This window comes from Sinohyriopsis cumingii, chromosome 11 (genome assembly GCF_028554795.1).
Source record: "Sinohyriopsis cumingii isolate HCF-2022 chromosome 11, ASM2855479v2, whole genome shotgun sequence".
Lineage (NCBI taxonomy): Eukaryota > Metazoa > Mollusca > Bivalvia > Unionida > Unionidae > Sinohyriopsis > Sinohyriopsis cumingii.
The window spans coordinates 75,280,920-75,541,382 of record NC_142971.1 but is presented as its reverse complement, the minus strand read 5'-3'; the positions used below and the strand labels follow the sequence as shown (position 1 = coordinate 75,541,382).

Below are 260,463 nucleotides of genomic sequence, written 5' to 3'. Positions count from 1 at the left end.
CTCCTGTGTCCTAGTGGTTAGAGCGTCGTGGGTTCGATCCCCGGCCGAGTCCTATCAAAGAAATACAAAAATGGTACGAGCAGCTGCCTCGCTTTGCGTTCAGCATTAAGAGGTTAGTGTCAGGATAACGTGACTGGGTGGGACATCATGCTACATGTCTGCGGCATGATGCCACAGTGCTAGACATTACTATAAACTGGCACACTGCAGACATCGTTGCGATATGGCTGATTTTGTTTTATAAAGCTACGTTAAAATCAAAATCAACTCACAAATCACATCCGATGTAGGTTTTCTTTTGATTTCCATTAGTACAATGACTTCAGGTGGTGGCAAGACCCCGGATGTAGTCCAAATGAAGTGTATGGGCAACCTAACCTAACAAATCCATTTCCAAAATTAGGTGTGTTGCCACAGCTTTTGTGTCAGCAAACAAAAAAGCAACCAGACAACGTGAAATAACCAAAATTCCATGACTTTTCGAAAACGATGATTGACCTATGAAAATTTCAATACCCTTGAACTTCCTTTCGGTAATTTACAAACTTTCCGAGATTTTCATGACTGCAGGAACACTGTTTTTAGATTTATTGATAGTCTCGCGACCGTGGGTGTCGTCAAGTCTTGGGAACTATCTTGATGCATATAGTGGGTTGTGCATCATGCTGAAAGACACTGTCAGCCTGTCTGTAGGTGCTGAAGCTTTTACAAAAACCGTGTGTCAACAGCATCGCTCCGCTTTAATGTAGAAGTCAGCGTATACATATTTGCATATTTTAAATATGTTTTATTTATAGGAAATCTTGAAATGGTACTTGCACGAAATATGAATGATAAACACGTTTACCTCATTCAATGAAAATATTACAAGGCTTAATTAGATAGACAAGCGTGACCAAAACCAAAGCCATACAAATCTCCATGTAATAAATAGAAATAATGATGTGGAGGAAGATATGAAAAATTTTCTGCACTATTATATGGAAAGTTAATGTTGATGCAATATAGTAAATATATAAGTTGGTTTTTTGTGTGTGTGTGGTTAAAAGTAACTTGCATGTAACTAGAAAATCAGTGACCTGGGTAGCTCTTTCTTCAATAACTGCAACATCATTGTGCCCTTGTAATAACAGAAAAAGAATTAGATACAAATGAATGAAACATACAATTTTTTGTAAATGCGAGATCAGCAAAACATCAAAGTCATTGTCGCGTATAATAACACTTGGAGTAACATGTCTGAGTACTTTATTGGTTTTGCAAATAATTGGACCCTGTTTTAATATTGAGATTACGGTGGGCTACCAATCCGTTTCTCATTGCCGACCATGGCACATTTTCCTCCCAAGGTAAAATTAAAAGTATATATAGATTTACAAAATCATAAAACGTAACATTAAATAAGTATAAAGTCTTTAAAAAAAAGTTGACCTGTCTACTCTAATTTTAAAATCAGTGCAGTAGAAAAACATTGCATTCATAAGTAAAGAACAACACTAGCTGCGACTGGTGCAATATGTAAGAGTTGTGCTTTCTGTTAGGCTTTCAAAACAAAAAAAAAAAAAAACGTTAAGCCTCTTGGCACCATGTGAGATCACGTCAATTTCTATCTAGATCATATTTTGCATTTTTTTTTTTTAAATGTGGTACACATGGCAGAAAATGTGACGGTTGTGACTAGATAACTCTTACCTTTGTCTAGTTCCAGCAGCGTTATCTCCCTTAAATGCAATGGAGTACCTGGTTTTGTCCTTGTCATATTGACAATCTAACATTGTTATCTATGACAGTGTGTGACATGAATCCTGAGGTAAGATAGAAAGTATATTTGTTTTCACAAAACATTAGCATTGAGGTCTATGGAAAAAATTGGTACTGTGATACCTATAGTGGGAAAAAGACAAGAACAAGAATGGTTCCGTTCGCCATTTAATGTGTTATGCATAAGGCGAAGTAGTTTGCATAAACAGCATGTACAATGAAGAGAATGTTGGCATACCTGTATGATTATTTCTTATACTGTGAGGAAATTTATTTACGTGGTAATTATGGAAAGTATGCGTTATCTACAACATACAGCTGTCAGAGACTGGTTGTTCCCATGTACTCGTAAAACTGGCATGAGCTAAGTCACAAATGCACTAACTGTATCAGATTCTAAAAAGGGGAAAATAAATGAGTATAAAATATATAACGATCTGGAAAATAAAAACTTTATCGGTTCGTTTTCTTTCTCCCCCATTTGTTTGTTTTAATTGTATTACCTTTGTAGTCCTGGACGTGAAAATGACCTAGTTGAAGAAGCAGTCTTTTCTAAAGCAAGGCGAGGCAGTATGCTCTGAAACCAAATTTCAGACATCAATTATGCACACAAAAAATGCAGAAAATTAAAAATTGTTTTTAACAATGCCGAAGATTTGCAATGTATTTTGTTAAATAACCATGATAACTAGTGAGAAAAACTTTCTTTGCATTTAAAATGTATCCCTAAGTTAATTACGAGACCGTAAGTGTATTTGCGAAACTGTAGAGCGGAACAAACGAAAGAAGAAACACAATTTGGACCACTGTTTTTATATTGATTAAACATCGGTGACGACAAAACCAGCAAATCAATTCTCCTAAGTTTATTTTGAATTGATGGTTATTTGCGAACATATGCACACAAAAAATACGTATTTGATGCAACACCATAAGCATACTACGATTATTTCCTAGTGTCGACATGGTCGAGGCTACAGAATGATAATATACCTTGCAACAGAGCATTATTAATAATTTTGTCAAAGGTAAAAGTAAAAGGATGCCTTGTGTAACAATCTAGCACCTAAGCAGAATTGTGTTTATCAGGAAGTTGAGCGTAACTTGAAGTGGGTACAAATATACGAGAACACTATGCTATAATATAATAGTCCCAGAATAGTACTTTACTCAAGTGAGCACTTTGTAATTCCAATGAATAATCAAAACAAGTTTTTCCTGCAAATAATATCTAATCACAACATTAAATACGTCTGAAGACAGATGTTACAGCATAAGAAATGAGAATTACCAAAACTGTCCAGCTTCAACCATTTATATACAAGCATAAGACGTGAAAACACATTTTGCTACTACTTCTTACGTGACACTTTGCAAATATCCCACATGGAAAAAGAACCCACCTGACCTAACGTATCCAATGTGTAATAACAAAATTCTTCTATCTTGTAATTAACCACCGGACCCCACCAGCCAATGCGAAATTACCCATGGTTGTCAACAGTTTGTAATACTAATATTATTAATGATTGTAACCCCTGCGTCATCAACTATTAATAGTTACCTCGCAATTTACACTCTTAATATCTTAAAATAGAACTTTTAATACGAGTTACAAAAATATAGATATAATTAACTAGGAAGTAGCTCCTGGGTTGGTTCCCTTCCTAATTATATTTGTTTTATTGTGACCTCACTTGGGAGAACTCATTAGCAAGAAAAATGACAAAAACAAGAAAGGAGAAAAGAAAAAGAAAAAAAATAATATGAACAATTTGTTATATTTAGACAAATAAAACATCGGTAACGACCCTGGCACCAAGCAAATTCTCTACAGCAATTTATAAAGTTGAAAGTGTATTACTTAACAATAAATGAAATAAAATACTGCACGCGTTTTGTTTGCATTGGTTTAAAACTAAGTGAAAGTTTAAATATAAAAAATAAAAAAAAATTCCCAACTTGACATGGAGCGAAATATATTGAATTTCTGAGCCATATGCATTCGACGTTTTACAGTCGATGGTGGGGTAACTCCTATAGTAAAATATATATTTCATACAGTTAAACATTATGCAAATGAAGACACAACAATAAGAGGATAAATTGAAGTCTGATAGCTTAAGCTTAGAATAATACAGTCTGATGCATAGAAGACAGCTAAGTTCTATTTGGCCAATAAGAGAAGGGTATATATGCTTGATTTAGAGAGGAGTTTAAGATTATTTACTATTAGTTACTATTATCCTTTACTTTAACTAATTATATATATATATATATATATATATATATATATATATATATATATATATATATATATATATATATATATATATATATATATATATATATATATAGAGAGAGAGAGAGAGAGAGAGAGAGAGAATTACAAATATACACCAGACAACATGGAATGTGCTATCCCTGGATTCTATGAAAGAATGTTTGATAATAATAGGCAGAATTAATATTTTAATACAAATAATACTGTCAGACAGGTTAGAAAATTTAATTAAAAAATAAAATACTATCATACAGGTTAATAATATTAGGCAGAATTAATATTTTAATACTATCATACAGGTTAGACAATTTTTCATTCGTATTCTACGGGGATTCGAACACAGGTCCGCGGGTAAACGGCACTCGTCGCCTTGCCTGCACGCACGAGCCCATATATCTTTTGCATGTCAGATTTGAAGAATTTTCCAACTTAATTATTCCAGTTTATTTATGTCAGTTTACTACTGAGTTTTTCATTGCACAAGGAATATTGCATGATACAATAATCAAACAAACGAATGAGCCTTACTATATCTAAGGCATCATAGATCAATGGAAAGAATTATAAGAGCAATATATATATATATATATATATATATATATATATATATATATATATATATATATATATATATATATATATATATATATATATATATATATATATATATATATTGTTACGTATATCTGATTTAATTAATATTTATTTTAATTTAATTGTTTGTCAGTTTTAAATTTTTGTATTCTATTATATGATATTTTAATATAAATTTATTAACTGGAGATATTTTTCCAGAAAATCAATTGACCTGAATCATTCTTTCGTAAGCACCAGGTGTTAATCTAAATCTTGACCTTGTTCGAGAATTTGTAGCAACCTTCGTAAACAAGTTCTAATTTATTTTAAAATGATTGATTTTCGTCAGTGTCATTTTTGTTTTACGTGACATAAATAAGATCACGTGATCCTCTTTCGATTTTGCAATTCCGGTTTTTTAATTACTGCACATTTGTTAGCTTTATAGAGATGCCTAGAGATTTCTCTGTCTTGGGCTTTTTACACTGATGTCAAGTTATTTTGTTATAGTCAGGTTTGGAGTTATAATTTTCTTCTGATCAGTTGGAATTCAAAAGGATTAATTCTTTTTTCTCTGGAAATATTTTTAGAAGTGCTCAGCAGAAAATTTGGAAAGACATTGCTTACAAATTTAATTTGGATTTCTAACACCGGAGTGTCATTATTTATATTTCTACAATGAACTGTACATAAGGACAGTAGTGACTACATCATACGTCATCGTCATCCATCTTGAATTTTCCATCAGGATTAGAACTTGAAATTATTAGAACATTTATTACTAGGACTTTTGCAATTTAATTCGTAGATTATTCTTAGATTATTTTTGGATTTGATTCTTGAAACCGTATGTTCTCCTTTTTTCATTTTTACTGAATTTTTCAAGGGAAATAAATTATTTGTTAAATTTGAAAAAGCTTGTTGTTTTCACTCTTTCTGTGTTACTGTTTATTCGAGCCTAAACACGTATCGATCTACACCAAATTTTCATTACAAAGTTTCTCGAAAAATGGTGAAGGAACAACCTCGCGTTATCTGCTCATGCCACCCTGCGAAAGGATCCCTCAAGAACCTCCTTATTCTGTGGATCCGCTGGTAGAGTAACAGTTACTAAAGCAATATCTGAAGCGTGTAATACACAAGAGGTATAGGTGGGAATACAGTGATATACTTTACGCATGCGTGCAATTGTTCATTACATTCTACGACAAGAATGACTACATGAGATTACTATTAGAATAACTATATTCATACATGAATATGTCTTCGAGAATAATAATCGCAATGGATTCGAATAGCTTGAACGTTCATCACATAGAACGGACAACAAGAAGGAACAAATGATTCATTTTCACGTGATTTTTTTTTACAGCTTAAGATCACCTGCTTAAAATGGACACCTGCTTGTCAGAACTCATCTGTATCGTGACTAAGCAGCGGAAATCTGTGGCCGTAAGCACTATGGCCATTGTCACATCCTCGGCCTGGGAAATCTAGTTAAAATGGGTTCCACAGTTCAGCGCTTTGTCAGCGAGTCAGGAAGTAAGCTAAATCATTGTTTCTAAATACTCACGGATACACCAAATACACATGTTGGTAAGTCTGTATACGACAATGAAACCCATCCAAGTTTTCGTTCGTGTATAATTCAGAGACATTTTGTACACATAATTCTTTGACGGATGAAGCTCATTTGAAGTTTGATCTACTGAGTATACTTACTGTTATGGGCTTCGTGCCATTTGAATAACATGATACATGACACATGATACACGATAAATGGCGGCCAGTAAAACTGGTGCAGGAAAAATCCTTGGAAGAACCACGGACGCACCGGAACCTACTGTTAAGCTTTTTTACGTGCCCACATAAGTTGTTAAGTGGGCCACTTTACCGTCAATGGGAATTAGCATTACAAGACCCCTTGGGCAACTCTAGCGTCAAGGGAAATTTAACATGGAGAAAAATCGTGGGCAACTCTAGGGACAATGGGAATTTAACATAGAGTTTGGGTCTGTCTAGGGACAAGGGAAATTAACATGGGGAATAGAGTTTGGGCTTTTGGGATTTTTTTTTTTTTTTTAAAGTTTTTTTTTAATTTAAATTTAAATTTAAATTTAAAAAAAGGGGTAGGCAATGGAAAGGCTATCTCTTTTCGAGAAATATGGCTGGCCCTGAAAAGGGCCTTTGGGTTTATGTTAATATTAATATTAACATAGATGGCATCTGTCACATCTTCTTCTTCTTCTTCTTAAACTCCTTCTAACTGCCGGTCCATACACAAGTACGCTCTTGAGACATCCTTGTCTTTCTATGTAAACTCTCCTCATCCATTGACTAGTATCTGTCCTATCAACAACAGTCCACTTGGACCTGACATACATGAGCATGTCCGTCCTAAACATCATGGAAGACACAAGGGTGGATGACTCAACTGTGGTCCACATCTTGAAGCGACGAGAATAGGTGAATCAATGCAGTGAACTGCGCTTATTTATAGGTACAGGAAGGATTGAAACGGATTGAATTCATTCACCAATCCGAACACGCGTTACAAAATTCAGTCAACTCGCATCCAATCCGAAGAGAGCAGTCTGTGACGTCACGTGGTCTATATAGATTCGTTAGCGCTTGTGTGCAGTCAATCTATGCGACAGTGATTCAACATGACGGAAACTCAGAAAACGATCCATTGGGGTGCACCAGCAGGGGAGACTGCCCAAGGGAACCCGGACTTACTTTCAGAAGAGGTACATTGGGATTTTGTGGATTTTCTTACCTCGCAAGAATTTGTTCCGGAACCTTCGTTACCTTCTTCATTACCGCAAGTGGAGAATTTTAGACAGAGACAGAAAGAAGAATTGGAGAAATTTATGCAACGACAAAAGGAAGCGGAACAAGCTTTTCTCCTACAGCAACAGCAACGGCAACAAGAAGAGGTAAGAAAAAAACAACAGCAACAACAGCAAGAAGAAGTAGCAGCAAAGAAACAAGAGGGTGAAAATCAAACGGCTACGGTACTGTTGGACATTTTAGCGGAGTTAAGAAGTCTGAAACAAATGTATCAGACTTCTTTATCACGACCGAAGAGAATACGACCTTCCCGAGCTAAACACGCCAACCCTGTGACTAAGCCTGTCGTACCACCCTTAGTGATTTCAACCCAATCATCAGAAGTAGGCCTTGGCCGTGGCAAAGGCTTAAGGCAGTTAAAGTTGATTGGTTAAACTCACTCCTACACCATAAAGAAAAAGGCCCTTTTCAGGGCCAGCCACATTTCTCGAAAAGAAATACAATTTCAATTTGCCAATAACTCAAAAATAAACCCACCCATTTTACCCTTATAGTACGTGTCTGTGTATGAGTGCGTGAGTGTAGCTTCTTATTTTAAAATCAAAACTCAAAGACACTTACCTTATATCATTCATGTATTCTTTTATCCATTTTTTTACAATCCAATTCACAATTCACCACAGAACACTTTAAAAAGTTCGTACACTTCTTCTTTTTCATTATTTAGTCTCTCTGTTTTTTGAATTTCTTCACCGTTTTTTCCTCATTTTCTTCCCTTCTTCTTTTCTTCTCCTGTTTCTTTGCCTCTTTTAAATAGAATTGTCTTCTTTCTTCCTCTTCTTCCTCTGAAGAATCCCTCTCTTCTTCCGAAGAATCCCTCTCTTCTTCTGAAGAATCCTTCTTTTCTTCTGACTCCTCTTGTTTCTTTTTTGGGCAATCTGGAGACCAATGTCCTTTTTCTTTACAATAATAACAGGTATCTTGACTTTTGTCTTTTTTAGCCCCTGTTTTTGTTCTTTTTTGACGGTCTGGACACTCTGAAGACCAATGCCCTTTCTTCTGACAGATATAGCAAGTATCTTGACTTTTATCTCGAAAGGAAGGAGAGTAGTCTGTCGGCTGGTCTGAAGAGACTTTTCTAATGACCCCTCGCAAAGCTCTGACGAAACGTTCCATCTGGGTAGTCTCTTCCATCGTTGTGCACAGCTTGAGAGTGAAATGAATAGTGAAAGGACAAGACACACACCCTTTTTATATACGCTGGTTTGCCAAGACCATAAATTAGTCTATGGTGTTTAAACTTGAGTCATTTGACGTTTTGCACTCAAGATGAAACGATCCCATTCATTCGAGAAGAAAGAAGAAGAAGAAAGTAAGAGGCAGAAACGTGATCTATCGCCTCGTACCAGGGCTGAAATCTTGGCACAAATTCATGCCAGTGATTTTGAAGAGGACATGAGTGAACCAGAATCCGAACCCTCTAAACCAAGTTCACCACCCTTAGTCAACCCTGAAAAGTACTATTCCATTCGAGAGACGGAAAAGCGCTCCTCTAGAAAATTTAGAAACACGGCTTACACCTACACGGTGAAGTTTAAAGATTTCAAGTCTGACGTACCCTTGGAGAAAGCAGAAGGGTTTATCACCGAGATGTGGGATTCTTTGCTCACCGCACTCAAGCGACAATGTCAAGCCAAAGAAGACGATCGCTTGACACTATCCATAGATCACGACGGTTTGAAATCCCCTGTTTGGATCGAGTTTAGCAGACCCGCAGAACTGACCCCTTCCAAAGTCATGGACAAGATACAACACGTACAACAATCTAATGACCAGTTTGACATCACCGATGGTAAAGCCACACTGAAAATGGCCCACGTCTCTCCTCCTCAAGGGACAGGACGCAAAAAGATGTTATTGGTGGACGACCTTCGCAACACCAAAAAGAGTCTCGTCCGAATTAACAACCCTCAGGACCAGATGTGTTTAGCCAGGGCTATCGTGGTGGGACGAACCTATGCCAACAAGAACGACACGGTAGAATGGAAAAGAACCTGGAACACTATTCAACGTTCCGACCGAGCCAAACAACGAAATGAAGCAGAACTCCTGTTGAAACAAGCTGGCCTGTCCAAAGACACACCCTGTGGCATTCCTGAGATGCAAAAATTGCAAGATGCCCTAGCTCCACGCTACACCTTGAAAGTGCACCCTCAAGAAATGCGCGGGTCTCTGTTGTTTCGAGGCCAAGACTTTAAGGACGGAAAATACATTCATGTTTATCATCACGATGACCATTTCGATACCATTACCAGTATCACCGGATTCCTGGGATACAGATATTACTGTGAGAAATGTGACTATGGTTATAATAATCGAGAGCAACACAAGCATTGTGGATGGAAATGCCCAGGATGTTTGGCCTCTCCACCCTGTCTGAGCGAAGAACCAGTGCCTTGTTCGACTTGTCTGCGCACGTTTGTCAGCCCTACCTGTTACCAACAACATTTGGAAACACAAGGTTCACAGAAGAAATGTGCTTGTCAACTCCTGAGATTGTGCTCTACGTATGGACAAGGCATACGTACCAACAATGCCAAGGCACACGTATGTCGAGGAAAGAAAAAATGTCACATTTGTCACCACATCGTGGACTTGGAACACCAATGCTACGTTCAAAAATACCAACCCCCACGAGAGAAAGAGGACGGTCACAAGAAGAAAGGCAATTTCATCTTTTTCGATTTCGAATGCATGCAAGAGACTGGCATTCACATTCCTAATTTCTGCGTGGCTCATCGAGCGTGCGAGAAGTGCATTCAAGAACCTATCTTCAGTCATTGCCCTCACTGCAGCAAGATTCCCGGAGGGCGTGAAAAAATCTTTCGGGGACCAAACACGTTAGCCGATTTTGCCCAATGGGTCTTAGACCCCATCGACAAGACGTGGAGCCAAGAGGACATCGAACGTTACGGAGATTGTCATCGTCATGCCACAGTGATGGCTCACAATTTCTCCGGATACGATGGACAGTTTCTTTTGAGGTACTATACGGAACATGGCACCGAACGTCCTAAAGTGATTTTGAACGGAGCCAAAATCATTTTCATGCAAGTGGGACAAGTACAGTTTAAAGATTCGATGAGTTACTTGGCCATGCCTTTGAGCCGAATGCCTAAAACGTTTGGAATGACAGAAATGGCTAAAGGGTACTTTCCACACTTTTTCAATACTGAAGCCAATCAACATGCCGTTCTACCCCATTTACCTGAGGCTCACTATTACGACCCCGACAACATGCGTACCGAACAACGAGAAGCTTTCTACGCTTGGCACCAAGCTCACGCCTCGGACCCCTTCGACTTTCAGGAAGAAATGTTAAAGTATTGTCGTTCCGACGTGGACATTTTACGGCGTTGCTGTGGAAAATTTCGAGAACTGTTCATGGAACACGGAGGGGTCGATCCTTTGAAAGAAGCTTGCACCATTGCCAAAGCGTGTTCCTTAGTGTACCGCCAACGATTCATGCCTGAAAACACCGTGGCTGTCATCAGTCCTCAAACGACCCACTATGTCAAGCGTCAATACTCGGTCAAAGCCCTACGTTGGTTACATTACTTGTGCGACAAGGAAGACAAATGGATTCAGCATGCCCGCAACGGAGGAGGCGAAAAGACCATCGGAACGTATTCGGTAGATGGCTGCGACTTAGAAAACCCCAAGATCGTGTACGAGTTTAACGGTTGCTTATTTCACGGATATCCCGTCTGTTACCCTGACCGTGACACTAAAAATCAGTTTTTGCAACGAACCATGGAAGACTTGTACCAGGACACTTGTCAGCGACGCCTAAAGTTAGAACAGCAAGGATACCAAGTGGTGGAAATGTGGGAACACGAGTACGATCACCGTTTGAAAACCGATCCCGAGTTTAAACGCCTCGTGGAAAGTTACCAGTTCATGGACCCGCTGAACCCGAGGGATAGTTTGTACGGAGGAAGGACCAATGCCACCTGTTTGCTGTACCAAGCCGACGAAGAGAAAGGAGAAGAAATCAAATACTTGGACGTGTGTTCGCTGTATCCCTACGTGTGCAAATATTGTCGCTTTCCTGCAGGGCACCCGCAATTGTTCACGGAACACATCGACCTGAAAAACATTCGACAATACGAAGGCTTGATCAAGTGTAAAGTTTTGCCTCCCACGAACCTATACCATCCCGTCTTACCTCACCAATGTCAAGGCAAACTGATGTTTCCATTGTGCCGTACTTGTGCCGAAACGTGCAACCAGGACCAACCTTGCCATCACAGCCAGGAAGAACGTGCCTTGACGGGAACCTGGGTCAGCGTGGAATTGTTCAAAGCTCTGGACATGGGATACCAACTGTTAGAAGTGTACGAAATTTGCCACTTTCCCAAGACACAACAGTACCACAAGGGTGACCTTACTCAGAAAGGCATTTTCGCCGACTACGTGGATGCCTTTTTGAAACTGAAACAAGAAGCCAGCGGCTATCCTTCCTGGTGTCACACTCCCGAAGACCAAATACAATTCAAAGAGAAATACTACGCACAAGAAGGCATCTCTTTAGACCACATCGAAAAAAACGAAGGCAGGCGATCGTTTGCCAAAGTGATGTTAAATTGCTTGTGGGGTAAAATGGCACAACGACCGTGTTTACCCAAGACGGAATATTTGACAGAACCTTCCCGCTACTTCCAGATGATTCACGACAAAACCAAATACATGAAACACGTGGACGTCGTTCGAGAGGATTTGATCTTGGTCAATTACGAAGAAGATCTGGACTTTGTACAAGACGACCCTTTTGGAAATGTCATCATTGCGGCTTACGTGACAGCTCATGCTCGCTTAAAATTGTACGAAGCTTTAGAACTGTTAGAAGAACGCGTCCTGTACTTTGACACGGACAGTTGCATTTACATCAATCACCCGATTCAACAGCACCCTGACATCGAAGGAGACCGTTTAGGAGCCTGGACAGACGAGCATCCCGACGACAAGATTCTAAGTTTCGTCAGTGGTGGTCCCAAAAATTACGGCTACGAATACCGGGACAAACAAGGAGAAGTGCACACGACGTGCAAAGTGAAAGGACTGACTTTGAATCATCGTACCAGTCGAGTGGTCAACTTTGGGGTATTGAAAGAAGCCTTGCAATCGTGAGAGGATGGAAACTTTAAAGTGACCACCTATCAACCGAACAAGATTGTACGTTTACCCACTCACCACATCGTCAGTCGACCCTTGGAAAAAGTCTATCAAATTGTATACCAGAAGCGAGTGCGACTTCCTAATCACTTCACCTTACCGTACGGTCACGTCGGTATTGGTCTGTATATGAAAAGGAACCCTAGGCAAGATCGATAGTTCATTGTTCATTGAAGAAACTTACCATGTCGTTGACGAAGAAGAAACCAGATTGGTTAGGAGTCAAATGTTGGACATCACCGAGACCAGGGTTTTGAGGCTTGGACACAAGAGGTGGCCCAGTATGCACGAGAGTTATTCAAGGAAAAAAGTTACTTTTCAACCTGTGTTAGTGACGGTGCCAGAAGAACCCGTCACCCAGGACAGGACTGTCGTGGACAGGCCTGAAAGACCCTTTCGGGAGGACACTTGTGTGACCTTACCCCTACTATAGAACTGGTTAGAACTTTACCCAAAACATGTTGTACAAACACTGGTGTTTATTCCACGTTCATGGTTATCATGTGCCTTTTATTCTTGTACTTAAGCCTTTGGCTTTTATGTATTTTTGTCTTTCGTATTCATGTTTGAAACGTTCAATAAACGTGTTCTGAAAAAGTATATAAACTCTTGTCTTGTTTGTTTTTTCGTGTCACAAGTGACATTTCTGACACCATGGCTACCTCTGCTGTCTCTGCTCCCTCTTCCTCTACTGTCAAAGTCATCGACGAACACTTAGATCGTGCCAGTTGGGAGGCTTTGTATCTTCGCCATCCCTTTAACATGCTCATTGCTGGACCTAGCGGTTCAGGCAAAACCGAATTCGTCAAACGTTTGATCGAACATAAACATCATTTGATCGATCGACCCCCTCAACGAATCGTGTGGTGTTACAAAGAGTGGCAATCGGCGTACAGCCTCTTGCGAGAAAGTCAAGGCGATTCCATCGTGTTTGTGGAAGGCATTCCTAAAGAAGACGACGGCATCGTCTCTGACTCCCGTCTAACCCATTTGGTCATTTTCGACGACATGTTAGGAGAAGACGAAGAAGAAATTAAACTGTGGTTCACGCGCAAAGGGCATCACCGTAATGCCAGTGTCGTTTACATCACCCAAAATTTGTTTCAACAAAGTAAAGCCCATCGCACCATCAGTCTCAATGCGCATTACGTGGTCTTGTTTAAAAGCCCTCGAGATAAATCGCAAGTGCAAGTCTTAGCCAAACAGTTAGGAACGCCTTGGCTGACTCAGGCGTACGACGATGCCACTCAAACGCCACACGCCTATTTACTCGTCGATTTGAAACCTACGACTCCCGAGGATTTGCGATTTCGTACCCACTTGTTTCACCACTGGTGCCAAGACGGAGGGCCTGTCCTGTACACGTCTCCGTCCTCGACTTCATTTCACTCCCCATAAAAAAAATCTATAAAAACCTCAGACTCTTTTTCGTCTGTCTCACTCTCAGTGCGAACATGACGTCCCTTCAGTCTCATCTTCCCGTCAAATTGATTCGTGCCTTGTATGGCATCAGTCGAGAAAAAGATCCACAAACACGAGCTCGTGTCTTAGAAGCTAGTCTCAAAGAAGTCTTACGATGGTTCACGGTGACGGCACGTCAATTACTCCAAGGAATCATTCAGATTCCTCATCAAACCAAACGCTTTTTCGATCGAAACAAAGTCGCTTTGGTCCAACTGGCCGATCCCCGCATCGACACTCAAACCAAAAAACAAATCATTTTGAAACCTGGAGGGAGCGGTACTCTAGGAGGGGTCATCATTCGCTCACTCTTAAGATGGGATCCTAATGCCCCCAAAGTTATACCCAAGACAAAAGTCCAACGAAGCCCCAAGAAGAAAAAGACCAGGTCCCCAAGGAGAACTTCTCCAGAGGCAGGACCCTCCTCTGACCAGACACCACCCCGGAAAAAGAAAAGAAGCCCCCAGAAAAAGAAAAGTCCACAGAAAACTAGTCGCAAGAGAGGCACTTCGGCCAGGACGCAACCTTACACTCGCAAACCACGACCTGCCACAGCGGTGACTGCGTCTCCGGCAGCTTCACGTTTGTCCACTTCTCCGTTAATGACACCCAGAACTGAAGAGTACTTGGAGACGTTGATCACACCAAGAACTTCTCCGTTGATGACCCCCAAAAGAACTTCCCCAGTGGCAGGACCTTCCAATTTAGTGGCAGTGGCTGCTGCTCACAAAGTACCTTCTCCCAAAATCAAAGTTCAAGAAAGATCGGGCGTGTTACAAAGTTTACTGGATTTGTCCAAGCAAGAACTGGCTCGATTTAGTCCGTTGCGTACCCCTGCACGACGTGTCATGCCTGTCCTCAAACTGATACCACGTAAAGACAATCAGTGGCGACGCGTTCCAGTATAAAAAAGGCCTGTGACCAAGTCGGGTATCAGTGTTTTTTCGGTGCTCCTGAAGACTCAAAGATGTCACCCTCCAGAAAACCCCAAGGAAAGAAAAGGAAAGGACTGCCACCACGTTTAGCCAAACATGGCGACATGTTATCTGTCCTGTCCAAAGCTTCTCCACCCCTACGAAAAAACTCATTCAAACGGCCTCCAAAGAGGTCATCGATACCGTGTGCGAATTTTGTTTGAACGTTTTGAAAGGCACGATCCCTTTGTCCAAACACCAGAAACAATGCTTAAGCAAACATCGTCACGTTCTTCGCCAAATGGTTCGAAAGAAAATTCCCATTCGTCAAAAAAAGAAGATGTTAGTGCAACGTGGAGGTATTTTACCTCTCTTGTTAGGCCCCATACTGAAAGGAGTCTTGGGAACCATGTTGGGAGGACTGGTGGGAGCAAGATAAAAAGGCCTTCGGAAGTCCCAAGATCTCAGAATCGACCCCTGACAACCCCATGGAAGGACGAAAACTAGCTTTAGTGCCTTACAAACGATGGATGGAATACCATCGGTGGCAAGAACAACGCACCCCGCATTTACCTCCCAATCCCCATTTGAGCGAGATGTCCCAGTTACAACACGAATTGCAGTCCTTGATGGATCGCCAAGATTTGTCCAAAACAGAAAAATCGCAAAAGTACGGTCAACTCTTGCAACGACTGCAACTCTTTCACCAGAAAGCTTTAGACGAAACAGCTCTACCCACTCTGAAAGATTTTAAGACCTTGATGAAAAGTCCAGCACCATCACCAGTACCAGTACCAGTACCACCAGTACCCGTGACCAAGACAGAAAAAGGAGAAGAAGAGGAAGGGTTTCAAACTCCACCAGAAAAAGTACGCAAGTTAACAACACCACCTACCTCCAGAATTGGATGGATTAAAAAGATGATGACCACCCCTTCTTCCTCACAAGAGAAAAAGAAAGTGAAGACAGAAGTGAAGACAGAAGTGAAACAAGAACCGATATCCCCCGCTCAGACATCCTTCTCCTCTTCGACGCCTATTGCTGGCCGCACACGCAAAGCATTGCAATCCAAGAAAATACCCCAAGAGAAAAAGAGTAGCATCCTCCAAGAGTGGGTGTCTTATTAACACACCAGCCAACACAAAAAAATGGAAAAAGTCTTAGCCAGTATTTACTACGATCCCTCCCATCCTGCAGGTTACGCAGAAGTTCAAAAATTGTATCGTGCTGCCAAAACGCGACTGAAAAGTCTCCGTTTACCTCAAGTGCAACGATGGTTACAAGAACAAGCTACCTACACTTTACACAAACCCATTCGACGCAAGTTTGCCAGAAGACGCACCCGAGTGGAAGGCATCGATCATCAATGGCAAGCCGATTTAGCCGATGTCTCTCATTTGGCCAGCTACAATCGTGGCTACAAATATTTGTTTTGTGTCATCGACGTCTTTTCCAAATTTGCCTGGGTCGTGCCCTTGACTTCCAAATCGAGCAGCGAGTTAGTGCGAGCCCTGCAACGAGTGCTGAAACAAAGCGGTCGTCACCCTCTTCGATGGCAAACGGACAAAGGCACCGAATTTCTGAACCAAGCTTTCCAAAAAGAATTAAAGAAACGTGACATTCATTTTTTTACCACCGAGAATCCCGAAACCAAAGCCAGCATCGTGGAACGTTTTCAACGCACTTTGAAAGAACGCATGTGGAAATATTTTACGCATCACCACACTCTGAAGGACATCGACATCTTACCGCAAGCGTACAACCAATCTTACCATCGAAGCATCGGACGTGCCCCGCAAGACGTGACTCCCGACAACGAAGTGTTGGTGTTTGAGCGTCTGTTTGGTACGTCCCCGACGAGGGCTGTCCCCGAGAAAAGTGGAATGTTGGCCGTAGGAGATTGGGTGCGCATTGGCAAAACCAAACGCACTTTCAACAAAGGTTACTTACCTAACTGGACGACCGAATTGTTTCGCGTCACTGGACGAGTGCATGGCCGTCATCCTGCCGTCTATAAATTGGAAGACATGAACGGAGAAGTGCTCAAAGGAACGTTTTATTTGCCCGAGTTACAACGTGTCACCAAAAAAGAAGACGACGTGTACGACATCGAAAGCATTCTCGAACGCAGAACCCGTAAAGTGGGCAAACGACGTGTCAAAGAAGTCAAAGTACGTTGGAAAGGATATCCACCCAGTTTTGATTCTTGGATCGACGCTTCGCAAGTCATCGACTATAAAAAGAAGTGACCATCATGCCCTTTCACACAGCAGACGCAGCTACGTCGACCACTCCTCCTTCACCTAGTTCTTCTGTGCAAGATTTACAAAAACAACCCTTGTGGGTGTGGTGTGGAGAACGTGTGCCTAAAACGCAAATCGTCTTTTTCTGCCAAATCTTCGTGGTGTATTGTGTCATCGGGGCAGCCATCGCCAATTTGAGTTTGCAACAAGGAGACAAACAATTGTGGACCATTTTATTGAGCAGTTGCATCGGTTACCTGCTTCCTAATCCCTCCCTGAAATTCACCTCGAACGGGAACCCCGGGAACCTTGTGTCCAGTGCCAGTGCCAGTCACCACTTCAATCACAACCAGAACCCCATTTTAGACGGAGACACGCCTCTGACGTCCAGTAACCCCTCGGACAGCCACAGAACTCTGGAATTATGAGTCACCAAAACCAATTTTACTTAACTTTACCCAGTGACAGTTCCATGGAGGTGTTTCCCAAGAACACGTTGTGCTGTTACACGGCCAAATTACCTCAAGCCATCCAGTTAGATCACGAAGCCCAGTGGGAAGTGGCTTTAGTAGAAATGATTCACCTGACCCAAGTCCTCAATGTCCTTCCCAATCAAAATTTTTTTGATGTGGAAGTTCATGACGAGCAAATGCAACAGTGGATGGATAGCAATGTCAAATATGACAAGAAAACCCGTACACAAAATCAAAAGTACACCACCTATCACTTGTTCATTCCCCCAGGCTATTATTTTAGTGGTCAACATTTGGTCAGCACCATAACCTCCAGGTTTAATGTCGTGTTTCTGAAAGCTTTGGAGCATGTCAACAAAAGTGTCACCATGGAGTACCACAAAACAGCTCGTCGCTTCTTGATGAAATTTGAACGGAGTAAAATCATGTCCATTTTATTTTGTCCTGAATTGTTTGACATGTTGGGCGGAGACATGGACATGAGAAAGACCATGATCAAGAAAAACGAATTACCCATCGTTTACGACAACGAGTCTTTTAGCAAGTTATTTCGTGCCCCGGTAGAACTGAACCAAGGACTGAATTTGATGTTTGTGTACTCCGATGTGGTGGAGTACAACGTGGTGGGACACACCTCCGTACCGTTACTGCGTGTCATTCCTTTCAAAGTAGATTCTGCCACGGGCGCTGACGAGGAAGGTGGAAACACTTACCACGTCCACCGCGAATTTGTACATCCTCGCTATTTGCCTGTCAGTAAGTCGTATTTGGACACGGTCAACATTGCTATAAAAGGAGATCTGGGACAAAATATTCCATTCACCAAAGGAAAAGTCACGGTGAAACTCCATTTTCGAAAACGGTTCTCTCACGACTCGTAAGTAAGTCATGTATCCAGTGTACCGAGGGGTTGCTCGACAGCGAGGACACGGCTTAGGAGATATGTTAAAATCGGCCTTTCGTTCGGTGGCCCCGGTGTTGAAACCGATGGTGACACGCGGATTGCACGCCTTGAAAGATGCGGCACTGACGCAAGGCAAAGAATTTCTCCAAAATGTCATCATCGACAAACAAAACCCTAAAGAAGCCTTCATGAGGGCAGGCAAAAATGTCTTGCTGCAAACGGGCAAAGACATTTTAGGCCAACGAGAAACACCTATAAATGCCCTGCACGCTACCGAGTCAGGCATTCAGCAAGGACAAGGCAGAAAGAGACGACGAAGAAAACACCCTTTCACCAGACTTCAAGCGAGAAAGGCCAAGAAAAGAAGAACCGTTCGAGACTTAGACGTTTTCGATTATTGAGAAAAAAAGAGACAAAAAAATGATGTACCGAGAATCTTGCGCTTGTTCCAAGACGGAACTGGATCTGTTTGCCATGCCCCCCACGATGATGACGATGCAAGAATCCCAGTGGGTGGAATTTCACCCCGTCTCCTCACTGACCGATTCCGCTCCCATCGAGTTTGAAATCAAAGGACAGCCCGAAGATTACATCAATCTGAATAGCAGTTACTTGTACCTGAAAGTCAAAATTCTAGATAAGACTGGAGGTGCTATAGACGATGAAGCAGTAGCTCCCGTCAACAATTTCATGCATTCCTTGTTCAGTGGAGTGGACTTGTACTTGAATAACAAACTGGTCAGTAGCAGCATGGATACTTACCCTTATCGTGCCTACCTGGAAAATCTCTTGACGTACGGAATAGATGCCAAGAACACTCATCTCAATGCCTGTGTGGTATGGGAAGCTGACGAACCTACCAAGTTTGAAATATTGGAAACTGATGAAAAGAAAGACAACAATGATGGATTTGTAGAACGAAGAAAGAGAATCACGGGAGCCGACACAAGTTTAGAACTGATGGATCGTTTGCATTTGGACATGTGGTTGCAAGAAAAGTATTTGCTGAACGGGGTGGATGTCCGCCTGAGACTGAATCGTAGCAGTGCCGCTTTCCATTTGATGGCTGATAGTGACGGTTACAAAACCAAAATCCTAGAAGCCAGACTCTACGTACGCCGTGTGGAAGTGTTACCTAAAGTGGGAAACGACATCAGTCAGACGTTGAGTAGAACGACCGCCAAGTATCCCATACGACGCGTGGAAGTGAAAACCTTCTCCATTCCCAAGGACAGCTATCCATGATCGAAGATCATCTGTTCCAAGGACAGTTACCCAAACGTTTGATCGTTGGTATCGTCGAGAATACAGCCTTCAACGGAGCTGCCGAAAAAAATCCTTTCTACTTTCAACACTTTGGCGTGTCCAAAATCGAAGTCAGTCGCGATGGCAAAACCTTGTGTACCCGACCGTTTGAACCTGACTTTACCAAGAAGAATTACTTGAGATCGTACTTGTCCCTGTACGAAGCCACCGTACAGTTAGGAACCAATACCAGTCACGGTATTACGTACGAGGATTATGCAGGAGGCTACGCTTTGTGGGCTTTCGATTTCACTCCAGACCAAGGCAGCGACGAGGGACATTTCCACCCTATAAAATCCGGCCAGATTCGTGTGGAAATTCAGTTTAAAGACCGAGACCCTGATGAAACGGTGAACGTCATCCTGTATGCAGAATTCGATAATACCATAGAAATCAACAGTTTGAGAGAAGTCATCCTAGATTACTAGAAACCATGGAAGACTGTTATCCCTCTTTACCTAGTGGAGAAACTTTTAGTGTTGGATTATTGTTAAAAAATGTTAGAGTTCTTGTTGTTTAGTGTTAAGTGATTTTTGAATAAAAAATGTTGTGTGTTGAAAAAAATTGTTTGATGTTATATTGTTGGATTATTGTTAAAAATGTTAGAGTTGCTGTTTAGTGTTAAGTGATTTTTGAATAAAAAATGTTGTGTTTTGAAAAAAATGACTTAGTCTTTTGTTTAGCTATAAGAATGTTGGATTGATGCTCTTTCATTTCTTACTATCCCTCTCATGACACTCACTAAACGTTGCGACTCAAAAACCGTGTGGGGGATGTTTTCCTTCACGTCCGCGCTTTGACCTTAAGAACCGGGTTGTTTCCAGTCTAACCATCCATTGTCGACTCGTCCTCCTAAGAAGATGTGCTCCAAACTAGCTAAACTCAACGAAGCCTACGTGAATTTGCATAGGGTCAGACACAGTCTGATACCGAAGCCAGAAGAAATAGAGAATGTGAGAATGTTAAAAATCAATGAAGACCTGATAGAAGAGCTCTTCAGAGAAGAAATGAACAGGGAAAAAGAAGAATGGACAGAGAAGTACAGACTTCATAGACAGCAGCAACAACAACAACAACAAGAGCAGCAGCAGCAGCAACCTGAACCTGACAGAGGCTTTGTCGATTGCCGTATCGACACCAAAGAGTTCTTCTTTTCTTTCCGAAGAAGCAGACCTATCGCCAGAAAGTCTATCCTCAGAGGACATCGCATTCTTAGAAACTAAAAAAAGAATGCCATAGCAAACAAAAAAACAGCCCTTTTCAGGGCTACCCCAATACTCTAGAAAAGAAATAACGATCGATTTGCCAATGTGTGTAGGTAGAGTAGTGTGAAAATAAACACTCTTTTTTAAAAAATGTGAGGGTAAGTGTTTGTGTGTTAGTAAGTGCTTAAGTAAGTTGGTATGAATAGTAGGTTAAAATCATGTTTTTTTGGTGTTTGAGGTGTATATTTGGAGTTAGATTGGATTGCTTTGCGTATGTGGATAGTCTAATGAAGTGATTTATAAAAAATTTTAAAATAGTGATGGGTAGCATAAAAAAGTGAGTGAGTGTTTCTTTTAGGTCCGCGCGTTGTTGTTTTTGGTCATGATGTAGGTAACATCAATTTTATGTTTTTTATGGGATGTTTTCCTTCACGTCCGCGCTTTCACTATAAATTGAAACTCGCTGGGCAGTCTAGCTACCCTTGTTGATTGATCAACACCAAAAATGAACACGAGACTGTCTAAACTGTTGGAACTTCATGTGCATCTGGAATATGCCAGGCGCCTGTTGAATGAACTGGCCGCGGAAGCCATTGTGGAGGAGGGAAGGATAAGAGAGGAGGAGGAAAGAAGAAAAAAAGAAGAGGAGGAGAGAAGATATAAAGAAGAAGAAGAAGAGGAAAGAAGATACAAAGAGGAGGAGAGAAGAAACAAAGAAGAGGAGGAGGAGAAGGAAAAGAAGAGAAGAAGAATAAATTTCAGAATCCCAGAGAGCGAAAATTGGGATTCTGAAGCGACATATCCTGCCTCTGCTCTCTCCCCCAAAAACGTAAAAAGTAACTGAGGGATAAGATGTGTATGTGGCGCCAGGCCTGGAAGGTGCTACCATTAACCAGGTGTCCATGAAGTTCCAAAAAAACAGCCCTTTTCAGGGCTACCCAATACTCTAGAAAAGAAATAACCATCAATTTGCCAATGTGTAGGTAGAGTAGTGTGAATATAAACACTAACTCTTTTCTAAGATAGTGTGAGGGTATGTGTTTGTGTGTTGGTGCTTGTAAGAGCTAAGGTATGTTTGTGGGAATAGTAGATTATGGGTTTCTTTATTGTTTCTTAGCGTAGGTGAAGAGTATAGTTAGGGTTCTGTAACCGCTCACGTACGATTGTGTGGATAGTGGATTATGGATTTTGTTTATTGTTTCTTAGCGTATGTGGAGAGTATAGTTTGGGTTTTGTAACCGCTCACGTACGATTGTGTGGATAGTAGATTATGGATTTGTTTATTGTTTCTTAGCGTATGTGTTTGTGTGTTTGTGTTTGTGTGTTTGTGTTTGTACCCGCTCACGTACGATTGTGTGGATAGTAGATTATGGATTTGTTTATTGTTTCTTAGCGTATGTGAAGAGTATAGTTTGGGTTTTGTAAGCTAGTTAGTTAGTTAGTTAGTTGGATTATAGTGGTTTTCGTTCTTTTGAACATGTACCACTTTTTTATTCACGCACTGCGTGATTTTTAATTACTCCTGGGGGAAGGAAAAGGAGCCTCATCCCCCAGGCTTTTATGTACTCAAAGAGTACTTTTTAATTTAGCCACTCAGGTGTAGGACTAACTAGTCCTTAACAACCTGACTGAAAGGCTAATAGACATGAGTGGGAATAGTCACACCACACACTCGTGTTTCTTAGTTGGATTGAAATGCCCCAGGTGTCAAACCAAGCAGTATGTGACTCCCGCCACGATTGGTCGGCAGCGATGACGTCACATTAGGACACCCGGTCTTGTGGCATTGACGAAGTGGCCCGCTTTTTTGATATCATCAATTGCCTTTCCCAGTCCGATATTCCGGTAGACAGAGCCTTCATTTTTTCCACTCTGTTTAGGTGGTGCAGGTTCATCAGCTTCATCGCCGCTGCATGATGATACTTCCAGGGCCGCTGCCAGCGTGGAAGTTTCAAATTCTTCAGTGTCGTCTGCCAACATTGCCTGGATTTGGCTGAGTATGTTAGTAGAAATAGCTGTGGAAGCTTTTGTAAGCGCTCACGTACGATTGTGAGGATAGTAGATTATGGATTTTGTTTATTGTTTCTTAGCGTATGTGTTTGTGTGTTTGTGTTTGTGTGTTTGTGTTTGTGTGTTTGTGTTTGTGTGTTTGTGTTTGTACCCGCTCACGTACGATTGTGTGGATAGTAGATTATGGATTTGTTTATTGTTTCTTAGCGTATGTGGAGAGTATAGTTTGGATTTTATTATATGAAATGAAAAAGTAGGGGATGTTTTCCTTCACGTCCGCGCGTTGTTTGGCCATGATCTAGGTAAGATCAATTTTACGTTTTAGGGGGATGTTTTTCCTTCACGTACGCGCTTTAAGTATAAGAACCCACAGTATTCGTCGTTCAAACCATTCTGCAAAGAATAAAAAAGAAGATGGCTTCTAACCAAATGGACAAAATACAAACATTACAAGACGTTTTAGACAACTTAGGAATGATGGAGCAGATGTTGATAAGACTGGTTGAAGACCATTATTCCTATAGTCCCCATCGTGTAAAGATGGAAATTAATAACTTAAAAAAGGTAAAGGACAAGATTAGTGGTGTCATGAAAGAGATAAAGGAGGAGAAGGAGGATGAAGAGGAAAGAATAAGAATAAGCAAATGGAACGAAAAGATTGAAAAAGAAGAAGAAAATGAGAAGAGGAAGAAAGAAGAGGAGGAAGAGAAGAAGAAAGAAGAGCAGGAGAAAAAAAAGAAAGAAAAGAAGAGAAAGAGTGTTGGAGATAAAATAAGAACTTGGTGGAGAAAAAGAAGAAACTAGAAGCAGAAGAAAACCCAAAGGCCCTTTTCAGGGCCAGCCATATTTCTCGAAAAGAGATAGCCTTTCCATTGCCTACCCGTTTTTTTAAATTTAAATTTAAATTTAAATTTAAAAAAACTTTTTAAAAGAAAAAAAAAAATCCCAAAAGCCCAAACTCTATTCCCCATGTTAATTTCCCTTGTCCCTAGACAGACCCAAACTCTATGTTAAATTCCCATTGTCCCTAGAGTTGCCCACGATTTTTCTCCATGTTAAATTTCCCTTGACGCTAGAGTTGCACAAGGGGTCTTGTAATGCTAATTCCCATTGACGGTAAAGTGGCCCACTTAACTACTCACATAGGCCGAATTCAAGACGTGTACCAATGAGGACGGAGGTAGGATGGCAGTGTCTTATTTAGACTACTCGGCTACTCGGGACCGCCGCAATAAGGAGATGCAAATGAAATTAGAAAAATTCAATATTGAAATCCAAAATGAAAACGTTTTAGATGAGATTAAGAATACTTATGATGAAATGATTTATAAAAGATCACAGAAAAAAAATCTCGTATTCAGAGAGAGAGAGAGAGAGAGAGAGAGAGGGGGAGAGCAAAGTGAACAAGTTTTAATGAGCGTATTTGTCAAAAATAAAATGTACATAATGCTAAATTCACTGCAGAAAATAGTAGTGGGTTATTATCATATCTCAAATTACACGAATAAAACAAACTTTTTAATTCCAAATAAATAAATAGTATGGGGAAAAATTTATTCAATTAAATGGAAACAGAAGACATTATACACTGACTTAAACACTAAAATAGGAATGAAAAGGATTGAATATATAGATACTATCGATAGCTGTGGAAATGGGTTTGTTGAAAAATGGATACCTAATTGTTTATCAATTTATAATTTTCGAAATATAACAAATATTGATGCTTGAATTGTTAAACTTTCTTCTGTTACAAAAAAAAAATTGTTTTCAGAGACATAAATTCCCAATACACGTAGAATACCTACTACTTTTGGATTTGATCTGACGTTCCGGCGAATTATAATACATTTCAAAACAATCAGCATAGAACGGTCAACAAGAAGGAACAAATGATTCATTTTCACGTGTGTTTTCTTTTACAGCTTAAGATCACCTCCTTAAAATGGACACCTGCTTGTCAGAACTCATCTGTAACGTGACTAAGCAGAGGAAATCTGTGGCTGTAAGTACTATGGCCATTGTCACATCCTCGGCCTGGGAAATCTAGGTAAAATGGGTTCCACAGTTCCGTGATTTGTCAGCGAGTCAGGAAGTGAGCTAAATCATTGTTTCGAAATACACACGGTTACACCAAATACACATGTGGGTAAGTCTGTACACGACAATGAAACCCATATACGTTTTCGTTCGTGTATAATTCAGAGACATTTTGTACACATAATTCTTTGACAGATGAAGCTCATTTGAAGTTTGATCTACCGAGTATACTTACTGTTATGGGCTTCGTGCCATTTGAATAACATGATACATGACACATGATACACGATAAATGGCGGCCAGTAAAACTGGTGCAGGAAAAATCCTTGGAAGAACCACGGACGCACCGGAACCTACTGTTAAGCATTTTTACGTGCCCACATAGGCTGAATTCAAGACGTGTACCAATGAGGACGGAGGTAGGATGGCAGTGTCTTATTTAGACTACTCGGCTACTCGGGACCGCCGCAATAAGGAGATGCAAATGAAATCAGAAAAATTCAATATTGAAATCCAAAATGAAAACGTTTTAGATGAGATTAAGAATACTTATGATGAAATGATTTATAAAAGATCACAGAAAAAAAATCTCATAGAGAGAGAGAGAGAGGGAGAGCAAAGTGAACAAGTTTTAATGAGCGTATTTGTCAAAAATGAAATGTACATAATGCTAAATTCACTGCAGAAAATTATAGTGGGTTATTATCATATCTAAATTACACGAATGAAACGAACTTTTTACTTCCAAATAAATAAATAGTATGGGAAAAATTTATTCAATTAAATGGAAATAGAAGACATTATACACTGACTTAAACACTAAAATAGGAATGAAAAGGATTGAATATATAGATACTATCGATAGCTGTGGAAATGGGTTTGTTGAAAAATGGATACCTAACTGTTTATCAATTTATAATTTTCGAAATATAACAGATATTGATGCTTGAATTGTTAAACTTTCTTCTGTTACAAAAAAAAAATTGTTTTCAGAGACATAAATTCCCAATACACGTAGAATACCTACTACTTTTGGATTTGAGTCTTCTCCAGCACGTTATACTGAATACAATATAACTAATTTATTATATCATATTGAATAACATTACACGACAAAGGATACAAATTATCTAATTCTCAAAGAAAATGAAAAAAAAAAAGGTAGATGTGCATAAGATATATATATATATATATATATATATATATATATATATATAATTTGAATTAGCAGAATGCAAATGGGTGTCTTGAAAGCTTTTCAACTAAATGATAATATATAATAACGTGGATTATTTGATAACAAACGTATAAAATGTGGATATGAAAAGAAAAGAAAATTAAAGAATGTAGTATAATGGATAAATTAAAATCAGAAGTGCTCAATAAATATTTTTTTTAAAAAAATCTTAATCAGTGCTAGTATAACAGCGAATATTGATGTATGCGCTTTTCATTGTGTTTAGAGACCATATTCTCACTATATACCTTTAGGACGTGTTTAAATTAAGGTATCACATAGTTGGTACGCTTTACATATATTGTATTTAGTTGAATACCTTTGATATGTCAACAGGTTAACATATCACTTTATGTGAATCAGATTGGTGCAAAACAATCCTACGAAATTCTTGTGCAGTATTCTCTTTCCTGACTGACTTCGACCATGGGAACTACACTTACCTCTCCTTCTGGAAAATGTTTGGTGATTATTTTATGAATTGTTTGCCTAAAGGGGCAGTGGCAAGCAGCACCATGTCTGTCGGAATATTGTATATTTACCCCACAGGGGCTTGTTACAAATAAAATCAAGAGTATAAATCAATGGAAGAGGGTGGGTGGGTGGGGGTGATGTGTATCTTAGACCTCAGCTTATGAGAAGCTTGGTTTTGATGTTAAATTATATGAGTAAATAAACTCACATCTGTTTTAGAGAAGAATGAGGATAATAGATTGTCCACCAACCTATGAAAAGTTCTCCAACGACAGCATTTTTGGGTGGTAAAATAGCTCTAAGGAGCTGATATATGCAATTATACAAAAAAACTGTCTATGTCGAGAGTACTAATCCAAATAAAATAATGGAAGTATCCCATAACAAATACATTGAATTCTGGCATCTAGTAATCATCAAGAACATCCAAGAAATGGACTGTTTGTAGTGGATTTCACACATATTATGTGAAAACATTTTGATCGATGAATAACCCAACATTTGCGAATGATCTGGCATGATACTGTACAAGAGTTTTAATCAGACAGCCAGTACTGAAAATGATTATCTGTGTCAAATGTTAAATTGATTTGGAGGGGCAAATTGTAAAAAGAAAATCTACTTTGAAATGTATCTGGTTATATGACTGTGCATTAATTCAACTACACATAGCAAATAAAAGGTGCACAATCTAAGACAGAATGAACGACAAAAGTATTTCTTCTTTATCTAAATAGTTTACATTGAAATGAAAATGATCAAAATAATCTCAAACGACTAATGATTTAATATTAAATTTATGAACTTCATTGAATAATGTCAGGGCTAGCAAAAGCTGGACTTTATTGAACACGTTCATAAATTCAGTATTAAATCATTCCCCATCCTCTATATATAGCACAATCACAAATTAAAATCTATATTAAATTACTATCCATTTTGTATCATATATATATATATATATATATATATATATATATATATATATATATATATACACACACACATATTTAAATGTATATCACAATCACGAATTAAATAAACAACACTTATCTGGAAAGACCATTGTTTAAGGAACAAAAACTAGGATTAACATTTATTTATCAGAGATTCCCCAGATGCTCTAATGCAATGATAAGGCTATTAAATGGTATTACAATAATGCGATAGAAGCAAATACTTTCCTAAAGAATACAAGAAACTCACAATATTGTAATGTGCAGTGTACTCAATGGTGGCAAAGAAAAGTTAACATTAAATGTAGAAGAAACCAAATATATAGGATTGTCTGGCTTGAAAACATTATCTAGTATTTATTTACTATGACATGTTTCATGGAAAATGGACTATGATTTAATGATGGTTGATTATTGTGCAAAATGAGATAGAGTAATTCACTGGAGCTCATTAAAGTACAAATACTTGGTTTCTCATCCATGAGTGTCATTTAGATTATGCAAGAAGAAGGGAAATAACATAAACTGAACTAGGTTTTAACCGTAAGCACTAAAGAATATGTGTGCAAATACTAGTTCCAAAATACAATGATAAAAAGTCCATACCCATCAGATATCCTCTCTATATATCACAATCACAAATTAAAATCAATATTAAATTATTACCAATTTTGTATCATTCATTCATATATATATATATATATATATATATATATATATATATATATATGTCTCACAAATTAAATCAACAACACTTATTGGGAAAAGCATTGTTTAAGGACCAATACTAGGACTGATATTTATTTATCAGATTCTTTGATGAAATGATAAGACTATTAACTGGTAAATGCAGTGTACTCAGTGGTGGCAAAGAAAAGTTCACATTAAATGTAGTAGAAACCGAATATACAGGATTGTTTGGCTTGTTAACATTATCTAGTATTTGTTTGCTACAACATGTTTTATGGAAAATGGACTATGATTTAATGATTGTTGATTATTGTGCAAAATGAGAACAAGTAATTCATTGGAGCTCATTAAAGTATAAATACTTGGTTTCTCATTAATGAGTGCCATTTAGATTATTCAAAATACATACATCCTCCCCGCAGTTCCATCCATATAGGAAGCATGCCTTCCACTCCAGTAGTAGCACAATTTCTTGGATTTGGCTCTGATAGCAGTAGCAAGAGAAGATCACTTTATGTAGCTGTCAACTAGGTTGGCAGGCAATTTATTAGCTTTATAGCTAAAAAGATTTAATTAAAGAGGATGTACAGAAATTACAAAATTACAAATACAGTCATTAACTGAAATATATCAATTACCAAATACAGTCATTAACTGAAATATATCAATTACCAAATTTAAATCAATGATTCCTTTTTAGTAATTTTTTTCACAAGATGAAAGATCAGCATTATATTAATTTTTGATGAAAGTGAGTCTTAGGATTCAGATGGATGGATGGATGTGGATGGATGGATGTGGATGTGGATGGATGGATGGATACACATTTTGTATAAGAATTATTTACTTGACAGCTGTACCTCTGAAATATATTTCTCAACATTAAAATACACATTTCAAGTCTGAATCAAAAGTTTAAAAATTCTGATAGGAAGATATAATATTTTGGTATAACAATGACATCACACCAAAAAGAAATAACTGTTAATTAGTCACACTTGTTTCTTGCCCATTTATCCAAATCTAACTATTCCGCTGATCAGCTATTGCTGACCCCCCCAAAAAAATAAAAATAAAAAGGAGATCATCACTGGTAAGAATAATGCATGTTATCGGGATGTGAAATGAATTGTATGCAGTGTTGATGCCAACTGTGTTGACAAACACATTCACATGTATATGATTTAACTTCTGACTAACCATTAACCCTTTCCTTATCACTAACTAATTTCCACAAGTTAAGTCTACCATTTAATCATTAATGATGAAAACATACTAATGTTTCTAAACTTATACAATACTTAAATAGCAATTTGTCTTTTAAGAAAATAATCAGTAAAGATAACTTTCTAATTGAATTGTCAAAAAAGGGAGATTTTAACCTATAATGGCAGACATTGCTGTGACTTGGAAATACCACTACATTAGCTTGTTTGTTTTTGTAAATACTGGGCAAATAGATTAAGGAAACCATACAATTCAAAGAAGGCAAACTGTAACTGTTATGTGGTGAAAGATATAGTCTAAAAATGTATTCGTGTAGCCCAGCAAGATATGGAACAATTCTGTGTTGTGGAATCTGAAAAGCGCTGTAAACCCAAGGTTTTCTTCTGACATCACTCATTTTTGTGAAAATATAAAACTAGGAGTGACGTAAGTATTATCTAAGCAAAGCATGACATTAGCACAAGTACACAGGCAAATAATACAACCATACATTTATAATCCTATCAATGGATTGTTGTAACAAAGCTTGAAAGTGAGTGGTTATATCAACAAAATCCCTCTTTCTTACAATAGATGCAATCATATGTTATGCGTGATGCCATGCATGTTCTTGCTTGTGTCAATTTGGTTGAAAAGAAGGGTTTTGTTCATTCATGAATCTACTTTAATGCTTCAGTGTGTTGTTTATAAATAGCCACAGTAATGTCTAATCTGAAACAACGAAATTAGGACACAGTATGGTATGAAGCCATTTGTGTATTTGCACCCATTTTACAGGGGTTGCTTCAGAGTTTAGAAACCATAACAACTGCCATTTTATAGCAAACTTTCAGAAGATAAATAAATAAATGTTTAAGCAGTAGTTGATTAGGCAACTTTACCAACTTATAATTACAAAACTGTTATCTTGTTACTCATGTGATCTGTTAAACTAATTACAATGTATAATTTCAGATGTGCTATTTTAAAGTCATATGACCAAAATACACTGCATGTATCTCTCTATCCAAACATATTCAAGAATGACTACAATGAAAGTGAATATATATATTTTATACATGTAGAAAATTCATTTATAATAAACACAGATTTTTCAACTTGAAAATAAAGTATTGATTTAAATCAATGTCAAATGCATACAGAGAAAATTAAGACATAATTGAATTAAGCAAATGAAGGAACACACACACACATACACATATATATTGCATTTCTTGCTTTTCTTCCATTTCTCCCTGTTCAGCTCTCACCTCTTCAAACTCTGTCCAAATGGAGAAGTCACTTCTCCCTAAAATTCAAGTCATGTGTGACCTATGATTATTCATTTCTTTGCTGCAACAAATCAGAATAATGTTCATATCACTTAACTACAAATTACATTTTCCATCTCCTTCAGTTATGTCCAAAAGTAAGCCATATAAACACAGTTCTACTTTACTTACAGATTACATATAGCCAGTTTTATTTCACTTAAGGAACACATAAAAATACAGTTTTACTTCACTTATGGGATACATATAAAGACACTTCTAATTCACCTATGGAATACATATAATATATTATTATTTCATTTATGGAACACATATACAGTTTTATCAAACTTCTGAATACAACAAACTGCCTTTACAGAATACAGTTGTACTTCCCTTATGAAATACAATGTTCGTTTGTCAAGCAGATTTATTGGTATGGATTTTCATATGTGCTTTTAAATTTTCACTTCGATTAAAACATTTATTACAAACCTGACAAGCATATGGCTTTGCCTGGGTGTGTATTCTCATGTGTTTATCAACAAGGTGGTCTTTCCGTCTGAAAGACTTGCCACAAATTTCACATTTGAATGGTCGTTCTTCCGTATGGATCCTCTCATGGATCCGCAAATACTGCAACGAGCAAAACGATTTTCCACAAACAAGACATGTAAATGGCTTCTTTCCTGTGTGCACCATCACATGTAGCTTTAGCCTAGAGCTTGTAGCAAATGTTTTTTCACAGATTTCACATTTGTATTTTTTGTCATGGCCATATCTATGCAGAATCAGCTGTGGATTTTTGCTAAATTTTTTACCACAAATATCACACTGGTATGGTTTCTGATGTATATCCATATGAGAACAAAGAATTTCAAGGCTAGCAAACATTCTGCCACACTGTTCACATTGGCATGTCTTCTCTGTGGCGTGCTTATGATCTGCATGTCTTTGTAGCTGATAAGGCGTACTGAATGATTTTCTACAAACGCCACATTGGTATACCTTTTCATCTATATGTATAAATATATGTCTCTTCATTCCAGAGTAATTAATAAATGATTTCCCACACATGTCACATTTGTATGGCTTCTCTCCAGAATGACAGCTTATATGCCACTTATACGATGCGTAATTCACGAACGATTTATCACACGTGTCACATTCGTACGGCGTTTCTCCCGAATGAATTCTCATATGACCCGCATACGACTTGGGTGCAAATTTTTTGTCACAGATTTCGCACGAATCTTTCTTGAGCAAGTGTTTTGGCTTGTGCTTGTTTAAGCGTGTGCTATTTTTAAACACTTTGTTACAAACCTCACATGTGTGCGACTCTTTAATGTGTAGCCTTTTATGACGTCTATAATCAGTAACGCTCTGTTTACATACCTCGCACGTAGTAACCATAGTAACGCCGTGCCTTTTTTGGTGCTTGCTCAAGTATCTCCTATTTGGAAACACTTTGTCACAAACTTCACATTTGTGCGATTCTCTAAGGTGTACTCTTTGATGACTTTTATAATCAATAACTCTCTTTTCACACACGTCACACGTAGTATACTTCCTTCCTAAGTCTGAAGATTTCTCGTATCGTTTCTCTGCCTCGTTTTCCATGATAATTTTCTTTGAAATTCCAAGAGTAGTAACAAGTAACCTGTCAGCTTCTAATTGTTCTCCAGATGGTACATTGTTTGACGCGATATACTTAGCTCACCTGGTTGTTTGCAAGGATCATTTTCGTTAAAGACTTTCAAAATGACGCTAAAACCATTAGTGTTATTTTGCACTCAGCACGAGACTGATGAGGCAGCTGCTCTTTATCGTCTCCGAGAACCAATCTGAACACGGAAAACTACGATGTCTTCCGATTGCCAGCACAAAATGAGTCATCAGCCAAACGGACAGATCTATTATCGATCAGTGGCAGTAACTTCAACGTGCACATTTCAACGAAGTTATTATTACTATTATTATTATCATTATTATTACACAAACTGTAAACAAAACATTATAGCACTGACTCATTAGAAAGATTCACGCATTTAATACAGCGTAATTGTCTTTCTTTATTTCATCTTGGTAATCGAAAGAGATGAATGCTGTTAGAAAATGACTGACCCAATGGTTCCCAAAGTGGGCGGTACCGCCGCCCCCCCCCCCCCCCCCGGGGAGCGGTGGGATTACCAAGGGGGGGAAGGTCATAGGCAAGGGGGAGGCGGTAAAGGGGGCGCTGGTGGGCCACTCCAAGCACGATGATCGCTTGTTTACAATTGATAGTGAAGTATTTACCAAACGTAGCATCTAAGACTCTTGCTCAATGACTATTGAAAAACTGCTATCTCTAGGTCCAGTTCATCAATTTTATTGCATTAATTAAACTAAAAAGTTTCACTTGGATTTTGAATAAATGTTTAACTTGAATTAATTGGTACTCTTTTACATTTGTATTGTGTTTTTATCTTCCTTAGTGGATCGTCTAGGCCACTAGTCAAGCTTATTATGTATATGGTGTATATCCCACATATGCAAATATCCATCCCTGTTTACAAGTTTTGTGGGTCTGAGTTTCACATCTTGTTGATGATGTAGGATCTATTGGTATTAGCTATAGTTGATCTGTGAGGAAACATTTGGCTGTATTCACTTGCAATATCCAAAATTGTTATTTCCCTCATGAATAAGGTTATTTATAGTAATATCTTTCAAGTTAGTACATCGTCAGTTAACGTCCCCGTATACTTGTATGTACTAATTTTTCATGTTAGTACATTGTCAATTAACATCCCTGTATACTGGTATGTACTAATTTTTTACGCCAATGAAAATCTCACTGTCCCCACATTGTCTTGAACTGTATGACACCTAGTGTACCTAATTAGTTATTTAGCCTGTATATTGCAAAACAAACTTCTAGAAACAGCATATATGTTTTGGATGAATTTACCACTTTCACACATGCCCATTGCTTGACATTGTTAAGTGGCACTATGGCAAGTTTAATATTTTTTCCCGTGCGTGCAACCTGTATGTCATTTTTAGCACATTTTAACTTCATTTATCTACATCTTATTGTTCTCTAAGATTAATGAAACATGTTATATCGTTTCAGGTATAGGGATTAAGGTGGATGAGTTGGATTAGTTTGGAAGCTCTCCATAAGTCAAATGGTGATAACAAGGTTTCATAAAGACATATGTAATGTATCTGCCATAAATTACCAAGATTGGTTCATATTACCACACCGATATATAGCACCTCAAAGACATGGCTTAGGGCTTTATGAGAGAGATCAGCAACATTGATCATTAAGGTAGAACATACCTATTTTCCTATTACAGTGTTGATATTTGTGGACATTAAAATACAATGCCTTTTTGCAATAAAACATGGTACTACACACAACATACTTTAAATTTGAGTGCATATATTTAATAGAAAATTACTTTCAATATAATTTAATAAAAATTACTTTTAACACAATTTATAGAAAAATTTCAATCTTATTACTTTTACTAAAATATTATGTCCTAATACACTTATTAGTTCCGGTTCAGTACCAACGAATGTAGTCCCAATCTATTTTTATAGCGTTTTCCTCTCACTTTTGGCTGTGATACATGATTTAGATTTAAGAATTCTTGGTGTTGATTTAAAGGTAATTCTTTATTATTTAGAATTTGAGCATTATGGTGTGGTTGCCTATGTATTTCGGCGACAGTGCACAGTGAGTAATGAGACATTGATGGTGATCCGGTAGTGGAATCTGTGACCTAATATATGGTACTTGATGATAGTCTAGCCTCTCAAATAATTGCCAGATAATCCAGGACAATAACTTTATCTTGCGCTCCTTTTGGAAAGTACTTTTGAATACTATATGATTTATTGTCATTTAGAACGTTCAGTGCTGAAAAAGAAATGTAGATTGTTATTTGATTCCAAATAAAGTAGTGTTACAGGATTGGACTGATTATGTTCCCTTGTTTGGTTTTGAGACTACAAGATAGGATTCAACAATACCAATTATATATAAGAACAAAAACGGTCTAATAAAGGCACTACTTTACTGGTGCAGTTTCATTCCGTTTACAGAATTGACTATGGAATACTCATTGCCAAAATTAATACCTGATTCGTTTGCTGCATGTTCGAAACACAAGTAAATCAAAACAGGTTTCCATGAAGGGAATGGTGTTTTCCAGATAGGAAAGAATTTTGAGAAAAGAGCAACTTTGATTATGTTGACTAGTTCCGATATTCTTCACTTATAACACGATTTCCAAATTAGCTACTGTGCTACCAGTTTTATTGCGGAAAAAGTAGACATAAGTATGTCTTTTGTTGAAATCACCATGATCATCAATTCGGAGTGAGAAGCGACAATAACATATTTTTAAACGTCCTTGGGGTAGATCTGCTCGATGCACCACTCCATTTTCATTTAGGACTTTGTGAAACCCCTTTCATAATGGCCATCCATTCAAGGAGTGTAGGAACAACAAGATTTTTAGACCATCGTCGTGGCAGCCATAAAGGATGTACACATGGTACCATTTTCATTTTGGACCAATTAGGTGTTATAAGCAGCATACTGGTGAAAACCACATGTTGATAAAGCCATTCATATGGAGAGGAGTGATGATAACATTATTCGCAAGACACAACATTCAGAAGGAGTAGATAAAAGAAGCTTTTCAAGACGGCAGATGTGGCGAACATATTGGATGTCGAATTAGAAACATTTTTGGTTATATAAATCATAAAAAGTTTTTAAGTGTACGAGGAATAGCAACAACAGTATCTTAAAAATTTCATTGTGGCGGCAATATTTGATATACGATCTGTACTTGTTTCATTTAGAACCAACTAGACACCCTGTCTTGTAATGAAAATTCCATGTTGATATAACTATCCATATAATGGAATTAGGGACAACAATATTTTCCGGATGGCCGGTGTGGATGCCACATTGGATGTCAGGTCGTTACCATATTCATTCAGAACCGAACATCATACAAATTATTTAACAACAAAATCTCATGTCGACATGACCATATATTCATGAGGTGTGTGTTAGGATTTTCAACGTAGCTTTTTATTTTTTTTTAAATTAGTCATATTGCTATGATGTCTGCAGAGTGACAGTTTATTGTGATGTCTAGCACTGGTGCATTATGCCGCAGACACGTAAGCATCCTGTCCCACCCAGTCTCATATTGTGACACCAGGATGGCCAGTTCTAGCACGAACCTCTTAATGCTGAGCGCTAAGCGAGGCAGCTGCTAGTACCTTTTTAAAAGTCTTTGGTATGACTTGGCCGGAGTTCGAACCCGCGACTTCCCACACCCGAAGCGGTCTATTCATGAGGAATAACGATAAGAATATTTTTAAGATGGCTAATATGGCGGACATACTGGATTTTACGTCTAGTACCATTTTCATTTGGTACCAACCAGTCCAAGAAGTCTTTTAGTGAAAATCCGATGCTGTTATGACTATCGATTCCGGAGGAGTATCGATAACGAGATATTCGATGGCCATTGTGGCGGCCATATTAGAAGTTAGAGAGGCACCATTTTCATTTAGAACCAGTGGTCATGATACAAAAGGTTTTTGAGTAAATATCCTATTATGACATCAACAAAAGCTCAGGAGAAGTAGTTAAAAATGATTTTCAAGATGGTTTCTACTGCAGGCATATTGGAACTCATATCGCCAATATTTTCATTTGAGACAAACTAAACATCATTCAAAGTCTTTAGTACAAACCCCACGTTTATTCAGGAGGAGTCGCAAAAAAAAAAAAAAATACTCAAGATTACCGCTCTGGCGGCCATATTGGATGTCCCAGAAGAACTAACTAATGCATAGGATAAATATGCGTGGAAAGTTTCATAGCGGTTCTCCTAGTAGTGTAGGAGGATTAACGATAACAAATGTGTCCTAACAGACGGTCGATGGATTTAAGACCATCCCATGAATGCATAGGGTATATGAGCAGTAGAACTAGACATGCTGCGACTCATATGGTTTTATCAACTAAGAAGCTTGCAACAAGGATGTATCTACTGAGATATATCGGTGATCATGAGTATTCAGAAATTTAAAGTTATTAAAATGTTAGCAACAATGTGTTCCCAATGGTTAACATTGAGCTACATTTGTACCGCAAGTTATGTACACACTGGTGAAGCCCTTCCTTGTTCGTATACGCCAATTCAATACACTGCCTTAAAAAATGTTGAAACGTTCTAATTTACGCTTTTATTAACTATGTTTACGAGCAAAAGTTGTCATTTTTAACCGTATAAAAGGCCTTTTTAAGGTCAATGAATATATGAATATAAAATTAAAAGGACCACTCTTTGGTGTCCAATATTTTTTAGATTCGCCTCAACATGAAAACTCTGAAATCAATTTCGGTTTTATCTATCTTATTACCTTTTTTGGTACAAAGTCTATCAGTAAGATTTTTTGAACATATTTTATCATTTCTCACTCCATTTACATAGCATCTACAGATAAAACCCCATCCCCCCGGAAAACTACCAGAAATATTATAAAATAAATAGTATATTTATATATACTATTAAAATCGGTTGTTAAAACCAGTGCGATCTGCTCGCAAGTATTTTATTAGTTTTCTTTTTAAATTCAGCTCCAAAGTCATCATGTTCAATACTTTTTTCCTACTCAAGTTGCCAAATCTTGATCTTACATCTGACTTTATAACTAATTTTAAATATTGCCATCACGTGCTATTCTTTCATTTGTAATGTAGCTATATTTGAATGGACGAGTTGTTAGTCAGTAAAAGAGCATGTGAAATAGGTTTACCTGTCATTTCTTTTATGTTGTAAATAACAATTAGATATACCAGATTTCTTTTATCAATTACCAAACGTGAATGAATCTTTTCACGGTTTTAGTTACGCTCTTTGATATCACTTTACAAAATAACATTTAGTTCTCTATTGATCTACACCTTGTTCGTGACCAATGCATTTTAAACTTATTCTTTCTATCATGCATTGAAAAAAGATCGTCTATCGAATTTGCTTGCTGAAAATGTTTTAGCAATGCCTAGTTTGTTTGGTTATTAGGCTCTTTAAGCCAGGAAGGTTGCAGGTCGACATATTTACTGTACCATAGGTAAGTATAGCTGTTTGTTTATTTCAATTCCTTTATTTACTAATGTGTTTACATGCATTTACATCGTGTTTGATATGCCATGCTTATACGTATTAATGTCTTCCAGAAAAGTGAGAAATGTCACACGGTATTTCTTCTGCTATCTCCATTTAAAATAAATAGATGATGAACCTTCTTTGGAGAGATGAAACATAATGCCAATTGTATATCAAATTTCAAACAGCAATATATTGGAAAATGCACCAATGCGTCATGCTCCAATACATTAAAATACAAAAACTGAGAGAAAACTCACCAGAAGCAAGAATATAGTCCATTACACGGGTCTCTTAATCTGCCATACCAATGAAATTGCCCTACAAGCCACGAACTAACATGCCATTCATAATATACTGTTAGAATCCGTCTGTCTACGTAAGACGACTGGTATGCAGTAGCCTTTGGGCGTTTGAGGTTTTTTTGCTGTGTTTCCTCTGAAATGGCAGAGCCTGTTAAAAGTGACACAATTTCTGTGATCGGTGTAACCTTGCTGGCGCACTACTTTCTGCGTTGGCCCAGCCACTGTTTCATGATGTTGCAGTCAAATCCGATGGTTTTAGCGCATCTTGTCTCTGCTGTTTGTCAGCGACTTCAATTTTCCATGATGATGTTGAGATTTCTCATATTGTGCATGGATACGTCTTTAAAGCCGAGATTTGTGCGTCCTTAGCAGTGTTAGATTTAGTGTTTCGATTTTGATAGCAAGATAGATTCATTTATTCTATACCTTATAACGTTATCTTTACCTCTATCAGCGGGGGCCCAGAGTGGCCGAGTGGTCTAAAGCGCTCACCGTACTGGATCACTGCCATCTCACCTCTGTCTGCGTGGGTTCGAGTCCATGGCTCGGCTTGCGTGGGTACGTGGGAAAGCCTGCCAGTAGCTTCTCGTGGGTCGGTGGTTCTTCCTTGGGTGTTGCAGGGTTCTTCCTCCACTAGTGATACTGGTCACCATGTATAGTCTATCTTGTGCTGAAAAATGGCGTTAAACCCTAAAACAACAACAACCTCTATCGGCAATCGTGAGTTTGTGTGTTATGAGTCAATACGTAAGCAATTAGATGAAAGGAAAATCACGCCAACACCAAGACAAAAAAAATAAAAATGAAAAAAAATAGATAAACCAACCTCGCCACATCAATACGCTTCAGCTTGCATTGCGGCGAACTGCGACTCATCTTATATTTTTGTGTTTGTTTAGTGGGCCGAAGGTGAACTGAAGTTATTTACACTATTTTACGAAGCAAACATTTCACAACTTACTAGTTGCTTAAATATGACAACCATCTATTCATTTATCCTCTCCAGCTTTGATTTATCTCCCTTATCCTGGCATTTCTGTTGCGACATGAATACCAATAAACCTGAAAATATACAAGAACATGCTCTAAGAGTTGTGTTAGATGACTACACAATCAGCTGCTAAAAGCTTTTATTTAAGGTAAAAATACCAATCTTAAAGGTGCGTTGACTTCGGGTAATGGCTCTAGGGCCTTTCAAAATTGTTACCAAATGTTTGGATGGTTTAATGTTACAAATCGACAAAAATATTTTAGATACTGAAATATCTTTGATGTCCCAAAATGTAAAACCTCAACATTTGGCAAAAAAGTCATCTAGATATGCAGCTGCGACTCTTTGCAATGATCTGCCAAATCACTTCTGATTTTAATTTATTTATATATGTCTTCCTGTCCTTGGACTGTTAAAGACTTTATGTGTAATATTTGCAAATAACACATACACGCAATATGACGACAGATAATGGTTGTGTTTACTTTTATGCTTATGTATTTGTAATTTACACCATCAACTGCCCTACTGTTAGCGTCTTTCTTTAAGGTGCAAGCTGCAAGACAGCATGCAATTTAGTCCTAATTTGATGCTTCTTCATTTAATTTAAATTTAAATTTGTGCTAATATTTGTGTTGTTGTAGATATCATCCTAAATTGTAGTTTTGACGTATTCAAATAATAAACTCACTTTTAATCACTGCCTTTCAGAATGCTTTGGTTGTTTATGTTTCAAGTTATGAGTATTTATCAACACAACATTACGTATAAATATATTTCATTGATAAATACTTTTCTTCCGTGTATATTCGCTGTGGCTGAGATTGTTTGGGTAAAAGAATTTTAAAAAAAAAACAATTACCAATTTATATTATATAAATGGAGAAAAATTTACAGATTGATACATATAGTATTTTGAAAGAATTTGTGAGTATATCTAATTATGAAATTAAATTAACGATATTATGGAGTGTTTCAAATAAACCGGAGTGTGCGATTTGGATTTTCAACGTAGCTTTAACAATTTTCGGTCATATCGCTACGATGTCCGCAGTGTGACAGTTTATAGTGATGTATAGCACTGGGGCATCATGCCGTAGACATGTAGCATGATGTCCCACCCAGTCACATTTATCCTGACACCAGGCCGACCAGTCCTAGTACTAACCTCTTAACGCTGAGCGCCAAGCGAGGCTACCGTTAGTACTATTTTTGTAAGTCTTTAATATAACTCGGCTGGGTATCGAACCCACGACCTGTCGCATCCAAGGCAGACGCTCTAACCACTAGGCTACCGGATGGGTCTCAAATAAACCAGAAAAGATTTAATTACTCTTTTGTTTAAATGCATCATACAGGGTTTTGTCGAAGTGGACTAAAATTTAGTGTATGACTTGTTTTAATTACGTATCTGGGACATAAGGGATTGACTCAGGGATTATCTTGGCACAACAACTATACATACATGGTCAGTTATACGAGAAAGAAAAGAGTTAAAAGTCATCACATGATAATGTGTAGTAAAAAAATGAAATCGTAAATGCTGAATAAGCTATTCATTGAATAGTAAGTAAGCAGCGAATATTATAATAATAATGTTATTATCAAAAATAGTACATGTAGCAACAGCATGGTCTATATGCGAAAGTAGCGAAAAGCGTTTCAATTTTTTATGTCAGCTCAAAAAGAGTGATATAAAAAATTGGTTTAAGATACTTTTAATGATAAAAGGTACTTTGGCCGGATTTTCGCTTGAAGGGTCTGCGTTCTTTCGTAGCTGGACAAAAGTATCGCACAATTTATGATCTTCCGTTTTAGTAATATCATTTGGGTAATGAGAATTTTACTTAAATTTCACAGTAATTTAAAGCAGAATATCAAATACGAGGCCAAAACAACGGCATTAGAAACAATCAAAATCTGCTTTACGTGTTAGTCTTGGTGCTCGATCACCACTTGAATGTGGCATTGGAGGAAAGTCTCGTAAGCAGCTCTGCCGATCATGATGATTTGTTCTCGAGCATGACAGTGCGCGTCAAAGATTCGCTGATCCTATGGTTCGCACCAACACCCGACGAAATGATTGTAGAAACACGCAACAATATTTCTCGTGATGGAATATGGGCTGGTACTTGCAGGCAAGACAATGGGTGCCGTTTACTCGCGGATCTGGTTTAGAATCTCCGTAGAGTACGAATCAAAACGTCTTTGACCGGTATGATATTATTATTTGCAAAACAATATTAATTCTGTCTAGTTATACTTAGTATTCTTCTGCAGAATCCATGGATAGCACTTTTTGTTTACACTCCCTTCAGTTTGTCCTTCACACTTCAAAGTTTTCTCGTCTCTTCTTCTTACTTTCTTTTTCCTCTTCTGTACACTTCTTCTGTCATTATGAAAGATCTCTCCAGATCTTTCTTCTGTCTCTTTCGGAAGTCATCCACCAACGACGGGGAATGAGGTGAACGTAGTACTACTTACTGTTGCAGGCAACAATTATCGGGAAGACAACGGCATATCAGTGAAGGCTCAAATGAAGTCATCTTCGTCAAGGGAATATTGATTAGAGCTGCGTAAGTAGTCCATGTAATGTCACTATGAATATAGGAGATGTCATCAATAGGCTCACCCCAAATGCATCGTCTTCATTGATTTAGCCATAAGTATGGTACTCAAACATTGCTGCAAAAGCCCGCAATGGTGAAACGTAAGGTCGCTGGTGCATCCATATATTGAATATGACGTCTATTATTCGCTCTCTTCTGACTGGAAGAGAAACACCGTGTTCTGATTTAAGTTTGTAACACGCATTTTGGATTGGTTTAACATTTCAATCCGTATCTATCCAGATTTACCATATATCCTGGCACAAGATACTATGTTTTTCTTCTGACCCACGATTTACGATTAAACTTTGTGTTACCTAAATCATGTGTCCCAAAACAGAGGCAAATAATGTTTAATTTGCCTCCCCGTGCCCACATATAGGTATAAAGTAGTTAAATATATTAAAAAAACTAACTCTGTACCGTTTTCATTCCGTATACATTTTGTATTTATCTATCTGGATATGTGTTGACGCAGTCACACTTGACTATTAAGCAGGTGGTGTTGCATGGTCAAAGATAAGTAAAGACAGTCAGAAGAGTAATTATAGGAAAGGCGGAAAAGAGTCAGTGTACGTTTTCGTCCCTTTATACTCAGACCAGTATGGCTACGGTACCGGCTATGAGACAAAGAACCTCAACCGGCATAGCCCTGAGAATCACTAGGTCTTACTTGTAGTTTTCTAGTTCATTATAATGTGCTTTTTGGAAATATGCTGATTGTGAGATACCAAGTCAGGAAATTCAGCAATTATTGAAGGTAATTTGTTCAAAGTTTATATGATATGTGGGAAGAACGTTTTGATGCTGACTTTAATCGGAACATATTCCTGTGGTTTTCCCTAGTTTGGCTATAGGCCAGGGTCATATAGTTTTTTTATAAGCAACTTGTAAAGTGTCGAATTTTGAATTGCATTGAACCTTAAAGTTGAAATGCATTGAGCATTAACATTTTATCACATTTTGGCCAGAAAAGATTTTGTGAAGGGTCACTTCGACATTTCTTCTTTTCCTCCCCCATGGCCGTGTTAAAACTGGAAAGGCTAGCATTTATGGCTCAGTGAGATTGACCAGGGAATCGCAACGCTGTCCTCAGAAAGCAAACATTTTAGCTACCAACTATAACTACTTGATAGGAACCCATGTCAAATTATCATTTTCAAAGGGAACTTGATATACACCGTAGTTCACAGATTCTATGCTGTCTAATCTCTAACCAAGGAAATGATTATCAAGGGATAATTTAGGAACCGTTGCTTACGACTGGCCAAATAAATTAAGGCGTACAATTTGAAAGTAATGTGAAATTCTTTAGTCTTAAAATTTCTGAGAGAGAGAGAGAGAGAGAGAGAGAGAAGTTTGAATTCGAGGAAGCCTAAAAAGAACAGTGTTTTCCTCGTTAAACAAGAAAAGGGAACCAGGTGGCTGTCTTGAAGAAAAGACAGGGTTTAGTACTAGGAAACACAATTTCTGAAAGAGAACAGCATTGAGGTACGCAATTTTTATTTTCCACGGAATTTTCTGTTTTTTATTGTTTTATGCAAATGTGTTTGATAGGATTACGACCCATATTATGTATCGTTTATTCAATGACATGGAAATCTATTAATGCTAGAGTTGTTATGCAATTTACCTCTTTAATTTTACAGTTACTAGTTCATGTATAGAATTAACGATTGCATACTCTCCGAGTTTCATGTGCAGGATTTCATAGGATTCTATGAAATAATTTTCTTGTTTGTTAGGAAGATACTGAAAATCGTGAGTTAGTGATAATCGCATAGTTATATCTGATTATGTAATGTTTAAATAATCTTGTAAGTTAGGGATTACTGTGAGCTAGAATTTTGTGAATATTATGCAGTACTAATCGAGCATGTGTAGCGTAGATAAAGATATATGGCAATTTGGATATACTGCTCACGTATTAATTTACGGCCGGTCGCTGTGAAGCGAGGGTGATGTTATATCGGATTAAATCAGAATTTATGCAGTGTGGATAGCTAATATGCTTTTGAGTAAAACATTGAGGGAATTTATATACATTAGAAAGTGTTACATATAGAGATTATGGGGTAATTTTGTCGTTTAAGGAACAGCTTTCTGGGGAAAGCAGGGACAGTCTGAGGACGGAAGTCCGAAAAAAAGAAGTGATGAGTTGAGAATAAAGGACTAGGAACTCCAGAAAGGGGTGAAACACAGATAATATGAAGGCTCGAGTATATAGGAAGATGTTGACACACGATCAAGGGAGGAAGGTGATGCAGTTATTCGTGGACATTGCGCTCTTTTCACCTTTCGTTATTATGATGAAATAAAATCACATTAGTCGCTGATATTAAATTCTGCTGAAATAACTCAAGCTGAATTGGAATTGCTGCTATTAATTGATATTAAATCTTGTTATTTTTCTTGTCTAGGGGAATTAGTATTGCACTATTTGTTTCCAATAGTCTTGCTCAGTTCTCTGCTGAAATTCTATCTTTCCATTCCAACCGGGCTATAATATTGCGGGAGGTCATCCTCTAGATAACGCCAGCCAAATCCAATTAACCAGCCCTCTTACTAAGAGGGCAAAGTTACAAAACTTATGCGCAAATGAAATTTATCCGCTTTTCAAAATCATACTGTGTGCATCACATAAGTTGAGTAACCACACTGACATATTGTTCGCTGATGTGAAGATTTACAATGTGTTTGATTGTCCTCAAAGGTTTCAATATGTCATTAAACTGAAAATTAGATACAAAAACAGACAAAGGAGAGAGAGAGAGAGAGAGAGAGAGAGAGAGAGAGAGAGCTAATGATTGCTCCACGGCAGCAACAATTCACACATGAAACAGCATACAGGGAAAAAATACCAAAGTGTATTATGTCCAGGTAAACAATACAACATTTCACACATAAAACTCATTATGAAATACATTTAATGTGTTTGATTGTCCTCAAAGGTTTCAATATGTCATTAAACTGAAAATTAGATACAAAAACAGACAAAGGAGAGAGAGAGAGAGAGAGAGAGAGAGCTAATGATTGCTCCACGGCAGCAACAATTCACACATGAAACAGCATACAGGGAAAAAATACCAAAGTGTATTATGTCCAGGTAAACAATACAACATTTCACACATAAAACTCATTATGAAATACATTTAATGTGTGTGCAAATTCCAATAATTTTGCTAGCATGGGTTATAACATTGTTCTTAAAGACAATGATGTTTATAGTATTTTACCCTGCACACATCAATGCTTGATTTTATCAAGTATGATAGCAAGATGACAAACAATAAAAGCCTGGGTGGTGACTAAACAAACCTGGTAGAGAGTAATAAATCCAATGTTTCATTATAGGCTATTAGATAAAAAGGTTACAAAGGAAAACATCAACGTAAGCTTACTTTTTTCAATTCTTCTAAGTATGCCATGTACTTCACACCTAAAGTAGGCTGACTTACTTTTCTTGTATCAGCATTCTCAGGAGTTTAGAAAATAAATTGAAACAGTGGTACAGCTGGTACTCTGAAAGTGACATTTTGAGTATGTGAAATCTATCAAAGCATATGCCCCAACTGAATAGATTTCAAATGAGTATCATTATATCAGGATGTTCAAATAACTGCTAACTTTCTTGCACCAGTTATACTGGCTGCCATGTTGATCCTGTCTTATGCAGAGAAACTGCATAAAACCCCCAAACAACAACAACTTTTCCTTAAAGTTCAAGTCTAGCTTGACCCTGGTGTAAGACAGGTAGTAAGAGACATGCACATCAAGATCAATGTCATGACTTTAGCATGAATATACACAGTGCCTGAGAAATAAGTATCACACATAAAGTTTAAACAAAGTTAGTCAACTGTAAAATATGGGTCATAATGACCTACTACTGAAATGGGGAAACAGTGCTCATCAAGATGTATCCCAAAGTTTCATGGTGCTACTGATACATGTAGACAGGATGCCCAAAACCTGTACAGTCATGAACTAAATTCAAACTTTACCCTAAGGCAGCAGATATTAAATACAGATATGTTATCTTTGATGTTATAGGTGTAGTAAAAAGTGGTTTGTACATTAATTATCTCGTTTATTGATTAAAACATGCAAATCAAAAATAAAAACATCAAATTAAACCAAAATTAGTCAAATGAGATATACAAGTCACACTGACCTATTATTATTATTACCTCAATCGCAGTTTCATTCCCAGTTGTAATTTCATTAACCTCTTCAAAGTTTTTCAAAGTGAAATATTATGATATATTCCTAATCACAAATTGTTGAGGCTTTGAGCATTGCTCGAAAATATGACAACAAAATAACACAACTAAAGTATAAAATAAAAAGATATTGGAAATCACGTTGTATTTATTTGATACTAGAATAGTTTTGTAAATAAATATGTAAAAAGGAGGAAAAGGGTTTGAATACAGAAGAGCAAATACAGATAAACATGTATTCAGAAAAAGAGACAAATGGATAGGTGGACAAGAGTTTTGGAAATAACTAATGGTGCCAATGGATACCTAGGTACTCAGGTATCAACCCATTCATAATTACCCAGGTAATACAATTAGCTATAGGGTACCCATTTAGTTCATGTAAATCCACCCCATTAAAAATGTATCCAAGTTCAGATCAAAAATTATATCTGGAGACGTCAGGAGTGAGCGAGACACAACATGATGAGTACAGTTCGAGGCTTGTGTCCTGTAACATTGATCCCTTACAGATCTTCATCTAATGATCACATATTACTGATGTGTGCGGTCATTTTGATAAGTATGTCAAACACTTTCCTTTCTTTACTATTTAAAGTAACTGTACATGACACATTTAGAAGAAAACAGACGGGTTAACCCATGCATCACAGATTCATTATAGTTTGATACACACCTTGTAGTAGACCAGTCTGTATTGAAAAAACATGTTGCCAAATATGATCAAGCGAAACAGGCTTTATCGATTTTACCTGACTCAAAAAGATTGGAGGAGGGCGATTTTGTAAAACAGGCTTTATCGATGTTATGACTGAAAAAGGTTAGGGGAAGGGATTTTGTAAAACTGACGAACATGTTGCATCAGGTAAGGACAAATCAATAGCGCTTTACACATTTTGAAAGAAGAATTCGACAGTGATGTAAGATAACATTAAGAATTTGTGGACTTTATGACCTTTGAGCGAAAGTTAAACATGTGATGTAGACTAATTAAAGTGAACGCGATGCATAAATAATTAATCATTTTGATTTGTGTTTGTATTCTCATACTAATCCACATGGATTTAGATGATTTGTGACGAGAATTTTACCTAACTGCCGATCCAGATAAGTAGCACAAAAAATGTACGGTTTTCATACAGTTTTCTGTAATCATGGCATATATATATATATATATATATATATATATATATATATATATATATATATATATATATATATATATATACAGAGGTCTCGCTAGGATTTTAAAATTACGAGTCCAGGACTCCCATTTTGGTAAAAATGGGAGCCACACCATCAAAAATTTCAGTCCCTTCTTTCCTACAGAATCAACACAGGCGTGAGTGCATCTATTTTGAGATGGAGAGGTTTTCGTAATGTAATCACTCACTATAATATAGCTTCATTACAACAGTCCATTGATATGATCGCAAATGTATGGTTTATTTATTTTTATACCTACTTGCATTATTATAGGCACAAAAATAGTATCTGATTTGCTGTTCTTTTCCCGTATTTTCGCAAATACGTGTCAAGTCAGAAAACAGCTTAGACCTTAAAGCGCTTCTCGTGAATTCCACAAGATAGCATTGTCCCATACGTATGTGATCAATGTGACTTGCATTTTAAAGTTAAATATTTAATAAAATAATACCTAGGTTTCTGTTTCAATGATTTGTTTATTTTTTCTGAATATATTTTCCAGATGGTTTAAGAAAACAATCTAATACACTGGTACATCCCAGACAGTCTTACCAAAGTCTGCCATTATTTCCTGTTAGGCCTATTGGTTCACTTACAGTTTCAAACTAATTTTATGACGAAATAGTGTATAAGAGGCAGTTAATATACATTCAAATCACCGATTCTGGTCTTAATATACAAGTTTGTTTTATCATCAAAGGATAGCACGTAGGAAATTGATCAGTCAATGTACCTCTTAAATAACCACAGGGCGACGTCTTTATTGCTTTCCTAACAGAAGAAGGCGAAGTTTACATTTCAGGCGACTTGTCACCCACTTACGAATGGCATTTTGTCTAAGTCTCAACATGTCTTGGTTATGAGGCCACGTGATTTCGCCTAACAATTGGAAATGAACACCATAACAAAAGCTAAAGTTGTTAATTTGATGTACTTTTATAAATGACCACATGTACATTTCTGGGTCTTTCTGCCTCTGAATTCAATCATTATAAATATCAGTACATTTTCCGACCCAGCTGCCAGTCAAAAGCCTTTGAACTTGCAGCCCAGCTATTGTATAATGTTCCTTTTTTGTACTCTTATAAAATGGCAACATGTATGTACATCAAGGGGTCATTCAGTCAGTGGATTCTGTCATTGTAAATATCAGCACATCTAATTCATCAACACATTTTCCCACAAAGCAGGTGGCTGAAGCAGGACTGGCAAGTCTTTGATTTTTAGCACACCTATTACAGTGATTTTCTGCATCCCAGATCAAAAATTGGCGTCCAAATACGTGTAATTAAGCGTTTCGATCTCTCTCTTTCTTCATATATATATATATATATATATATATATATATATATATATATATATATATATATATATATATACACACCTCTTGGGGGTCGGGGTTGGCTTGCTTCTATGAACTTACAACAAAGCAGTTCAGGTTCAGGTTCACATTTATTATATTTTTTTTTTTGACTGGGCACCTGGGTAACTGATAATTATGATCACTGGGTGCCCTGATGACGTTTTCCAAAATTTTGGCATCTTTAGAAACAACTCCATTTGAGGGGGGGGGGGTAAAATAAACATAAGCATAAAAGTTGAACAGGTAAGAACTGAACTGTGCTATCTCACTTTTAGTCATGGACTAATATATGATTAGATTTCTTTTTTTCTGTACATGTGTCTCTAATGAAAGTTTAGCTTTAGTCGTGTACTAATATATGGTAAGATTTACTTTTTTTCTGTATCTGTTCCACTAACGAAAGTTCAGCTATCCCACTTTTAGTCATGGTACTAATATATGGTAGATTTATTTTCTGTGTCTGTGCCACTAATAAAAGTACAGCTATCCCAGATTTTTGTCATGTACTAATATATGGTAAGATTTGTTTTTTTTATCTGTGCCACTTATAAAGGTACAGCTATCCCACTTTTAGACATAAGTTTGACACATTGAACTAAACGTGTATCTTTCTTATCATTTTTCATGTTAGTCATTCCTGAGCATTAAATGTGATTCACACGTGTCATTTTCATATGATTCACATTATAATTTTAGAATTCTGTCCCTGTACTATTTTACAATATTACAATTATATTACAATATCACAATTATTTTACAATATTACAATTATATTACATAGCAAAGCAAAAGTATACTTTTCTTGAGATTAATTTAGGCATATAAATCTGTAAAAGTCCAGCTGATTACGCGTATGCTTACATAAGTACAACCCTACGTACCATACATGTACGATTATATATATATATATATATATATATATATATATATATATATATATATATATATATATATATATATATATATATTGTGTGTGTGTGTTCAATTTTATCCTTTCCTGCAGACTGGATCTTTTCCTCCTATTAATCTATGAATAAATGTAACATAATTAGGTTACATTGAAAAATAATTATCTGATAGCTTTGTTTTTCAAAACATATTCAATCATGTAGACCAAATCTAGAATATGTCCCTTGCCTGTTGCGTCTAATCTTAGTTTCCTTTAGAACAACACAATGCTGACGAACGAAAACACCATTGTGTTGTTCAGTTAATCATATTATTCACCTGTCTTTCATTTAAAACGAATGATCGCTTTTCCTTTATAATTACAAAGCAGGGTGTATCTTTATAGAATGTTGAGAGCTATTGTACCGGTGTTTACAAATGGAGAGACTATAATGGCATTGAGCACAGCCAGGTAATGTAATCTGCCCGACTGGGAAGTACAATTGCCTACAAAACATGTATGAACTCAAATTTCATGCCGATACAAAGACTAGTGCGTTTACACAATGTATAACCGAGGCGTGTTGATGTCGTTGTTGTGGGTTTAACGCCATTATTTTAGGACACGTAGGACTATACAGTGCGGCCAGCATAACCGGCCGAGGAAGAACCAGAGGAAAATCCCGGTAAGAACTAGCGACCCACGAGAAGCTACTTGAAAAATTTCTCACATACCGCCATTGGCAGAGCTCAAGACTCGAACCTATGAGGACAGTGGTGAGATTGCAGTGATCGGCACAAGAAACCGCTTTAGACTACTTTTCCACCCGGAGCCCCTATAGAGGATGCATTGCGAACCGAATAAGTCTTTCAGAACAATTGCTTTTGTGTGGGTATTTTCCCTCTTGTGAATGTCGTTTCTCAATTTTTCAGCATACATGAAATAAATAGATTAGGTACAATAGGTTAAACGTTTTTGTCCCTAACCCCTACCGCACTCCATCGACTGCTTGCCTGTATAACTGCATGAAATGAGAGGCCTATGGAAAATTATCGGACCGTCCTTATGTTTTCGCAGGAAGCTTTTTAGGGGACACTGAGCTTCGGGTTTGGTTGAGTCCCGAGTCGTCAAGAGTTGGAGACTGAAGTAAGACTAGCTGAAAGAGCCGAAGTCGACGAAAGTCTAGTCGGTGGAGAGAAAGTGGTGGAGGAGGAAAAGGAGTCTGGGGGAGAAAGTGGAGGAGGAGGAGAAGGAGTATAGAGAAGTCGAGGAGGAGAAGGACTTTTGAGAAAGTCGGGGAGGAAGAGGAGAAGTAATTGGGAGGAATAGGAGAGAAAAGAATACCACAAATGAGTAGAATACAAGGACAGGTGGAAAACGATCTCACACTGCTAAACAAGTGATGCAGTAGGCTATTAAAGGGTCGAGCGGAAGGAGTGTACTTGGGAATTTGAATCATTTGTTTTTTGAATTGTTATCGAATTGTCATTCACTGAACTGCAACCTTTTTGTATATTTAACCACGTAGCCGTCGGCATTGCTGACTGTGGCATCAGAGCTCTACATCTGTCTTTCGCTAATTTAACTTCCAACCAAAATCGAGCCTGGGTGGGACTTCTAAAATAGTTTAAATACAATATTGGGAGCACCCCACCCCAACCATAACAAACCTCACATGGCGTTTGTATGAATACCAATGACCCTTTGAGGTGTTAATAGTGGTAGCAGACCGAGTGATTGTGTAAAACAGCATACTGTTAATTTAGGAGAAAAAGCGATGAATACAGCATTAACAGTAGTAGTGATTCTGATAATATTATTTGATGAGATGATGAGTGCTGGCTTTGGTAGGAACAGCGGCACTAGATGAAGTGGTAGTTGTAATGATATTAGGTATTGTTGTAGTCATGGTGGTGGTGATGATGGTAGCATTACTTGCAGACGGACAACTAGATAGATAGATAGATATAGATAGAAATAATCGAGATACTAAATTTAATAAATAAACAGAAAGCCATGGCTGCGAAGGTCGAGGTTTTGTTCTCATAATTTGATCCTAGTTCATTATTTCATGTTATTTTATTTTAATTGCCTTTCTTTGTTTGAACAAAGCACGTGACCAATGGATAGGCTACATATCACTATACAATTTATTTTGATCCTTCAAATGTCCTTGAACTAATTGTTCCAAACACCACCAATTAGCCAGGTACGGTGTTATTTATTGAGTACCTAGCTTGTTGCTGCATGCTTAACGAATTCTCTGCATTGATTGGTGTGTTTGTTTATAGCGTCGCAACTTTGCCTGGAAAGGTAAATAAGACATATCGTTACTGATATTCCAGATAATTCAGGAATCTTACATTTTGAGGGATTTAAATAATTTTTGTAAGTATCAGTTTTCTTTATATGATTATAATACTACATTAATGAGCATTCTTATTACATGTGTTCATAATGGGTGTTTGGCAGTTATCGGCCAGTGGAAATCTAACTACATACAAAATTAGTGCGCGGTCCCTCAACGTTTCAAATTACAATAACAATTAGACACACATTTCTGGTTTTATATCCTGCTTTTAGAGACGACTTTGCAGTAGTTGCTAATTGAAAAAAATAAACCATATAAATGTAAAATAAGACGGTTTGTAATATTGAACATACATAACGCCATAGTACTGTTACTAAGAGATTATTTTCACCTCGCAATATGGCGGAGAGTATGTCGCTAATGGAGTGACGAAATCCCAACCCAACCTATATTACCCGAATTCACAATTATGGTGGCTTCTATTTAGTCAATGTATTTTGCAAATATCAGTCTAACTACACAAATACGCATTAATATTGACCGTGTTCGTAATTACGGAAATGGATAAAATGCTATTGGAATTACATTAGTTTTGAAGGTATTTATTATCCAGTATTGACATAAATACATATCATGGTTGGTTTCAGACTTTAAACAGATCTATAAACTTCCAATCGTTTTGGTAAAGGCTTGACTGGAGGACGGTAGTGAATCTAAGGGGCTCTCTGGTGTAGTCACGTATTACTTTTGTAACCTTTAATATTTAGGAGACAAATATTTTGGAGACTAAAATATCCTTGAATCAAGAGGTGGCAACATATACAGCCAGGCAAGGTGTATTCGATTCGTTACTTAGTTTGTTCATGCATGCTTCGTAAATTCACTGCAGTGATTGGCGGGTTTCTTTACAGCGTCACGACTTTGCCTGGGAAGGTAGAAAAATACATGTTGTCCAACGTGACATAGTAGGTAATTCAGGAAGCGTACATTTTAAGGGATTTATATTATTCTTGTAAACATCAGTCTTCTTTGTCTGATTAGTAAACTACACAAATGCACTTTCATATTACCTGTGTTCACAATTGGGGAGAATATGAGATGCCGTAGCGGATAAAAGCTGGTTCAGTCACAAACTTGCAGCCGAAATTTTTGACGTCGTATCTCAAGAAATCCAATATCACGTATTTGATCGAATTGCATGTCCTTAAAGTTACATTTTCTAGATCGACATTTTAGCTTTTATATGTTGAATTATACAGTGGTGGTTTCAAGTTCTATTTCCTGTGTCGACGTTTTACAGTATATATTTGAATTACACAGCGGTGGTTTAAATTCCAATATCATATGTCGAGATTCACTCATTCACACGTTGCATGCAACTGTTTGTGATGATCGTTCCATTCCATATGGCGATTATTTAAATTTCATCAGTTGAATTTCACAACAACGAGAATCAGCATCATTGTTTAAAAATTAAGGCGGTTCGTTCACGAGAGTGGCCTTATGCGAAGAATTTCATAGTAATTATATGCCTGTGAATGGTAACTTTCAAACTGTAAATGCATGAAATGCAATGGTGCCTCATAACTGAATGCACGAATGATGTGTCTCAATGCTCGATATAATTTTGAATTGTTAAAGTGGACATTGTTTAATGTTACTTTTAACTCCAACACATCATTGCACCATATAAAAAGAACAATTATGACAAGCACAATCTAATGTCCAATCACCGCTGTGTAATTCAACAGATGCAATCTAAAAACTCAACACACGAAATGGAATTTTCTGCACAATCAATGTGATTCAACATGTTAAATTTAAACTCTCAACATATGAATTTACAATTTCAACAACCGCCGAGTAATTCAGAAGATACAATCTAAAAACTCGACATTGGACATCGAATTTTCAACCATCGTTGTGTAATTCAACATATGAAATCTAAATGCTCAATATATGAAATGGAACTTTCAACATAAACTCTTTGAACCAATACGTAAATAAGGAATTTTCGACGCACGATATTGAAATTTCAACCACAGCCGTGTAATTCAAAAGTCACAATCTAAACCCATGACATAGAAAATAAAACTTAAAACCACTACTGTTTAACTCAACAGATACAATCTAAAATCTCGACCTAGAAAATGAAACTTTAAGGACAAGCATTTTTGATACAACACGTGACATTGTAATTCTGGACATATGACATTAAAATCTCAACGGCAACGTTCTGATTGGACCAACCTTTGTCCGCTACGGGGCCTCATAGGAGAGGGAGCAGTTATCAGTCAGTATCAGTCTAATTACATACAGACCCAGTCCTAATACGCCTACGGTAAATTCTGTCTAGTCAATGTATTTTGCAAGTATCAGTCCAGGGCCCGACTGAGCCTAGTGGTCTCAAGCACTCAAAGTTCTAGATCATTGCCATCTCATCTCTTGCGTGGGTTAGAGTCTCGGGCTCGGATAATCTAGGTCCACGAGAAAGTTTGCCAGTAGCTTCTCTTGGGTCGGTCGTTCTTCCCGGAGTTTTCACGAGTTCTTTATCCACCAGTAATATTTGCCTCCATATAGGGCATATTTTGTGCCGAAAAACTGCGTTAAACCCAACAACAACAACAATCTGTCTAACTACACAAATATGCATTTATATTGTCGTGTTCAGAATTACGAAAATGTATAAAATGCTATTGTAATGGCATTTCTTTCGACATCATTTATTATCCACTATTGACATGGATACAAATCATGGTTGAGTTCAAACTAGAGAGATATATAAACTACAAATCGTTGTTGAGCGTAGGATGGTAGCGATTCTAAGAACCACTCTGTTGCATGCGCTTTTTTGTAAATGCCATTAATTTTGTAAGACTTAATATTGTGGAAACAAGTAGGAGTATGAGAGTATGGAATGGTAGCTTTGTAAGTTTATTTTAGTTTTAAATAGCTTTACCCCGATACGAAAAATAATTAAGATGCCGATTTAGATACCATAAAGTGTTATTACGATAGATAAAAGAAAAACATAAAGAAATAATTAAAAAAATATAATCCATCAGATTCATTATTCTAGTGTTTAGCTATTTAGCTATACGTTTTTCTTAAATTATAATGGATGTTGTTTTCAAATATACGAATTAAAGTAATTTCTGACGCCCGGCACATTTCATTGATAGCAATGTATACAGTTTCTAGTGACCATCGTGTACGAGACATTTACTTGGTAGCAGTGTTTACAGTTTTTACTGACGATCGTGTACGAAACATTTCATTGGTATCAATTAGGCACAGTTTCGAGTGAATATTGTGTACGACACATTTCATTGATAGCAATGTATACAGTTTCTAAAGACTATTCTGTACGACACATTTCATTGGTAGCAATGTGGTACAATTTCTAGTGACCATCGTTTACGACACATTTCATTGGTAACAATGTATACAGTTCCTAGTGAATAACGTACACGACACATTACATTGGTAGCTGTTTGGTATAGTTTCTAGAGACTATCACGTACGTCACGCAATCGCCAGGAATGTGGTACAGTTTCGATTAACTTTCATGTACGACTATTGGCGAATAGAAGCAACTGAAGGTAAATGATGAATACCTTCCATTATTCATAAACAATGCCCCGGATATGTGATAAGATTGTGTATCAAAGTGTATGTACAGCGTAATCTTTTGGTACCAAAGAAAATCAGTGATCACATTCTATAAATTCATATGCATTTTAAATTTGAAATTTATATAAAATAAAAGATAAAAGGTAATACGTGCAATCCTTAAAACATATGGTTAAAATTGTCATATAAAGTGCCTTTCCACAAAATGTCCAAGACTTTATATATATATATATATATATATATATATATATATATATATATATATATATATAGTCAGTATATGGAATATTCCGTTTTGAAAATTGTATCTAGCAATGACAGTGCACTTAGCAGCTAGCTCTAATGCTATATATTTTATTGCGTTATCAATATATTCTAAATTTTTAGACGCATGCTCGAAAGCGTTTATTTTTATAAAAGTCAAACGAGTACATTTATCATTCTTTTGTAAACATGGGCTTTTGGTAGACAAACGTGACTTTCAATGCACGTGTTTGAATCAAATTTGATGTTCGATAACAATATGAAACTTTGCATCTTGATGGGTTTTCGCTAATCCCCCACATGTCAATCTTTTGTCATGTGATGCAAAGAAGAAGATTACAGCGAAAAGCACAACTAATCATATATAAGATAGTCTCCTTCAACAAAACAGAAATGGTTTCAGTTTTGAATTTTTGCTTCTTTTTTAAGGACTCCATTGAGATTTAATCAACAGATAATACATTTAATATTTGTTTTTTGTGAATAAGAAAAATGTTCAAATATACTTTTTTCCAACTGTATTTTATACGAATCTCTAACTCGTCCTGGAATTGAACTAAACAATAAGGATGGTCATTTTAGCTAACGTCCGTCTTGTTTAAAGCGGTTAAAGATATCAAAATGTATTGATGATTTGTCTTGTATTATTCCTATTAGGGGCAATCATGCAGTAGGTTAGGTAAGCTCTTTTATTTGTTGGGTATAACAATACACAATATGGTATTGCGCGCCTTCAGGTGGGTTGAACAATAATTCGACAACACTCTTCTTCAGGTTGTTAAAAATTTGTCAGATATGAAATATGTGAGTATCGCGTTCCCAATGTTTAAAACTTTTTGTATCATGGGACCATGGCGCCGTTACTACGTCACACGCATGTTGAAGCTTTAGGATAATATTGCTTGCAAAAATTCAAATCTATTTAAACGGGTATTCAAGGTTTACATCTATACAGCGATTATTGCTAGTAATTATTAATTTAGAAGCATGTATGAAGAATCACCGTACAACTGTATAGTGATTCATGATGGGATTATTAATTCAGGGGTCTAATGAAGATTCACCTTACAGCTATATAGTGATTCATATTGAGATTATTAATTCAGGCGTATGTATGTAGTCACCTTACAGCTATATAGTGATTCATGCTAGAGATTATTAATTAAGGGGTCTAACGAAGATTCACCTGACAGCTATTATGTGATTAATGATGGGATTATTAATTCAGGGGTCTAATGAAGACTCACCTTACAGCTATATAGAGATTCATGCTAGAGCTTATTAATCCAGGAGTCTAACGGAGAGTCACCCTACAGCTATATAGTGATTTTACGAAGAGTTTTATTTTGTTAAATTCTAAGTTAATCCGTTTCTCAATTCCGAGAGAGAGAGAGAGAGAGAGAAGAAAGGAAGGAAGTTCAAGTCATTTGATGTAGTGTCACTCGATGATGAAGACGTGACTACATTCTTGGGGAATTGAAGGTACTCGGATCGAGCTGTAAAGACAAAAGTCTATTTGAGCTTCTGACCAGCAAAACTGGTGTCGACACGCAGCTGGGGTTTTTATACCAGTTTCTGAAGACAACGCCAAATATGGCGCGCTCCTAGCTCCTTGCGAAGGCCAGAATCTCAAGTGAGGCTTCGTAGTCTCTTACAGATTATTGTCTAGATCTATGTACGTCATTAGACAGACAATTCTACAACGTCAGCGCGATTAGTAATAGCTTATGATTTTTTTTTAGGTTTCCGCAATGCGGTACTTACATGTAATTTTTCTTTGTGTGCCGACTTTAGGATACAAGGGAAATGTATGTATAGACGGTTCGTACTTGATCATAATAGCGCAATAATTGTTGATTAGTAGGATACGAATAAATGGATTAAATCTCAATATATTTTAGTAGAAGATTACTTCCAATATGATTTATCAATTTACTTCTAATACAATTTAATCAAAACTTACTCTTAACACAATTTAAAGGAATTTTCAATCTTGTTACTTGTACTGAAAAATTATGTCCTAATAGTGATTCATGCTGAGATTATTAATTCAAGGGTCTGTACGTAGTCACCTTATAGCTATATAGTGATTCATGCTAGAGATTATTAATTCAGGGGTCTGTATGTAGTCACCTTACAGCTATATAGTGATTCATGATGAGATTATTAATTCAGGGGTCTAATGAAGAGTCACCTTACAGCTATATAGTAATTCATGCTGAGATTATTAATTCAGGGGTCTGTACGTAGTCACCTTACAGATATATAGTGATTCATGCTGAGATTATTAATTCAGGGGTCTAATGAAGAATCACCCTTTCAGCTATATAGTTATACATGCTGAGATTATTAATTCAGGGGTCTGTATGTATTCACATTACACATGTTTAGTGATTCATGATAGAGATTATTAATTCAACGACATGTATGTAGAGTCACCTTACAGCTATATAGTGATTCATGCTGAGATTATTAATTCAAGGGTTTAATGAAGAGTCACCTTACAGCTAGATAGTGATTCATACTGAGATTATTAATTCAGGGGTTTAATGAAGAGTCACCTTACAGATAGATAGTGATTCATACTGTGATTATTAATTCAGGGGAATGTATGTAATCACCTTACACCCATGTAGTGATACATAAGAGAGATTGTTAATTCAGGGGTCTCTATGTAGAGTCACCTATCAGTTATATAGTCATTCATGATTAGATTATTGATTCAGGGGTCTGTAGAATCATTTTGATCTAGTTTATTTATGAATGCGCACACACACACACACACACACACACACACGGGCGCGTATAAAAGTTCTAAAATTTTTCACTCTTTCTCATTCTTGTTTAGCGACAACCAACTTCTCTACCTACCAACACACTTGCATACAGACATAGATAAAGCTCAGAATCTCTTTTGACTGAGGCGTGTTTCCTTCATATTACAAGCTGATACTAGATTTTGGATAGAAATAGTATATAATGATAATTAATTCATTGTCGCCGTGACACTGTGTGCACCCCTTCCTCCTCGGGGGACGCCTTTTCCTTATAGAGAATAAACGCCTAAACCATATGTTGTCGTTCCCCACCCATTTTATGTTAATAATGGCCAAAGATGGCTTAAGATGGTAGTTACTAACTGTTTAAAGGCAAATGCATTGAGTAATGAAAACATTCAGGGTTTGTGGTAATTAGCACTTGTATAAGCACTTGAGATTACCATTAAACCTAAGGCTAGGAAGATTTAATTTTTTAGAACATGAAAATATTCAAGGAAAATATTATAGTACAAAGTTCTGGTTGCAAAACCATCAAATGGGATTGTATCAGATAAAAAAGATACCATCGTCACTGATCTCTCTCTCTCTCTCTCTCTCTCTCTATATATATATATATGGGACTGGATCGTATAAGCAAGACATTATTTATGACATTTAATATACAGATTGAAAAGACCCATACAAAATTAAACGTATAAGCAACATATAGTATAATTATTTACTTTTATGTTAAACTTGACTATTTTCGTTATTGTTTTATCGGATTTTATTGACATTTCTAAGTGCAAGATAGGCTATACATGGCGGCCAGCATAACTGGTCAAGGAAGAATCCGGCAAAACGTCAGTAAGAACCACCAACCCACGAGATGTTACTCTTAGCTTTATCACATACTTATATCTGAGACTCGAGCCCACGCAGACTGAAGTGAGGTGGGAGTGATCGTAAAGGCGAGCGCTTTAGAACGTTCGGCTTTTCGACACAGGATTATTTAAAAAATGATTTAGTTTCATGTTTCTGGTTATTATTTACTGAACTGATTTAGGTTTTCATGTATGGCGATTATTTACATACGTGATTTACTTTTATGTTTTCGGGGATTATTTATTACAATGCTTTACAGATATGTTAGTAGTAATAGGGGATACATTACGGACAATGGGAATTAGCATTACAGGGACCCCTGGGTCAGATTACGGACAATGGAAATTTAACATGGCGAAAAATCGTGGGTCAGATTACGGACAAGGGGAATTAACATGGGAATAAATCGTGGGACAATCTACGGACAAGGGGAATTTAACATGGGATTTTTTTAAAAAAAAATTTTTAAAAAAAAGGGGTAGGCAATTCAAAGACTATCTCTTTTCGAGAAATATGGCTGGCCCTGAAAAGGGCCTTTGGGTTTTCTTCTTCTTCTTCTTCTAATTTCTTCTTTTCCTCCACCAAGTTCTTATTTTATCTCCTACACTCTTCTTCTCTTTCTTTTTTTCTTCTCCCCCTCTTCTTTCTTCTTCTCTTCCTCCTCTTCTTTCTTCCTCTTTTCATTTTCTTCTTCTTTTTCAATTTTTTCATTCCATTCTCTCATCCTTATCCTTTCCTCTTCATCCTCCTTTTCCTCCTTTATTTCTTTTAACAGATCACTGATGATTACCTTCATTTTTCGTAAATTGTTTATCTCCATCTTCACTCTATGGGGACTATATGAGTAGTGATCCTCGTTTAGGTTAACCAACATTTGCTCAAACATTCCTAAATTGTCCATGACGTTTTGCAATTTTTCCATTTTGTTAAGGTGGTTTGAAGCCATCTTCTTTTTTATTCTTTGCAGAATGGTTTGAACCACGAATACTGTGGGTTCTTATACAAAAAGCGCGGACGTGATGGAAAACATCCCCTAAAACATAAAATTGATCTTACCTAGATCATAACCTAACAACGTGCGGACGTGAAGGAAAACATCCCCACTTTTCTCATTTCATATAATCAAACCCAAACTATACTCTCCACATACTCTAAGAAACAATAAAGAAACCCATAATCTACTATTCACACCAACCTACTTCATCATTTACAAACACAAACTCACAAACACATACACTTCCACTATTAATAAAGAGTTAGTGTTTATTTTCACACTACTCTACCTACACACATTGGCAAATCGATAGTTATTTCTTTTCTAGAGTATTGGGTAGCCCTGAAAAGGGCTGTTTTGTTTGGAACTTCATGGGCACCTGGTTAATGGTGGCACCTTCCAGGCCTGGCGCCACATACGCATCTTATCCCCCAGTTACTTTTTACCTTTTGGGGGGAGAGAGCAGAGGCAGGATATGTCGCTTCAGAATCCCAATTTTCGCTCTCTGGGATTTTGAAATTTTTTCTTCTCTCCTTTTCCTCCTCCTCTTCTTTGTTTCTTCTTTCCTCTTTATATCTTCTTTCTTCTTCTTCTTTATATCTTCTCTCCTCCTCTTCTTTGTTTCTTCTTTCCTCCTCTCTTATTCTTCCCTCCTCGACAATGGCTTCCGCGGCCAGTTCATTTAATATGCGCCTGGCATATTCCAGATGCACATGAAGCTCCAACAGTTTCTCAAGTCTCGTGTTCATTTTTTGGTGTTGATCAATCAACAAGGGTAGCTGGACTGCCGAACGAGTTTCAATTTATACTGAAAGCGCGGACGTGAACTAAAACATCCCCTAAAAACATAAAATTCATCTTACCTAGATCATGACCAAGAAACAACAACAACGCGCGGACCTAAAAGAAACACTCGCTCACTTTTTTATGCTACCCATCACTTCAATAGACTATCCACATACGCAAAGCAATCCAATCTAACCCAAAATATACACCTCAAACAGCCCAAAAAACAATCATCATTTTAATCTACTATCCACACCAACCTACTTTATCACCTACAAACACAATCACACAAACACACAAACTCATACCCTCACATTTTTTAAGAAAGAGTTAGTGTTTATTTTCACACTACTCTACCTACACACATTGGCAAATGGATCGTTATTTCTTTTCTAGAGTATTGGGTAGCCCTGAAAAGGGCTGTTTTTTTGTTGTTTTTTTTGCTATGGCATTCTTTTTTTAGTTTCTAAGAATGCGATGTCCTCTGAGGATAGACTTTCTGGCGATAGGTCTGCTTCTTCGGAAAGAGAAGAAGAATTCTTTGGTGTCGATACGACAATCGACAAAGCCTCTGTCAGCTTCAGGTTGCTGCTGCTGTTGCTGTTGTTGCTGCTGCTGTTGCTGCTGTTGCTGCTGTCTCTGAAGTCTGTACTTCTCTGTCCATTCTTCTTTCTCCCTGTTCATTTCTTCTCTGAAGAGCTCTTCTATCAGGTCTTCAGTGATTTTTAACATTCTCACATTCTCTATTTCTTCTGGTTTCGGTATCAGACTGTGTCTGACCCTATGCAGATTCACGTAGGCTTCGTTGAGCTTAGCTAGTTTGGAGCACATCTTCTTAGGAGGATGAGTCGACAATGGAAGGCTAGACTGGGAACAACCCGGTTCTTAAAGTGAAAGCGCGGACGTGAAGGAAAACATCCCCACACGGTTTTCGAGCCGCAACGTTCATGAGAGGGATAGTAAGAAATGAAAGAGCATCAATCCAACATTCTTATAGCTAAACAAAAGACAAAGGCATTTTTTTCTAAACACAACATTTTTTATTCAAAAATCACTTAACACTAAACAACAACATTTTTAACAATAATCCAACACTATAACATCAAACAATTTTTTTCAAATCACAAACATTTTTTTCTTCAAATACAATCTACTTTAAACAAGGCTTACAACGTTGTGAATGAAATTGTGATTTCCACTGTTGGAAATCATTAGGCCATTGATGGACACTACGTTTCCTAGCTTGAGACAAAAGATAAGCATAATGGTCACAAAACCATCGATCTACTTTCACATCGTTTCTAGCAGAAGAACGAGGATCGAAATGTGTCACTAAATGTTCTAAGGAATAGCCCAGGCTGCGATGATGCAGAAAATACACACAGTACTGTCCACACACCAAGGAATCTGTGCCTTGTAATTTCACGTTATTGAATCGGGTGGTTTGAGCATTTCTTCTCATAAAGTCGATGATATCGTCTTCCAAAGGGGGCAATCCATACGAATCGAAATATTCCACACATCCTTCTTGAGGAAAGTAGACGGCTACCCAGTGGGTTCCTGGGAGATGACTATCGTCCGTGTTGATCACGTAAGCTTGATGGTCTTTAGGTTTGCGATGAGGGAGTTCATCTTTAGCACAGACGACAGGATTCCAAGAAGACGTATACGAACTGTGGTTCAAAAGGTAATAAAGTTCCCAGGTATCCATTTGTGTGGTTTTTTTCTTCTTCACAGGTAATAATAAGTCGTCAATTCGATCCTGACTTTTTGCTTGAAAATGTCTGACGAATAAACGGTTATTCGTTCTGTTTCCTCACTCTGATTCAGGAGAGCTTCGATACGATGGATCTCTTGAGTGGTTAATGGTGGACAAGAATGTTCACGCAAGTCTTTATACCACTGGTGCAACACGTCTTTGTTCGAGATGAGACTCCAAGCTTCGTCCAGATACTCGTCCAATTTTTCTTCTTGACTTAACATCAGGCATTTATCGTGTTGAATTTGACTGGGATGATCGTTTTGACATCCATAGCAATTTTTCTTGATCAATTCTGTTATTTTGTCGACCAAGTGTTTGGCAAAACAGGAGACTAAATGGGCTTCTTGTTCTGGCCATCTCGATTTCATCATGATCACTTCTTCTTCCACAGTCTCCTCACATTCCATCTCCAAACTTTCTCCACTAGGTAAAGAGGGATAACAGTCTTCCATGGTTTCTAATAATCTAGAATGACTTCTCTCAAACTGTTGATTTCTATGGTATTATCGAATTCTGCATACAGGATGACGTTCACTGTCTTGTCCAGTTTATCTGCAAACTGAAGTTCCACACGAATCTGGCCAGATTTTATAGGGTGGAAATGTCCTTCGTCGCTGCCTTGGTCTGGAGTGAAATCGAAAGCCCACAAAGCATAGCCTTTGTCATAATCGTCGTACTCAATGCCGTGACTGGTGTTGGTTCCTAACTGACCGGTGGCTTCGTACAGGGACAAGTACGATCTCAAGTAATTGTTGTTGGCAAAGTCAGGTTCGAAAGGTCGGGTACACAAGGTCTTGCCATTACGACTGACTTCGACTTTCTTCACTAAAAAGTGTTGAAAGTTGAAAGGATTTTTTTTGAGGGCTCCGTTGAAGGCTTCATTCTCGACCATACCAAGGATTAAACGCTTGGGTAACTGTCCTTGGAACAGATGATCTTCGGTTATGGATTGCAGTCCGCTGGGAATGGTGAACGTTTTCACTTCCACACGTCGGATCGGATACTTGGCGGTCGTTCTGCTCAACGTTTGACTGATGTCGTTACCTACTTTGGGTAACACTTCTACGCGTCGTACGTAGAGTTTGGCTGCTTGGATTATGCTTTTAGGAGGCTTAGTAGGATCAGCAGCTATCAAATGGAAAGCGGCACTGCTGCGATTCAGTCTCAAGCGGACATTCACCCCGTTCAGCAAATATTTCTCTTGCAACCACATGTCCAAATGCAAACGATCCATCAGTTCTAAACTTTTCTTGTTTAAGATTTTTTCTTCTCTTGCCTCAAAGCCGGAATTGCTTCCATCTATTGTGTCGAACTTGCCCGCTACGTCAGGTACCCACAGCACACAGGCATTGAGATGACTATCCTTGGCATCTGTTCCGTACGTCAAGAGATTTTCCAAGTAGGCACGGTAAGGGTATGTATCCATGCTGCTGCTGACTAGTTTGTTATTCAAGTACAAATCCACTGAGCTGAACAAGGAATGCATGAAATTGTTGACGGGAGCTATTTCGTCAGCGTCATCTACTCCACCATTATCTTTTTCTAGAACTTGGACTTTCAAGTACAAGTAACTGCTATTCAGATCGATGTAATCTTCGGGCTGTCCCTTGATTTCGAACTCGATGGGAGCGGAATCGGTCAGTGAGGAGACGGGATGAAATTCCACCCATTGAGATTCTTGCATCGTCATCATGGTGGGGGGCATGGCAAACAGATCCAGTTCCGTCTTGGAACAGGCGCAAGACTCTCGGTGCATCATTTTGTTTTGTGTCTCAATAATCGAAAACGTCTAAGTCTCGAACGGTTCTTCTTTTCTTGGCCTTTCTCGCTTGAAGTCTGGTGAAAGGGTGTTTTCTTCTTCGTCGTCTCTTTCTGCCTTGTCCTTGCTGAATGCTTGACTCGGTAGCGTGCAGGGCATTTATAGGTGTCTCTCGTCGGCCCAAAATGTCTTTGCCCGTTTGCAGCAAGACATTTTTGCCTGCCCTCATGAAGGCTTCTTTAGGGTTTTGTTTGTCGATGATGACATTTTGGAGAAATTCTTTGCCTTGCGTCAGTGCCGCATCTTTCAAGGTGTGCAATCCTCGTGTCACCATCGGTTTCAACACCGGGGCCACAGAACGAAAGGCCGATTTTAACATGTCTCCTAAACCGTGTCCTCGCTGTCGAGCCACCCCTTGGTACACTGGATACATGACTTACTTACGAGTCGTGAGAGAACCGTTTTCGAAAATGGAGTTTCACCGTGACTTTTCCTTTGGTGAATGGAATATTTTGTCCCAAATCTCCTTTTATAGTAATGTTGACCGTGTCCAAATACGACTTGCTGACGGGTAAATAGTGAGGATGGACAAATTCGCGGTGGACGTGGTAAGTGTTTCCACCTTCCTCGTCAGCGTTTGTGGCAGAATCCACTTTGAAAGGAATGACACGCAGTAACGGCACGGAGGTGTGTCCCACCACATTGTATTCCACCACATCGGAATACACAAAGATCAAATTCAGTCCTTGGTTCAGTTCTACCGGGAAACGAAAATACTTGGCAAAAGAGTCGTTGTCATAAATGACTGGTAATTCGGGGCTTTTTTTTTGTTCTCCTATCTTCCTCATCTCCGTGTCACCGCCCAATATGTCAAACAATTCAGGACAAAATAAGAAAGACATGAATTTTTTGGACCCCTCAGAAAATTTCATCAGAAAGCGACGAGCTATTTTGTGGTATTCCAGGGTGACACTTTTTTGGACATTCCCCAAAGCTTTCAGAAACACGCCATTAAACCTGGAGGCTATGGCGCTGACCAAATGATGACCACTGAAATAATAGCCTGGGAGAATGGACAAGTTGTAGGTCCACGTTTTAGTTTTGTCATCATAGGTTTTATTGGTATATGTGCCAATCTTATCCAACTCCACTTGCAATGGTTGGTCATGAACTTCTACCTTAAACCAATTTTGCTGGGCAATGATATTTTGGACTTGGGTTGGGTGAATCATTTCCACTAAAGCCACTTCCCAATGGGCTTCGTGATCTAAGGGGATGGCTTGAGGTAATTTGGCCGTGTAACAGCACAACGTGTTGTTGGGAAACACCTCCATGGAACTGTCACTGGGTAAAGTTAAGTAAAATTGGTTTTGGTGACTCATAATTCCAGAGTTCTGTGGCTGTCCGAGGGAATATTAGTGGATGTCAGAGGTGTGTCTCCGCCCAAAATGGGGTTCTGGTTGTGGTTGCTGGAGTGGTGACTGGCACTGACACTGGACACAACGTTCCCGTTTGAGGAGAATTTCAGGGAGGGATTGGGAAGCAGGTAACCGATGCAACTGCTCAATAAAATGGTCCACAATTGTTTGTCTCCTTGTTGCAAACTCAAATTGGCGATGGCTGCCCCGATGACACAATACACCACGAAGATTTGGCAGAAAAAGACGATTTGCGTTTTAGGCACACGTTCTCCACACCACACCCACAAGGGTTGTTTTTGTAAATCTTGCACAGAAGAACTAGGGGAAGAAGGACTGGTCGACGTAGCTGCGTCTGCTGCTGTGTGAAAGGGCATGATGGTCACTTCTTCTTTTTATAGTCGATGACTTGCGAAGCGTCGATCCAAGAATCGAAACTGGGTGGATATCCTTTCCAACGTACTTTGACTTCTTTGACACGTCGTTTACCCACTTTACGGGTTCTGTGTTCGAGAATGCTTTCGATGTCGTACACGTCGTCTTCTTTTTTGGTCACACGTTGTAACTCGGGCAAATAAAACGTTCCTTTGAGTACTTCTCCGTTCATGTCTTCCAATTTATAGACGGCAGGATGACGGCCATGCACTCGTCCAGTGACGCGAAACAATTCGGTCGTCCAGTTAGGTAAGTAACCTTTGTCGAAAGTGCGTTTGGTTTTGCCAATGCGCACCCAATCTCCTACGGTCAACTCTCCACTTTTCTTAGGGACAGCCCTCGTCGGGGACGTACCGAACAGGCGCTCAAACACCAGCACTTCGTTGTCGGGAGTCACGTCTTGCGGGGCACGTCCGATGCTTCGATGGTAAGATTGGTTGTACGCTTGCACCAGGTGCGGTAAGATGTCGATGTACTTCAGAGTGTGGTGATGCGTAAAATATTTCCACATGCGTTCTTTCAAAGTGCGTTGAAAACGTTCCACGATGCTGGCTTTGGTTTCGGGATTCTCGGTGGTAAAAAAATGAATGTCACGTTTCTTTAATTCTTTTTGGAAAGCTTGGTTCAGAAATTCGGTGCCTTTGTCCGTTTGCCATCGAAGAGGGTGACGACCGCTTTGTTTCAACACCCGTTGCAGGGCTCGCACTAACTCGCTGCTCGATTTGGAAGTCAAGGGCACGACCCAGGCAAATTTGGAAAAGACGTCGATGACACAAAACAAATATTTGTAGCCACGATTGTAGCTGGCCAAATGAGAGACATCGGCTAAATCGGCTTGCCATTGATGATCGATGCCTTCCACTCGGGTGCGACTTCTGGCAAACTTGCGTCGAATGGGTTTGTGTAAAGTGTAGGTAGCTTGTTCTTGTAACCATCGTTGCACTTGAGGTAAACGGAGACTTTTCAGTCGAGTTTTGGCAGCACGATACAATTTTTGAACTCCTGCGTAACCTGCAGGATGTGAGGGATCGTAGTAAATGCTGGCTAAGACTTTTTCCATTTTTTATTTTGTGTTGGCGTTTTAATAAGTCACCCACTCTTCGGTGATGCTACTTTGGGTGGGTCGAAAGGGTGGTTTGGAAACGGATTTACGTGTCCGATGGGCTACGGGAGTAGAAATAGAAGGTAGTGGTGGTGGTGGTGGTGGCAATGGAATGGCTTTGGTCTTCTTTTCTTTTTTCGCTTCTGGTTTCCCTTCTTTCTTTTTCACTTCTGTCGAAGGAGGCGTGGACATCATCTTTTTAACCCAAGCTTTCATTTCTTCTCGTTGGGGTGTGGGGGACGGGGTCAATAAGGATGCTGCAATCTTACTCGAAATGGGAGCTGCTGACGGTGTTTGAAACACTTCGCGCATCTCTTCTTCCTCAGGTCTTTGTGGCGTAGCATCTCTGGTGACCCTTGGGGATGGTAGTGGTGGTAATGATGATGATGGTGCTGGACTTTTCATCGAGGTCTTAAAATCTTTTAGAGTGGGTAAAGCTGTTTCGTCTAAAGCTTTCTGGTGAAAGAGTTGCAGTCGTTGCAAGAGTTGACCGTACTTTTGCGATTTTTCTGTTTCGGACAAATCTTGGCGATCCATCAAGGACTGCAATTCGTGTTGTAACTGGGACATCTCGCTCAAATTGGGATTGGGAGGTAAATGCGGGGTGCGTTGTTCTTGCCACCGATGGTATTCCATCCATCGTTTGTAAGGCACTAAAGCTAGTTTTCGTCCTTCCATGGGGTTGTCAGGGGTCGATTCTGAGATCTTGGGACTTTCGAAGGCCTTTTTATCTTGCTCCCATCAGTCCTCCCAACATGGTTCCCAAGACTCCTTTCAGTATGGGGCCTAACAAGAGAGGCAAAATGCCTCCACGTTGAACCAACATCTTCTTTTTTTGACGAATGGGAATTTTCTTTTGAACCATTTGGCGAAGAACGTGACGATGTTTGCCTAAGCATTGTTTCTGGTGTTTGGACAAAGGGATCGTGCCTTTCAAAACGTTCAAACAACATTCGCAGACGGTATCGATGACCTCTTTGGAGGCCGTTTGAATGAGTTTTTTTCGTAGGGGTGGAGAAGCTTTGGACAGGACAGATAACAGGTCCCCATGTTTAGCTAAACGTGGTGGCAGTCCTTTCCTTTTCTTTCCTTGGGGTTTTCTGGAGGGTGACATTTTTGCTTGTGGGTTCCGGGACATTCACCGAACAGACACTAACGTCGATGACTTAACGCACACCCTTTTATCTTTTTTTGGGACTATCCCTTTGTCATAAAGGTGACAATGTTTTTCCCAAAATCGCCAAGGAATCCTCCCCTTTGTTGACGCCTCTTTTTCTTGGAACGACTGTGTCTTTTCTTAGGGTAATGTCGATGCTTGGCTAAGCGCTTTGTCGGATGACGCGTCTGCCTTTGTCTCTTTCTTTTGTGGCTTCTTGGAGGTGACATCTTTTACAAGTTCACTGATACCCCGACTTGGTCACAGGCTCTTTTTATACTGGAACGCGTCGCCACTGATTGTCTTTACGTTTTATCAGTTTGAGGACAGGCATGACACGTCGTGCAGGGGTACGCAACGGACTAAATCGAGCCAGTTCTTGCTTGGACAAATCCAGTAAACTTTGTAACATGCCCGATCTTTCTTGGACTTTGATTTTGGGAGAAGGTACTTTGTGAGCAGCAGCCACTGCCACTAAATTGGAGGGTCCTGCCACTGGGGAAGTTCTTTTGGGGGTCATCAACGGAGATGTTCTTGGTGTGATCAACGTCTCCAAGTACTCTTCAGTTCTGGGTGTCATCAACGGAGAAGTGGATGAACGTGAGGATGCCGGAGACGCAGTCACTGCTGTGGCAGGTCGTGGTTTGCGAGTGTAAGGTTGCGTCCTGGCCGAAGTGCCTCTCTTGCGACTAGTTTTCTTCTGTGGACTTTTCTTTTTCTGGGGACTTTTTCTCTGTTTCTTTTTCTGGGGGCTTCTTTTCTTTTTTCGGTGTGGTGTATGGTAAGAGGAGGGTCCCGCCACTGGAGAAGTTATTCTTCTTGGGGACCTGGTCTTTTTCTTTTTCTTCTTGGGGCTTCGTTGGACTTTTGTCTTGGGGATAACTTTGGGGGCATTAGGATCCCATCTTAAGAGTGAGCGAATGATGACCCCTCCTAGAGTACCGCTCCCTCCAGGTTTCAAAATGATTTGTTTTTTGGTTTGAGTGTCGATGCGGGGATCGGCCAGTTGGACCAAAGCGACTTTGTTTCGATCGAAAAAGCGTTGGGTTTGATGAGGAATCTGAATGATTCCTTGGAGTAATTGACGTGCCGTCACCGTGAACCATCGTAAGACTTCTTTGAGACTAGCTTCTAAGACACGAGCTCGTGTTTGTGGATCTTTTTCTCGACTGATGCCATACAAGGCACGAATCAATTTGACGGGAAGATGCGACTGAAGGGACGTCATGTTCGCACTGAGAGTGAGACAGACGAAAAAGGGTCTGAGGTTTTTATAGATTTTTTGATGGGGAGTGAAATGAAGTCGAGGACGGAGACGTGTACAGGACAGGCCCTCCGTCTTGGCACCAGTGGTGAAACAAGTGGGTACGAAATCGCAAATCCTCAGGAGTCGTAGGTTTCAAATCGACGAGTAAATAGGCGTGTGGCGTTTGAGTGGCATCGTCGTACGCCTGAGTCAGCCAAGGCGTTCCTAACTGTTTGGCTAAGACTTGCACTTGCGATTTATCTCGAGGGCTTTAAAACAAGACCATGTAATGCGCATTGAGACTGATGGTACGATGGGCTTTACTTTGTTGAAACAAATTTTGGGTGATGTAAACGACACTGGCATTACGGTGATGCCCTTTGCGCGTGAACCACAATTTAATTTCTTCTTCGTCTTCTCCTAACATGTCGTCGAAAATGACCAAATGGGTTAGACGGCAGTCAGAGACGATGCCGTCGTCTTCTTTAGGAATGCCTTCCACAAACACGATGGAATCGCCTTGACTTTCTCGCAAAAGGCTGTACGCCGATTGCCACTCTTTGTAACACCACACGATCCGTTGAGGGGGCCGATCGATCAAATGATGTTTATGCTCGATCAAACGTTTGACGAATTCGGTTTTGCCTGAACCGCTAGGTCCAGCAATGAGCATGTTAAAGGGATGGCGAAGATACAAAGCCTCCCAACTGGCACGATCTAAGTGTTCGTCGATGACTTTGACAGTAGAGGAAGAGGGAGCAGAGACAGCAGAGGTAGCCATGGTGTGAGAAATATCACTTGTGACACGAAAAACAAACAAGACAAGAGTTTATATACTTTTTCAGAACACGTTTATTGAATGTTTCAAATATGAACACGAAAGACAAAAATACATACAACCCAAATAGTGATGTACAGGAATATAAAACACAGCAAAGCGATCAAAGTGGAATATAAACAAGTGTCTGTACAACATGTTTTGGGTAACCAAGATGTCCTAGGGACAGTGTGTAATGTTCTTACAGTCTCTACATGAGGTATTGTCACACAAGTGTCCTCCCGGAATGACCTTTCAGGAATGTCCAAGACAGTCCTGTCCTGAAGCGAGTGGTTGTTCTCGGTGACGGGTTCTTCTGGCACCGTCACTAACACAGGTTGAAAAGTAACTTTTTTCCTTGAACAACTCTTGTGCATACTGGGCCACTTCTTGGGTCCAAGCCTCAAAACCCCCCTTTTTCCAGTCACGAACATCTGTCCAATGAGGGTGTAAGTCACAAGCTACACACACATCGTCATACACGTCTTGGGTAGCTAAAAGTTGACGAATCTTTTTTTCCTGTTGAGGTCGAGAAGTATCCAGATGAAACCGCAAGGCTTTGAGCAAAAGGAGTTTTTCGTGACCATTTAAGGCCATGGAGGTGGTAAGTACTGATCGTAAAGAGTCCACAAAGAATCGGCTGGTAAACGAAATCCCAAAAAACAAGTCACTAAGACACACACCACTTGTCGTCCCAAATTGAATGGATACAGTTCTTGTAATAATCGATGGTAATGATCCACGGTTTGAATATGGTCATTGAGTTCCTTCCACGGAATCTGTTGGATGACATGTGACATAAGTCGTGGCATGGCAGCCTGTTTTTATAGTCTCTTTGTTTCGGAAACAATACACGTACTTTCTAGCCAGAGATCTTCGTTCTCCAGTAGGGAATCTAAATCTTGCATACTGTAACCGAAACTTCAGAGTTCGTTTAGAAGTTTCCTCTTCCTCTAAGTAGATTCCACGTAAAATATGTTGATAATCCTTTAACTTGTCTTCCTCAATGTATTGCTGTAGGTGAATCTCGAAGTAACCAAAATAATGAACATTTCGATCATTCACTAACTCAAAGTGTTGAACAAGGTCTGACCACTGAAACAATTTCTGACGAATCAGTTCTCTTATACCATTCAGGTACCAGTGGTTAAAGATCTGGTGACGTAACGGATGCAATTGTTCTTTACGTTTGACTTGTATTTTCACCAGCTCTCGGTAAATGCGTTCTCTCAACTCCACAGGCAAAGCACGAATGTTCTCTAGCAAAGTATCCATGAATAGGTCATACTAAATCCTCTTTGGTCTGACACAAGAAATGTACTCTTTGCACAAACATGGTTTCACTTCAGTGTCGAATTTAAATCGTTGAGTCACTAATCTACACATTACAATTCGTTCAGAAGTTTCCTCTTTCACCAAGCTGACATTGTGTTCAAGATGTTGGTAATTCGTTAACTCTTCCTCTGGAATTCGATGCAGTACGTTTACAATGTAGTAGATAAAATCGTCAATACCAAACCATTCCTTTTTATAACCAGGAGGTCGTTGATCAATGTCTGTCCAATGGAACACTTTCAATTGAATCAGTCCTTGTATAGCCTTCAGGTACCAGTGGTTCAAACACCGGTGACGTATCGGATGCAATTGTTCTTTACGTTTCACTTGTATTTTGACCAGTTCTCGATAAATGCGTTCTCTCAACTCCACAGGCAAAGCACGAATGTTCTCTTGTAAAGTATCCATGAACAGATTATTATGGTAAAAAGTTACTTCAATGTCTCGGTCCCACTAAAGGTAAGTAATGACAATTCGGTGACCATCGAGCATGTTCTACGTAGGCCGAATCTTGCGGTTCCCAGTGGTGAAGTGACACACTGCAACTGAAGCACTTGACTTTATCTCCTTCGCCCAAGTAGAAAAATCCGGCTCTGGCTAATTCTTCGGGGGTCGGTCCTCCCAGATACTTAGGCCATTTTCCTTTGAACGATTGAAGACGATTTTCAAAGTCGCAGTATTCCGACAAACGCACAGGAAACGAATATTCGTTTTTCACAGGTTCGTTTCGATGAGGGTTGAGTGACATGGGCAGGAGTTTGCTCAGGGCTGGATGACATCCGTAGGGAGGTAAACGTGAAGGTCGACATTCCCCTTTAAAACGAAACCCAGTAAAATGTCCAAGAGGACGAGCAGCATCGCTTTCGCATCCCACAGGTTTGACACGCACAGCATCACTTTCCATGACAGGGGTAGGGGCACTAAAGTTCCCATGATGCTTTACGGCATCGCTCAGGTCACAAGGTACAGCATCGGTCCCATCGCAAGGCTCACAATCGCACTCGTCTGCAAACTCCGTTACGCAATTACAATGGTAACCACATGGACAATCGCAGTTTCCTTCCGGACATTTTCCGTCGCAATGTCTGGGTCTTATCCATCCAGTATTAGTCACACTAGAGAAAGATACAGCTTTTTTACAATCCCCAAACTGGAACGATGTCTCTTTCAAAGTATTCATTTTGTTCGCTCGGTCTTGGTAGTCACAATGAACTATCGATCTTAACCATAGCCCCCTTTTTATACTAGTCGCAATGCAGTCTCCAGTTTGTACATCTTTCCTTTTTTACGTTTTTTATGTCTTGTTTCGGAAGGTACCGTCTCTAAGGTACCGTCAACATTGTACCGTAGTGTAATGGGTGGAAAGGCCATAGAAAGGTAAGGGCAGTGCGGAGACCATCGAGTATGTTCCAGAATAGCTGAATCTTTATAGATACATAGATCCATTCGTAACTTCAATCCACAAGCGAAACACTGTACCTCGTATCCCAATCCTGACTCAGGTCCCAAGTAGACAAATCCTGTTCTAGCTAAAACATGCGAAGAAGGTAATCCTTCCCTATCCGTAGGCCATTTCTGAAACGTGTCCAATCGACGGGCACAATCACAATAGTCAGGTAAGAAGACTGGAAAATGGTAGGGTTTGAACTTGGAGTTCTCATCGGGTTTCTCACTCGATTCTTGCTGTGGCGAAGTCATCTTTCTGGTGGGTGGCTATCCTCTTACAACCAATGTTTTATACCAACGTGTCCATACGGTAAGGTGAAATGATTGGGAAGTCGAACTCGCTTCTGGTACACGATTTGATAAACTTTTTCCAAAGGTCGACTGACGATGTGGTGAGTGGGTAAACGTACAATCTTGTTCGGTTGGTGAGTGGTCACTTTAAAGTTTCCATCCTCTCCCGATTGCAAGGCTTCTTTCAATACCCCAAAGTTGACCACTCGACTGGTACGATAATTCAGAGTCAGTCCTTTCACTTTGCACGTCGTGTGCACTTCTCCTTGTTTGTCCCGGTATTCGTAGCCGTAATTTTTAGGACCGCCACTGACGAAACTTAGAATCTTGTCGTCGGGATGCTCGTCTGTCCAGGCTCCTAAACGGTCTCCTTCGATGTCAGGGTGATGTTGAATCGGGTGATGGATGTAAATGCAACTGTCCGTGTCAAAGTACAGGACGCGTTCTTCTAACAGTTCTAAAGCTTCGTACAATTTTAAGCGAGCATGGGCTGTCACGTAAGCCGCAATGATGACATTTCCAAAAGGGTCGTCTTGTACAAAGTCCAGATCTTCTTCGTAATTGACCAAGATCAAATTCTCTCGAACGACGTCCACGTGTTTCATGTATTTGGTTTTGTCGTGAATCATCTGGAAGTAGCGGGAAGGTTCTGTCAAATATTCCGTCTTGGGTAAACACGGTCGTTGTGCCATTTTACCCCACAAGCAATTTAACATCACTTTGGCAAACGATCGCCTGCCTTCGTTTTTCTCGATGTGGTCTAAAGTGATGCCTTCTTGTTCGTAGTATTTCTCTTTGAATTGTATTTGGTCTTCGGGAGTGTGACACCAGGAAGGATAGCCGCTGGCTTCTTGTTTCAGTTTCAAAAAGGCATCCACGTAGTCAGCGAAAATGCCTTTCTGACTGGGATCACCCTTGTGGTACTGTTGTGTCTTGGGAAAGTGGCAAATTTCGTACACTTCTAACAGTTGGTATCCCATGTCCAGAGCTTTGAACAATTCTACGCTGACCCAGGTTCCCGTCAAGGCCCGTTCTTCCTGGCTGTGCTGACAAGGTTGGTCTTGGTTGCACGTTTCGGCACAAGTACGGCACAAGGGAAACATCAGTTTGCCTTGACAATGGTGAGGTAAGACGGGATGGTATAGGTTCGTGGGAGGCAAAACTTTGCACTTGATCAAGCCTTCGTATTGTCGAATGTTTTTCAGGTCGATGTGTTCCGTCAGCAATTGCGGGTGCCCTACAGGAAAGCGACAATATTTGCACACGTAGGGATACAGCGAACACACGTCCAAGTATTTGATTTCTTCTCCTTTCTCTTCCTCGGCTTGGTACAGCAAACAGGTGGCATTGGTCCTTCCTCCGTACAAACTATCCCTCGGGTTCAGCGGGTCCATGAACTGGTAACTTTCCACGAGGCGTTTAAACTCGGGATCGGTTTTCAAACGGTGATCGTACTCGTGTTCCCACATTTCCACCACTTGGTATCCTTGCTGTTCTAACTTTAGGCGTCGCTGACAAGTGTCCTGGTACAAGTCTTCCATGGTTCGTTGCAAAAACTGATTTTTAGTGTCACGGTCAGGGTAACAGACGGGACATCCGTGAAATAAGCAACCGTTAAACTCGTACACGATCTTGGGGTTTTCTAAGTCCCAGCCATCGACCGAATACGTTCCGATGGTTTTTTCGCCCCCTCCGTTGCGGGCATGCTGAATCCACTTGTCTTCCTTGTCGCACAAGTAATGTAACCAACGTAGGGCTTTGACCGAGTATTGACGCTTGACAAAGTGGGTCGTTTGAGGGCTGATGACAGCCACGGTGTTTTCAGGCATGAATCGTTGTCGATACACTAGGGAACACGCTTTGGCAATGGTGCAAGCTTCTTTCAAAGGATCGACCCCTCCGTGTTCCATGAACAGTTCTCGAAATTTTCCACAGCAACGTCGTAAAATGTCCACGTCGGAACGACAATACTTTAGCATTTCTTCCTGAAAGTCGAAAGGGTCCGAGGCGTGAATCTGGTACCAAGCGTAGAAAGCTTCTCGTTGTTCGGTACGCATGTTGTCGGGGTCGTAATAGTGAGCCTCAGGTAAATGGGGTAGAACGGCGTGTTGATTGGCTTCCGTATTGAAAAAGTGTGGAAAGTACCCTTTAGCCATTTCTGTCATTCCAAACGTTTTAGGCATTCGACTCAAAGGCATGGCCAAATAGCTCATCGAATCTTTAAACTGTACTTGTCCCACTTGCATGAAAATGATTTTGGCTCCGTTCAAAGTGACTTTAGGACGTTCGGTGCCTTGTTCCGTATAGTATCTGAGAAGAAACTGTCCATCGTATCCGGAGAAATTGTGAGCCATCACCGTGGCATGGCGATGACAATCTCCGTAACGTTCGATGTCCTCTTGGCTCCACGTCTTGTCGACGGGGTCTAAGACCCATTGGGCAAAATCGGCTAACGTGTTTGGTCCCCGAAAGATTTTTTCACGCCCTCCGGGAATCTTGCTACAGTGAGGGCAATGACTGAAGATAGGTTCTTGAATGCACTTCTCGCACGCTCGATGAGCCACGCAGAAATTAGGAATGTGAATGCCAGTCTCTTGCATGCATTCGAAATCGAAAAAGATGAAATTGCCTTTCTTCTTGTGACCGTCCTCTTTCTCTGGTGGGGGTTGGTATTTTTGCACGTAACATTCGTGTTCCAAGTCCACGATGTGGTGACAAATGTGACATTTTTTCTTTCCTGAACATACGTGTGCCTTGGTATTATTGGTACGTATGCCTTGTCCACACGTAGGGCACAATCTCAGGAGTTGACAAGCGCATTTCTTCTGTGAACCTTGCGTCTTCAAATGTTGTTGGTAACAGGTAGGGCTGACAAACGTGCGCAGACAAGTGGAACAAGGCACTGGTTCTTCGCTCAGACAGGGTGGAGAGGCCAAACATCCTGAGCATTTCCATCCACAATGTTTGTGTTGCTCTCGATTATTATAACCATAGTCACATTTCTCACAGTAATAACCGTATCCCAGGAATCCGGTGATACTGGTAATGGTATCGAAATGGTCATCGTGATGATAAACATGAATGTATTTTCCGTCCTTAAAATCTTGGCCTCGAAACAATAGAGGCCCGCGCATTTCTTGAGGGTGCACTTTCAAGGTGTATCGTGGAGCTAGGACATCTTGCAATTTTTGCATCTCAGGAATGCCGCAGGGTGTGTCTTTGGGCAGTCCGCCTTGTTGTAACAGGAGTTCTGCTTCGTTTCGTTGTTTGGCTCGGTCGGAACGTTGAATAGTGTCCCAGGTTCTTTTCCATTCTACCGTGTTGTTCTTGTTGGCATAGGTTCGTCCCACCACGATGGCACGGGCTAAACACATCTGGTCTTGAGGGTTGTTAATTCGGACGAGACTCTTTTTGGTGTTGCGAAGGTCGTCCACCAATAACATCTTTTTGCGTCCAGTCCCTTGAGGAGGAGAGACGTGGGTCATGTCCAGTGTGGCTTTACCATCGGTGATGTCAAACTGATCATTAGATTGTTGTACGTGTTGAATCTTGTCCATGACTTTGGAAGCAGTTAATTCTGCAGGGGTGCTAAACTCGATCCAAACAGGGGATTTCAAACCGTCGTGTTGTATGGAAAGTCTCAAGCGATCGTCTTCTTTGGGTTGACATTGTCGCTTGAGTGAAGTGAGCAAAGAATCCCACACCTCGGTGATGAACACTTCTGCTTTCTCTAACGGCACGTCGGACTTGAAATCTTTAAACTTCACCGTGTATTTGTAAGCCGTAGTTCTAAATTTTCTAGAGGAGCGCTTTTCCGTCTCTCGAATGGAATAGTACTTTTCAGGGTTGACTAAGGGTGATGAACTTGGTTTAGAGGGTTGGGATTCTGGTTCACTCATGTCCTCTTCAAAATCACTGGCATGAATTTGTGCCAAGATTTCAGCCCTGGTACGAGGCGATAGATCACGTTTCTGCCTCTTACTTTCTTCTTCTTTCTTCTCGAATGAATGGGATCGTTTCATCTTGAAAGCAAAAAGTCAAATGACTCAAGTTCAAACACCATAAACTACTTTATAGTCATAGCAGACCAGCGTATATAAAAGGGTGTGTGTCTTGTCCTTTCACTATTCATTTCACTCTCAAGCCGAGCACAACGATGGAAGAGACTAACCAGATGGAACGTTTCGTCAGAGCTTTGCGAGGGGTCATTAGAAAATTCTCTTCAGACCAGCCTACGGACTACTCTCCTTCCTTTAGAGATAAAAGTCAAGATACTTGCTATATCTGTCAGAAGAAAGGGCATTGGTCTTCAGAGTGTCCAGACCGTCAAAAAAGAAAAAAAACAGGGGATAAAAAAGACAAAAGTCAAGATACCTGTTATTATTGTAAAGAAAAAGGACATTGGTCTCCAGATTGCCCAAAAAAGAAACAAGAGGAGTCAGAAGAAAAGAGGAATTCTTCAGAAGAAGAGAGGGATTCTTCAGAGGAAGAGAGGGATTCTTCTGAGGAAGAAAGAAGACAGGTGAAGAAAAAGAAACAGGAGAAAAAAAGAAGAAGGGATGAAAGCGAGGAGGAGGAAGAAGAGGAAAAGAGTGTGACGGTGAAGAAATTTAAAAAACCGAGAGACTAAACAAGGAGAAAAGAAGAAATCAATGAACTTTTAATTAAAGTGTTGTGATGTGAATTGTAAATTGGGTTGTAAAAAAATGGAGAAAAGAATAAATGAATGATATAAGGTAAGAGTCTTTGAGTTTTGATTTTAAAATAAGAAGCTACACTCACGCACTCATACACAGAGACGTACTATAAGGGTAACATGGGTGAGTTTTTTTGAGTTATTGGCAAATTGAAATTGTATTTCTTTTCGAGAAATGTGGGTGGCCCTGAAAAGGGCCTTTTTTGGTGCAGGGGTGAGTTTAAGCAATCAATTTTAACTGCCTTAAGCCTTTGCCACGGCCAAGGCCTACTTCTGGACTGCGTAATGATGATAATGATTGGGTTGAAATCACTAAGGGTGGTACGGTAGGCTTAGTCACAGGGTTGACATGTTTGGCTCGGGAAGGTCGTATTCTCTTCGGTCGTGATAAAGAAGTCTGATACATTTGTTTCAGACTTCTTAACTCCGCTAAAATGTCCAACAGTACCGTGACCGTTTGATTTTCACCCTCTTGTTTCTTTGCTGCTACTTCTTCTTGCTGTTGTTTTTTTCTTACCTCTTCTTCTTGTTGCTGTTGCTGTAGGAGAAAAGCTTGTTCCGCTTCCTTTTGTCGTTGTATAAATTTCTCCAATTCTTCTTTCTGTCTCTGTCTAAAATTCTCCACTTGCGGTAATGAAGAAGGTAACGCAGGTTCCGGAACAAATTCTTGCGAGGAGAGAAAATCCACAAAATCCCAATTCACCTCTTCTGAAAGTAAGTCCGGGTTCCCTTGGGCGGTCTCCCCTGCTGGTGCACCCCACTGGATCGTTTTCTGAGTTTCCGTCATGTTGAATCACTATCGCATAGATTGACTGCACACAAGCGCTAGCGAATCTATATTGACTACGTGACGTCACAGACTGCTCTCTTCGGATTGGATGCGGGCTGACTGAATTCTGTAACGCGTGTTCGGATTGGTGAATGAACTCAATCCGTTTCAATCCTTTCTGTCCCTATAAATAAGCGCAGTTCACTACATTGATTCACCTATTCTCGGAGCCTCAACATGTGGACCGATGTTGAATCTTCAACCCTTGTGTCAACAATGATGTTCAGGACGGACATGCTCATGTATGTCCGATCCAAGTGGACCGTTGTCTACAGGACCAACAGCAGTCTGTGGATAAGAAGAGTCTATATAGAGAGACAAGGTTGCCTCAAGAGGACTCTGATGTATGGCCCTGCTGTAAGACGAAGTTTGAGGAAAAGAAGATGTCGCAAATGCCCTTTATGTTAAGGGAATATTAACATAAACCCAAAGGCCCTTTTCAGGGCCAGCCATATTTCTCGAAAAGAGATAGTCTTTGAATTGCCTACCCCTTTTTTTAAAAAAATTTTTTTTAAAAAAATCCCATGTTAAATTCCCCTTGTCCGTAGATTGTCCCACGATTTATTCCCATGTTAATTCCCCTTGTCCGTAATCTGACCCACGATTTTTCGCCATGTTAAATTTCCATTGTCCGTAATCTGACCCAGGGGTCCCTGTAATGCTAATTCCCATTGTCCGTAATGTATCCCCTATTACTACTTATGTTTAAACGGATTATGCACTAGAGTTATTTATTTGTATTTTACGGGGATTACTTAATAAAATAATTTACTTTTATATTTAAGGGGATTATTGATTTGAATGATTTACTTTTATGTTTACGGAGATTATTAAGTAGAATCGTTTACTTTAGTGTTTGCTTGTACTGATTGACAAACCACACCGAGGACGGGTTCATACCATAAAATTGGCTTTCAACCAGGTGGACTAGAACTGGTGTCTAAGAAACATATTTAATATGTACATCTCAATCGTTAATTTTATTCTCAATAGTCGACTCTGAAGGTATATTAATTGTAAATGAGGTTAACAAGTTTATTACATTATTAATACTGGTTGAATACTATTTCCGACTTTGTTTGCAAATCAACCATACATGGTGTTTCACTTTGCAAATGCTTATAATCTAGATTCAGTTTTGTAGTGCTTAATAGTACATATTTATTTGATGCCTGACATTGTTCTTGTACATACTATCTCAATACGTATTTCTAAGTTAAATAGTATGTATGTACATGGCTTTTGGTTGGAAGTTTGTTCTCTGTCTTTTGCAGCCGAGTGCTAATATTGGCACTGTGTCAGGTTGACAATTCACTACATCTAGATCCACAACAAATTAAAACGACACGATGGCCACATCAACAGCACAATATTCTGCTTGCAGGTTGGTCGAAGATAGGACTCTGGAGCTAGAAACGGGTACGTGATAGATCAATATAACTTCACAACTTAAATACGGATAACATGATCCATCCTTATCGTTAAAAACGAAAAAGTAGGACTTAGAAGTAGTTTTTTTTATTTCAACAGTTTAATGTTAATTATGTCTATCAATCTGCATCAAGAACGTAGCTTATTCCTTTTCATAACGAACAATTTTATCAATGTATTTATCACATATTCGGAACCTTTTGCCTATAGCATGTGTAGGTTTATATTGTTGATTTTTTAATATGTGAACATATCATTTCTGATTCTGATTGATGCAAATAAGCCAATGAAATTATTGCACACCATTCTCGCTATTGATATGTTGTGGTCGTGGGAAAACTGTTTTAACCACGCCTTTGGGAACTTTTGGAAATTATTGTGCTGTATTCTCTTTTCTGATTGGGTGCGATCGTGGGAAAATTTATTTTTAATCCCGCCTTCTGGAATGTTTGTTATTAATGAACAATTTGTTCGCCATTTTTTTTTTTTGCGATTCACGTAAGGAATTGGGGAGAAAATAGTCTTGTCTGTCTGAATTTACCACCGTATGGACTTGCTATGTCATATATGCAGGACCTATAAGAGGGAGAGGGTAAAACGGTGATATATCCTCAGGGCACGGGTCCAGAAAGGGGCCCAAACCGAACAATACATTTAATTTTATAAAAGATAAATTCTGTTTGAGCGATAACTAGGAGAGACCCAAGTGTTTCTTACCCCATGACCCGCGATCGCTCTCTAAGGCCCTGCATGTATAACATATCATAACATGAAAAATGGATAAAACCCCAAGACAAGAAGAAGAAGAAGTAAAACTAAGGGTATTGTTCAGTTGATAACAATTGTGTAAATTTCGGTTGGAGGCGGTCGGTGGACCTGAAGCATGAAATCCACCGGATATACAAGCGTGGTTAAAATGTTAACTTACAGCAGTAAATATGCTAACCTCTGTTCACAGAAGAACGTATATATAAAACGGTCTCTAAACTGACAGAAATTTATCTAACCACTGCATATTTATGCGGAAACAATGTGATGCAATTGCGACACCAAATGAAATTTGTTTATTTACATACTGTGTCGTCTGGTGTTTCAAGTCAAATATCCGGTCACTAATACATTACAGTAAATATGGGAATTTCTGCATCCAGAAACCTTCTTTCAAATGAATATTGGAACAATGTTTTTTAGTCGTGAAAGTGACATGTTCGGGTACGTAAACATGGACCGTCTATTGCATTTTAATCGGTACTGCATCAAACAATATGACATCACGATTATTGGACATTCTGTGTTGAAAAATTATTTTGTATATTAAAATATTGGTTATTCGGAAGGGCGCTTGTTCTTTGACTAATAGATTGTAAGAAAAGTTTACAAATTTTAAACGTTAATACTAGTTCAACCTTTTATGGGACTATTCTTATATAACGTGTTTAGGCTCGAATAAACAGTAACACAAGCAAGCATGAGTGTGTGTGTGTGTGTGTGTGTGTGTGTGATTTGGATTTTTAACGTAACTTTAACAATTTATCAGTCATATCGCTACGATATCTGCAGTGTGGCGGTTTAAAATGATGTCTAGCACTGGGGCATCATGCCGCAAACATGTAGCATGATGTCCCACCCAGTCACATTATCCTGACACCAGGCCGACCAGTACTAACACCAACCTCTTAATGCTGAGCACCAAGCGAGGCAGCTGTTAGTACCATTTTTGGTATGACTCGGCCAGGGATCGAACCCACGACCTCCCGCATCCGAGGCGGACGTTCTAACCACTAGGCAACCGTAGCGGTTCGCAAAAGCTGTACAATATTCAACTCGTTTCATCAATTCAATATTAAATTATTACCCATATGAGATCTTCTATTTGTCAAGGTTGATTTTGCTTTGTTCAATATTAACAATCTTGCTATCAGAGTTGACGCTGCTTATTTCAATGTTAGAAATTTTGCTACTACGGTTGACGTTGCATATTGCAGTGTTAGGAATCTTGCTAATAGGGTTGACTCTGCTTATTTCAATGTTAAAAATATTGAAATCAGGGTTGACGCTGCTCATTTCAATGCTGACAATCTTGCTATCAGGGTTGACGCTGTTCATTTAAGTTTACGCTGCTTAATTTCAGTTAACAATCTTGTATCATGGTTGACGCTGCTTATTTTACTGTTAACAATGCTGATATCAGGGTTGACGCTGCTCATTTCAGTGCTGACAATCTTGCTATCAGGGTTGACGCTGTTAATTTCAGTTGACGTTGCTTATTCACATGTTCACAGTCTTGCAATCGGGGTTCATGCTGCTTATTTTAAAGTTATCATCACTGAATGTAATATGTAAATCTTCATTGTTTTCTAAACATTGGGTCATATATTTTTTTGTTTGCTTGAAACTGACAAATAAATCGTTTAATTCTCAAGAATGTTTTCGTAACACATCTAGTTTTAGCCACACTTTTATTCCATCCAAACTTGTAACACATCTATTTTTAGCAACACTCTTATCCCATTCAGTCTTGCTTTTGTTATGTTAAACTAGTGAAATACTTTTTATATCACCTCCCTAAAAAAATCATTTGTCACAGTATAATGTGCACGAGTTTCCACTTAATTTCGCTCTTCTGAATGCAAAATGCTGAGTATTATTTGGATGTAGGAACAAGAGCGCATATTTTATTAAAGTATGAAAACATTGGTGGCTAAAGATTCGAGCGCATTTTGAGGAGAGAAATTCTAGACATTTCTTGATGCGTTTTAAATTTACCAACGGATTAAAAGTAAAAAAAAAAGACTATTTTTTTAACTCTTGGCATGGCACGGAGAGTTAGTATCATACATATTCTTCCCCAGTCCATGCCTAATATCCAGAGTGATTCTGGGTGAGGACAAAGATTTAGATGAATGTGGTTTGGAAGCTTCAATTTCCATATTGCTTCCATAGACTATCCGTCCAATATCAAAATTCAAACGAGGGAGCTTATCAAGTTTAAATCAAAGTAATAGTTTTATTGTGGTCGTTCTATATAAAACACAGCTATGGTTACATGTTACAAAATAAATAAATGTCTATTATTGCTAGATTAGGTGTAGTAATGAAAACCCCACCTGTCATTATTAATGAAAATATTTGATATAAAATACTGCCGAGAAATTCATAATAGCTTATTTTCGTAAAATGATAGTGTTTATTCAATTTATAATTTACAAGAATATACATTTTAATTTGTGGTATCATAAATGTTTTCAATTTGTGATATGGTCATTTCCAGCATATGATATACATTCATATTTTTATGTCATAAAATAACATTGTAAATTGGATTAATTGATATAAATAAATTAAAGAAAAGTGAACGGAATGACCGTATCATCGTAAATGGACCAATTACATTTAAACTGATTAATCTGCATTTAGAATAAAAAATGAGCGAGTATTATTTTAACTATCAGACCACGAATGGAAAACATATTTGTTTTAAAAAAATATTATTAATTAAGACTTAACTTATATTGTTTTTGTGTGGCCTCGGGTATTGACATGGAATGCAAAAGTAACTAAATAAAAACGACTATGACACACACACACACACACACACACACACACACACACACACATATATATATATATATATATATATATATATATATATATATATATATATATATATATATATATATATATATATATAACTGAGTGAGGAAAAATAACTCTCCCAGTCACCCACCCAACAAACAAGGAAATAATTTTACACGTAAAATACAACAACAGAGATGAACCCATACCAATTCTTTCTTCGCAGCTCGAATATTTAAACTTCTAAAAGTATTAACAGCGTTAGGTATAGCAAATAGCTTGATAATTACAAAAAATTCTAATACTTTATTTCAGAAATAAAAAAATACGGAAGGAAAGAAAATTTACATCCGGTTGACCCCCCCCCAAAAAAAAAAAAACATGGGAAGAGTAAGTTTAACAACAACAATAATAACATCAGCAGGAAAATCAACTTGAATAATCTATATTAACCGTACTCATCACAACAACAACATTACAAAATTAATAGAATTAAAGAGCTGTACACTACCTTATTCACAACTATAATGATAATTCGGTACTGCTGCTTATAACGAATGTAGCAGCAGAGAAAGTGAATCCCACAAAGTATTTCGCTTAACAGAGCCTTCTATCGAGAACATTTTAGATAGAAAGATTATTTTTCACAAAATAAACCCTTCTAGTCAGAAAACATGACAAAATAGGCTTTCTCTGCTGACTAGAAGGGTTATCTCATAAAAATATCTACCTATACAACTATTTCTGCTAGCACAAGGGTATCTTGCGAAAACACTCGGTGGCGTCGTCACTTTCTCTGCTGCTGTGTGAAAGTCCCTGGCAGAGTTTGCTTGTCGTCGCCGTGCTGTCTAGTTAAAAACTGTATCTAACCCAACTCGATACCGTGTTCGAGGATCATGTAAATTTATTGTTACAAATCCGTGTGGTTTTGCCTGAGCAAGACTAAAGAAATTTCTGAATTTATTTATGGCCATGTCGCCGCTGCACCAAGTCTGATGAATATTTCGTAACGTGTGTTTGTCAACGCCGTTGAACAGCGCAAGAATGTTACTGTTATCTCTGATCACTTTCTGAATTTGTGTATATCGTTGAGTTACATAAATCACATCCACATTTTGATGTCTGCCGCGTGAAAATATCCTGGCAGGGTTTGTTTGTTTGTCCAACATCACATCGTCGTACACGACTAAATTATTGATGCTCCCGTCAATATCATCGATACCCGGCGACTCAGCGATGTCAGTAATAAATTCAATAATATCATCACCGTCGTTTATCGACGCTGCATTCTCGTTAAAATCTTTTAACACGTTGTAGCATTGCTGATCGTCCACAGATGGAGCTACCAAATACAACTTATCCCACTTCATCCACTTCATTATTAAATTAAGTAACAACTGCGTCTTACCCGACCCAGATGGGCCTATAATAATCATTCGGACAGAATTTGGTAGCACTGAGTTATTTTGATTGGCTCTCGTCGTTTTGTAGCAGAAAAGTCAGTGATCTCCATTAGATATATCATAAAATAATATGGATTTATATTGTGTGAAATGTAGAACACGTACCCCAACTGCAGATATAACAACCACTACAACAAAAAATAATCGATTTGCGCTTACAGGCAAGTGTGCACGATGCGGTACAAAAAAGTTCAAATTTATTATTTAAAAAAAAGGAGGTGATATCGCAGCCAAGTTAACAGCGCTGCCAGGAGCTCCGTGGGCTAAATACCCAGGAGAAAAACATCTTACAGGATATAATTACTGTGGTCCTGGAACCCGACTCGATATCAGACTTAATGACCAGAATCAGCCCAATCCAGGTGAGTATCCGATAAATGCTATTGATAAGGCGTGTCATGCTCACGATGTAGATTATCGAAGTAAGGATTTGCAACAGCGCCATCTCGCGGATGTGAAATTAATTCACGCGTTAAATGCCATCACTGATAAATCTTTCAAAGAAACGTTAGCATCCTGGTTAATAAAATCTGCAATGAAAGGTAAATTAGCGCTAGGTGCTGGTATATAATGGAGTCGATTTATTATTCCCCAAGCGGATATTGGAGAGGTAGCGCAGCAATTAGTAAACTCGCTGAAGCAGCAAAAGTTACTAGAGTTACTGCTAAAAATTGGTTATCCAAACAAGCAATATGGCAAATTTATCTACCGCGTCCTAAACAAATTCACTTTGCACATTTCAATGTTAGTGTGCCAAATGAGGTTCATCAGGCTGATATATTATTTCTGCCACACGATACTATTAAAATCCGAAGACGTCAAAACACATACAAGTACGCGTTAACTGTAGTTGATGTTGCAAGTAGATACAAAGATGCTGAGCCTTTAACAACTAAAACAGCATCTGAGGTTGCTTCTGCGTTTGAACGAATTTATCAACGAGGTGGTGGACCACAGAGTGGTCTGCGATGGCCAAATTTATTACAAGTTGATCCTGGCAAAGAATTTCAGGGTGCAGTATCATCATTGATGAAGCAACATAACGTTACCATCAGACGAGGGCATACTGAAATCCACCGTGATCAGTAAATTGTTGAACGATTCAATCGAACACTTGCTGAGCGGTTATTTGGATATCAGTACGCGAAGGAATTCATTCAGGACACGATATTGCACGAATGGGTTGCAAGATTACCAAGCGTGATAGCTGCGCTAAATAATGAAATTACTCGAACAACCAACATGAAACCTGCCATCGCGATCACAAAAAAAAAAAAAAAACATATACCACAACGACGTGATTCTTCAGTACAACCAATATTAGGTGATGTCACTGTGAGATATTTATATGAACCAGGTGAACTTGAAGGCGTTAAAAAAAGAGCGACTGATCCTATTTGGAGTGTTACTACACATAAGATATCTAACATAACAAGATCCACTGGTAGACCAGCAATCTACAGGTTGGATTCGACTGCTCCTCAACGTGGATTCACACGTGAGCAATTACAAGTAATTCCCGAGGACACACAATTACCACCCCGATCACTTAACTAGCACCCAAGGCGCTGGCGCCTCTACGTCGATTACACTCAAGACAGGTCAACATGACATCATCGCGTGTATGACCGCGACTGTTATATTTTCTATCTACGGTGAATTGTCTTGGATTATTACTCGAATACTGCCATAGCATTATACAATTACAGCTCGCACAGTGAGTATTCTGCTGTTGTTTCAGCGCAACAACGAAGTCATCGTCGAGGTCGAAATCGCGATTATATTTTTTCACTCTGTTTGTAACCGGCGAGTTTTTTTCTTATTATGTCGCTGTTGTTTTCATTATTAATTTTATCAGCTATTTAATCTTCCAAGACTATTCTTCGTAGTTGAGATATTCTTCTGACTCTGGACACAGCCAAGTAGACCAAGTTTGACCATTCGATTCGATCATCAATAATCCAGACAGTTGTATCACTGATAGTTAGTCCTTGAGATGAATGAATTGTCATTGCGTATCCCAGCGTCCACGGGGATTTGTTCATTTTTAGTGCATCTTTGACAGCATTAATATCAACTAACACAATATCATTCAATACTAAATTCTGTTTCCTTGACTCTGTCCCAGGAATATCAACATCTATATTCTGTAACCGCGTATCAGCTGGTCTATAACATAACGGCACTGGCAGCATTGGAAACTTTTCTTGTTGTAACTGAAATAGTTGTTGTTGAAGTGTGTCTCTGACTAACTTTCTACTTGCCACTTTCAAATCGTTTGGTTTCCACGCGCTCCAAAAGTCGCTCATTAAAGTTTCAGGAATCATCTCGCGAATAATTTCACATTGAATTTTATTCGGTTGTAATCTAATTAATGTTTTAAATTCCTTCAACGTTGCATCAAGTGCTCTATGATCATCAGACACTTCTTCATAATAATCAACAAAATCTTTTAACCATGAATGTGGAGATACGCCGACAAACGGAGGTGGCTGACCGTGATCGCCGCACATTATCACTGCAGTATTCGCTGTTAGCAGCCAATCAAGAAATGTTTTTAACGTTTCCAACGGCACCGTACATATCTCATCCCAAATTATTTTCTCGGGAATATATTTTGTTCCCATTCGATCTGACGTCCACACTCCGTCGCTGTATTTGAAAAAGCTGTGATAAGTACAAGAATTGACTCCTCGTTGCTTCATCTCCCTGGCAAGCCTGTGTGTAGGTGTTAGCACAATCATATCTAAATTTCGAAATAATTCAATCGCTCGAGTTATCTTGCCAGACCCACCCGGTCCGTTCAAATAAACGGTTTTGTGTCTGGTGATTGGATCATACACAGATGGTGCGTTCGACATTTCTGATAATTCTGATTTCCAATAATTATCCTTAATTGTAACATCAGAGGATTCACAATATTCATGTAACATCTCCGCTTTTATTCTCCACGAACTTCATGATTCATCGTAAAAGTCTTCGACTTTCTTTGTAAAACGAGCCAGTGATTCTAAGTATCTTTTATTGATATAAAATGAATCCGTTGAAACTCTAACTGCGGTGTCTGGAAATCGATTTATCATTGATAGCAAATTTATAGAAACATAAGCCAGCATCGAAGATCTTAAATGCGTGTATTGAGGCGATTCTCCGTCGATATAACTTACAATTGTGCCCAACTTTTTCCCGTCGGACAAGAGCGCGTCCTCCCGATTACAAAATATATTTCTCGCAACGGCGTCAGCAATTATAAAATCCAATTCAGCATCATCGATAATCAGTCGCGAGTGATGTAGTTTGTGATCATATGCAGCACCTTCTTTTTCTCCCGAGATCCTTTGCTATTTTTTCACTATTGCTAAGTTTGATCTTGAGAACTTTAGGAGCCTCACCGATAATGACATCCATGGGAGTATTTGGACTCTCTCGTGCATACTCGCTAATAATTTCATCGAGGCTGATACGCTCCAGTGTTGGTAACCAAACTGAGGTCTGCGGTCGATATGATATGATTGCTTCACTGACAGTCAACGATACCAGTATTCGGCTGTCAAGCATATATCGCAGTAACACTATTGGTACCCAGCGCTTTTCACTGAAGTGTCTGCCAAACCAAACATAACAGCACGGATGAAGTCTCGCAGCGAATTCAAACGACGTCACACGAGCAAATCCTGTCAGGTCAAAGTCGGGTAAAGGACCGTTTATAGCAACTCGTGTCATCGAGTTCGTTGGATGTCCAAATCGCTTAAAGTATTCGCGGCACTCGCCCATCCCGAGAAAGCTTCCCGGATAACACGCGATCATATCCACGGAAATCATATCCCGGTAGTCATACCGGGTATTCCACAGCCCGCCATGCCCATACTCGACACAACTTAATTGTATATCCGAGAGAAACTGACTTCGGGTTGGTCTCCATGAATTTCTTTCTCTTGCTGTGTGAGCGGCAACACTCGGAATTGTAAAACAATTAACCAGTAACTGCTCAGTGTTTTCTAAATATTTCTCTGCGAGTTTTTTCATTTGTTGTTGCAACGACTCCGTCCGGTATAATTCACCGTTGGGTTTTACAAATTGATCATACTCGGAATCTTCGGAGCTTTTAAACAACCACATCGACACAGGGTCGGTTTTGCTTATCTGCTTGACAGCATCAAATATATTTCCCGAATAATATTTCACAACACGATCCCGCGGAAATATCGTAACTGCGTTAGTCCAAGCATGAGCGTTATGATCAATGATATTTATTGGAGCCCCGTATCGATTATATTTCGATTTGCATAATACTTCCTTTGTTATCGTTGTTACGGTTATGGGAAATCTTAATGCGTTTTCTAGCTTGGCAACATCGTTTATTGACGCTCCTGTGTGTTTGACCCGCTCAGCCCACGCTGCTATCTTGGACTGTCTTAACGCAGTCAAACCGTTTCCGCGCATCGCATTTTTAAAATGTTCCATTACTCACTCGTCTACACAATTCAGTGCCAACGATCTAGTCGTCAACGACGTAGTCATCCTCATCGGGGTGAGTTTATCAATTTTTGTTTTTTATTGGATAGATTCCATAAATGACTGCGGTCACAGGATACGCTCGAGCGTAATATGGTTTATCAATCCCGGTCAGCATTCCTGGTTTGGAATCTTTACTTAACAGAATGGTATTTCCGCTAGCAAGAACAGGGTCGAGTTTGTCACGGATAATCCATGTATCAGAATCTGCTTGCACAATAAATTTTATTCTGAAAAAAATATTTCCGACCACCTTGATGTTCATCAAGGGTGAGATAATCAATAATTGTTTTTACTCGTGCATCATTCTTTGTAGCATCGATGACTTTGTCAACGACATTGACTGAATCGTCGCGGATAATTTTAAATGACGACCACACGTGAGATACGCCGTCGTCGCGGAATTCTTTTTTGGCATTCCTGATAATATTAAATAGATCAGTCGGGATTGTCGTCGTAAGTCTCGGGTTAGTCTGTCAAGATCGAATCTCCCGGCGCCAACTGCAGATAACCTCGAAAACTCCTCCATATCATATTTAAGACAAATATTTAAATAAGAAATATTATATATACAAATGAATAATTGCAAGTGGTTAAAAGTTGGATCTGTAACAGTCTGCAATAAGTCCTGCAGGAAGGAATTCGGCGGTGAACACCTACAAAGCATCAAACGAGGAAGCACAGGACCTATACCAAGCCTGCGATGTGGTATTGGGGTCAGAGGTAAAACGCAGTTGTGTGCAATGTGCGGAGGAAAGCGATACCGTAAACTCAAGCGATATTACAATTAAAATAATGGAGATGCGCTGAAATCCGAGCGTGATTATTTAACTAAGTTTTCGGACAAATTATAAATTAGACAAATATATTATTATATAAATGAATCAAGAATTTGTCCCACATCCAACCATTAAAAATTACGAAGCATCTCGCGAGGGAATAGTCAGAAATAGCAGATTAAAAAAACCAGTTGGTGTTGTTAATAATGCTGGTTATCTCACATTTACTGCTGGAAAGAAACATTATCTTAATCATAGGTTCGCGTTCGAGTGTTTCCATGGAATAATCAAAGACGGTCTTGTAATTGATCACGTTGATGGACAGAAACTTAATAATAATTTATCCAATTTAAGAGCTGTGACGCAAAGCCAAAATTGTTGGGCTGGGAATGCTGGGGGAGGGGGAGAGTCTAGGGCAGTTGTATCCATAAATCTAGATACAAATGAAGAAATAATATTTCCATCTATGAACTCAGCTGGCAGGTATTTTGATATTTGTATACCCTCAGTACAAAAAGTCGCAGAAAATATAACCAAATCCGCGCTGTCAAAAAATAATCAGAAAATTGTTTTTCATTATCACTAAAATCCTAGGATTTTTCAAACGCAGATGACTCGTTAGGTATGTCTCATGCAATTAGTTCCCTCCCTTTGTGCAATGTCATTACAGGTAAATTTATCGAGCGCGGCTTAGCCGTATATTCTTTACAGGTAACACAGCGAGCAGACGGTTTTCTGTGTACAAGGAAGTAAATAACTTCCCTTTATTCCTTAACAAGGTCAAGAATGAGTTTATCGTAGACAAAGGCGTAATTGTCTATTTATCTTTTTTGCGGATAAAATCTATATTTTATTACACTTGTTCGGGGTTATGGTTCATCTGTATTTTCCACATGATCATATTTAAGAAAAAAGCAAATAAATCATTTTAAACAAGTCACGCCCATCGCATGAGCTATTTTTGAGCTTCCAAGTTTCAGTCGGTTTATATACGATACGATCCTATTAGAAGACGGAGTCTTCGAAGTTCAACAGCAATCAATACCATTTCGTCATGTCCGCTCATGGCGGATGCTTTTTGCGTCCATCCAGGGGTTGATTTTCGGGATGGTATTGTCCCGCTGTTGAGTGTAGAAAATGACTCCGTTAGGATAAGTCGTCTTACTATCTGTCTGTGCTGTCCTTAGTTACTACTATATTTCTGTACAATACTAATGTAAGCATGCTAAAATGCGGTGGCAATTTAGAAGCTTTACAGATGTAAATACTATATGTCTACAATACTTCTGTGTAGGCTTGCTAAGATGCGGTGGCAATTTAGAAGCTTTACAGATGTAAATACTACTGTCCTAGGATAAGTTAGAATTAAGTTATATAGTGTAAAATACTACTGTAAACTTGCTAAAATGCTGTGGCAATTTAGGAGCTTTACAGATGTAAATACTATATGTTGTGTGATGTCCCTATATGAACCTTGCTAGCATATCATCAGGCTCTCTAGACTGTTAATTGACAGGTTAGGGGCTCACATGGGGTCGTGTTTCCGCTTCTGAGTTTGGTAGGATGTCATAAGACACCCTAGAGGCTCAAGGAGATGTGATGTCTATTTTTTCTTTTAAATATATAAAATTTATATATATATATATATATATATATATATATATATATATATATATATATATATATATATATATATATATATATATATATATATATATGAATTACGAAAATATCAATAATGTGATTGCTGCTATTAAAAAATTAGAAGAACAAGGATTTAATATATCACTAAATCCTGGAACAATTCTGTCTGATTTTGAATCATTATATGAAGCTAAATGCGCAGGGCGTTATATTCTTCCTGCTCAATATCGATTCATAAAAATATTCAAAATAATTTGTATAAATCGCTGGCCACAGTAGAAGAAGCACAAGTAAATGAATTTGTTTCACTGTCTCATGCAATTGAAAAGATTAGGTTGGCACTGGCGGGCGAGTATGAAATGAAAAAGATAATAAATACTCGCGTTAGAAAATTAAAAAATTGTATGTCCGCTGACAAAGTCAGCGATGAAATCAAGGACAAAGTCAACGACGAAGTCACTGACGAAATCAAGGAAGTAAATACCTCACCTTGATTTTACTTGGAAGTCACCTTGATGAAATGAAATCGAAAGTAAAAAAAATATATTACTTTTTATTTACTTCCTTGATTTTATCAAGATGACAACAAAGTCCCGGGACAACAAGGTCCCCTGGACAACAAAATCAAGATGACGAAATCAAGGTGATTAGTTGGTCGGGTTCAATGCAGGAATGTGCATACTTGAGAATTTGATCTCTGTCACATACTATTGCGGTAATATGCTCGCGTCTGAGACTATCTAACTGTTGCTGTGTTAGTAAGAAATCTTCTTCTCCGTATTCATCAATAAGCAATTTAACGTTAATTTCTTCTTGTGCAAATGCAGCCTTGACTGATTGCTTGAGTGCTTGTTTGTCATACACGAAAATATCGGTGTGGTGGTACATATTTAAGATATAAATCTATAGATTTGTCGATCTAAATACGCGTATATACTAGAGGATTTGATGTATATCGCAATGCGCGATCACAACATGATCTTTCATCAATACTTGCAGTTGTGCATCAGTCAGTATAAAATCGTCATGACCGTATATATCAACAATTATTTTTTCCGGTGTAACTTTTCCGGTTTTGACAGCGCTATCAAGAACTTCTTTATTATGTATGAAACATTTCACGCGGTGATAAATTATATGATAATTGCTTGATTAATTGTGGAAATCCTAAAAATCTTCGATTTTCAAGTCGAAGACTTAGGCGATTTTCAATATTTTTTTATTGTTTAAAATAATTTATTGAAATATTTTTTATGTTGACGGTGACATCACTGCTATCGTTGTCGTCGTCAGTGACATCACTGCTATCGTTGTCGTTGTCAGTGACATCACTGCTATCATCAATGAAATTATCATCACATTTTTCTTCAGGGACATTATTATAATATAATATTATTAATTGAAAAATCGTTTTACGATTGAAAGCCCCGAAAATCGAAGATTTTTAGGATTTCCAAGTCCTAAGGACTTTCAGTCCCGAAAATCGAAGATTTTCAAGTCGAAGACTTCCGCGATTTTTACTAGTAAAGTGAAATGCACGAGTCATGTTATATTATTGTTTAAAATAATTTATTGAAATATTTTTTATGTTGACGGTGACATTACTGCTATCATCATCGTTATCAGTGACATCACTGCTATCATCATCGTCGTCAGTGACATCACTGTTATCGTCATCGTTGTCAGTGACATCACTGCTGTCATATCATCGTTGTCAGTGACATCACTGCTATCATCAATGAAATCATCATCACATTTTTTCTTCAGAGACATTATTATAATATAATAATATTAATTGAAAGTCCCGAAAATCGAAGATTTTTAGGACTTGGAAATCCTCACGATTGAAAGTCTTAAGACTTTACCAGGAGACTAATACCTAGTGTTTCATTTCGTAAATCGAGGGGATTCCCAGACTGGTCTGTCAGCGTGAAATTTATTCTGGTCAGCCATGGATTGTGACATCGTAGATAGACCGGATTGATTGGCTCTTACACAATCAGAAATCCAGGTGGTTCTTTCGGAGTAAATGAATAAAGAATAAATCCTTGCTGGGCTTGATTTGATAATGTTGTGTCTGTGCCATCGATGATATCACACACAAGATTGACCTCGACCACTGAAGTTATATTTACGATGCCCGGGGATACATGCCGGCCTTGCCCTTCGGAGTTATTGTTATGTCTGAGGACAGCTGGCTCCGGTAGTGTTTTCCTGTATTGTGCAAGTATGTCATCGAAGGATGCATTGATGAGATCATTGTCGGATTTTCTTAACTTGGGCACGTTGTATCCGGGAAATTTAAAATTCGGCAACGTGGCCTCTGTCAGTGAATAATCAGTTAGAAATCTTTGTTTATGGGGTTCAGTGTTATCAACTATTCCACTAACTACTCGATGATTAATATATTCCATGTCTGCGGAAAGCTGATTTAATATTTCAATCCGCGTGATAATTTCGCTGCGTAAACCAGTTATATCGAAAAGATGTTCTTGGAAGAGCCGCCGTAGCTGTTAGTACTATTTTATGTGCCTGGTTAATTTCCCCAAAATATTTAATAATCTCGCTTAGTCTAAGAATATTTCCAATGGTAATATCTCCCCTGTTGAGAGGAAAAAGCCACCAAATATTGTCCGCGTTACCATAGAGGGAAAACGTGACATCCGACGCTGCGTAGTCTTCTTTTAAAGTATCCAAATGGTTTCTGTATCTTGTATGAATTTCGTGATATGACTGCGCGTTAGTGACACAATCAGATTTTTTAGGTTCAGGTGGTATTTGTATTTCAGGCGGTTTTGATTCAGGCCATCCTAGCACTGTTCTGATTGAACTATTACAGATATCCACGGCGTAGTCTTGGGTGTTTATTTCGATCGCGGATGACAGCGTTGGCTCGTGAACAGTTATTGCTATTTTGGATTCCTTCCCGGTGATATTTTTTATTCGACGTTGTACGTCCTCATTGATTTCTTCGATTTGATAAGACCCGGTTGGTAACACAATGACGTTCCAGTCTGGGGTGCCATAGGGGTTATTTTTTTATGCAAACACAAACGAATTATTCGCTGGCAATTTTCCAAACGACGCTGATCTGATATTGGGCCAGCTGTGATATACTCGTAACTGTGCTAACGCGATTTCGCTTACTCGAATCGCAGTTGAAAAATTAATACTGAATTTTGGCTTAGTTGATGTTGCTGTTAACAAAGATGTTCGCGCAGGGCTTGTATTTGCGACTATCTGCTGAAGTAATTTCGTCATTATTTATCTGCCGTCGTTTCAAATCGAAGTTCTTTGTGTATTCGTTGTACACCCCTGCCATTTGCACGAATTCGAAATCTGATATTGTTGTATCGTCAAGGCTGGATGATATCAACGACGACAATTTCGAGTATGTGCTTGTGGCCGCGCTGTTTAACTTTTCATATTCGTGCAATTTTGTTAGCGCACACGAGGATATTGTTTTCGCAATGATATTAGCAACTCCTGCAATCGTCGCTGATGTTGAAATTGTGATTGTAATCGCGATTGCAGTTGTCACTGGTGTCAGCGCTGATAATAGCACCCCAGTAGATGCAACTACCGCGGATACCGAATACACTATTGTGTCTAACATGGTTACACGCCGTTTGTATTTTTTTATCTTTGTTGCGCTTTTGTCAATAGTATCTTTAAACTCTGAATGCCATTCGCATACTTGATCATATCTATATTGCTGCGCATCTAATGTTGTCGTTGATGCTGACTTATTTTTTAATGCCATTTTATTATTTTACGCGGTAACCAATTGAGGCGTTTCAGCTACAAATTCCAAACACCACCAGTAAGATGTTGCGGTTAATTTCTTGTCGGCGGATTCCAGTATAAATGTTTCTTCGGTTTCCTTGTTTAATATGATAGTCACAACCCCGGAATACTTATCGGTGGAATGTCTCCAGGAATATGTTGTGAAGATTTCAAATTTAGCGGCACTGAACACAGACAGTCTATACACTCCAGTGGCTGTTGCTGTATATTTGATAGTATTATTTTGTTTGGACCATGTTGCGAATCCCGATGATACCGTGTATACTACGTTGGTGATATGCCCAGAAGTAACTCCAGTGGGGACTTTAATCAAACTAGTTTTGTTAATGATCTCAGGAATCCCAGTTACGATATCCTGCTGTGAATGTTTGATCGTGTCAATGGTGGTCTTGATATCAGAAAGTTTCATGTCAATGACGGGAGGAGTTCCAAAGAACTTATCCGTGGCATCATCGGTTTTTTGAAAGTTTCTTCGAAGTCTTGTGAACGCGTTTACATGAACATCATACTCTGCCCGCAACGTGGTTAGTTTACCGTCAATGGTGTCAACATATTGTTTGTTTGCGGCATCTTCCGGCGAGGTTGGAATCGCTAACGCGGTTATTTTGTTGTTGCCGAGATTGAGTTCACCTGTCATTGTATCACCGGTCTTCGCTACACGTTCCCCTGCAGCTTTTTGCGTGTCATCTCGAAGCGCCGCGATTGATATCAGCGAATCTCTGATTTTTCCGCTGTCAGCGAACACAGGGATGTTACCTGGAGTGGCTCCAATAACCCTACGAATTATTTCATGCCATTTGATATCACTGGTTTCTAGTTTTCCGTGCCGGTCCTGAAAAATAACAACCTCATCTGGGTCTATCCCGGTCAGACTTCAAAGATTATCGATTTCATCTTTGGTCGCATATTTTGATAAATCCACGTTTTTTGTCTTTGTTTCGGGAAGAGATCTTCCGTAAATATCAACCATTATTTGAGAGGAAACTGTTTAAATCGACCCATAGTATACTCGTGCACGATTTTGTGAGGAGAAATCTTTGATTTCGAGATCGCATCAAGAACATTTAATACTTCACGGCCACATATCGGAGGATCGGTCAGTGTTTGTGTTGGTAACGTTGAGTACCAAACTTTCGTCGTTGACCCTGACTTTGTCCCTGTCTTTGTCCCTGACTTTGTCAGGGAGATGTTTTTTGTATATCGGAGAAATTCAACTGGCGGTGCTAACCCATACGAATCAAAATAGATCATTCCACGTGGATCGATCGCGTAAGCAACCCAGTGAGTTCCTGGACCATTGCTGTTATCGAGATTAATAATTCCGGTTTCTGGATAATTCGGTTGTTGTGGCAATTGATCTCCCATAAAGACACCTCTGAAATTTTTTATATTTAATTCTTTAACAGCATCGAGCAAATCAAAATTTGACATCGGTGTGAAAACACTTAGAACCTTTTTGGGTACCATGATGGTGGAGTTCCTGGAAGTCTTAGCCCTGATCCGCGAGCGGATCTCCACTTTTTTGTATCCTTTTCCTGTGGCTTTCTTTAGTGCCATTCCAGTAGCGGTTCCAACAGCTCCTAACGCGGCGGCTTTAGCAACAGCTGGGGCAGCAGCAGCTATCAGTGCTGGTATTGCCGCGAGAAGAGGAAATATACTACCGGTTTTAACCATATCTCGGACCGCTGCTGGAGAGAAATCAAGTCGAACTCCAGTCGCTGCTTGTTTTGCTTTATTAAAATGTTTTAGTTGGGTTTAGTCAGCGATAACTTATTTGGACCGCCAGTAATCTGATCATTTTTTAGCGTTATTTTTGTCCCACATGTGCTTGCGTTTTTCGATTGTAATTTCTTGGCCTGACCAGGAGTCAGAGTGACATTAACGTGACTGTATGACATTTCTTATAACTTTGCGATTGATCTAATTGTCTACATGTTTTGTACTGGTGCATCAGCGAATGTCATTCGGCCGCCAGCACCTTCAAGCATCATTGCTTTATCAGAAAGTATGACCGCGATTGCTCTGTAATTAGCTATAGCTCCTACGTCTCTATTCACGGTAGCCCGAAAGTGTATATCAACGACAGACTGTCTGGTTAAATCAAGATGCTCTAACGAGAAGTAATAGATTGGATAATGAGATATAAAATCCAATTGTGATATTTGCAAACCAGTATCGATATTTAGATCACGCGCTAGATATTTCGTCAATCGTTGATATGCACGTGCAACATGATTATTACCAAAATTTAACAGTATGTTCTCAGACGGTTCTTGATGTCCGTTTATTCTCAAAGAAACGTCAGTGATACCAAGTTGATCAAATATCATATGTGAACGTGTTTCATTACCCACTCGTGCAACATCCTGAAGAGCAATGAAAATATGTCGCGGCGCGGAAACTCCCTGCTGTGTTGCTATATGCCATGTAAATAAACCGTTATTGGTACTCTGAGCACTATCTGTGGTTGTTGTAAGCCACGATAACAACACTTTACCGCATTGATCCATAAAAGAAAGCAGTCGATGTTCTTCAGCAATTGCAGGAGTCATTACCGGCATCCACAGTGATAGTTTTGTTATGTTTACCTTACCAGCGTCACCTGGAGGTCGCCATAGCGCATCATTGTCGTTGGCTTTTCTAACAAGCACGACCGTATGTTTAGCTCCAAAAATTACCTTTCTGACATCTCTGCAAAATCCAAAGATGTGCGACAGCGGAATGGCACATGAAAAATTTCTACGATTACCTTTCAGCATTTGTCTACGTGCAGCGAAACCTAAATTAAATTCTGTATTAGCGCTAATAATCATATCTTCCACATCGATATCAGCAGGATTAGGAGCAGCACGGTTTAGTGGTCGTCTAATAATAAACTGATCACTGTTAGGAAAATTAGATGCGTCCTTAGCAAACATCATTGATGGACCAGCTGATCTTGTATAATCATCAGAATATCTTGCTAGACCAATTATTGTTGTTGCAACATCGACATCCTTCTGAATCGATTCGATATTTTTTCCATCAATCATGTACATAGCACTATCAAACAAGGCCATAATTCCGTTATTGACAAAACCGATTTTAACATTGGGTCCGTATTCTGTGTCATCGGTTTTTAATAATTTCACCTTCTACTTCAATATACACCTCAGCGGGCAGGAAATATCTACTTGTATCTTGAACTTGCAATTCAATTCGTCCTCGTTTATTTGGTTCTCGTGCGTCATAAGAATAATACTGATAATCACGCACTGATTCATTTTTAGGAACCGGTTCGTCCATGTAGAATGCTGGGTCGGATTCCCGTTTAAACATTTTATTATAAAAGTTATCGTCTAAAACGAAGACCACTTCCCGCCACCAAACTTGCGTTTATTTGTTCAGGATTTATCCCTTGATTTATCAGCGCTGTTAGTTTTTGATTTGCGGCTTCATTTATTACTTTACTAACATTTGCAGGCATATCTGCGGTGGTTGGTAATTTTACCGGCGAACCTCTTTGAGGTGGACCCCCTTGGGTTCTGCGTATTAATCGTGCTAGTCTGTCCTTGATTGCCAGGAATGCTTTACCGGCAGAGCTACCAACAGCGCCAGTAGCTTTATCTTTAATAACATCAATGGCTTTCATCGATAATTGTTTTGTGATCGGTATTGCTTTAGGTGCCATCCTCGCAAATAAACCCCGAACAACATCGCCGAGTCCATTTCCGTAAGTCATCCTGCATACGGGTACTCGTGAATTTACCACCCTGACCATGACTGGTCTACGATGAGAATTGTGTACGATCATTTTATTTAATTAGTTATTTATTTAACTAGTCGCTGTCAACAAGTTCATCAATAAGTTTTCGGTAGATGTGAGCATCCATGATACCGCCGCGAAATAATCGCTGACAGATATCAGCTGCTTCATTAATTATTTCTGGTGAGTTATTTCCAGCACGTCTTCCTCTGATGAGAACTGCTAACCGTGATACATCACTGATGATATTATCAGGGCAGGGAATAAGATCACCACCCAAACCATTGCCAGTTGCTCCTTCTTCTGTTGTTTTCTTAAATAGTCTTAAGGGTGATCTTTCTCCTTTTGCTTTTTCAGACCTTTTATGTTCCGATAGCGGTGAAGATGACTGTTGTTGTTCTATCTGTTGCAGAGGTGGAGGAAGCTGATATGAAGGTTCCTGCTGGAGTTCTAGTTGTTGTTTTTGTTCTGCTTGTCTCAGTACCTCTCTATAAAGTCTCTTTACTTCTTCATCAAGACTTCTGTAGTCTGGATCATTGTCTCTGGCTTGTTTTTTGTTTTCTTTTATTCGATATATCCACTTAATAAGATTGTCGTCGGATGTGTTTTTAAAACCGGGTTTTAAGATATTAGATTTATTAAACATATTAATTAATATTAATCCGGGTAATTCTTCTTTTTTAGTATTTTTAAGATTTTCAATAAAATTCTCCTTAAATTTTGCGATCAGTCCAATATTTTCCAGTATTGGTTTGAACGCGAGCTCAGTACGAATTTGTTCAATGCCTTCAAGTATTTCTTCGCCGACGGGTGGAGGTTGAGCTGCAGCTATATCAGTTGGAAGATCTCGTAAAATCCTTTCTGTTTGCTTGGTTCTTCTAGCAATCTTTTCAGCCTGCGTAGCGGTTTGTTTTAGCACTGGAAGAATACCTGGTTTTGTTATATCATCCGGATCTCCCAGTAAAGCTCTTTCTGTGATCTCTGCAGCTTTCTCAGTAGCTGTTGTAACGGGTTTAAATAATTCGTCTGCACCTGTTGCAAATTCAACTTGTGCTTGCTGCCGTGCTTGTAATTTTTGTCTCACAGAATCTCGTACAGGAAGAAATTTTTCAATTGCGGCTAGTCGCTCTCGAGGTAGTCTAGCGGAATGTGCTTCTCCAATGTTGGCCATTATTGTTAACTTAAATTTTTAGTTCGCAGCAGCAGAAACGGCGACGACAAGCAAACTCTGCCAGGGACTTTCACACAGCAGCAGAGAAAGTGACGACGCCACCGAGTGTTTTCGCAAGATACCCCTGTGCTAGCAGAAATAGTTGTATAGGTAGATATTTTCATGAGATAACCCTTCTAGTCAGCAGAGAAAGCCTATTTTGTCATGTTTTCTGACTAGAAGGGTTTATTTTGTGAAAAATAATCTTTCTATCTAAAATGTTCTCGATAGAAGGCTCTGTTAAGCGAAATACTTTGTGGGATTCACTTTCTCTGCTGCTAATGTGTTTAATAATTTGATGATGATGATGACAATGACGACGATGATGATAATGTTTATTATGTTCCTCTACCATTATTTTGATACCCACTCGTAAATCGAGAGTTCCATTCAGCTGTTGCTAAGAAAGTTTAGGATTCAACCTATGAATAAAAACTGCACGTTACACTCGATAAACCCATGACCTTGACCTTCGATTGCACTGAGTATACTCCTCATAGTACAGCAGTACTGTAAATTTGACAGTAAAATACCACTGAATAAATGCCCCTTTTATAAATGCAGCACGCTCAAAGATCGCAGATGCATTCTACCATGGCTATATGGCAGAATGGCAAGATTTTTCAAAATTCGATATTTGAATAAGCCAGGAATTATTTCTTACGGGGACGAACACAGCTCTGGCAATGTTAAGAGGTTGAACGCCGTATACGTCACTAAATACTGACTACGTCACAATAAAGAGCACCTGAGACGAGAAGTAGACTGGTTATTTGTCATACTCGCAAAACCAATACCTGCATTTGTCAACTCTGACCTTTCTTAATAAAACATGGTCACGGACTCTGTATCCAATGCAAACAAAATGGACGATGTACAGATGATTTCCGAATTTCTTTGTCCTGATATAAATCAGATATAATTTATTGGAGAAAATGATAAGTCAAACTTTAAAACTAATATTGTACCATTTTGTGTTTTTACAAGAAATGGCATTCGGAATAAAGAGAAAAAGATCGGTTTTGATATATTTATATTTACGTAACAGTAACTTTTGTTTTATGCACAGGCCACCACCCCTACTGGATCTGTAAACAATGAACATAGGCGTTGATTTTTACGTGGGACACGTATAATGTTCAAAATCGCGTGAATACAAATAGATTAAGGGTAAAAAAAAAATGGACGCTTTACACATTTTGTTCCTGTTGATACAACAGAGTTGCCTTTATACAGTTCATTTACAACATGATAGTAAAGAGAAAAAAGTCTTCATTGCCTTTGCTTGGTTTAACTGTGCCCTGTAGGCCTATATACCTGAACTGCTTTATGGAAACAAAATTCCAAAGTACAATAAAGTCCACAACACAAAATACTGAAAAAGGAAACACAATTGTTTTTGCCTCTAGAAGCCAGATGCACAAAATTATTTTCCTTTCAGTTTCATACATCAAGTGTGAACAGACATTGGGCTACAACCAATCTGTAGACAAGACCAGCACATGAAATGTAGACAAGACCAGCACATGAAATGTAGACAAGACTGGCACATGAAATGTAGACAAGACTGGCACATGAAATGTAGACAAGACTGGCACATGAAATGTAGACAAGACTGGCACATGAAATGTAGACAAGACCAGCACATGAAATGTAGACAAGACTGGCACATGAAATGTAGACAAGACCAGCACATGAAATGTAGACAAGACTGGCACATGAAATGTAGACAGGACTGGCACATGAAATGTAGACAGGACTGGCACATGAAATGTAGACAAGACTGGTACAAGATTGTAGACAAGTCTGGCACATGAAATGTAGACAAGACTGGCACATGAAATGTAGACAAGACTGGCACATGAAATGTAGACAGGACTGGCACATGAAATGTAGACAGGACTGGCACATGAAATGTAGACAAGACTGGTACAAGATTGTAGACAAGTCTGGCACATGAAATGTAGACAAGACTGGCACATGAAATGTAGACAAGACTGGCACATGAAATGTAGACAAGACCAGCACATGAAATGTAGACAAGACTGGCACATGAAATGTAGACAAGACCAGCACATGAAATGTAGACAAGACTGGCACATGAAATGTAGACAGGACTGGCACATGAAATGTAGACAGGACTGGCACATGAAATGTAGACAGGACTGGCACATGAAATGTAGACAAGACTGGTACAAGATTGTAGACAAGTCTGGCACATGAAATGTAGACAAGACTGGCACATGAAATGTAGACAAGACTGGCACATGAAATGTAGACAGGACTGGCACATGAAATGTAGACAGGACTGGCACATGAAATGTAGACAAGACTGGTACAAGATTGTAGACAAGTCTGGCACATGAAATGTAGACAAGACTGGCACATGAAATGTAGACAAGACCAGCACATGAAATGTAGACAAGACTGGTACAAGATTGTAGACAAGTCTGGCACATGAAATGTAGACAAGACTGGCACATGAAATGTAGACAGGACTGGCACATGAAATGTAGACAAGACTGGTACAAGATTGTAGACAAGTCTGGCACATGAAATGTAGACAAGACTGGCACATGAAATGTAGACAGGACTGGCACATGAAATGTAGACAAGACTGGTACAAGATTGTAGACAAGTCTGGCACATGAAATGTAGACAAGACTGGCACATGAAATGTAGACAGGACTGGCACATGAAATGTAGACAAGACTGGTACAAGATTGTAGACAAGACTGGCACATGAAATGTAGACAAGACTGGCATATGAAATTTTGACAAGACAGGCACATGAAATGTCGACAAGACTGGCACATGAAATGTAGACAAGACTGGCACATGAAATGTAGACCCTAGTGATGGTACAGCTGTATTGCCTGGGAAGGTGGAGAAAACATTACAGTATATCAGCACTCTATTCAAACCTAGCAATGTCACATCAGCATGGAAAGTCAATGCAATCATGTTTTCAAAATATAGTCTTATAACAAAGTTTCCCACCTATAATATTTAAACATAGCCAAAAGATTATGAACTGGGGGTTATTGTTACCTACTTAGGGTAACGTAGAAAAATATTTCTTCAAGTCAATACACATGCAGTTTGCAAAGTGACTACATGTACAAGCCAGACAGATACAAATTTATCCCCACTGTCTCCACCATGATATCATTCTGTTACATTGGTATTTGATACAGGGAAAGGAAAATCTAGCACGGTAAAGGAGATTTTATTAGCTTTGTGGCATACAAATCCCTGATTTTGCAGGTGATGGGGGCAGAGTTTGTGCCAGGATGTAAAGTATGTGAAGTAACATAAAATTAAATGAAGTAATCTACCTATGCATATCAACATAAATATCTTTCTGGTATCATATAGTTGTTTATAAAATGATCTAACATATTTTGGTTTTAAACTAAGCTAAATTCAAACTTTTACAAAATGTGTACAACAGACTTGAGTTCAATTACACATTACAATTATGATGTCCTTGCAGATGACAGTTAGAATTCAAATGGCCACTCTGGTGGCCTAAGTGGTTATAGCGTCTGCCTCAGATGCGGGAGACAGTGGGTTCGAACCATGGCTGAGTCATACCAAAGACTTATAAAAATTTTACTAGCTGTGCCTCGCTTGGCACTCAACATTAGAAGGTTCATATTAGAACTGGTTGTCCAGATGTCAGGATAAAGTGACTGGGTTGCACATCATGCTACATGTCTGTGGCATGATGCCCCAGTGTTAGACATCACTATAAACTGCTCCAATGCAGACACCGTAGCAATATGATTGAAAAAAGTATTGCTACATTAAAAATCCAAAGCATACACAAAACAATTTCAAGTATTCAGAGTTATGACTGTTCAATTACAATTAAATTATACTGGTGATTTTCAGTTATAATTACAATTTCATATACGGTGTAATTGTAATTAATTATTGAATTACAGCACTGATGTTGTAATTGAACCCAAATCTAATCCCACAGTAGACTAAGTAAAATCATTTATGTATAGTTTGCTCATCTAAAACTTACCTTTATTGCTTATATATATATATATATATATATATATCCCTATATCATTAGCCTAACACCTGGCAATTAAGACAAATATGTATATTTTTCAATTTTTATATTTTTTTGAATTAAAACCACAATTATCTTTGAATTTGCAAGTGACTTGCAACACTAATTATGCAAATCTAGACCTTCAATGTCAATTACATTTGCATGATAGTGGTGATGTTCATTTACAATTACATTGTAACTGATTACTCAATTACACCAATTACTCTGTATTATTAAAAAAACAAAAACATGCTTACTACACTTTAGTTATTTCCCATAAGTAATTGTAGATTAACCATGACAGTAAGTTGGAAAAAATAGCCTAACTTAAAATGTTAAATTAGTACGCAAAATTAAAACATGAGAACTGAGTCACATGAACCTAAACAGATCTTAGGACCTACTCAATATATCTAAATATCTTCTCTGGCCTGGTTTGGCTAAATATTATTTTTCTTTCCCTATTTTTTTTTATATCTCACTTAGAATTAAACGAAAACAAGATTTTGGTCAAAACACCATCCAAGAAAGGGTTTAATAGGGCCAAACATCCGTAAGGTTGCTATTCTTACTCAAAGTCAAAAATGTATACAGACCTATAAAATGACCAGATACATGTATAGAAATTAAAACCATACATAATGGTGGCATGCGCTTATTCATTTTGTACCTAATCCGGGAAAAAGTGGCACGCTATATAAAATATGTTGTCAACCCATGCCATATATGGTAAAAAGCCTTTACTGACATATAAAATACTTTTTATTCTATAATTAGGTAATAAAAGATAAAGTAAGATTAAAGTTCTTTATTTGACTAAATGGACTTCAAAAGCATAAACTGCTAACCTGATTTTTATTGATAGGACTGCTGTACTAATTCGTGAAATTATGTGTTCATGAAAAAAAACATTATCATCAAAAAGCATGTACACAATTCCTCAATGTCAATGCATCAATACTGGCAAACAGTTATCTCCCTTTGGTAGGCATAATAAGTACGTGTACTTGTAACAAGCCTGTTACATATTTACTGGAATGGAATGATAGTGATGATAAATGATATTATGTCCAATGAACTTCTTTGATTGGATTGGGGGAAGTTTGGAAAAACTTTTTATTCACTATTCAAGAATAAGGAAAAAAAGAATAAAAAGAAAGCATGTATGAAAGTAACATGTTCCTATGTTTTGATTTTAGGTGGCAATGGAATTCTGTCTAGAACATTTTATCTGGAACTGTAAGTTATTTTTAAGACACTATGGACTGAAGATTGGGGAGGGGAGATTCTTGAAAAGGTGGTATTTTTCGCAAAATTATGCAGAAATTTAGTTTCATACAGTAACTTAAATGAGATACACACTCTTAAGTTTCCATCATTGAGATGTGGTTTTACTGCCATTTTTCATCACATTATATGCTATATATTGACCTTTATAACTGGAGGAGGAAGAATCCAGAAAATCTCTGACAAGATCCACCAACCCACATAAAGCTAATGGCATTGTTTCTCACATACCCACAATGGTTTAGCCTGAGATTGAATCCAAATGGAAAGAGATATGTGATGGCAGTGATCTGGAGGAGCATTGAAGAGTGCTTTGGATTACTTAGCCACCTGGGTCCATCCCTCTGTGACACCATAGGATTGAATACTTGTTCCATGAAAAGAATGGTTTGAAACTTGGGTACAGAATGGTTATGATGTTTTAAACCTATATTCTGTACGGTTCACATGCAGTGCCAATGGCAATTCATCATACTGTTAATAAAAGAAATAATGAGAAATATTCTTCACTTAAGAAAAGACAGACATTAATGAGCTTCAGTAAACACAAACAATGAATCCAAAGTATAACATGTATCAATGAAGTCATTTATATCATTTAAAGTGTTACAGACACGTACAAGAAAATCAACAAGATGCAAGAAGGAGACTTTCTTAAATTAATATTCCCATGACTGGGTTGAATCTACATTTAAAAACCAAAATATATTAAAAGGAAATAATGGATGAGTTGGACTTGCAATACCTAATGATGTTGTTGACTGCTTGTACAAGCCCAGTAAAAGTAATCATATCATGCATGCAACTGATGACAGAGAGCAGTTGTTTTACTGAGTGTAGTTTGGTATGACTGGATTGAATACAAAACATGATAATGTCAAAGTACTCAATGGTCATATGGTGGACTTTTGTAGTATGTCCACTCACAAACGTTAAATAACGGCTACTGTAAAAAGGTATGAAAAAGCCGATAAGTTTGCTTTCCTAAAATGCTAATTGAACATGAATGCATTGAACACATGTAACTGGAAAACATGGATGTATGTGAATTTAATTCATAGTACAATTCAGGTGGGTGGGGGTCATTAGTGATAAAGTGCTGCTTATTGGTCGGTCATGATTAAAACTTGCAAATATCCGTGTGAAATTCAATAAATATGAAAATATTTTAATTGCTTTCATTTCGGCAGGACTGAATAGCTTTTCTGGAACAAAAACCTAACGAATTCACAGCATAATATTGTTAAGGGTTGTAAAAATGTACCATTTAGCCGCGTCTTGGGCCCGTGTAATTACCGGATATCAGAAAATAGCTCCTGGCTTTAGATATTGCCATCGTTGCACTCATCCTAGTCACTAAATTGATAATGGCATTTAATACATGAAAATACCGCCAAAGTTTACAAAAAGAACTAACCCTGTCTACGCAGCAAGCAAATTCGAAATAGACGACTAAAGTGAAACAACGTTCAGGCGCCTGTTCTCTTTATACTCTTGGTAGAATGTGAGCAATCGATGCATGAACATAATGCGGAGTTTTTATAATTTATAATTTGAAGGATAAAAATGGGCAAGCTAAATTTAATTTTTATTGAGACGGTTATCAACAAACCTGCCCTCGAATCGTACCATATATTACACCAAATACCATAGTACAAACCAGTCTGCGTCGGTAACCAGATATACTGTCTGGGAACCAGGCTAAACCTCCAAAATAGTCGGGTTATTGGTTATATGTCTGATAGTACATATGGACCAAAGGTTTCAAAAGCACCTAGTAGTATATTAATGCGCCAAGCGCGTGAGCGTGTTAGGACTGTATCCGAATTTTGTAGCAGACGACAGACAGGATTGGAGAAGCAGAAGTTTACTTGCAAACAGGACTGTTCATTGGACTGGTAAGGGTAGTGCATACATGTAGTGTTGAACTTCATTGGTAAATATTCTAGGATGACATTGTCGACCTCTTTGACTTTTTTTTTTTAAATATTGTTTTAAGTGCTACGATATTTTTTTTTTTTTTAAAAAAAAAAATAAGGCTGCTTGTTTCCATCAGTAAAATCTAAAGTATGGGCAACACTTACTCCCATTGTACTAATCTTTAGAAAGTGAGTGGGTGTTTTTAGTAACTGTTATTTTTTACTGACATAAACGAGTGCCTGTACTGAACGCAGATTGTTCATCTCCATTTGTATGTTTAAAGTGATGTTTTTTCTTTGTCTAAATAAACATTCATGATAAAAGCTTTCTATTTTCAAAGAAAAAGTTTGAGTAATTTTTTTTCCTCATTTTTACGTAGAATTATTTTATCATTAGCAGTCATTATATCTTCTATATAATTTTTTTATTGTTTTTTTTTAAACTCCAATATAAATTTAAGTTTACCGTAATACTTTGTGATTTGATAATTTCACGCATACTGTTCCGTTTATTGTAACCACTACCGATTTTAAAAACGAAAAGCTCAAAGCTGTAAAAAATTCACAACCCTTAGCCATTTCCTTCATCAATGTTTAGTCATTCCTTTCATCAGTTTATAATTTATAACCTGAGTAGCGCCAGGAGGACCTTAATATTATTAATAAAAAGATGTGTCGTCTGCGTCAAATATTTCTTTACTCGAGTTTTAAAATTCAAAAACAAACTGAACCAATGAAAAGGAGAAGGAGATGTTACTCGAAAATGTACGGAATTATTGAGATCATTAAAGACGTTGTTGCTTGAAAACATAGTACCGCCCGTGCAAATATGGCGATCGTATTAGTAAAGAAACTGTTTGATTCAAAACGCCAACAAAGTGAAACGCCAGTGCGAAATTAAGTTAGAAATTATAAATTGATGAATGAAATAACTAAGGTTTGTGCAATTTTTATATCCTTGATTTTGTATATTTTTAAAATAGGTATTGGGGTTTGCACACAAATGGGAAAGCATGCGAATACTAGAACAACAATCAACAGATTGAATTCTGTTTAAGTTAAACATCTATTTCCGTGTCTTCCCGTTTGGACTGAAAACCTGAAGTTTGAGCTTAATTTGGGTAGGTCATTGATCCTACTGATAAAGGCTGCCCTTGGGTCAAATATCAAATATCAGTCGTGTATGTGCATTTGTCTTTTCATTTCCAACAAATACGTCAGTTGTATGTGATTATAAGGTGGGGAACTTGCTAATTTCAAAGCAATGACCCAAGGGCTGAATCTACCGAGATAAGGGCTATTTCGATTGCATGTATTAATTGATCTTTTTATGCACAGTAGGGGTATATATGATTATATGGTAGGGATATCAATATTTTCCAAGATATGGTGCACGGGTAAAAACGTATATTACCTTATGGGTGGTTCTAGTGGAGAAAAAAATGCATTAATGAATCTGTTTATTTTTTCCTTCATGCCCATTAATTGTTTATATAGTTATAAGGTGATAATCCCAAGAATTTTACTGTTTTGATACAGGGGCCACGCCCCTGGTGGTAGGGATGGATGCTGAGATTAGACCTAAAAGGTATGGAATCTTAAAAGTTTTTAACGTGAGAAAAAGGAGCTACATTACGGGAATAGGGATGGACGCCGAGTCAATAGTTAGCAGCATGTATTAACTTGTATCTTCTATATTAGTCAAGCTCCTATACGTCTATAAAGCGTCGTTAATTTTCCAATCTGTAACTCGGGTAATTTTCACCTCGTCGTCATTACATGTAGCTAAACGTTCCTAATTCGTTTTATATACTTCGTGTGACATGAATTAGCTACTTTGTGGAACGAACTGTTATATTAATAATAATACAAATAATGCGACTATTACGATAATGTCTGTGTTGGCTAAATTTGGACAGTATATTAATGTTTAGGTCAGAAGTGGGTGTATAGATGTGTACACGTTTATTTTGCATTGTTTACTAAAAGTATACATGTCTGTATTTTGTGTATTCCGTTTTCTTACGTCTGAAATTTTTATCCACAGCTTTGCGTGAACCCGACTACAATTGCGTTGTGGTGACAGAAGACAAGTTGCTGGTCACAGGCTACAGGGAGAGTAATCTCCATCTTTACAGACTTCATGACGGCAAACTGTTTACATCACTCAAACTGGAGTCCATTCCCATGGGTGTCTGTCTTATTAGCAAGACGGAAGTTGCTGTGTGTCTGGAAGACAGTAGGATTGTAATCATGTCATTGAAATCTATACATGACGTGAAACGGGTCAAAACATTATATGTAAGGACAGGAATTTATAGATGTCATTCAGTGGGAAAATTGAATTCAGACAAACTCGTTGTCAGCGGTTGGAATTGGGACGGCATGTTTTACTGGTGTGTTGTAAACCTTACAGATGGACGTGTAGACTCAACTCACAAGGTCTGTCGAGGGGGCCTGTATAGCAGTGATAGTCAATTGGCCGTCAAAGACAACACTGTCTACATCTCGTGTTGGACCTTAGACTTCACTACTGAAGGTCTGTATGCATATGATATTTTTAATCCAGACACACCAAAGTTTCTGTATCAACATGATGGATTTATACCGGACTCAATAATGGTTGATAGGAGGAATTTCATTTACGTGTGTGACTTGAACTCTAACAGCATTCATCAGCTGACAGACAGCGGTCAACTAGTGACCATACACACAGTGTCATCAAGTCCCAGGGCAATATTCTATGATGACCAGCATGGAGTTATGTACACCACAAGGAGGAACAGTAATGTGATAACAGTGTACAGACTGGAGTATTCACATCAACCAGGTATGAATGATTTTAAATTAACTTTTACATAACACGAAAACGAAAACTACATACTTTATATTTTTTACAGTCATGAAGACTTTCAGTTCATCTTTGAAAACAAAATATATGAATTATAAATATTATATTTATCGATTTAATATAAGACAAATATGTTTTAAAGATAAATTTAAGTGGAATAAATAATTCGTGTTTTATTCGTCTGATTTTGTGTACTGCAACGAAATATTGCTAAGGCATCTTTATTCATTTTAAGTATAAATAAAATGTTATTTGTTGATTTTAATATTCATTACTAACATGTGTACCCAAGTATATTTATTCATGATTGTTCATTGCTGTGTACCTTGGTTGTCATCATTAAATATTGATATAAAAATTTTAAATCTCCTTGGACTGTCCATAATGGCAGCAGGCAACTCATATCATCATCATTGTAGCGTAAAACATTTTTCCCAGGAGGTGGCGCTTTCATTCAATTCTCCTTGCACGCGACATTGAATCACATTTGGACCGGTTCACCGTCTTGAGTTACAGAGTCCAACATTCCCACGTATTTTGACTTAGTTTTCTTTGCATTGATGTTTATGGAGCGATTTTATACGGATTTGCAAGGAATATTTATCAACTACCTAAACAAAATAATCGCCGTTTAAAGGTATGCGTAGTCAAATGTAAAAATAATCCATACCGTCAGGTACCACGTGTTGTACTATTTATATGTAGACAGTATTCCTGAAGTGTTGAGTCACACGTACAAATACGACAGAGGACCAGTCTAATGCCTGCTATACCATATTTAGATATTCTACGATACATTATTCAATGCGCCATATTTACTAGGATTTGTTTACGTTTCGAAAAAGGATGCAGAGGCCTTATATGGAACACTGAAAAGACGAAGTTGAAAATGTATGTAGTTCTTAGTACAGAGATGAGCAAATACTGCAGATGATTCAAAAAGGAAATCTCTTTAAACTTTCGAAATTTAAACCAATCTTTGTTCCCTCAGCGTATTTTTTGTGGAAAAATTGAACTCGTCAACGGCGAATGTAATGTTAGATAAATGTTATTTCTAACAGACGGACAGCTTAATATACATGGTCCTGAAGAGTATAGTTTCGCAGTTAAAAAATCAAAATTTCTTTGACTAAATTTTAAATGGCAAGTAATTCAGATGTTATTACTATTATTGTTATTATTATTATTATTATTGAAAACAGAATGCAATAAAAAATGGATGCTGAAAGGTAGTATTACTTATCATGTACTCAGAGCAATAATATTTTAAATATTTAATTAGGAATTTTACAAAAATTTTATAGTTATTTTTATTCAGAAATCTTTTTTTTGGATTAGGTGACATGTAATTTAACAAATTATAAAGTCTGTATTTTATTTTTTATTTTTATGATTCAGGGAATTTTGTTATTGTTCTTTCATTGACTATTTTGATTATGCTTGTTATAACATTTGGTATGTAGCACATTGTATACATCTGCCCCATGATCTTTAGTCCCATAAATCAAACCCACAGGACTGGTCAGCATGGTGTTAGAATAATTTGACTGGGTGGGACGTCAGGCTTTATGACTGCAGCATGATGCCCCGGTGCTAGACATCATGATAATATGCCACACTGCAGACATCGTTGTGATTAAGACTGAAAAAATTGATAAAGCTACATTAAATGTCCAAAATCCACCCCACCCAGTTCCTGGACTTTAAAGATAACTTGGAAATAAAAAGTTGATTTCAATTTTTTTATATACATATTCCAATTTTTATTGCATTTTCATAAGTTGGTATTGCCCACTCTGGCAAATATCAATTCTACTATTTTAAAACAACTTAAGCTTGTGCATTTTGGACTATTTGAACATAGTGACACAATGCTGATAATATATATTTAACTTATCCATTATTTGCACAGGTGTTCCAATAGAAGTTTTAAACATGGATGACAGATCCATCCAGCTTTTTGAAGAGGCTCTAAAAGATGGAAAGGAGACAGTATATAACATACGAATCATGGTTGTCGGACACATTGGTGTAGGCAAGACAACCCTGGTCAAGCGTCTCCTTGGGGAGGAGGTAAACATTTCTGAGAGATGTAGCACAGAGGGCATAGATGTCCATATCAATTGCTGTGATGTTTCTTTATCAACTCATGAATGGACAAAGCAAGCAAAAGGTATATGGGCATACACAATGATAAAAAATCAATATTTCTGTATTTATACACATGCTATGAGGTGAATTGTATCTTGTTATACAGTTATCTGTCCATTTTAGTGTCAGTTTTGTTTTTGTCATGCAGTTTTACATAATGTACAACTGCCAAGTGTCCTGTTTTTCCGTACGTCTTGTATTTTGGACCTGAATACAGATGTTATGCTTTTCTTGTTAAAAATCTGTTGTTTTTTTTTTAAATTCAAAAAACATTTCTGTTCAGAACTGGCATCCAGTTCCATTCTGAGAGTAAATGTGTAACATGTATATAGGGATATAGAGTTCTAAAATGTGAATGGTTCGTTTGAAATTGAGGCTGTCTTGCCAGTCTTCAACCACCACACTGGATTTGGATTGTGTAAAGTTGTTACTGCTATCACTGTATCTCATCTACGTAATATTCAACTTCTAATCATGTTGAAAAGGAAAGCAGAAGATTCAGAATTGTCTCCAGCAAAGAAAAGAAAACAGAACTGGAAGTGCTATTGTGCCATCTTGTTTAGATTTGTGAAACCATGTAGTAAAGGGAAAATACTTGCATTTTGCAAATTGTCTAATTGTGATTTCGCCATTGGGAATGGAAGCATCCATGAGATAAGACAGCATGAAAAGCTAATAAACATCAGCTTGCTGCTTCATCATCAACAACTAAGCCTGAGCTTGTGATGTTTATAAATATTAGAGAGAACCTTGATGTAATTTGATAGAAGTTGTTTATAAAATTTCTTTTAGAATAAACCTTCCACAGTTACTAGTGTTGCTGGCAATTTATTTCATACACTTTTCATGACAGTAAAATCCCAGAGGATTACTTGTGTACTAGAAGGAAAACAGATCAGTAAAAATAATTACATCGATTTCAGATCATCATTGAAGATGGTACATTGAAATTGATAATAAATGGAGAAAAAAACAAGGTGTGGAAAAGGCTCATATGAGAAGATGCAAGAGTGCAACACATGCATCTTTGACATAAATAAGTTACACCTACTTTATTGATGGTTGTAGATATTGTACATGGTTATATGTGCATTAAAGTTTTACAAACCAATATTTCTTTCTGAAAATCAGTATTTTTGTCATAAGCAGTCAGTATTTGTCTATTCTGAGGTTGGCAGTAATGCATAATTCTAATTCGTGTATCTGACACTGTTTTGTTTCTTCACACGTTAACTATTTTTAATTACCATTGGCTTACAGTAAAGCATTGCATTGTTTCATAATTTTAAGGATAATATTTTTTAAGGAAATCTTGAGAATATATAGTGACAGTGTGCTTAAATTACCAGCATCAGAGATAGTGCCTTTCATGCTACAAGTCATGTTTGATTATGTTTGCTATTTTTTATGCCTTCCTGACTCAATTTAATATGCCAGCTGGTTGCTCAATGATGATCATTATCTAGACCTGTAAAACAAGATCTTGCTTTAGAACTCTGAAACATACTCTATAAGTATCAAAAATAGATTAGCCATGTTATGTTTCCAAGTTTCATTTTATGCCATGGAATTCAAATTGAAAGCACACAAGCTGCAGAAAAAGAACATAATTTTTTTTTAAAAATCCCTTGAAAATGGAAAGATTGTTAAATATATTCCACAAATTAATAAGTGAAAAATTTACATAAAGTAACTTTTGATGTTTAGTTTGAGTTTTATGAATCTGTCATGTTAGATGAAAACAATTATCTTGAGCTATGAACAAAAAATATCCTGGCTCAAAAGAACCACCAATTAATTTGGTAGCTCATGCAAAGTATGCCACATATTACATCCCCATCCCCCGATTATAGAACTTTTATTACTTGGTATAAAGTTATAGGGACAGTATTCTTTGCTACAGACAGTTGGAAATCCATGAGATTAACCACCTATGCTACCAAGGTTCCAATATGATAATCCTATCTACATCTTGTCATATCCAATTAAAGTTAAGTTGTTCAAATTTGAATACTGTTCCTATATGATTGAGACAAGGGGAGGACACAACTTGAATGGACTTATAAATGAGCAACTGTCCACTCCTGGTTCCTGTTTGTACAAATACCTTTCACTCAAATGCACCTGTAATGGCTTTTCTCAGGTACATAATCATGCATCTGATGTTAAACTTAAAAAATATCCTTTTGATGGCAATTGCCTTCACCATTTTTGGCTTATGTACAATGCACCTCTATTACACTCTGTTGGTTAGTTGCCATTACATACTAAGGGAAGCAAGTGATGAAATCCAATATATGTTGCTAGGACAAAGCACTAAAATATATAACTGGTCCAGCATGGTGTAGGTAGCATTATCATATTGGAACCTTGGCTAGCACACTTGGAAATTAATTTGAAAAAAAGCTTCTGTGGATCCAGTCACACTGGAGGTGGCCATCACACTTTGAGTTTTGAATCAAAGGAATAGATGAAGACTTATTTACTTTGAAATATGCATATCAGAGTGGCTGGCCATATATGATGACTAACAAAATTATGGACAAACTGTCCATTGCCACAGTTTTTTTAATATCATAGACTGTCCTTTTCAAAGTCAGAAATTTTGTATGCATGACACTGCCAATCATGAAGGATGTATGTGCACTTTTTCTTGCTCAGAATGTATCCATGGTTGAAACAGTATGTATATTAAGCAATTAAAAATGGCTTAGATAATTTGGTTGAGAGTTAGAAAAGCAAATATGTAGCAGGTATCTGTAATGGTTCCAGTCTCATGATGGGACACACATTACATGGTTCATACTGGTCCTTATAAGTATGCTTACTTTTCATTAAACCTTAGTATTAAGTGCCAGAAGTGGTGCTTACTTTAAAGAAAGGAAAATTTGTTTGAAAAATACTAATTTTTTCAGTATGGAGGTATGAGATCGACCGAGTTGTGATGATCTTTATGCCTTAGATTCGAACATTTTCCTTATACCATTAATGTCTTTACAAAGTCCTTATCAAATATTTTCCTAAAATGGTGCTCCAAATTACTTATCCAGTTGCAAGCATGTATCAATAGAGTTTGGTAACTGTAGATGATGGAAAAGTCCACTTACTGTGTGGAAACTATTTGTTTTGTAGTGACTTTTACCTTGGCCTTTGAGCCCAAAATAGATAGGATTCTTTCCAGCAACAAATACTATTGATGCACAAAATTTTATTAACTGTATATTGTGAAGAACTCAAGTTACTTTCAGAAACATGTGTTCGTCTGTCAAAGTCGTCTTGACTTAACTTGTTTTCTTCATTCGTTCTCAGAAACCTTGACGTTTGGGACCCAAATCAGTAGGGTTTTTCCTTCACCCATGTGCAAGCTATCTATAGCGTCTAGTAACTGTATATTTTGACAACAAAAGTCACTATGTAGAAATTAGATTGGTAATGAATGGAAAGACAGATAACATCAAAGCACAATACACTTTGCCTAATGGTGGGTACACAGGTCTTATTTGGCTAAGTTGAGGTTGATGAAACATTCATTTACAGGCAAAAGTAGAAATATGGCAGACAAAAATACTAAGCATAACTTATTTGGAACAAAAATAGAAATTCTAGATTTTATATGCATAATGGACAGATGTTGGACAGATTTATGTACATATACTTTGAATCATTTAGATGCAAAAGTAGACATCTAACTTGGTTAACAAAATCAAATTAAAGTCTTTATTTAATAGTAACAATATATTCATATGGTTAACTTCCTACCCAGTAGAGCAAGTGTCATATAACTTTTTGTTATCCTGGATCAGTTTTAAATATCCCACGTTGTACATTGTACTGTTTCCGCTTAAATTATACTCATCCAGTTGTATGGGCATCTTGAGGTAACGTGTTGTTTACCAGACACCAAGGGGCCCCGAGTGGTCTAAAGCACTCTCCGTTACGGATCATTGCCATCTCACCTCTGTCTGCGTGGGTTCGAGTCTCGGATTCGGCCAATGTGGGTATGTGAGAAAGCTTGCCAGTAGCTTCCCGTGGGTCTGTGGTTCTTTCTGGGGTTTTCCCGGATTCTTCCTCCACCATTAATACTGGCCACCATGTATAACCTATCGTGTGCTGAAAAATGGCATTAAATCCAACAACAACAACAACCAGACACCAAATGTACATATGAGCAGATATATGGACATTTTTATGATCTGATATACATGTTTGACAGCATTGTATGAGGCCGCAATTAAAAATATCTTTGTTTCCCCTTACCCTACCCAACAATTTGAAGTTGGGTAGGTAGGTAGGCTAATAATTTTTTTTTCTCATGAAATTCATGACACTATAAACTGACACATAGGAAACAGAAAAACGATAAATTCAACTTTAATAATAATACTGAAATACAGTAACTCATGAACTGAAATACAGTAACTTGTGAACAAGTTTAAAATGTTTTATAGACTAGATTAGTTTTTGATAAGGGCTATTCCAATAAAAATACTCCCTGCAGGCATTGGCCAGGGTACCAATTTAACAGATTTACTCAAATTTTGAAACATATATTAAATGAGAGTAATTTCAATGAAATATAAAGATACACATGTAAAGGTGCAAGAAGTGTTTTTTTCCGAGTTTTTGAGGAGTGTTGGGTTAAGGTAGATATTTGCTGGAATAACCCTTAGTATTTTTTCTGACTAGGTCAAATGTATAAAAATGTTTTAAAATAATTAATAAAAGTATTTTAAAAGTCTTGAGTATTCTTTCTGACTAGTATCATTGGGTTCAATATATAATGAGACTTAACATATTTGCAAGACCTGTCAAAATGCACAAATATAAAGTTAGACATTGAATAGTGTCTCAAATATGCAGAAACATGTCAATAAAGTAATGTCAGAACACTAAATACATGTAGAAATCTAACTAACAAAAAAGAAACAAACAATGCAAAACATCATTTTAAATGTCACTAAGAGCTGCTGGTTAGTTTTTAACTGGGTTTCATTTGGAATGTCCTTTCCAGATGCTAAACATTGCTGGCACACTGGTAGAACAGTACGGAATCTTCCAGTCATTTCCTGGGATTTTTCTGCTCCTATGGCTCCACAATGAGCACAAATATCTGGTCTGCCAATGTTGCTGGCATAGTATGGGAATTCAATGTGTACAGCACAAGACAATTGTAGTCTTACAAACACTTTTCCCTGTAGGATGTCTCCTAAAATATATTAAATAGAACACCAATTATCCAAAATTGAACTTTAATGTCCGAAGGTGACTAGACATGATACACAACAAATAGCATATAGAACCTGAAACTAAATCTAAATAATTATCTCTATAAACACAGAGAAACTAGTATAAAAAGATAAATGAGCAACTTGGACTTCACTAAAAATTGGGAGCATGGACCAGGAAACAGGAATACTTGTAAAATAATATTCACATTAAAATTTTAGTGCAATGGCTAGTACTAAGAGAAAATCACAGTTAAAAAAAGCAATATCTGACATGAAAGAGCATTAAAAACTATCTGGGCTCTCTGACAGTGTCAGACATGATTCTAAATCAAGGTAAGAGTCAAACCGCATTCAGTATGTGAAGAGTGTATAGGTATATTTTTGAATAAAGTATTAAGGACTTGGATAAAAGTATAAAATATTAAATCATTAGAACTTACCATCAGGTGTGATAACAGAACCACAAGTATAGTCGTATTTCTCCAAAGTATGTGTCAAAGCTCTCTGGTCTCTTGCTGTTAGTTTCGTCTTAGCGTATATGCATCGTGGTTTTAGACACTCACAGCAGTTAACAGTTTGTCTAACATTCTGTCCCACAAGAATACTGTTTTTACAACCCTGTAAAAAGAAACATAAATATCATCACTTGTGTTTTAAGTGTTGTGTAGTGACATGCCCTCTATTTTGTAACTTATTATGTTACAAGGGGTTCTATTAAAGTTGCAGTTTCTTAAATAACTTTTTTATATACATGTGTTGTTATTATTGCACAATTTATAACTGTTAAATCAATACTTTATAAAACTTCTATATTTTAATAAGATTTATGAACATCCTTACCTGTTGTTCTTGTGCCACAGCAGCTACAGTTTGCTTTAAACTAGACGGCCTGTCCTTATCTGTAGTTTCTTTACCAAGCAGTTCATCAAATGGCTTGTAATGCTGTCCAGTTATGTCTAATATGGGGTCTGGTAACCACGCCCATTCCCTCTCTGGAGTAGGACAGCAACCCTCATCATGACATCTTCTGATCTGAAAGGAGTAATGGCGTTCACGGCAGTGATCAGCTGTAATAAAATACCAAGAGACATGAAAATCTTTTATTTAATAGAAAGGGCTGACATGCAGGGACATTTAACACATCACTTTTGAAAATGAGCCAATAAGTTTAAACTAAGGACTAAATTATGTTTGAGTTATGTTTCATATGAAGAAAAAATGAGAAAATGCACAATGAACGGGTTCCTGGCATAATGTTTAAGAGTAGTGCCCTGGGCCATTAAATTAATATTTCAAAATAATTTGTGTATATCTGTAAGTAAATCATGATTTTTCTGTCAATGTTGAGTTTTTATAATGTAGAAGTCTAACAAATCGGGAGAGCTGCATGTCCACTTTCAGTTTGGAATTATAAAATGCTCTGACACTCACCCTTGAAATTACGGACAGACTGACAAGATATTGCAACTTCAACCCTGGCACTTTCTGAGTGTCGCAAGCAATAAAAATGTTCTGTAGATCTCTGTACTTACCAATAAATTTTTTCAGCTGTGTTGCATGGCTAAGTTGCTGCTGCTGATACTTTCCAACATTGATGGCAGGGTCTATAAGGGTCACTTCAGCTTCAGCCATTTCAACATCAGCATCCTCTGCTGCTTTAAATACTTTGAAAGACTTTTCCTTAAGTTGGACTCTCTCTGTTCTTGAGGACAGGGTTTTGATCATAGGTTGAACTGACTGTAGCCATTCTGTTTTAATTTGATTGTTTCTTCCAGCTTTTGTTCTGATTTCATTCATACTTCCGCATGTTTTCAGAATTGTTTCTACATCAGATGAGGCAAGCTCTCGTGCAAGTGCAGTGTTTTGGAAGGCAATGTTGAGAAGTGACATAATCCGCTCAGCCGGATTAGTCCAAGAGTGACCTGGTGCAGTTCTGCAGGCAACTAAGAATTCTAACCGGAGTCTTCTGAATAAAACAATCAATGACAACTTTACTGCTCCATATGTGACCCGATGGTCAGGACCACCATCTGTGTACATAAATAAAGCTGGTTTGTTCTCATTTTTAGCTTTCAGAATAGTTTCAAGCTCTACTATGTGACGGAAGGGGGTGCTTGCCTGGAAGATACTATCTTTGAATGTAACCGAGACTTGTCCCCTGTAGAATGTTTCTGTTGCATCACCTAGAATATCTACATCAAGTACGACAGAAGGAGTAAGTGAGCCTTTGCTCTGCACATCATGATCAAGACAGGAAAGTACTGAATTCATCGGAACTATGGATTTCTTCCCTCTTACCCCTGTTGAGGTGAAGAGATCAGGTTCTCCAAAGTCCAGCTTAGACTTGTCGTCCATACACACAAAATTACTAATGTCTCTAAATTGTGTTGCATATGCTCTACAATATTTAAAAAGAGCTGAACAGTAGTGATCATCTTGGTGTTGTGCACGAAGTTGCCTGGTCTGTACTTTCAATCTAATAGGTACTCTACCTTTGTATAACTTGGCTACATTTTGATGTGCATTTTTTGGAACAAATGCTAGTAGGACTGATGACTCACTGGGAATATTGGTTCCTTCTGGTACTTTACTTTTCACCTGCTCTATCATATCCCTAACAGACAAAAAACGTGAAATATGCTCTGTATTGTGTCTCCTCTCATCTGCAGCAACCATGTCCTGAATCTCCTTTTCAAGGGTCTGAAAAAATACATCGAAAGTGTCATTAGGTCTACCCTTATTTAAGTGACGTAAATCTACCACAAGATCAGGATCAATCCCCAAAACAGAAAGACGTACTCGGTTATCTATTTCCTTATTTTGATCTGCTGAAGCATCATTTGTAAAGGTTGTGTAGATAGACCGCAAAATGTGTGGAGGTATAATGGTTCCAGCAATATTTCCGTAAGCATTGAAGAACTCCTGTCTCATTTGTCTTGTGTGATATTCAGGCAGTTTACTGCGTAAGCTGTGCAAAACTTGGTTGTCTCTCATAAACATTTCCGAAGAAGACATCCCATCTTCAGGAATTCTCCAGATAAAAGAAATCGCCCCAATCCCTCCACCAGGGTCGTACCTTAACATATATACTGGTATGGTCAGACAAAGTTTCTCAAAATATCTAAATCGTTGTTCTGGCCCTTTAAATGGTTCATTTAAATGCAAATCTTCATCAAAGAAGAGAGGTTGAAACATTGCCATCTGAGATACCTGACCATCCAATCGACTGTAACATGGTAGGATTTCATCTTGTCTAGGATGATGTGCAATGGAGAGATTGGAATCAATCTGACGAACTGGATTCATTTGTAATTGTCGTGATATCTGTTTTTCATTTGCTTTTTCTAAATAACCTGCATAAGACTGTAAACATCCAGTTAAGGTTTCAATGTCACCTCTTATGGTCCAATGCTGTGTAAAAGGTCTTGAGATTAGCCTGAATAAACACTGGACTTGTAACTTCAGATCTTTTACAGTAAGCTGTGGACGTTTTTGCTTCTTTCTTTTATAATCATTAGCACCATCAAACTTTAAAAACCTGTAAAAAAGGTAAGTTACAACAAAATTACTGAACAAGGATAATCAATTTCTGACAAATGTCATGGAAAAGTAAAGTAAGCAAAATGGAGGTTACTACATGTACATAATGGAGAAATTGACAACCACAATGGTCCTGACTTTGTACAGGCTTAAATGAAACCGTGGAAGGTTGAACCAGATTTTATGGTGCTATAAAACCACCCTCTTCCATCGCAATATTAGGGTTGGGTAGCAACACAAAAGAAATAAAAAAGTCAAGTGTTCAACCAATTTTTTAAATCTTATGACATTGAACCTTTATTTTAATCAGCTTACCAAATATTAAAAAGTCTATGTCATATTTTCCTTTAACGTGAGATAGTATTGCTTGCTCAGTTTTATCATTGAAAATCAAAAAAAAAAAAAAACTATGGACATTAAGACACTTACTATATTAAATTTCTCTAGAATTATGTGTTGCAGGAATGTTTGTAATAAATATACATTGAATAAAGATTAATCTTTTACTTCAATTTAATATTATCAAAGATAAACACCTCTCCGGGATGTGCTTGATTCTTGTCAGGTGGGCTGCTCTCTTCTATTGTGGACATGTTGCCACTTATGTACCACAAAGCATTTACTAGCACCAGGACTTGTTCAGATATACTCTGGTGGGACATGCTTCCAGGAAATTTGTCTCCACATTCTATCATATCTTTGACTATGCCGTTAAACAACTCATCTTTAGCTGAAAAAATGGAATAAAAAAAACCTTTCACTGAGATGGAATGGCCAGCTTTACTGATAGATAATATTAAATGAGATATGAGATGTGGAATAAGTGTACATGGCACACAAAAAACAGACAGCAGTCTTCAATGTGACACCAGTTACTGTTGGCTGTCTTGCAATCGTGCCCCATGGCAGATAAAATTCAAAACCTTGAATCTAATATCAACAAACGGATTTCATAATTAATAGACTTTAACACTGCCATATTCATTATGCACTGCAGGTATCAAAATAATGTTTTAATCATGTTTATGTATGTCTTTAATGTTTTTATTGTCTGCTTTTGTTTTGTATGTTATATATGTATAGTTTTTGCTATATTGTGTATGCTCTGTGTTTATTGTCGGTCAAAGCTTAAACATTTGTACTTGACAAACAGACTTTAAATATATTATTAGGAAGGCAGTAAAAATTCTAGAAAGATTGCAGTTGTCAGAGGGTGCATGAATTCATTTCTAATAACTGTCAGACAGATGTTTGAAAATAACATTATTTCATATAAAAAAAATTGTTTATACCAGTGAAACGCTCAGCATTTGTGTCCTTAAGTTGTGGTAGCTTTGTTGCCACGGAAGTAGACATTAAAACAGAAAAGGCAGTCCGTGCAGGTGGTGCTTGTTGATTTTCTGTACTAGTAGTAGTTGAGGAAACATCATCCAACCCAACACTTTCATCACGGGTCACCGTAAATGTAACATATTTCAGTCGCTGATTAAACTCTTTCACCACATGCAGACCTTCGTGAAGGTCTGGATGAAAAGTCATCGTTCCATCCAGTTTGTCTGATAAACTGACGTTCAGTACATCTGCTTTATGAGGGCGAAAGTCTGTATCATTGGTAATGTCGTGATATACATCATCCCATGTACACTCCGTTGAGTATTCTAGTATTCTGTTGTTACAAATTTTTTTGTTTGATTTCCCGCATTTCGCGATTACGCTTACACATATAATAAAATCTTCTTCGTATTTTCTTTTGCCGGCCATGCCGGTCATGATGCTTTTCCTATCTAATTTAAACACCTTGCAACAAACGTTTTTCGCGCGCTAGTGACATCGATTTTGTTGACTGCATGAAAATACGGATCGCACAACGAAACGAAACGAAAAAACGAACTTTTGAACAAAACGAAAAAAAAAAAAAAATACTATCGCAAATTTTTCAAAAAATTTTTTTCAGTCGGCGGATTTTAAGAGGGTCGGTCGGGTAAGGGGAAACAAACTTAATTTTAATTTTGGCCTGATAGTAACACAGTTGTTTGATGTTGTGTTTATTGTGTCTTTTTGTGTGCTTTTTCCTTTGGTTTGTGTAAATATATATATATATATATATATATATATATATATATATATATATATATATATATATATATATATATATATATATATGTCTTTCATCCTGTATGCACCTTTTGGCTTTTAGTCACCCTCTGTTGCATGCTAACCTGCTTTGTAACATAGCTACATGGTGAGTGGTATCTGTACTAACACTATATAAGCCATTAACCAGGCAACTTCATTTATAGAAAGACCTGGGGGTTCAGGTTAGAACGATCACACCATATAATTTGTGTGTACGTCAGAATGTTTTTTTAAATCATTTTTAGCTAGCTTAAAGACCAATGAACATATTTCCTCTGTAACAGATTTAGTCAAATGCAATTATACAGATCTTGTCTTTATACAATGGCTTGAATATTTTCATGTTTATTTACTGGTGTTTCTTTGATAATATCCCACAAGGTCGTGCAGTTCTGGTCCAACTATGTAGGTGAACTAGGCAATTTCTTTATTTCTTAGGAAGAAGGATGGTGCTTCTAACTCATAGTTAGGCTGGGGTACAAAAGAAGCCTTGGGTAGGACCTGAGGTCATATTTGATATTAGCAGCACATTATTTATAATTATGATAATACCATATTTAAAATTGAAATTTCATGAGAGATTTGCATGGATTTAATTGCAATAAAGTTTAAAAGGAATAATAGAACTCAATTGCAAAAAAAATTTTTTTTTAACTTTATACTTTATAGCTTAGTATATGAGATAACTTTTGCATGTGTGTATAGTGCATGGCAGGGGAATCCGGTTTTATCAATTTATAACTGTAGTCATCCTACTTTGACCACACAACTCATTTCTGATAGCAACTGATATAACAATTTCTAGTTTGTTTATAAATTTCATAAGAACTAGAATTTATATAATTTGAAAGAGAGAGAAACATTAACATTACCAAAACAGGTAGAGTTTATTTGCATGGTAGCAGTGTACTGAATTTTTAAAGACTGTTTGCATGACTGCCATGTACCTGCTGTAGAAATGACAATTCCCATGGCAACCACATATGATATTCAAATATTCTGAACTTTGCATGAAATCATGTAATTAACACAGACTCATGTACTCATGAAATTAAGAGTATCCATTAATTGATAGGCTGATGGTGGGGTGGGTGGTCTCCAAACCTGTAGTGACATTGTTATAGGTTTGGGCTCCTTAACCCTTTTTTATCCAATAAGCGCTTATGAAATGAAGAAGTGTAACACTATACATGTACCAGTTTTCGGCGTTGACTTGCAAATTTCACCTTAAAGGTATTCTAGATTGAAAATTAATATATTTGTTTCATTGAAGAATATAAAATGTATGTTTGCAAGACAATTTCAATTCTACAATGACAAACTTTATTGTCATTTCTACAAAATACACAACTTGTATTAGGCTAGTTATTGCCATGATTCCAACACATGATGAAAAATATCTTACACATATCAGGTATACATGAGATGTATCATGGCTATGCAAATAGTTGTTCACCCATTAAGGTCAACATTACTACTAGTATTATAGTACAAGTCACACGGTCATGTAGGCATTCAACACCGACTATTCAGTAATGGGTCAGGCTGGGTGTCATTTTTTAGAATTTAATTTTGCATACCTTTCAATACGGATTGAATGTCATGTGCTGTGATCTCACAGTGTGAAAGCTATGTATATTGATAAACAAATTCATACTACCCACGACTGTGATGCTTCCACTGATCGCTCTCTTATTTTGACCTGTTTAGTACATGGTAACCATTGTGAAAGTCCGTAGCAATAGATAATTTTCATCTGGAAATTTCTTGGTGAAATTTAAGGTGCTGAACATTCAATTATCAGGATTGATTAGACTTTGGTTAAAGAAAATTAGTGTTAAATTTTAAAAGAATAATTTATTTTTAATTTAAAATGAGTACATATACATACATGACCCATGTGACTTGTAATATAGATAGGATAACTGTGAATAGCTTATGCTAAATAAATATTTTCATGTGCTTAAAAATGTCAAGCAAAGATTTTCTGTCAAAAATATTTTTTAAACTTCAAACCTTGTACAGAAAAGTAATAAATTCAACAACAACAACAACCATAATAATAATAATAGAAGAATTTAGAAAAAGTCATACAGGGAATCTCTGAGCTGAATCCCGACAAGCAGCCAACATTATTATATACTACCAAGGAAATCCCCGAAATTAATTTTCATTTTCCAAAAAGCATGAACTTCAAAAACAACAGTACGTTTTAAAAATTTCCGCAAGATTTTATATCAAAATACCGTGTTTACTGACATAGCAACAGCAAGAGTTCGGAACACGGATTAGGTGGTGTACTCATGAACGGTACAGAAGTAGACCGCATGACAAGGAAGTGAACATGTGCTCGAAGACAGATAACAAACTAAGTGGAAATAACAAGTTAAGCACAATGATATAGCAAAGCTGAAGAACAGATAATTTAAGCACCTTATTTGGGTATCGTGTAGACTGAAATTGTTAAGCAGAAAAAGGTATTTTGTCAAATCAAGCATGTTAAAGGCCGGAGAACGGTTACTCCCTATTTTCGATAACCGTCGATAATTGTAAACTCTATGAGTTGAAAGTAATTCGAAGCATAAGAAACACAAAAAGAGGAGAATTATAATTTTGAATCATATAAGAAATTTCTTGTCATGCCATCATTAATGAAAATTGAGACTGACCATTTCTGTATATATGGGTTGTGTTCACAGACTATATGTCTGTTTATGGTATTGATGGATCTATTTGTTTATGAAAGAATAACAATGAAGGTTGAAATTTCAAAGTCGCAGTATCAATAAAGTATGTTGTTAGATTTCCATGGTGATTTGTAATGAATAATTCATTGTGCATCTTTAGAATTAAACACTAGGATTCAGCCAAGGATTTGGCTTGATGGGATGTCCCATCACAATGTTTAAACAAGGCCAACAATAATTTGACACACGTCATGGCTTTTTCCTCATGACTCTTTTATTATGCTTAAGATGTGTCTTATTTCTGTAACAGCAGTATTATTTTATAATCATTTATATGCAGCACACGCTCACATGTCAACATGTAACAGTCATCAGTCTTATAAGTGTACTTCTTTCTGATTGATTTGGTCATGTTGTGGATTGAACACTGCTTGGGTCAGAATCGAATGGGTTGAGAATTTTTACCATATCTGACGTTTTGTATAGTTTTAACATTTTAACATCCTGTTTCATTATTACATTGAACAGTATTGGTGTCACCTACAGGTTGCATAGTGCAATTTCTGTATCCTAAGATTCATACTAATTATTGGAGGCAATGGCTCCACTGAACTTAATGGAATATAGGCATTCAGAGGTTAAAGTCAACAGAAGAAACATAATAACCATCTTGTTTTTATTTATAAGCTTTATTGTTGGTCTCTGTTGAATGTAAGTAACATTTTTCACAGGTTAGAAAAGGTACAGTAAATATCAGGGATAAATAATATTATTTTCTGCTTACAATTTAATGCTGCTTTATGTTGATTGCAAGTATGCGTCTTCAGACTATAAAAAGTTACCAGCAGAAGGACTGAACAAAGATATTTACTTAGGGAAAGAGGTGCGCTGCAGTAACATATCATTGGCTGATCCTGTGTTGCCTACCTTACAGCTCAGAAAAAATAATGCCATTAATGGAGAAAACATTAAGACTTTTTTTTGAAACGGTGGAGAGAAAAATGTCATAACTGATACTTATTAATAAATAAATACAGGGACGTTTAAATTTTTGGTCAAATATTTTGTCTTTGGTTTTATGTTTTTCTAGAAATATTCACTGTATGTGTATTTGTTTTATTCACTTTGAGACATTCATGGTATAAAATATGTTGATGCTATGTATAATCTATAAAAACTGATGTTTGACTTGATTTCATTAGAGAGAAAACTTGTGTAAATTTACTATTAGTGCTTTTAATCACAGCAGTGCTATGCATGATTCTGTACAAGATAATGTTTGACTTGATTTCAATAGAGAGGACATTTATTACATGTACTTCTATTGCTACTAATACTACTGCGCTACTAATCACAAGAATGCCACAAGATCGTGCAATATACACATATCATACTCGAAAAGAACTTGACTTTGCTTTCATTGGGTAGGTCAACATGATCATCGATAATGAAGACATCAGTACATGTCTGAGCAGGGCAAATATGTCACAGAAATGGCTGTGGTGCATTAAGATGTCACAGATAGTAAAGCATCTATCTTGAATTAGTGTGGTCTTGGATTTGAGTCTTTGTCTGGGTGTAAATATTTTCCAAGTGAGAAGCAAATATCAAAAGTCCAACCTTTACTTGGATTTTAATCAAAGTTCATATAAAGCTAATTTCATCCTGTTGTTTTCATGATCTAAAAAACTCAAAATGATTTTTGTATTATCTTGAATTTTTTTTTATTTTATTTGCCTGCCAGATTTCAAATTGGCTAAATCCAAAACAGACCTTATCTGACAAAGGATATTTTTTGTGTGCAAAGTCTGTGTAACGCCAGCTCACAGAGTATTTGTAGTGCCTATATGTGGCTGGCATGGTAAAGTGTGCCTACTTTACTTTTTCAATTTCATTGCCAGCTTCATTGCTTGGTGCAACTTACAATCCAGCTGTATTTGCTGTTCCTTGTGTTTTCAGATTCTGAACAGGATTATCGATTACAGCGCCTTGCCAGAGTCCTGAATGAGCAGCAATCAATGAAGGACAAGGCTACTCGTGAGGAACAGGTGATAATTCCTGCTCAAGGAGAGACAACTCATAAGACCCATGAAGTGACTCGTATTGCTGTTGAAGGCGAGGGGTCAGAATTACTATACATCCGTTCTACTGAACATGATGTTGGACAAGATCTTTCATCCACTGCTAGTCGGCAAGAAGAATCCCCCCCAGCATTAGCTCAGAGGGAGCCCATTCAGTCAGAAACAAACATGATAGCCATGCTAAAATTGTTGCAGGAAAATGTTTATAAATTAAAACAAAACACAGACAAAACTTCACCACTAACAATCTGGGACTTTGCAGGCCAGTGTGCCTTTTATACAACACACCAGACATTCCTGACAAGACGTGCCATATATCTCTTGGTTTCTGATGTTAGCAAAGAGCTTTCTGATCTTGTAGCTGATGAGTGTTACTTTGATAGTGATGGGATAATGAAGTGCAAAGTTCATGGTGAGTTGTGATGAGACTTATTTTGATAGGGAATGGATAATGAAGTGCATAGTTCACATAAAGTTCTACTTCTGCTCTGCCGGAATTAAATAAAAATTCTTTATTATTAATTATTGTAGACAATACACATTTAGCACTGTTTTGTTTCTCAAATGGAAAGAAATGACAATAGCAAATGAAGAAAAACATTTAAAAGCACTTGTCAGTTCTGACTTGGATGAACCTAAGCATGACAGTTACTTTGGCATCCATGTGCTTTCCTTGTAATTCTATGCCATTTTGTTTCATCATTTTTGCATTTAGAATGTACCTTCATTGTACACCTATCTTTGTCTAGATGACATTTTTAAATTCTAGGTAAAAAATTATATTTGAGCTAATGTGAAAAAATGAAGACAAATTGTTCCTAACCAGGGAAAAGCCATACAATTTTGAAACTTTTGGTTTAAGTCCAGATGGGAATTTTCAAGCAACACTTGATGACGGGAAAAACACATAAGTGAGTCCTATCAGTCCTTGCTAAATACACATGTATATAGAAATCGATGAATTTTTAATGCATAATCACATCCTATAGGTGGCATTGAAGATGTGTTAAACATACCTGTCCATAAGCAGATCATATTGAAAGTCGGTGTTTGGAAACGAGCCAGGCAAATACAGGGCTCATAAAAATGACTCTTACTCATGGTTCATTGCCAAGGAAATTTTACTACTTGTCCCTGCATCAAGTAGATGAAAATTGGAATGTTGAAGATATCTGTGTGCATTTTCTTCCCTAAGCAAGCTATGAAGCTGAGTGTTACTTAACATCTAGCATAGATACAATTTGCCAATTTATCAGTCTACAATAAGTCACAAAGATAGCTGACATTGCATTTTACATATGAATCTGTTGCAGCCATGTTACTAAAATCATTGGGGGCCGAGTGGTCTAAAGCGCTGTCCATTACGGATCACTGCCATCTCACCTCTGCCTGCGCCGGTTCGAGTCTCAGATTCAGCCAATGTGGGTATGTGAGAAAGCATGCCAGTAGCTTCTCGTGGGTCGGTGGTTCTTTCCGGGGTTTGCCCGGGTTCTTTCTCCACCAATAATACTGGCCACCATGTATAGCCTATCGTGTGCTGAAAAATGGTGTTAAACCCTACAACAACAACAACTAAAATCAGTTCTTGTCATTAAAATAATTTGTTCAGAGTAATGACAATATGAGAAAACCTCTTCTAGTATCAAGCTTGTGTTGGGTGGCAGTGTTTTTTTTAGTAAGAGTTTAATGATCATTGTGACGGTCTACTGTGTTGACTAAGTCATAACATGACAAGGACAAGTATCTGTTGAAACTTGCATGCCTCAATGTATGTTTTATAAACCAAAATGTTTTTAACTTAAAAAAGATGAATTGCAGCCAGCAGAAAATCTAAGTATTTTTCTTCTTCAAGTATTGCGTATACAGTCTTTTTGTATCACTCAATTTTATAATACAATATTTGAAATTATTGCAAGATATCTTCTGAAATACAGTATTGAAGGGTGTATGTTTTGTTGAAAGATCAGTCATATATTTGACTATTATGAAAATTTTAAAACTTACAAAAATGGCGTTTTGTACGCCCACTTTGTAAGTGTAAAGCATTTTATTATCACTGTCCATCTGTGAGAGCATCTTTTTGTTCCAAGTTCACATAGCTCACATCAAATATTGAGTGCTTCACCTTCTTCCTCTTGATTTTGGGCTCAAAGGTCAAAGTCACTGATTCAGGGAAGACATTTTTCTCTTCAAAACAATTCAAGTTTTTCAGAATCTACAATTATCAAATGTTATGGACAGCTTGCACGAAGGATAAGAAAGAATTTTATTAATACTATATTGAGATTAAAAAGTCATGGCCAGTGTTATTGAAGTTACAGAAATGGCTTCCACTCAGTAACTTGAGTTTTCCACCATATACTGCATCAGTTGTACGCCAGAGTGCTTAAAGAAAACAAATAGTCGAGAAAATAATGGTTTCCTCACAATAATCTGTGTTCTTTATGATTTTCAGTTACCATGTTATGTAGATGGCTTATACTCGGAATGGGAAGTATCATATTGATTTGAAGTGAATAGATCAAAGGTCAAGGTTACTGAGGCTGAAATAGTAAAGATTTTATTTTGTACAATGACATAAACCATACATGCCAACCATTATGCCTTTGGCAGAATCATTATGCTTTTTTGACAAAATTATGCCTTCCATGGAAATATATTCAGATTACACATTTTCGGTATACCCTCCCCTTGCAAAAAAGTAATAAGTCGTTTTCTCATTTTTATTAACATCCCATTAATCCCACAGACGTTATTCTCGACATGGCGGCTTCTACATAACTATGACATAAGAGTACGCTTGTCCGTAGACTTGCATGCACTTTCCTAACAGTATTATGTTCAATTTATAGGAGCTGCCCTATTTTCATAGAAACAGGCTTGTTTCCACTTTCAGACTTTTTACCTCAGTTTCTATTTATAGCAGCTATATGGCTTATTTTGGAGAGAACAGATTGCTTTTTAATTTGTAATCTTTGCTCGCAGATTCCTTGTTCTAATTCCTATCTGGTACCGAACCAGTCTGTAGGTATTTGGAGCTAAAAGGCAAGTCAGAATTATTCTAGTCAGTGCGTGTGATAGAGCAGAAATGTTTTTCAAATAATTTCACAGATGGATTAGAAAAAGATGAAAAACTGATTCAAAGATGAATACATGAATTGTGTAAATCAGTGTTCCATTCTAGGGCAACTACATGTCAAGGTCACTGTTTCTGAAAGAAGACAATGGATTTTGTACCAACGTGTATTTATTTATATAGATAGTTGATTGATGTGAGATGGGTGTACAATGTGCATTGACACTAAAGTGTATTTATTTATATAGACAGTTAATTGACTTGGGGTGGGTGTATACTGTGCCATTGACATTACTTTTATTTTATGATTTATTTTCAGAGCTGATTGAGGTTTGGCTAAATTCCATACATTCCTGTGCACTATCAAAAGAAGCCAGCATCCCTCCAGTGATTTTGGTGGGAACACATGTGGATAAAATTTCACAGGTACATATTATGGCCATTAACATTAGATATGTTAGAGTTTATCTTTTGTGCCTGTTTAGGTTTATTGGTCATAGATCGTGGGCTGATCTTTGTTTCATTTGGATCCAGGTTTCGTGCTAGAATTAATAGAATTAGTCTGGGAACCAGACTAACTACTCAGATGCTTTAAGCTACACATATTTTTTCATGCAAGGCATCTGCATAATCAAATTATTGATAAAGAATTTTTTAAAAAGTGGTAATAATCAACACAGAAGAATAAAAAGGAATGTTCAAATTCTTGTGTATAAAAGCAGGAAGGACACAGTTATGTTTATTGGGTATCATTTGCCAGTTTAAGTTTGTCTTGTTGCTGGATATATAATTGCCATTGGTTTTGGTAAACACCACAAGAACTATTAAGAAGCACTATGAGGCTCTAAGTGCTAAAAAGCTGGGCAATAAGAACAATCTAAGTATTAAATTACCAGAGAAAGCATAAGCATTACTAAAATACATCGATAAATATTGTTCACACAAACTGCAACAGATACAAACATATTTTGAGTACCAGGGAAGACAACTCTGTTTGGACCTCATTTTATTAGTCGATTTATACAGATATCAAATACAAAGGAACATAAAAGAAATGAAACGGGGGAGAAGAAGAACCAATAAAAGATACACCAGAACTAATGAACGAAAAAGAAACAGGTATGATACAGAAGTAAACAAGGAAGAAAGAAAAAAATATATTTCAGATACAACTGGGAATAAAACATTTATAAAATAATCTTTTTCAAACTGTGTGCAAAGAATTCCAATTTGGCTTCCATTTTTGTAGCACAGTCTGTTAACTCTTTTCCTATCTCTTCATTATGTTACAGCCTTTTAAAAAAGAGCATGTATTTACTGTCTGACAGCATTAAGAACTACTAAGAACACTAAGAGCTGTACAAAGCAACAAGTTTAAGAAATTAACACTAAAATCTTTTGCAAATCATTTAATTTAATTAAGTTAAAATTATGCATGGTATATTGATATTAACCTCTCCTGAACAGTCTGCATGGTGACTGGCTTGCATTTCAGACCGATTTCCATGAGCAGCAAGAGGGGGTGAACAGAGAAAATGGCAAACAGAGATGGGGGTGAAAAAAAATGAGCAAAAAAAAGAGACATGTATCTGGAACGACCAATGAATAGTAACATGAACTATTTTTGACATATCACAATGATGTTTATGTACCATAAAATATGAATATTTGTATTTGACTTTTTTGGTCACAATATGAACAAATCATGATACGGCAGTGGGGTGAATGGAGAAAATGATGAGAAAACCATTTGAAAATGACCCTAAACAAATATCCAAGGCTCCATTTCAGTAACAGATAGTTGTACTAAAAACTTGTTTTCCCTGTTGTGTAAATTTTGTTTATAATTATTATATTGTTTTAGGCAGCAAAAATAGTAGAGGCTGAGCCTTTGCTCTGTGCCAGATTATTTGCCAATATATTGCCAGTTGTACCAATCATGTGGTATTTCTGTTTATGCCAGTTTATATCCATTCATTGGGTCCCTTCATTGGGTACCCTTCAGTGAGGTTTTCTCATTTTTCCAATTTCTGCCTTGACCGGTCCCTTCATTGGGTATCCTTCAACGAGGTATATTTTTACTTTTTGGATTTCCATGTGTTTCTGGCGATATCTCTCTTGTATTTCTGGCTATATTTATTTGTGGCTATTTTGGGGCTCTTTACCTCTACTGTCTATTTTTACCATAAATGGAGTTGGAAGGTGTTTTTCCTTTATGGTCACATAGACATACCTCCTGGTGAATTCACGGATACGAAACGAAATGCTAGAAATTCGAAAGGTTGTCCATATATTTCGCGCACCCCATGGTTTTACGGTCAACAGGATATGCTGACACTTTTTTGCACACCCACCTGCCACGAACCCAAGGTGGTGCAAAACTGCACCACAACTAGTTTCGACTGGTGATGGATGAGCGCAAATTGTCAGCAAACAGTCTGTTTTCTGGTTAACTTTTGAACGCTTGGGGTATGGCCCACCACTGAAATAACTTGCCAGCAATATGCCAACGTCTTGGGTACAAACCGACGAAGTGTACCAGTAATGATTTGGGAATCCAATGACATTACTACGAGACTATGAAGCTTCAAGAGATATTTGTTAAAATCTAATATAAATATCTGCTGACAATAAATCAGTAATGGTTTAGATAATTTTAACTATCCCATGCTCTAGAATATTCCGTTGAAATGTATAAATAGTGTTATTTACAAAAAATAAATAATATATCTAACTTTGTACTGCATATATTGCTGAGTGGGAGAGTAATTTGTATTTGTAATCCACTGGTAGATTTAGTCAATTGAAACAGATGTGACTCATTATAACTATCACCAGATTCGAGAATGTTCCTAAACAGCCGGCGGCAAAATGGATGGTTTTCACAGAGAGTATATCATTATATTCTATTTGTGAACAGACAGATATACAAGCATATAAAATATTAAACATGCATATGCGTTTAGATCATCTCATTTATTTATCAAGTATTCTGGTATTTTTTAATTTATTTTTAATGTAACAGGTACAGATTTCTCTGAGTGTACAATTGTCGATTTTTGGCTGACCTGTAAATCCCATTGAGTTATTAATAGCACATAGGTATTTGATGCAGGTAGCCACATGACCATGTTGTGGGACACCCTGCATGTTATTAATAGCACATATGTATTTTTAGCGCAAACGCGTGACCATCACAATGTCTGAATTTTGAGTAGAATCGTGATTCTGGCAATTGATTGTAGTTGGAAAAAATTATGTTATGTTACTGTAATACAGTAAAACCTTCTATATCTGCTGACTTAGTGATCTGTAATTAAATTGTTTAAATCTCCAGTCCGTGAATTTGTAAAGCAACAGTTACAACAACGCCAGGATGCTCATGTAGAATTTACAGTGGATACAAAACAGTTATTTAAACCAGTCACAAAAACCACAAAAGATCTTCTTCCGTTATTGGAACAAACCTTTAAATCAACCGCAAAAATAGCAGAAAAAAACTTTAAAAAATACAAAGATATTCTCGAAGAGCTTCCAGTTCTGATGCTCAACCACAATTATTGCGAGAAATACAGCCGGCAATAGAGGACATCGAACACGTCCGTGCTGAGATTAGTGATATAAGGGATCTTGTTGAATCAGAACCAGAACCTGTGAAGAAAAAAACACCTGCCAAATTTCCTGAAAATTTTTGTAAATACTTAGAGAAAAATTTATAGCAGTTGCTGCAGCAGGACATCAAATTCATTGTGAACTGTTAGATCGAGAGGCTTCTGATGTTACCAAAAAAACTGGACTTGTTTTGTGTTTCGAAAGTACCGAGGTACAGCTAAAATCAGCTGTACATTTAAGCTTTTATTGAAAGAATTTGAGAAATAAGTCAAAGAGGATAGGGAAGACCTATTACCTGGAGATTAGTATTGCCCAAAAGATAACAATTGGGACCACTTCGTGTAGAGGAAGAAGAAGCAACCAGGGTTTATTAAGAAGGATAGCCCCAAAAGCTATCCTGATTGCAAAACAATTGGGCACGAAAGCCCAAAGTTGTTCGTGATAAGGGTATTGGCACTGTTGGTAATGTTGCGAGAAAAGCATTCTCGGCGATCAGAGATCAAAGACAGACTTGCACAATTACTGAGATGACAACCACAACAGAATGTGAAGCATTCCAGTGGAAGCATTCCTGTAAAACTGCCCAGCACCAAAGTGATGCCTGCAAGTGTCAGCAAAATAATGAATCGAGCTGCAAAAGATTGAATGAAAGAATTAGCTGGTGGGCCATCTCTGACAAAACAAGCTGCTGACAGGATATAAAAGAACAGAACTGCAAACCTAATAGAGAATAATAGTTTGGCCTATCAGCATTGCTGATCCACCACTTATTGATCACTGTTAGAACATCATTTTAGACAGCAGTGAATATAATAAAACTGTTTAAGTGCGTGTCTGATCCTGCAATTGACAAGGATGCACCAATACTCAGGGATGAGTCTGTGCATGATTAACAGTTTTATTCTTATGAAGCACGAGAACCAAACCAGCGTGGACAAACTGAACCAGATACATCAAGGTATTCCCTACCAGCTGAGGCATTCATTGAAGTTCATGGTAGACTTATGAAAATCGATGGTAATCCACATGGTGCTCAACAAAGTGGATTTGTTAATAATCGAATTGTGGCATTATTTTACAGTGCATGATATATCGTTGATGGTTGAGAAATTGAAGTATGCCATGACGATATTGGGTCTCGCAAGATCTTCCAATGATTATTCATGGTCTGCTGGTCCATCAATGATGTTCACAAAAGACATCATGGATAAGGCTGATATCTGACTTTATCTTCATTGAAGGCCTAAAAGTGATGGTGGAGTAAATACTGCAGATGTTGAGGATGTGCTCGTCAATGCAAACACGGATTTCAACTTGGGATTTGCAGCACATAAAATTGATGCTCAAAGGAGATTAAGGAGATTTAGCTGTGTTGTACTGCTGTCAAATATCTTTGACTTTGACAGAAACACACAGTTGTACCTTTGCACAAAGCTACGGACAATGATGCAATCTGGCACGCTAAGGAGAATGTGGCACTTACAAAGTTTTCATAGTGGATGCCTACAATGACAACATCACTCGTTGAAGAGCAACGGCTGGTCTCTTGCACAGAGGAAGCAAATCAATGTTGTCTGGTTGACGATGACCACAGACTCGATTACAAGCACAATTGTTGGTACATTTGCATGGCAGATCACATCACAACATGGCGTTTCAGCACCACGACATGTATTTGTAACTTTTCAGGATGTCAGATGACAGAATTCTTAAATACGAAATCATATGGCATTTGACCCACTTGGGGTTAATGAAGTCTCTGAGGATAAATGGATATCAAGAACCATCTGAGGAAGTGCTGTATTTTGAAAATAATCATGTTACACATGCATATCATCATTTGATGACATTTATTGGGCACGATCGTAACATTGATTCTGGTTTGCAAATATCTCAGCGGGATTTCTTAATGCTATATCCGATCTACCTGGTCAGATTAAAAAACAGCAATCCCCATTGAAGCAGAATTCTGGGGCCAATATTACTCTGAAGTAAGCAGCATTGCAGGGCCCAAAATAATTATCATTGACTGAACATCAGCTCAACTACTATAATGACACCAAGAAATCAAAAACTGGCATTTGACTTGATCTTTCTGCAAGTGCGATCTGCAACACAACAAAAACAGGTAGTATATTTCTGTTTCTATTGGCATAACCAGAGCTGATTGCAGCAACAGCTCCAGCTGTTGCAAAAGCAGTTGCATGTTTTGGTGATGTTGGAATTTCTGCCAGTATGGCACTGAAAAAAAGAACAGGACAGTATCCCAACATGGCATTAACACCTCCCAAATAAAGAGTAGTCTCTAAGATTACCAGGAATGCAGTATGGTCAAGGTCTGAGACTGCTGGGCACGCTTCTTTAAAGTTTCCCATGTCCACTTTTGATTTACTTGATTCTGCTTTGTGATTCAACATAAATAAACTTTTCAGAGGAGAAACCATACCATGTTGCCATGTTGAAACCAGTGTCATTAATCTCAATGGAAGTTCCAGCTCTGGTACTCATTGGGTTTCATCCACTGTTGATCCACATGGAGTTGTTTATTTTGATTCAGTATAGTGGTTTAGCCAGTGACATACCAATCTGGTATTCAACATAACCAACACAGACAATAACAGCTACACCAATATGCAGTTCAGAAGTAGTTACTGTACTTAGGCGTCATGGTCATCAATGCTGCCACATGAAGTCATGCATGAATACACAAGTGGTCGTTTTAAACAGGTTAATGGTTTATAATGGTAGATATTTATGGATAATCTGCTACATGTACATGTCCAGGTGAAGTTGATCTGTCTCCGTATGCGATGCAATATGAACTTGCTGATCTTATTTTTTTCACCGTGGTTGACCCAAATGAAGGTGTTTCTCAAGATAAATAAGGGTAGTTATAGATGATCAATATTAAGTGGGCCGATACTATCCTGTGAGCTTTAGGTGCAACCAACAATAACATCACAACATTTACCAGCGATGGAAAAAATAAAAACTTGAATATATCAATTGCAGAGTTTCATAGTTTTGCTCCTATATCCGGTGGTTCAGTGACTGGTTTCCTCATCTTGAATGGAAATATAATTATTGGTTTGTGGGAACTGAAATTAGTGTATGACGCTGCAGTGAAGAAGTATATCGACAACATTAATGCCATGATAAGGACCTTGCTAACAACAACTGGTGATAGATTAACCACATTACACTCTGAGTATGATGGTCCTGCAAGACCAATACCCACCAGCCATAAGCTGTTTGGCCTTCGCACACTGCTCAGTGATATAGTTGGCACAGCTCAGTGATACAGTTGGCATTAAAACCTCAATTGAAACAATTAACAGAATGCTCGCAGAAATATCAGCATTGGTTAGAGGATTGAAGGAAAGATAAGCGAGCTTAAAACAGAATCAAACGATACACAGAATAAAGTATCAGCAGTAGCTAATTGACTTTGGACTTAATGGACTTAGCAGGACACTGGGTAATATGTAATGAACTTAGCTGGACACTGGGCAGTATGTAATGGACTTAGCTGGACACTGCGCAATATGAGATTTGATGATCAGGTTATTAAGATAAATGGCAAGATAATTAATCTCGATGCTAGAATGTATGGAAAGAGATCTAATTAGTAAGATGAGCTTAAAACAGAATCAATTAATACACAGAATGATCTTAACACAAACAATATTTGTACAATACAACATCTGTTGATGATGAATGACAATGCTTTATCATTAACATTGAATGTTTTCAGCACATCCAGTAATGATTCCAATTATAAAAAGTTATTTCTTGATCATTTTAAGTGCACCGAAGACCAACTGAGTATGGTCAAACTACCTGGGTTGGATACCGATAAAATAGGGAAGGATGTTGATGACATAACTGAATATTTCTGCATAGGAGAAGTTATGAACCCCTCCAAGTATTCTTCGAAATAACATTGATCTTGAAGGTGGGTGGTCATCATGTGTTGCCAGGTTGTCAATAGAATGTCAACGAGTTCTGTACATCAATTCTGTAATGCAGTCGATGGTAGCTATGCCACATCTGAGCAAGCATTACAGGGGAAGGCACTGCCTAGATATGTTCTTTACATTTTTTCTCCAGATTTCCCACTTGGTCATTTAATTTTGTCAGTGCCAACTAATCCTGTTTATTTACGACGTCATAATCCATCATTGTCATGAATATGTTTTACATGAAGATTGATAGTTGCAAGAAGCTACTTTTCATTCCCTAATTATCAAAGGTCTCTCATAAAAGCCGACTGTCTTTTGATCTCCTTGAGTTTAAGTATCTCCTTAATCAGTCATTTGCTTGAAGTGTAAACAAGTTTTCATGTCTAAATACACCTGGTGACCTTACAAAAATTCTGTCCTGTGTTTTCCATCCATAGGTTAAATTTGGATACAAATTAAAGTAACTGCTAAAAGTTTATCAAAATTTGAGATGTGTGACAATAATAAAAGATTTTGTGATGATGTAATATATATGAGTGACTGGAATGAGGATAGAGCAATCTTGTTCGGAACCTTTTTTATTATTGTGTTCTTTTTGTTTTTGCACAATAGCTACACTAAATTCTCATATCTGATAGCATACTACTACTGCTAATAAGAATTCATGCAAATAATATTCATTCCATTGCTGCTAATGTTGCCAATTCTATCTAGTGCATAGTACATGTATGTGCATTTGCATGAACCAAGTTTACACTTGCACTTTGAGAGCTGTACCTTGCTCTTTTCCCATGGGTGTCCACTTTAGACCGGTTTGACTGTATTGTCTCTATCATGCTGAGAAAATGGGAATTACATTCTTTTCTTAAGCATGCACACAGGCAGCTAATATAGGTTTGTCTGGGTGGGTATTGAATTCCAAGCCCTTGGAGTACAAGTCTGATGATCAATCATCTAAGATGCTGTAGATCTTCATTACTGAAACAAGTTCCTCAGAAAAATGAAAATCATGAGATATGGTTATCCATTATCAAACTGTATGCAATCACACATTATCAAACAGTATGCAAATCATGAGATATGGTTACCCATTAAACATGATGAAATCATGAGATATGATTGCTCATTAAACATGATGAAATCATGAGATATGGTAACCCATTAAACATGATGAAATCATGAGATATGGTAACCCATTAAACATGATGAAATCATGAGATATGATTGCCCATTAAACATGATGAAATCATGAGATATGGTAACCCATTAATCATGATGAAATCATGAGATATGATTGCCCATTAAACATGATGAAATCATGAGATATGATTGCCCATTATCAAACAGTATGCACTCATTTGTGCCAGGGATCAATTGCAAATTTATTTGGTTTAGCTATTGTGCTGTTGTTGTTGTTGAGTTTAATTATAGTGGCGTGCACACAATTGTGCATGTGCCACATTTTTCTGACTCCACCACAGCCTGCTAGTTGTTCCTGGGGAAGGGAATGTGCTAAGGAGGCCAAATATTGTGCATTGATGTAACTATATTGTAGAAAAAACTGTTTTCTGGAGGTTGAAATTTTCAAATGTAATTTTCTTATTTACTTTTTTCCCTGCAGGAAAATATGTTACATTTTATACTGGAAACAGAGTCAAAATTTCCTGGTTAGTTATAACATAAATAACCATGGTTTACAAAGGAATGTAATAAAGTGATTGTATTCATTTGTTTGATCTTGTATTGGGCATTGGTTGTAATAAAGTGACTGTGTTCATTTGTGTGAAACAGTATTGGACTTTGTATGTAATACAGTGACTATTCATTTGAGTGATGCTGTATTGAACTTTGTAATAAAGTGACTGTTCCATGGATTGACACTGTATTGGACTTTGTAATAAAGCGAATGTTCTTTTGATTGCCACTGTATTAGACCATGGATGTAATAAAGTAACTAATGTATGTTCATTTGATTGACACTTCATTAGACATTGAACGTAATAAAGTGAATATGTTCATTTCATTGACACTATATTAGACATTGACTGTAATACAGTGCATATTCATATGAATGGTGCTGTTTTGGACTTTGTAATAAAGTGGTTGTTCTTTTGATTGACACAGTTGGACCTAGGATGAAATAATGTAACTACTGTATGTTCATTTGAGTGACACTTTATTAGACTTTTGAATGTAATAAAGTGAATATGTTTTTTTTATTGACACTGTATTGGACATTGGATGTAATAAAGTGATTTTTGATTTGTTTGACAGTGTGTTGAGTTTTGGATGTTAATCAAGTATATATGTTCATTTGATTGCCATTTTGTTGATTTGATTGACAGTGTGTTGAGTTTTGGATGTAATCAAGTATATATGTTCATTTGATTGACAGTGTGTTGAATTTTGGATGTAATCAGGTATATATGTTCATTTGATTGCCATTGTGTCGAGTTTTGGATGTAATCAAGTATATATGTTCATTTGATTGCCATTTTGTTTGACTTTGGATTAATACAGTGGCTATCAGTATCTTTATTTGTTTGACACTTTGTTGGATTTTGGAAGTAAATAACATTAAATCTCATGCATGGTAAAATTGCAAAATCTTGGATTATTGGCTAACTTATTATAGTGTACCTGCTCATTGATAGTAACCTGGGTAATAAAATGGTCAACCGGATACCCTTTAAACATGTTTCCAAGTTCAGACTGAGACATACAATAATGGTTACAGTTCAAGGCTTTTGTCGTGTGTGCATTTATTCATTATCATAGGGGCCCATATCGTTGCTTTCTGTTTACTTGTCATGCAGTTTTGTTTACCTCATCCTTATATAAAAAGTTCAAACAGAACAACTTGGTATCTATGCTTAGTTCAGGCATTCAATGTATGTTTGTTCACAGTTTGGCTTTCTATCATACCTTTAATGAATGCCAGATAAAGATGTCAAAAGTTTAGGAAAAGTCAAACGGGTACCTGTTGAATCTAATGATCAGTTACGCGGGTAACTTATTAATAGTAAGTTATATTAAATGTGAACTTGAACTGCTTTGTTGTAAGTTCGTCCATGCCAACCCCTCAAGAGGTCTAAGTGTAATTATTACTAACATAAGTGGTAAAAAGGAAAATCTAAGCATAACATGAGTAATCTATATATTACATGCCGTAATTACAGAAAACCATATGAAAAACGTACATTTATGTTTGCAACATGCCTGGATCTGCTGCAGTTAAATTTTATTTCTGAAATTAGCTAAATCCATATGGATTAATTCAAGAATACAGACACAAAACAAAATGATAAATAATTTATACACAACATTCCCTGTAACTAGTCTACATCACATATTTAACTTTCAATTTAAGGTTTTGAAGTCAAGTTCAAAAATCCTGAATGCTGTAGTACATCACTGTTGGAATCATCTTTCAGAATTTGTAAGGTGTTGTTGATTTTCCTTTTCCTGATGCAATGTGTTCTTCATTATAACAACATTCCTCTCCTCTAACATATTTTAGCTATGTAACATCCACGATTCACATCAATAAATCGTGTTTCACTTAATAGTTGGTACCATAGTTTTTCAATATAGACTGGTCTGCTACTAAAGAGTGTATCAGACTATAATGAATATGTAACATTTGGTATTATATTCAAGAAACCCATCTGTTTTCTTGGAAGCATATCATATACTGTTACTATAAGTAAAAAATAAGGAAACTGTTTTGATGTACACAGCATATGGTCAAACTGTCAAAAATATAAGATTAGTAAATGGAGGTCTGCAATGGATAAATCTCGCATGACACAAGGCATCAAGCTGTACTCCTTATTCTGTGTTGCTCTCTCAATGTCGCCAGATATAATTTTATATCTGAACTTGGAAACATGTTGTTTTTCTTAGATGAACTAAATGGGTGCTCTATAGCTAATTATATTACCCAGATAAGCAGTGTTTCCCTTTACGCACATTTGTGTGTCAGGAACACACGCTGGAGAAAATTGACTCACAGATTTTGTTACCGTGCATTTTTTTGACGCAAAGGATTTTCATAATATGAACATGATTTATTTAATACAAAAATGCATTGGACGATGGATGGCATCGTATATACTTCGCATATAGGCATTGACTGGTTCCCCGCTTTGTTTGCTCCCTACCTTGTGCTTCTCTATTCATAAAGCAAAGTGCAACGCAGGGAACATATAAAACAGTGAACCAGACTAGCATATGCAATGTTATGACGGAGTAGCTTCCCCTAATCTCACGAGTTTCTCGCGATTTCCATCGAGCTCAGCAAGCTGTTCTCGATATTTAACTTCAAGGCTCGTTGCACTAGAATGTGATCTCTAGATTAAAACGTCATGCACTAAAAATCATTAGCAAAGAAAGTGAAAGAAGCAGAACACTAAAGAGTAAATGTGGATCTAACTTTAATGAAAAATGGAGAAAATTATTCCCTTGACTGGAATATTCATTATGATTACCGGTGTGACTTCTGATCGCATGATTGCAAAGACTGCAAAAGTGAATCTGCTACATTTTGTAACATCTCTTCCTCCTAAAATTCTCAGTCATAATTATGCTGACGTTGATCAATTTAGACTCTTGCCCAGTTAGAGGTCTATAATTATATCTATCAAACTTAAAGAGAAAAGAAAGGGTCATAACTGTCTTCCTCCTCTAGCGAGGTATTTCCGATATTTTGGCAGCTACAGTGTACCATCTCAAGATGCTTTGTTTGGAATATTTAAAGAGCATATCATTCTTGCACAGAGAGAGAGATGCATTTTTAATCAAAGTTTGTGCGGTCAGGGCTCTTGCTGCTTCTTGGTTCTTTTGGAATAATTCCTCTTTGGATGTGAGAAAGCCTGCTAGTAGCTTCTCATTGGTCGTTGGTTCTTTCCAGGGTTTTCACAGGTTCTTCCTCTACCATTCATACTGGCTGCCATTTATAGGCTGTCTTGTGCTAAAAAATTGCATTAAACCCTACAGCAACAACAGCAACCTTTGATTAATGGTACACCATAGTGAGGGTACCTTTCAGTCCAGTTATATCATACCCACATTTATCTTTGAATACAGCCAATGTGGTTATGTGAGAAAGCTTGCCGGTAGCTTCGCGTAGGTCAGTGGTTCTTTCCGAGGTTTTCCAGGGTTCTTCCTCCTCCATTAATACTGGCCACCATGCATAACCTATCTTGTGCTGAAAAAATGGCATTAAACCCCAAAGATAAAGAGAGAGAAATTTGAACAATAGTACACCATAGTAAGAGTGGCTTTCATTCCAATTGTATCAGATCAGATTTAACTTTGTTTAATAGTACACCATTGTGAGGGTACCTTTCAGTCCAGTTGTATCAGACCCACATTTACCTTTGATTAAACTGCTATGTTGATCTAGTGGTTAGAGCATCCACCTCGGATGCAGGAGGCTGTAGGTTTGATTCCCGGCCGGGTCATACCAGAGACTTACAAAAATGGTACTAACAGCTGCCTCACTTGGCAGTCAGCATTAAGAGGTTAGTGTTAGGACTGGTCGGCCTTGTGTCAGGATAATGTGACTGGGTGGGACATCATGCTACATGTCTGCGGTATGATGCCCCAGTGCTAGACATCACTATAAACTGCCACATTGCAGACATCGTAGTGATATGACTGAACAATTATTAAAGCTACGTTAAAAATCAAAATCATATCACATCACCTTTGATTAATGGTGCACCATAGTGAGGGTACCTTTCAGTCAAGTTGTATCAGATGGTACACTTTAGTTTAGGGTAACCTTTAGTACATTTGTATCATCCCCAAAAAATATCAAACCATACTTCAGTCAGCAGTAGAAAAACTAGATGACAACAAAGACAAGTTCACTATACAGGCCTTTAGACTGGCTAATCCAGCAATAAAATAAAACATCTGTGAGATAATTGTAGTCATCATCATCATCATTGGCGACTCAGTCTCGAAAGACCATGCGAATAGTGCCCTTGGGGTGTTGTCTGTCTCTTTTGGCATCGTCTGCTGTGGCTGTGCAGACCTATACGTGAGTGACAGTCCCTATTGCAGTTGGTGCAGACATACTGAGAAGTCTGCATTACTGTGGTTGCTGCTGTGTTCTTCTTTCTCTTACGTTTCTCTGCCGCCAACTGGACTCTCCTCGCATCAGTGACTGATATGCCATTGTTTACCGTCAGTCTCCAGGTGCATCGGTCCTCGGCCAGCTTTTCCCAGCCATCCGGTGAAATGTTGCATGCCTTCATGTCCCTCTTGCACACATCTTTGAAACGGAGTGAGGGGCGTCCAACTCTTCTCATGCCAGTGCCCATCTGTCCATATAGGATGTCCTTTGGCAGCCTTCCATCCTCCATGCGTCGGATGTGTCCCAGCCATCGAAGGCGGTGTTTAATCAGCAGGGAGTACATGCTGGGGGCACTTGCATGCTGCAGGATCTGTCTGTGTGGAACACGGTCTTGCCAGCTGATTTTCAGGATGCGTTTTAGGCACCTTATATGGAAGGAGTTGACCCGGCATTCTTGCCTCATGTAGGTACTCCAGGTCTCACTTGCATATAGAAGGGGGCTGAGAACGCAGGCCTGGTAGACTCCGACCTTGGTGTGCACTGTCAGTGCATTGTTTTCCCACACCCTCTACGTTAATCGAGCCATGATGGTGTTTGCCTTTCCAAGCCTTCTGTCCAGTTCCATATCAATTGAGAGAGTGTTGCTGATGGTTGACCCTAGGTAAGTAAAGTTGTTGACTGCTTCCAGGGTGACACCGTTGATTTTGATGGAAGGGGCAATGGTGGTATCTTGCACGCTGACATTTGTTTTTTCTAAGCTGATGGTGAGACCAAACTGCATGCAGGCATCAGCAAAACGGTCTCCCAGTCTCTGGAGGGCTTTCTCGGTGTGGGCCACAAGAGCTGCGTCATCTGATGAGCACAGCTCTCATTTTGGTCTTTAAGCGCAGGCGTACCAGGTTGAACAGCCTCCCATTGGACCTGGTGTGTAGATATATGCCATCCGTGGACGTGTCGAAGGAGTAGGACAGGAGCAGAGAGAAGAAGATTCCAAAATGTGTTGGTGCCAGCACGCAGCCCTGCATCATGCCACTGTTAATTGGGAAGGAGGTTGAGGAGGATCCATCATACAGGACTGTTCCCTTCATATCTGTATGGAAAGAGATTATCATGCTGAGGAGTTTTGGGGGGCAACCGATCTTATTCAGAAGTTCAAAGAGGCCCTTCCTGCTGACCAAGTCAAAGGCCTTGGTGAGGTCAATGAACGTCATGTAGAGTGGTTGACCTTACTCTCTGCTGTTCTCTTGGAGTTGTCGTAGGGAGACGATCATGTCTGTTGTCGACCTGCCTGCGCTGAAGCCGCACTGTGATTCTGGATACACACAGTCCGCCAGCAACTGCAGCCTGTTGAGTATGATGCGGGCGTACACTTTACCAACAATACTCAAGAGCGAGATCCCTCTGTAATTATTACAGTCACTGCGGTCGCCCTTGTTTTTGTAAAGGGTCACAATTGTGGCATCACGCATGTCTTGGGGGACTGCTCCTTCCTCCCAGCAGAGGCAAAGTAGCTCGTGCAGTGGTTTAATCAATGTTGGTTTTCCACGTTTGGTAGCTTCGGGCGGGATGCTGTCACTACCTGGTGCTTTGTCGTTTGGAAGGGAGTCGATTGCTTTGCTGAGCTCCTCTAAGGTTGGCACTTTGTCAAGCTCTTCCATGGTAGGCAGATTCTTTATGCTGCTGAGGGCTGCATCGGTGACTGACGTTTCTCGGGAGTATAGCTCTGAATAGTGCTCCACCCATCTGGCCATCTGTTGCCCACGATCTGTGATCTTCTCTCCTGTCAGAGATTTCAGGGGAGCGACCCCTTTCACTGTAGGATCTAGAGCCTTCTTGATGCCACTGTACATACCTTGGATGTGTCCAGACTCGACACTGCGCTGGATCCCTTCACACAGTTGTTGCCAGTACTCGTTCGCACACTGTCTAGCGATGCTTTGGTTGTTACTTCAGGCACTTCTAAGAGCAGCAAGCGTCCATTCATTAGGGCATTTTTTGTAAGCTATGAAGGCTTTTCGTTTCTCCTCGATTTGTGGTTCCATCCTTGATAGTTGTGCGTTGAACCAGTCCCGGCTAGGTCGTTCCTTCTTGCCAAGCGTTGACAAAGCTGTACTGTAGATGGCACCCTTTATGGCGTTCCACTTGGCTGTAGCATTGTACTCAGGTAGGTCCTGGAGAGCCTTGTCCAGGGCGAACACATACTCCTCCACCTTGGCAGGGACTGACATCTGTGCAGTGTTTATGTGAGGACGTCCTTTTGGTTTTGAGCGGTGTAGCATGTGTGGCTGTAGTCGCATTCTGCTGCTCACGAGGGCATGGTCAGAGTCGCAGTCTGCACTGTGGTAGGTTCTGGTGGAGAGGACGCTGTTAAGGTCAGAGCGTCTGGTGATCACCAGGTCTAGTTGGTGCCAGTGATGAGATCTGGGGTGTTTCCATGACACTTTGTGTTGTGGCTTACATTTGAAGAAGGTGTTTGTGACGCACAGGCCATGGTAGGTGCATAGCTCCAGCAGTCTCTGACCATTTTCGTTGGTCTTTCCAGTGCCATGATATCCGAAGCAGGTAGGCCATGACTCATGGTCCGCACCTACTCTGGCATTAAAGTCACCGAGGAGGAATAGTGGTTCATTTTTGGGGCATCCTCTGATATGTTCGTCCAGCTGCCCATGGAACTGATCCTTCACGTCTTCTGACGTCGTGAGGGTTGGGGCGTAGACACTGATGATGTTGACAGGACCTGAAGCATTGGTGAGGCGGATGGACAAGAGATGCTCAGTACCCCCTGTGGGAGGTTCAACTGAGGCCAAGAGATTATTTTTGATGGCAAATCCCACTCCGTGCTGGCGGGGCTCCTCATGTTCTCGACCCTTCCAGAAGAAGGTGTAGTTTTCCTCTCTGAGGGAGCCACTTGAGGCGAGCCTGGTTTCCTGGAAGGCAGCTATGCTGATATTTAGTCTGGTGAGTTCTCTATCGATGATGGCCGTCTTTCTGGTGTCGTCCACTTCTCTGAGGTCGTCAGAGATGCCTGTACACATGGTGCGCACATTTCAGCTTGCAAGTCAAAGAGCTGGAGTCTTCTTTATTGGTTTCTTGTTTCTTTTGTCTGGTGTGAGATCATCATCTGCATGTCATGCTGAACAACACACTGAGCTCCAGACACCCACTAGAGCAGGCAGACGATGGCGGGTCAACACCTTATTGACCGGGGGCTGCCCGGCTTGAGGCGGGCGATAATTGGCCTGTGGGACACGATGATCCATCCCACCATCAAAGCTGACCCATGGCGCCCCTTCCCTATGCCAATCGGGTGGGACTTATAACCCATAAACTGTCAGCTTCCGTGTTGTTTCCTCACTCTGTAGCAAGACTGGAGTTTCCTCTCCAGGGCGCAAGGCTGGGCGTGGAGTATGGAGATCCTGGGCTGCCCAGACGTCCGGATCCCCCTCTCGTCCTTGCTGGTGGAGTCCAAAGGAATGCTGAAAATGACATTTGGCACCAGTTTGGATACAGGAGCTGCCGGAAGGAGGTTGTAGTCGACCCCCAGCTGCCTTAGGGGCTCCACTCTGGATTTTCTGTCTGGGTGTAGTACTGTCATAACATTTTAGTTATATGGGGATAAAACTGGCAAATTCAGCAATAAAATAAAACATCTGTGAGATAATTGTATTACTGTCATAACATTTTAGTTTTATGGGGATAAAACTGACAAATTCAGCAGTAAAATAAAACATCTTTGAGAGAATTGTATTACTGCCATAACATTATAGGTATCACGGTACCAATTGTTTTTCCATATACCTCAATGCTAATGTTTTGTGAAATAAATATGCTTTCTATCCTACTTGAACAAGCATGTCACACAGTCATAGAGAACAATGCTGGGTTGTCAATTTGACAATGACATAACCAGGTGGTATAACGGTACCAATTGCGCAAGTCTAGGTAGGCGGAACTAAAGGTGTAGGCAACATTGGATTCAGAATTAAAGAACAATGCTATCTGTGATTGGTGCATTATGTAAGAGTTGTACTTTTTGTTTGGCTTAAAAAAAGTTGAGCCTCTTGGCAACATGTGAATTTATGTTAATTTCTATCTAGATCATATTTTGTATTTTTTTATGATTTTTTTAATATAAGGTACACATGGCTGAAAATGTGCTTGTTGTGACTAGATAACTCTTACCCCTGTCTAGTTCCAGTTCTAGTTTTAAATGCAGTGGAGTACCTGGTTATGTCATTGTCAAATTGACAATCTTGCATTTTCTCTATGACAGTGTGTGACATGCATTCTGAAGAAGGATAGAAAGTATATTTATTTCATCAAACACTAGAATTGATGTATATGGAAAAACAATTGGTACCGTTACACCAGGTACTCCATTGCGTTTAAGAGACTACTTTAGTAGCAGACAAGTCTATATTGAAAAACTATGGCACCAAATATTAAGTGAAACACGATTTATCGACGTGAATTGTGGATGTTACATCGCTAAAATATGTTAGAGGAAAGGAATTTTATTATAATGAAGAACATGTTGCATCAAGAAAAGGAAAATCAATAGAACATTACAAATTTTGAAAGATGATTCCAACAGTGATGTACTACAGCATTCAGAATTTTTGGACTTCACTTCAAAACCTTTTATTGAAAGTTAAATATGTGATGCAGACTAGTTACAGGGAATGTTGTGTATACATTATTTATCATTTTGTTTTGTGTCTGTATTCTTGAAATAAATCATATGGATTTAGCTAATTTGAGAAATAAAATTTAACTGCAGCAGATCCAGGTATGTTGCAAACAGAAATGTACGTTTTTGAATAATAGGCAAAGGCAGGAAGTTCTGAGGGGTCTGATTCTCTTTTGGAAGATGTTGACCTTCCATTGCCTAATTCTCAAGCATAAGTCCGGTCTGATCCCTGTCAGACTTGTGTATATGTACAGTATTTGAATACTGGAAGAGTAGATTAATTGAATCAGACAATGTTACATCATGGTTGTTTCAGACAACCAGTAATTCCTAGCAGAACTACACATAATCCGACCTGTAAAATACTATTTCCCATATGTTGTTGAGAAGGGAGTTTTACCAGTCTTGTTTAACTTGTTTAGTCAGGAAAGCCAGCAAAAGGAAAAGAGTCAGAGACAAAGTCTGAGTCATCTGAAACAGCAGAGTCCACCCAGTCCACCACATCAATACCAGCTGTTCCTGCCTCCAATGAACAGTCCTGGGCCACAACGATCCTTGGAGTTGTGATGAAGTTCTTTAACCCATGGAAAACAAAAGGGGTAGCAGAGGCGGTGCCTGTCATGAACAATACAGGTAGGTAAAGAGGATGGGTAAAATCCATAAATAATTGTTTGCAGTATAAGAGATGCACTATCTTCGGTTATGGTCCTGTGGTTTGATCAGTTTTGTTATTCATTTCAATTGGACTTGAGACAAATATCATAATAAAGCAGGTTGGTAATTGATAGTGGTTAATGTTAACAATGATTAGTTTATGGAAATAGTCTGTTTAAGGATGGTTATCATGTAATACAGGTATGACTTCTACCTTAAGCATGCTTCTGTTCTGATGTGTGGCTATTTAAAATAGGTTGTCACAAAATACATGTGTAATTTCTACAATACTTTTTAAACGGTTCTGATAAAATATTTCTTTGCCAGTACTTCCTGTGTGTTGCACAAGGAGTGTGAGCAATATTAAGTTGTGATTGGTAGTTATTGTTTACCTTGGACTAGAAGAAACAATCCGAATTCAGTGTAATGTAATGTAGTGCTTGACACACCAGAAGTGTGCCCATCAAATCTAATCTAAGTAAACAATATTTGAAACAACACAATAACTTAGCATGAAAGTGATTATTCAATAACGACTCAAGTACTTCGTTGTACATGGGGATACATTTGGAATGTCTCCTTTAGGATGAAAGTGATTATTAAATGATGAGTAAAGTACTTGATTATACATGGGGACACATTTGGAATGTCTCATTTAGGATGAAAGTGATTATTAAATGGTGAACAAAATAATTCATTATACATGGGGACACATTTAGAATGTCTCCTTATAGGATGAAAGTGATTATTAAATGATGAGTAAAGTACTTCGTTATACCTTTGGACACATTTGGAATCTCTCCTTTAGGATAAAAGTGATTATTCAATCACCTCGATTTACATGGGGACACATTTGGAATGTCTCCTTTAGGATAAAAGTGATTTTTCAATCACTTCATTATACGTGGGGACTCATTTGGAATGTCTCCTTTAGGATGAAAGTGATTCTTCAATCACTTCGTTATACATGGGGACACATTTGGAATGTCTCCTATAGGATGAAAGTGATTATTCAATCACTTCGTTATACATAGGGACAAATTTGGAATGTCTCCTTCAGGACGAAAGTGATTATTCAATCACTTCGTTATACATAGGGACACATTTGGAATGTATCCTTTAGGATGAAAGTGATTCTTCAATCACTTCGTTATACATGGGGACACATTTGGAATGTCTCCTTTAGGATGAAAGTGATTATTCAATCACTTCGATTTACATGGGGACACATTTGGAATGTCTCATTTAGGATGAAAGTGATTATTCAATCACTTCATTATACATGGGGACACGTTTGCAATGTCTCCTTCAGGATGAAAGTGATAATTCAATCACTTCATTATACATTGGGACACATTTGGAATGTCTCCTTTAGGATGAAAGTGATTATTCAATCACTTCGATTTACATGGAGACACATTTGGAATGTCTCCTTTAGGACGAAAGTGATTATTCAATCACTTCGTTATACATAGGGACACATTTGGAATGTATCCTTTAGGATGAAAGTGATTCTTCAATCACTTCGTTATACATGGGGACACATTTGGAATGTCTCCTTTAGGATGAAAGTGATTATTCAATCACTTCGATTTACATGGGGACACATTTGGAATGTCTCATTTAGGATGAAAGTGATTATTCAATCACTTCATTATACATGGGGACACGTTTGGAATGTCTCCTTCAGGATGAAAGTGATAATTCAATCACTTCATTATACATTGGGACACATTTGGAATGTCTCCTTTAGGATGAAAGTGATTATTCAATCACTTCGATTTACATGGAGACACATTTGGAATGTCTCCTTTAGGACGAAAGTGATTATTCAACCACTTCGTTATACATGGGGACACATTTAGAATGTCTCCTTTAGGATGAAAGTGATTATTCAATCACTTCGTTATACATGGGGACACATTTGGAATGTCTCCTATAGGATGAAAGTGATTATTCAATCACTTAGATTTACATGGGGACACATTTGGAATGTCTCATTTAGGATGAAAGTAATTATTCAAGCACTTCGTTATACATGGGGACAAAATTGGAATGTCTCCTTCAGGACGAAAGTGATTATTCAATCACTTCGTTATACAAAGGGACACATTTGGAATGTCTCCTTAAGGATGAAAGTAATTATTCAATCACTTCGTTATACATGGGGACAAATCACTTCGTTATACATGGGGACACATTTGGAATGTCTCCTTTAGGATGAAAGTGATTATTCAATCACTTCGTTATACATGGGGACACATTTGGAATGTCTCATTTAGGATGAAAGTAATTATTCAATCACTTCATTATACATGGGGACACGTTTGGAATGTCTCCTTAAGGATGAAAGTAATTATTCAATCACTTCGTTATACATGGGGACACATTTGGAATGTCTCCTTTAGGATGAAAGTGATTATTCAATCACTTCGATTTACATGGAGACACATTTGGAATGTCTCCTTTAGGACGAAAGTGATTATTCAACCACTTCGTTATACATGGGGACACATTTAGAATGTCTCCTTTAGGATGAAAGTGATTATTCAATCACTTCGTTATACATGGGGACACATTTGGAATGTCTCCTATAGGATGAAAGTGATTATTCAATCACTTAGATTTACATGGGGACACATTTGGAATGTCTCATTTAGGATGAAAGTAATTATTCAAGCACTTCGTTATACATGGGGACAAAATTGGAATGTCTCCTTCAGGACGAAAGTGATTATTCAATCACTTCGTTATACAAAGGGACACATTTGGAATGTCTCCTTAAGGATGAAAGTAATTATTCAATCACTTCGTTATACATGGGGACAAATCACTTCGTTATACATGGGGACACATTTGGAATGTCTCATTTAGGATGAAAGTGATTATTAAATCACTTCGATTTACATGGGGACACATTTGGAATGTCTCCTTTAGGATGAAAGTGATTATTCAATCACTTCATTATACATGGGACACATTTGGAATGTATCCCTTAGGATGAAAGTGATTATTCGTTCACTTCGTTATACATGGGGACACATTTGAAATGTCTCCTTTAGGATGAAAGTGATTGTTCAATCACTTCATTATACATGGGGACACATTTGGAATGTCTTATTTAGGATGAAAATAATTATTCAATCACTTCGTTATACAAGGGGACACATTTGGAATGTCTCCTTTAGGACGAAAGTAATTATTCAGTGATGAGTGAAGTACTTCGTTATACATGGACACACATTTGGAATGTCTCCTTTAGGATGAAAGTGATTATTCAATGACGAGTCAAGTACTTCGTTATACATGGGGACACATTTGGAATGTCTCCTTTAGGATGAAAGTGATTATTCAATCACTTCGATTTACATGGGGACACATTTGGAATGTCTCATTTAGGATGAAAGTGTTTGTTCAATCACTTCATTATACATGGCGACACGTTTGGAATGTCTCCTTCAGGATGAAAGTGATAATTCAATCACTTGATTATACATGGGGACACATTTGGAATGTCTCCTTAAGGATGAAAGTAATTATTCAATCACTTCGTTATACATGGGGACAAATTTGGAATGTCTCCTTCAGGACGAAAGTGATTATTCAATCACTTCGTTATACATGGGGACACATTTGGAATGTATCCTTTAGGATGAAAGTGATTATTCAATCACTTCGTTATACATGGGGACACATTTGGAATGTCTCCTTTAGGATGAAAGTGATTATTCAATCACTTCGTTAAACATAGGGACACATTTGGAATATCTCCTTTAGGATGAAAGTGATTATTCAATCACTTCATTATACATGGGGACACATTTGGAATGTCTCCTTCAGGATGAAAGTGATTATTCGTTCACTTCGTTATACATGGGGACACATTTAGAATGTCTCCTTTAGGATGAAAGTGATTATTCAATCACTTCGTTATACATGGGGACACATTTGGAATGTCTCCTTTAGGATGAAAGTGATTATTCAATCACTTCGTTATACATGGGGACACATTTGGAATGTCTCCTTCAGGATGAAAGTGATTATTCGTTCACTTCGTTATATATGGGGACACATTTGGAATGTCTCCTTTAGGATGAAAGTGATTATTCAATCACTTCATTATACATGGGGACACATTTGGAATGTCTCATTTAGGATGAAAGTGATCATTCAATCACTTCGTTATACAGGGGGACACATTTGAAATGTCTCCTTTAGGATGAAAGTGATTATTCGTTCACTTCGTTATACATGGGGACACATTTGGAATGTCTCCTTTAGGATGAAAGTGATTGTTCAATCACTTCATTATACATGGGGACACATTTGGAATGTCTTCTTTAGGATGAAAATAATTATTCAATCACTTCGTTATACATGGGGACACATTTATAATGACTCCTTCAGGATGAAAGTGACTATTCAATCACTTCGTTATACATGGGGACACATTTGGAATGTATTCTTTAGGATGAAAGTGATTATTCAATCACTTCGTTAAACATAGGGACACATTTGGAATATCTCCTTTAGGATGAAGGTGATTATTCAATCACTTCGTTGTACATGGGGACACATTTGGAATGTCTCCTTTAGGATGAAAGTGATTATTGTTCACTTCGTTATACATGGGGACACATTTGGAATGTCTCCTTTAGGATGAAAGTAATTATTCAATGATGAGTGAAGTACTTCGTTATACATGGACACACATTTGGAATGTCTCCTTTAGGATGAAAGTGATTATTCAATCACTTCGATTTACATGGGGACACATTTAGAATGTCTCATTTAGGATGAAAGTGATTATTCAATCACTTCATTATACATGGCAACACGTTTGGAATGTCTCCTTCAGGATGAAAGTGATAATTCAATCACTTGATTATACATGGGGACACATTTGAAATGTCTCCTTAAGGATGAAAGTAATTATTCAATCACTTCGTTATACATGGGGACAAGTTTGGAATGTCTCCTTCAGGATGAAAGTGATTATTCAATCACTTCGTTATACATGGGGACACATTTGGAATGTCTCTTTAAGGATGAAAGTAATTATTCAATGACGAGTCAAGTAGTTCATTATACATGGGGACACATTTGGAATGTCTCCTTTACAGTGAACATGCTGCTGGAATAAGATAATTGCAACGACTTGGGGAGGTGGGGGGGGGACATCTCAGGTTAAAGAATTAAAAGTTGAACTTTTGCTTCAGCATCCAGATTGAATGATTTATCCGCCATTTCAATCAACACTAACAATACTATATTCAATTCCAGTCAGATGGTTTGGTGATCCTCATAATGCAAACAGGTTTTGTAGCGAAAAAATAGTTTTGGTCATGTCATCCGCTCGTTCCCATTTAAAATTGTGTCCGTACCCTCAAGTACAACTTGAGCTACATATATACAAGTTGTGGTAACTTCAGACTCTTTTGCCCATGAAAACTGTAAAGCAGGATATCACCTCTCAAGCCCAGTCTTCTTGGCTTCAGAACACTACATGATGGGTGTAACCTGCTAGCTCTAAATATCATAGTCACCTCATGATGATTTTTGATCATGAAATCAGAGTAATCTCTGTGAGCCTCATGTTTGAAAACAATGTTTATATACATCATTGAAGCTGCTGGCTGGTGTGCAGAATCAATCATCTTGAGCTTTTATCTCAGGAATTTTAGTTTTGCAAAGACAAAACCTGAATCTGGTGGTCAAGTGGTTGCAGCCCACACAACCACCAGACTCAATTAAACCAACACGGCCAATTAATCTGCTTGATTTGACAGCCAGTTTTGATGGTAAGGAGATTTCAGTAATCATGTTCTTAACATGATAGAACAATTACAGCTTATGTGCCCTTAGAAGGAGACAAGAGGTATAATAAGGATACTTAGCATTCCCATTGACTATTACTCATTTTCTTGACTGCTCGTGTGCTCCATGTGGTTAGAACACCTATCTCTGATTAGGGAGGTCGTTTTAAACCCTGGCCACGTCATGCCAAAGACTTATAAAAATGGTAAAAGCAGCCACCATGCATGGTGTTCAGCATTAAGAAGGTAGTGATAGGAGTGGTCTGCCTGGTGTCAGGATAATCTGCTTGGGTGGGACATAATGCTACATGAGTGCGGCATGGTGCCCCAGTGCTAGATGTCACTGTAAACTGCTACATTTCAGACCTTATAGTGATAGGACTGAAGTATTGTTAAAGCTATGTTACAAATACAAATCAGATGCACATTCACTTTTTTTATGATATTAAAATGATTATGAAACATTTAAAGGAGAAGGCAGTTTTTTTTCTAGTAAATTCTATTTCTACAATAGTACTTACTCAACGACACCTATTTAAGGCCAACGACACCTATTTAAGGCCATGGCTTTGGGTGGCTGGGTGGTCTAAAGTGCTTGCTATTACCGATTACTGCTGTCTCACCTCTGTCTGCATGGGTTCAAATCTTGGACTTGGCTATTGTGGGTCTTCCACCATGTATAGCCTATCTTGCCTTCTTGTGCTTGATGATTCTCCATTCCCATTCTTGAGAAGGTAACGATAATTCTTCATAGCACAGTACATGCTAGTAGTTCGTGGTTTTAATTCAACATTTTCAGGATGATCCATTTGATTAGATGCATGACTTATCGTCGTCACGATACCTTTTGTTTTGCATTGCAGGAATAAGTTAAAAACATCTTATTACCGATAGTATGACTTACTTTAAATGTGGAGGGGATTACAGTGTTATCTTAAAAACAGAAAAAAAAGAGTACAGTTTCCATGTGAATGGAAAATGTTTTTGTCTAAGCAGGTTCCACTGCAGGAATGGAAACAAATGACAGCATAATCACTCACACTGTACTTCTAGCATATGGAAAACAACCACCATGACCCACATGCATTCATTTCTGACCTTGAAAGAGGAACACTGTTTGCTATTCCCACTCCTGTACACATATTAACATAAGGCAACGAACTGATGCAATTGGAAATCATTCTTTTGTAGATTCTGTTCAACGTTGGCTTATCCTCATGGTATGTTCAGCCTCTAACAAAGTATATAACATAAAGGAGATATTCCAAAGTTGTTCTCATGTACAACTAAAATACATTACTTATCATTTTAGACACCTTAATGGGAAATTGTCTCCGTTGAGTGAAGTAGATGAAATGCAATGCAACAGAGGAACTCTGCATAAATGTGTATGTTAAATGAACAGTAAAGTATTTAAATTGTGTATGAGGTACAAATTTGCGATGTTTTACTTTTGTTGGTATATGTTACCATTGGTTGAGCATGCGGCCAGACTAATAAATACCTGCATTGAATTTCTGTTGCAGGAGATGGGAATCATTTTTTGAACTATGCGATTTTCACACCATGTGTGGTTTGTAGAATGAGAATGTATATCATAATATTTTATCTTTCTAATGATGTAAGTGGATGGCAGTACCTGAATTCTCAATTCAAAGAATAAAATGGCAAATGTCTAATAATTATTCATGACTGCTGAGGATTAAAGTTACTTGCATATCCTTGTATTGGGTTATTTTTGTTGTTTTGAAATTTGTCTCCCCTTGTATCACTAGTTTACAGCAGATCTTGAATTCTGATACCAAGGGTGGGATTTTGTTATCTAACATAAATGGATAATGAAGGATTATTTCTCAATTGTGTTATCTAACATAAATGGATAATGAAGGATTATTTCTCTTCTTACTGAATGACTAGTAAGTTTTTAGTCAAAAGGTGGTCATGAGTATTGATGTAAGTTTGAGGACAGAATGGTGATCAAGAGTATTGATGTAAGTTTAAAGACAGAATGATGATCATGAGTACTGGTGTAAGTTTAAAGATAAAATGGTGATCATGAGTATTGATGCAAATTTGAGGACAGAGTGGTGATAATGAGTACTGGTGTAAGTTTGAAGTCAAGATGGTGATCATGAATGAGTACTGGTGTAAGTTTGAAGACAGAATGGTGATCATGAGTATTGATGTAAATTTGAGGACAGAATGGTGATCATGAGTACTGATCTAAGTTTGAAGATGAAATAGTGATAATGAGTACTGATGCAAGTTTGAAGACAGAATGTTGATCATAAGTACTGATGTAAGTTTAAAGGCAAAATGGTGATCATGAGTACTGAAGTAAGTTTGAAGTCATGGTGATCATGAGCACTGATATAAGTTTTAAGTGAGAATGGTGACCATGATTACTGATGTAATTTTGAAGTCATAAGGTGATCATGAGTACTGATGTAAGTTTGAAGTCAAAATGGTGATCATGATTACTGATGTAATTTTGAAGTTGTAAGGTGATCATGAGTACTGATGTAAATTTGAAGCCAGAATGGTGATCATAAGTACTGATGCAATTTTAAAATCAAAATGGTGATCATGAGTACTGATGTAAGTTTCAAGTTTAAAATGGTGATCATGAGTACTGATATTAGCTGGAAGACAGAATGGTGATCATGAGTACTGATGTACTGAAGTAAGTTTGAAGTCAAAAGGTGATCGTGAGTACAGATATAAGTTTGAAGTCAAAGTGGTGATCATAGTTACTGATGTAATTTTGAAGTCAAAATGGTGATCATGAGTACTGATGTAATTTTGAAGTCAAAGTGCTTATTATGCGCACTGATATAATTGTGAGTCAGAATGATGATCATGTGTATTAAAGTAAATTTTAAGCAAAAGGTGGTCATGAGTACTGGTCTAAGTTTGAAGACAGAATGGTGATCCTTGAGTACTGATCTAAATTTGAAACAGCAAGTACTCATTACAATTTCTCCACTGTAATTTAAAAGTCTGGTTTGCAGTTTAAACCCGTACCAGCATACAAAGAACAGTGGTTGAGAGAGTTACAGTAATACAAAGTATGCAAATTGTATACTGCATACAAATGATATTAGTAGGTTAGGATTAATTGTGGCTGGCAAAAATAATTATATATTCCTTGATTCAACTCTGATAAAGAATACATTTACCCTTTATTATGTCTACTGGTCATAACACAGTAGATCTTACACGATTGACTGCTGTCTGGCATCTGTCATTGATCCATCTGTTAGGAAAAGCTTGATATCACTACTCTAAAAATACTTATAGGATTGCCATGAAGCTTTGCACACACATCCATTCCAGGATCTACTTGGACCATGATGAAAATGGTACTGCTTGGACATCATTATGTATTTGCCATCTTCAGTTTGTGTTATCTTGCTCCTCTTGAATGGTCATACAAGCATGGGTTTCAATTAAATGTTAAATCTGGTTGGTTCGAATTTAAAATGGTGTTTATCTGATGTTCAATATATCCACCATGGCAACCATCTAATACATCTTGTTATCACTATTCCTTCTGAACTGAGTCTTTGTGATGTTCAATACAGCCACCATGACAACCATCTTATAAATCATGTTATCACTATTCTTTCTGAATTGAGTCTTTGTGATGTTCAGTATAGCAACCATGGCAATCATCTTATATATATTTACTCCATTGTCTAACAATAGGGATTTATAAGATTTATGTTATGCTGCATTTCTGTCCTAAAGGTATTCCCATACATCTATGAGGTAATATTGCTGTTGTCAGGTTTGATATCTTTTAGGGAGTACAATTAGTGTATATAGTATGATAGACCAATCAGTTGTTCTCTGCCTGAATTTGATTAAGACTTGGGTACTTTAAGAGTTGATGCAACAAATATTTGAAAATCAATTTTCTATCTGTATAACACAAGGGATTAACAAGATTTCTTTTGCTGCATTTCTATCCTAAGTTGTTCCCATACATCTATGGGGTAATATTGCTGCTGTCAGGCTGATAGCTTTTACGGACCACAGTTAGGGTAAATAGTATGGCAGCCTAAGAAGTTGTTCTCTCCCTGAGTTTGATTACGAATTAGGTACTTTAAAAATTGTCGCAACATACATCTGAAAAACCAATTTCCTGCCTGGATATTCAGCAAAATGTATTATCCTTTGAAAATTGATTACAGCACTAGTAAATTATTAGGAAAGGTAGATGAAATTATTAGAAATGCTGACTGTTTTATTTTAAAATAGTGATAAATAGTGATTGACTCTGGAACTAAAGGAGTAGAAGGAATGATTCCATATTATGTCAATAGGACCCTTACCATAACGTAAATTATTGACTAGTTTAATTCAATTAAAGAAATTGGTAACATATATGATTTGTAAAATTGCTGATACTTGATAAGCATTTATGAGACAGGGGTGTAAATGAGCATCAGATTGCCAATCACGCATTGGCAGAAGCTTGATCATGATGGTTTGTGTGTATGTCGATTTATACCAGTTAATGTCTACGTCATAGTTTTGTATACTTCAGTGATGTGGTCAATTTCTCAAGTTCAGTTGACCCCTGAGTATGTTACTTGGTACGAGGATATATGTTGATGTGTACAACACCATGTTACCCAAAAGATACCAGTTTAACAAACATCTGGTGGGAAGCTCTCTTTGTGGATGCCATTTAATTATTCTTGGCCTGTCCAGATTGTATCTGCATCATGCATGTCGTATATAGTAATGAATTCTAATATAGGCATATTCATTATATTCTCAGCCAACCAATAAATCTATTCTCAAAGTTCGTATCTGTTAGAGTTGGACAAACTAAAGACTGCATCATAAAAAAATCCCTTTTACAGGTGTGCATACCATCCCACTTGAAACAGTGGCAGTTGATGGCTGTCCCATCAACTACAAACCCTGTTGGAAAATGATTTTGGGTTCAGATGTGCTAGATTTATGAAACAAAGATTTCAGCATAACCAATCATTTTGCAGGTGCCCAGGCTTTGCCTGCTGAAGATCATCTCAAGGAGGAAAGGAAGTCAGGACTGTTGACAGGTTGCAAGAAGAAGCCAAAGGTTTGTCTGTCAGTTATGACAATGGTCACAAGTAAAAATGGTTTAATATTAATATTTCTTCTTGGAGTAGTTCTTGTTATCTGCTGTATATAATTATCTGGAAATTGAATGGCTGAACATTGATCAGACATAATTATATCTATTGGTTGGATTAAGCTATCCATGCATCTGTTTTTTATTCCTGGAATTCAGTGCAAGACTTTCAAAAATTGGTTTTACACAAAGCAATGATAATAACATTGTTAGTACTCTTTGCAATGGTTTGTGTTTTTGTGTCCTCTACAAGAGTCATCTTAATGGAATGCAGATGTCACTTTCATGCTGTGGCACAAGGTTTTACAGCTAGCTTAGTTTCTCTGCTTGTTACTGCAATACCATTAAGTGCAATGGCTTTAACATGTATGCACATCTGATGAAATTCTCAACCACTTTGACAATTTTTGACCTTTGCAATTAGAATTCACTTTGCTTGAAACAGTAGCCTTGGAAAAAATGGAGGGATCAACCAAAAATATAGAATGAACATAGATCTTTGGTGCAGCCTGCAGAATCTTGGATATATGATGGAATATTGGCACAACTTGCAAAGCAAGCTGACATTGGCAAATAATACAAATTACTGGTGGAAGAATACATGTACCATGATAGGATTGGCATGCCCTGGATCCAATTGGAAAGGAACAAGAATGCAAAGCAGAGAGATATTGAGTACACGGACCATGCAAAGATCTGTAAGTCAGTGCATGGTCAGCCAAGAGTAATCATACTTTCACATTGGAACAAAACCAAACAGTACTTTGTCTGGGGATCCTAGGCTTTACCTCTATTATAGTGATGACGAGGTATTTGAAAAACTGATTTTCACATCAGTGACTTTCCATTCAGACATGCAATGCCATTTTCCCCTGGCTCATCAGATTAAAAGAAAATTATTGATCTTGGGGAAAGATATTCTCTGTTGTGTGATATCAGTGGGCACAGAGATCTGCAAACGTTGCTGAAACTGAGGGCAGATGGTATGTAGCCTGGCTAGCGAATGTGTTAAATAGTATATGACTTCCAGATCTCAGTATAAAAAGAAAACTGACAGTTTCTCAAAAGAGATAAGAGTTGTACCAGTACACCACATCAGAAAATCATTTCCACAGAGAAATTAACCCTTACCTAACTTCTCTTCTAAAAATGATAATATTACTATATCTGACAATCAGCGATTCCTTGGACATAAAACAAGGCATGGAGGTATATAGGCTTAGTTAATCAAGATTATAGAAGGGTGCAGTTACGAGTGAAATCCATATATAATAAAGTGTAATGACAAGTAAAATCCACACATAATAGAGAGCAGTTACCAATTAAATCCACACATAATAAAAAGGGTGATCCCACATCACAAAGTTTTGAGTGAAATTACCAGCGAAATCCATACATAATAGAAAGGGTGATCCCAAATCACAAAGTCAATTGTTTGGAGTGCAGTTGGCAGTGAAATCCACACATAATAGAAAGGGTAATCCCGCATCACAAAGTCATTAGTTTGAAGTGCAATTACCAGTGAAACCCACACATAATAGAAAAGGTGATCCCAAATCATAAAGTTAATAGTTTGGCATGCAATTACCAGTCAGATCCACACATAATAGAAAGGGTGATCCCACTTCACAAAGTCAATAGTTTGGAGTGCAATTACCATTGAAATCCACACATAATATAGTGCAATTACTAGTGAAATCTACACGTAATAGAGTGCAATTACCAGTGAAATCCACTCATAATAGAATGGGTGATCCCATATCACAAAATCAATGGTTTAGAAGTTTAGTTTTGTTGGGCTTTACTTGCTTTGCAGAGGACACATCCTTCACTGAACTTCTGTTTCTTTGTTTTTGTTTTTGAAAGATGAATCACACTTGTACATTATTCCTACTTCCAAAATGATCCTGAGTGTTTTGTGTTTCATATCAGAGATAAGAATTAGCCTCAAGGAAATCCTGTTTTGTGTTTCATACCAGAAGTAAAAACTGACCTCAAACAAATGTTGCTTGCCACTAATTTATAATAAAGACGGCATTTCACAAAATTTCATATAACTTCAATCTTTGGATATTGTCCTTGTTATTGACAGTTCTTTATGTAGTTTTTGCCTTTGTTATTGACATAGTTATTTAGTTATTACCTTTTCATTGACAGTCAGTTACATAGATATTCTCCTTATTATTGACAGTTATGTAGTTATTATCCTTGTTATTGACAGCCAGATATGTAGTTATTGCCCTTGTTATTGACATTCAGTTATGTAGTTATTGCCCATATTGATAGTTATGTAGTTATTGTCTTTGTTATCATTAGTCATTTATGTAGTTTTTGTTATTGGCAATCAGTTATGTAGTTATTGCCCTTGTTATTGACAGAGTTATTTTGTTATTGCATTTGTTATTGACAGTCAGTTACATAGTTACTGTCCATGTTATTGACAGTTATGTAGTTATTGCCCTTGTTATTGACATTCATTTATGTAGTTATTGCCCATGTTATTGATAGTTACGTAGTTATTGTCTTTGTTATTGACAGTCACTTATGTAGTTTTGGTCCCTGTTATTGACAATCAATTATGAAGTTAATGTCCTTGTTATTGACAGTTATGTAGTTATTGCCCTTGTTATTGACAGTCAGTTATGTTGTACAAGGGGCCCCGAGTAGCCGAGTGGTCTAAAGCGCTCACTGTTACGGATCACTGCCATCTCACCTCTGTCTGTGTCGGTTCGAGTCTCGGATTCGGCTGATGTGGTTATTTGATAAAGCTGGCCAGTAGTTTCTCGTGGGTCAGTGGTTCTTTTCGCGGGTTTTCCGGGTTCGTCTTCCACCATTAATACTGGCCGCCATGTATAGCCTATCTTGTGCTGAAAAATGGCGTTAAGCCCTACAACAACAACAACAACGACAATCAGTTATGTAGTTATTGCCCTTGTTATTGACATTCAGTTACGTAGTTATTGCCCTTGTTATTGATAGTCATGTACATATTGTCTTTGTTATTGACAGTCATTTATGTAGTTTTTGTCCTTGTTATTGACAATCAGTTATGAAGTTAATGTCCTTGTTATTGACAGTCAGTTATGTAGTCAGTGATATGGTGATTGCTTATCTTTGACTGCCTTACCTTTTACCTCTTTGACAGTTCAACTGTATATATATAATCTGTCCTGTATGATATATGCATACTGCAAGTTAATGGCATTAGTCTGGAAATCTCTCTCTCTCTCTATTGCTTTCTCGATCTTTGCAAATATTGCTGAAAATCTTGCTAAAACATGCCTTGGTGGAGTGGATTCACTTTTTAAAACATGCCTTAGTGGAGTGGAGTCAGTTGTTTTTATTTTTCACAGTGTATTTTATCAGCAAATCTCATAACCAAGTCTTTGTACCACTTTAGAGTCCATATGTTAAATATGGTTTTGATCAGACTGCTAAATTTAATGTTATACAATGTTTGGAATCCTGTTATTACAATTCTGTCCAAGTTAGCTGGGTGAAATAGTCATGTTTAATTTGATAAAACCCAGATGAGCAATATCAGGCCTACTTGGGTCTCTGGTGTCATTGAATGCAAGGGTTAACTGATCAATTATTTGCATTTTGATCATTATTATATTTTTAAGAAATGAGACAACATGATTTATTGCAACAGGTGTGGTCCAGACAGAAAGAAAAACTTCAAAAATGGATACTAACATTTGAAGTAAAACCACTGTAAACTGCTAAAGACAAAACATAATATTTTGGAAGAAAGATAAACAGCGTTTTTTCTTTTTTATTTTGGTATATTTACTGAGGGACTATTATTATTATTATTATTATTATAGTTGTGTTTCTATCTATGTACAGAGGATTGTTATTATTAAAATGTTCTTCACATAAACAAGATAAATTACCAGTCTGCAGAGGGTCAGGTTCGTAGAGAAATCAATTTAGAGAAATTTTGCTACATGCAGGTTTGAAAAATTTTGTGTTGAAATTTAACTGGCTCACATCTGAATCAGTATGCACTGAATGAGTGAATAGATACTTATTTGTTACATCCAAATATAATGAAAAAGAAATTTATAAAATGTATATTTGGCAAGATCCTTTTTCCAAACCTACAGATCCAACATAAATAATGCTGTCTAGTGACTGAAAACACAAATGTTGTGGTGAATGGACATTCTATAAATATTTATGTCGGAGGTGAAATAGGGTTGTTTGTCATTACATATTAGGATGAATGGACTTGTAAATTCTATGAATACTTCTGTCAGCGATGAATTCAGTGTCTTTGCTATTGCTCATAATTTTGGTCAATCTATTCCCAATATTTTAGGGCAGATATTATGAGATCAGTGAGAGATACTTCAGGCAGATCCGCTCTTATCTGAAAGACAAACCGACCAGGTTTCACTTGGTTGATGAGGACTTTGCCATTGACAACACTATTGTAGACAGCAAATTAGAAGATTTGAAGAGGAAAATTGTAGAGGTGGCATCACAGCAACCATACTGGGGGGAGGAGATACCTGCACGTTGGCTCCCTCTGGAACAAGAGCTGATGAAGCGAAAGGCAGCTGGAGTGAAGGTACACATTTCCACTCACAGTTTAAAACATATATACCAAATATGTAATTATTGGATTTGGAAAAGCTTAACTTTGTTTTGTCACACTAAGTCTAGCATGATGAATGCATATGTATATTTTAGGACTTGAATTAAGTTACACCAGGTTAGTATTTGATGACCTTGAGGTTTGAAATTGCAGACCTGCCAACTCACATGATTTTTGTGTGAATTGCATGACACGTGATAGCGATTCACACTGCACGCAGAAAATCAAGAATTTCCCCTAATCTCAACTGGCTTAAATCAGAAATAAATCAACTTGTATCATGTGTAGTGCTAATCATGATAACAGCAGACCTATGATACAGATTAAATAAAACCATATGCTTTTAAAAACCTTATGCAAGACCTTGTGCAATGAAATACCTTCATCTGTCAAACCTACAATACAGTTTAAATAGAACCATATGATTTGAAATACCTTCATCTTTCAGACATATCATACAGACTATACAAAACCTTGTGCTTTGAAATAGATTTTCCTGTCATATCTACTACAGAGATTAAATAAAACCATATGCTTTGAAATATTATCATCTGTCATTCCTAAAATACAGATTAAATAGAACCATATGATTTGAAATACTTTCATCTGTCAGACCTACAATACAGACTATACCAGACAATGTGCAAGAAATACCTTCGTCTGACAGAATTACAATACAGATTAAATAAAACCATATGCTTGAAATACCTTCATCTTCACTCGAATATCCAGCATGGACACCACCATGTAGTTCAGGTAAACTATTATAATACCACTGGCATCTGTATCCACACAGATGAAGACTTATTTTATAAGATGAAGACTTATTTTATATGTACACTCACTAGGGGGCCGAGTTGTCTAAAGCACTCACCGCTCCGAATCACTGCCATCTCACATCTTTCTGCATGGATTTGAGTCTCAGCCTTGGCTAGCGTGGGTATGTGGGAAAGGCGGCTGGAGTGAAGGTACACATTTCCACTCACAGTTTAAAACATCTATGCCAAATATTTAATTATTGGATTTGGAAAAGCTTAACTTTGTTTTGTCACACTAAGTCTAGCATGATGAATACATATGTATATTTTTGGACTTGTATTGAAGTTACACCAGGTTATTATTTGATGACCTTGAGGTTTGAAATTGCAGACCTGCCAACCCACATGATTTTTGCTTCAATTTCATGACACTTGATAGCGATTCGCATTGCATGCAGAAAATCAGGAATTTCCCTAATCTCAATTGACTTAAATCAGGAATAAAATACCTTGTATCCTCTGTAGTGCTAATCACGATAACAGCAGACCTACAATACAGATAAAATAAAACCATATACTTTTAAAAACCTTCATCTGTCAGACCTACAATACAGATTATGCAAGACCTTGTGCAGTGAAATACCTTCATCTGTCGGACCTACAATACAGACTATACAAGATCATGTGCAGTGAAATACCTTCATCTATTAGACCTACAATAGAAACTGTACAAGACCTTGTGCAGTGAAATACCTTCATCTGTCAGACCTACAATACAGACTATACAAGACCTTGTGCAGTGAAATACCTTCATCCGTCACACCTACAATGCAGACTATACAAGACCTTGTACAAAGAAAAACCTTCATCTGTCAGACCTACAATGCAGACTATACAAGAGCTTGTGCAGTGAAATACCTTCATCTGTCTCATGTACAACACAGACTATATAAGACCTTGTGCAGTGAAATACCTTCATCTGTCTGATGTACAACACAGACTATGCAAGACTTTGTGCATTCAAATACCTTCATCTGTCAGATCTACAATACAGACTATACAAGACCTTGTGCAGTGAAATACCTTCATCTGTCTGATGTACAACACAGACTATACAAGACCAAGTGCATTGAAAACCCATCATCTGTCAGACCTAAAATACAGACTATACAAGACATTGTGCAGTGAAATACCTTATCTGCCTGATGTACAACACAGACTATGCAAGACTTTGTGCATTAAAATACCTTCATCTGTCAGACCTACAATACAGACTGTACAAGACCTTGTGCAGTGAAATACCTTCATCTGTTGGACCTACAATACAGACTATACAAGACCTTGTGCAGTGAAATACCTTTATCTGTCGGACCTACAATATAGACTATACAAGACCTTGTGCAATGAAATACCTTCGTCTGTCAGAATTACAGATTAAATAAAACATATGCTTGAAATACCTTCATCTTCACTCCAATATCCAGCGTGGTCACCTCTGTGTAGTTCAGGTAAACTATTATAATACCACTGGCATCTGTATCCACACAGATGAAGACTTACTTTACATGTACACTCACTAGGCTGCCGAGTGGTCTAAAGTGCTCTCCGCTCCGAATCAACTGCCATCTCACGTCTTTCTGTGTGGATTTGAGTCTCAGCCTTGGCTAGCATGGGTATGTGGGAAAGAATGCCAATAGCTTCTTGTGGGTTGGTGGTTCTTCCCTGGGTATTCCACGGTTCTTCTTCCACCAGTTCTACTGGCCACCATGTATAGCCTATCTTGTGCTGAAACATGTCATTAAACCCTAGAACAACAACAACACTCTCACAGAACTATTATAATACTGCTGGCATCTGTATCCACACAGATGAAGACCTATTTTTATATGTACACTCTAACTGAATGAATATTTTCCCTCTGTCCAAGGCAGTTGTCAGGGCGCCGATTGGCAAAGTGGTCTTTTGTGGTCACCATTACAGATCACTTCCAATTCACCACTGTCTTGGGCTTGGCCAATGTAAGTACAAAGAGAAAGCTTGCCAGTAGCTTGCCACGGATCAGTGGTTCTTTCCGTGTTTTTTTTACTGGTTCTTCTGCCACTATTTATATGGGCTGCCATGTAAAGCCTATCTTTAGCGGTAAAACATCATTAAACACCATAACAACAACAAAAACCAAGGCAGCTGTTTAGACTGATTTTCATACCACTAACCAGAGGTCACTATTTCCTGTATTTTATGATCAACATACTTGATTAAAATTTGTCGTTAATGTTATTGTTCAGCATCTGTTAGTGGCATAATTCATGAAGCCATGAATGCATCTCTGTTAGTAATACATTCTTACCACAACGGTCAGTCATTAAACTATGAATGCATCTATATTAGTGGTACCCTCTTACCACAATGGACATTTGTCACACTATGGATCCATCTCTATTAGCAACCAACCCTTACCACCAAGGATTGTACCTTGGGTGGCTGAGTGGCCTAATGCACTCGCCTTTACCAATCACTGCTATCTTGCCTATGTGGGTTGAAGTCTAAGGCTTGCCCAATTTAGGTATGTGAGAGGGCTGTCAGTAGCTTCCAGTGGGGGCCGTGGTTGTTACCAGATTTTCTGAGTCCTGCTCCACCAGTTTTATTGGCCACCATCTATAGCATATCTAGCCCTTAGACATGACGTTAAACACCAAAACTACAACAACATTACCACAAAGGACCGCTCAAATGGTCTAGTGATTAGGGCATCCGCCTTGGATGTGGGAGGTTGTGGGTTTGATCCTTGGCCGAGTCATACCAGAGACTTACAAAAATGGTACTAAAAGCTGCCTCGCTTGATAATCAGCATTAAGAGGTTAGTGTTAGGACTGGTCGGCCTGGTGTCAGGATAATATGACTTGGTGGGACATCATGCTACATGACTGCAGCATGATGCCCCAGTGCTAGACATCACGATAAACTGTCATATTGCATATATTATAGCAATATGACTGAACAATTGTTAAAGCATAGTTAAAAATCCAAATCACACACACACACACACTCACACTCAATATACATGATAAATGGACAATAACAGATGGCATGCCTGTTATCTGAAAGGGTAGAATGCCAAGCCTAACCAAACTACAGGAAGTTTAAAAGTTGAGTGTAATTTTCATTTTATTTCTCAAACAATTTAGTCAAGCAGGGTCTTGTGCTGCAAAACTATAAGGCTTAAGAATCCGAAATGAAACTTTAAAAAAAATATATTCGTCAAAATACCTGAACAAGAATATGAAATTGTTGGACTTTAAATCCTAATACAGCATTAGTCACCAAAGCACTGATTCAAGAAAGTCAAATGTTGTCAGAGCTTATGTTAGTAACAGTTTAGGAGTAGAGATATCTCAGTAACAACACTTAGATAAGTGGAATGCTCTACATAACGACCATAAAGTCCAGTTTACCTGGATAAGCTAACTAATATGCATATGCCCCTTACAGACATCAGACTATAAAAGTAGGGTTCTCTGCACGGAGCAATACTTTTATACAGATAAGGAACAGACTTATCTCAGAAACAAGTGAAGGTTAATGCTTGAATATCTAGAAGCAAAATCTACTTTTTTATTTATTAGGTCACTAACAGGATGTTTGTTTTTGTTGTTGGGTTTAACGCCATTTCTCAGCACAAGATAGGCTATGCATGGCGGCCAGTATTAATACTGGAAGAAGAACTCGGGGGGGAAAACCCCGGGAAGAACCACCGACCCACGAGAAGCTGCTGGCAAGTTTTCTGACATAACCACATTGGCAGAATCCTAGACTCGAACCCACGCAGACAGAGATGAGATGGCAGTGATCAGTAATGGAGAGCACTTTAGACCATTCGGCCACTCGGGGCCCCCTTACATAGTGGAGCATGAAGAATAAACAATGGATGTTGTGGAGTTTTGTCCATTTCCTAGTCCACCCTTTTCGTTTCTACTTTCCCTTTTTTCAGTGCCAAAGGGCAACTTCCCCCATTAAATATAATGTTCACATCATCTCTGAAAGATGGTCACTGTGACAGACATGTTAATTTTTTTTGTATTACATTGAATTTGTTAAGACTACTGTATCAGTATTAATGCAACTTATGATATGTATCTTGGCGAGCACTACGCCTATAAAAATATTTCTAGTCTGAATGTCTGGTCACATCAGGATGGAGTTTTCACTAAAGAGTTCTTTGATGTATACTTTATAGTTGGTTCTACATGTACTATGGTCATTGGAATGGCCGATTGGAAAATCTTGCTATCACAGTTCCTTCTGAATGACACATCATATTGAAATGAGATTTTTACCAGTAATCTTCTGATGATGTCTAGACCCATAAATAAAAAGGATCTTTCTTGAACATTGAATGTGACCATCACACTGGTCATCTCACAAATCTTGTTGTGCCACTTGAACTTTGAATGTGACCATCACACTAACCATCTGACAAATCTTGTTGTGCCACTTGAACTTTGAATGTGACCATCACACTAACCATCTGACAAATCTTGTTATCATTGTTCTTTCTAATTTGATGTCATGCCAAACATTGGATATTTACTAAATGATTTCCTATGAGACATAGTCTGTCAGAAATATAATTGGGGCCACTTAGATATTCAGTATGGGAAACAGTTGCCAGTTTTAAATTCTAGTTATCACTGTTCCTGAATGAATTATCCTAAGAGCATTAGATTTTCGCTGAAAAAATCTAAGATTTCTAGTTGTTTGTAACTTTAAACATTGCCTATTTGGCCTCCAATGTCCTGGTATTGCTACTCCTCTTACATGGGTGGTCATATTCACATTGTACATTTTCCCAAAACATTATTACAGTGTCATGTTGGTCCTAAATTAAAAGGGTACCATTTTGTTCTCCAAAATTGCCATCTTGAAAATGGTGCTGTTGCTGATCGTTTTAAGTAGAAAGTCTCATGGACATGGAGTTTTCACAAGATTTCTAGCATGTCTAGTTGGACTTGAATAAAAATTATGCAATCAAACCCTCAACATGGCTACCATGGTGACCATCTTAAAAATATTGCTATTACTTCTAGATGGGAAGTCATAATCAGCATGATATTTTCATCAAAGGGTTTATATGTTACTTGATAATTCCTAGGTGAAAATGGTGCAATCTTACATTCAGTATAGATGCTACAATGACAATCAAAGAGTTTATATGTTACCTGATAATTCTTAAGTGACAATGGTGCAATCTTACATTCTGTATAGCTGCTACAATGACCATCTTGGGAACAGTTTTTTCACTGATGTCAACTTCGTTCTTAATTAAACTGGCACTAATCTGATGTTCATGAAGGCCACCACAGTGTTGTTGTCATTTAAGAATATCAGACATATTTTCAACACTAGCTGTTTAACAGGAAGAAATGGTGTGTTTTGAATTCATGGAAATTATTATTTTCAGTCAGTAGAGCATGAATTTCTTCTTGGTACTCTTTTTACTCCTTAAATAAGAATTCAACGATTCATCAATGATCAGATATTTAAAGTCTAAATTTTCTGAATTTGTTAACATATCAGGCAAATACTGTATTTATATATCTGCATCCTGAGCCCATGATTTAAAACCAATAATGGTTGACAAGGCTTTATATTTGTGAGTGATTGAATTAACAACATTTTTGTGGTTTTATATCTGTGTGATAAGCTAACAGCAACACTACCTGACATGACTATATATCTCAGCGATCAGTTACCACTAAAAATGATTGGCATGGCCTTACATATGTGTGTTCAATCATTTCTCAGATTATTGCACAAAAATTTTACACCAGTAACTATTCTTTTCACATTTTCATCTTGTCTCATTCTTTTCCAAAAGAAGAACTTTAGTGGTTTGTCCTTGTGACAGCTGTTGTATTTCATGAGTTGCCTCCCTTAGTATATAATTTCAACTAACCAATAGCGTTTAAGAGCAGTGCATTCTATATTGAAAGAAAATGGTGGAAACGGTTGACTTTAAATGGATACTTTGTAAGTTTAACTATGAAAATATTACTGCATACCAAAGAGTCATTATTACAGATGTATGAAAGTATGACTGCGTACCAGAGAGATGCCATTACAGGTGTATGAAAGTAGGACTGCATACCAGAGATACGCTATTTTAGGTGTGTGAAAGTATGACTGCATACCAGAGATAACGCTATTATAGGTGTGTGAAAGTATGACTGCATACCAGAGAGATGCTATTACAGGTGTATGAAAGTACTACTGCATACCAGAGATACACTATTACAGGTGTGTGAAAGTACGACTGCGTACCAGAGAGACGCCATTACAGGTGTGTGAAAGTACGACTGCATATCAGAGAGACGCCATTACAGGTGTATGAAAGTATGACTGCATACCAGAGATACGCTATTATAAGTGTGTGAAAGTATGACTGCATACCAGAGAGACGCTATTACAGGTGTATGAAAGTATGACTGCATACCAGAGATACGCTATTACAAGTGTGTGAAAGTATGACTGCATATCAGAGAGATGCTATTACAGGTGTGTGAAAGTATGACTGCATACCAGAGAGACGCCATTACAGGTGTATGAAAGTATGACTGCATACCAGAGATACGCTATTACAAGTGTGTGAAAGTATGACTGCATATCAGAGAGATGCTATTACAGGTGTGTGAAAGTATGACTGCATACCAGAGAGACGCCATTACAGGTGCATGAAAGTATGACTGCATATCAGAGACGGTATTACAGGTGTGTGAAAGTATGACTTAGTACCAGGGAGGGTCCTTAACATCATAGTTCAAATGATGCCATAGAGGAGACCTGTCCTTAACATTTCTTATAGTTCATATGATGCCATATAGGAGGCCTGTCCTTAATATTAATAATTTTATAGTTCAAATGATGCCATAATGGAGGCCTTTCCTTAACATTTTTTGTAGTTCAAATAATGCCACAGAGGAGGCCTGTCCTTAACATAAACATTTTTATAGTTCAAATGATGCCATAGAGAAGGCATGTACTTATAATTAACATTTTTATAGTTCAAATGATGCCACAGAGGAGGCTTGTCCTTAACATTAACATTTTATTGTTCAAATGATGCCACAGAGGAGGCCTGTCTTTAACACTAACCTTTTTATAGTTCAAATGTAGCCACAGAGGAGGCCTGTCTTTAACACTAACATTTTTATATTTCAAATGATGCCACAGAGGAGGCCTGTCTTTAACACTAACATTTTAAAAGTTCAAATGATGCCACAGAGGAGGCCTGTCCTGAACATTAACATTTTTATAGTTCAAATGATGCCACAGAGGAGGCCTGTCTTTAACACTAACAATTTTTATAGTTCAAATGATGCCATAGAGGAGGCCTTTCCTTAACATTATGCATAATTCAAATGATGCCACAGAGGAGGCCTGTCCTTAACACCAACATTTGTATAGTTCACATAATGCCATAGAGGAGGCCTGTCCTTAACATTATGCATAATTCAAATGATGGTCTAGAGGAGGTCTGTCATTAGAAGGTTGCATAGTTCAAGTGATCATATAGAGGAGGTCTGTCATTAACATTAGTCATAGTTCAAATAATGCCATTCTTATAGATTTCATTATAAGTTCACATATGGTCTTTTTAATACACACCAATGATTCAAGTTTGATATTGCTATCAATGTAGCCATAACATACACATGTATACATTGTTGCTGGATACATGATGCACAGCATACCATATAACTGAGTTGATCAAGCCATCCATGTCAGTTCACTTGGATATTGGCAAGGTCATCAATATTTGCTTGTAGCATACACATCCAGGATATATGACACATCACTAACATGATCCATCCACACTATAAGCTCACATGGATATTGGTAAGGTCATCAGTAGCAAATGTAGGAAGCATGACACGTGACTGAAGTGATCAAGAGAAAAAGTAACCTCACTTGCAAAGTCATCAATATAGCTTACAGTAAGGATACCTGTACACAACTAAGGTGATCAAATCAAGCTATAACTAATTTTGATATTGGCATGGTCATCAGTGTAGCCTGGTGCATGTAAATCCAGTACACATGTAATAATAAAATGATATCAAAGATAAAGTTACTAGACATGGATATTTGTAAGGTCAAGTAAGAATACCTATATCATGCTATATGATGCTATATAATGTAATAATGGTGAAACAGAAAGCAGTTTCAAGCAGATAAATATTACTTTTATAACATCAATAAACCAATCAAACTAAAGGCTTTTGTCATCTTGTAATTGCAGGTAATTTCTCGCATAGAGGTGGAAAAAATGAGCAAGGAAGGAACTCTCAGAATAGAAAAAAGTGAAGAACTGGATCTGTTTCTGAGATTTCTGCACGAAACAGGCATAATCATCTACTTCAGGTGAGATTAAAATGGTTAATACCTGTATTGTAGATGGTGCATTGTGTCTATGTTTTAACAGTCTTGTATTGTAGATGGTGCATTGTGTCTATGCTGCTTGAACATTCCTATGTAAAAGATGGTGCATTTTGTCCATGCTTTAACAGTCCTGTATTGTAGATGGTTCATTGTGTCCTTGTTTCTAACAATCATGTATTGTACATGGTTCATTGTGTCCATGTTTCTAACAATCATGTATTGTAGATGGTGCATTGTGTCCTTGTTTCTAACAATCATGTATTGTACATCGTTCATTGTGTCCATGTTTCTAACAGTCATGTATTGTAGATGGTGCATTGTGTCTATGCTTTAACAGTCCTGTATTGTAGATGGTTCATTGTGTCCATGTTTCTAACAGTCCTGTATTGTAGATGGTGCATTGTGTCTATGCACTTACAGTCCTGTATTGTAGATGGTGCATTGTGTCTATGCTTTATCAGTCCTGGATTGTAGATGGTTCATTGTGTCCATGTTTCTAACAGTCCTGTATTGTAGATGGTTCATTGTGTCCATGTTTCTAACAGTCCTGTATTGTAGACGGTGCATTGTGTCTATGCACTTACAGTCCTTTATTGTTGATGGTGCATTGTGTTCATGCTGTACAGTCCTGTACTGTAGATGGTGCATTGTGTCTATTCTCTTACAGTCCTTTATTGTTGATGGTGCATTGTTTTCATGATTTAACAGTCCTGTATTGTAAATGCTGCATTGTGTCAATGCTTTAACAGTCCTGTATTGTAGATTGTGCATTGTGTCTATGCTTTAACAGTCCTGTATTGTAGATGGTGCATTGTGTCCACGCTTTAATAATCCTGTATTGTAGATGGTGCATTGTGTCCATGTTCCTAACAGTCCTGTATTGTAGATGCTGCATTGTGTCTATTTTTCTGGCAGTGTATTCTAGTTTCATACTGACAAAAAGTTTCAACTATTGCCATTGAATCCATTTTAACGATACATCAGCACCATCCTAACTATATATTTCTGAGAAAGTTTAGGCTGAGATGAGACATGGAAAATAAAGATGATGGCAAAAGTGGTCAAATCCTGACAATTAAATGTCAGATATAGAGATAAATTACATTAAATTAAAAAAGTCCAAGCCCTTCACGGATTTAATATCACGCCATCATGGGATGCAATCCAAGATAAAAGTGATGGTCATTTTGTATTTATCCTTATGTCTGTATCTAGTGTATCGCTTAACTACACAATGTACTGGAGTGTACATCAGGCATAGTCAACGTCCTTAAGTCTGTACAGTGCATCACATGTTGGAGACCCCTGGTCAACATCCTCAAATTTTTATAGCGGGTTGCATGTTTGAGACCCCTGGTCAACATCCTCAAATCTGTCAAAGTGGGTCACATCTGATCTACATTCTCTAGTCACTACAACATGTTTGAGACCCCTGCTCTACATCCTCAAGTCTGTGCATATTATATCTCATACATACTGGAGGGTGCATTAGGCCTTACTGTACAATATACTATGTGTATTAGACTTATTCTACATCATCAAGCCTGTACCTACTGTGTATCTAACTGTACAACATACTGGATAATGCATTAGGACTTACTGTACAATATACTAGGTGTATTAGATGTAGTCTACATCTTCGAGCCTGTACCTACTGTATCCCTATCTGTACAACATACTGGAGGGTGAATTAGGTGTAGTCTACATCTTTAAGCCTATACCTAATGCATTTCTAAATGTACAACGTAATGAAGGCTACATTAGGCCTTACTGTGCAATATGCTAGGTGTATTAGAGATATAGTCTACATCTTCAAGCCTGTACCTACTGTATCTCTAACTGTACAACATGCTAGGTGTATTAGACATAGTCTACTTCTTCAAGCCTGTACCTACTGACCTTTTACTGCACAACATACTGGAGGGCACATCAAGCATAGTAAACATCCTCAAGTCTGTACAGCAGGTCGCATGTTTAAGACCCCTGGTCTACATCCTCATGTCTGTACAGCAGGTCGCATGTTTAAGACCCCTGTCTACATCCTCAAAACTGTACAATAGGTCACATGTTTGAGACCCCTGGTCTACATCCTCATGTCTGTACAGTGGGGCACATGTTTGAGACCACTGGACAACATCCTCAAGTCTGTACATATTATATCTCATACATACTGCAGGGTGCACTAGGCCTTACTGTATAATATACTATGTGTATTAGACTTATTCTACATCATCAAGCCTGTACCTACTGTGTATCTAACTGTACAACATGCTGGAGGATGCATCAGTCCTTACTGTACAACATACTAAATGTATTAGATATAGTCTACATCTTCAAGCCAGTACCTACTGTATCTCTAACTGTACAGCATACTGGTGGGTGCATTAGGCGATGTCTTGTGTTCAAGCCTGTACCTACTGTATTTCTTACTGTATGACAAACTTGATGATGCATCTGGTCCAGTCAACATCTATGAGATAGTGGAGGGTGCATCCCGAAGCTCCCAGTCTGCATGTTGTAGCTGACATTAGTTAGCTCTTACTTTTTGAAATAGTTGAAAGTACTTCAGGCCTAGTCTTTATCCTCAAGCTTGGGGTTGGTGTTATGAGATGGTAAGGAAACATTTGTGCTTATATGATAAGTATGAATTTCATGTGTGCACAATGAAACTCATTTCAAAATATTTGGGACCAAATTCAATTATCTACTTTTGTGAGATTTTCATTTTACTGAGGATTTCAGAGATATGAAATAAAGTCTTTTACTAAGTACTTACGTGACAAGAGAGATAATTTATGAGAGACATATGTGTTTGTGAGGTGGACAGAATTGTTAAAGCCTTTTTTAAAATTTGATAACAACTTAGCTAAACAATATTTGCTCCTTCCATGGCAATCACTTCCAGTCACATATATACATACAGTTCTACATAGAAATACCATTCTAGTCTCAAGAAACATTTAAGGATTAAAATACTTTTAGAAATTTATGTCCATTAGTATTATCAATGAACATCGATAATTTCTGAATTTTCCTTTCTATTCATAATTCTCCTATACCCATTTCCTTTTCTAGTTCTTTCAGTGCAGTTTTTGGCACAAATTCATGTTCTTTGATCAGATTAAAGTGAGTAAAGACAAATGACATGTAATGATATTTAATTCTTTGAGTAAAGACAAATGATATGCATTTCACTGTGTGAGTAAAGACAAATGACATGCAAAGATAACGTCACTGTGTGAGTAAAGACAAATGACATGTAATGATATTTCATTGTGTGAGTAAAGACAAATGACATGTAATGATATTTCACTGTGTGAGTAAATACATATGACGTGTACTGATACTTCATTGTGTTAGTAAAGACAAATGATCTGTAATGATATTTCACTGTGTGAGTGAAAACAAATGACATAAATTAATTGTCCTCCATGTGAGTAAAAACAAATGACAGCAGTCATGGCTGCTGAATTAATGCAAGATTTTATTTCTTTATGAGTGACTTCCAATGACAGCCGTCATTGCAAGTTAAATACATGTAAGTGATATCTCAATGCAATTGAAGACAAATGACATGTAATGATACTTCATTGTGTGAGTAAAGACACATGACATGTAATGATATTTCAATGTTTGAGTAGAGACAAATGACATGAATTAATTGTTGTCCATGTGAGTAAATATAAATGACATGTAATGAAACTTCATTGTGTGAGTAAAGATAACTGAGATGAAATAATTGTCCTCCATGTGAATCAAGACAGATGACAGCAGTCATGGCTACTGAACTAATGCAATGATTTTATTTCTTTATGAGTGAAGTCCAATGACAGCCGTCATGGCAAGTTAAGTACATGTTATTGTTATCTCAATGCAGTTGAAGACAAATGATATGTAATGTTGGGATATTTTCACACATATGAGCTACCCGCTCCAGTGGCCTAGTGGTAAGAACATCTGTTTTGGATGTGGGAGGTCGTGGGTTCAATCCCTGGCCAAGTCATATTAAAGACTTACAAAAATGGTACCTACAGCTGCCTCGCTTGGCACTCAGCATTACGAGGTTAGTGTTAGGACTGGTCTGCCTGGTGTCAGGATAATGTGACTGGCTGGGACATCATGCTACGTGTCTGCGGCATGATGCCCCAGTGCTTGACATCATTATAAACTGCCACATTGTAGACATCATAGTAATATGACTGAACAATTATTAAAGCTGCGTTAAAAATCCAAATCACATGCACACACACTGCAGCTCCCTTAGTTGCGAATCTCAGTGGTGCCCAAGTTATGACTCGCATGGTCTGCACAGATTGTCTCCTCTTGTAATGAAAACCACATGTAAGAAATATTAGACCCACTTAGGCATCTTGTTGGGTATGTTAGGACTGCATTTTAACATGTGCACATGTATGCTTCTTTCACCAACAAGTTTGAAGATTCAGAAAATATGCTGGGTTTGTTGGGATTGCATTTCAAAAGAGACATAAAAAAATTACCTACCTACCCAATTCTAAAACCAGTGCAATAGGAAACTTTTTTGGGGCCTAACAGAAAAAAATCATTGCTTGATTCGAAATCATGTGTTATACTGCTACCTTTAAATAAAGAGTAATTAAATAATTCTTAATCCTGTGAAATATTTATGCTTTTCAGTATTGATGTTCTGAGAGACAATATTGTGTTGGACCCAATATGGTTGATTGATGCCCTGAAATCCCTCATCAATGCTCAACATAGCCTACCAGAAAGCCCTGCTGGCAGTACTGTCTCACTGAAATGGTCTGACTTCAAGGAGAAAGGAATCCTTCACTTAGAACTTGTCGGTTTGTAAATTTCTTTTTGTTACCTGTTTTCATAGCATGTCTGCATTACACCCTCAATAGCATAGAAGCTATTTCACCTACAAAATATGTATGTGGATGCATCTTAAAAACAGAATTCAGCCATACCAAGTGTATTATTACAACCTAATTTGCTTATTTGAGTAAGTTGTATTTTATGCTGTTTTAATATTCAAATTTGGAACAATATCACACCAAAATTCAAAAAACGATACATCTTTACAAAAGTAAATCAGGAACACTAGGATTATAAGACCCATTTTTCATATTAACAAATTTTCATGTCACACTGACTATTGTATTTTCTGTTATTCATTTCACTATGCTATATTGACACATGTTCATCGAATGAAATTTGGTCTATGGATCCATCTTAATTAAAGTAACTAAGCCATACCAAAACTAGGTCTTTATTACCTAATTTGCATAGATCAGTGACTTCGCTGTTTCTAGGTGTCTGTTTATTACACCTGCATTATCATTTAACTTATTTCATATAGACTCATGAAAATGTGTGTGGATGCATCTCTTTTCCGTGTTAATTCAACAATTCCAACACTAGATCAATTTGACCAGAATTGTATGATTAATTAATGTTCATTTCAACATTATGTTTCTCATTTCAACATGACAGTTGGTACGCAAGTGCATTTATGGGAAAGTAAATCATAAAACTGGGTTTGTGTGTTCCAAGTTTCATGCATAGGTGTCTTTGTATTTTCAGCAGTCAGTTTGTTTCATCTTTATTTTCACCCTGTTTCACCTATGCTTGTGAATATTGGAAATGTGACTGCATTTCAAGGAGAGTATCTCACTGTATCAAAAAGAAACCATTATGACCCCATTTTTGCAGATTACATGATTCATATTAACAATTAATTACAATAAATTATCAATTCTCCTTTTGAAAATAGGTCTCCCAATAAACTCCATATATTTGTGTACCATTGTAATGTTTTTGTTAGTATCGTGATAAGTGAATCATATGCATATAATAATGCTGTCCATGTCAGTCCACAAGATCATAATCTACACAGATGTACAAAAGCTGGCATCAGTATGTCAGTCCATAAGGTCATAATCTACACAAATGTAAAACTCCGTTACGGATCACTGCCATCTCACCCCTGTCTGCATAGGTTCGAGTGTCGGATTCGGTTCACATGGGTATGTGAGAAAGCTTGCCAGTAGCTTCTCATGGGTCGGTGGTTCTTTCCAAGGTTTTCCTGGGTTCGTCCACCACCATTAATACTGGCCGCCATGTATAGCCTATTGTGTGCTGAAAAATGACGTTAAACATTACAACAACAATAAAATCTGGCATCAGGTGGTGATTCCTGGTATAAAAAATCTTAAACAATTTGAGATGTATTATTGTTAGTGAAAATGTTTGAGCCACATTTTTTCATAAAGCAAAGAGTGGTTCCAGATAGCATGATATAAAAAAAACAGCTGGCAAAGCTAACTAAGGCATAGGGATACAAGGTATGGTACAAGCAAGGCATAGAGATACAAGGTAATTGTAAGAGAAAGACATAGGGATACAAGGTAATGGTGTAATTAAGACATAGGGATATATGTTAAGGGTGTAGGTAAGATATAAGGATACAAGATAACGGTTTAAGTAAGGCAGGGATACAAGGTAAGGGTATACGTAAGACATAGGAATGCGAGGAAAGGTACAAATAAAGCATAAAGATACACTATAAAGGTAGAGGTAAGGCATAGGAATATCAGGTATGGTACCAGTAATGCATGGGGATATATTAAGTGAGGTACAAGTCAGGCATATAGATAGAACTGACATAATAGGTATATATAAAAACATACATAATACTCATTCATAACTTATAATTATAGGAGGTTTATGTACTGGCATGAAAACTTCCAAAACACTCATCCATAACCTAATAGTATAGGAAGTTTATGTATAGCTATAAAAACTTACATTACACTCATCCTAACTGACATTATATGAATCTTAGGTGTAGGTTTAAGAGTTGTTGCAAATGCTGACATGACTTTGTAATGGAAAAAGTAATTATGTTCATTCTCCTCCTTATCATAGCAACCTTGTGAATGTAAATATGACTGAATTGAATTGGTCAATTATATCCATGAGGATAACTCTGATGTTATATCCATGAGGATGCATCTGATATTAAATCCATGAGGATAACTCTGATGTTATATCCATGAGGATAAGTCTGATATTAAATCCATGAAGATAAGTCAGATATTATATACATGAGGATAAGTCTGATATTATATCCATGAGGATAAGTCCGATATTATATCCATGAGGATAGGTCTGATATTATATCCATGAGGATACGTCTGATGTTATATCCATGAGGATAAGTCAGATATTATATCCATGAGGATAAGTCTGATATTATATCCATGAATATAAGTCTGATATTATATCCATGAGGGTAAGTCTGATATTATATCCATGAGGATACGTCTGATGTTATATCCATGAGGATAAGTCAGATATTATATCCATGAGGATAAGTCTGATATTAAATCCATGAAGATAAGTCTGATATTATATACATGACGATAAGTCAGATATTAAATCCATGAGGATAAGTCTGATAATTTAAACTACATGTTTTGAAAAGTACCCCATAACCTGATCATCTTAGAGCATCCAATGGATTAGGAATCATTTGTTTTTCTTTCACAGATGCTATCTGGACAAAGGAAAAGCATCCAGAGCTACATGCCAACAAAGACCACATCTTACTAATAATGGAGCAGTTAAACGTCATTGCCAAGCCAAGAGTCTTGAGTGAGATTGGGGAGAAGGTCAGTTGATGCGAATGTTTTAGTTTTCTTCTCCATTTTGCTAAATTTGCAAAGTTTGCATCTTGTCAAATTTTACATTTTAAATAGAAAAAGCTGAATTTTGAATAACAATACTGCAGTTATGTGATTAAATGTCTTCAAGATTCATTTAAATTGATTGAAAATTGGTAAGCATGTGAACAGGTTTAATGGGGTTTCAACTATGTACCAGTGATGCAAACCCACCATCAAACATGGGAGAAAAGAAAATGCATCTCAGCAGCTGCTTAAATAATATAACTGAAGGCATCCATGCAGAAAGGATTCTCAAATTCACATCAGCAGTAGAGATTGGACTTTTTAATTTTGAAATCATACATTTTTTCTTGAACAAAACAAAACATAGAATTTCAACAAATTGACTAGATAGAACAATGGAATGAGGGACTTTCATGTTGATACAGAAAAATGTTATCAGACTTAAAATATGACTGCCATTTATAAAATTGATATTTAAATTCTTTAAATTGCATCTGAAATTTTCTACATGGAATTTAGCCAATTTTGACAGAAATAATGCTGGCAAGGTTTTCATGTTTTTGGCTTCCATGGTCTATGGTAAGTTGATGTCATAGTAATGGCCTGACAGTCATCTGTGCCGTGTAATGCAACCATTACCAATTATGCATTTAATTGTCCTCACATTTAGAGCAAGAGGGGCTATTATATTTAAACAAATATTACCAATCTGTCAAGCTGCAATGTATCAAATTAGTAATAAAGCGTCAAATGACCTGTTTACAAAATATATTAAACTTAATGGGATAACATTTGACCTTTCAGGTGTTAAAAAAGAATGTCAGTCTGCCTTCAGATATCCCAATACTGCTAGAGTAATACAAAATAGTTGACATGAAAATGATAGCAGATTGCTGTAGAATCTGACTCAATAACAACTATTTCGAGTATGTAAAGTCATGCTGGAAAAATGAACATTTATTACAGAAAATAATGTATCAATGACTCGAGTGTCTGTGATCTGTATCAACCTTGCCCATCACGAGTCTTCCATACTGGGGTTTGAATTCATCTTGCTCAAATAATCATTCCCCTCTATAAATAATTTTGTTTTGGACCTTCATTTGTTCCTCGAAATTCACTAATTTGTTCTTTACATTTTATCTCATTGATCATCTAGCATGCGTTGTCAATTTGTATCAAAACAATGCAAAATCGGTAAGACATTTCCGCCAGCAATGTACTGATTACATTATATTTCGTTATTAATGAATGCACTCTATCGAAAAAGCTCGGTCTGCATGGTTCAGTCTAAAATCAACCATAATGATCTTTTTTTTTATTTTCTTGGGATTTATTATGTGGCCTATTGGTTATCTGAAAGAATTAAAAAGAATTAATTATTGTATAGAATGTGACCACTTCAGTATTCAGTATGGCTGTCATTACTAATGATAGAAAAACTACTCAGCAACTATTCCTCAAAAACTGACCAAATTAGAAATAATGCATTGCAATACTAAATGCTTTAAATTATGTACAAACTGATGTCATAAAAAGGTAAAGAAAACTTAAAGTAATTAATTTGAGAACAGCAATCAGCAGTATTGGAAGAAATTTATGCATAATGCATCCTTCTGTCCCAGATTTCTTTCTAACTGCTCATGCATTTTTAAACTGGATTGCTATGAAACTTTACACATATTTTCGTCAAAAGTTGGTCTTGTGTGAACATGTGCTGATTTGATTAACAATATTGCATATATGGTGGTCAACTTAAAAATCTTGCATTCACTCCTCCTCCAAGAAGTTTGGACATATATCAATATTATTGACCACTTATAATGTGTTGTTGGTCCTAAGTGATACTAGTGATATCTTTCATCAAATACCAGATCATGTTTTATGATGTGTTTGTCCTAAATGGAAACACTGCCAATGCTATTACAATGATGGCCATCTTTAGATTGATGTTATCTGAACTTTGTCTGACTGGATCTCTACAGCAACATATTCTTCTGACATGTAAATAGTTCCAAGTGAAATTGATACCAATCATACATTCAATATAACTTCATCAATGGACATCTTGACAAACTTGTTATCATTACTTCTTCTAGATGGGTTGTCATATCTACAAGGGGTTTTAACAAGAGGCTCTATATGATCTCTAGCTGGTCTTAAGTGAAGACGGATCTAAATTATGTCCTATATAGCTTCCATAATGTCAAATGTCAAAAGGATACAGACCGTATCTAATATGGTAAAAACAGCTGCCATTTTGATGATGTTGCTGTTACAGAAGACAGTTAGAAATGGTTTCAAGTCTTAGCAGTTGCAACAAAACGACAACCAGGAATTATATTCCTGGAATGATTGTTAAGTCAGTTGAGTACCAGTCTATTCAAACTTTTGATGCAGGATCTCCATTATGCTAACCATTTACCTGGCATATATTCATAAATTCTTTAAAATTGAAAAAATAAAAAAAGTTTATTTACCACCCTTTCTTTCCTTAAGTCATTCTTTTTATATGCCCACCATATGACGCTATTATCTTCTCTGTCCAACAATATGTCATCAAGTCCCTTAATACCAAGTAACTCTAAAACTGGACCACTTACAACTACCAATGCTTTTGGATTGTATGACCTATTTTCGCAGAAAAAGTACATGTATATAAATGTTGAGGCCAACATGTCATAGGTCAAAGATATTTTGGATATGATATGCACCTGGAGGTCAGGGTCTGTGTGACTGAAAGAAGAAAAATGGATTCTGCACAATAACATGATTTATACATTTCCAGCCTGTTCTATCAATTTCACAGTAACGTGGAAACTGTCAGAATGAAGGTTCTAATATCCTTATGTGCTAGGAGCACTGAAGAAACACTGTTACATTACCCAAAAGGTTTACTTCAAGATAAATCCAAGGAAATTAATGGTCACAAAAATAGTTGGATATTGTATGGTATTATGTAATATGTACACATCAAATCAACAATTCAAAATAATTGGAAAAGATTCCAGGTATTCAAAATTATTCCGTATTGTGATGATCTTTTTCTAACTCATTTATTATTTGGCCAATCAGTAACTAGGGTATGCATGACATATCTAGAGTACAGAGGTTCTCCTAGGATCATGGGATGCTGACAAGACCTCCATTCAACTATATAGTGGCATACTTTGATGAAATTAGTGTTTCGCGTGAAGTTGTCAATAAATGTAATTTATGAATGGAGAACGTACTTACATGTACTTCTTATAGTACATGCCAGCCACAGAAGAAAATAATTTTAAAAAAAGCCATTAACTTAGATGACATGAATAAGAACTATTTTATGCAATACTATATCATATAGATATCTGTAGCATAGGATAATTGAGGCACAAAGAGACGGGAATTTGCAGAATTAATTTTGCTCAAGAGAGTTCCTTGACTGCAATTTGTGATTGGTTGTGATGATAAAAAACATGTAGATTGGTGTTTTTTTAAGCATCCGAGTTTAATAATGGGCTGAGATAGCATACACATTCTAACTACAGATTGTTCACTATTATACATGTATTATTAATTTTGATGATATACAGTGTTGACTTTTTATACATTTATTGTTCATTTTTTGCTAAGTGGATTCATAGCTGTTTATAAGCAGTTTGTTACAAATAAATTGACTTTGAAAGAAATTCTAATAAGTATTAAAATTACATGAAACAATTTAATTATAAGAATTTAGTCCAGTGTTTTCAGCATATATTGATTCTGCAGTAAGCATAATCCATGTTTTATGTTGGCATGTTTGAATAATATAAACTATGATATTTATACAAGTTACACATGTTAGTATATAATACACAATGTGATGATATTTATAAATAGACACGAAGAATAAAGCGTTAAACTAAGAATTATTCATGACTCTTAAAGATTAAAAGTATTTTTTTATATGGTAAATATAGCTTTACTCAGTTCTTAAATATTCATGTTTGGATTAAAGCTGCAAACTATTGATATATCGGTGAATAGTTTGAGCCCTAATATATGTCACTAAGATAAAACTACATGGTCACTGTAATAACACTAACTGAAACAGAGGCATTTAATCAAACTTGCTTAAATTAATCTTGATCACAAAGCCATTTTTACATTCGGTAAAAGCCAACATGAATGTATTGAGATTTATTAGAGAATAGTTTTTGTTGTCGTCATTCTGGGTTTAACACCATTTTCATAAATGTAGTCTCCAGTATAATTGGCGGAAGAAGAATTTGGGGGAAATCCCTGGTAAGACCCACTGACCCACAACTTGCAGACTTTCTTATATAATCCTTTTAGTCAAGCCCGAGACTCAAACCCACAAAGACAGGTCAGATGGCAATGATCAGTAATGGCGAGTGCTTTAGACCACATGGCCGGGGGGGGGCGGGAGGGGGCAGACAGAGAACAGTAAGTTTGTTGTTTGCTGTGTTCAGAAAGTACTTGATCATCTAAAAACAACCACCACGAAAACAACACAATTATTTCCAAGAAGAAAAAAATAAATTTATTGATCCATTTTTACAGTGTTAGTGGGGCTTTTTTGTTTAAATTGTTTTATTTTGTTGCTTGCTATGATAATGGGAGCTATTTCTTGTTGACTTTTTCTGTATCTTTATATTCTGAATATATTTTTAGGTGGAGAACTACTTCCTTACACCTTGTATGCTTCATCAGGAATCTCCCAGAGAAGTTATCTCCCCTGAACAAGATCCCAGGATGGTGAGCACATCAGTCCTGTGCTTTGTGTTTACAGGAAAATTTCTGCCACCACCCATATTCCATAGGCTTCTAGCAGCCTGTATAGCTCATTGGCCAGTGTCCAAAAAGAAGGAAACAGCAGAAAATCTTATTTTTTGTGGCTGTTGTGTTTTTGACCTGGACCTTTTCCATAGATTGACCTTGCACTGTAGGAGCTACATTGTTTATGCAAGAATAACAAGGATGGTGGTTGATGAAGCCAATACCCCTGACACAAAGCTGTGTAGCCGAGTTAGAAAGTTCATCACTCTGAATCTCTCCAAGATTACATCTTACCTTGGTCAGAACTTACAATATAAGCTATATTCTGAGTCGCCATCATTTGATGATATTCTTCAAGATGAATTGGTCCCTTTTTCACCATTTCAGGCATGGTTTACTGAAGAGGTAAGTTGTTTTCAGCATTACTGAATGGAAAGGATAGATACATTAGTGAATATTATTACTGATTCCTCCTGAGATGCAGTTCTCACATTTTATTGGGTTGACAAGTGTCAAAGTAGTAGGTGGTGTCACTCTACCCCCAGAAATATAACACCATAGGAAAAATGTTCCCACTGGAGAAGGCAGAACTTGATTTAATGCAGTACATAACATCATGTGACATTATGTGATACTGGAATCTGAACTTAATAATGTGTCATGTGATCTGCTACAAGTATACTGTCGTAATATATACAAAAACTTCTTATGCACATTAGCCAACAATTGCTTTCACTACTCTGATCAAGTTTTGATCGGACATGCAATACAAGCTGGTATAACTTAGAGTTCGATAATGCATGAGATGCATGCATATTAATGAGATAATATTTCATCTGATTGGCTGATCTTGTTATCACTGTGAAAGCTTTATTCATACTCTGACTTTCATCAAATCTAGAGAGCTTGTCAGTGTCATTAATGTCGATGGGATATTGATAAAGATCAAGTTATTGGTCATGATGGATACTATTGTCTCATTATCATCCTGGAAGGTATATCTCTGATTAGATTTTAAAACTGACTTGGAAATTAGACTACCCTCATAATCATTTTATATGGTGTTGATTATGATGTAATTATTCAGGTATTATTTTCTATGATTGGCTGAGCTTTTCATTAATCAGAAGGCTACAATTCTGGCTTTATTTGGATTAAACCTGGAAAGCAGTCTTACATCATCATGATGTCAGAGGATTTTGATTATGAGTGATATCGGTCCATATTAATGAAGTAGTTGTACATGTGATTTGTGAGCTTGTAAGCCCATATTGCTTTAATCTGAAATTGATTAATCTTAGAATGCAGGGTTATTTTATCTTGAGAGTTTGATAGTGAGTGAAATGGATGTGAATCGATGTCGTGCTCTTGTTAGTACTCTATAAACTATATTTCTGGTCTCATTGGGATCAGATTTGAAATATGTTGTTGTTGTTATAGGGTTTAATGCCATTTTCAACACACGATAGACTATACATGGCGGCCAATATAATTGGTGCAGGAAGAACCCTGGAAAACCCCAGGAAGAACAACCGACCCACGAGAAGCTACTGGCAGGCTTTCTCACGTACCAACGTTAGCCGAGCTTGAGACTCGAACTCACACAGACAGAGGTGAGATTGCAGTGATCCGTAACGGAGAGCGCTTTAGACCACTCGGCCACTCGGGGCCCCCGATTTGAAATATAGACTTGCATTATCAATTTCTCACACAGTTCAAATAACAAATGAAATCCCTCAACTGCTAAACCAGGTTCCACTTTTTACATCTTAGATCTAATGGAATGTATTTCAGAGTATTAAACAATATTCCAGCATGGTAAAGATTATCATTGTTAGTTCCCAAGTGAAATTATTACAGTTACCACTGAAATGTTATATTCTAAAATGTTTTCTGTCATACCAGTTTAACAGGGTATGGAATTATGTTTTAAAATGTGAAAGTGCTAAATATCTAATAATTTGCATATTGAGAATAGATTCCAACATCCTGGAACTGTCAGTCACTGTTGTTGTTCCCAAATATACGAAGATGTTCCCATGAGAAACATATTTCATCAAAGCTGGGATCTTTCCAGATTTTGGGACTAAACATACTGATCAAAAGATAACTTTCAATTTGTTGTTTATTATTAGCTGGTCTCTGGTTAAAATATCCATCCAACTATTGAGGATTCCAGTAATTCCTTTATTTGAACATGGAGTATAAATATTTAATTATGGATTGTTCCATCGTGTCATTTTTTCCAGTTTTATACAACTTACATGGTATACTTCTCCAACAGTAATTCATCATTGACAGGGTATATAAATATCAACTTCAGGATAAGCAGGGTCACATAATTGCAAGGGAGACAACCCATTACCAGTTTCAGGAAGGTGGGTGGAAGCATTTCTTCCTATACATAATAGCAAGGGAGACACAACTCCTTACCAGTTTCAGGAAGGTGGGTGGCAGTAGCTAGCCACTTCTGCATATAAATTAAAACTTATACTCCCCCTAGTTTTACACAGATAGCTGTCAAACATATTTTGATATCATTAAGTGTAACTTGATCCATGGAAGAAAATTAAAGTTGAATTAAAGACTTTTACTTTAATCTGAAAAGCAGTAATCATATTTTCATGCACCCGTATAACTGTAGCTGTCTCCCATTCAATATGAAAGCAAATGTATCTATTGTAAGCAGATTCAAATAAACTAAAGCTTAATGGATAGACTAACATTGATAAACAACCAGAACTGAATATATACACATATTTCTAATGGCTAATTCCTCAAGATATTCACCAGACCTGACTACATAAACATATTTGTAATGGATAATTCCTCAAGAAAAACTACCAGAACTGACTACATAAACACATTTGTAATGGCTAATTCCTCAAGATATTCACCAGACCTGACTACATAAACATATTTGTAATGGATAATTCCTCAAGAAAAACTACCAGAACTGACTACATAAACACATTTGTAATGGCTAATTCCTCAAGATAAACTACCAGACTTGAATACATAACATGTTTGTAATGGCTACTTCCTCAAGATAAATTCCAAGACCTGAATACACAAACATGTACACGTTTGTAATGGCTAATTCCTCAAGATAAACTACCAGAAATGACTACATAAACATATTTGTAATGGATAATTCCTCAAGATAAACTACCAGAACTGACCACATAAACATATTTACATATTTGTAATGGATAATTCCTCGAGCTAAACAACCAGAACAGAATATATAAACACATTTCTAATGGCTAATTCCTCAAGATATTCACCAGACCTGACTACATAAACATATTTGTAATGGATAATTCCTCAAGATAAACTACCAGAACTGACTACATAAACACATTTGTAATGGCTAATTCCTCAAGATAAACTACCAGACTTGAATACATAACATGTTTGTAGTGGCTACTTCCTCAAGATAAATTCCAAGACCTGAATACACAAACATGTACACGTTTGTAATGGCTAATTCCTCAAGATAAACTACCAGAAATGACTACATAAACATATTTGTAATGGATAATTCCTCAAGATAAACTACCAGACTTGAATACATAACATGTTTGTAATGGCTACTTCCTCAAGATAAATTCCAAGACCTGAATACACAAACATGTACACGTTTGTAATGGCTAATTCCTCAAGATAAACTACCAGAAATGACTACATAAACATATTTGTAATGGATAATTCCTCAAGATAAACTACCAGAACTGACCACATAAACATATTTACATATTTGTAATGGATAATTCCTCGAGCTAAACAACCAGAACTGAATATATAAACACATTTCTAATGGCTAATTCCTCAAGATATTCACCAGACCTGACTACATAAACATATTTGTAATGGATAATTCCTCAAGATAAACTACCAGAACTGACTACATAAACACATTTGTAATGGCTAATTCCTCAAGATAAACTACCAGACTTGAATACATAACATGTTTGTAATGGCTACTTCCTCAAGATAAATTCCAAGACCTGAATACACAAACATGTACACGTTTGTAATGGCTAATTCCTCAAGATAAACTACCAGAAATGACTACATAAACATATTTGTAATGGATAATTCCTCAAGATAAACTACCAGAACTGACCACATAAACATATTTACATATTTGTAATGGATAATTCCTCGAGATAAACAACCAGAACTGAATATATAAACACATTTCTAATGGCTAATTCCTCAAGATATTCACCAGACCTGACTGCATAAACATATTTGTAATGGCTAATTCCACAAGATAAACTACCAGAACTGACTACATAAACACATTTGTAATGGCTAATTCCTCAAGATAAACTACCAGACTTGAATACATAACATGTTTGTAATGGCTACTTCCTCAAGATAAATTCCAAGAACTGAATATATAAACATGTACACGTTTGTAATGGCTAATTCCTCAAGATAAACTACCAGAAATGACTACATAAACATATGTGTAATGGATAATTCCTCAAGATAAACTTCCAAAACTGACCACATAAACACATTTGTAATGGATAATTCCTTGAGATAAACTACCAGAACTGACTACATAAACATATTTGTAATGGATAATTCCTCGAGATAAACTACCAGAACTGACTACATAAACATATTTGTAATGGCTAATTCCATAAGATAAACTACCAGAACTGATTACTTAAACTTATTTGTAATGGCTAATTCCTCAAGATAAATTACCAGACCTGAATACATAAACATGTACATGTTTGTAATGGCTAATTCCTCAAAATAAATTACAGTCCTGAATACATGAACATGTACATGTTTGTAATGGCTAATTCGTCAAGATAAATTACCAGACCTGAATACATAAACACATTTGTACTAGTAATTCATCCAGATAGTGACTTTTATGTCAGCACACACTTCATATATTGCTAATACCAATGACAACTCTATGTTATTTTTATTAATGAAAACAACATTGGTAATTTCCAAAAGTCCCAAAAGGAGTACAAAGTGAAATGGCATGTAAGAGACTTGTTACTGAGTTACCTATATATGTGTATATATGATTCAGAGTTTGTAGATAACTATGTTTTGTAACTATGAATAAATAAGGATAAACAATTTATTACCTTTTTTATTATGTGTAATGTATCATTTAAAGTATTTATAATATATTTTGACTTGATAAAATATTCAAGCTTATACATCATATTTCAAATTTCACAGCTTTTATTTTTTTTAATATATCTGTCAGTATTAATTAGTAAATGCAAAATGTCTTATGCTCTTTAAACTATGTTAAGTTAGTGTGAAATTTGAATTATGTCCCCTATACAGTTATTAAAGAATGATTCAGTATTATTCTTCTTTATAAAATAAACATAAAATAATGAAAAAGTGAAAAAACTAATATTATAAAATGTTTCTAATATATTAAAAAAGAGGTTTAATGAAATAACTGTACATTATTTTATATTTAATTAATTTATTCAATAATTATTTATATTCTTGTCATTATTTTGCAATAAATATCTGAATTATTATATGCTCATTTTGTTCTCCATTAACTTTACATTGTCAGAATCGTGCAATAATACCCGATACTGAACTTGCATGCAAATACACATATTGCATTCACATGCATAAAGAAACTACTTTATATTGTAAATAAACAAAGGACCTAGATGCCATCACTTTTGATTTGTAAACAAATCATGTACACTCGCGTAATAGGCGCTTTATGTCGTGGTTGTTTAAACTTGTTTCTGAATGGCCTAAAGCATTTGTTTCATGGACTGCCACATACCAGCTGCTTTGGCACATTCTTTGTTAACTTTGTTAATACAATGTTTTGGATTTAGGCTAGTTATACAACAGACACAAGAAAGGGTCCTTACAAATAACATACAAGTGACAAGGCATATACTGTCTTCTTTAGCTGGTGATAAGAATGGCAAAAAATATACTTATAGTTTTACATCCTGAATTTCCTCAAAATGTACTTTCTTAGTTCTGCAAATCCGAATTACATTTGCAATGTCATAGGTTCTAAGTCTTGATTACACATTTCACAATTGTACTGTAATTTTGAATATAAGTGCAATTACAACCTCCTTACTGTACTCAAAATGAAATAAGCATTAAATTCCATAGCGTCTTTTTGATAATTGCAATTGAAAGACTTGATAGTTTTCTCACATTATGATGTCAATTATTCAGTGACAGAAACAGAAACATTGTGATATCAATGCACTTCTCCCTCAATTCTTCAAACTGATGTAATTCATGTGGAATTGTCATATATAAATCGAATCCGTAATCACGAAATTTTGTAGAATCGACAAAAATACCAAAATCGATTCATTCCAGATGAAATGAAAAAGTTGTTGCAATGCGCATTTATTCACAATTTAACTCCAAATTTCAACTAGACACACAATTTTCTTATGAAAGTTATGATCAGCGCGCATTCAAATGTATCAGAACGGAGTTATGTGCCAATAATAATGTTGTTGTTGTGTAATGATGAATTGTGTATTTAGTTTGGAATATGACATGCATTCAGTTACTTTGTTTCTTGTAGTGTGTTTTGTTAATATAATTAAGCATAGGTAGCATACAAAAATTAGCATATAATTAAAAGGTTACTGCATTTGTATGGGAAAATACGAACTTGTTTTGTTGGATGGTTATACTTCACTCCCAAGGTCATACAGAAGTTCCATTCAAAAAACTTGTTCATATTTTCCCTTATAAATGCGGTAACCTAAAACTATATAAATGAGGTTAAAGTGGAGTAAACAAACACAAGTAAACACAACAAAATGTAAAATTTTGAATTTATTTAATACAGTAATGAATGTCATACAGAATATTTGAGTTTAGACCTTTTGAAGATGGTGTATTAAGAAAATGAATCCAATTATTGGTAACTTTGACACAATTGAATGCTGCCCTGTTGAACAACTATGAATCGTAAAACCATTATTGTAGTGACAATGAAATTGGGAATGTCCTCAGTGTTGTCTTTGACTATATCCATTTATTTGTTTTATGATGAATTAAATACATACTGTATCAATGTTTTCCTGGATATTGTTGACTGTAAATGATATAGCAGTAGCTTTAAGTTTTGGGGACTATTTCATCAGTGACTGTAAATTACATGCCAGTGTCATTAAGTTTTGTGGAATATTTATGTAACACTTATTTTATGACATTAAATTATGTCTCATACTTGATAAAACAGATATAATGAAAGCATTATTTTATTTTGACATCCATGATATAGTCTCCTTTTTTCATTGAATCTTTTGGAACTTGGCTATTCAGGATTGTCTTGATGTGATGTTGAACCTATGCATACATGTCATGTTGAACATGTTGTTTCCATGACGGCGATGGATATACATGTCATTTTGAACATGTTGTTTCCATGACAGTGATGGACATACACATCATGTTGAACATGTTGTTTCCATGACTGCGATGGATATACATGTCATCTTGAACATGTTGTTTTCATGACTCTTTCAGCGAATACATTGAAGGTCAGCAATCTGATATTTATTTAGAAGTTCATGGTCATGGCTCCATGTTTTATATTGAAAGGCCTGTGTGCATGACATTGCAGACTAGATCGTTTATGGTTGGATTTTTATAAAATATGGATTGTGAATTATATTTGTATGAAGAATACACTGAATGGATGCCAACTCAAGGGTTATATCACATGATTTGGATTTATAATAGCATTCTGTTGAGTAATTCAAACAAATTTGACTGACAACAAGCTAAGTATGTTGGTAGATCTTAACAGGATCTGATATTAGCTTAGCCCCTGGTGGCCTAGTGGTTTTAAGTAATCGACTTTTCAGATAACCGTCAACTTACATCTGTCCACATGGGTGGGAGCCTCAGGCATATCCATTATGGGTACATGAGAAAGCTGACTGTAGTTTCCCATGGGTCGGAGATTCTTACAGCGTTTTTCCTGGGTTCTTTCTCGACTAATTGCATTAGCTGCCATATATAGCCTATCTTCGCCTGAGAATTGACATGAAACCGAAATAAACCGACCAACCAGGATTCCAGGCGATCTTTATATCTATCTTTTATGAGCAAATTTGCTTGGACCTGAACTGTTAGATGAAGCCATCAAGACTGTTTGCATCAACAGGGGTTGGACCATCTGAATATATATATATATATATATATATATATATATATATATATATATATATATATATATATATATATATATATATGTTACCTTTAGCTTATTTCTTATAATCTATCATGTCTATGCTGTCTTTCTTTGTAGTCAATAAGACATTATGGACGTTGAGTGTTTAGTTGCCGGATGGCAGTAATTTCTTTATGATTGAGGTGTTCATTCAGTGCTCAGTTGCCAGAGTACTGCCATTTCTTTATTAATGCTATGTCCATTCAGTACTCTGTTGCCAGAGTACTGACATTCCTTTAATAATGCTATGTTCATTCAGTGCTCAGTTGCCAGAGTTTCTCATTCCTTTATTAATGCGATGTTTATTCAGTACTCAGTTGTCAGAGTACTGCTTTTCCTTTATCAATGCCATGTTGATTCAATGCTCAGTTGCCAGAATACTGCCATTTCTTTATTCATGCGATGTTCATTCAGTGCTCAGTTGTCATAGTACTGCTATTCCTTTATTAATGCGATGTTCATTCAGTGCTCAGTTGCTATAATACTGCCATTTATTTATTAATGCGATGTTAATTCAGTTTTCAGTTGGCAGAGTACTGTCATTCCTCTATTAATATGAATTTCATTCACTGTTTAGTTGCTGGAGTACTGTAATTCTAGTGATAATGTGATTAAAAGTAATTAACCCAAAATAGTTAATGCCATAGAAAGTTATATGTTTAGTCTGTTGTTTTGAAAATGTGCTGAAGAAAGAAAATGGGACCATCATAAGATACCTAATGTTGGTACCACTGGCTGGAATCTATCAGTAGAAATATAAATCTTGTAACAGGTTCTTTTTTGGAAAGTGCAGAAGGAATTCATTTTCCTGTCAAAGCAGTCCCTGGAGTCTTTATTACAGGACTTTTCATTCTCTTGCACTCAGAGTCCCATACAGAATCTTAATGTAATTGCTATAGCACGTTTGAAAATGTTTAGTCAAAACGTAATTTTCACTCATTATGGAACCCTTGAATTATGTTTTATTTTGTCCTTTCTCAATAAAACAGATGTATATAGTGTAGTTTGCTCTGTTTCTACTAATATGTTGATTTACTGAATTATTGTTTTTTATTCATTCTATGTTAAGTCACTGATTACAAAGGTGTTTGGTTTTCCTCTTTCTTTAGGGTCAGGACCCTGATGCATCCATTACACAGGAGCACATGAATTACGCTCGCCTCAGCATTGCTCTTGTTACTGTTTGTGGAAATGCCATGAGGGAAATGCTTCTCTCCCATGTTCCTGCTCCATACAAAAACATCTACAAGGCAATCCTGGCCAACAAATCCAACTTGACTAGTAGGAGACGGAACAGACCAGCTCTTCTTAACTTGGATCAAAGTCAGGTAGTCTTCTCAGATCCATTAGGTCGGTATGTGGCTGCTGTGGACCAGTTTGACATTACCTTGTTGTATATTCTGATCAGAAATGTCAGCACAGTTCCTGATCCATTCGTGATGGGCTGGGGATTTGATCCACCAGATCATCCAATAGACACATCTCTTGGAGCTAGTGTGGAACGTATCCGTTTATATAGGAATCTTATCAGTGGTCATTCTGCTCAGGGAAAGATTAGCCAACAGGACTTTGAGGATTACTGGCAGAAGATTGAAGCTGTGATTCATGACATTGAAAATGTAATTGGTAGACAGGCATATTCTGCAGAGTTAGACAAGCAAAGGAGACGAGTCATTAGCATTTATGAAGCCTGTTAGCTACTTAAGGAGTCATGAAGCATACGTAAAAGGTATATAAAGTAAATAAGTGTTATATGTACATAAGGTGATAGAAATTATCATAGCACAAACAACACATACAAAGTAAATAAATACCATGTGTATATGTTATAAAAATACTTATCACGACACAAGCAACATGTAGAAAGTGTATACGTGTCCTGTGAACAAAGTAAGGCACAATGTGTCATTAAACCAATGAGTGGGAAGGTTGGTTGAGTGTTAATAGTTCTAGAAGAAGAGGAAGATTGGTTCTCTTACAACCATCCATAGAAACGTGTGTTTATAGCATCAGACTTTGGACAGATTTGGTACTGAGTGTGACCTATACATGCAAATGGAGATATCTTGCATCTGATTGGCTGATTGTGTTGCCATATTGAATGCCAATACGCATGTCTATTCTGTTTATGACCAAACTATGAATATATGATTACTTCGTTAAAATCTTAAAGAAATTCAGTAAGGCATGATAATGATGTAGTCTCCATTTGATTAACTCGGCTTGTTAACACAAGCTGCTGATATGTTGTGCTTGTTGCCATGAGTTGATTTTCTGACTGAATGACTGTGCATATTGCCATGAAGTGATCATGCTAATGACTGTCTTTACTTGTTACCATGAGATAATCATGCTGCTGACTGACTGTGCTTGTTGCCATGAGATGAGCATGCTACTGACTGGCTGTACTTGTTGCCATGAGATGAGCATGCTACTGACTGGCTGTACTTATTACCATGAGATGATCATGCTACTGACTGGGTGTTTATTGCCTAGGGGTGATCATGCTACTGACTGGCTGTACGTATTGCCTTGAGTTGATTTTATGGCTGACTGGCTATGTTTGTTGCCTTGAAGTGTTAATGTTACTGACTGACTGTACTTGCCATGAAATAATCATGTATCTGACTGGCTGTACTTGTTGCCATGAAATGAGCATGCTACTGACTGGCTGTGCTTAATACCATGAGATGATTTTGTGACTGACTGGCTGTGCTTATTGCCATGAGATGATCATGCTACTGACTGGCTGTGCTTATTGCCATGAGCTGATCATGCTGCTGACTGGATGTGCTTGTTGCCCTGAGATGATCATGCTACTGAGTGGCTGTACTTGTTGCCTTGAGTTGATTTTTTGGCTGACTGGCTGTGTTTATTGCCTTGAAGTGTTAATGTTACTGACTGGCTGTACTTGCCATGAGATAATCATGCATCTGACTGGCTGTACTTGTTGCCATGAGATAATCATGCTACTGACTGGCTGTGCTTGTTGCCGTGAGATGATCATGCATGCGAATGGCTGAACTTGTTACCATGAGATAATCATGTTATTGACTGGCTGTACATTTTGCCTTGCTGTAAGCTATGTTTCAGATCCAGTTTTGCTCAAATGTGAAAGGTCCTGTATATACTTGAAAACGTTGTAGAAACATATTCATGCACCTGATTGGACCAACTTATTCACATTCTGGTAGACATATTGATTATCTGATTTGATGAAAAATGAAATATTTACTTATTTTATCAATGTCATGGAGAACGTCACATATTAACAAGATCCATTTGAAAAGCACGATGATAATACGTTGAAGAGATAAATTACATTTTTTGTGTTTTTATAGTCTTACAAGACTTCATAAACCTGTTTAGTGAGATGGTCAAATATTGGGTTAGGTAAGCCATGTGAGTTATATAAGGTTCCATAGGGTCTGTTATTCATTTGTTTCTTGAATCACCATTTTCATCATTTTCAATTTGGGACTTTTGACAAACTACCTGTTTGCATAGTTAATGAAAACTGCTTAAGGTTGACTGATAACAGTCAAACGTAATTGTATTTATATCTGGAGGACCTGATTAGATTTGTTAGGTCTTTACAGCAATTTCTTTTACAAAAAAATTAACACATGTTGTAAGCATTTTACTTATATTATTTTAATAAAATGAGTGTTATAACAAATGGGCAAAATAAATCCAAGATAGAAAAATTAAATTTCTTATACACACATGTAGATGACCTATATAAATATTAATGACATTATAGCAGTCTTACATATTTTCATAATTTCATTTTTAATTTTCTGTTTGGCTGGTTGGTTGTGATGTTTTAAAGCACAGCAACACTTGAAGACTATATAGTTCCAAGGCAAAGAGAACAACGTGCTATATCCAGGGAGTCACACTGGTACCTGGTCTGGACTGACTACACTTGGTTTGCTTTGAGTCGGTGGGCGTATATGATTTGCAAACATGTATCTGGTTTGTTTTATGTTTCCGATGCTTACACATTCAGGACAGTGATCATGTGTACGCAAAAGTGAGATATCAATATCTTAGCATGACTGTATTTGGTAAAATGTAGGTCAGCATCCCTGTTTCTTACAAATAGACGCTTCCCTCTCTGTAAACCTAATGCCATCATATCACATGCACACAATATTTGCATCACATTTGTAGCGGAGTACATAATGATAACAATGATGGAAAACTAGTTTTTATTTTTATTGGTCACAGACCAAGACAGCTTATGGTATGATCTGCTGTCCATCGCCCATCTGCTGTATATCATGTCTGTCTGTAACCACAAGGTGTTTGTCGCAACTTCTCCTAAATTACTTGGAGAATTAATATGAAACTTCACACATATATTTAACCCATGGTCTAGTTGGTCTGACATGATCTGGCTTGACTGACATGGTCTAGTTGGTTGGTCTGACATGATCTAGTTGGTCTGACATGGTCTAGTTGATGTTGCCTGGACATCCAGTATAACCTACACAGTAACCATCATGAAATATACATTGTCATTGCTACTTTTCCCGAATGGTTGGTGATATCAGCATTGGGTTTTCATTATAAGAGTTATTATGTCTAGTTCTGAATGAAGATGGTCAGGTCAGTATTATAGAGAGACCATATTGATAAGCTTGATAAAACACTGTCATCCAAAATTGCCCTAATCAGCAGAATCAATAAAAATTTACCCATGGAAACTCACGATATTTACTGCAAGGCATATATTCTTCTAACAATGGATTATTGCTCAGATATATGGGGAAATTGTGCTAAATCTGAGCTTGACAGGATTTATAAACTTCACAAACGAGCAGCACTCGTAATTTTAGATGTATCTATTGATCAGTCCTCAAAAGCATTGTTTATAGAACTCAAATGGTCACAATATATGACAGGATAGATTTTCACAAGGCAGTTTCTTTTCTATAAATGCCTACATGGAACTGCACCAGAGTATCTTCAGGACTTATTCCGGTCTTTTCAACACAGTACCAGTTGAGATCAATATCACATGGAAACCTTCTAGCACCAAAACCAAGAACAGAACAATTTAAAAGGAGCCACCATTACTCTGGTACAGTTCTGTGGAACAAGCTTCCACTACGATTAAAATCTGCTGAATGTATTGGAGTATTTAAGAAGAGATATCATGAGCATGTATGTGTTTCTAATAGGTAATGGAATTTAGTATTTTAATACTAAACATAATGAAATAAACAGTAATTATTGCTATCTTCATAGAATGTGCATTGTTATACTCTCCTTAAGAGGGCCTCAAGGGAGAATAGTCCTTGACTAATGAGTCACCCTCTATAAATAAAGCATTATTGTTATTAAAGTTTTTGAGATTAAGCTCAGTTATGAAAGGTTACTTTCTAGCTAAACAAAAGCTGGGATCAAGATAACAAGGGCATTTTGTATAAATGATACATCAATTAAATTAGATCATGAATAAATTATATATATATATATATATATATATATATATATATATATATATATATATATATGATAAACTTAATATTAAATAATCTAGTCTACATTTGCATTTAAGAAGTTTATATGCTATTTTAACTGTACAACAAAAACTCACGATAACATTTTATTTTTACAGATCATGCATGTTATGTGTTTGCTGCTGATCATGGATCCAATGTTCCAAGATGTCCTATTTTTCAGTACTTATATGTGTTGCCTCATTCTTGACAAGCAACCTGAAGATACACCAGTAGAATTTTTAGTGAAAGAAAATATGAAGTCAGTATTGGATGGACATTTTGCTTCCACCAAGTTGAAGGAACATCAAGACTATGGCATCATTAAATGTTTCTCACAAATCTGTTGATATAAGTCTTTCAGATAGTTGACATGCAAATTATTTGTGCCTGTATTTGAATGAGTGAGCATGTATGCTGCATGCATGTTACATAGATGCTTGCAGTTTCATTGATCATGTGACTCCCTATTTAGTGATCCACTGTCAGGTTTGCACTTTGAATGCACCAACATGAAATCTGCTAAAATTGAACACTTTGTGCCTGTGTTTGAATCTGCAGGTATGCTCAGTTAAAATCAGGATTAGGTGCAAATTATTTGGTAAATCATGCTAACTTTATTCACATAAATATAGAAAATATGCTTTACTGTTATAGTGTTACTAGTGTGTGCCATCATTTTGGTTTGTTGAATAGCAATGTAAGGCGAAGCAAGCAGAATTTGTTTGAGTTTCAAGTTAGGCATTTTTATATGTGTCTAATCAAATTGGACTGAATATAAATAAACATATTCGTGTCCGACATACCCATAGTTCAATATACTTGGATATTTCCATGACTGGCTACCAACAAAAGAACTGATCAACAGAGTTCGGAAAACGCAATCACAAGAGGATGCATGAAATTACTCAATAATTGAAGATACGATAGAGTAAACTAAACTGTAAAACAATGCTGGTATATCTTGCCCACTAGGTGATATATTCCTGAAGAACCAGCTTCCAGTTTTCCTGTTGATGATGTGTGTTAGAGGTGCACATCACTGATTGATACTGCACTGAGATGTCAGCCCTCTCATTATACATAGCAGGACTGATCTCTTATATTGTCAGACTTCCAGTAAAGATAAAAGTGGTCAGGGTTGATAACAATGCTGGTGTATTGTACATACGTGATGTCTTTTATTGTCAGATTTCCATTAAAGATCAAAGTAGTCAGTGATAATAGCAATGCTGGTGTGTCATACATGATGTCTTATATTGTCAGACTTCCATTAAAGATCAAAGTGGTCAGTGTTGATAGCAATGCTGGTGCATCATACATGGTTTTTATTTTGTTACATTTATAAATTTCAAAAATCAAAGTGGTTAGTGATGATATTAATGATGTGCATCATACATGATGTTTATTTTGTTATATTTACCAATTTCAAAGGGGCCCCGAGTGGCCGAGTGGTCTAAAGCGCTCTCCGTTACGGATCACTGCCATCTCACCTCTGTCTGCGTAGGTTCGAGTCTCGGATTCGGCCAATGTGGGTATGTGAGAAAGCTTGGTAGTAGCTTCTCGAGGGTCGGTGGTTCTTTCCGGGGATTTCCTGGGTTCTTCCTCCACCACTAATACTGGCCGCCATGTATAGCCTATCTTGTGCTGAAAAATGGCGTTAAACCCTACAACAACAACAACAAATTTCAAAAATGAAAGTGATTAGTGGTGTTAACAATGCTGGTGCATCGTACATGATTTTTATTTTGTTTTACACCGCTCTGGTGGCCTAGTGGTTAGAGTGTCCGCCTTGGAAGCGGGAGGTTGTGGTTCAAACCCTGCCCGAGTCATACCAAAGACTTACAAAAATGGTACTAAGAGCAACCTAACTTGGCGTTCAGCTTTAAGAGGTTAGTGTTAAGACTGGTCGGCCTTGTGTCAGGATAATGTGATTAGGTGGGACATCATGCTACATGTCTGCGGCATGATGCCCCAGTGCTAGACATCACTATAAAACTGCTACACTGCAGTCATCGTAACGATACGACTGAAAAATTGTTAAAGCTATGTTAAAAATCCTAATCGCACACACGTTTTGTTTTATTTATAAATTTCTAAAATAAAAGTGGTCAGTGCTGTGAGTAATGATGGTGGATCATACATGATTTTTTGTTCTATTTATAAATTTCAAAAATCAAAGCGGTCAGTGATCATAGTAATAATGGTGAATCATACATGACTTTTATTTTGTTCTATTATAAATTTCAGAAGTCTAAGTGGTTAGTGATGATAGTAATGATGGTGCATCATACATGATTTTTATTTTGTTTTATTCACAAATTTGAACGATGAAAGTGGTCAGTGATGATAGTAATAATGGTGCATCATACATGATGTTTATTTTGTTTTATTCACGAATTTGAACGATGAAAGTGGTCAGTGTTGAGAGTAATGATGGAACATCATACATGATGTTCATTTTCTTTTATTCACAAATTTGAACGATGAAAGTGGTCAGTGATGATAGTAATAATGGTGTTATATATTCAAAAGACATGTTTGTACTGAATACGTTGTTAGTGATTCTTCATTTCATTTGTACATTCATGTACAACAAAGTTATAACATTAAGTGTTGTTTCAAATCTTAACGATATACATGTGGGTGATCAGCAGTAAATATCAATGCAGTCTGGTTATGATTATTTTACATGTTAGTGTAAAAATAAAGCAAATATAGATTTTCATATTTATATTTAAAACCCATTTGGAAAACGAAGATCTGTTCTAACATTTACTCTTGTTCTTCTTTCATGTTTAGTTATTTGGTTATGCCCTATTCAGAGACGCCAAATGTGAGTAGATTGGTTCCCCTTTAGTGTAGATTGGTCTCCCTTTGTACAACACTAAGGGGAAAGAGCGTGAAGCTTACTAAATCCTGGATTCAGTGCTGCACTGTTACATTAAATGAACAGTGATTCATCCTAACTGCCGCAGTTTAGCTTGAAGTCACATAAAAATGTAATCTGTGTAGCAGACAATTTCTGTTTAAACATTGACCCTTACACTGCATGTAGCAATGTATCATAGCCATTGCCATGGCATCAGTCTTTTTGTTTAGAAAGGCAATTCTATACACAGGATTTTTCAGCTTGTCATGACCAGATGTTAGTCAAAATTTGATTGGCAAATTGGCACGTTGGGCCTAGGAACAAGCAATTAATTAGATTGAACCTTAACTCATAACGTGAGTTTTACAAATCTACCAGGGTATTTTAAAATATGTGCCACCTAGAAAATCCCAAATGACTTAACCATAGCATGTGGGTGTACTGCCATTTTTAAGTACACAATACAATATACATGGCAGTCAGCATAACTGGTAGAGGAAGACCCCTTCAAGAAATGAGAAGCTACTGGCAAGCTTCATCACATACGAACATTCAACAAGCCCAACACTCAAATCCACATGAACAGGGATGGAAGTAATCAGTATTATATCAGAGGATGGTGGGGCATGGTGCAAGTTCGGGTTACAGTGTATTTCCATCACTTGTAAAAAACTTTGTGTAAATTATCATTCTTCGTCACCTATCATATTATGATAATCAGAGAACCTAATGCTATGATTGGTCAGCATTGTAAACATACCAATTGCATATGAATTTTAAATAATAAGAGAAGTGAATTATTTAATTTTTTAAATAAAACTGTTTTAAGATATGGTTTAGATGCTATTTATGTCATCATAAAAATGTAAACCTTATTTAGAGCTAATATATGAAATTGTATCCACAGTTCAAATGTAGATTATCCAGCGTACACTGTTACATAGTGTAACTCATGGTAATCCAGTTTTCTACGCTGTATATGTTCTCGGAGAGAAGGAGGGAAATCTTCATCCCTAAAAGAAACAAGATCTAGATTATGTGCAGAGATATCTATACTGTTTATATACTTTGACAGAAGGAGGGAAATCTTCATCCCTGAAATAAAAGAGGATTAGATTATTTGGTGTTTCTGGTAGATTTTAATGTTCACATATAAACCCCACTTAAACCCACCCCACCCTCAAAGAAAAGTCTTTACTCTGAAAACATAAGGTTTGTCTGCATCATATCTCTAGCCATCTGCACATTATACAGAATAATATATATTTTCTCAAATGATGCTTATCTTGGGTATGTTATGGTGGACAACAATGTTCACTAGTCTGCCTTCCTATCTACATACATATGTTGGCAAGGTATTGGGATATTCATATATTTTTCTCTATCCTTGACTTAAAAAGAATTTAATGTACATGTAAGAGCGAAATATTGCTACTTTACTTTATGCTAAGCAGTGAATTACTTGATTTTCTAACCGTTCCGGGTGGCCCAGTGGTTTGAGCGTCCGCTTCGGATGCGGAAGGTCATTGGTTTGATTCCCGGCCGAGTTATACCAAAGACTTATAAAAATGGTACTAACAGCTGCCTCGCTTGGCGCTCAGCATTAATGGGTTATTGTTAGGACTGGTCGGCCTGGTGTCAGGATAATGTGACTGGGTGGGACATCATGCTACATGTCTGCGGCATGATGCCCCAGTGCTAGACATCACTTTAAACTGCCACACTGCAGACATCGTAGCGATATGACTGAAAAATTGTTAAAGCTACGTTAAAAATGCAAATCACACACACACACTTGATTTTCTAATTAAAATAATATTGATATTTCGCTGTAGAAAAGGAACTACTGTTTTTGGTCAGAACATGCTTACCTCCCTTTGATTTTCTGTCAGTGAACTACTTTTTCCTTATATCCATGTCATTTTCATCTCTGTGGCATCTGCAACCAAAATAAAAATGGAAAAACTGAGTACTGATGAAATTGCAATAGAACTATTACTGTCAGATGTGACAAGTGTTGTGCGTATGTACTCAGAGCACAACAGAACATGTACGGTAAACAGCTGACATTACCGTAAGAAATCTGCTAATTCACTGTGTCCCAAACTTTAGGTAGCCAACGTCTGTGAGCAGAAAATATAAAAAATATTTGCTTGAAACGAGTGAATAACGGATACATTTCATCACGTGGGTGAAAAACTCTAGTATTTTCACTCGTGGCTTTGCCTCTCGTGAAAATACTGAGATTTTCATCCACTCGATGAAATATATCCGTTATTCCATGGCTTCAATCAAATATCCTCTATATAATTGTGAGTTATCTCTCTTTCACAACTATATAAGGTTTTATGGATTACCTCCCTTGATCAAAGCTCTGAAGAGTTTAATATTACAAACTATATGTTAATTTATTGCTTTTGTAGAGGTGCAAACAGTATTTTGTCCTCTTGAAAGAAACTCGTTTTCTTTTGGGATCGCATGGATGGATGAGTTTTGTGAAAATCATTTTGCTTTTTTGTTGCACAACTTTTGTGAAAATGGAAGTACCTCTTTTGATGTAAATATATCAACATTTGATAATATTTTTCGCTCCCTATTGTTTTGTAAAATAATTTATTTCTTAATTTTATCAACTTTTTTGCACTGGGCACTAAATGCACTTATAGTTTAATAATGCTTTGAAATTTTAATTGTTAGTTGGAAAATGCCTTTTATTTATTAGGCATGAAATGATTGATTTATATCAATGCATCAGTACTTTTGCTGAAACGATACACATATCAATACAAGAAACAGAGACTCACTGCAAAAAAATACTTACTGTATGCTTTTTCTTTTAGTCTTCAGTAGTCAGGAATAATTATTATTAATTGCCTTGGTATTCTATAAAATTATAATCCATCTGAAACAGCATTTGCAATCACAGGCACTCATGTTTATTCAATTAAGTAAAATTGAAAAAGACTATTTGAGAATACCCATGCACTTTATACAAGTTAAAGCAGTGACATGGTTCATAATCTGCCCCACCCCTTTTCCCAAGTTCTTGCTAATTATCTTAGCCCATATACTGTACATTCCATATGTGTTCCATGTGTATAATGAAGTACTTTAATCATCATATAATTACCACTTTCATCCTAAGTTTCTACTTTGATTTATATCTTGACTCCTTTGGTCAATTTGAAAGCTATGCTACTGGTGTTTACACGGTGAAAATATGTTACATTAAATTCTCATTTGTGGATATTGCTTGTTCCAGTCCAGGTTAAACTATAACCACTAATTAGAAATTAATATAGCTTATTCTCTGCATGCCTTACAGGAAGTACTGGCAGAGCAAGAGAGACTTCGTGGGAAATTCATTAGATATATCAGGTACTTAAGAGATGATATCAGGGTGTCCGACTGCACGAATGATGATCAATTTGTACGGAATCGTGCACTTGTAAAACAGTGAAATGCGAGAACTCCCACAAAATCGTTGAAAGTCCCACGTATAAAAATGTGCTCGGTAAAATATACAATTTTTATTTAACCATTCTTATTGCAGCATCTGTTTTTCAGGTGGCAACTGTTCCATCTCTGGGTTCTTCAGGCACACCAAAAATAGATGGCATGACCTTGTCAGCGGTATTTCAAAATTAAATGTACAAATGGCAGAATTCTGAGTGTACTTAAAGAGACAGTTTAGAAGTGTAATGCAATTTTCTTTTTATTTTAATTACTCAATGTCAGCCTGCGGATCATGTGCTACAAAACCATATACATGTATTCATATCAGGATTATGATAAATTGAATAAAATAAGGGTAAACAAAAGAACTTAACAAGTAAAGATACATGAGCATTGATGGACTAAATACCCTTTTACAGTACTATGGAACAGATAAGAAATTTTGGGGTATATATATATATATATATATATATATATATATATATATATAAAGATGTTATCCATGAGCTCATGGAAAAGTGTGCATAACATTCATATACATCAAGTTTCCAACCTATTCCAGCTGACAAAGCTAGTTATGCATATGCCCCTTTCAGACAGAAGCACAGAGCAATTTTGATAGAACGAAATGAAAGTGGAGCAGGAAGAAAGAGAGATATTGAAGTTTAGATAAATATTGACCTATGACCGTTTCTTCATCACCCTCCTTTTTTCTTTGACAAAGAGGGAGGTCTCCCTTTCGATAGAATCCTCTCATCAAGTATCCTTAAATTGTACGTATCAAACAAATTTGGAATTGCTTTTCTATGCATGATGATGCTGATGGAAAAAAAGAAATTAGCATAGAATGAACAATGGGTAGATTTCAAATTGTGCCAGTTTTTCACCACGTGTAAGTTTTAAAAAAAATTAGAATAGAACTGGTGTAGTCAGTGGTTTTCCTTCTTTGCTAGCAAATACATGTGGCTGAACCATTCATATGCATCTGCAGGAAGTAAACTGTGAAAGATCTTGCTGGTATTCAACCTTATTCCCATGCCTAGATTTGTTCTAGATGAGATTTTCTTTGCATTAGGAAATTGTATTATTTCTTCTGTTTTGAAGATAACATCATAATGTCTTCCAAGCTTAACTGAGACATGAAATAAGAAATCATTCATGTTGTTCAAAACAAAGGGAGTTGTATGGAGCCACCATTAATTGGCATAAAACGTTGGATAAAACGCACTGCAACAAACAGTCTGTTTAAAATATTATCTTTTCAACATACATTACAGGGCAGCACCTACCTTCGAAAGATGGAGAAACAAGTTCATATGTGTATTGATATGCATCATATTGCAGGCTGCGTATCATGAATCGTATCAATACACAGTACAGATGTATCGTTTCACCACCAATATTTATCATTGTTAGTAATTTTTGACAAAATTATTTATAGTTGGTTTTTATTGTGGATGCATCTACCTAGGAGAGAACTAGTACGCCTATGAGATTAGAGGTTGTGGGTTCGAACCCCGGTTGAGTCACACCAAAGACTTACAAAAATGGTACGGTACTAACAGCTGCCTCGCTAGGCGATCAGCATTAAGATGTTAGTGTTAGCACTGGTTGGCCTGGTATCAGGATAATGTGACTGGGTGGAACATCATGCTCTGTGTCTGCAGCATGATGCCCCAGTGCTAGACATCACTATAAACACTGCAGTCATCGTAGCGATATGCCTGAAAAACTGTTAAACCTACGCTAAAAGTCCTAATCACATCTTCTGGTAGTCCACCTGGTGGATGGTTTCATGAAACATTTTTGGGAAGATTATCAGTGACCATTGCCAAAGTTGAACCTGGGTCAGACAGTGCATTTTCTCTGTTACGTTGGTGATGCAAGTAGAGTTATACAGCTGTACCTCTAAACATCTATGAGAGTGCAGTTAAATGGAAGTTTTATGCTGATACACAGGGGCGTGTTAAAAATAGGAAGGGAATGTAAGGATAGGAATGGATTTGTAGGCTCAGATGACATAAGTTGTAGAATACCTGTGTTGAGTTAGTGAAACACAGTCCTTTGTACTTTGTGTAATTGACTATGTGGTCCCTACTATTGTATGTGTTAGTAAATGCACACAGTTAGAGACTACAGAGGGAGTCCATGTTGTCACTTCTGATGAGGGGTGAGGGATGTTTACTCGTATATTATTGGGGTCGACACAATTTCTGCCTCTCTTTGTCTCGGTGTACTGTGCCTGAGAGGTGTCTGAGAGGTTGAGTACCTTCATTCCCAGTTACCTTTATGCTCGTAACACAATTTTCCCATTTTACCTACTATCAACTTGTTGGTCCTTTGGCAACAATCAGGTTAGAAATTATTGATCAGTGAATGAAATCACTAATTGTTTTGCATATTTTATGTCTTCAATGCTTTTTGTTTTGAAAACCATTAAGCTGGATAAAGACAAATCGGAAGGTTTGAGAATACTATAGCAGTGTTTTCAAAATATAATGTATTTTTAAAAAAACTGTTCTGTTAGAATCGTTGAAAAGTTCTTTCAACAGTAAGAAGAAAATTCTTGTGAGTGATATTTCAGTAGATATACAAATATGCATAATTAAAAGATAACAACCACAAAGTACAAAAACAATATTCTCCCAAAATTGTAAGTTTTCTATGACAAATTAGAGTTAAAAATTGATCAGTTCAAAACAAACAAAATTTTCAAAGTCATAAAGTACTTTACATATAATTATATATCACCTTCTCTCCTTTGCTCCACATTGAATAATGATAACAAAGGTACCATTCTTTGTACGCTCTGCATGTGCAATGCACTATGCTGATGGAATTTTCATTTGCAACATCTTAGTCAAAGTGAACGTTGACATAGTCTGAGGAAATAGTACATAGCAACCCAAGTTTAAATCCCATCAGTGTCACAATATATTTTCCTATTCATATCCTAAATTACATTCGATATTTCGAATAATTACAATATAGAAAAACTAAATTCTCTGATATTTACTACTGAAAATATAAATTATTGCTGGGCTTCTGCATATGAGACCTGCCTACCAGCATGCTGGGTGTGCGTGTGTGTGTGTGAGATAAATCCCAGCCATTCAACAGCCAGGGTACGTGTAATCTCTATCAATTCTTCCTAGACTTGAGGTTCAGTGGCAGTTTTCTTGGTTTTCCCTTTCAGGGAAATATTCCTGTTTATTTTACAAACAGTAGAAAATATATATTGCTTTATCATATGTCTTTATTTAATATATGTGGTTTTTTTTCAATGTTCAAAGAACTTGAATTTGTCGCAAAATAGTTGCTTTACATGTATGTTATAGTTGACTGCTTTTATTATTATTATTATTATTATTATTATTCCATTGGTATTTAGTGTAAAGCTCCAATTTTAATTTCAAAATTCAGTCTTTATTATATAACAATAGCCGTTTTTTTAAGGATTCTGTGTAACTACGTTGCCATCTAATATGTTTCTTTTAGTTATCAGGATGTGCCTGGGTGGGAAATGATGCTACATGTCTGTTGTTAGGCCAGTAAATCAGCCGTTCACCGGTGATGATATTGGTGTTAGGGGCTGATATGACCTATTCATTGAAAGTAGCAATTATCGGCAGCCAATAGTCTCGGCAGCCACTATTGGCTGCACACATCGGTGCACATTTTATACACTTACCGGCATTTTCGCAGCTGTTGAGCTTACGTCGGCTGAAGTGTTCTTAGGCTTCTTTTTGCGATATGTACAACACGTTTCTGAATCAGATCTATGTTTGACAACTTGTAAATCCAAGTAGAATAAAGCAATCCGAAATAGAGTTGACATTTCTACGTTTTGTGGCCAACTTAACTGCAATTAGCAAAGAATCAGATGCGACTTCCACATGTTCGGTTACTGGAAACGATCCGTACATATGATCACATGACTTGGCTGTCGTGCTGAAAAGCGCCAGAGCAAGATGATTGAAATGATTGAGGGTGTTCTCACAGAATCACTAGAAATAATCCCCCAATTTTAGAAATCCAAATAAAACTTTTAAGAAATGTCTTTGTTCAAGAATTCTGTTTGAGCACAAAAAGCTTTCCAGAGAAACGAAATAATTGTTTAGAATCCAAATAATCTGATGGAAAATTAACATGTAACTCGAAAACTTCCTACAACAGAAGGAAATGACTAGACATCAAGCGTTTTTAAGCCCAGCCAGACTAAATTATCTATAAACATCACAATTAGAACTAATAAGCTATTTCGGAAATGCCTGAATTGTAAAATAAAGGATCATGTGATGATGTTTACATATATAAAAAGTCACATAGCCCCATTATGACCTAGATAAATACCAATCATTTTACTCCAAGAAAAAAACTTTATTTCACTAAAACCTTTACAAGACAAGGGTCACGTATTCAATACAGCCTCGATCTCAACCTTATTATTCCCACAATAAAAATAAATTAAAAAAACTTGTTGACGTGACTGTTACTAAATTTGAATTAAGGTCGAGAAGGAGGTTAGCCTTATGTGTTTACAGAAATGAACAGTCAAGGTTAAGTTATTTTCTGGAAAAAGTACAAGTTCCTAGTAAACAGAAATACATTATTTTGACATATAATGAAATTAAAAAATAGAAAGATTGTAATGCTTACAAACAATTAGATCAGATATAAATTAAATCATATATACATAACAGTATATTATTAACATCATATCCTTGGGGTGAAAGATATACTATAGAAGAAACAGGTTCAGTGTGATAATAAATGCAAAAGTGTTGTAGCTATTTTGAAGAAAAAACAATGGCAGTTTTAATCGAACCTTGTTTTCATGTATTAAATAAAGATCATTTCCAAATGTGAAATGTAGTAAAATCAAAAGATTTGAACATTTTATAAATGTCCCTATTAGCTCAAATCTCAGTTTATTCTTACCTCTCTTACACCTCACTATCGCATAATTCTCATTACAATATAGCTGTGCTGAAAGAACTCTTTTCATTTATAATTAATTTGGTTACCTTAATTTGGGTGCTGGTGACATTTTTTTGCTCTGTTGTGTGTGTGTGTGGAAAGGGCTGTAGCTAGTACCTAGTACCTTCTGTCCAATGTATTTGTCCCTTTTAGACGATGACTTGTGGCCTTGGATAGCCTCACTCCATATTTTATTACCAGTGAAAATCTGTTATTTTTGAAGAAAAAGCACATTAAAATGATCCTTGTAAAGGTTGTTTCCATGAATAAGCGTTATATATTGTTATCAGTATACTGCATATTGTTATTTATGCTAATAAGAGACTAATTGTCCATACACATCATAACTTATTTACAGTTTATGCTGTATCCATCACAGATAACAGTTATCTGTTAAATAAACTTGCTTGTTGCTAAATGAAAATATCTAATTTGAATTATATTATTAATTAAATATACTGTATGACACATTCTTTTATTATTTACAAATATTTCTTTTAAAATACTATAGTTCAAGTCTGTTATACTTATTTATTGAAATATATGATTATTATTAAAATATCAAAAATGTGTACATGACAGTTTTCGTAATAATTGGACAGTTCTTAAAACCATACAAAAATTTAATCAACGTTTTATAATTCTTTCTTTACAAACATTGTAATGATCATCATTTCTTATGCAACATGAATTGATACATTTCGCTACTGTTTCCTAATATATGTATTTGAAATTTACTGTCAAAGATTACAAATAAAATTAAGGAGAGAGAGATGTTTATGACATGGAATCGGTATAGGCATTATGATTTAGGGTCGATATTGTTTAATGAGATTTTCGTAATTTTGGGAGAAGTCATACTGATTATTAAATGACTATTTAATTGATTAATTAATTATGTTACTTCAGAATAAATAAAGAAAAAGGGGGACCATTTTTTTGCATACAAGTGCTGTACATTTTTATATTCATGTTTTGAACCTCTGAACTTTGATATGTATGCACAATTATTGGGAACCATAAAACTTGGAAGTGTGCTATTTCACCTTGCTAATCACAATAGAACAAGCACAACATATATGAAATTCTCTGTTAGGTAAATGTTAGCCCCAAATGATCATGTACCACATCTTGAGCAGTTTCTATCCATCTCTTCAATTTTCCATGTAAATTAACCTTGTTGGATAGGAACCCAGGTGAACATAACAAAGTGAGCACATATTTTTCGCCAATTTTGTTTGTTTTTTTTTGTTTGCATTCTTTTTCTTCTAATCACATGCTAGCTTAACTGAACGAGAATGTTCATGTGCCCAATATTCTTGTTTAAACTTTCGGTTCATTTGGTCATGTGACTCGGCTGTAGTTGCGTCAATGTGAAATACCCTATGCAGTATCTACGGAGGGTATTTCTTACGTGTCATGTTCGGAGTCTGCTGGCATCACGTGATAGTCACATTGACGCAGCTACAGCCGAGTCACATGACTAAACAAAAAGAAAGTTTCAAATGAGCAAACGAGAGAGGTAGCATAGGACTGGATGCCATTTGCAGTATGGTGACCACGAAACTTAGAAATTTCAACGCTATTTAGGGTGGTGTTATTCTACTTGGATTTAGAAGTTGTCCAATACAAGATTTGATTCGGAAATATCTGTACTATCTGTACATATGGTAAAAAGAACCCTTCGGCCGACGGGAGCTAAATAGCCGCGAAAAATACTCGTAAGTTTATAAAATGTACACTGATGTATGCAGGCAAAAGTGGCTGACGATAATTGCAGCCTTTAATGAATAGGTGATATCACCTACTAACCCCAACATCAATATCGTCACGTGTGAAGGGCTGATTTATTAGGCTAGTCTGCGGTATTATGTCCCATTGCCAAACATCACTATAAACTGTCACACTGCAAACATTGTAGCGATATGACTGAATTTGTTTTATATAAAACTATGTTAAAAATCCAAAACACACACACTCAGCTGCGAGGGTGGGGTTGGGACATCGTACTTAAATAATGGCATGCATGCAATGTGGTTCATTTCAAGGGCATATAGGGGTGGGGTTAACATACCAATATTGGGCCCATGACCTGTATGCAACACAGACTATTGGTTTTACATTACCCGGATGTTAGATTATGTTAATTAAGCATTCTTAAACATATGATTGATAAACCTGTTCAGTCATTGAGTTAGACCGCTCCTGTGGCCTAAGGGGTTAGAGCTTACGTCTCGGATGCGGGAGGTCGCGGGCCCGGCTGAGTCATTCCAAAGACTTATAAAAATGATGCTAGCAGCTGCCTCGCTTGGCACTCAGCATTAAGAGGTTAGTGTTAGGGCTGGTCGGTCTGGTATCAGAATAATGTGACTAGGTGGGACATCATGCTACATGTCTGCGGCATGATGTCCCAGTGCTATACATCGCTATAAATTGCCACACTGCATACATCGTAGCGATACGACTAAAAAATTGTTAAAGATACACGAAAAATCTAAATCATGCACACACACACACATCCAGTTAAAATGAGGATAGCCCTACGCCGAATTAATAGGGAGCATACAGCCTTACACCGAATATTAGTGAGCATAAAACGCAACGAAGGTTTTCATCAGAGGAAATTACCAAAACAATTTGAGTTCCAACAGGCACGATCCTAATGTTTTCCACTATATTTTAGGATATGAATGTCAGTTTTGAAGTATTGATAAAAGTGTTGTTTATTGAACGCAGCCTCCCCATACGTAATTTACTTGGTGCAAGTTCAGTTAGGGGCCCCTAGTGGCCGAGTGGTCTAAAGCGCTCACTGTTCCGGATCACTGCCATCTCACCTCTGTCTGCGTAGGTTCGAGTCCAAGGCTCGTCTAGCGTGGATACGTGGGAAATCGTGCCAGTAGCTTCTCTTGGGTGGGTGGTTCAGCCCTGGGTTTTCCAGGGTTCTTCATCCACCAGTTATACTGGCCGCCATGTATAGGCTATCTTGTGTTAAAAATGGCGTTAAACCCTAGAACAACAACAGCAAGTTCAGTTCTCTTTTTTGTCTTTCTCTGTCCAGAGACTTCCCTCTATTATCTTCTTTATGCTGAGAGAGAGGGAGAGAAAGAGAGAGAAAGATTTGTATTTTTAACGTAGCTTTAACAACTATTCAGTCATATCGCTATGATATCTGCATTGCGCCGATATATAGTGATGTCTACCACTGCAGCATCATACCACAGACATGGAGCATCATGCTCCACCCAGTCACATTATTCTGACACCAGGCCGACCAGTTTTAATACTAAACTCTTATGTTGAGCGCCAAGCGAGACAGCTGTTAGTACCATTTTCTCGGCCGGGGTTTAAACCCGCGTCCAAGATGGACACTCGAACCACTAGGCCACCATAGCGAGAGAGAGAGAGAGAGTTCAAAAGGAAAGCAGAGGATTTCATTGAAATTATGTCCCATGTTTAATCATTTGGAAGACGGGAATTATTTATATTTGTATCGTTATTTTATTACATCACTAATGATTAATCAGTGGGAGTTCATCACAGATTTTGGAAAACATACAAGCGATGACATTTTCACTTTCTTATGTTTGAAAATGATGTGATAACTTCCCTGTCATGGTAGGGTTCCTCTTTCTTTCGATGTATTTTTGCCTTATGGAGGATTGCATGGGTTAACACTTATAATTGTATTTCTTACAGTGCATCTTGTTTTATAAGGCATCTTTAGAACCAATTAAACTGGTAAAATCTATGTTTTGGGATATTGCACATTGGACATTCACGTGCATATAACAGATAACAGAATTTTGATTTATTAAACGCGGCGATAGGTGAATAGAAAAATACAAATACCCAGACTACTGATTACCTTAAGGGCAACTTTGTATATTGTAAAATGGTATCTCAGTGTTTTAAATTGGCAATGACATAACATACTGGGTGGTGATATATACCGCAGAAAATGTTATATTTCCTTTAGAACACGGGTTTGTTTTCTATATATGAATACGCATTTCTATTTATGATTTATCCATATTAGGTTCTTGGTGTACCTTTCTATGAAAGTATCGTTTTCCAACTTTCTCTGACGTTAATAATATACGATTATAATCGTAAGAAAAAAGGTGTTTCCTTTGAAGCAATCCTCGCATACGAAGATGTTATTAAAATATCCAGTTCCAAGGTTGCTGATACTTGTTACGGAATACAATTTTGATTCAAAGAATGAATTTATTGTGTTCCAATGAGATCCACAACGGCAACATTCTTTGCAACTGTTCTTTAGAGCGTGTGTGACATATTTAAGGGATCAGTTGAGTGGATGTTTTGAATATTTTAGACATGGCCAATACATTTTAGTAAGTAGTAGAAACTAATAATAATAATAATAATAATGAATATATCATTATTATTGTTGGTATTATTTAATATTGGTAACTAACAATGCAGTCTCTGCACGTCTTCCGTTAAAATTTGTTACAAAGTAAGCTCTGCATTGTTCTCCTTTGAAGAAGTGTGACCGGAATACATGGTATAATGAACAATGTGGTTTAATAATCCTTACATGTCTCGGTGAATCATTTGAAGAAGTGTGAACGGAATACATGGTATAATGAACAATGTGGTTTAAAGATCAATACATGTCTCCATGAATCATTTGAAGAAGTGTGAACGGAATACATGGTATAATGACCAATGTGGTTTAATGATCCTTAAGTTAACTCATTATGCTTACGTAAAACTAATGTTATCGAGCCGCAACTCGAGTCTGTAGTTCAACAATAAGTATGTTTCACGAGTTAACAATATACTGTGCAACAGTGGAACCAGCAATTAGCACCAAATTTACCAAAATCAGTATTTGTTTTTGCCACCAGAATTAAAACGCATCACAATGTACATTAACGATATATACTGCGGACTCGAGGTTGTTCTGATCTTACCTTTCGGTCAATGATGAAATCCAAGACTATCCGAATGCACAACGGAAGTTCTATACAGCATTTGTACAGACGTCAAAATCGACGAACAACTATTGCATTTTCTCCATTATGTCACAAAACGAAAGAAGTGTGTCGAGCTGTTTTGAAAATTGAAATATTCTTAATTACGGCTGGCTAAAATTGGAAATTAGCAGACGCAATTAGGATAAACTAGCGACTTTGGAACTACCGAGGCATGCGGACTGGTGTCTTCCCTTGTATCATATTGTTACAGGTTAGAAGCCCCATCCCTTGATTCATGGACGGATACTCCAAATTTTCTTTGTAACGAACCCCTGTGCCCATTGTGGGAGGGCCAGAGACTCGAACCCACGTGGACAGGGGTGAAAAGGCAATGGTCGGTAATGTCGAGAGCATTAGACCACTCGGCCACAAAGGGCCGCGAGTTAAACGAAAACTTGTGTTTAGTATTAAGTGTATCAGCCAAGTGCAAATGCAGTGGAAAATGAGACTTCCGAATGAAATTAAAATGCAGCAGTGAAATTCTTACAAGACTTTAACAAGGATCCTCACTGAACTGCGAGAAACGCAAAAGGGTAATTCAGAATTAATTTTATCTGTTCGTCCATTTGTGTCCATAATACTCTTGTTAAGGGCACTATGTACGTACGTATGTATGTATGTATGTATGTGTGTGTATGCGTGTTTGTATGTATGTTATGTATGTATGTATGTATGTATGTGGGTGAGGTGGTTGGTAAGTAGCCATCTGTACACAGTGTCACAGAATTAGGCAAAGAAATAACTTGGTTTTGCCTTAGAACTATTCGACTATTTCTCGTTGTACATGCGTACAACGTTATCTAGGGTGAATACGTGTTTTTCCAGGTAAGCGACTGTATTAACATGTACCTCGCCAGAAATTACTTGTGACGAAGTAACATTACTAACATGATATGCACGGGTATTTTACCCTGACTTCTACTCACTCTCCTCTGGATTTAAGTAAGATCAATTCCTAAAACCGACACTGGTCGTTTTGGATCACGTCTCCATTATTCTCCAACCATAGGGGTAAGTGTTAAATTTACATTTTCATTTGATATGCGAAGCTTATTCGGTTTTTAATGTCTTATTGCGTAATAATGCATTTATTACAACGCAGATTTGAACTTTGAATTAGAAGTCACTATTAGAGGCTAAAGTATTATCACATATCTAGAGATTATACAGAAACTATTATTATGACCAATTTGGTTTTATTGTAGCTGATTGTGTCTGTCGCTGTGATTGTGTCTGTCAATGTCATGTGACTGTGAATATGACTAGAGCTGTATGAAGCTGTCTAAAGTTGTTGAGAGCTGTCTGGAGTTTCCAGAGTATTTAAGGCTGCGTTCTGTCGATACGCATGTATGTATGTACGTATGCCTGTGCCATGGACGTAGACGTAGCAAATTAAAAAGTGTGCTGTATGCTGTCTGTACGTGTGTATACGTATGACTACTGTACACGTGGTGGATCCATAAAGGGTGCGAGCGGCCGATAAGAGTGTGGGCCAACCCAAGAAATCGTGCGACTGTACAAGGGGTCTAGAAGCATACGTTTGGTTCAATGGTTGTTCCATATGCATTTTTATGTTCATAAGATTATTTTGAATCTTCACTGTGTTCATAAGATTATTTTGAATCTTAATAGAGTTCATGTTCGAGATTATGTGAATATCTCTTATAATGTAAAATACTGTTTGAAGCGTATCTGCAGTCCATGAGGTTTCTTGGATATGTGCTTCCTATTGATTTAATATTTTGGTTTATTTTCAATGTGTGAATGTTGTGTAGAGTGATCTGAGTCAATCGTATGTTGAGAGCGTGAGATAATCATTGTATTTTTACATCATATATATTTTCTTTATTAAATCATTTCATAAATTTGCATCTTTCTCACATTGTGTTTGTCTTATTCATTTAGTCCAAAAACCCACTCGGTTTCTATTCTGCGACACAGTGTTTATCATCGGGTCTGCACATTATTGGCATGATGGTGCCGATTTAAAGGAAAAAGTCAAAACCTGTAAAACTAATGAATTGGGAAATAATACCATTTGCAAGATAATCCATTTCAAACAAAGGTAAACATATATTACAACAAAATAAAAGATGGAAATCTTAAAACTGTATAAATAGAAAATATAAAGAGAAAATATAATTTGGTTTTAAATCCCTAAAATATAGCCCCATCATTTGTTATGCAAAATCTATATTACCATTAAGTCATGGTATGGCGTTCACTGGACAAGCAGCAGGGAGTGTGTATAGACTCTAATTGACTTACCCTGTAAAATCGCAAAATAAGCCTTCAAAACTCTACGTAAATCTCAACCGTTTACCCGGCAAAAAGCACGCAAAAAAAATCGACCAAATACGGTACCGAGTATGAGACTTCACCCTCCCTGCTGCTATAAGCTGAAAATTTTATCAAGACCGATTTGATATGGTGACCGTGGATCATACAAGTTTATTGTTATGAAACCATGCGGGGTTGACTGCTTTACTAGATAAATTTTTTAAACGATTATAATTCATATCATTGCTACACCAAGTCTGATAAATATTTCTTAGCATGTGCGTATCAACTCCGTTAAACACAACAAGGATATTACAGTTATCCCTGATTACTTTAGGTATTTGTGTATACCGTTGAGTAACATAAATCACATCTGTGCTTTTATGCCTTCCTCGAGAAAATATTCTAGCCAGATTCGATTGTTTATCCATCATTGCGTCGTCGGATACAACTAAAATGTTGATATTTCCGTCATGGTCATCTACGGATGGGGCATCATTGATATCAGTAATAAATTCAAATTACGTCTTCCTGTGACTTGCGCGTTCATTCAAGTTCTTAAGTACTTCATAACATCGCCGATTATCAATTGTCGGAGCTATCAAATAAATCTTATCCCATTTGATCCATCTCATCATTAAAATAAGTGGCAGTTGTGTTTTACCAGCCCCGGACGGTCCTATAATAATATTTTGAACATAATTTTTAACATTGGATGATGTTTAACCGTTTCCCTCGCTCGTGTCACTGAATAATCAAGTACATCAATATACTTATAATATGATATTAAATTGTGTAAAGTGCAGAGCATCTACCCCTACAAATACAGTAGCAACTTTAACAACAAAAAATAACAGAGAAGCGGTTACGGGCAAGTGTGAACGATGTGGTAAAAAAGTTTAAATTTATTCCAAATTCAAACAGTATTAAATTAAAAAGGAGGTGATATTGCCGCGCAGTTAACACAGATATGTCGTATAAAAGTAGGGATCTTCAACAACGACATATCGCAGACGCGAAATAATTCATGCATTAAATTCCATAACGAATAAATCCTTCAAAGAATCATTAGCTTATTGGTTGAATGGTACACTGGTAGTAGGGGCTGGTAATTAATCAATGATGGAATAGATTTATTATAGCCCAAGAGGATACTGGAGAGGTAAATCAGTGATTAGTTAACGTGCCGACACAGCATATGTTACACGTGTTGTTGCTGAAGCGTGGTTAGCTCGACATCCAATATGGAAAATTTAATTACCACTAAACGAATCGAGTATGCGCATTTCGATATTAGCGTGCCAAGTGACGTTCATCAAGCAGATATTTTGTTTTTGCCACACGATACTATTAAAGTACGTAGACGCGCGCGCACAGACAAATACGCGTTGAGTCGTTGACGTTGCATGTAGATACAAGGAAGCAGAGCCGCTATTCACTAAAACAGCAACTGAAGTAGCTTCTGCGTTGAAACGAATTTATCAATGTGGTGGTCTACAGGTTGATCCTGTCAGAGAATTTCAAGGTGCAGTTTCGTCGCTAATGAAGCAACAACGCGTTAAAATACGACGAGGACACACTGCAATACATCTTGACCAGGCAATTGTTGAACGATTTAATCAAACACTTGCTGAGCGGTTATTTGGATATCAATGTGCGAAGGAGATAGTTCAAAAAGATACAAGATCTTGTGAATGGGTTGCAAGATTGCAAAGTGTGATAGCTGCATTAACAATGAAGTAACTCGATCAATTGCAAAAGCGCATATACCTGTACAACAGCATAATTTTTCGAAACAGCCAATATTAAGCAATGTTAACGTTAGATAATTACATGAACCCAGCAAACTTGGAGGCTTTAAGAAAAAAGAGTTACTGATCCTATTTGGAGCATTGCCACACATAACATTTTCAGCGTGGTTACATCTACTGGTAGACCTGCAATATACATATTAGATTTAACTGCTCCTCAACGTGGATTTACACATGAACAGTTACAAGTAATTCGCACAGATACACAACCACCATTGCGATCACTTTTAGAAACCACTGGTATTATCACGCGTATGAACATGGCTACTAGCCTTTCTATTCACGGTGAACTGTTTTGGATGCTTAATCGAATACTGCCACATCATTACTGCGTTACAGTCAGCACATTGATTATTTTGCTGTTGTAACAATCCCACTATAAATTCGGCGTAAGGATCAAAGCCGCGATTATTGTTTTTGTCACGCTGTTAATAACTAGCTAATTGTTTTCTTATTATGCATCTGTCAACAATATCGTTGTTGTTAATTTCTATACAATCCACGTTGATGACAATTCTCTGTATCTGAGTTATCTTTCTGACCCGCGACACTGCAAGATAAACTAAGTTTGACTACTCAATACGATCATCAAGAATCCAAACTCGCGTATCAGTAATGGTTAATCCCTGAGATGAATGGATCGTCATTGCATATCCTAATTTCCATGGAGATTTATCCATGTTTAACGAGTCCTCAACCGCGTTAATATCAACGCCGAGGACATCATTTAGTACGAGATTTCACCGCGTTGATGATCTGGTATAACGTTGATGTTTTGTCGTCGTGTATCAACTGGTCAGTAACATTACGGCACGGGTAGATTTGGGAATCGTTCTTTATGCGTGGTAAAAAAACCGCCGCTGAAGTTCATCACGAACTATCTTTCGACTTGTTATTATTAAGTCGCTTGGTTTCCATGTATTCCAAAATGTATCCTTGGGAGTGTCTTTTATCAATGTACGTAGAGTCTCACATTGATCTCTATTCGGTTGTAATCTGATTAACAGCATAAGCGTTTTTAACATCTAATCGAGTGATACATGGTCTTTGTCGATTTCGTCGTAATAATCTACAAATCTCTTTAACCATTTGTGAGGAGACTTTCCAACAAGTGGCGGTAGTTGACCATGATCACCGAACAGAATCACCTTGGTATTTTTCAGCAATAACCAATCAAGATAAACGTTTAGCGTATCCGATGACACCGTGCATATTTCACCCCAGATAATAATTGCAGGTATATACTTTTGTCCATCTGCGTAGGAGTCCATGCCTCGCCGTTGCATCGGAAAAGCTGTGATGAGTACACGATTGTTATCATTTCTCTGGCAAGTCTATGTGTAGGAGCTAGGACTATCATTTTACTCCCGCAACTCCGAAATAATTCAATAACTCGTGTTGTCTTACCATATCTTCCTGGTCCGTTCAAATAAACAGATGTATACCTGGATAGTGGAACATACACAGATGGCGCCGTTGACATTTCCATTGCTGATACACATAGCCGATAATTGTCCTTGATTTCAGCATTAACGGATTCTGCGTAACACTATATTTGTTCCTGATTTATTCTCCATGATCACCAATCAGTTGACTGATTCATCCTGGCAACTTTCAACAAATTTAAATATTGCCGCGGGATATAAAATGAATCCGTATCAACGCTAACCGTGGTATCAGGAAATTTATTCACCATCGATAATAAATTTATATAAACATACGCGAACATTAAAAATCTTCAATGAACAAACTGCGATGATTCACCATCGGTATAATTTACAATTGTACCAAGCTTACTTCCATGCAACAGCAAAGCAGCTTCTGTGCCTATAAATGCGTTTTTGTTAATCGTGTCATTGATTACAAAATCCTAATCGGCGCTATCCATGATTATCCGCGCACATTGTCGTCGTTGATCACTTCCACCTTGAGTAAATTTACCGATAATTTTATGCCAAGATCCTTCGTGATTTTTTCCTCGTTGTTGTTTTTGGTGCTATACACGTTATTGAAAACCTTAATAATCTCGTTCTCGACAAGATGAGGAAATTTCTTTCTGATTTCAGCGTTGACTTAACAGCGTCCTGTTTATTTGGATGCGGTAACTAAACTTCGGTCTGTTTCCGATACGATATAACCGCTTTGCTGACCGTCAACGACAACAATATTTTTTTTATCATGCATATATTGTAACAGCACTATTGGCACGTATTTATTCCCGACAAATGTCTACCAAACCAAACATAACAAATCGGATGAAGACCATCAGCGAACTCAAATGACTCGACACGAGCAAATACAGTCAAAGTAATATCCGATAATGGTCCATTTATTGACACTCTAGTCATTTCTTGACTGGGATGTCAAAACCGGATAAACCACTCCTGACAATCGCCGTAACCAAGAAAACTTCCCAGATAACACACTGTCATATACACGGATACAACATCGTTGTAATTAACACTTGGTGTTCCACAATCCGCCGTGCCCGTACTCGACGCAACAAAGTCTAACATCGCCGATAAATTCACAGCGTGTTGGTCTCCATGATTTCTTTTTCCTTGGAGAAATGAGCTGCCACTGACGAAACTGTAAAACAATAACTCAACAATACCACATTGTTGTTATATACCTGTGCAAGATTTTTCATCTCCGTGTTAAGAGATTAACGACGATAAATTTCTCCGCTTATGCGTACAAATTGATCATATTCTCCTGTGTTAATTGAAATTCAAAGCAACTACACCGATACAGGAACAGTCTTGATTGTGTCAGTGACAAAAGCGAACATGGTTCCGTGGTACAATTTAACAGTTTGATCTCGGGAAAATACTGTTTTCACGGGTGTCCACGCATGCAAGTTGTGGTCGATAATTTTAATCGGAGCTCCTCTTGATTTATTATTTGATTTGTATCAAATCTCTCCAGTTATCGTTCATACTATCATTGGGAAGTTTAGTTATTTTCCTGACTCGGCAACGTCGTCGATTGACGCCTCGTTGTCCTTAACAGATTCAACCCATTTATTTATCTTGTTACACCGTATATCCGTTAACCGGTTGTAAAATGCTCGATTACACGCTCGGCTACACAGTTCAACGTTGACAATTTCATCTGCGCCAACGCGGTAACGTCGGGATTATTAATCGCATAAATTCCATAAATAACCTGATATGGCTGTGTGTAATATGGTTTGTCAATTCCGGTTAACATCACCGGAGGAGATCCTTTACTTAACACGGCAACAACTTTATTATAATACACTGTATTATACTTGTCTCGGATAGTCCAAGTTTTCCCTGACGAATCAAGTACAACGAACTTTATTTTAATAAAATATTGCTTGTCATTAGGATAATTATTCATTCTGTCATTCATCATCGCATCAATAAGTTTAACGTGGTTGATCTTGAATGTCGACCACGGGTAGGCAGATCCGTCATGATACAATCTTTTCTTGGCTTCGTTGATACTTATACTTAACCTGGATTTGATCTGCGACTTTGTAACTAATGGCAACGATGATATTTTATCAAAGTCAAATTCAGGTGTTTTTTTTTTTGTTTTTTTTTTTTACAGTAACATCGGTGGTTCAAGATAACCTCGCAAATTCAACCATGTATTATTTAAACAAATATGTCTTCAATTTAGATGTAACGTGAGTAATAAATATAATAACCACTTAACATGTCTGATGCAAGGGAGAATTCTGTTCGTTTCATGGCTAGCATATTCGACGGGTAAGGAACGGTCCTGTAACGTAAATTCGCTGTAGAAATTGAACACTTGGACGAACACAGTTATGCAGCACATGTGGCGGTAAGCTTCATCGAAAATTATCAATATATTATGCTCGTAAATACAACTTTGATATGTCTAAACAGGATTACATCACGCGCGATAATTTAAATAAATTTACGCATAATAATTAAACATATTTGTTTGCATATTATGGAAACATTTGTAAAACAATACGTATTCTTTAACTACGAGGCATTGATTCGAAATTAAATTTCCATCGATTTCTTCTGCGGCTAAACATTTTTGTGTTCGCCAGAAGTCAGTGAAACAATCCGCCGATGGTATAATTTGTGCAACTTTTTCGTGAAAATACTTCATATGGTTATCATTTGCATATGTCTGAAAATATCAAACAATTAAACAAATCAATTCGTTATGTATATAATGAACACAGCAAACATCGTTGAGTTAAAACAAGAGATCAAGCGTCTCCATGATATATCCGCGATAGGACCAAACATCGGTAACCTCAACGAGAAATATATTCATCGCGAGTATGCAGGTGTTGTACGAGTCCAACTCATTGGTTGGTCATCACACAAAATTGAATATCGTATAATGAAGGAAATCAAAGATGCACTGATAAAAGCAGGTGAGGTTTCCAAAGTTAAACTTTATGAATTTTTACCACTTGCTTCCACAGTAAAAAAAAATCATTAAACAAATAGGTAAACAAATTGAAGAAGATCAAGAAACTGAGATTGAAAGACGGAGCATACACGACAAAATGCTTGCTGGCAACGTTAACTTTGACAACGTCAACGGCGAGGGTACTTTTGTTTAACTGAGGTTATCTTGCATCACATGCATAATATTATAACTTTTCACCGCTGATAATTTTTTATTTTATTTTTTATTTTGATACGTTAATTCTTTAATCGTCGCGGTTAGTTCTTTTATCTTCGAGCACCGCGTTATAATTATTAGTCGTTTGTTGATTTTCATCAGCCACGTGATTATAATCACTGATTAACTAATCATGTTGATTTATCAAACGGTAAATTCGGTTTCCATTTCGGGGATTTTATGTTTCAGCGTTTTAATTTCGGCCTCCAGCTTGATGATGTTTTGTTGTATGAAGTGGCTTCCACGGTTAATTTATTAAACACCTGTGTTTCGCCGCTGATTTCATTTTTTTTTTGCTTGGATATTTTTATTAATCTGTTGGACTTTATCGGTAAGATTATCGCCACGTGTTTTTAAATCACTGCCTGTTCCATGTTTTATACTGGTGCAGACTTTCATTCGACCACCAACACCTTCAATCAACATTGCCTTGTCGCTGAGCATAACCACGATTACTCTGGTGCCACCAAGAATAGCAGGTGGACTAGCTATTGCTGCTGGTATTCGAGCTATACGAGTTCGAAAATGTATATCAACGACAGATTGCCTAAATAAATCCAAGTGTTCCAGCGAAAAGTAGTATACCGGATACAGCGTTGTAAAATCGCGCTTAGATATTTGTAATCCAGTGTCGATGTTTTGGACACGTCCCATATACGACATTAATTGATGATACGCACGGGCAGCATGATTGTGTTCAGAATACAGCAGTATTTATTCAGAAGGTTCCTAGTGTCCGTTTATTCTCAAAGAAAATTCAGAAGCTCCAAATGAGTCAAATACCAATGGATTTCTTTTGTTGATTGACTGTCTAGAATTTGCATGAAGCGCGATTAATATATGCCGTGGTGCTATCATTCCCTGCTGTGATGTTATTTTCCACGTATCTGCGGTCATTGCCAACCATGATAATAATGCTTTACCACCTGTTTTCATGAAAGAAAGCAATCGCTTTTCTCCACTAATCGATACAATCATTACTTGTATCCACAGTGATAGTTTTGCTAGTGTTACTTTACCATTATAAACTCCATCAGGATGCCATATGGCATCGTCATCATTAGTTTTATGACAAGAACTACGTTGTGTTTAGCACCAAATATAACCTTTCTGATATCTCTGTAAATCCAAAAATATGAGCTAGTTGAATCGCCTATGAAAACTCCTCGACGGCGTTTAACATTGCTCAGCGTGCGGCAAATCCTAAGTTGAAGTTTTCATTCATTGATACTACTACAGGTGTTTCTGCATTTCAGCCGCGTTTCTCACATTATCCACGGTTACGTTTCTGTGTTCTGGATGATCAGTTCTGTCTTTTGCAAGCATCAGTGTCGGACCGGCAGATCTTGTGCAAACGTCGGAGTATCTTGTAAGACCAAGTATCGTCGTGAATACGTTCAATATTTCTTCCATCAATTATATATGTGGCAGTGCTAAATAACGCCATTACGCCGTTGTTAACAAAACCAAGACGATCACAAATTTCGTATGCTGTGTTATCTGCTTTTGAATTTCTAACCTCAACTTCAATAAATGCCTCACAGGGTAAGAAATATCTAATTGTATCATGAACCTGTAAATCAGTTCTTATACCTGAGTCGGTTACACGTGCTTCATAAGAATAATGCTGATAATCACGCACATATTCATCTTTTCTGACTGGTGCATCTACGTTAAATGCTGGGTTAGATAAATGTTGGAACATTTTTGTTAAGGTTGTTATCGTCTAACACAAAGACCACTTCCTGCTATCAGATTTGCAGTTATATTTCTTTTCTTTTTCTTTATTTATTCGTTTAATCGTTGTAGTAGCCGTCCACAATTTCATCAATAAGTTCCCGATAAACTTTAATATCCATGATACCGTCTTGAAATAATCGTCGACAAATGTCGGCTGCTTCATTAATTATTTTCGAAGAATTAAAACCGGCTCGTTTTTCTCCTATGAGAATTCTAGTCGTTGCACGTCATTGAGAATATTATTAGGACAAGTAACAAGACCGCTTCCTGTAACACCAGTGTCAGGTGCAACGTAAAATTGTTCTGGAGATTGTTCTTATCTTCTTTCTTCTACTTGCTTTTTAAATTTAATATATTTTAAATCTCGTGAATCAATTGGTCAATTTGTACAGCAAAATATATCATAGGAGTTAAATTATTAGAAAATATTTTGCTACCATGTTTTAATAATTTTGACGTTATTCGTATCCACTTGCAGCAACATTGTTTAAATCATCCACATCTTCAATTTGCTCAAGAGTACTATCAGCAAATATGAATCTAGGTTGTTTACCTTATACACATAGTGATGGTTGTTTTTGTTTTTTCTATCTGTTGCTGCGGTGGAGGAAATTGATACGGTCGTGGTGAAAAAGGAGGTACAGACTTTTGCTGCAAATATTGTTTTCTAACCTCTTTATCAATTCTTCGTACCTCATCAAAAAGTTTTTCGAATTTAGTATCACTATATCTGATTTGTTTTTTATTTTCGTGTATGCGATACATCCATTTAAGAAGATTATCATCATTTACTTTTTTCTAATCAGGTTTTAATATTTTAGGTGTATCATATATGCCAAGTAGTATCTTTCCAGGTAATACATGTTCTTTAGTATTTTCAACAACATCTTCCTTAAATGTTTTAAACAATTCAATATTTTCTTCTTATTTTTACTTTGGATTTAGGAAGTTCTTGTTCTACTCCGGCCATACGAATATTCTCAGGTGTTTCACCAGGTGGAGGTTGTGTGGCAGTTGGAAGTTTTCGATAAATCTTTTTTGTTTGTTTAGTTCTCGCCGCTACTTTATCAGTTTGTTCGGCAGGTTTTTGTACTGGCACAATTACACATTCAGTGTCCGTTGACATCTCTTTCAGTAACCTTTGTAACAGGCCTAAATAACTGTTCTGCACCTTCTGCGAATTCAGCCTGGGATTCTTGATGCTCCTGTAATTTTTGTTTAACAGAATCAAGTAGTGGAATATATTGCTTAAATATTTATAGTCGCTCTCCAGCTAATCTGTGTGAGATTCCAGCGCTAGAGGCATTATCTGATATAATTTTATTTTAATTGACAGCAGCAGGGAGGTTGAAGTTTTATTCTCAGTACCGTAGCTGGTCGCGTTTTTTTTTTACCGGTTAAAAGTTGCGATTTAGGTAGAGATTGTGAAGGCTTATTGTGTGATTTTACAGGGTAGGTCAATTAGAGTCTGTTCACCCTCCCTGCTGAAGGACAAAATGATTCTAGTATCAGATGGAACGAAGGATGTGAAGGATACTTTATTAGTATTATTTATAATAACGTATACGGCAAATACTCTAGTGGTTAGAGCGTCCGCCTTTGGTATGCCTCGGTCGGGTTACGAACCCGTAACCTCCCGCATCCGAGGTGGACAATCTAAGCACTAGGCTACCGGAACGGTTAATATGATGATAGTATTGTTTTCTACAAAATTAGAAAGGCTATATTTACAAGTAAGTGAGGAAGGACTGATGGACACGCTGTAGGCACAGATATGCAAACACACTGATGGTGTGTACATTTAACTACCTGACAAAATACATACATGGGTTCATACATACCTAATTACAGGCATGCATACACATTTTCGTCTCGAATACATTATACAATTGCGCATAAATATCCCTTATACATACATACATACATACATGCTACATACATACATACAAACATACATACATACATGCTACATGCATACATACATACATAAACACGTAAACAGATGAATATACGCAAGCACACCAGCATGCATGAATGCATATGTGTATACATACATACATAAACACACGTAAACACATACATACATGCATGCATGCATACATACATACATACATACATACATACATACCATGCATTATTTTACATACATACATGTGATACCGTACTTCAACGTGCATTATTTTCTCATCTCTGTCTTAACAGTGTGATCTCGTATATATTCGTTGGTCTCATTTAGTCGGTGGAGTCATTGATTTTCTATGTACCTGCTGTACTTGTATGTCAGCTGATAAACAGCAATTGTCTCTGTGGTGTATATATTTACCTTAATTTTACTTGGCTTCTGTATGCTCAGTTTTGCTATCATGGCAACAAAATCAATTGTCTTTATGCACCCAAGGCACTTCTCATAGACAAATATAATCCTTCATTAGTAATCATTTTATCATTTCCTTTCTCACTCACTGTATTCCTATTATATTTTGCGCTTTACTTCCTCCATCCTCCATCCAAGAACTATCCAGTTCTCTCTTGAGTAGTACAGCGTGAGATGGCGAGTGATGGGGGATAAATGGAGAGAAGCGAGTGCACGTATGGAAGTTGGTGAGAGGAAAATGGGACAGGAAGGGACGCGATGGATAGAGCGGACGCGGGAAGGAAATGTGCATACAGTAACAGGGTGAGGGAGAGTGAATATAGAAGGAATAAAGGAAGAAGATGGCAGGCTGTACGGAGAGAGTGGAAGCGAGAGAAAGCGACAGAGAAAGACAGCGACAGATAGGAAGAGAGAGAGAGAGATGAAAGGGTTGGGTAGAACGGACGAGAGGGAGAACGATAGAGTATGGGCGAGTTATGAAGAAGAGGGAAGTTGAGAACGAGAGAGGAATGGAAAGCTAGAGAAAGGTAAAGGAACGGGCAGAAGGATTGAAAGATAGCTTTAGAATCGCGCGTGCACGATAGATAGATTATCTTTCTCAGGAATTGTCCTATTCCCTCTTATGGACAGTTGAAGCTCACTTTCGTCTTATTTGCATCGAAAAAACCCTCCGGTGCCATCAAACTCTACTGATAAGAAATATACACATAAACAACAGATGTCGACGTTGACTACTTCGCTTTCTCTATTGTATTGATCGAAAATATACAAATAAATAGCATCTATCCCAGTTAAATAATTCCCTTGTAAATGTAAATGTTATCATAAAAGTCAGTAAAATAATCTTGTTTTCTTGTTTACATTCTAACACTAATTGAACCAATTAAGAGTTGAGACTAAAAGAGGTTTGTTAGCGGGAAGATAGCTGCGTTGATGACCGAATGTTTATCGAGAACTCAATAGTTTGTATTTTGACTATTTAAAACGTCAACATTAACATTTTGTAAAAGTTGTTTAAAAATTGGGATGAGAAAAATTAAAGTTAGAACAAAAAAATTTTAAAAAGTATTTTTGACAAATGGGATGCGGCCTCGAATTTCGAACTTGGCGCTTTTTGTGTGAAGGGCAGGACACACAAAAAGACAAATAATTACCCGTCCTTGGAAGGAAGTGATACAAAATGGTTTCTACATTTAAAAAATAAGATAACACATTTTGATGGGTGAATATAAAAGGACGTTTGAACCTTACAAAAATAATTTGGCATGCCGCCATACGTTTCTATCTCATGACCTTTTGTTTGGCAAGCGAGATACAAAGGAAGATAGATAAAAAGAAAAACAAAGCTGGTTGTTTCTATATGTAATTCTCGTAGTCTGTTTGACTATCTTCTTCTTCTTGTCACCCTCGTTTCATCAATTGTCGTATTTTCGCTTCTGTTTTCTGTTTTCTGTCCTCTCCGTTTTGTACCCTATTAATAAATATATCTCGTTAAATCTTTAAACCGAAAGAGAAGGATACAAACTTGAAAATTACTTTCCTGAATTCGTTCATGGATATATTAAAAGCGCTCATGTGAGTTCTCTTTACCTGAATTATATCGTATTTTAATAATAATAATAATAATAATAAAGCCGTATTTACAGATAACTCAAATTGTACGAGGGGCCCCGAGTGGCCGAGTGTTCTAAAGCGCTCACGCATCACTGCCATCTCACCTCTTTCTGCGTGGGTTCGAGTCTCGGGTTCGGCCAATGTGGGTATGTGAGAAAGCTTGCCAGTAGCTTCTCCTGTGTCGGTGGTTATTTCCGGGGTTTTCCCCGGTTCTTCCTCTACCATTAATACTGGCCGCCATGTATAGCCTATTATGCGCTGAAAAATGGCGTTAAACCCCACAACAACAACAACAACAAATTGTACAAGTATATTCTCTCTTATATCGGTAATCCTCATTTGTATAGTATGCAGATTATTCAACACAATCTGGCTAAGAATTCATCGTTATGATTTGATTTGTACTCAAAGCATTTATTATTAAACACATTGAAGGAGCTGTTACATACAAAATACCATGACAATCTAAAGCTATTATGCAGTTGCAGTATTTATTGTTTGTATCTGGCTAGACGTTTTTATACTGTAATAATGTTTTTTTGTCTGTTAATATGGTTTCTAAAGGTTTTTAAATTTAGAATTCTGTTAAGCTATTGTCTGAAGCAGTTTCCTGATTCGGTAATGGAATCATCTGGCATATGTGTAATGCACGCATGTCCAGTAGGATTGTAACCTGAGTATGATACATGCATTGAGACAAAGGACTGTGACATTAGTGTAATAGATATATTAGGATATAGAAATGTGACATTAGGGTAATAGATACATTACGATACAGGAAGCTGACACGAGTGTCACACATGCATTATGGTATATACGTGGAACATTACTGTAGTAGAGTACATGCATTAAAATATAGGACTGTGATAGGTTAGATGGCAATGATCTGTAATGGTGGGTGCTTTAGACCACTCGGCCACTCTGGGCCTCTGATAAACATACTAAGCGGTACCTGTGAGAATCAGGAGCATAAAGAAAATTATAAAGTAAGACATCCTTCAATGCTGTTGAATAACGACAATGCTGATCAAGTGAGTAAGCATGTCCTTGTTAAAGCAAATGGACAATTGACATCAGAACCTGGGGAAACATTGCTTTACGTAAACATTTTGAGCTCTGAATAAACACACAAGTCACTGTAATATATATAAGCCTTACCTATTTAAAGTACAATTGCAACATTGTGTGTGTGACAAATAATGGCACAAACATAGGATCCTTTAAAATACATGGGATTTTGAGATGCAGCTTATGAGTTTTTTATTTTAAGTCCGTAGTCGTGTCTGGTTAAAAAATTTCATCAAGCGCTACACACATACATACATACATACATACCCAAACACACAAAGGTCTCGCTAGGATTTTAAAACTAGGAGTCCAGGGCTCCTATTTTGGAAAAAAAAGGAGTCCCACCAGCAAAAGTTAACAAAAAATACTTCTTAGACGATGTGTGGCGATCACCATCAACCATCACCTTTTGTTGGACCATCTCCACTTGATTGGCTAAAGAAGTATGTTGATTACTATTAAGATATAACTGGTGATCATAGTGCACTTGATCCAGAATTAACTGAGGTTAAAAAATTTATCAGACTACAACCGAATAAAATTCAAAGAGAAATAATACGTGAAATAATTTCAGAGACTTCAATGAACGATTTTCTGTAAACGTGGAAACCTAATGATTTAATAGTTGCAAGCAGAAAGAAAGTTCGTGATACACTTCAACAGCGGTTGTTTCAGTTACATAAAGAAAGGTTTTCAGAATTACCAGTGCCGCTGTGTTATTGACCTGCAGATTCACGAAAACAAAATATTGACATAGATATACCCATAACACTTGACAGAGTCAAGGAAAATAAATCTAGTATTACATGATATTGTTTTAGTTGATGTTAATATTGTTGAAGATGCGTTAAAAATAAACAAATATCTGTGAACGCTAGGATAGAATATGACAATTCACTCATGTCAGCGGGTAACTATTTCTGATGCGCGAGTTTGGATCGTCGATGATCGTATCCAGTGGTCAAATTTAGTTTATCTCGCAGTGTCTCGAGTCAGAAGAATATCTCATCTGCGGAGAATTGTCAAAGAGGTTACAGAAACCACTGGCGGCGTCCTCGATGATAGTGATGTAATAAGAGAAAAATTAGCTGGTTATAAACAGGGTGACAATAAAAAACCGCGACTTTGACCTTGATGTTGAATTTATCATAGAGCTGAAACTTCAGCAGAATAATCAGAATAATCATTGTGCTAGCTGTAATTGTATAATGCTGTGGCAGTACTCGAATAATAATCCAAGACAATTCATCGTAGACATAAAATATAGTAGTCTTGGTCAATCACGAAAACATTCGATTTTGAACTGTCTTGAGCGTAATCGGCGTAGAGGTGCCAGTTAAGTGATCGCGGTGATAATTGTGTATCGTCTGGAGTCACCTGTAATTGTTCAGGTTGAGGAGCAGTTCAATCCAGTCTGTATATTGCGGGTCTACCAGTAGATCTTGTTATAATATATATCTTGTGCGTCGTAATACTCCAGATAGGATCAATCGCTCTTTTTTTACCACCTTCAAGTTCACCGGGCTAATATAAATATCTTACAGCAACATTACCCAGTACTGGCTGCGCTGAAAAATCACGTTGTTGTACGGGTATATGTTTTTTTTTGTAATTGCATTAATGGGTATCATGTTAGTTATTATCAAACTTGGTAATCTTGCAACCCATTCGCGAGATCTCGTATCCTGAATTATCTCTTTTGCATACTGATATCTGAATAACCGCTCAGCAAGTGTTCGATTAAATCGTTCAACAATTGCCTCATGACGATGAATTGCAGTATGCCCATGTCGTATTTTGACATTATGCCGCTTCATCAACGATGATACTGGACCGAGAAATTCTTTGCCAGGTTCAACCTGTAATAGTTGTGGCAATCGCAGACCGCCTCGTTGATACATTCATTCAAAAGCAGAAGCTACTTCAGATGATGTTTTAGTTGATACTGGTTCTGTATCTTTGTATCTACTTGCAACGTCAATGACAGTTAACGCGTATTTGTATGTTATATGACATCTTCCAATTTTAATAATATCGTGTGGTAAAAATAAAGTATCGGTCTGATGAAATTAATTAAGAACACTTAAATCGAAATGTGCGTACTGAATTCGTGTCGGTGGTGGTAGGTACATTTGCCATATTGCCTGTTTGGCCAACCATTTGTCAGCAGTATAATGTTTAACAACTGCTGCATCAGCGAGTTCATTCAGTGCTGCCTCACCCTTCCAGTATCCCCTTGGACTGTAATAAATTGATTCCATTTATAATAATAAATTAGTCACCAGCTCCTAAAGCCAGTTTACTTTTCATCACGGTCCTTACTAACCAATTAGCTATTGAGTCTCTGAGATTTTTAATTTTTTTATGGAATTTAGCGAATGAATTAATTTTACATCTGCAATTTGTCTGTGTTGAAGGTCTTTATTCTTGTATGCTACATCATGGTTTATCAATATCATTTATTCGATATTCACCTAGTTTTGGCTGATCCTGATCATCAAGTCTAATGTCAAGTCGGGTGCCAGGACCATAGTAATTATATCCTGGTAAATGTTTTCCTCCAAGATATTTAGCACATGGAGTGACTGGGAATTTTGACATTAATGTAACAATATCACCACCGTCTTTACGTTGAATTCTGGGTAAAAACGAAAACTTCTTTCTGTTACATATTGCACATCTTCCACCGTATGATATTCTTTTATTTTTTTGTTCTAACAGTGGATAGATTATTAGTTGCAGTTTTAGCTTTGCAGCGCAAGCAATATAAATTCACATAATTAGATATAATATGGATATAATTGATTTCTCAACGACAAAAAAAAACAAACAAAAAAAAAACAAAAAAAAAAAAAAAACAAGAAAACAAAAAAGCAACAAAAATAGCATCATCCAGAGCTACCGAATTCAATCAGAATGATAATATAGGTCCGTCTGGATCGGGTAAGACGCAATTGCTACTTAATTTAATAATGAGATGGTTAAAGTGGGATAAGTTGTATTTAGTAGCACCATCAGTTGATGATCAGAGATGTTATGATGTACCTAAAAATTTTAATGAAAATGCAAGATTGTTAGATGAGAGCGGTGATAACGTCATTTAATTTATAACCGATATTGATGAAGCGCCGAGTGTTGATGATTTATACGGATTTATTAATATTTTAGTTGTATACGATGATGTGATGCTGGACAAACAATCTAATCCAGCTAGGATTTTTGTCTCGATAAAGACAGAAAAATACTGATGTGATTTATGTTACTCAATGATACACACAAATACCAAAAGTGATCAGAGATAACTGTAATATTTAGTTGTGTTTAATGGAGTCGACACGTATACGTTACGAAATATTCATCAAACTTGGTGTGAGGGTGACATGGATGTAATTAAATAAAAAAAAATTCTTTTCACGAGCACAGTCAACCCCACACGGATTTATAACAATAAATTTACATAATCCTAGATCAAGATATCGTGTGGGCTAACCGGGCAGTAGAAGATTCCTGATGTACCATTATTTATTATGACAATGATTTAATTACAGCAGCAGAGAGGGTGCGACTTCAAGTTGGTCCAGTTTTGTAATATATTCGCGCCTATTTTGACGAGTTTTCAGTCAATCTAGTTTTTAGGAAGATTTATTTTTTTTCATCTGGAATATATTTGCTTTGTCTGTTCGCCCTCTCTGCTAATACATATGTGCAAAGAGTTAACATACGTACAAATATCATTAACCATAGTTCTAGACAAACGTAAAATGATGCCATCCATATTAGTTTTAAAAAATAGACGATAAATACTCAGTTGTTATAAATATTTCATGAGATGTAACTGGTTTATTTCAAATATCTAAATGAAATTTCACATGCTGAGTTTTGTTATATGTTTAAGATTTTGTCACATGTGCGTAATAGGCAGGATGTGTGTGTGTGTGTGTGAGAGAGAGAGAGAGAGAGAGAGAGAAATAGTATTTTGCATATTCGAAACAACATTCAAAGAGTTCCTTTTTACATATACAAAATACTTTGCCTTTTGCTTACATATTTAACAAAGCATTTCACTTATGTAAAACAATGCTTTGCTTTTAAATATTTTTTCAAATATGGGAAAAAATAGTTATTTCGAGTGAATTAACCGTGATTTTACATATATGCGCAAAAATTGTACATGAACGAAGAATGTACATACGTAAAATGTACGGTTTAATATACATTGGCAAATGTATTTATCCGCGTACACGTGTGTCAAACAGTTATACACATATGATCATCAGCAATGCTGATAGCCTATATTGTGATGGTGTTGGCTACGGATAGAAGTATTCTGCTCTACAGCAGGAAGAAGTCTTGACCTGTTATTTCATGAAAAGGTCAACAGATATAAATGTGATTTGGGAACGTAGGGGCCCTTTGGCTGACTGGTTTCATCTGAATTTATTAATGTGCCAAGAATACGTACCATTTGTCATTGCAGACTAATTCCTCAGAAAACACCAAAGCCTTGCGAAATTTAACGTGATGGCGTATATATATATATATATATATATATATATATATATATATATATATATATATATATATATATATATATATACATGTGTGTGTGTGTGTGTGTGTGCAACTTATTTCGATAACCGCTTTCGCCGCAGCGATACATTTTAAAATTTCTTAGCTCAACATCTGGACGCTATCCCACTATCATGTACAATTGTTAAACAAACCTGTGGTTTCTTATAGATAGGTCATTTCCCATTCGGAATACACCGTCCCTTTCCGATACAACCATCTATTATTATATTATTCTATATATGTTATTATTATTATATTTTTATATAAAAAAAATTACGATTCGCCACCAATTTAATACATGCTCTGTTACCGATTACTGCCAACTCACCTCTTTCCGCGTGGGTTCGAGTCTCGGGCTCTGCCAGTGTGGATAGGCCAGAAACCTTATCAGTAGCTTCGGTGGGTCGGTGGTTCTTCTTGGCGTTTTCCCTGATTCTTCCTCTACCACTTATACTGACTGCCATGTATGGCATATCTTGTTCTGATAAAACGAATTAAACCTAAAACAAAACAAAACAAACATGCACTTTTATTTTATAATTTCATTACTAAAATATTTTAATACGACAAACTGAAGAAATGCTTCAGTTTACAAAGTTTTTAAATATTGCTTTGGTTAGAAATGACACATCATCAGATCGTTTTGAGGTCAATGGGTAGATTATGACGTACAAAAGACACCTAAAGTTCATAACTTCCGTTAGCAACATTGTCGCCTTGTCCACGCTATAAGCCAGCTTTGAATGTTTCAATCAGTTCTCAATTATTTTAGTAGTAGAACTATGCTGAACAAATTTAACATTGTAGTATCTGTATTACACAAGCCTGCTACCTGATATGTGAAATATATTTGTTGTTGTTTATTTCACAAATGTATAAAATAATATAATATACATAAGATTACCGAGACACCGTAAATTTTCACATGCGTGAAATAATTTCATCCACTTTAAAAGAAAGGATAACTTTGCAATTATTATAGCCAGATTATCAAATATAAATGGTTTATTTCAAGTATCAACATGTAATTTCACAAGATGAATCTCTTCACATATTTAAAACTCGGTTATATATGCCCAATAGTGTGTGTGTGTGTGTCTGTGTGTGTGAACACATAAATATTTTACATATTGGAAATAACAGTCACATATGAGGAATTCGTTTTTACTTACATTAAATACTTTGACTTGCGCTTACGTTCGGGATCTAAGATTTCACATAAGTAAAATAGTTTTTATTTTAAATTGAGTATATTGAAATATGTGAAATAAATTATTTATTTCTCGCAAATCCACGACATGTGAATATGTGCGAAAGAATTGTACACGTGTGAAAGTTTAAGTAAAATGTATATGAAGGTTTACTTTAAATCCTAAAATGTATTTCTAAGCATACATATGTGTCAAATAGAACTTCGCAAGTGGTCATCAGCTATTCTTACAGTCTATATTGTGATGGTGTTATGTATTTCTCAGCATATAATTGTGTCAAACAGTAATTTGCATGTTGTCATCAGCTATACGGACAACCTCTATTGTGATGGTGTTGGCTACGCACCTACACTAGATCATGAAAACTTCCTGGCCTGTATTGAATAATGTCAACAACCATAAATGTGACTTGGCCATTTGGCTGACGGAGTGCATTAAAATTGATTAATGTGTCAATAATACATGGCATATAGTGTGGATATCGTGTATCAATACAGGCTAACTTAGAACCCTCCATTACATTATGAAATTTTAGGTGTTGGCACATCGATATGCGAAATTGCCGATATATTCGTAAGTGTCGTCTCTTAAAGCCATCCCATTCTATCATCTTTAATAGTCAGACAAAGTATAGGACTCAAATTGACACGTCATATGCCACTTGGAACACATCATCTCATTCGGATGCAGGTCGAATAACTTCGACTCTCTGAAAGAGGCTCGGACTTAATCTTGGCGATGCATCCCAAATTTTTTGAATTTTTTGGTAGACGAACTCCTGCTTTAATAGAAGAAATAGGTCTTCATAATAAAAAAATTGGGACTGAAACTGCGTATCCAGAAGATGAGTGACCAATTATATACCTGCACTTTTACCGATTATTGCAATCTCACTTCTATCCGCGTGGGTTCGAGTCGCGTGCTCGGTCATTGTGGGTATGTGCGAAAGCTTTCCAGTAGATTCCCGTGAGTCGGTGTTTCTTACCAGGATTTTTCCGGGTTCTTCCTCCATCAGTTATACTTGCATCCATATACAGCTTGTCTTGCCATGATAATTACGTTCATTTCTTTTTTTCTTAAAACAAACAACCAAGACACACAAAAAAGAAAAAAGATAACCCTTTAAATAAAACTTCACTTTTATTTCGTAATTTCATTACTGGAACATTCAAATAAATCAAACTTATGATATCGTTCAGTTTATATAGACTTTAAATATTCTTATGTCGTTGATATTAGTTACGACAAAATCGTCAGATCATTGTGAGTTCAATTCGAACATTAATCGGCCAGCCAAACTTCAAAACCGATCATTTCGATTTAGGCATTATTGGATTGCGGACTTACATGCAAGATTGTCTTCAATCCAATATTGAAAAGCATAACAACGTCCATACACATGGACCTTCGAAAATGGAGATTTGACAATTGAAGTGGTGCAATAGTCATGTGTTATTATACGTTTTGCAAAATCACATGCTAACACATTTATATGATACATTTTCATGAGTTTAAGCACGAAGACGTATTTTGTGAGTCGGTCGGCGTAGGGATATTATCCAAAACTAAATATAATAAGCCACTTACTCAGCGGGGATGATACAGAGTGAATGAGTAGCATTTGCAGCTGAGGTTTTAATTCAGACACTCTCGTCTTTTGATGATGCTAGTCCTGCGGTACATACGTCAAACTGAGTACGAAAGATGCAATACGGACAAACTCGGCTAGTTACGAAACAAGGAATGACAGAAGTTACGAATGGTGGAACTGTTTCCCCTTCGTACCATTTCGGCAATTCATTAGTGGAAATAGCTGAGTCGATCAAAATATATTATATATTTATTTTCCTCTTACGTAGAAATTTCAGGCAAACCAGATTGAAGATTTCTTCTGTAAATTACTCCACTGATCTATTATCGAGGCTACGTTTTTAATCTTTGAAATAGCAGTAGTTCCCAAATAAACTATGTTCTGATTACCCTGTGATATAAAAGATTAAGAATGTTACGACTGAAGATGCATTTTTATCCGGGCATGTTCAGATTAGAAATTAGCACTTGAGTCAGCATTTTTCAAAAAGCTTTCTTAAGAAAGGACGCAAAATGTATTGTCAGCGTAATTAAAAATCCCATACAATTAACTCATTATGTAAATTCGTTGCAATTATCAATTCAATATACATCCCGTGCATTTAGCATTTGATTTGAAAACCCATGCACGTTTACAAAAATGCACGCGGTATCCTTGTTAAATATAAACTGAAAGGTACACACGCCAACGACACACATGAAAGTGCTCTTTAAATTTTCACTCTCGAAGTTGATATGCTGTACAAGTTATACACTTAACTTAAAAATCAGGCTCGTTTTACAGGCACACAACGAAACAAGTGTATGATAAGTAAGTTATTAATTGTTTTGATGTCCTGAGTAGTGTTTCATAGCGTCCATTCTGACCGTTATATCTTCCTGCCATTCTTTATATGAGAGAGAGAGAGAGAGAGTACACATTATTGATTTGAAAGGTTTTAGGAGAAAAATCAATCCGGTCATGAATAAACTTGTGCCCAATACAAAGTAAAGTGAGACATACGAATGATATTGACACACATCGAAACCAGTATCACCTGAGTGTGCAGCTTTCAACATGGTTTCATGTTTCTTACCAATATACCAGCATTGACATCTTAATACTGATATCAGACCGACCAGTCCTAGCACTAACATCCTAATACCACATGCGTACAAATATCTGCAGGGCAGATGCTAGTACCACATCTTCGCAAGCCAAGGTTGCGATAACCCTTGCTACTCCTTGGCGGATCGAACAGCTATATCGGTGCTTTGTCCTAGCGACATCTATTGGATTTCATGTGTTGCCTCCCTTGACATGTAATGTCGACCCAATAGTATGGTGCGTTGTACATTGGCCGAAAACGGTTGTGGCAACTGACAAGAAAATGATACTTTGTGAGTTTAACATCGAATGTATGACTACGTACCAGAGGGAAGCCATTACATATCTTTATAAGTGAAAACTATTTGTGCAAACGCATAGCGTCACTGGTAAAGTGCTTAGTTATCATTCTCTTCAAGTCGTGTGCTCCGCTTCTCTTGATTATATAATTTCTTCTTTCCATGAGTCAGTTTCCAACCAATTAATATACATTTTCCAGATATTGTAGTAAATCTTAGCAGGGAAACATGAGATTTAGCAAGATGTAACATTCCAGGTATTGCTTTTAATAGCCCAGTAGAACAGGGGAGGTAATTATTAAATTGTTTGCTCGTTTGTTCTAGGGTTTAACGCCATTTTTCAGCACAAGATAGGCTATACATGGTGGCCAGTATAACTCGTGGAGGAAGAACCATGGCAAACCCAGGGAAGAACCACCAACCCACGAGAAGCTACTGGCAGGCTCTCCCACGTAACCACGCTAGCTGAGCCTTGGACTCGAACCCACGACGACAGAGGTGAGATGGCAGTGATCCGGAAGTAGTGAATAGGGATAGTATAGCGTCAATGGGACTTAGCATTAAAACACCCCTGGGAACATATAGCGTCAAGGGAAATTTAACATGGAGAAAAATCGTGGGAACATATAGCGTCAAGGGAAATTAACATGGAGAAAAATCGTGGGACTGTTGAGCGTCAAGGGAATTTAAACAGGGTGGGACTGTATAGCGTCAAAGGAATTTAAACAGGGTGGGACTGTATAGCGTCAAGGGAAATTGAACATGGGATTTTTTTTAAAAATTTTTTTTAAAAAAAGGGGTAGGCAATGGAAAGGCTATCTCTTTTCGAGAAATATGGGGGCCCTGAAAAGGGCCTTTGGGTTTTTCTTCTTTTAACTTCTTAACTTCTTCCACCATCCTCTTATTTTGTCCATCAACCCCTTCTTCTTCTTTGCTGTTTCCGGCATCCAGTCCGGGTGACCCATGGCCCGGAACTTCTCTTGGATTTTCATCCAGTTTGTGTTCAGCTTTTCTAGTTCATCCTTTTTTTTTCTATTTTCTTCTTCTTTTCTTTCCTTTGACCACTTTTCTTTGATCTTCTTGACCTCTTCGGTCAGCATATTCCTCATTAGTTCTTCAGCTTTCTTAAGTTTTTCTAACCCCCACTTCGCGAAACACCAATCTGTCCATTCTACAATGTCTTCTAGAAAGCACCTTGCACTCGTCACATGATCTATCGCTTCTTTTAACTTACCCACTTTGACATAGGGTGGGTTAATTAAACCTCTGATTCTCTTCTCCTCATCCTCTATCATTTCTTTTACAATATTTACGGATAAGTGGAGGCTGGTTACTTGTCTTGAGACGAAGTCTTTTGTCACTGCATACCTCCATTCCTGTTCAACCCTTTCTACTACACTCAATCCATCCACCATCCAATACCAACTTCCCATAAGATCGTTGTATAAAGCTGAAGCTGCTGGCATCTTCTTGTTTGCTTATTCCGTAGAATGGGCTCCAATGGCCAACACTGTTAGTTTTATACTGAAAGCGCGTACGTGAAGGAAAACATCCCCCTAAAACATAAAATTGATCTTACCTAGATCATGACCCAACAACGCGCGGACGTGAAGGAAAACATCCCCTACTTTCTCATTTCATATAATAAAACCCTAACTATACTCTTCACATACGCTAAGAAACAATAAATAAACCCATAATCTACTATTCACACAAACATACCTGAGCTCTTATAAACACTAACACACCAACACATACCCTCACACAATGAAAAAAGAGTTAGTGTTTATATTCACACTACTCTACCTACACACATTGGCAAATTAATAGTTATTTCTTTTCTAGAGTATTGGGTAGCCCTGAAAAGGGCTGTTTTTTGAACTCCAGATGCACCTATCTAATGGTTGCACCTTCCTGGCCTGGCGCCACACACGCATCTTTGACTCTAGTCTCTTTTTACTTTTTGTCTTGAGAGTGCAGAGGCGGGATGATTCGCTTCAGCACCCCTATCCTCTGTCTCGGGAATATTGTAAGACATCTTCTCTTCTCTTTTCTTTTCCTCTTCTTCCCTCTCTCTTCTCTCCTCCTCTTCCTTCTTTATTCTTGCTTCTTCTACGATAGCCTCCGCTGATAGTTCGTTTACTATGCGCCTGGCATATTCCAGGTGCATCTGGAGTTCTAACAGTTTCACAATTCTGCTATTCATTCTTGTGTTGATCAATCAACAAGGGTAGCTAGACTACCGAGCGAGTTTCAATTTATACTGAAAGCGCGGACGTGATGGAAAACATCCCCTAAAAGCATAAAATTGATCTTACCTAGATCATGACCAAAAACAACAACAACGCGCGGACCTAAAAGAAACACTCACTCACTTTTTTATGCTACCCATCATTATTTTAAAATTTTTTATAAATCACTTCAATAGACTATCCACATACGCAAAGCAATCCAATCTAACTCCAAATATACACCTCAAACACCAAAAAAGACATCATTTTAATCTACTATCCATACCAACTTACTTAAGCACTTACTAACACAAACACATACCCTCACATTTTTTAAATAAGAGTTAGTGTTTATTTTCACACTACTCTACCTACACACATTGGCAAATCGATGGTTATTTCTTTTCTAGAGTATTGGGTAGCCCTGAAAAGGGCTGTTTTTTTGTTTGCTATGGCATTCTTTTTTAGTTTCTAAGAATGCGATGTCCTCTGAGGATAGACTTTCTGGCGATAGGTCTGCTTCTTCGGAAAGAGAAGAAGAACTCTTTGGTGTCGATACGGCAATCGACAAAGCCTCTGTCAGCTTCAGGTTGTTGCTGCTGCTGCTGTTGCTGTTGTTGCTGCTGTCTCTGAAGTCTGTACTTCTCTGTCCATTCTTCTTTTTCCCTGTTCATTTCTTCTCTGAAGAGCTCTTCTATCAGGTCTTCAGTGATTTTTAACATTCTTACATTCTCTATTTCTTCTGGCTTCGGTATCAGACTGTGTCTGACCCTATGCAAATTCACGTAGGCTTCGTTGAGCTTAGCTAGTTTGGAGCACATCTTCGTAGGAGGATGAGTCGACAATGGATGGTTAGACTGGAAACAACCCCGGTTCTTAAAGTCAAAGCGCGGACGTGAAGGAAAACATCCCCACACGGTTTTCGAGCCGCAACGTTTAGTGAGTGTCATGAGAGGGATAGTAAGAAATGAAAGAGCATCAATCCAACATTCTTATAGCTAAACAAAAGACAAAGGCATTTTTTTCAAAACACAACATTTTTTATTCAAAAATCACTTAACACTAACCAACAACAATTCTAACATTTTTAACAATAATCCAACACTATAACATCAAACAATCTTTTCAAATCACAAACATTTTTTTCTCAATTGACAATCTACTTTAAACAGGGCTGACAACGTTGTGAATGAAATTGTGATTTCCACTGTTGGAAATCATTAGGCCATTGATGGACACTACGTTTCCTAGCTTGAGACAAAAGATAAGCATAATGGTCACAAAACCATCGATCTACTTTCACATCGTTTCTAGCAGAAGAACGAGGATCAAAATGAGTCACTAAATGTTCTAAGGAATAGCCCAGGCTGCGATGATGCAGAAAATACACACAGTATTGTCCACACACCAAGGAATCTGTGCCTTGTAATTTCACGTTATTGAATCGGGTGGTTTGAGCATTTCTTCTCATAAAGTCAATGATATCGTCTTCCAAAGGGGGCAATCCGTACTAATCGAAATATTCCACACATCCTTCTTGAGGAAAGTAGACGGCTACCCAGTGGGTTCCTGGGAGATGACTGTCGTCCGTGTTGATCACGTAAGCTTGATGGTCTTTAGGTTTGCGATGAGGGAGTTCATCTTTAGCACAGACGACAGGATTCCAAGAAGCCGTATACGAACTGTGGTTCAAAAGGTAATAAAGTTCCCAGGTATCCATTGATTTGTGTGTGCTTTTTTCTTCTTCTTCACAGGTAATAGTAAGTCGTCAATTCGATCCTGACTTTTTGCTTGAAAATGTCTGACGAATAAACGGTTATTCGTTCTGTTTCCTCACTCTGATTCAGGAGAGCTTCGATACGATGGATCTCTTGAGTGGTTAATGGTGGACAAGAATGTTCACGCAAGTCTTTATACCACTGATGCAACACGTCTTCGTTCGAGATGAGACTCCAAGCTTCGTCCATGTACTCGTCCAATTTTTCTTCTTGACTTAACATCAGGCATTTATCGTGTTGAATTTGACTGGGATGATCGTTTTGACATCCATAGCAATTTTTCTTGATCAATTCCGTCATTTTTTCCACCAAGTGTTTGGCAAAACAGGAGACTAAATGGGCTTCTTGTTCTGGCCATCTTGACTTCATCATGATCACTTCTTCTTTTTCCACAGTCTCCTCACATTTCATGTCCAAAGTTTCTCCACTAGGTAAAGAGGGATAACAGTCTTCCATGACTTCTAATAGTCTAGAATGACTTCTCTCAAACTGTTGATTTCTATGGTATTATCGAATTCTGCATACAGGATGACGTTCACTGTCGCTGGCAATGCTTCTGCAAACTGAAGTTCCACGCGAATCTGGCCAGATTTTATAGGGTGGAAATGTCCCTCGTCGCTGCCTTGGTCAGGAGTGAAATCGAAAGCCCACAAAGCGTAGCCTCCTACATAATCGTCGTACGTAATGCCGTGACTGGTGTTGGTTCCTAACTGTCCGGTAGCTTCGTACAGGGACAAGTACGATCTCAAATAATTCTTCGCGACACCAAAGTTAGGCACAAGGTCTTGCTGTCGCGACTGACTTCGATCTTGGACACATTGTAATGTTTAAACTCAAAAGGATTTTGATCGTGGACTCCATTGAAGGCTGAATTCCTGACGATACCAACAATCAAACGTTTGGGTAACTGTCCTTGGAACAGATGATCTTCGATCATAAATCGCTGTCCAGTGGGAATGGTGAACGTTTTCACTTCTACGCGTCGTATCGGATACTTGGCGGTTGTTCTGCTCAACATCTGACTGACGTCGTTTCCCACTTTAGGTAACACTTCCACACGACGCACGTAAAGTCTGGCTTCTTGAATGATAGTTTTGTAATCGTTAGCATGGGCCATCAAATGGAAAGCGGCACTGCTACGATTCAGTCTCAGACGGATATCCACCCCGTTCAGCAAATATTTCTCTTGCAACCACATGTCCAAATGCAAACGATCCATCAGTTCTAAACTTCGCCCTTCCTGAATTTTCTGTCGTCGAGCTATATGTCCCGCATTGTGAGGATTGTCTTCTTCTGCTGAAATAACTAGGTCGTTAAACTTGTTTATACCTACCGTGTCAGGTTTCCATACTACGCAAGCATCCAGATGAGTATTCTTGGCTTCTTTTCCATACGTCAAGAGATTTTCCAGGTAGGCGCGATAAGGGTAAGTATCCATGCTGCTGCTGACCAGTTTGTTATTCAAGTACAAGTCCACTTCGCTGAACAAGGAATGCATGAAATTGTTAACAGGAGCTACCCTATCATTGGTTCCGGGATTGCTGTTGTCCGTTTTGATCACTTTGACTTTCAAGTACAGGTAACTGCTATTCAGATCGATGTAATCTTCGGGTTGTCCTTTGATTTCAAACTCGATGGGAGCTGATTCCGTCAAAGAGGAGACGGGATGAAATTCCACCCACTGGGATTCTTGCATCGTCATCATGGGGGGGGGGGGAGGCATGGCAAACAGATCCAGTTCCGTCTTGGAACAAGCGCAAGACTCTCGGTGCATCATTTTTTTCTCTTTCTCAATAATCGAAAACGTCTAAATCTCGAACGGTTCTTCTTTTCTTGGCCTTTCTCGCTTGAAGTCTGGTGAAAGGGTGTTTTCTTCGTCGTCTCTTTCTGCCTTGTCCTTGCTGAATGCCTGACTCGGTAGCGTGCAGGGCATTTATAGGTGTGTCTCGTCGGCCCAAAATGTCTTTGCCCGTTTGCAGCAAGACATTTTTGCCTGCCTTCATGAAGGCTTCTTTAGGGTTTTGTTTGTCGATGATGACATTTTGGAGAAATTCTTTGCCTTGCGTCAGTGCCGCATCTTTCAGGGCGTGCAATCCGCGTGTCACCATCGGTTTCAACACCGGGGCCACCGAACGAAAGGCCGATTTTAACATGTCTCCTAAACCGTGACCTCGCTGTCGTGCAACCCCTCGGTACACTGGATACATGACTTACTTACTTACGAGTCGTGAGAGAACCGTTTTCGAAAATGGAGTTTCACCGTGACGTTTCCTTTGGTGAATGGAATATTTTGTCCCAAATCTCCTTTTATAGTAATGTTGATCATGTCCAAATACGACTTGCTGACCGGCAAATAGTGAGGATGGACAAATTCGCGGTGGACGTGGTAAGTGTTTCCACCTTCCTCGTCAGCGTTTGTGGCAGAATCCACTTTGAAAGGAATGACACGCAGTAACGGCACGGAGGTGTGTCCCACCACGTTGTATTCCACCACATCGGAATAAACAAACATCAAATTCAGTCCTTGGTTCAGTTCTACCGGGGTACGAAAATACCTGGCAAAAGACTCGTTGTCAGAAATGACTGATAATTCGGGTTTTGTTTTTTGTTCTCCTTTCTTCCTCATCTCCATGTCACCGCCCAACATGTCAAACAATTCAGGACAAAATAAGAAAGACATGATTTTATTATCCCCCGCAGGAAATTTCATCAGGAAGCGACGAGCTGTTTTGTGGTATTCCAGGGTGACACTTTTGTTCTTGACATTCTTAAAAGCTTCCCCAAACACACCATTAAACCTGGTGGCTATGGTGTTGACCAAATGTTGACCACTAAAACAATAACCTGGGGGAATGAACAAGTGATAGTCGGTCCACTTTGGATTTTCTTTGTTAGGGTCTTTTATGGTATATTTGCTATGGACATCCATCCACTGTTGCACTTGCTCGTCATGAACTTGCACCGTAAAAGTATTTTGATAGGGAAGGACATTGAGGACTTGGATCGGGTGAATCATTTCTACTAAAGCCACTTCCCAATGGGCTTCGTGATCTAAGGGGATGGCTTGAGGCAATTTGGCCGTGTAACAGCACAACGTGTTGTTGGGAAACACCTCCATGGAACTGTCACTGGGTAAGGTCAAGTAAAATTGGTTTTCGTGACTCATAATTCCAGAGTTCTGTGGCTGTCCGAGGGATTAGTGGACGTCAGAGGCGTGTCTCCGCCCAAAATGGGGTTCTGGTTGTGGTTGTTGCAGTGGTGACTGGCACTGGCACTGGACACAAGGTTCCCGTGGTTCCCGTTCGAGGAGAATTTCAGGGAGGGATTAGGAAGTAGGTAACCGATGCAACTGCTCAATAAAATGGTCCACAATTGTTTGTCTCCTTGTTGCAAACTCAAATTGGCAATGGCTGCCCCGATGACACAATACACCACGAAGATTTGGCAGAAAAAGACGATTTGCGTTTTAGGCACACGTTCTCCACACCACACCCACAAGGGTTGTTTTTGTAAATCTTGCACAGAAGAACTAGGTGAAGAAGGAGTGGTCGACGTAGCTGCGTCTGCTGTGTGAAAGGGCATGATGGTCACTTCTTCTTTTTATAGTCGATGACTTGCGAAGCGTCGATCCAAGAATCGAAACTGGGTGGATATCCTTTCCAACGTACTTTGACTTCTTTGACACGTCGTTTGCCCACTTTACGGGTTCTGCGTTCGAGAATGCTTTCGATGTCGTACACGTCGTCTTCTTTTTTGGTGACACGTTGTAACTCGGGCAAATAAAACGTTCCTTTGAGTACTTCTCCGTTCATGTCTTCCAATTTATAGACGGCAGGATGACGGCCATGCACTCGTCCAGTGACGAGAAACAATTCGGTCGTCCAGTTAGGTAAGTAACCTTTGTCGAAAGTGCGTTTGGTTTTGCCAATGCGCACCCAATCTCCTACGGTCAACTCTCCACTTTTCTTGGGGACAGCCCTCGTCGGGGACGTACCAAACAGACGCTCAAACACCAGCACTTCGTTGTCGGGAGTCACGTCTTGCGGGGCACGTCCGATGCATCGATGGTAAGATTGGTTGTACGCTTGCACCAGGTGCGGTAAGATGTCGATGTACTTCAGAGGGTGGTGATGCGTAAAATATTTCCACATGCGTTCTTTCAAAGTGCGTTGAAAACGTTCCACAATGCTGGCTTTGGTTTCGGGATTCTCGGTGGTAAAAAAATGAATGTCACGTTTCTTTAATTCTTTTTGGAAAGCTTGGTTCAGAAATTCGGTGCCTTTGTCCGTTTGCCATCGAAGAGGGTGACGACCGCTTTGTTTCAACACCCGTTGCAGGGCTCGCACTAACTCGCTGCTCGATTTGGAAGTCAAGGGCACGACCCAGGCAAATTTGGAAAAGACGTCGATGACACAAAACAAATATTTGTAACCATGATTGTAGCTGGCCAAATGAGAGACATCGGCTAAATCGGCTTGCCATTGATGATCGATGCCTTCCACTCGGATGCGACTTCTGGCAAACTTGCGTCGAATGGGTTTGTGTAAAGTGTAGGTAGCTTGTTCTTGTAACCATCGTTGCACTTGAGGTAAACGGAGACTTTTCAGTCGCGTTTTGGCAGCACGATACAATTTTTGAACTCCTGCGTAACCTGCAGGATGCGAGGGATCGTAGTAAATGCTGGCTAAGACTTTTTCCATTTTTTGTGTTTGTGTGTTAATAAGTCACCCACTCTTCGGTGATGCTACTTTGGGTGGGTCGAAAGGGTGGTTTGGAAACGGATTTACGTGTCCGATGGGCTACGGGAGTAGAAGTCGAAGGTAGTGGTGGTGGTGGTGGTGGAGGTGGCAATATAATGGCTTTGGTTTTCTTTTCTTTTTTCACTTCTGGTTTCCCTTCTTTCTTTTTCACTTCTGTCGAAGGAGGCGTGGACATCATCTTTTTAACCCAAGCTTTCATTTCTTCTCGTTGGGGTGTGGGGACGGGGTCAACAAGGATGCTGCAATCTTACTCGAAATGGGAGCTGCTGACGGTGTTTGAAACACTTCGCGCATCTCTTCTTCCTCAGGTCTTTGTGGGGTAGCATCTCTGGTGACCCTTGGGGATGGTAGTGGTGGTGGTAATGATGATGATGGTGCTGGACTTTTCATCAAGGTCTTAAAATCTTTCAGAGTGGGTAGAGCTGTTTCGTCTAAAGCTTTCTGGTGAAAGAGTTGCAGTCGTTGCAAGAGTTGACCGTACTTTTGTGATTTTTCTGTTTCGGACAAATCTTGGCGATCCATCAAGGATTGCAATTCGTGTTGTAACTGGGACATCTCGCTCAAATTGGGATTGGGAGGTAAATGCGGGGTGCGTTGTTCTTGCCACCGATGGTATTCCATCCATCGTTTGTAAGGCACTAAAGCTTATTTTCGTCCTTCCATGGGGTTGTCAGGGGTGAATTCTGAGATCTTGGGACTTCCGAGGGCCTTTTTGTCTTGCTCCCACCAGTCCTCCCAACATGGTTCCCAAGACTCCTTTCAGTCTGGGGCCTAACAAGAGAGGTAAAATGCCTCCACATTGGACCAACATCTTCTTTTTTTGACGAATGGGAATTTTCTTTTGAACCATTTTCCGAAGAACGTGACGATGTTTGCCTAAGCATTGTTTCTGGTGTTTGGACAAAGGGATCGTGCCTTTCAAAACGTTCAAACAACATTCGCACACGGTATCGATGACCTCTCTGGAGGCCGTTTGAATGAGTTTTTTTCGTAGAGGTGGAGAAGCTTTGGACAGGACAGATAACATGTCCCCATGTTTGGCTAAACGTGGTGGTAGTCCTTTCCTTTTCTTTCCTTGGGGTTTTCTAGAGGGTGACATCTTTGCTTGTGGGTTCCGGGACATTCACCAAACAGACACTAACGTCGATGACTTAACACACACCCATTTATCTTTTTTTTGGGACTATCGTTTTTGTCATAAAGGTGACAATGTTTTTCCCAAAATCGCCAAGGAGTCCTCCCCTTTGTTGACGCCTCTTTTTCTTGGAACGACTGTGTCTTTTCTTAGGGTAACGTCGATGATTGGCTAAGCGCTTTGTCGGATGACGCGTCTGCCTTTGTCTCTTTCTTTTGTGGCTTCTTGGAGGTGACATCTTTTACAAGTTCACTGATACCCCGACTTGGTCACAGGTCTTTTTATACTGGAACGCGTCGCCACTGATTGTCTTTACGTCGTATCAGTTTGAGGACAGGCATGACACGTCGTGCAGGGGTACGCAACGGACTAAATCGAGCCAGTTCTTGCTTGGACAAATCCAGTAAACTTTGTAACATACCCGATCTTTCATGGACTTTGATTTTGGGAGAAGGTACTTTGTGAGCAGCAGCCACTGCCGCTAAATTGGAGGGTCCTGCCACTGGGGAAGTTCTTTTGGGGGTCATCAACGGAGAAGTTCTTGGTGTGATCAACGTCTCCAAGTACTCTTCAGTTCCTGGTGACATCAACAGAGAAGTGGACAAACGTGAGGCTGCCGGAGACGCAGTCACCGCTGTGGCAGGTCGTGGTTTGCGAGTGTAAGGTTACGTCCTGGCCGAAGTGCCTCTCTTGCGACTAGTTTTCTTCTGTGGACTTTTCTTTTTCTGAGGACTTTTTCTCTGTTTCTTTTTCTGGGGGCTTCTTTTCTTTTTCCGGTGTGGTGTCTGGTAAGAGGAGGGTCCTGCCACTGGAGAAGTTATTCTTCTTGGGGACCTGGTCTTTTTCTTCTTGGGGCTTCGTTGGACTTTTGTCTTGGGGATAACTTTGGGGGCATTAGGATCCCATCTTAAGAGTGAGCGAATGATGACCCCTCCTAGAGTACCGCTCCCTCCAGGTTTCAAAATGATTTGTTTTTTGGTTTGAGTATCGATGCGGGGATCGGCCAGTTGGACCAAAGCAACTTTGTTTCGATCGAAAAAGCGTTGGGTTTGATGAGGAATCTGAATGATTCCTTGGAGTATTTGACGTGCTGTCACCGTGAACCATCGTAAGACTTCTTTGAGACTAGCTTCTAAGACACGAGCTCGTGTTTGTGGATTTTTTTCTCGACTGATGCCATACAAGGCACGAATCAATTTGACGGGAAGATGCGACTGAAGGGACGTCATGTTCACACTGTGTGAGACAGACGAAAAAGGGTCTGAGGTTTTTATAGATTTTTTTATGGGGAGTGAAATGAAGTCGAGGACGGAGACGTGTACAGGACAGGCCCTCCGTCTTGGCACCAGTGGTGAAACAAGTGGGTACGAAATCGCAAATCCTCGGGGGTCGTAGGTTTCAAATCGACGAGTAAATAGGCGTGTGGCGTTTGAGTGGCATCGTCGTACACCTGAGTCAGCCAAGGCGTTCCTAACTGTTTGGCTAAGACTTGCACTTGCGATTTATCTCGAGGGCTTTTAAACAAGACCACGTAATGCGCATTGAGACTGATAGTGCGATGGGCTTTACTTTGTTGAAACAAATTTTGGGTGATGTAAACGACACTGGCATTACGGTGATGCCCTTTGCGCGTAAACCACAATTTAATTTCTTCTTCGTCTTCTCCTAACATGTCGTCGAAAATGACCAAATGGGTTTGACGGGAGTCAGAGACGATGCCGTCGTCTTCTTTAGGAATGCCTTCCACAAACACAATGGAATCGCCTTGACTTTCTCGCAAGAGGCTGTACGCCGATTGCCACTCTTTGTAACACCACACGATCCGTTGAGGGGCCCGATCGATCAAATGATGTTTGTGTTCGATCAAACGTTTGACGAATTCGGTTTTGCCAGAACCGCTAGGTCCAGCAATGAGCATGTTAAAGGGATGGCGAAGATACAAAGCCTCCCAACTGGCACGATCTAAGTGTTCGTCGATGACTTTGACAGTAGAGGAAGAGGGAGCAGAGACAGTAGAGGTAGCCATGGTGTGAGAAATGTCACTTGTGACACGAAAACAAACAAGACAAGAGTTTATATACTTTTTCAGAACACGTTTATTGAATGTTTTTTTTTCAAACATGAATACGAAAGACAAAAATACATAAAAGCCAAAGGCATAAGTACAAGGATAGAAGGCACATGATAACGATGAACGTGGAATAAACACAAGTGTCTGTACAACATGTTTTGGGTAATGTTCTAACCAGTTCTATAGTAGGGGGTAAGGTCACACAAGTGTCCTCCCGAAAGGGTCTTTCAGGTCTGTCCACGACAGTCCTGTCCTGGGTGACGGGTTCTTCTGGCACCGTCACTAACACGGGTTGAAAAGTAACTTTTTTCCTTGAACAACTCTCGTGCATACTGGGCCACTTCTTGGGTCCAAGCCTCAAAACCCCATTCTTTCCAGGCACGGACATCTGTCCAATGGGGATGTAAGTCACAAGCTACACACACATCGTCATACACGTCTTGGGTAGCTAAAAGTTGACGAATCTTTTTTTCCTGTTGAGGTCGAGAAGTATCCAGATGAAAACGCAAGGCTTTGAGCAAAAGGAGTTTTTCGTGACCATTTAAGGCCATTGAGGTGGTAAGTACTGATGGTAAAGAGTCCACAAAGAATCGGCTGGTAAAGGAAATCCCAAAAAACAAGTCACTAAGACACACACCACTTGTCGTCCCAAATTGAATGGATAAAATTCTTGTAATAATTGATGGTAATGATCCACGGTTTGAATATGGTCATTGAATTCCTTCCACGGAATCTGTTGGATGACATGTGACATAAACCGTGGCATGGCAGCCTGTTTTTATATTCTCTTTTTTTTTGGATGCAATACACGTACTTTCTAGCCAGAGATCTTCGTTCTCCAGTAGGGAATCTAAATCTTGCATACTGTAACCGAAACGTCAGAGTTCGTTTAGAAGTTTCCTCTTCCGCTAAGTAGATTCCACGTAACAAATGTTGGTAATCCTTTACCTTGTCTTCCTCAGTGTATTGCTGTAGGTGAATCTCGAAGTAACCATAATTATGAACATGTCGATCATTAGCGACCTCAAAGTGTTGAACAATGTCTGACCATTGAAACAATTTCTGACGAATCAGTTCTCTTATACCATTCAGGTACCAGTGGTTAAAGATCTGGTGACGTAACGGATGCAATTGTTCTTTACGTTTCACTTGTATTTTCACCAGCTCTCGGTAAATCCTTTCTCTCAACTCCACAGGCAAGCCCAAAATGTTCTCTTGTAAAGTATCCATAAGTATATACACTGTTTTTGGAATCGTTGGGTGGTGGCCAATAGCCTCGTTTAACTTTGTGCCTAATGTAATATCCACTCATAATCAGTCTTCTTGTACTTTGGAACAGAGCATAATTTAAAACCGGACGAATCACTTTGAGTTTGCGTTTCACTTGTATTTTGATCAGTTCTCGGTAAATGCGTTCTCTCAACTCCACAGGCAAAGCACGAATGTTCTCTAGGAAAGTATCCATCAATAGGTCATACTAAATCCTCTTTGGTCTGACACAAGAAATGTACTGTTTGCACAAACATGGTTTTACTTCAGTGTCGAATTTAAATCGTTGAGTCGCTAATCTACACATTGCAATTCATTCAGAAGTTTCCTCTTTCACCAAGTTGACATTGTGTTCAAGATGTTGGTAATTCGTTAACTCTTCCTCTGGAATTCGATGCAGTACGTTTACAATGATGTAGGTAGAATCGTCCATACCAAACCAATCCTTTTTAAAACTAGAGGATCGTTCATCAATGTCTGTCCGATGGAACACTTTCAATTGAATCAATCCTTGTATAGCCTTCAGGTACCAGTGGTTCAAACACCGGTGACGTAACGGATGCAATTGTTCTTTACGTTTCACTTGTATTTTGACTAGTTCTCGATAAATGCGTTCTCTCAACTCCACAGGCAAAGCACGAATGTTCTCTTGTAAAGTATCCATGAACAGATTATTATGGTAAGAAGTTACTTCAGTGTGCCGGTCCCACTAAAGGTAAGTAATGACAATTCGGTGACCATCGGGCATGTTCTACGTAGGCCGAATCTTGCGGTTCCCAGTGGTGAAGTGACGCACCGCAACTGAAGCACTTGACTTTATCTCCTTCGCCCAAGTAGAAAAATCCGGCTCTGGCTAATTCTTCAGGGGTCGGTCCTCCCAGATACTTTGGCCATTTTCCTTTGAACGATTGAAGACGATTTTCAAAGTCGCAGTATTCCGACAAACGCACAGGAAACGAATATTCGTCTTTCTCAGGTTCGTTTCGATGAGGGTTGAGTGACATGGGCAGGAGTTTGCTCAGGGCTGGATGACATCCGTAGGGAGGTAAACGTGAAGGTCGACATTCCCCTTTAAACCCGGTAAAATGTCTAAGAGGACGAGCGGCATCGCTTTCGCATCCCTCAGGTTTGACACGCACAGCATCACTTTCCATGATAGGGGCAGTGAGAACAAAGTTCCCATGATGTTTTACGGCATCGCTCGCCTCACAAGGTACAGCATCGTATCCATCGCAAGGCTCACAATCGCACTCGTCTGCAAACTCCGTTACGCAATTACAATGGTAACCACATGGACAATCGCAGTTTCCTTCCGGACATTTTCCGTCGCAATGCCTGGGTCTTATCCATCCAGTATTAGTCACACTAGAGGAAGATACAACTTTTTTACAATCCCCAAACTGGAACGATGTCTCTTTCAAAGTATTCATCTTGTTCGCTCGGTCTTGGTAGTCACAATGAACTATCGATCTTGACCATAGCCCCCTTTTTATACTAGTCTCAATGCAATCTCCAGCTTGTACATCTTTCCTTTTTTACGTTTTTTATGTCTTGTTCTGGAAGGTACCGTCTCTAAGGTACCGTCAACATTGTACCGTAGTGTGATGGGTGGAAAGGCCATAAAAAGGTAAGGGCAGTGCGGAGACCATCGAGTATGTTCCAGAATAGCTGAATCTTTATAGATACATAGATCCATTCGTAACTTCAGTCCGCAAGCAAAACACTGTACCTCGTATCCCAATCCTGACTCAGGTCCCAAGTAGACAAATCCTGTTCTAGCTAAAACATGCGAAGAAGGTAATCCTTCCCTATCCGTAGGCCATTTCTGAAACGTGTCCAATCGACGGGCACAATCACAATAGTCAGGTAAGAAGACTGGAAAATGGTAGGGTTTGAACTTGGAGTTCTCATCGGGTTTCTCACTCGATTCTTGCTGTGGCGAAGTCATCTTTCTGGTGGGGTAACTATCCTCTTACAACCAATGTTTTATACCAACGTGTCCATACGGTAAGGTGAAATGATTGGGAAGTCGCACTCGCTTCTGGTACACGATTTGATAGACTTTTTCCAAGGGTCGACTGACGATGTGGTGAGTGGGTAAACGTACAATCTTGTTCGGTTGATAGGTGGTCACTTTAAAGTTTGCATCCTCTCCCGACTGCAAGGCTTCTTTCAATACCCCAAAGTTGACCACTCGACTGGTACGATAATTCAGAGTCAGTCCTTTCACTTTGCATGTCGTGTGCACATTTTGTTTGTCACGGTATTCGTAGCCGTAATTTTTGGGACCGCCACTGACGAAATTTAGAATCTTGTCGTCGGGATGCTCGTCTGTCCAGGCTCCTAAACGGTCTCCTTCGATGTTAGGGTGATGTTGAATCGGGTGATGGATGTAAATGCAACTGTCCGTGTCAAAGTACAGGACGCGTTCCCCTAACAGTTCTAAAGCTTCGTACAATTTTAAGCGAGCATGAGCTGTCACGTAAGCCGCAATGATGACATTTCCAAAAGGGTCGTCTTGTACAAAGTCGAGATCTTCTTCGTAATTGACCAAGATCAAATCCTCTCGAACGACGTCCACGTGTTTCATGTATTTGGTTTTGTCGTGAATCATCTGGAAGTAGCGGGAAGGTTCTGTCAAATATTCCGTCTTGGGTAAACACGGTCGTTGTGCCATTTTACCCCACAAGCAATTTAACATCACTTTGGCAAACGATCGCCTGCCTTCGTTTTTTTCGATGTGGTCTAAAGAGATGCCTTCTTGTTCGTAGTATTTCTCTTTGAATTGTATTTGGTCTTCGGGATTGTGACACCAGGAAGGATAGCCGCTGGCTTCTTGTTTCAGTTTCAAAAAGGCATCCACGTAGTCGGCGAAAATGCCTTTCTGACTGGGATCACCCTTGTGGTATTGTTGTGTCTTGGGAAAGTGGCAAATTTCGTACACTTCTAACAGTTGGTATCCCATGTCCAGAGCTTTGAACAATTCTACGCTGACCCAGGTTCCCGTCAAGGCCCGTTCTTCCTGGGTGTGCTGACAAGGTTGGTCTTGGTTGCACGTTTCGGCACAAGTACGGCACAAGGGAAACATCAGTTTGCCTTGACAATGGTGAGGTAAGACGGGATGGTATAGGTTCGTGGGAGGCAAAACTTTGCACTTGATCAAGCCTTCGTATTGTCGAATGTTTTTCAGGTCGATGTGTTCCGTCAGCAATTGTGGGTGCCCTACAGGAAAGCGACAATATTTGCACACGTAGGGATACAGCGAACACACGTCCAAGTATTTGATTTCTTCTCCTTTCTCTTCGTCGGCTTGTGCAAACAGGTGGCATTGGTCCTTCCTCCGTACAAACTATCCCTCGGGTTCAACGGGTCCATGAACTGGTAACTTTCCACGAGGCGTTTAAACTCGGGATCGGTTTTCATACGGTGATCGTACTCGTGTTCCCACATTTCCACCACTTGGTATCCTTGCTGTTCTAACTTTAGGCGTCGCTGACAAGTGTCCTGGTACAAGTCTTCCATGGTTCGTTGTAAAAACTGATTTTTAGTGCCACGGTCAGGGTAACAGACGGGACATCCGTGAAATAAGCAACCGTTAAACTCGTACACGATCTTGGGGTTTTCTAAGTCCCAGCCATCGACCGAATACGTTCCGATGGTCTTTTCGCCCCCTCCGTTGCGGGCATGCTGAATCCATTTGTCTTCCTTGTCGCACAAGTAATGTAACCAACGTAGGGCTT

The 260,463-nt window shown here is 37.5% G+C and overlaps 2 protein-coding genes and 2 long non-coding RNA genes across 12 annotated transcripts; 2 read left to right on the top strand and 2 right to left on the bottom strand.

Annotated features, from left to right (window-relative positions):
• The first annotated feature begins 38,074 nt into the window (after window positions 1-38,074).
• LOC149788766 (uncharacterized) lies at window positions 38,075-44,498 on the top strand. Its single transcript, XR_016424427.1, has 2 exons — window positions 38,075-38,196; window positions 44,230-44,498. It is a non-coding gene; the product is annotated as an uncharacterized LOC149788766 (long non-coding RNA).
• Window positions 44,499-52,072: 7,574 nt separating this feature from the next.
• On the top strand, window positions 52,073-221,066 carry LOC149788763 (uncharacterized). Of its 9 annotated transcripts, none has more exons than XR_016424243.1 (16): window positions 52,073-52,205; window positions 81,016-81,160; window positions 111,234-112,016; window positions 113,950-114,210; window positions 129,739-130,272; window positions 133,256-133,362; window positions 151,708-151,918; window positions 162,768-162,850; window positions 167,211-167,462; window positions 176,544-176,665; window positions 181,340-181,509; window positions 184,220-184,341; window positions 189,019-189,528; window positions 198,475-199,094; window positions 201,198-201,311; window positions 202,995-221,066. XR_016424243.1 is itself a non-coding variant. In XM_089974856.1 (15 exons), exons 2-14 carry the CDS (start codon window positions 81,091-81,093, stop codon window positions 199,060-199,062), a joined length of 3,813 nt encoding a protein of 1,270 aa, XP_089830982.1. In that variant the 5' UTR covers window positions 52,073-52,205; window positions 81,016-81,090; the 3' UTR covers window positions 199,063-199,094; window positions 202,995-221,066. The 9 variants fall into 9 exon arrangements, 7 of the variants coding, with proteins under 7 accessions (XP_089830982.1, XP_089830980.1, XP_089830984.1 ...); XR_016424242.1 differs by having other exon boundaries at window positions 201,198-202,454; XM_089974856.1 differs by lacking the exon at window positions 201,198-201,311.
• Window positions 107,345-110,447, bottom strand: LOC149788765 (uncharacterized). The gene is made up of 2 exons (XR_016424244.1): window positions 108,532-110,447; window positions 107,345-107,741 (listed from the first exon to the last, which is right to left on the bottom strand). It is a non-coding gene; the product is annotated as an uncharacterized LOC149788765 (long non-coding RNA).
• Window positions 118,544-124,965, bottom strand: LOC149788764 (uncharacterized). The gene is made up of 5 exons (XM_089974848.1): window positions 123,493-124,965; window positions 120,949-122,954; window positions 120,257-120,483; window positions 119,857-120,034; window positions 118,544-119,394 (listed from the first exon to the last, which is right to left on the bottom strand). The coding sequence occupies exons 2-5, from the start codon at window positions 122,720-122,722 to the stop codon at window positions 119,096-119,098; spliced, it is 2,478 nt and encodes an 825-aa protein (XP_089830974.1). The 5' UTR covers window positions 122,723-122,954; window positions 123,493-124,965; the 3' UTR covers window positions 118,544-119,095.
• Window positions 221,067-260,463: the final 39,397 nt, after the last annotated feature.

Excerpts from the sequence above, each read along its gene's own strand:
- LOC149788763 (XM_089974856.1), top strand. The coding sequence starts at position 81,091 with ATGGCCACATCAACAGCACAATATTCTGCTTGCAGGTTGGTCGAAGAT. Across the intron at positions 112,017-113,949 it reads GGAGTATTCACATCAACCAG|GTGTTCCAATAGAAGTTTTA; the intron begins GTATGAATGATT and ends TTATTTGCACAG. Across the intron at positions 162,851-167,210 it reads GTTGCAAGAAGAAGCCAAAG|GGCAGATATTATGAGATCAG; the intron begins GTTTGTCTGTCA and ends CCAATATTTTAG.
- LOC149788764 (XM_089974848.1), bottom strand. The coding sequence starts at position 122,722 with ATGAATCCAGTTCGTCAGATTGATTCCAATCTCTCCATTGCACATCAT. Across the intron at positions 120,484-120,948 it reads ACAGCTGAAAAAATTTATTG|CTGATCACTGCCGTGAACGC; the intron begins GTAAGTACAGAG and ends ATTTTATTACAG. Across the intron at positions 119,395-119,856 it reads TTCTGTTATCACACCTGATG|GAGACATCCTACAGGGAAAA; the intron begins GTAAGTTCTAAT and ends AATATATTTTAG.